The sequence below is a fragment of the Zootoca vivipara genome, chromosome 1 (genome assembly GCF_963506605.1).
Source record: "Zootoca vivipara chromosome 1, rZooViv1.1, whole genome shotgun sequence".
Lineage (NCBI taxonomy): Eukaryota > Metazoa > Chordata > Lepidosauria > Squamata > Lacertidae > Zootoca > Zootoca vivipara.
In genome coordinates this window covers 79,970,678-80,211,955 of record NC_083276.1, presented here as the reverse complement: position 1 = coordinate 80,211,955, position 241,278 = coordinate 79,970,678, and the positions used below count along the sequence as shown (strand labels likewise).

General features: G+C 44.0%; 1 protein-coding gene across 2 annotated transcripts; it reads right to left on the bottom strand.

Annotated features, from left to right (window-relative positions):
• Positions 1-7,975: 7,975 nt before the first annotated feature.
• SYT7 (synaptotagmin 7) lies at positions 7,976-234,925 on the bottom strand. 2 transcript variants are annotated; one of them, XM_035123676.2, is made up of 13 exons: positions 234,471-234,925; positions 104,147-104,250; positions 77,710-77,789; positions 71,324-71,455; positions 69,952-70,167; positions 64,690-65,052; positions 45,516-45,638; positions 38,864-38,999; positions 25,766-26,036; positions 23,146-23,315; positions 22,790-22,904; positions 19,655-19,854; positions 7,976-8,778 (listed from the first exon to the last, which is right to left on the bottom strand). In XM_035123676.2, exons 1-13 carry the CDS (start codon positions 234,496-234,498, stop codon positions 8,674-8,676), a joined length of 2,043 nt encoding a protein of 680 aa, XP_034979567.1. In that variant the 5' UTR covers positions 234,499-234,925; the 3' UTR covers positions 7,976-8,673. The 2 variants fall into 2 exon arrangements, with proteins under 2 accessions (XP_034979567.1, XP_034979557.1); XM_035123666.2 differs by lacking the exons at positions 45,516-45,638; positions 64,690-65,052; positions 69,952-70,167; positions 71,324-71,455.
• Between the last annotated feature and the right edge of the window lie 6,353 nt (positions 234,926-241,278).

The window sequence follows — 241,278 nt, the reverse complement described above, 5'->3', positions numbered from 1 at the left end:
ATTGTCTCTGTTTTGGATATGAAAGTTAATAAGCTTGTGGAGTTCTGGTAACTTCCTGGTGTTTACCTTGCAAGCATGAGGTAAAACTAGAAAGGTATCTGCTTTCCCATTCTGGCTTGTGTTTGGATGAAGAGGAGGGAATATAATTTCACTGTAAACTTCAATGTTAGGCTGGGGGCCGAGGCGAAAACAGAATATTGGCACAGGTGCTCAGTACAAGGCTAAAATCTCTTTTTAAAATAATTCTAGTCTGCTAATCATAAAAAGCATCACAGCAGTTTATGGAAGTAAAAGCATCAGTCAGCGCCACCAAAATAGTACAATCAAAGCCAATATAAAATCTGGCTTGTAGAGTAGGTGGGTGAGAAGCTTCTCCCAGTATAAAATTATTTGGTTTCTGTGTGATGGGCATAATGACAATCTGGGAGAAGCCAGCGTCACTAGAAAACTGGACTCTTGCATCAAAATGGGGAACTACTGGTATTATATATGTCCTTTCAGATCCGTCACTGCTTATATCAGGCCTGCACTGCCTAAGATCCAGCAGGCCAAATACCAGCAATGGATGCCACACCAGATGCTCAATACATCTCCTGGCTGCTTGGGGTGGTAAAAGCAAAGTCAAGAGTTGGTCAGTGGATTATCTGGCACATCACCTTCAAGGCAACTGAGCTGTGTTCTGCTTGGCAAGTTAAAAGTTGTGCACATCTAATATAGGATTTTTTTCATCCCGTTTTTCAAGAACGAGGAGTGAATTTCTCAGGATTACTCAGCTGCCTAAAATGCCAAGTAAGCTTTTGCTGATATGGAAAGCCAGTCATTCAGCCATCTTATCTGCTATTATGGTCATTGTGTGACTTCCTCCCCCATTAATAAAACACTTGCCACCAATAATTGTCAGTGTCCTGTTTCCGCTGCTGCTTATACTTTCCAGTGATAATCACAGTGCAGAATCTGTAATGTCACCAAGGTTCTGTAATGTCATGACGAACTAGATAATGACGCTTGTGGCTTCTCGTGATGTGGAAGATCCAAATTCAGTTTGTTGTGCTTTATACAGCCCTGCAATTTGTGACTATTTGGGGCAAGCCAAGTGTACATGAAAACACTAGCAACTCCCAACTGCTTTGTGAATTTTAGACTGGGACAGAGGAGGATTTTGTTCCCGGTAAAAGCACTTTAGCACTTCAATCCAAGAAAGGGAATAATAGTTGGTGATTTTGATGGCCTTTTTCTCACACTAAATAACAAAACACAAAAACTGATGCCCTTTTGCGGATCGCCTGTTAAAACCTTTACAAAAGATGTCATCAAAATTAAATTGGGCACAATTCATTAACAGTAGAAGTCAATAAATAATGAACATTATTATTAATAAATAGCTTGATGGACTTAACGATTATTTTACTGCAGACTTATTAGGAAGCAGCTGAGAAAAAGGTTCTCACATTGTTTTGGAACAGAGAACTGATAAAATACTGAAATAGGATGTCATGTATTTCCCAGTTTGCTTTGGCATTAAAAACCCCATTGTTTCTGATATCCCACTATTATTATTATTATTTTTGCATCTGATTGGCTGACAGCTGTACAAGAGGGGGCACAAAAATAAAAAAGCAGGCCCCTCTCATTTCAATACAATTTGGTTTTATTTCTCCATTAAGACATTACCTATTAAACAAACGTCAGTTGCTAAATCATGTCTCACTCTCTCACTCTCTTCTTCTGCCCTCTTCCCCAACAATGGGATAATAAAGAAACATATAAAAACCTCCTAGGGGCTCTTTGATTTTTAAAAGCCTGCCCAGCTGAGTGGATGCCAAGAAATGCCATGAGGGGAAAAGAAGGGGGGGGGAAACCAAACCCCAACTCATTTTCTGTAAGAGCCCTGATTTCCCCCCAACTAACTGGGGGTTTTCCTCCTCCTTTATTTTCAGCAGTGTATTGTTACATGTATAAAAATGTGCCTACCAGAAATATCATTTAGGCATCTGTACATCATATAGAAAAAAATATACTGTAACACACCGACTAACTCAACAAAATAAAATACCCTTAAATTCCACCCCCCCTGCCCCAACTATTATACATATTATGACAGTCAACCTGCTCAGGGATAGCCTGAGAGAACAGACCCATTGGTTAACTGCTTGGAGGAAGAAGCTGAATGCCCTATTTTATTTGATTTTAAGTGCTTGAAGTTTGGCTCACACTCCACAGGATTAATGACCCAGGACGGAAGGAAGGTATTGAATGCCCTGTTTGAGCTTTCCTCTACAATGGCCTGGCCGGGCGAGTACAAAGCTTTGGAGGAGAAAGGAGCTTTCATAATCTACCCACTGGTGGACAGATCCCTCCTATTCGAGTCGAGTAGTATCCAGTGGCAATGTGCTGTTTAAAAAGATGGCTGCATAAAAGGGAAGAGCTTCAACCAAGCAGGGTTGTGAAGTTCATTATCTGGAGGGCCCATGGCAAGGGAAGAGCTCATGAAGACTTTTCAGTAGGACTGCGAAGAAGGTCAGAAGAGGAGGGAAAATTGGTAAGTCAGTCTGTAGCATAACGTGAGGATCTGAGCAGTTGGAGGAGACTGAAAGAAGCTGGGCAGAGTCTGTGGGTTGGATTCAAGTCCCTACTCAAAGTAGACCCATTGAACTCAATAAGCCCATGTTATCCTTGTCTGTTAACATCAGTAGGCCTATTCTGCACAGGACCAGCAATGAATACCATGCCAGGTGCATACAGGGGAACAGTGGGAAGCTGGAGTGTGTGAGAATTGATGTGAAGGGGCAGCAGAGCCTGATAGGTTTTAGGAGGAGCAGATAATTAGGACTGCTCAGGTGGATTTGCCTGGAAAGAGGTTGGAGGCATGGACATCGCCTCATCCCAGTTTTCCAACCAAATATTAGTACACAAGTGCTACTAATGTCACTGCAATTTTGCATAAAATCCACATTTGGGGGCCTGGCTTATTCCACAGCTGCTATTCCATAGCTCGGGAACCCCAAGAATCCTGCTATCCATTTACCCACATGGGTCTGCATTTTCTAGGGGTCCTGCCAATCCAAATGGCCTCTGTATCCACTCCACCGCCTTTCTACTACCACCCAGTAATCACGTGGAAAATGCACCACTTAGTTTTGGTGGCAAAATAGTCCAGAGCTCCTGACAGTATCCATCATCCTGAAACATTCCTGTCACTTTGCATATAAGAGTGTTGCGCTGGCTGTTAAACCAGCAGTCAAGTACAGTAATTGGGTCTTTCATGACTCAAGTTGAGCCAGTGATAGCCCAGTGATGCAGTGTTAATAGAACATGAGTGCCACCTAGTGGGTACTTTTAAGCATGCTTGAGTCTTCCTGGCTTTTATTTCTCATCTGCCATGGGACTTGGAGCAGAAGGCTTTACGTTATTATTGCTGTCGGTGACAGTCAGCCTCATATATATCATCTCAAGGCTTAGGAGTTCATATCAGATGGGCAATTTTGTGGACTGAGAAACTGCAGCCACCCAACAATCTCTCATTGGGAACCAGATGGAATGATAGCTACCTTTGTGCTAAGCAAGGGATAAGTGAAAGACCTGTCACCTGGGCAGCCAGAGCAAAAAACGAAATAATGCTTGGCTGGTAAAGAGCCCACTTGGCCCTCACATTAGAAGCAAATAGGGTTGTATCCAGGGCTCATTCTATGCAGAGTAGCCCCACTGAAGTTAATTGAGCTTAAGTTAGCCATGCCCATTAATTTCAATCAATCTATTCTGAGTAGAAGTAACATTGGAAACAAGTCAAAATCCTCTGGAAGCAGCTGACAATACTGACAAGGCCAGAGGAAGAAAAATATCATTAGGACTCTATCCCAGCAGCATTGATAGAGCCTCTGGCATGCAGGGATGGCTTAGGAAATGTTGGTGCTAGAGGCATCCAAATGTTACCACCCCTTGTAGTAAAAATAAAGTACAGTGGTACCTCGGGTACAAACGCTTTGGGTTACAAACTCCGCTAACCCAGAAGTAGTTGCTCCGGGCTGTGAGCTTTGCCCCAGGATGAGAACGGAAATTGCGCGGTGGCAGCAGCGGGAACCCCCATTAGCGAAAGCACGCCTCAGGTTAAGAACAGTTTCGCGTTAAGAACGGACCTCCGGAATGAATTAAGTTCATAACCCAAGGTACCACTGTATTATATTATGTAGCACTTCATATAATAATAGAACAGAATTATATTAAACAACAGTTTCTCCCTGCCTTTAAGGACTGTGTCTTTCAAATAAGTTAATAGGAGTATTTTTGAGTCTAGCTGAACAGGGTGTTTCAACATGCTTCTTATATTAGATACCATTTCCTGCTGGTATTGTTTTTGCTTCAGGGCAGTTCCACAAATAGTGAATTAAATATGCTGTAACTGAGCTGCATTTCCAGCAGTCATCATTACTGGTATCATGAATTCTAGCTATTCTAAGTGGGGTTAAATGCCACATTGACAGTAATTTTCTGAATTGCCTATACTGTATATTTCTAGGTGTCTCTTGAGATAGTTACCCCAATCACTGCTTCCCATAACACAATCTACTCCCATATGAGTAATAATTTGATATATATGAGGTCTTTTCATTTCCATATTCATTTTTCAAAGTTATCTGTCTAAATCTATAAATTTTCAGCTGATTGTTTAAGAAGAATGTGAAAATATCTATATCCACATGAATCCTGTTTTCCTTAAGCTGTCCCTCATTTCAGCAATGGGCTTTCGCTTGGTTGTAAGAGGTCAGAAAATGTCTCAGTTCCAGCTTTCTGTCAATTAGAAAACAGACTCGTAATCCCATTTTTTAAAAAAACTGTGGATGAAATAAAGTGGAGGCAGCTGGGGAGATTGATGGGCAAAGGAGTAGAGATAAAGGAACACAGAAATGTTTCTTACTACTTTTATGTTCAAATTGAGAGAGAAGAAGATGGCTCTCCAGAACAGTCTGCCAACCAAGGAGCTGAACGCACACCTTTTGAGCTTTGGCATGGAAGTGTATCAAACATATCACACAAACCTGTGTTTGGCAGTATTGCCTATGCCTATGTACCCGTGGAGAACAGGGACAAGTTCGACTCCAGAGAGGAACAGGCAATTATGTTTGGATATGGTATTGGAGGCAAATATTACAAAGTAATGAACTTGAATATTGGAAAGGTCAGCACAAGACATGTGGTTCATTTTGATGAGCACAGGAAAGCTGACAAGAGATAGATTTTTCTGAGGAGTCAGAGGAAGAAACACAAGCCCACAAGTACTTTCCTGAATTGAGGTCCAGATCTGTTTTCTACTGTCACACCACTTAGCACAAATGATGACCAGCAAGGAGAAGCAGAGGGGTAGAGTCCAAGCAGCAGCGCTCCCACAGGGGAGGAGACTGATGATGAGATGCCTGCACTTGGTGATGAGGAAGCTGATGTGGCTCCAGAGACAGAGGTCAGGTGCTCATTGAGACCCGACAAAGGTATTCGAACTCTGCAAATGCCCTACATCACAAGTCGGCACCACCCCATGAAACCTTCCACCTGGGAAGAGATGGATCAGGTGGCAGCCGCTGAAGCCCATCTATGGAAGGAAGGTGCATGGAGATGGATGCCCTGCACCAGAACCAGACCTGGACTTTAATCAAGATGCCTCCTAGGAAGAAGACAATTGGAAGCAAGTGGTTATGCAAGGTAAAGCAGGGTGCAGAATGGGAAGTTGAATGCTACAAAGCAAGACTTGTAGCCAAAGGCTACTCGCAAAAGTATGCAGAGGACTGCAATGAGGTTTTTGCACATGTAGTGAGATGCAGCATTAGACTGCTTTTGAACGTAGCAGCTTCTAAACAAATGGAGGTGACACGTATTAAAACTGGCCATTTTCCTACGTTGGAAGACAGAGCTGTTTATGTTCCATGACACATCTTGCCCCCTTTGCAACTAGCTTGCTGCCTCAGGTATGGTGAAGGACACTGTCCAATCCCTGGTGCTGAATTAAGACTCAGCTGCTAGAGGGACGTCGAGGGATCTGAGTAACCCCCAAATGTGGATTTAATATTGTGTAGAAATGTTTTATTTTCTATTTTCTATTTTTTGTGGTTTATTCTTTTATACTTATGTGATGATAATGTTTAATTGTGAATATATATATATATATATATATATATATATATATATATATATATATATTTAAAAGACTCAGCCACTGGGCTAGTCAGTGTCTGGATGTTGAATGCAAGGAGCTGCCATCTTGTCCTATGCTTCAGGCAACAAACTGACCTGTGCCAGCCCAGCACACAATCACCTAGGACACCTCGAAGCCAAAATGAATTGTTTTACGAGTGGTTTTTGCTCTGCCAGATAGCTGCTGCAAATATTTCAACATGTGTTCAGACTGAGGCTCACTCTCCACAAAACCATTCTGCCTTATCTACCCCAGCATCATTTCCCCCGTGCAGCTTGAGCCTTGGAAATGACAAATTGATTACACGAATGGTTTGCCACATTCACATCACTGCTCACCTCCTACGCATGGAAGGTGTGCAGCGAAGTGCAAGACTGACCTGCATGCTCATACTGAATCATGCAGATGACCCTCTTCGATGGCACGTTCTAGCCTTTGGGGTGGGGAGAAGAAAAGCTTGCAGTGCTTGCAAGAAGTGGCCTGGAGAAGTGGCTTGACTTGCTTTTGGATTATTGCTTCTCCACAGGATGCAGTGGGTTAGGACACCTGTCAATATATTCAAAAGATTAGCCCCAAAGTGTTTACCAAGTAACTGAAATAAAACATGTTGCCTTTAACATTCAAAAAGGCTTGTGCAGATTAATCCTTGTTCTCCACTTGCAGGAAAAATGTGGGAAGACTGAGCTAAAGACCCAGAGAAGCACTGGAATCAGACACAAATCTTTCTTGTCAGTGCCCCTTAGTCCCTGCTCTCACCTATGAAGCCTTGAGATGGTCTCTTTGCCATTTTGACTGAATGTCTAGGAGAGTCGACTTTTCCCTGGTACCCTATCAGGCAATGAACAATAAAAAGCAGAGAAGAGATGAAACATTTCATCAAAGATAAATAGAAACCCAAGATTTAAGTTGGAGTTACAGCGTGGACAACCCAAGACTTTTAACTAGAGAGCTGGGTTGTTTTGCTATCATAAAGTCAATTCCTCAACGCCACTTCTGGGAAGTACTGGTTTCGCTGAAAAATCACATTCTTCTACATCATGGGCACTAATCTTCTTGATGTATTTGGGGTGTGTGAATGCAAATGAGAGAAGCCAGTTTCTAGGCAAACTCTTTTAACATAGCTGCAGAAGAGTACAGAAAGTGGGTGGCTAATTAACTAGAAATTGCACAGGTGTGTGATTTCTGGCTTCCAATGGAAGGGCTGCAGACTGAGTGAAAACAAGCTTTGGAATCCAAGAGAGACTGTGGTGGGTTAGGGTACATGTGGCTGACTGAGTGGAGGAGAGAAAAGGGGAGACATCATTAAAGTAGGATGGTTGTTTGGGGCCATGTGTGACAAGCACATTGGGATATTGAGAGGGGTCAGTTTGAATGGCTCCTGTCCTCCCCCCCCCCAATTCAGGACTGCTGAGCATGTCTCCTTTGCCTCTGCCAAAGAAAAGGGGCAATTAAAAGTTAGGCTCTCCCTAATTTTACAACCACACACACTTTAGCTTGTAGCATGTGATCCATGGCTTCCAGCATGGTTAAGAAAATGGCCTCCTTGTCTCTCTTTCCTCTCTCCTCTCAATCAAAGCTCCAAAATATGTTGCTCCCCTCCTTTCCCACATGGCATAAGCTTCCCCTCAATTCCTGCTGGGCAGTGAATCAAGCCCCTTAGAGAAACAAATTGTCTAGGGCTGAGCGAGAGAAAGAGAACACAAGTGACACACAAATGCCCTGCACGCATAGTTACAACACACAACACACACACACACACACACACACACACACACACACAGGGGGGCTAGGGGAGCTCCGTGGCTCCTCTCCCCTTTGCAGAGAGGCCTGGCTAGGAAAAGGTCTAGCCAGCATTATTATTTATATTATTCTTATTACTCTTACAAGTTTTATTGAATGATAACGAAACCACCTCATGGAAACAGAGCAAGTGATCTCCTTGCAGTGCCCCCTCTTAGGCCAGTGCAGCTGCTGGATGGGGTTAGCTTTCTTATGGCAGAGTAGGGTGCCATCCCAATGGGCCTTTGGCTGGAAGAACTCATAGGAAGTCTTGTATGGCAGTAGCGGACCCCTCTCCTCCCATTGTGCCATTGCTACACTGTGAATCCAAACAAATCAGTGCTGAGGCCACCTTCAGCTGGAGGGGCTGCTCTGGTCTCTCTCTCTCTCTCTCTCTCTCTCTCTCTCTCTCTCTCTCTCTCTCTCTCTCCATATGGAGTCTGATGGAAAGGCTAAAGCAGGAGGTTGGGTATTAATGGTGCTCCTTGTGATGCTCTGCGCTGCTGAACCAGCACATTGGGCACTGATACCACTTTCCCAGAGTTTAGTACATATTTCAGGTTTGCTCCCTTAGCCTGTGGTTATTCCCGAGCTTTTTCCCCCCTGGGGGAGACCAGGGTGCAGCCGTTGTGCATAAAGTAGTAGTGAGAGTGTGGCCAGTAAATGTTGACTTGGTGCACTGAAACCCAGAGCGAGTCCTCGGCTCCTGCCTCTCAGGCCTTCAGCTGGTGCCACTGTGCCACAGCCTGCCGGGGGTGTGAAATCATATCCTTCCAGTGCTTCACTTCGCCTGGGCCACTCTTCCATGACAGGTAGATCTAGGGGGGGGGATGAGGAAACAAATCACACAGGTCAGAAAGCAGGAGGAGTGACCTTCGTTCAAGACTTGTCTCCAATGAATGGAAACCTCCTGGTTGCAACTCCTCCATCAAATGCTGGTTACGCTTGACCCTCCGGTCCTTTATTTTCCCGTCCCCCCTTTTGGGTTTCCCCTCTGCCCTTTTAAAGCTTTACCAGTCACAACTTCCCCTACCTCCAATTCAACCCTCATTCTTCCCCCACCCTCCACATTCCTCCCATGTCTGTCTTCCATATTTATCTTTGTTCAGCGTGCTCATTTACACCACACCCAATCCCTCCAACCTTAAGGGTTAAACTTGAACAAGCATTTTTTAAAAAAATGTGTCTGTGGCCCATTCATATATAAATTGGGCGTGTATGTCCAATTTTTTTACATCATCAAGGATGTATCGGTAAGGAGACCTGAACCCAGGCAAGCACCTAACCATCTCAAGATCTGTCACTGCAGCTCCTAGCCCAGCACCAGTGTTGGAAGTAAGCCAGGTGGAGGGGAACACGTCTGGGGCGATAGGCCATGGGGAGGTAAGACTGGGAAGGTTTCAGCTGACATTAACATTAGACCCTCACACATTGCTTTCTACACGAACAAACAGGGCTGCTCTTGCCACATTTTTCCCCGACCTGGAGCTGTATATATAGGCATACAGGGATTCCTAATGTAAAGGGGCACAATGCATGAAGAATGGAGGATAGACAATGAAGAGTGCAGAAGTCACCCAGACCACATGGGCTGCAAGGGCTGATTCGCTCAGGCATTTCCCTAGATGTTTTTCTTTGTGTAATTGCTCTCAAGAGCCCTGTGATCATACTCAGCAGCAATTTCTATAATCACAGCTGCAGTTTTTTGGACCATCCATGATCACAGAAATTGCTTGCTTGTGTGCATTGGGGTGGGGTGGGGTTGTGTGCGATGCCTGTATAAACGGCCTCTGTGATTCTTTGATATGCAATATTTCAATAGGAGACTCCACGCTCTATCAAAGTATTGGTGGCTTGCCATGTATTTTGTGCTGGTGATGGTTGAGAAGGGTAAACGTCATCAGGGTGTTGCTGTGTACTTAAGAAACCTGGGGCACATGCCCATGAAGCAAATACGTGCATTCAGATGTATTTGTCTAGATATCTCTGGGCAAAGTAAGGTGGTGGGTAGCTAGGGATTCACCAACACTCTGCGCCCAGCAGCCCTATAAGCAAAGTTTAAAAGGAAGAATTCAATGTCAACAACGGGAGGGGAAGGGGTAGAAGAGCAGAGGCTCATTGTGAAAGATACAGGCAGAGGTGGCCCTACCATGAGGCAGACTGAGGCAGTTGCCTCAGGCAGCAGATACTGAGGGGCGGGGAGTGTGCCGCATGTCCTGCCTTGCTGTAGTCTATTGTGTTCAGGGGCAGTGGAAGGTGCAGTCCCTTAACCAGTGTCTCCCGGTCTGGTTGGCTTTTGTACATGAAATGGGGAGAGGTGCCATCTTGCATTTTGCCTTAGGCAGCAAAATGTCTTGGGGTGGCTCTGAAGCCAATGCTCCAGCCCCTACACATTACTCCCTTAGCACTGCTTTCTTTTCTCCACAGCAGTCACTATTGCTAGGAACAGGAGCTGCCTCACACTAAACAACTGGATGATCCCTCTAGCCCTGTGGTTCTCAGGCCTGCTACTTGGTAGCCTTTCCATTACTGGTGCTACTAGAGACTGAATCTGAGGCCTTTGAAGTGCCTGAGAATGAAGGCCTGCAAGGTTACCAGAGGGCTGTAAAAGAAGACCTAACACAGGGGTGGGGTACCTGTAACCTTCCAGATGTTCTTAGACTACAGCTCCCATCATTGGTCATGCTGGTTGGGGCTAATGGGAGTCCAACAGCCTTTGGAGGGCCACAGGTTTCCCCAACCCATTGGTAGGACCACAGAGAACTGATGGGGAACCCCTGTTGAGAAGGCCAGACAGATACTTCTGATATCCGCTGGTCTTGAGGAGTGGCTTGATTTACTGACTGACCGAACTTGTAGGCTGTCCCCTCCTCACATGCTCTCTGTGGGAAAGCCACAACAGTGCAAAACTCAATAAACAATAAAACCAGCAATAAAATATAATTTAAAATGCCGCCATTTTGATCTGTTTAATATATCGCTCAATACACAGCCAAGTATATATTGGGCACAAAGTGGCTCGTTCCAAGGGGGGAAATCAATGAAAGTTTTTGCTAGCCAAAACTCAGAGGGGAGGTGTTCCTTGGGATGCTCTTGCCAAGGAAGCCCTCTGGTGAGCCCACATGGCAGTGCCCTCAAAGTCTAGGCAGAATTATATGGGGAGAGATGCCCCTTTGAATACCCAGGCCCTAAGCCATTTAAGGCTTCGGACCTCAGTATTAACAGCTTGAATTTCACCCAGTGACAAACGGGCAGCCAGTTCAGATCCTTGAGAACCAGGGTAATATGGCCTTGTGCAGATATGTCGTCAGTTAGCACTCTGGCTGCTGCATTCTGCACTACCTGCCCTCTCTGGAGCACCATCCTCAAGGATCCCCATACATAGCGCATTGCAATAATCCAGCTGGGAGGCTACTAACGCATGGGTAGCTGTAACCAGGCTATCCATGTCCAGAAATGGCCGTAGCTTGTTGTTTAATAATGTTAACCTCTGGCGACACATTTCAGATAACAATACAATCCATCTGACTGCGTAATGTAACCCAAGCAGCTACTGAAGAGAAAAGCCCCCGTATTCCAACTTGGGCATGAGGTTTCCTGCAGAGAGAGTCATCTCCAGCCACTGACTCCCACTAAACTGCCTTGGGCTTTGCATCTGCCAGTGCGAAACGAACGGCACAGCCCTGTTTGATGGAGCTTTTCACCCACACCAGCTGCCACCCTTCATTCCTCTTCTGCTGAACAAATGTGTTGGAGGTGTCAAAATTAGTTATGTGGCAATGCAAACAAGTGTTAATCCCTCTGTGCAGCTCTGGTTATTTTTATCCCCTAGCTTTCTATATTGCTTCTATGGAGGATGCATGTGTCAGCTTCTCCCCCGCAATGACAGCGAAGACTTGTCTTCCAGATCCACTAATGGAGCCTCCTGACTCTCACTCAAAAGAAATGTGACTTCATAACTTGATTGGAGGTTGTACAATAATGGCAATTATCCAATCACTCCTTATTATCACGTTGCTGCAGCAGAGGTTGAGGAGGGTGAGTAATTCTGAACTTTGGTCTGCAGTTGCCTGAAATTTCTTGGCAAGTTCTCTTCAAGCTGGTTCCATATTTCAGGGGTTGGGAACCCTTTTGACCCAGTAGGCCAGATTGTTATCTGTCCCCACCCTTGTGGGCCAGCTTTGACAGGTGGGCAGGACAAATTAGCAGATCAAATGGGTTGCCCCTCCCATTTGTCTAAGTCCCTTGTGCAGTGTTTTTCAAGTGTCCGATAGTCAGCTGGATGCCAGGCGCTTGGGATGGGAATTGCAGCACAGGCGCCTTGCCAGCAAAGGGTTGAGTGTAAGGCTGCCAAAGTTGTTTTCTGCAGGAATTAGCTGTCTGATTGAGCTCCCCACAGGACTACATCCCCATAAGACCTCAGGAGTGGGGCAGGTATATGTGTTCAGGGGAAATGGCCTCGGGGGCCAAATTGGGACCTGAGCTGGGTCAGATTTGGCCTCTTGACTGGAGGTTATCCACCCCTGATGCTTTTGCTTGGTGCTGTATTCCATTTAGTGAGCAACTGACTACGTGATCTGCATTAACACCGCTTTCCTCTCTCCCGCAAGAAAGACAAGTACGATGAAACTTTAATTTCTATTCTGCTGTGACCCCATCAGGTTCTGAGCTAAGCTTCTGCCTCCTCTCCTCTCTCCGCAGCTGCTATGTTTAGATTTCATATATATTTATATGTGCATGGGCATATCTATCTAGGCAAAGGGCATGAAGGTTATACGTTTTCGAAAAACAGCTTATTTTCAGTATGTTAATCATTAGTAATTTACTATTGTCCTTTGAGATTTCTCAGGCGTTCTAACTCATGGCAGCTTATGTTGGAGAACTACGCACACCGTTGATTTTCTTCTAACTGTGGACAAAGCTCTCCAAACAGGAACAATCCATAAAAATTATGAATGGGTGGCAAGCTATTCTGCAGCATGTGCACTGAGCATAAAAAGTGGCTGCTTTCATTCCTCAGGAAACTGAAGCACCAGGGCCCTGCTGTGGAGTTACCCGGAGAACCTATGGAAAATCTGGTCGCTGAACGGGAGACTTCTGAATTCTGAGAGATCTGACTGAGCTTGCTTTTGCTAAACAATTTTGCTGTGTTAACATTCACATCTTCTTGATGTTGGGTTCACATTATGCTGATTTTAATTTAATACACGTTGCTTGTTTTAATACAGTGCTGCATTAGGGAATAATTGACTCTGCAGCGCACACACATAATAACAAGATCACTGCATCAATTTGTCATCATTATATTAACGGGAGTAGAATTATATATATTAAATGTAAATCAGATTTGGAAGTAATTAATTTCTTTTAAAGTGCTGTGCATAATATTACACTTCTAAATAATAGACCAGATCGCCAGCTGGCATGAATTTGTATTTCATATTCCCTAAGAATTGAGCTAAACTGATATTCACCAAGGAAAAGCCAAATCACAAAGAACTGACCAAGCTGAATGAATCTGTGCAGAATGACATCTGGTAAAGCAATATGATGTGTAGTTTTCTAGTTGCTTCTCCAGACATTCAGCATGAAACTCATCCCATATTTTCTGTGTCTTAATAAAATTTTGTTTGTTATTATGATATGTATTTCTGTGTTTTTATATTGTAAACCATCATGGGATCCTTGGATGAAGGGTGCATGCAGAAATTTAATTAATAATAGTAACAACAACAACTAACAACCAACAAAATAATAACAACTAACAACTAACTAACAAACTAACCAACTAATAAGAAATTAAATTAATAATAATAAGAACTAAGAACTGCTAATAGGGGACTGAGGCATGTCAAGGCATATGTGGGGTTATTTGGGTGTGTGGCAAAGGAATTACATAATGGTTTCACTGTGTGCCAAATTCTGCATGGATCCACTCAAGACTGGCAAAGTGAAGCGGCTGCCTCAGGTAACAGATTTTCTGGTGTGGGGAAGTGGCACCAATATGTTGGAGGATGGACCTATGTTTGTCATGTGACCTGCCCCCTAAGCTAGCTTGCTATTCTCTGGCTCATGTAAAATGCTGTTCACATCACCAGCATGGAAGTAAGATACAACTGCCAGCCAAGTCAGCTTCTGAATATGAAACGGTGAAATCTCAGGTAGAAATTTTCTCAAGCTGGCCTTGGATCCACTCAGTCCACGTTCTCAACAAATCCATTTGAAGCAGAAGACACAACCCAAGGCCTTTCAATGGCACCACGGTACTGATTTGGAACTTATCAGAAGGGCTCATTGAAGACTGGGTTTGGGCACTGCTTGATCAGGGCAACAATGGATTGTGTTAAGTTTGATTCGGGCCTAAATTCTACCCTGACACCCAACAGAATTGTGTGATAAACCTAACTACAAGCTGACGAGAAATTTGTGAGCAGAATCATTGTTCACTGGTGGAACACATGCATTGCATGTTCAAGGCTCAAACACCTCAGGGAGCTGATAATGTGAAATACCTCTTCCTGAGACCCTGGATACCTGTTGCCAGTCAGCCAACAGAGGGTGTGATGGGCTGAGTTAGCATAAGGCAGCTTAAGCTGTTCAGTGTGAGCCCATGCATATATGAGAAGCAGGCCCAGAATTATGCACACAGCTCCAGCAAAGCCTTCAGCTGAGTAAGAATGGTAAGATTACCAGACCCAAGCCATTATGCATCCCCGTTCATCTCTCTCTTCCAGAAGTTTCATTATAAGAGCTGTTTCACTACTGCCAAAATACTACAGTGCTCTGCAATTATCCAAGACTTTCATTTCATACCTCACTATAAATAGTGTTCATTAGATTCAAGTTTATCCTAAGCAAGTTCTGTACTCCAGAGGGATGAGGACAGCAGAAATGTTTTGAAGGAAAGAAAGATTCTGTATACGGCATAGAACTTATTCCCTGTGCTAGTCTAATTTTTAACTCTGTTGACATACATTTGAAGCTCAGTGGTTAAGGTGGAGGCCAGCTGCATCCTGAAAGTACCAAGTTAGAACATTTCCCCAAATTTAGGCTGCTATCCTATGCACACTTGCTAGGAAATGAGTCTCATTCAAGTCATTGGGACATGTATAGGACTGCACTATTAGAAGATACGTTAAGCTAGAACTGAATGCGCAGCAGAATAAACTTTTGTGCAACAGTACGATTAGAAAGACGAAGAAACGGATGCACAGACACAGGGTCAGTTCTAGATTTACATTAATCTGGTACCTTCAATCTACTTGCATTTGAGTATTTGCCAGGGTGGTGGCAGCTATTATGGATGAAGCCCACATGGGAACCTTTGTTCATTTAGTTTTTCCTTAAAACACATGGGAGCAAACTGCAGCCCACATTGGTCCCCTGGAGACCTTCAATGCAGCTGGAGTCCAAGCCACTCCCCACATGCAAAGTGCCATGCATATTCTGCATGTAAATTGCATTCCCCCCCTCCACTGCCTGCCAAACAGTATGCTTCAGCTGTTTGGCAGGATGGGGAAGCATGATTGTGGGGAAGGTGGAGTACATGATCATCCCCATGTGCTGTCCTCTCCGTGTAAATTGCACCATGTGAATTCCACCTCAAGATCATCCTGAAACTCCTTATCTGAATAATATTGACGTACAAGGCAGATCACCTGTGTTGTGATTTAGGTTGGCTGTAAACAAGTCAGAGAACCTGCACAGGAATTATGCAACAAATTATACATATTCATACTCTGGAATTTAACTGATGCTATACTCTGAGGGGGTAGACAAGAGGACCTGGCATCTTTATGCAGAATCAGGGAGCAGCTAATTCAGAACTGTCAGGAGTTCAGCTTTATTTATTTTCCGAAAGTACATTTATAGGTCTCATTATCATCATACAATCTATTATTTATAAATTGCATGAAAGATCTAGAAACTGTACAAGTTAAAAAGAAATAAGGAACCTTCCCCTGAAAAGCACTTGATGCCAGAGAAAGAGCCTGCTGCTGCTGCTGCTTCCAAGGCCTAAAGGACAATATTTCCTCTTTACACATCCCTCCCCTGTGATCTCCAATCATTATTTTATCCCAGCACCCCACACTTACTCTCCTTTCTGGTAAAAATCCTGCGACCCTTGCAACATTTGCCACAGGAATAAATCTTGCAAAGTAGATACATGACAATGTATTCAATTTGCATAATTTATCATAATCACAGCATCTTGCCCGGATCCATCAATCTATTCTTGATACAGGAGGTCAAATGTTTACAGCAAACAACTCTGCCCAGGAAAGTGGTGGGGGTGGGGGGAGGCAGCACCAAAAGGGAAAAAGAGAAAAGAAAGAGAGAAGCTTTGTCTTGATGATAATTTGGGCAGTTTATTTTTGAAAAGACTGAAGTCAGGTTTTTTTAATTGAAAAAAGGGGCCCAATTTATTTCAAAATAAATTCTTTATCAGGAAGTGTTTTGTGGTTTCCCCCTTCTTTTTCATGGGACTTTCTCTCACAGACTCTTCTGTGTAGGTGTGCCTTGCAAAAAGAACCCTTTCCAGAAGAGTTTTCTCATTCATGTCAAAGAAAGGAGTTGATCTGTATGTTTATTCATTTATCTAGGGAGACCAGTTCTTTCCAGTGAAATGAAAATGGGACAGCTTGTGAGACAAGGCAGATTGCTTCTGAGCACTCACAAAGGTCAGGATCAAGGCATTTGAGTTTTCTGACTACTGATTTGGGGTTTTGAGTTCAGACCTTTAGATCCAGCTGAGATTGTGCTGATGATGTATCCACCTATATACTTAGGTGTTTCTTTCTCAATACTTCATAAGGAACTTGCTATTCCAAGGTTAACATACCGGTAGCTGAAATCCTTGACAGAAGAAAACCAGTGGTAATGAAACCGTAGCACCGCCAAAATCATACCGGCAGAAACACATTGATTGATCAGCCGCTGTGTTTCACATTCCACTTTCAAAAGTCAAAGTGAATGTTATACAAACATCTGTCAGGCACAGTTTAAATACAGTTGGGCTTGCTTTGGGGTAAATTGCATGCCACACACATAGGCATATAATCGAGTCCGCAATTTTATTTTATTTTTCAAAATGAAAAGCCCCCCCAGGAGGCTGCAATTTAGAGCAATGAAGCGGTGATGGAGTAGGAGGAGAGTACTTAGCTTTTTCTCTGCTGGCCAGATATATAGTGTTATATAAGTTTGAGGGGGGATAGGCTCTCCTAAAACATCAGAATTCTGTAAAAGGTTAGAATTTAAACAAACCCCTAAATTTCAGAATTTAGTGGGGACTGGAGTTTAAACCAATTTTACTATGTCTAATCATTTTACCTGGTGGAAGAACCATCAAGAGGTAATCACGGGAATGGCCGACTCATTAACCCATTTAAGAAGTTACAGGTAGATAGCCGTGTTGGTCTGGCATAGTCGAAACAAAATAAAAAAATTCCTTCCAGTAGCACCTTAGAGACCAACTAAGTTTGTCATTGGTATGAGCTTTTGTGTGCATGCACACTTCTTCAGATACCATTTAAGAAGGTCATTAGAGAAAATGGGGAAAGCCCTTTTCTCTTCTGGGCCAGAGAGAAAATGGGGAAAGCCCTTCCCTAAGGTGAAAGATAGTTAGCAGAGACTAAAGGTCAGAGTTTAAGGAGGGAGGGGCAGAATTGCCGAGGGTGATGAGGTAAACAAACAGGGAAAAAGTGTCAGTTTTGCAAGCCAGAGAAGGTGCTGGCAGAGTATGAGTCGGACAGTCTGTTTTATGCTACAGAGAGGGTCAGACATGGTATCTGGGGTCTCTTGGAATCGGAAGCTGTAGCAATGAGAGGAACAGGACTCTCTTGGGATATAAATGCTCTGCACTCTCTCCACGCAGACGCAAGTTGTACATATGTATAAATAAACCATACATCCTAAAGACACCACAGACTCGGCTGAGGTTTCCAAAAGGAAACACAGATCCTGGTAAGTGGGCCTGGTACCCCTGGAATCTCCCACTGCTTGGAGATTGAGGTGGTGTGTAACAATGTTTTCATGTGGAGCAGACCTGCCCACTGACTACAGTGGACGCTTGGGTTGTGAGCATGATCCGTGTGGGAGGCATGTTCGCAACCTGCAGTGTTCACAACCCACAGTGCCACGTCTGCGCACGCGCGGGTCTCAATTTGGCACTTCTGCGCATGTGTAAAGCATGATTTAGTGCTTCTGCGCATGCACGAGCACCGAAACCTGGAAGTAACCCGTTCTGGTACTTCCGGGTTTGGCGTGGTGCGCAATCCGAAAACGCGCAACCTGAAGCGTCTGTAACCTGAGGTATGACTGTATTACAAAACCACTTCTGGCCCCAACATTCTGGCCCCAACATTCTGACCCCAACAGTTACCTTTCTGCCCATATTTCTCATTATATCTTCACCTGCAACTTTCACTCCTCCAAATCTACCACCTTTTGCAACCTGAAAGCCTCCTGCTTTCTTAAATGACTATGTCCATTCTCCTCTGATGAACTTAACAGTCTATATTCAAAGCAGCGCAGGTGGGACGCAGGTGGGACGCTCCAGCGGGAAGGTAAACGATGTTTCCATGTGCTGCTCTGGTTCACCAGAAGCAGCTTTGTCATGCTGGCCACATGACCTGGAAGCTGTACGCTTGCTCCCTCGGCCAATAACGCGAGATGAGCGCCGCAACCCCAGAGTTGGTCACGACTGGACCTAAAGGTCAGGGGTCCCTTTACCTTTTAAAGCAGCGCTACATAAATGTTCTGTCAGCGCAAGAATTTCTGTTTGTGCAGAGGAGCATTATCCCTCTCTTCCTTTGGGGCACCCACCCAAATTTATTTTAGGGGTAGGGGTTCCCTCAACCTCAGAGAAAATTGGGGGGGGGGTGTCACAGGATGTGTGTGGGGAGAGAAGAGAGGAGGAAAATTTGGTTGTGCAAGGAGAAATCCTTGCGCTAATGGAATGACTACATTGGACAAAACACGTTGCCTAGAACTTTCTCACAGAACTATGTGGTGCCAGTACCTTCTCCCTCCCTCCCTCCCTCCCCAGTATGCAAGGCCTTTGGCTTAATGCTCATCCCCAACAGAAAAGAAGCCTCAGTAGCTGTTAGCTACATTTGCTCACATTCATCCTTTATTCCTCTTGACTTTCTCATCTCCTTCCTCCTCTTTTCGTACCACACACTGTTGGCATTTAGATTGTAAGCTCCTTGGAGGAAGAGACATGTCTTCTTTAGCTAATGCTTTTGCCAATGCTACTATGCACTATGTTGTGCATTTTACTGGCACGGCCTAATTAATAGTACTACTAACAAGACATCTGCACTGAAGAGGAACCGTGAGGAATGTGAAACTTAAATCCAGATGGGCAAATATGTTCCCCACCCTTGTGGTTTGTACTGATTTCTTATTTCTGTTGACTTTACTAAATGGTTTGAGAACATAGTAGATCCCCGGGGTGGGGGGGAATTTCAATATTCCCTTTCAAGTTTCATTTTTAATCCACTTATATGGACAAATCTGTGAAGAAATAAATACAGGAACAGAAACAAGCTCCAGCCACTGGTGGCTCTCCATACACAGCTGTGTGTGGAACAACCTCCCTGTCCTCTGACCTGCTGCCTAGATCCACCCATCCCCAGCTGGAAAGGCCTTGTCCTGAGCTCCGGGAGCTTCTCAGCTGGGAGGACAACTCACCTTTCCAATGACATCATTCCGGCTGAGCCTGTCCTTATCCATGACAGTGATGATAATGGTCGTTTCCCTCAGTTTCTCTGTGGGGATGTCGAAGATGAAGGACTCATTAAAGACTGGGTTCAGGCACCGCTTCATCACTACCGTCTTCTTCTTCTCCACCCGTTTGTCTTTGTACATCAGCCACACCTTCACGTAGGGGTCTGGCACGGGAAAAAGAGGATACCATCACTGGGACATAATTTACTGTGGAGGGGAGGTGGAGTTGTAGAGGTACCCAGAAGGAGCACCCCAGTACCCAGGCTCCAGATGTTATAAAACTGGGTAGCAATGGATCATTTGTCTCTTTTTGCCCCCCAAAAAGCACCGACATCAGTTTCAAAAAGACAGGGTTCGGTTTTATTTACATGGAAAGGTTCCAGCTGTTTCAGTTATTAAATTACATGCCCCAGTCTAAACTGCCCTGTAGTTAATGTTCTTCCCAAGCCATTTATGCCAGTTTATTCAAGTAATCCACCCAGTTATTTCTGTCAATGGCCACTTACAATCAGCTTTCCAATTCTGATGCAGAATGGGCTATGCTGTCCTCGGTTCTATGTCTGGTGTTTTGCGGTCTCTTGGTAACCAGCAGAGCCATGTCAGTCTGTTACAGCCAGCAGCTTTACAGCTGGTGACAACACTTTCTAGTTTGCTTGCTTCTACAACCAGCCCTTCAGGCTGAGAAGTTTATTCTTAACCGGAGTTCCCACCATTCCTTAACCATCACATTCCAGTGCAACACTGCTTATGGGATGTTTAAAAAACAAGGTCAAACATTCAGGCTTTCTGCTTCCAGAGCTTTCCAGGGCAGAGAGCCTACCTCCTCACTAGTAAATGAAAGTCGTAAACTTCATTCTCCTCAATGCAGAAGAGAGAATAATCAAGCAAGCTTTTGCTGCTCATTAGGTACAGTGTAATTAGATAGTCTTATGTATGAGATATTTAGTCTGCAGAGGTGAGATAAAATCTAAGAGCAATAAAACATAATTCAATCACAGTACCTTGTGACAACATTTTATTACATTGCACAGTGTTTTACTTTTGTGGAGGTATCCCACCCTAGAATCTTTATGGTGAAGGGTGAACAAAAAAAATGTAAAAGAAATCAAGAAAGTAATATGTTTATATTTCCCCCCCCCTCCCTCATTACAAGCTGCAAAAAGGATGAAAGCAGTTTGTCCTTCTGGTGTAATAAGGGAAATCTCAATCCCATTATAGAACAAAGAAACTTCTAGAGTTTTTAATAGTTTTTAAACTTAATGATATGTGCACTGCTATTCTGATGTACTTGCTCTTCCAAGGCCACTCCATTGTCTGTCTTTATGCCCACTGTAAGGAAAATATTTGACAGATTTCCAAATAAAACTTCACTTTTTGTACACTGGCCAGGACTTAACAAAGCCATATGCATGCCTGAAGGTGACCTATGTGTATGGCTGGGGGGCAGGGAAGTCAGATTCAAAAGTGGGCAAAACAATGAATACAATTTTTACTTTTGTACAGTACAGTCGTTTCTGCACTTACTCGCACACCCCTATCATCCATCCATCCATCCATCCAAGCAAGAGGCATTATTAAAGATCAAGGGCACATCTCAGCCAGGCAAAAACTCTCTAGGAAGGGTACATACAGTAGGAGGACTGGTCTGAGGTGAGGTGGTGGCCTCGAGAGAGTCCCAAGGGCCAGACAAGAGAGGCCTGGAGGGTCACATTCAGGCCCCAGATTACCAACCCGCTGCAGCTGTTTGCACTAATATTCCACAATTCTTTTCTCATTGAGTTCTCAGAGAGCCTCCCACCCTTACCCTGGCCAGGCCCAGACCTGCTTAGCTTCAGCAAGGTGGCTCCATCACATGTCCTAAGAGCACACAAAAGATGAAGGACTTTTCTGTTTAACATATAAAAATGAAACTGAAATGTGAGTTGCCCTTGCAGCATCAGACAGAAACTCTCTCTTCAGTAGCACGCTCTGTTATTGTAGGATCAAGGGTCACTTAAAAGTATACCTCAGTTTAAGAATCACAGCTCTATAAATCTTCTAGCATTGATCAGAAGAAATTCAATGAAGATATTCATTTGCACATTGTCTTGGTTTTTTGTCAAGTAGGCTATGCTAGTTTCTCTACCCAGGAGGGGAGGCAGGTCAGTTTGAAGGCATTTGTTCTTTCACTCTCTGTCAGCTGGGGATGATTTGCGTAACACATGACAGGCTCCTTTGGGAGGAGACCCCAAGCAAGCAAGCAAACAAACAAGCAAACAAACAAACAACACCTGAAAATCAAGTAGCTTCTGATTCTCGCCAGGTTTACTTGAAACCAGTAAGTGCACAGACCTCTAAGGAAATGGTCATTGGTGGTTTGCTTTAAGTCTTTTAGCTAAAGTGTTGTCCCAGCTACTTTTTGGGATCCCAATACGAATACAAGCATATAATAGTGATTTGGATAAGATACACTCAAGTTTCTTGAGACGTATCCTGGGGCTCCCAAGTTCAATCAAGTATGAGACGATGTGTGCAGAACACACGATGGAATATTGGATGTGGCCTAGCACTATAAAATACTGGTTGCGTTGCCATTTTTGTTGCCAACCTTCAAGTCTGCTTTCTGACTTACATAAGGACTCTTATAAATCCAGATGATTTCAATTCTTACATAGCAAAATTAGATCTGTTGGTATTGACTTGGAACTCTTGTATAATTCAGGTGAGCAATATATTTATCGCAATATTCAAACCAGAATTGAATATACAAAACATTGAGTCGGCTGTAAATAAAATTTGCTCCCCCAAGTTCTAGGGATTAAATGCAACAGACAACAGGGTCACTTATATTTCAAAATTAATAATTCCAGTCCGACGCAGGGCCTTTATGTTAGCCCGACTGAATGTTTCCCCCATAGCTTTTGTCAAGGGCAGATATTTAAACATCACAAGAAACAAAAGACATTGTGGATGTACCGTAATTTGAATGTGGCAGACTATATGGATGTTTTATGATGGCCCATATTTGTAATGCTTAATAAAGGTTTGGCAAAGTAAGAGCGAGCTTTAAATCTAGGACTATTTGCCCTGCATAAGAAGAGCTGCTACGGAACCCCATACCTGATGTTCCCCCGATGTCCATGGCTTTAAGATTCCGAGCTTTGATAATGTTCACAACAATGGAATTAGCTGAAGGGTTGTAGCAAAGTGACAGAAGAAGCTCTCCTCGGCTTCCCTGCAGAGAAGAGTTAGCAGAGATAGAGGAATTATTATGTAACATCCCACATCCCTGATTCCGCACTGTAAACTCTGAGCAGAAATCACCCCAACACTGTTCAGGATCTAGCCAGCTTTCCTCATTCCGCATGGAATTAGGAATCATATACGGCCAGCCCCCAATGCATGCATGCATGCACTGGGCCAACCTTGGATATTCTGGATCAGCCCTCTGTTTCAAAACAAAGCAAGGATCTTACACTCCCATCACTGCAGGGCTTTAGTTCTTTCCAGAATGTCTGCATCTGGGTCAAGTCCACTTTGTTGAGGGGAATGGACACCTCCCCAATGGGATCGTTACGACTGAACCGATCATAATCCAGAACCTGTAGATAGAGCACCCGCTGAACCACTTTCTCATATGGGAAACCTGCCAAAAGCAAAAGGAGTGGATGAAAAGCTGAGAGACAACATGCAGGCAACGTTAAGCCTAGATGCAAGTGAAAACGGTTATTCTGCTGCATGCGCAGGTCTTTTCCACATTAGATAGCATCTATCACTGTATTCCAAGACAGGAGTGCCTGGCGTGCTGTGGTCCATGGGGTCACGAAGAGTCGGACACGACTAAACGACTAAACAACAACAAAAATCACTGTATTCAGGTTGCCAATGGAGAAGGGGTCATGACTGGCCCAGGCCATACATGGGTGAAGGAATCCATGCTTCTGGGCAATCTTGCAGCCTTGAACCACATTTGTAGGAATTCCAGATGAGTGAGTAGTATTCCAACTTCATTAATCAAACCTAATGCTTCAGGGAACTGACTGGCTGCTATAAGGGCAGGAAGGAATCCCAGCTCTTATCCATCACTGTACTTAGATCACTAGTGAAGGCTTTTGGCCTCTCTATGGTAACGTAAGGCTCTGGCCATTCCCCTGAGGTTGAGTAATAAATGTGATGGACTAAGGGCATGATCTGATTTGGCAGGAAGCAAGACAGTAGATAAAGCAGAAGAATGATATGTTATGTGGCACAAACTGGGCCCATGGAATAGATAGACCATGGTATGACTTGATGCCAAACTTGACAGATCACAATTTTCTTTAGGGTATGTCTGCATCTTCTCATTCCTGTGTGATCTTAAAACAGTGCAAGGAACTGGTGCAGTCTGAAAGCCATCATTTGTCAAAATGACTGTTTGCTTAGAACTGCTTCCTGGTTTATTCATGTGAGAGAGGGCACCTTAAAGATGCATTGAGGAGAAAAAAAATGTCTTGCAATGCGCCTCATCCCAGGCATTTTCATACTACCTGAAAGGAGTGCACCCACAAGATGCTTTCATGTCAAAAATCACATGCAGGAAGGATTTATAACTGTATTTACTCTTGCAGAGAAGAATTTTAAGTTACTCCTACAGTCTGGGGCATGTCCATGCCCCATTCATACATAGCCACAGATATAATCTCCCCCACATTATAATTTTTGGGAAAGGAGCATAGTTTCAGATGCATATCCATGAATAAAATGCAACATGGGAAGTGATGCTCATCTGGTGTCACTGTTGTTGTTGTTTAGTCATTTAGTCGTGTCCGACTCTTCGTGACCCCATGGACCATAGCACGCCAGGCACTCCTGTCTTGCACTGCCACCCGCAGTTTGGTCAAACTCATGTTCGTAGCTTCGAGAACACTGTCCAACCATCTCGTCCTCTGTTGTCCCCTTCTCCTAGTGCCCTCAATCTTTCCCAACATCAGGGTCTTTTCCAAGGATTCTTCTCTTCTCATGAGGTGGCCAAAGTATTGGAGCCTCAGCTTCACGATCTGTCCTTCCAAGGAGCACTCAGGGCTGATTTCCTTAAGAATTGATAGGTTTGATCTTCTAGCAGTCCATGAGACTCTCAAGAGTCTCCTCCAGCACCATAATTCAAAAGCATCAATTCTTCGGCGATCAGCCTTCTTTATGGTCCAGCTCTCACTTCCATACATCACTACTGGGAAAACCATAGCTTTAACTATGGTGTCACTGTAGAGGGTGCCTATTCCCAGAATATGTACATGGCTTCATATTACCAGTGACGATGCCTTCATGCGATGGCGTTTGGAGGTTACTCTTTATATAGACTACCCTGACCAAGCGGAGAATCTTCATGTCAGTACTGTATTCTTGGTAGCCTCTAGGACATGAGCGTGACAACTCTCTGCATAATGAGTGGCTTTCAAATGTAACAGTCTCTATGTGCAGCTGCAGATGTGCTGAAGCATTGCTCCGTGTCTGCTTCTCTGGAGCAGGGAGAAAGGTTGTTTTCTGCTGCTCCAGAGAAGCGGACACGGAGCAATGGATTCAAACTTCAAGAAAGAAGATTCCACCTAAACATTAGGAAGAACTTCCTGACAGTAAGAGCTGTTCGGCAGTGGAATTTGCTACCAAGGAGTGTGGTGGAGTCTCCTTCTTTGGAGGTCTTTAAGCAGAGGCTTGACAGCCATATGTCAAGAATGCATTGATGGTGTTTCCTGCTTGGCAGGGGGTTGGACTGGATGGCCCTTGTGGTCTCTTCCAACTCTATGATTCTATGATTCCAGCCTATTATGTGAAGTGTGATAACTGATCCCAGCTGTCTGCAGGAGAAGACTGGCACTGGATTAAATGGGTTAGTCCTCTGTTATCCTCTTTTCCTGTTTAGCTACAAGTACTGTATTCTGCACAACTGCATTTTTTGCTCTATGCCACCACCAACATTGCTTGCCCTTGAAATCAGACATGACCACACGTAACAGGAACAGAACTGAGGCATGTGGCAGATTTGTTAAGTAACTTGCCCGAAGCCAGAGCAAATTCTTGGCCTCCATAACCAGCACCCTAAACCTAGACCATTTTACATACCTTCAAAGAGAAAGGTCTCATTCCAATGTGGGTTTAAATTCTTCCTTTTCACCTTTGTCTCCAGCTTATTTTTTTTATCTGGTAGGAGGTAAATTTTGACGAAAGGGTCACTTGTCCCACTGAAATCCTTGGCTGGTAGCTCTTGACCTTTCAATATTTTGACAGTCAGGGTGGATTCCTGGAAATTGTAGCCAACACTAAACTGGATCCGGCCCAGGTTTTCTCGGCTGGCACTGTCATGCCCCTCATCATCCTCAGACCCAGGGGAGAGCTGTGGTGCAAAAGAAAACAGAGAGAGGCAGCCATGAGAGTCTGGGACAGAAGGCGGCTCACTATCTGCACCTGGACATTTTTAAGCACGAGAAACCCACAGGGATTTTCCAAGCCAGGTCCAGATTAAATCTAGGCAATTGGTGATCATTTTTCATGGTTTATGTATTACCTGTAAAGGATTTATGTTCAATTACTGCTAGAGAACGTTTTCCTTTACAATCCACTTCATCTTAGCCAGTGACTCTGATGGGGGGGGGAAAGAATCTCTCTGCCTCTTTCCCTTCAGAGAGCTCGAGGCCTTTTCAAACTGTCTGCTGTCCTCAGGTGAGAAACGGCACTTGAAAAATCATTTATCCAATGTAAGTGAGCATTTGAAGGGAAAGGGCTCTGGGAAATTACCACAGGGAGAGATGGGGGGGGGGGAGAGATATTGTTAGCACGAGGTCTATTTAATCACAGGCCTAACTAGAAGTGTGCCTGAGGGAGAGGAAATATGCATTCTACTGAAAACAGCAGTATATTCTACTCCTCATTAGTGGAGGGTGCAGCCCCCCCCATCTTGGAAACACTTCACCCCACTGCCATCGGCTACGGCTCCAGCCTCCTTGTTATTTATGCATCTCACCTTTCAGCTTTTACATTGTCCATGCCCGCCCGCCTCCGGCTGCTGAGTCAGGAACTTGCCTGTCTCACCTTCTCTATTTATGAAGGAGGCTACAGAGCTTCCCCGTTCTCAAAGGCCCATATATTGGCAGTGTGGCTGGGAAATGCCACATCTCCATGTTTATGTGCTATGGCCTGTCATAAAAAAAACCAAGCAGCTTGCAGTACTGCTGCTACAATTTCACCTGCTGCTTGCACAGGCCGCTCCTCCTTTCATTTCTTAAGAGGCACGTGAGCTTCGGTCCTCTAGCAGTTCTTTCCCACTCTTGGCATCCTGTTTCATTGCTAACATTAATTAAGCATTTCTCAATCTAATAACTTAATTGCGTTTAGGCCCTCAGGGCAGTGGTTACATGGAGGCTTTATTCCCAATTTGGCCTTGCATCGGAATCTGTAACTTTCTCCCGTTCAAGATGAAAACAGCTCAGCATGCAAAGAGGTGGAAGGGGTTTGACAACTGCCTGATAAAGAAATGTTCCAGATACAGCAAATGAAGGCACAAGATGTCAACATTCCGATTAGCCTTACAAATAGTTAATTTAAACAAATGGAAAGTCGGAAATATGACGGTGAACAAACATAGCTCTGACCTGCCTTCCTGTATATAGTCCAAATAAACAAACGTGCTGAGGGCTTCAGAAAATATGTAGGCACAATGCGTGGATCCCTTAAAATATATGCAACTTGCCTGAAAGAGCCAGGAACTTCATTTCCAGACTTCATTGCTGCCAATTCTTTAGCAACAAAATGCATATGCACCAACATATGGATGTTGGATATTCACCAACATATCCAGTGTGGACAGACAAATAGTTAATAAGGCATTTTCAGAGAGGGAATACTATAATACAGGAGCAATAGCAGAAAATGCTTGTTTGGGGATCACTGTCCTATGATATTTTTCAGTATGTGGTACCGTGAGTAGAATTTCCCTAGACGATCTACACAGTAAGTGATCTTACAGGTCCACACAAGGGCAGGTGGTCCTGAGCTTGGTCAGAGCTTTACTGTATATGTTAACAACAAGACCTTGAATGTGGCCTGGTAGGTGATTGCCAGCCAGTGCAGTTCTCTCAGCGCAGGTGTAATATGTGTGCACCTCCACTCAGCAACCTGGCTGCAGCATTTTGCACCAAGAGCAACTTCCAGACCAATCCCAAGGGAAGCAAGTATTGAGGTTTGCAGCTATTTTACAGATGAGAAAATGATTTGCAGAATAAAACCAAATAGCAAGGTCACTTGTGGCAGGATTACTTTATTTATTACTCAATAGAAGACCTCTATGTGGTTAATTTGAATTCTGTACCAAGCTGAGTTCTCGATTGTGGATGCTGCAGCACATACCGTGTTTCTCATATTATAAGACATGTCTTATATTTATTTTTTCCTCAAAAACACACACTATGGCTTATTTTCAAGGGATGTCTTATTTTTTTCCTCCTCCTCCTGCCGTGGCCAGCATTGCTGCTGCGCCTATCACTATGTCTTATTTTCGGGGTATGGCTTATATTCCTTGAATGCTTAAAAATCCTGCTATGGCTTATTTTATGGGTATGTCTTAAAATATGAGAAACAGGGTAGACACTTAGCCCTTTTTAATAACATAGTTTCAGCCTGTATTATTAACTCATTATGACCCAATATGAGAGTTCCAGAAGTATTCATTAGTTTACACCTGTCTCCCCCCCCCCACTTGATGTGAACTGTTTTGGGGGGCAATATTGTCTGCAAAACAGGATAAGAAGAGTTTGGATTTGATATCCCGCTTTATCACTACCCGAAGGAGTCTCAAAGTGGCTAACAATCTCCTTTCCCCTCCTCCCCCACAACAGACACCCTGTGAGGTGGGTGGGGCTGAGAGACTTTCAAAGAAGTGTGACTAGCCCAAGGTCACCCAGCAGCTGCATGTGGAGGAGAGGAGACGGTGAACCCAGTTCCCCAGATTACGAGTCCACCTCTCTTAACCACTACACCACACTGGCTCTCTGGATAAAATAAATACTGTATAGGTAATTCTTCCCTTCAGTCTGGCTCCACAATGCTCCGGCACAAAAGACCTGGAATCTAAAGGTCTGCAATAAGATGTTGGAACAGGAGAGGATTTGATTCTCAAATACTTTATGTTTGCTCAGTTTAACTAAGGGCACGTTGAAAGTTACAACATCTTTGGAACATAGGAATCCACAGTACACAGGGAAACTAAATGTCTGTGTTGACTCCCACAACAAGGTCAATGATTTCCAATTTTAAATCTCAACCCCTTTTGGCAGCTTGCCCTGAATCTTTTCACGTCTCTGAAAGACTTTAATAAATCTTCAGCTACTATTGTTTTCAAAGGCTCCTGAAGGAATGTGCACTATCCAAAGGCAAGCAAAAGCGCGCCCCTGAAGACAGTGTAGAAACTTCTATTGGTGCATATGACACTGATTCTGCACCCACCAGCAGCACATTTCCAGGCCCAGTTCATAGTTCCCTACATAAAAAGGCTCTTCAAGCTTCAGCAATGGCAGGAAATACTCAGAAGGGATAGACGGCTGCCTAATCAATTAGATGTTTAGAGAGGATGGAGTAAGAGTAGATAGGGCAAATACACACCATCTCTCCTGGTGTTGCTGGCTGGGACTGTTGGCAAATGCAGAGGGTTGTCCTGAGGAGCCTCTTGTGTTAGGAAATAAGGAATCATTAGACTTGCCTGCAATCTGCGGCATACTATTTTGTTTTAGTGTTTCAAGGAAGAACAGCTTCCCTCTATTTCAATGGGAGGAAGAAAAATGAAAGATAGCAAAAGCTACAAATCCACCTAACAGTTACCTCGTTCAACCCATATTTTACCAGCTTCCATGCGATAATATCATGGGGGACTTTGTCAAAAGCCTTACTGAAATCAAGATACACTATGTCCACAGCATTTCCCCGATCCACCAAGTTTGTAATTCCATCAAAAAAAGAAATCAGATTGGTCTGGCATGACTTATTTTTGAGAAACCCATACTGGGTCTTAGTAATCACAGCATCCTTTTCCTAAATGCTCACAGAATGACTGTTGAATTAGATGTTCCAGGAATGCTTTCCCATCTACAGGATTTTGCAGTGCCATTAGAGGTTTGAAAGAACTTCACACTGTCTATCAACAGCAATGCTGCTGTAAATCAATAGTAGCACTCCAGAGGAGTTAAGTCAGCTTCTTGAGAAAAACTGCAAGCTCCGTAGGTTCCAAAAATGGCGGAGCCTGTGAACAAACGTTGCATTAATATTGACTGAAGAAACCATTGATATAAAGCATACAGTAGCAAAAGTGGCCAGGAGCTAAGGTCCAAAATATATGTCACAGATGTAATGTGGTGGGTTTGATTCAATTAAAGTGATGCAACACCATCACATATTTCTCCACTTCACATTCCACTTCATTAGCTTCCACTTATGGGGAAGAGGGTGGGAAGTACAGACCTGTAATGTCACATGCATTCTCCCCAATATACATGACAGGGGTGACTATCACCCTTCTTCCTGCAACGTGTACTTTGGGCTGAAAAGAGGGAAAGAAGTTGAGGAGCTGCCTGATTATCTATCCCTAGTAGATTTCCTCAAGGACATACACATGGTCTGAAGTAAGGAGAAAACACATATATACCGTGTTTTCCCAAAAATAAGACACTGTCTTATATTTATTTTTCCTCAAGGAGACACACTATGGCTTATTTTCAGGGGATGTCTTAATTTTTTTTAATATCACGCATCCAGCCCTGCCTCTTCCTTGGCGCCCTCCCGAACTGCACCTACCACTATGTCTTATTTTTGGGGTATGGCTTATATTGCGCAAATGCTTAGAAATCCTGCTATGGCTTATTTTATGGGTATGTCTTATTTTCGTGGAAACAGGGTAGTTAGCAGTGACAACCCCCGTTAGGCTTGCACATTCCACACCTTTCCTAAAGCAGAAGCCCTTTTGAAATTAACCTTTCAAAATGGTCTCAGCCAGAGGGCAAATGGGACAATCACTTGCTACACTGAGGAAGACCTCAGATTTGTAGGCGTTTTGGGACTATTCTCCTATTGGTGCTCTGTTATTCCATGTACTTTGCCCTATCAGGTCTCTAGGCTCCTCAGGTGATTATTTTGTCTTCTCTCCAGAGAACACATCATGATAGGATAGCAGGAAACTGAATCCTTTACACATTTTAAGGGAATAAATAGTCTCTCTTGGATTTCTTGCCCAGGGCTTTGGTGCATTCCAAAGAACTGTCAGGAAGGATTAAACTTCCTGCCATCCCTGATATCTCTCAAATGGCTCCTGGCTCTGATTCATTTGCTTGCTTCAGCAGGATAGGGAGGGTCAATTTGATAAATCCTTCCTGACAGCCTGCCTGTCACGTTACCGAAGCCACTTCCTCCTCCAAAGCCAGGGTGACAGTATGGATTGCCTCTCGCCCAGCGCAACAGTTCTTGGGACCCTGGGATCTTCGTATCTCCTGTGGATGAGCATGGGTGGACCTTGGAAAAGAAATGAGGGCACAAGAGCAAAGTTAGGGGGGGGGACTCAGTTTTAGACAAGAAGGAAGTAGAAATGATGGGTGTTCATTAGATTCCTGGAAGGGTTGCTGATTACTCAGGAGGCAAAAGATCTCATCCCAGAGCCTTAATCATCAAAACGGAGATTCATGGATCACAAGGAACAAAGACTCCTGGATCCACTTTCTTATTAGATACTCAGATGCATCAGCTTCAATCTAGAGGGACAGCGGGGGGGGGGGGTTGTACAGAGAGCAACTCCCTTCAGAAAACCTGCTTAACTCATTTTCTAACCTTATCGTCCACCCTCTTTTTGAGATGGTGAATAGTTATTAAACCACGACCTGCACTTTTAGAGAGACTTTACTTGGACAGTCTACTCAACAATCCACACAAGAGGCAAAACAAATATCAGAAACAGTTCACATGGTGCGAATGAATACAGATGTACAGATCAGAGTGTGCAAATTTATCATCTGATGTGACAGGGATAAATCATGCATGTAAATTGCGCAGAAGGCAGGAAATGGACTATAAATGCAATAAAAAATAAGGCATTAAGAAGTGGAAGAAATGGAGGGAGCATCAAAGAGCACAAAGAGAATAAAAGAAAGGGGGGAAAATACATTTCCCCCCTGTTTTTCTGCTGCAGCTACTTGAGACGAGTTGTTGAGCTGGATACTGTGTTATGTGAACAACACCTCTTGTGGGATTCACTACAAAGCCAAACTGAATTGTGTTGTGCATTGTTTAGCACTGGTACTCTGTGTGCTCCTGACAGTGGAGCCTGGAACATTACCATCTACAAGGACTTGAATAATATGAAGATTCAGGATAGAGTGGAAAAAGGAGACAGAGGGCAAGGAGATAAGAATTATATTAAAAGGAATGACATTCTGCAGATTGTAAGATGCTATGCCCAGGGAAAAGTCACTCGTTCTATATAAAGCAGGGGTCAAAGTTCTTGGAAAGAGGCTGGCTTCAGGAGAAGTGCATCAGGGATTCTGAGGAATTACAGAGGATACCACAAACACAACAATCTGCACATCTCTTGGTGACAATGAAAGTGTACCTGCAAGATTCCTCACCATGCAGCCCTGTTTATCTGAAGACAATTTGGAAACTTCAGCTAATCCAAAAATCCTGCACTGCAATATTCCTATCATTGCTGAATTATGAAGATTTTATTGGCTGCTAGTTTGTTTCTGTACCAAATACAAGGTGCTAGTGTTGAACTTTAAAGCACTTTATAGTTTGGGGTCTGGATAACTTGGGGTTCATTAGCATGGGTCCAATAAGTTTTCTGCTAGACCCACACTTTCTAGGCACAAGTCCAAGTGGTTTTCCCTTGCCCTGCTCTTTTCCAAGGGAAAAACTGCTCTTTAGCAATAGATTGGAACAAATGGCAATCCGGCGGGAAAACCGAATTGCTGTTTGCTCTGACCAAGTGCTAAAGAGTGGTTTTTCCTGGGGAAGGCAGCAGGAAAAGAGAAAGTGTGGATAAGACCTTAAATCAGTGGCTTTCAACCAGGGGTGCCGCGGGCAACACTGGCCTCTGTCCCTCTTTCCTCCCCTTCTGATGCCCTCTCACGTCTCTGCCTCCCAAAGGCTTGCACAACTGTTTATTACAGCAGCACTGGCTACAAGCTCTGCAGGAGAATGGTGCTTCTGGGAGGCATCTCTCTTGGGGGAGGGGGAGCAGCTCAGGGAGCAGGAGCGGCAGCTGCAGCTGCCCAAAGGACTCCCAAGGAGAGGGGAGAGGAGGCTGAGGGAACACACCCCAAGGGAGGGTGTTTGAAAAAGGGTGAGAGGCTGCCAGCTCTGCAGGCAAGGGGTGACATAACTGGCCTCCTGAGCCCCACAGGGGTGCCACAGAAAGAAGGTAGTTGGTACATGGACTCAAAAAGTTTGAAAATGACTTCCTCTCATACTTCCCTGTTACAGGTGAGGTTGGCACCTTCTGAGTGTGGTGTTTTTTTGTTGTGGCATCCCATCTATGTCATGCTCACCCCCATGAGGTCATTGGGGAGATTGTCTTCATAACATAGGTTAAGGCATTTTTATGGCATTGGATCTTTGGGGTGTGTGTGTGTGTATGTTAACATTCGGGGCTGCTCCAGATGACCTTTTTTGATTGCATACGACCTGTTTCTTCAGCACCCATCCTTATTTGATTGCAAAAGCATTTGTGGTGGTTAGAGTAGATCTTGGCTTTACTAAGCATTCATTCTGATTTGTTTACAGGGTGGTTATACGACAGTGAGCATTCATCCTGATCTGCTTGTGGGGTGTCCCCGTTAATCCCTGGGTCATCCAATACTTTAAAATGCATTTCCCCTTCACTTCCCAGATGGGAAAAAGTCCAGGTTTTTAAAAGAAGCAGATTTGTTGCACTAGGGCAGAAGAGAACTATAATCCGCTTGAATTGCACCAACCTAAAGTATTGGTATGGGCTTGAATCCCTCCCACAAAATTTTGAGCCTGGAGGCATCCTTAGATATGTGTTTTATTATTTTAGCGGTTTATATAGGATTGCCTGAGAACAAGGGTAGGGAAGCCATGTTCTGAGCACAAGACTCCCAAAGCCGCTCTTTGTAAGGTTTCCTTTGTAAGAGCCCTGCTAGTTCAGGCCAAAGTCCCATCTGGTCCAGCGCCCTGTAATCACACTGGGCAGCCAGATGCCTGTGGAAAGCCTGCAAGCTGGACCTGGGGGCAACAACACTCTCCCCACTTGTGATTCCCAGCATTCAGAGCCAAACTGCCTCTGCCCATGGAAGCAGAACACAGGCATTGATAGCCTCATCTTCCTTTAGGGCTGCACCACATTTTACAAAATTCCTATGGGCAAGAATCCTGTGTATACACCACCATGTGTGACAATCCTGCACCTCATGCACCTTAAGGGAATCAAAAATTCAGCTAGGTATCACAAGGTTCCTGCTCCTCCCTATAACAACTGCACCTTGCTTCTATAGCATCGCTCTTCCTAGTTCTACCACAAGAGGGAAGCACATGACACCACATTGCCCATCTTTGATGTGAGGGATGCCTTTTTTATATATAGCCTAATTAAGAACCGCAAAGCAGGCCAGGGAACCTGAGTGCACAGACCGCTGTCCCTGCGCCCAGCAAATTCCCTGGCTCCCAGTCCATTCCCGAAGCCAGATCCTGCAGGGAGGGGGTCAAAGGAGCCCTATCTAATGCCTCCTCGCAAAGAAGACGCACCACATGTGGCAAACTCACAGCCTTTATTGATTAGCATCCAGGACGATGGAGATTCTGAAAGGGAAAGGTACGTAGATGACATTGCCAAGCAGATGCCCAACAAGGTTCCAGTGCCTTGGACTGCGGCTGGGCAGACAGCAGGGTGGCAGATACAGGGTCTCCATGCCAGAAAAAACCTTCACCTGTTGCACAACTGTCTGTCAAAGAGCTTGCAAGGGCTTGTAACACTGCAATGTTCTCTACATGGGGCTACCTTTGAAGGTGACCCAGAAACTACAACTAATCCAGAATGCAGCAGCTAGACTGGTGACTGGGAGCGGCCGCCGAGACCACATAACACCGGTCTTGAAAGATCTCCATTGGCTCCCAGTTCATTTCTGAGCACAATTCAAAGTGTTGGTGCTGACCTTTAAAGCCCTAAATGGCCTCGGTCATTTAGGAGGAGCGTCTCCACCCCCATCGTTCTGCCCAGACACTGAGGTCCAGCGCCGAGGGCCTTCTGGCAGTTCCCTCGTTGCGAGAAGCCAAGTTGCAGGGAACTAGGCAGAGGGCCTTCTCGGTGGTGGCGCCTGCCCTGTGGAACGCCCTCCCAACAGATGTCAAAAAGGAAAACAACTACCAGACTTTTAGAAGACATCTGAAGGCAGCCCTGTTTAGGGAGGCTTTTAATGTTTAATAGATTACTGTATTTTATTTTTCTGTTGGAAGCCACCCAGAGTGGCTGGGGAAACCCAGCCAGATGGGCGGGGTATAAATAATAAATTATTATTATTATTATTATTATTATTATTATTATTATTATTATTATTATTGGAACAGTGCAGGAGCCTGCCTGGGGGAAGTAAGTTAACAACTCCATTATCCCAGTCCCTGCCATTATCCCAGTCCCTGCCAGTTACTGCTCCATCAGCTGGTGTAACTTGAATTGGATTGCTCTGTTATTTGTCTTTTTTTCTAAGCTGAAAAGCCCTTCTTCCAACTACAGTCAAAGGAAACTATCAGTATGGAAAGACAATGAAATCTAATATTAGAACCTTTTTCTAACTCCCAACTGTTGCCAGGGGTCTGGCAACAAAACCGACCAAAGAATCAATATGTTCAAATAAATAAATAAATAAATACGCGTTGGCCTACATATTAAAAATCATCATACAGATACATTTACGGTACTTTCTATCTAAAGTGGACATGGGGCACAAAGAGAGGCACTTATGAATTAAGCTTGATACATTTATGAGTCCAGCAAAAGTCCAGAAGTTAATGTTCCATGTGTGCGATGGGACCCTCTTTGACTCCTTGCCTCAGGGCCCCCCCCTCATATGGCTGCATCCCAGGGATCAACTGTGCCTGTGATTTAGTGAATCCAGCAGACAGTTCCACACCTGCTGTGTTCTCTGCAGGCCAGCTCATTAATATTTCCCAGCAAACAGGAACTAGCTGATGGGAAGTGGGTGGAGACTAGAAGAGTGGGGGTGCTAGAAATAAGGAGACCCACTGGGAAGAAGTGGGGTGGAGAGTGAGCTTGGCCGGCTCTAGGTAGAGTCCCGGTGGTGCTGGGGCACCGAGTTGGTAGGTGGGGCGCTGCGCGGCAAAGCCGTGCAGAAGCCATGCTGCGCACTGCGAGGGCGGGGGCGCCGGAGCGATCTCCGCCCCTCAGTGCCAGGGCGCCTGACCTGCTCGAGACTGCCCTGATAGCGAGGGACACAGGCAATACATAAAGAAAACTTTCAAGGTATAAAGAACATCAGCGGGAGCACACTGGTATCCTGCACTGCTCCAAGCAGCTTGGACTGGTGCACAGAACATTGAATTCACCCCATCTTATCTTCACATCAAGATAGTGAAGCAGGTTAGGCTGAAAAAAACAGGGGCTTTGCCCAATGTCTCCCAGTAAGCTTCATGGGTGACCACAGGTTTGAACCCAATACTGTATCTGTCTCTTCCATTTACAAATCTTTCAACTAGGAGTATTCCACACTAGCTTCGGAGTCCTACCACACACAAGGGTGTATAGAGAAGGAGAAAAATAGATGCTATGGTGGCTTAATAACATGTGAAATGATTCCTTCCAAAAGCTTGCCAGGTAGTCTTACTTTTCTCTGCAGAGTTCTTAAGATGATGACAAAGTCACTAAAAGACTCATTGTAGCAATCCAGAGTGGATTTTTCTTTGACCTTTCAGGCCAAAAGAGGGGTGTAATAGAGAGGCCAAGGTACAATACTTGTAGCTATCACTACCGTAGGTCACCTGAATGCATAAAGTATATCATTATGGAACAGTTGATAATAGATCATTGCCTCTTACGTTAGGGAAGTATATATAAATGAAAAACAAGCAGGAAGGTAACACGCTTTTTCTTTGTTGAAAATCAATACATGAACTCACCTTAATATGTTTGAAATACAGCTGCTTATTGACCACAAATTTCAATAATGGACCTGATGCACAGCTAGCAATGTTCAAAACAGATTTAAATTTGGATTGCTACTCACTCCACTGCTTTTATCCCCTATGCAAACACATCTGTCTGGACGTTGTATAACCCTGGAAACCTTGTTTCATTATCCCCCACCCCCAAATAAATCAATAAGGATACAGTGACAAGTTCAAGAGAGGGGTTATTTTTATTATTTTTGAACAGGGCAAACATGGTCAGCTCATGGTGATGCAAAGCAGTGGGAGCCCCAAAATCTAGGAAATTAAAATATTGGGTAACCCTGGATGAAAGCAGAATGGCTGGTGCTGGGAGGGTTCGGACACAAAGCTGGGAGACCCTTCTCATAGATAACTTCTGTGTTTCATCAGAGTGTATGTCCCCCTGTTCAGCAGAGCAGCTTTGGCGGTGAGGTTTAAGATGTGGGAAATGGTTTGAGGAGAAAGGGATAATATTTTGCCCTGTGCTGCTTCCCCAGTCAAATTTGGAACCCCAACAGCAGTTTAAGGGTAATAAACAACAAAGGGTGATCCAATCATGGATCTCCTCCATAACATGCACTTTGGGCCTGAAACTCAAATAGCCTAGCTGCACTTATGCACACTCCAGTAACTTCTTGCTTAGATTACTGTGATGCATTCTACCTGAGGCTGTCTTTCAAAGCAGACTGAAAACTCAAGGTGCTCCACAATAGGGAAGCAAGATTGTTAACAGGGACTGGCGAATATGTTCCTACTACACCAGCACTTTGCCATCTGCACTGGCTGCCAGGATGTTTCTGGGTCAACTTGTAAGTGCCAATATTAACATTTAATGACTTCAATGGCTTGGAGCCTGGTTTCCTGAAGGATCACCTCCTCTCAGGTATACCTGCCTGGATCCTAAGAGCATCTTCAGAGGCTATTCTTCAGGTACTCTCCCAAATAAAGTGAGATGGATGACCACTAGGGAGAGGGCCTTTTTCTGAATCAACACCAGGATGGCACCTTGGTTGTACAATGCCTTCCCTAGAGAGGCTTGCCTGGCACCTACATTGCAGTTTTTTGGCGACAGTGGAGACCTTTTCTTACTTCTGCACTTTTTTACCTTTAAAACCTTGTTTTTCTATCTTGACCAGTGCTGTTTCTCTGTGGTTGGTTTTATTCTGATGTAGATTTAATTTGGGTTTTTTTTTAATTTCATTTATTTATTTATTACATTTATATCCTACCTCCCCTCTAAGGTGTCGCCACCATTTTATCTTCAAAACAACCCTGTAAGTTGGGTTAAGAGGCAGTGACTGGCCCAAGGTCACCCAGTAACCTTTGTGGCTGAATAGGGATTTAAACCCTGGTCCCTAGGCCCTGCACTCCAATACTCTTAACACTATACCACACTGGCTCTTCTGAATGTTTTTTTAATGTTTTAAAAATTGTACAACAGTCAGATAACTTACTGTTAATGGATGGTATAAAAATAAACCAGCAAGTAGTTCCAATTTCAGAGTCATCTGCGTAGGGTAGGACAAGAACTTAAGACTGGGTTTAAGTCTCGGCCTCACTGTTCTGGAAATGGAGGCTGAATTCTTTTAGAACACACACATATACGCAATGGGAGGAATTCAGCAAAGCACTATGGCAATCATTCTGTCAGTGCATGCTTTTTAGTTTGCTAGACAGAATGATCCCCTTCTTCCCTCTTGTGCACTGTTCTGGGGGTGGGGGGTGGGTTTCCTGACCCCCAAGCCAATTTCGGGATGGGGTGCAGGGGAGGAAAGGGGGGGAGTCCTTGTGCAGGCTAGTGGGATTTGTTAGTTGAATCTTCCTGCCGTGTGTGTGTGTGTGTGTGTGTGGAGAGAGAGAGAGAGAGAGAAAGAGAGAGAGAACATTTCTGGAAACACAAAAGGAATATGGTCAGATGTGCATAATCCAGAATAAAGACCTTGCTTCCTCCAGACTTTATGGGAATATATACTGTGAATTATTATTATACTGAGCAAACCTGATAGCACTCACCATCAGCATCTCACTGGTCAGGGAGTTTACGAGGTCCGAGACGGATGAGCGAGGCTCTGTTTTATGGTCAGGCTCCTCGTGTTGTGTCTGTCCTGGCACAGGAGCTGTGTTTACCGCTTTGCCACCAGAGGGCAACCTGGGAGAGAGAGGAGAAGCACATTATGCATACGCTTTGGAGACAACAGAAATAGAGGATTCAAGACAAGGAGGAAAAACATAGCTCCTGGCAGAGCTAGAGAACTGAGGGCTAAACCTCCCGTGTCACTCTGATAACCCATCTCATTTCTGTGATTCTCCCTACAACTTACCCCTGTGGAATCCCAAACCAGCTTTACATACTTGCTTTTTCAATGTTTATTTCGAGCCTTTGGACTCGGGAACCTTCTCTTCTTCTGTCCCTTCTCTCCCCTCTCCCTGTCCTTTATTGACATTTAAGTTGTTAACCCTCTGAGGAGGTGGGTCTGTCCTTTTTCTATGTCGCACTCTATGAATAAATAAAACACCCACCATATCACTTCATTCTTCTTGCTCAGGGTCTTTCCTGTTTCTGGATTTAAGATTATCACACACACACCCCTTCCATTTGGATGGACCATCTCCCCACCACCAAAAGACACCATATGGAACTACATGTCTTTCTCCTTCTGAGGATTTAGATACCATTTCTGTGCTGTGTCAATACATATGGGATTGAGCTGGAAAGGGCATACTGAAGCTTCATGGGTTGCAGGCTGGTCTGTGCGGGTACTTCCTGCAAACTCTCTTCCTGCCTCTCCAGTCCATTAACCTTCTCCAAATACAAACATTCCCTTTCACAAAGAGGCAACCACCTTTGTTTGCTTTCCTTGACAGGCAATTTCTGAAATGACGTACGGCCAGATGGTTTCTCTGCCGGCCTCAGTGTATGCAGAGTTCCCGAGAAACCTGAGCACTGGGTGTCGACGGGATGTCTCACAAGGGCCCAGGGAAACAGCAGAACTGGGGCACTCTGCCTGGGTCAGGTTAGGTCTTTAGTTCAAAACTTGGCAACAGTTAATTAACTCTGTAACACCTCATCTTTTGCTAGATAGGTTTGGGCAATGCTGTTTTGGCTAGTCATCAATTATGCCTCCTGGTGCCATTTCTTATTGGACATAATGTGGCAGCTGCTTTTCAAGTTACTTTTATTTACAATTCAGAGGGAAATTGATGAGTGGTAGCACCCTTGGAAATCCCCTCTGTTGATTGGTTTCCATTTTGTTCCCGCAACAGCATTGCTACAAATAAGCAATGTGATTAAGGAAGCAACTGTCTTATTGCATACACATACAAATGTGCCTTCTTCCAGGGTCCTGTGAGCAAAACATTCCATTCCTAGCTCCATGACTGCATTCATAACACGCCTGATTTTAAGCCCCTCCCCTCAATTTTCAGGAAGGCTATTGCAAGTTTGTTCACACTGTAGCCGTGAGAATGTTGGGGTTGAACGTGGGAGAGCCAGGCTCAAATCCTCACTCTGTTATAAAGCCCATGGGGTGGTGATGGGCCAGCTAGTATCTAACCAAGCTATTGTTGAGGAAAGGATAGGAAATCACTTTTCAGATGGCCAAGGGAAGTAGAGACAATGGATAACAAAGTACTACAAAGAGGGACTCACACAGTTTTATACAGAAGACCTTTATGTGCTATACTGAACACGTGGAGGAAATGTGCCAGATTGCATACGCCGCCTCCATTTCCACAGAGTGTTCAGCTGTGGGGAGAGAACTGCCCACAGGTGAGTTCTTTGCATACAGTTGAATGAAGGGGTAGAGTTCAGGAACAGGGAGAGCACATAGTCTCACTCCCCACCCCATGCAGCAATGTAACTAGTGAAAAGGCCTGAAGAAAAAAGAATTGCCCATAAGCTTGTTGTTCTAGCCTTCTCTCTCTCTCTCTCTCTCTGTGTGTGTGTGTGTGCATGTGCATGTGCATGTGCAGCACTGTGGTGAAAGACTCCTCTCTCAGTCTATGCACATTCATGTTGAAGATTGAACAGACATAGAAAGCTAACTTATACCACATCAGACTACTTGTCCATCTCTCCCAGCACTGCTTAATCTGACTGGCAGTGGCCCTCTAGGGCCTCAGGCAGAAGACTTCTTCTCATCACCTGCCAGGGATTGAGCCTGGAAGCTTTCGTATGCAAAGCAAGGGCTCTCTCACTGAGCTTAACTGCACATGTGGAGGGCTCTCATCATGCATTCAGGAACGAACTCTGAAAAATCAAGGTTTCCAAAGATGCAGAGAGGAGCCCTCCACGATCAGAATGACACCTGCCAATAATGGACAGTTTCTGGATTAAGTTTGATCAGCTGGACCTCATTCACACAAGTTTTCTGTAGGATGTGGGGCAGGCGGAGGAGGGAAGCCTAAGAAAAATGCAGACACGCATTGTTCAGAGGCAGACAATTAATATCAAGGAGATGCTGCCCAAGAGGGAAAACCCAAAGACATTGATTATATACAGATAGCCTCTTGACATGTCACAAAGATGCTATAATAACCATAAGGAGAGAGATGAGCATATGCCAATGAACTTATGTAATGGCTCATTACATGCGCATCTCCAGGCACGCTGACATGCAGACACATCACACACAAGATCCAAACACACTGGTACCCATCAATAAATACAGCAATACACATACACATAAATAGATCAACAAGCGTCAGGCTCATGCAGAGGGACAGACTCTTGGGTGGGAAATTCTAGATATAAAGATTGCACCCTGAGGCAGACTGACACATACAAAGATGCTGGGTTGTACACTGACATACAGACTAGCACATGCATGCACAGATAAAGGAGACCAGAATAGCTGAAGACCAAAAAAGAAGAAGTTAAAAATAAAGTGAGAGCAAATGTGTGTGTGTATGTGTGTGATTGACTGTCAGAAGGTATGACAAATCCAGAGTTATTTTTGCAACCCCAGAGTACTGGATCAGCTGCAAGGCTGTCTGGGAGTTGGTGAGTGCTGCAGAAGTCACAGGATAGGGAGAGAGATAGAGAAGAGAGAGAAAGAAAGAAGAGAGGGTGCCTTTCATCCCAGGATCTGCAGGATGCCTCCTGCTGGAACGAAAACAGGGTGGAGAAAAGTGTAGCAGGAGAGAAACAGGCACCCATATGCACACACACATCCACACACACCCACACACCACAAAGATTAGTAGAGGAGGAACAGCCACCACACAAGGAGAACAAGGCACTGGACTGGAGCTGCCGAGGTTGACAAGGGGGAAAGTTCAGGCAGCAACAAGAGCAGCAAGGCTAGAAGAAGGAAGAGGAGAAAGTGCAAGGAGGATGAGGGTTGAGGGTATATTACATTGGGGTATGGGATGGCAGAACATCGTGTGATCACTGCTGAGGAGAGGAGAGACTGAGGTAAAAGGGATTTCAATGCAACCAGAACAACCCCTGCCTCCCTCACAGCAAGCCCCCAAAGACTGCATCACAAGCCCCTCTGCAATCATTGTACAATCATCAACATTCCATAGGCCAGGCAGGCAGAAAAGGTGGGGGGCAGGCAAATAAAAAGAGGCAGGAGAATGTGGAAGAGAGGCATAGGGAAACAAAGAAGCAGTATGGTGAGTGTGCAGAGGAAGCAAGGGAGAAGTTGACCACAGGTGGAGAGGGAAGAAGCAGAGACAAGATTCCACAAGGAAGGCAGGGAGGGAGGGGAACAGGTTGAAAGACAAAGCTTGAGACAGATGTCCAATTCAGACATTACTGAGTCTGGTAGTAGCTGCCAAGATCCCCACTGCTCCATCGCAGGAGGCTTTAGTAATGCATTAAGCTCTGATCATAGATGGGTATGCTGATCACATCACTCTTTCCCACACTGTCAGCCTCCAGAGAGAGGGGGAGCAGTGGTTTGGAAAGGAATGGTGTGACCAGTGGAGCAGCTTGCGATCAGAGCTGAATGCATTACCAAGGAGATGGGGGACCAAACTAATACGTGGGAAGTTGTTTTCCTGAATCTCAGTAAAGTATCAAGGGCCTCACAGGAAAACAAGAAAGGCAGGTGGTAACCATGACTTCTTCTGATTCAGAAAGTTGTGTGTGTTTTTTTCAAATATCAGATACAGGAACTGAAGACAGGAAGCTCTAAGAGATGCTGAGTTCCTGAGGCACAGACAAATGAACAGTTCATATCTCCTTACATCTCCATTGATTCTGCTATCCTGCATGAGATCTGCACAACATTTGGGATTAGGTTTAGGTTTCCTTGTCTGGCACCAGAATTTCTCCATTAAGTTGTTTGTTCAGACACGACACGAGGACACATTCCAGATTAAACTGACAACATACCCTCCAATCGTCCCTTATTTTCCAGTAACATTCCTGGAATTATAAAAGCCATCCTGGCTTCTGATTTGATTCCAGAATGCCCCAGGGATGAGCTGGTGCTGGCATTTGCAGTGGCGCTGCGCTCTCACGCAAGTCAGAACACAACACCCCAAAATGCCTTTTGGTGTTGCGCTCTCACACAAGCCCCCTGACTTGCATGGCACCAAAAGACGTGTGGTCCCTATTTTCATCAGGGGAATGTTGGAGGGTATGTAACAGCCCTAAGTGCAAGATTACAATAATAATAATAATTTCAGTATGAGCTCTGAGTTTTCTGCTCCTATGGTATAATTGTATAGAAGTTAATAGAAGCTTGGAAGTCTAGGAAGACAATCGTTGCATGCCTGTACTAAAGCAGGAGTGGGGAGCTGGTAGTCCAGGGGTCAGGTGTGAGCTGGGAGCCTCTCCATGTGGCCCATAGCAACCTCCCGCCACTCCTTTGGTGCCAATGGAAGAGTCTCCTAATCTCAACTGTTGCACAGGGAGAGTTTTTTGTGTGGCTTCCAGCTGCCTCTACATCCTGTGGACTGCAGTGCCCCTTATGTCAATTAGGTTTGAAAACAGCCTTCCATTGGTGTCAGCTAAAGGCCCAGAAAGTGATATACAGTGAGGGCCACAGCTTCCAAAAGAAGTGAGAAGAATCTAACCCCCCTGCTTTGGGCAAACTGGAGAGCCTTCATTCCCCCATATTAACCATGAAAGAAGCTTACAAAAGCACAGCTCTTTCTCTGTAGGATTCCCTCCAGACTAATAATGTGAAATGGAAAAGGCTCTTCAGAGCCAATCCCTGCAAAACATCTCTTACACATACAGTGGCCATGTGCCCAACTCCTTCTTGTCTTCAAATTATGGGAATCATTGTGTGATGGATGCAATAAACACATGTAGGTTTCTTATTACTGAAGCTGGTTACAAGAGAGAATGTTCTCATCAAGCTGGGACTGGGGTGGCCTGATTATGTAGGAGGTAGAGGATTTCCCCAGATGGGATGTGCACAGAATGGCCATGTGCCGGGAGAAGGTACATCCTCTCCCACTGAACTGTTATGGCCTAATAGGACTCTTTATTCACCTGCTACTACTTAAAATTGCAGGTTGAAAAAGCAAGGATCAACTATGCAATTGGGTGATCAAATGGGAAGTGCTAAAATATGTAGTGAAATATAGCCTCAGCAAGTTAAAAATAGTCAGCAGGCGAGAACGGTGCCAGTTAATGCACTGATCATGTGAAATCTGCTCCTTCACACCTCCTCTCCTTAAAAGATGGAATTTAACGTACACGTGGAAGTGTTTGAGGCCTCTGCTTCTAGCTAGGCACTTCCTCTCCGAGAACCTATTTTGTGAGTCACACAATATGACCCTGTTAGATCCCATTAGTCAAGTGAGGGAGTGTATGGGAAGGGGAAAACAAGGAAGGAGAGACTATTATTGCTTCATAGGGAGCCACCTGGAGGTCCTGAGGGTAGCTCTGAATTAGGAGTGTTAGTGTGCCTATTGCATCTTCAGGAGAAGGATGTGCCGCACCCAGGTAGTTTGGGATAGGCTGTATTATGACCAGGGCCCCCAATGTATTAGTCTTCCTAATGATGAATTCCAGACCTGGCAAAAGGGCCCAGTCACAATATTGGTAGCCATGGAGTCAGGGCAAATATCTTATGTACCTGGCAGCAGCAGTGATATATTCTACATATGGTTTCTGTTTACAGTCATGAAATTAATTAACATGACTTAGTTAGGTCCATTGATTGCAATGGGTCCACTTGAAAACTTAGTTGACCACCACCCTTAATTTATTATTATTGAATTTTTACTGCCAGGAAGGCAGAGAGGCGCTTGTGGAATCATCTGCTTCGGGTGCCACTCAGCCACGGGCATTATACACTTTAGCTCGGTGGGGGTGGGTTCGATACTGTTTGCCTCAGGGAGCAAAATGTATTGGCCCAACCCTGCACACTCCCCACACACTTACTATTGGACTGGACAGGGAAGAGAGAAGGAACTGGATGGAGCTGAAGAGATGTAAAATGAGGAGGGCTTATACGAGGATACATTCCCACCAGAGTACGCGCTTGTGAAAGGAATTGCCATTTTTTTCCAAAGGGAGCTGACCATCAAGGAGGAAATGAGGTTCCAAGCAGGAGGGAAGAGTATTGCTAGGCTGGCTTAGATGTTGCACCAGACTCAACGCTGGAGCTTCCTTATTTCCTGCACCAACTCTCATGAAGGATAGCCCCTTGTGAGGCTTTCTTTCCTCTTGCCGAAAGCCCCTGTCTCCTACTCATACCTCTTGTCCCCCTGAGAGTTCTGGTTCTGTTGGTTTCCAGTGTTTTGAAGATCAGGTATATTGGCAAAGTCGTCCTGTTCTGAAAGCCCCAAAACAAGGGACAACACCACCATGCGGCCTTCCCTGTCCAGAGGGGATCCAGCCAGGGGAGCGATGAGGCCCCAGGTTCAGTGAGCAGTAGGCAGGTTGAAAAACGACAGACAGACAGAAAAGAGAAAAAGAACAGAGCATAAGAAATGAAACCGGTGAGAAAACAGCATTGTAGCACTACAATGAAAAGAGATTTTTAATATCTATCTGCTGTACAAAGCATTAAATCCCCAGGCTTTCTGGGTACAATTCAGAGGCGAGAGAGCATAGGAAGCAGATGAATCACCGTGATACTGTGCAGGAAGGGCTGCACAAGACTGTGCCCTTGGAGTATCTAAATGTGCAAATATCCTGGAGACAATGCGAGGTTGCCATTATGGCCTCTTTTTTTTGCACAGAACAGCAACTTCATCTGCCTCCAGAGGCATCAATTTATCCATAAACCACATGAATATGAACTTGAAAATAGACCAACATTATGAAGTTAGTCTCCTCCTGAAACTGTGGGTGTCTAACATGGAAAGACAGTGATGTGGATATCTCACCTAATGTCACCTCACCTCTGCATTAAGTAGTGATTAGGTACTAATCCAAGAAGCTGCAGCTGCTGCTATGAGAGGGATGAGGGTGAGCTAAGATGACACTTCAGAAGATGAGGAGTGCCTAAAGTTTGGTGCAGAAGGCAAGACTGCCTGGTGACTTTGCGATATCACATAATTAACACCGATTGTGACTCATTGGATGGTACTTAAAGATGGTACAGGTTAGGAACAAGAAATGGAGGTTAGTGATCTCATAGGAGGTTCATGATTATCATTCTTTGAAACCAAAGATGGCTGCAGGAAGCGTCATTGTTGTTAGTTTGAAAAAGCAGCATCACACAAATAGCTGAACAATTTGCTGCTGTGTTGCACAGAATGTTAGCTTGCTGCTAGATTGTTGGTACAGCCGTTAGGTGGCCGGAGCATTTATTTAATGCCTTTTGAATTTGAAAGTGGATCAGTATTGAACAAGAGGAAACCCTAAGGGAATCAATATACTGTATTTGCTCAAGTCTAATGCGCCATTGAATCTAATGCACGCCTCAATTTTCAGAACCTTGAAACCAAAAAAAGTATTTGCTAGTGAATGTAAATGTGCCATCGAATCTAATGCGCACGTTAATTTTTGCAACGTAATTTGGCCAAAAAAAGGGGAGCAGTAGATTCTAGTAAATATGGTATATAGCAAATTGACAATGACTGTTACAACTTTCAGATCAGGGATTTCCTGGGAGAATTCCATGTTTCCCCATCCACCCTGTGGTGCAGGATGGAGAAACATGCTTAAATCCTTGGGACGAATTTAATCTGTGACTGCACTGAGTGATGTCATGGCAGTGTGAAACCCCACTAGCAGGACACAGGTAGTCACCTTGAAGCATGACCCTTATAAACTTGTGTCAGTTTTGTGCTCATTTCTGCAGAGGGCCTGGGGATTTTCAGATCTGAACAGGAACAAGCTCCTTCTTTGTCTTTTTTTTTTATTTTGGCCTTTGTTTGAAAGCAGCTGCCCTATGTGGCCCCAGGCTGTTGAGGGTAGTGCAAACAACAAACAGTGCCATGACCCCAGTTCAAGTGCTGTGCCTCTCCCAACAAAGTGTGATGTACCCGCTCTCTGACATGCATGCACCGCTACTCATCACGCCTTGTGAAACCTTTCACATCTCTGAATTCAGAATGGGTCAGTGCACTCATAAGACTGGAAAAGGTGCTGGGGGAAAAAGCTCTGGGCAGGGAATCTGTGTAATTAGATTTGAAGCTGTTGAGCTGCATGTATGGGGGGGGGGGAGATCAGATAAGCATGATGTTTGCAGAGTGAGAGAGAGCAAGAAATAGCAGGAATTGTGACATGCCAAACAGCATCCTGGAACCAAATATATCCAGGTAGGAGCATCATTATCTGTTCTTTCCACTTTTCCCTCAGAGATTGAAGGATGTCTAATAAATAGATCATAATACAGTCCCTTTGATAGTAATCAGACAAGGTGCATGGCTTCAATATTAAAATACAAGGCCACCTGAAGCTTGCTGCATTCTGGCTCAAATCTTGCTGCTGGCTTACAGTCTGACCTTGAGGAAAGACTAAGCCTATCTGTGCCTCATTTGATTTGATTTGCCCAGTCTGTAAACAGGAAAAAGATTATGTGGAAGCTCCAATATTGAGAGAAATAATCCACGACAGCCAAAATGTTGGAAAGCAGAAGTGCTGAAGAACTGAAATCCTTCCTGGCCACTTTCCTGCTCTCTGCTATGGCTGCACTCATAACCCCACCACCCGGGGAGTAAGCTCCACTGAATTCAGTAGGGCACCTCTGACTAGACATCGTTGGGCCTTTTGTACCCAACTCTCCTGAAGCTGTTTCTATCCCAGAACATACCCTCAAATTTCTGGATGGATTGGTTGCAGTCAGCTTGCTACAGCCAGGAAGTCAGGTAAATAAATGGAAATGAAATTGAGTATAAGAATTAGTTTTGCTGAGATAATATTGCCATGATTTTTCAGAAGGGCTGAGCCGAGCATGCATAAGAATAATTTTCATGGGGAGATGAAATCTGTTCCCCCTCCTCTGAAAAGAAGAACATTTTGTTTTATGCAAGTTCACTTGATCATACAAACACAGCTGGCATGATGCACCCTGGTCTATTATCTTTGCTTTGCACATACTGTGGTCTGAATGATACTAATAGTTGGGAGTATTGAGATTCATAAAATCTGGCTGGACAAGATGACCTTCAGCTTTCACTCAGCATTCCATAGATGTAGCAGCTTCTATTAGTGACTGCTCCCAGGACTCTGCCATTGTGGATTCATAGCCAAAGGGTCTAAATTACTGCAACAAATGGATATAATATGGGTTGGGACTCAGAATAATCTCATTTAACACTGCCCAGGTATTTAAATGGATGCGACTACACACTTTCACATAAACCCTGGAAGCTGCTGGCATCAGACACTGGCTACACCCTGGGAAAGGCTTTGATTGGCTGGCTGGACACCAGTGAGTTAGGGACTTCCCAAGAGGACTGAGCGAATGAGATCAATAGTGGGTCCAATGATCAAGAAGGCGGCTTCTGCACATGCTGCAGAGAGAAGTGAGGGGCAGATGGGTCTCATCAACCTGGAAAGATAACCCACCTAGGAATTGGAATACTCTGGTCCTAAACCTCCAGTACCTTGTAGGATATCTTCAGGAGGAGAAAAGATTAAGGAGTAAGCCCTACACAAATCCGGAGTGGAGTCCCTAAGACAGTTGTATGCCTCCTTCCACTAACTCCTGCAGCCCAGCTGGTGCCAAATGTATTGCTCCGCTTTCCTTTGGACTACATCACCGAAGCCAAGTCTTGTTGCCTGGGCAGCATAGTCCCCACCCTCTATACACTGCTCAGGCTTGTACCTTGGGGAGGTTACTTCGGTGCTGCTATCACAGCGGTTCGATTTCACCCCCGGAGGCGCATGCCATTGTCTCTAGAGACAGACAGATGCCAACAACAACAACTTTAGCAGCCTACTCAGATGGGGGCGGGGGGAATCATCTTAATTGCAGCCGAGTGCCTTGACAGAGGTCTCTTTGCTTGCTCTTTCAAAGACCAAGATGGCAAGCTGGATGCCCAGCACCCTTTGCAAACCACCCCACATCTGTCATAGATCCAGGGTCTAATCTATCTGAACTCTTCTTGCATTCAGACCCAGCTCTGGGGTGGCCATAAATAGGAGCAGGCTAACTAGCTTTCACACTGGCACTTTGCTGGTAGACACTGTAAGGTAAAGGTAAAGGTAAAGGGACCCCTGACCATTAGGTCCAGTTGTGACCGACTCTGGGGTTGCGGCGCTCATCTCGCGTTATTGGCTGAGGGAGCCGGCATACAGCTTCCAGGTCATGTGGCCAGCATGACAAAGCCACTTCTGGTGAACCAGAGCAGCACACGGAAATGCCGTTTACCTTCCCGCCGGAGTGGTACCTATTTATCTACTTGCACTTTGACGTGCTTTCAAACTGCTAGGTTGGCAGGAGCAGGGACCGAGCAATGGGAGCTCACCCTGTCGCGGGGATTTGAACCGCCAACCTTCTAATCGGCAAGCCCTAGACTCTGTGGTTTAACCCACGGTGCTACCCACGTCCCTCTGGTAAACTGTGTAGATGGCATTAATGTGCATGTGAATCACACAGATCCCATTTTTGCATGTCTAGCCTACTTTTGTGCACTTTCACAGACACTTGAGCACCTTATGTTTAAATCTGTCTCAATGTTTCCCCATCCACATTGTGAAGGTGCTCGAGCCCACTATTTGCACTACGGTATATCTATTGTCCCTTGTCAGCAACTGTGCTGCAGCATTGTGCACTACCTGCAGCTTCCAGATCAGGTGAAAGGAAAGCCACACATTGCATTGCAGGCATCCAACCTTGAAGTCACCAATGCCTGAACTACTGTGGCCAAGCTCTCCCAGCCCAGAAACAGCCATGTCAAAATTGTCTCCCTTGCAAAACAGGTAAATGGTGCTTCTAGCCTCTGAGGCTCCCTGGGCCTCCAGCGACAAAGCTGAATCCCAAAATACTCCTGAACTGCATGACTGCTCCTTCAAGGAGAGTGCACCCCATCCAAGATCGACAAATTTCTCAGACATGGGAACCACTCACCCACAATGCATCTACCTTGCCTGGATTCCAGCTCAGCTTATTTCCCCTCATCCATCCCATCACTACATCCAGGCACTGGTCCAGAGCCCACACAGATTCTCCTGATTCAGATATTATGGAGAAACAAAACTGAATGTCATCAGCATACTGATGGCAATTTGCCCCAAAACTTACAATTACTTAATAATCCAGTTCCTAGCAAGCACTCTCCAGCCTTGGTGTTTAGATGTGCAGCAGCAGCAGCAGCAGCAGCAGCAGCAGCAGGAGGAGGAGGAGGAGGAGGAGGAGGAGGAGGAGGAGGAGCAACAGCAGATAAGTGCTTTAAAATGTTGCAAATGGCTGAAGGTCCAACCTTGCTCTTTGGCCTAGATGGTAAATGGCAGGAAGTGCTCTTTACAATATTCGGAGGGAGATTCTGCAGATCACTAGGTCAACCAGCCTTTGCCCTGGCAAGGCACCCCTAAGAGGGTTGGGTATGAGATGTACTTTTGAAAAGAAAATCTGTTTGAGCCAATGTGGTGGGTCAAAAAACTTGCACTTCAATTTCAAAAAGAAAAAAAAGGCAATTTTGGCCACTGTGAAACATGCTTGAAATTTGCTTTGGTGGAAGGTTTTTGCTGTGCCATTCCACAGACGAAACAAATTTTTTAAGGTGCATATGCACAATTAAGGGAATGCCTGCATGTATATCCAGAGCACCATTTCTAGAATATACAGAGGGCAAAGCAGTAGCAATTGAGGGGAAGAGCGAGAGCCTATCAGCACATAACTCCTCTGCCTATTTGTTACTCGGCCAAGTTCAAGGTGTTAGTATATAAAGCCCTTAACAGCTTGGGACCAGTTCACCCTTATCCCATATGTGCCCATTAGACTGGCACTTTTACAGGTGTTATTTAACTTTCATTCTGAAGTTGTAAGAAATTGATCTTCTAGTGTGGCAGCACTTACTGTTTGGAACTCCCTGCCTATTGACATCAGGCAGGCATCTTCACTGTATTCCTTCAGGTGCCTACTTATAACATATATGTCTAGGCAAGCCTATAGAAGTTACCTGCATTTTAGTTTTATAATTGTGTTGATTTATTTATTTTTAATAAATATGTTTGATACCAATTTTCAACTGTGTTTTTATTTATTATTTCAATATTCTATTTTATGTTGTTGTAAATCACTAGAGGAATTTGTTTTTTTCTATTTTAACAGCAAAATCCTATGCATAGGATTGCAGCCTCCAATATATGTTTGGAGGATGGCAATGAGAGAAAGGGCCTTTTCTGTAATAACCCCCCTTAGCTCTTCTTCCCACTTATGGAATGCTCTCTCCAAGGAAGCTCACTTGGTGCTGACTGTCATTCTTCTGGCATCAGACAAAGGTGTTTCTATTTTCCTGGGTACTTGGGACTGTTTTTTCATGTTTATTCTTACATTATTCTTGTTGTTGGATGATTTTTCTGGATGAACATTTCCAGTACATTTGTATTGTTCTAATGGATCCTTTGTTGTATATTTATATTTTGCATTTTATTGCTTTTTGAAACAATGTACATCCAGAATAATCTAAACTAACTAAAAGATACATGCATTTGATTGACACATACAGGATAGCATTGTGAGATTGCTCATCCATAGGATTATTGGTGTATGCCTTGGGAATTCCAAACTGATAAATAGGCTACAAATACATTATTATTATTATTATTATTATTATTATTATTATTATTATTATTATTTTAATAAACAGATTTCCAGGTGGTTTCTACTCTACTGTTGAATAATGGTTGAAAGCAGCCTAGAGAAAGAAAATGTTTTGGCTAAAGGCGAGACTTCCCATTTGGCTCTGGGACCACTGTCAGATCCAGTAGAAATGACCTTTACAGGGCAGTGTGAGATGCCGACCAACCTCTCTGCTTTGAACCTTCATTTGTGAAGGTTGAAAGGAAAATGGCAAAGTGTGTGCTAGCTCCTCATCGCATCCGCATTGAGGTTAAATGGTTTTGCAGTCATGCAAGATAACAGTTTGCTTTCTTTTCCCATATATTTTTCTGTTACAGAACCACTCTATTCCACCCCCTGCCCACTTAAAGGTGCTTCTTTCTAATGATTTCCAAAGGGGTAGCAATGTTAAGTCTGTTGTGGCACAAACAGCAGAGACTTGTGACACTGTAAAGACTAGTTATGGCATAAGCTTTTGTGGACTAGAATCCACTCCAGGAGGTGCTTCAATGAATTTCATGTTCAGAAATACCACGTGGTATAGACCTATTAACACAGTACCAAATGGTACAGTCCTCCTGAAGGGTGCTTCCCCTTTGCAAAAAAAACCCCCACAAAAAACAAAACTCACCAGAAACATCAGGGTAAACAAAGGGTAAAGGCAAAGCACCAATCTTTCCCCCATAAGTACACTATATTTAAATGGTATAAGCTTTTGAACATGAGGCCCTTGCTTACACCCAAAGTTTCGAATCTAAAGTGATACTGGGAATGTTATGAAAAGTGAATACGGAGGAAGCAGGATGCAAATGCGGGGGCTATCATGGTTTGTAGTACACTGAGAAGCCTTGCTCACCAAGTCTTGTGTTCCTTGGCTTCAAAATAAAGCCCAGCAATTGTTCACAGATCACTTCACTGACCTCAGCAAAAGCTGTGGAGACCAAGAAAACGTCTGCTATAAATAGCTTAAACGCTGTTCTGTAGGCACTGTTCGCTGCCAGCCAACACGCAGTCATCTCCACCTTCTGTTCTACAAGGACGGCAATCACATCTACGAGATGGTGTCACTCTTCAATAGTGTGCCTAGCAAATGTGTGTGATGAATTCAGAATGGTGGCCCTTCTGTTCTATGAGAGCACCATCATTCCCACCGACAGTGAACCAATTGGCAAGGCTCACTATAATATGCCAACTGGTTTTTGTTTTTGGTTGGGGGGGGGGAGTCTCAATCGTGCAGGGGAAAGCATGTAGCAGAAAGGCAAAGGTAAAGGCAAAGGACCCCTGGACAGTTAAGTCCAGACAAAGGTGAATACGGGGTGCGGTGCTAATCTTGCTTTCAGGCCGAGGGAGCCAGTGTTTGTCCACAGACAGCTTTCCGGGTCATGTGGTCAGCATGACTAAACCGCTTCTGGCACAATGGAACACCGTGACGGAAACCAGAGCGCACAGAAATGCCATTTACCTTCGTACCACAGCGATAACTATTTATCTACTTGCTCTGGCATGCTTTCAAACTGCAAGTTGCTAGGAACTGGGGCAGAGCAATGGGAGCTCACTCCGTTGCAGGGATTCAAACCGCCAACCTTCAGATTGGCAAGGCCAAGAGGCTCAGTGGTTTAGACCACAGCGCCACCCATGTCCCTTATGGCAGAAAGGTACTACTCTCTGCCCATGTGAACAGCACATGAGTAAGTGTACCACGAAAACCTACCAAGGCAAGAAAGAAGAATCTCAGGAAAACTTCCCCTGTTGGTGAGAAACAGCCTGGGGTTGACAAGGGAAGCTACTCTAAACCATTTAGTGACTATTACCTCTGAGTAATCCAAAGAGCACAACAACCCACTCAGTTCCACTGCATGACATGGGAGTGGGTACAATCCCTATTATCTAAAACCTGTGGTCCTGCCTCAGAAATCTCAAAGTACTGTCTAGATCTCATTAATGCCCTTGAAGTGACATCTTATCTCTAGTCATATGTCTGATAGGTGCTGGACAGATAGTTCTGTTTCATCAGTTTCTGTTGAATAAATGAATTGTTATATGCGCTACTGGTTTTGCAGTGGCCAAATATGGGTCTGTCCACATGGCAGTTTACAGTGGATTCAATGCATTCCAAACATGCATGTTTTTCGCATAGTCCTCATTCAAGCGGTAAAGGTAAAGGTAAATTAAGTCCAGTTGCAAATGACTCTGGGGTTGCGGTGCTCATCTCGCTTTAAAGGCCGAGGGAGCCAGTGTTTGTCCGCAGACAGTTTTCTGGGTCATGTGGCCAGCATGACTAAGCCGCTTCTGGCAAAACCAGAGCAGCGCACGGAGACGCCTTTACCTTCCCACCAGAGCGGTACCTATTTATCTACTTGCACTGTGTGCTTTCGAACTGCTAAGTTGGCAGGAGTTGGGACCAAACAATGGGAGCTCACCCTGTCGCGGGGATTTGAACCGCCGACCTTTTGATCGGCAAGCCCTAGGCTCTGTGGTTTAACCCACAGCACAACCCGCATCCCATTCAAGTGGTAGCCTATACTTTTTCTCCATTTAATTTGGATTTTCACAGTCCATGGATAACATAGCAGGGGGGGGGGAAACAAAATTGCATGCTATCTGAGCACTGATGCACTGATGCACACTGTGTGAGTAGTCTGTTTTATTTTTGTTTTTTAAGTGTGCATGAGAATTTTTGCTGGGCATTGTCTATTGTCATACCCCATACTTCCATTTGCTCATCATCTGAGCACAAACTAACCGTTTTGTCTCCACGAGCCCAAAGGAAAAGATGTGGTGTGCCTATTGCCACCAGTTGTGGCCAAATGCATGTGCATAGTAACTTTTAAGCCAGCTGTTTTGTGCAGAACTGCTTTTGTGCAAAACAGCTGTATATATATATATATATATATATATATATATATATATATATATATATAAACGGCATTTGCAGGTACAGGAGGTGGGAAGCAAATGGCAGAAGGAAAAAGAAAAACAATGTCTCAAGATTCCTCTCCCCCAAATTGCTCTCTCCGTCCTGCCCTGGGTTTGAAATGTACTGTTTATGTGCACCACGTTTACAATCTCCTGTGAGCTGCATGGTGGCCTCCTGTGTTCGTGGGAACAGTCAGGAGAGGCCCATGACTCTGCCTGCCCAGCCATTCTTTGCACTAGTGAGGCACTCCCTGATGGGCTGATATACAAATATATACAAAATATACAAATATATTTTTATTTTTTGAAACTGCTGTTTGCTCAAATCTGGTAAAGAAGTATTTAATTCATATATAAAAAGGGTTGTTTCCCCCACTGTGAATTATGATTGAAACTTACCTTTGGTGAAAGTATTTCATAGCACCATTCCTCAGACTAAACTTTTTTTAAAAAAGGGTTTGTGCACAGTGATAAACAGAGAATTGTGTGTATGCCCACAATTTCTGGAACTTCTGGAGGACAAGGAAGTAGTAACTGAGTATGTGTCTGCAGGGGGATGACAACAAAATTCAGCGCAAATGTTTCCCCATAAAAAACCACCCATTAATGTGGATGGGAAACAAGGACACATGGGAAAATCAAATCTGCACAACTCGCATGTGCATTAGCACCCTGGTGTGTCCACAGCCTTAATTCTAAAGTTGGAGTTGCACTGACTGTGGTTTCCAGTTGCTTGCCTTTCTTCTATATGCTCCCCCTTTTCTTTTTGTTAATTTTGCAACACTTTAGAATTCTAAACAAAAAGTGGGGGAAAGCTATGATCCTTGCTTCAGACAGTGAACATTTTCACCCACGGAGTCCTCCATGCTACTTTGAACGGATGACACAGCCTCATTATTTCAGCCTCCCACAGGCCCGGGGGGGGGGGTCCCTAATAAATGCATTTGCATTAAAAGGCAGGGAATGATGCAAAAACAAGTTTTTACAAGAAAACAAAACAAACCTAAAGGACTTTCTGGGGGTGGAGGTGGGGGTGGGGTGGGGTGATGAAACTAAAAGGAAGTGGCTTATTGGGAAAGAACAACAATTGGACTGATTAGCTAGTTCACATTCTGTGGGTACATTTTTCAACCAATTAAGGCTGAAATAAGCAAATGGTGCTGTGCAAACAGAGATGTCCAGAATCCTCTGGAGATGGAATGAGACTCATATTTAAATCAAGAATCACACAAACCAAGCAAGAGGTTTATGAAGCTGTATATGAATATATTTTCATTTTAAACTAGGGCATATTCTGAGGAGCCAATGTGGCTCAGCTGGAAGGTGTGTGTGTAGAATTAAAGAAATGTGGCAGTGTATTAGAATTCATATAACCAGGACCAGTATGCAATGAATTCAGAAGTCAGTTAGTCTAGCTTGTTACAGCTGGGACATGTGTGCCCCAGAACTAGGTGATACTTGTAGCTTTGCTCAACAGGTAACAATGCAATGCGTATGGGACTGCAAACACAACACAGAAAGCAGACATTGGTTTAAGTGGGCTTACCTGCCTGACAGGAGGTTATTTGTATGCATGGAATTGAAAAATGTGAGAACTCTTTTATGTATGATGCTTACTGTAATTTGCACATCACTATTTGCCAATAGTTAACACAGGCACACACCTCACTAGCCTTGGCAAGAACAAAAGCCTACTTCTGAATGGCCCTGCTCCACTGATCATTTAAGCCACAGCCGTTTGCATCTTGTCCGAACCGCTATTGTTTTGTGCTTGGCACTCAAGTTCCAAATTGTCCTGATTGGTTCTTGGCCTTTTACCTGTTGCTCCCTAAAGACATTCAGTTGTCTTGAAGCAGGAAACCCAAAAGGCCTCTTGGCACTGGCTACTTAGCAACCCCTTTTTTAGATACAGTACCGGTAATCCCGCCCCTCCTCTAACCTCTGTCAGATCCCATCACCTATTATTTCAAGCATCCCTTCCCCCAGGAAGCCAGATCTAATTATTGCTGTGTTCAGGCATTCACCTGAACGTGTGAACATTCAAACTGTGGATGTAGTAGCTACTGGAATTTTATCCCTTCCTTTTCTCACATTTTCTTAGTTTCCTAAATATGACCCTTCTTCTGCTTTCCATTTGGACCTTCCCCCTTGGTGCATTTAGGCCTCCAGTTTAACTTGCCGGATTGTACTATAAGGAGCAGGGAGCAGTTCTAGCAATCATAGGACTCCCTGCCTCCACCTGTTTCTATCTCTGCCACATAAACAAGTGTAAATGATTGATCCAGGCAACATGGGTTTGGGTAGCCTCTGTTAATCGCTCTACATTTGAACTAAACATTTTACTCTTTTGTAAATATTGGGTTTGGCAATTGAAGCCCCAAAACCATTTTATGCGTTGATCATCATTTAATTCTGTAAACAAAGGAACATTTTTCAATTTTAAACTAATAATTGGGACTCCGTGATTTCTGCTAATTTCCCAAAATAATTAAAAGCAAGTAAAGGTGCAAAGCAACATTCCCCCATTGTGTGTAGTGAGAGCTCTGGATTACAGTTCCCAAATATTATGCTTCATGGTCACATGTATAACTCACACATTTTGGTAATGCATTTTGAGACAACTGCAGGCAGGGTAACAAACCTATCTAAAATACAGTGTTATGTATATAACAGCCCTACCATTGATCAACCACATAATCTGGACCACTGTGTGCAATAGTCAGACAACGGATGCATTGCAAATAGGTTCAGATGATCCTAATAAGAGTATTTGCTACTGGTCACATATTTACAGAGTAAGACCTTTCAAGAGCTGTGGAATGCCCTCTCCATACAGGTCGACACCTAACACCTACTCAAATGTACTTTCAGCACCAGGCAAATGCCTCATTGTTGTTTTAGTAATTTTAAATTATGTTGTAGCTTTGAATGCTATCAGGTGAGTGGGGATGCCATGAGGTCACAAGGCCATTGGGTGACCCATACAAAGGCAAAGGCAAAGGGCTCTGAAGGCACTGTTGATCAGCTGGTTGGGGGCACTAGCAAATCTGTGCTTTTTCAAGCGCCACTATGATTATTTTCTCTTGCAAAGGAACAGGGCTTTGCAGGCACCACCAATCAGCTGATAGAACTGGCCACAAAACCCTTTCAGCAGGGAGGTACATCATTACATACCTTACACCTAATGTCATATATGATGTCATATGTTGGGCAAGTGGGCGTGGCTTTGCCAAATGGCTTTGCAGAACAAATAGGCAGGCCTGGCTAGCCTAATTAGGCATGTGGGCTTGAGGCTCCCCACCACTGCTTCCAACCCTATTTTTGTTTTTGCAGTTTTTTTTCTTTGCTCTCTGTTTTCTTGCCACTGGCCTGCCCTACCCTTGCCCTGCTAAGTGGCAGTGGCACTGCTATTGGGAGGGCAGTGCCCCACCACACTGGGTGCTCCTGCTGACCTTAACTAATATTGTTTTAATGTTGCATTTTGTCTTATTTTTTTGTTTGTTTTTTTACACTTTATTTTTTTAGCTGCCCAAAGTCATTTTTGTTACGGAATGGCCTATAACGACTCGACAACCGAATTTTTCGACTTATGAATGGGGGTAATGGCTGCGTGCTTACGAATGTCTCGACATCCGAAAAAAACCCGCGGTGGTTTTAGATAGGGATTTTTCGACTTATGAATTTTTAGATAGGGTTGCTTCGACTTATGAATTTTTCCGTTTCCAATGCATTCCTATGGGAAATCGCATTTCCAATGGCGTTTTTCGACTTACGAATTTTTCGACTTATGAAGGTGCCTTTGGAACGGATTAAATTCATAAGTCGAGGCACCACTGCACCTAAAATAAAAAATTACAAGTATAATCTGTCTGGGGGGAAAATGGAAATCTTTTAGAAGTTAAGGTGTGAGTAAAAGCCATGCCAGGGAAACTTTCCTGGGTGCCAAGTCTAAGAACAATGACAAAGTCTAGCACATTACATTAATTCATAGTGAACTATAATTCATGTTATAAACCATTTGCTTTAAAGTAGTTGCAAAGCTCCTTCTCAGCTGCTGCTGCTGCTGCTGCTGCTGGTGCAATATGAACAAATAAGCCAGAATCTGGCCAATCATCCAAACCTGGGCTCATGACTTCTGCCCCGCCAAACAAACCAAGAATGGTAAGCACGCTGCTTCTTCCCATTAAACCACAGCTTCTGACTATAGTTTTATGTGAAATGGAAACTCAGCCACTATAATGATCCTAATTAAATCATGATAATCACTGTACAGATAAATCATTGTAGTTTGTTCTTTTCAGCTGAAGACTGCAAAATTATTTGTATAACCGCAAATCAATTAAACATTGCAATCTACTACTGGAGATCTTTGACCAAAGCATTTCATTACAGTCCCATCTATGCAGAGGTCAGTTCAATCCAAAACAGGCTTTCTACTTTCAGCTCAAGTTGGGCTGCAGACACTACTTGCTTTGGTTGCGGATGCAGAGAAGTAAAGGAGGAAGTTAGAAGTGTGTGTGCAGAAGCAGGGGAGATGCCTCAGACAGCTTAGGACCAATCTTTCCTTCCCAAATATGCTTCTTAGAATTCAGAAATAGATAACATCTGGAGCATGTGAGCTAGTGCCCAGCAACAGGAAGGAAGAATAGTTGCTATTTCTTATTTTAATTAATTGACAAAATTTATATACTGCTTAATTGTAGTGTAGTAAGTGGTTTATAAGAAATCGTAAAATTATCAATAAAAACGGTAAAAATCAATTAAAAACATTGAGGATAATTTAAACAACAGTAAAAGAAATTAAAACATGTCAGCGCCTATGGTTCTGGATGGCCTTGCCTAAACAAAAATGTTTCAAGCAGGTGCTTGAACAGCAGAGGCACCCGGCTGCTGTCAACAGGCAAGGAGTTCCATAGTTGTAGGTGCTGCCACACTAATAGATAATATTTGTACAACCGTGTAACAAGTATTACGTGGCACCTCTAACACTGTCGGTTCCACAGAGCCACATAAAAAGGGCTGGAAGAAATACTGCCTAGCTCTGACTCAGCAACACCTGGCTCTGAGAGGTCCCCACCAAGCTATTCCCTAAAACAGCCATCCCCAAACTGCGGCCCTCCAGATGTTTTGGCCTACAACTCCCATGATCCCTAGCTAACAGGACCAGTGGTTGGGGAAGATGGGAATTGTAGTCCAAAACATCTGGAGGGCCGAAGTTTGGGGATGCCTGCCCTAAAAGCTTCCATGGGATAAAATTCTACAAGCTTCCTAAGCAGCCCATGTTCCATTGCTCAGCTGCTTTTAAAACTCTGCCAGTGTTTTACTTGGCGGAGCAAATTCCCCTTGCGTATTATCCAATCTTCCCAGAATCTTTTAAGCAACTCACAGTCTCTTCCGACATACTTTTGAATAATGTGCCCCCTCTCTCCCTAACTTTCCTGTCACTAGGCTATAAATTTATCCGTTGCCTTCAGCCCTTCCTCATACAATTTTGCCTTCAAAAACTGTTGCCATCCTTATAGCCATAGCTTTTTTCCTCTGAATTGTTTCTAATTTCTGTGTCACAGAGATGCCGCAGGCTCAACAGCAGTTTGGCAGGCGTTATAGCATCAGCTGAATACCACTACTGTTTATTAACTCTTACTGAGAGTGTCTATATGACCAAAGACTACAGCAGCTAAAAGCAACTGATCATGTCCTTGTGAGCTCAGGAGAGTATTATCAAAATGACTTTACCGCCACTAGTGGTAAGGGAACAGCACCAATATACTAGTGGTTTTATCTAGCATCAACTTTTATAAAGGAGCTGTCACATAAAGGACTTTTGCTTAGTTTTTTATTGATATTTGGACCTCCTGTGCAGCCGTGATTCACTTTTGTTGAGTACACACCTCCTCCCTGCTCCTTTCCTGGAACTTATATTTACTTAAATCCTCCTTATTTTAACCCAGTGCACCTACAAATGCAAAAGTGTTGAGGAGCTTTTTTCAAATGAGATTTTAAGTCCTGCATATGGAGTTAATTGGACACTCCTGGCTACAATGTTAAACCAACTGACTCAGGAGCAATTCCCACGGAATTCAATAGGATGTGTACCGTACCTGTGTGTGGTTAGGATCATACTGTAAGAGAGTCAACCTGTTATGGACCCAAGGGATCATGTGCCCTGGAGATGTTGCTTCTTCAGCTAATTAAAAGGAGGTCCTAGCAAGATCCCAGGTGATAGATTCTAGGAAACTTATGTGCTCTTGTCCTACTTATTTGTCCTTTATGGCTTTATTGTGAGCTTAGAGCCATGTTGAATTTTTCTTTGATGCTCTGTCTTAGCATACTTTATCCTAATCATGGACTTTTGAACTAATGGAAAATATTACCTAAGCTTCTTAGCACTGCTGCTCAACAAACTCTTTTGCAATGTTTTGACTTTCTACATACTTTTATGGTGTGTGTTTTTAAATAAGAACTCTAATTTTATTTTTACTTTATTCCTCATCTATTAAGTGCAATTTTTAAATAGGTAATATTCATTTGGCTCACCTTATTCCAATGTTACTCATGTTAGCCTTATCATTACTGTGATTTGGTAAACATGCGCTCTCAAAAAGGGAATGGCCAGGCAAGGAAACACCCCTGAGCAATAAGTATAGTGCTTTCCCCTGCTTTGGAGTTAGTGATAAAATGATGGCAGCCACACCCATGTGAGTTGAGGAAGTAGCACAAAAATGTCATGAGATTAGCCTAGTTTTGGCTTCATTTAAAATATCACAGCTACGAATGCTAAAGTAAAAGAAAAAAAATTATTTGTCAATGGTCCCTTTTGTGAGGTCCCTGATCACACACACTGCCTCAGATAACTACAGTGGTGCCTCACAAGACGAATTTAATTCGTTCTGTGAGTCAATTTGTTTTGTGAAAAATTCGTCTAGCGAATCCCATAGGAATGCATTGAAATTTTTTCTTTTTCTTTTTTGCCCATAGGAACGCATTAATTGAATTTCAATGCATTCCTATGGGAAACCGTGATTCGCCAGACGAATTTTTCACAAAAGGAATTCGTCTTGCGAGGCAACCTCCGATCACAAAACTCATTCATCTAGCGAAAAATTCGTCTAGCAGGGCATTCGTCTAGCGAAGTACCACTGTATTTGGGTGGTATTCCACTCTATGTAGCTTTATGTAGTCTGTAAACCCACGAGGAAAACACACACAGCACCAGTGGCATTCAAAATAAATTAACTTACTGTTAATCATATGTGGTTGTATATATATGAGAGTTTGTGGTTGAGCTGGGAATCTTATGATCTACCAAGTTCTCTTGTGGCAGTGCCTGGCCCACAGCTATCCTTCTTCCAAATTCTCATCATGGACTTCCTTAGCAGAACTGAAAAATCCCACCAACTGAAGAGTATAATGCCCTCCCTGAAGCTTAAACACACCACAACTTCAATTCCCTATGTACAGTGAGGGGGAAAAGTATTTGATCTCTGACTTTTGTCTTCTGGGTTTCTGGGGTTTTTTCTGTTGTTATTCTGTCTCTCACAGCTACAATAAACCTACCATTAAAATTATGGACTGGTCATTTCTTCGTCAGAGGGCAAACGGGCAAATTTAGCAGGAGATCAAATATTCCCCCCCCCCTCACTGTACCATTCACATGAATGGCTAATTGTAAAAATTACTACAAGCACGGGCAAATATTGGCTCACGTTATGGCAAAGAGAAGCGCAACAATCCCCCTCCTGCAAGGAAGTAAGTGACATTGTCAAATTCCTAGATAAGGTGACAGTGAAGGCTTCAGCTTAACCATTGGCGCCTGGAATTTAGAAGCTGTCACCAACAGGGAAAGTATTTAAGACAGATTAAAAATCACACGCTTCAAGCCGCTCTGACAAAGCTGCCTTTACAGATCGCAGCAAGGAGGATCTGAAGGACCGATAGGCAGGGATTTCATGGATAAAAAGACCAAACCCCTGTTTGTGAAGGGGAAGTGAAGAGTCACCTCTTTCTGGGAGGGTTTGTCAGCTTTGCAGTGATGTAAAGAAAACCTCGGTGCAGGAGAACGGAAGAAGAGAAAATCTCTCCTTAACGTTACAAGGCAGCTTTCTCCCGTAAAGAGGCAACGTTTGTGATGGGGGCTGTGCACTAGGTTGGGATGTGGGGAAATTGGGTTCAAATCCCTGCTCAACCATGAAACTCCGAAAGTGGCCAAGGGTCCATCATTTGCAAATTCCATTTGAACTTTTGGAGATGGGATGCATTAACCCACTTTGCATACCACATTCCCCAGTTGCTCAGCTTAAGCAGAAACCTGCACTCATTGGCTACAATATTAACATAGCTGTGGAATGGAAGAAAATAGAAGGTCATCTAATCCAGTCCTTATGCTGAGACTGGACCTCTGTATTTAAAGGATCTGTTTCCATTACACTGTGCCAAGGACAAAGAGTACACGGGTCCAGGCTGTGTCATGGCAGAAGTGACCATGGGGCAAAACAAATGTTATAACATCAAATGTTCTTATTTTCAGAAAGGGTAACAATTGAACCATTATATCTATGTTTGTTAAATGAACAGGAGACCAGCTCTCCCCATACGAACTGACCCAGCCCCTGCAATTATCATCTGAGGCCCTTCTTCCTGTGCTGCCTCTGCGAGAGGTCCAGAAGGTGACAACACGAGAATGGGCCTTTTCTGCAGTGGCTCCCTGCTTGTTGTGGAATGCTCTCCCTGGTGCCTTTGTTACTTATCTTTATGTGGCAGGGGAAAATATTCCTTTTCTCCCAGGCCTTTGGCTGATTAAACAATCTGTGGCCTTTTAAAATGTGTGTGTGTGTTGGGTGGTGGTGGCGGCGGCATTGTTCTTGTTTGTTACTATGGTGTGTATTTTTGTGTTTTTCTATTGTAAACCATCCTATGATCCTTGGATGAAGGGTGCTATAGAAAATAATAATAATAATAATAATAATAATAATAATAATAATAATAATAATGGTTGTAGCTGGAGGTTCCACTGTATGTAATTAGAAAGCTGAGGAACCCAACAAAGCAATGGCTACTAGAATAATTCCAACATGGAAGAAGAGAGAGAAGGACTCCTTTCTATGTTAAGCTAGACCTTCTCTCCACCTCATATCAGATTAGGAATAGACAAATTTATTCACTTTGTTTTTCTCAGTTTGAATTTTTCCAATCTTATTATGCCACATTTTCACATCCATTTGTGATTTTTAAAAATGAAGTTCTCCTAAAAATTCACCAACATTTTAGTGTACATTTCTTGTAACATACCCATTTTTGTATCTACTTTTTCCTAATACACACATTTTTAAAGCATTTCCCCCTAATGTCATGCATTTTGCTACTTTCACTAATACATGCATACTTTCTGCACACTTTCCCCTAATATACATATTTTTGGTGGCAGAATTGCATCGAAAAATCCAGAGAAGTATGAATTCTGAAGGACAGCTGTGTTTCAGGTTGCAAAGTGTTTCGAGAAGGGTGAATTGGGTGGCTTCACATTGAAATGCGAACCGATCCAAATAAGAAGATTAGAGTTTGGATGTGAAACTGGGCAGTTTTGGTGGTGTCTAAGGGAAGAAGGAGATTGCTGATCCTTCAGTTGGTGACAGTACGAGCTGACTGTCTCAAACACACTGCTGCCTTCGGCGTGTGTGTGTGTATCAATTGCCTGTCTCAACACAGGGCACAAAACTAATGGACCAACAAACAAGTGCAAGAACATGCAGAGAGAAAAAGAGCAAGATAACTTACAGGAAAGACTTCATATCCAAGCCTCGATTCCGAATCTGCCCCACCATATGGTCCCAGCTCCCAGGATTGGAGCGGCTACGACCACCACCTGTCCTGGGCTTGGAGCCAGCAGAGGTCCCTTGCCGTGACTGCGCACTCCGACAGCCCCGGGGATTGCCACTGGTGGAGGTGGTGTGGGACTGCAGATGGCCCAGACTCTGGCTGGTGGTGGGCTGGCTGTGGTTGGGTTTCTGGTGCTGGCTGAGTGGCTGTTGGAGACTCTGCTGGCGCATGAGGGTGCGCGGGCGCTGGCATTTCGGGTCTCCTGCTGAGGTGGGGATATACTCAAGGGTAGTGGCTGTGGACATGGTGGAATCCTCAAAACTTAGGGAGGTGAAGGGCGAGGGGAAGGAGAAAAAGGAGAAGAAGGTAAAGGGGCAAAATTGGAGGAAGGAAAAGCAGATAGTTAGAGAGAAGATGCCCCAGCACAGCACTCTCTCTGCCAGGCACCTTCGGAAGCAGCAAGCTGTCATTTGGGGTTGCAGCTGCACCTCAGCTTCTCCAGCAGCATGGAGCCCCCGCCCTGTAGCCATTTTGCGGCCTTCCTTGCTCGTCAGTCCTTGAGCTCAGTGTGAGATCCTTTGCAAAGTGACTTCTCCTTTCCGTGCTCCTTCGCTTGTAAGGAGGCTCAGAACACCAACTCTCGTTTCCGAACTAATTAGGCTGCTTTGTGAAGGCAAATCCCCTGGTGCCTGTGCTGCTGCTGCCTGTGACATGCGGCGCACCCAACAACCACTTTCCCCATTGGCTGTGTCTGAATCGGCACACCTCACCCAAGTGGCCGTGGGAATAGGAACTCTCACATGTCCTAGGAATGGTGTCACGGACACTGATGGCCAAGCTGGTGGCATGCTCCAGGGCTCAAGTTTCATTTTTTAAATGAGGCTGTAGCAGTTCCCTACTCTCATCTTGAATACAGGTAGCATTGTCTTCCAGAGCACATAGTTACACTTAATAGGGTTGCCAACTTTTTGCAGACAGGGTTCCATGCCTTTAACAGCTGCAAGGTAGTCAGAAATGAAACTGCTCTAGCTCTTCCTGCTATTGTGTGCCAGAGTTGGAATTGGGATTTGCACTTTTGCCTATTACGTAGCAGTGAAAGGCACAGAAGCCTGTCCACTGAAAGGTCCACTGAAAGGTGACAAACTGGGGGAATTGTAATGATTACAACAGCCATGTCGGGCTTGCAGAAGAGGGAATTTCAACAGCTTGTCATAAAAGCTACACCTGCTGAAATTCTCTTTTCTGCACAACTATGAAAAGAGCAGGAGTTCTGCCGTCTTTGGCATCTGTCCGTTCCACCACTGCTCCTCCATCTTCCAAGGCCACTTTCCTCCTATTTGGGCTTCATTCTGGTATCATACCACAGCTAGGAAAAAGGAAGCTGGGGAATGGGTTGCATGGTAGAAGGTGGGGATGTGGAGGGGGTGACAAGGCAAAGCTCCCACACCTCCACTTGAAATTGCCATCACTTACTTTTTGGCTGTTCAGTATGACCTGTGTTTGAAGATGCATGCCTTGTTCTGCCCTCAGGAGGGCATCACAGTGTCCTCTGCCCTCAGGAGGGTGTCCTCTGCCCTCCTGAGAGTGATGCAAGATGCATAGTTTGGTATAGCTATGCCTTACTGCAGAGGTAGCTACTGTGGTACCCTCATGATGCCGTTGGGCTAACGTCTCCCATCAGCTCCAGCCAGCTTGGCCAATGCGAAGGGATGATGGGAGTTGGAGTCCAACAGCATCGGGGGGGGCACCATATTGGGTATCCCTGATGTACAGTTACTGGCCATGTCCCTACAGATGTGTGAGAGAGCCTTGTAGGAATGGTCTGTAGCCTGTGGACAGTGAAGCACAGGACAGAACATATGGCTTGAAAGACAACACAAGAAGTGCAGATTGCTGTCAAAAATACATGACAGAGCCCCACAGCTAACCACACAGAACAAGTGGTTGAGCACACATTCAGAAACACAATGCAGATATTAGCTAACCATTCAGCCAAAGACTTAGGAAGAACAGATATGGCTGATCACACTGTTAGATGAAAGGACAGGAGGGAAGGCATGCAGGTACTCACAAAAAAGGCCTCATGGTCAGGGCTGTTCATTTTCTGCTGGTCTGCACTTGCAGAATTCCAGGTGGAATTTGATACGAGCAAAAGGATTTAGATTCCTGGAAATATATTAGGAACATGGGAAGCTGCCTTATACTGAGTCCTCCCATTGTTTCATCTATTGTTTAGGGTTTCAGATGGGAGCTTTCTCCAAACCTATCTAGAGATGCTGGGGATTGAACCTGAGATATTCTGCACATAAAACATGTGCTTTACCATTGACTTATGGACCTTTTCCTTCATTTATTTAGAAATGCTTTATAAGCCTTTATGTTTGTGGAATTATAACTAAAAGCTCACTGGCATTACTGGGGGGCCGAGTGGTATGGCATGCATAGCTAGCTATCCCTCCCTTGTGACCTTTAATCCTGTACCCATCAAACACAACTGCTTCTCAGTTACATGCCACCACATCTGCTTTTGCCCTTGCCCCAAGTTCTAAATTTTAGCAGAAAGCCAAGTTCAAGTACAGAGTGCAGATTTGCACCCACCGTACCGTATTGCATAACTTGTTTTGAGTGCTTGATTTGCCTTTCCATACTAGAGAATTGGCTTTCCTTCCTTTTCAGATTTTAAAACACCATTTTTGAACAGCCCTGCCTGCAGTTAAAGCCAAAGCCAGAGTTAGGAGTGGGGAAACAAGTGCACAGGAAAGGAATGTGTACAATAAACGACAAAGCATGTAATATAACAGGATGGCTGAGAAAGCAGGCTGTTGAAGGTTAAGCTCTGAAGGATCCATTTGGGTGTGCCCCCGAAGGACATGGCTGGCCTCATGTCTGAGTATCTCACAGAGACGGCCAATCCCTGAGGCAGGTATGTCAACATGTGACAGGAGAGATGTGCACAGGTGGCCGATCACCCACCAGTCTTGCTGTTTCCCAGCTCTGCTTCTCCCCAAGCCCTCCTGCTTTCTCAGGGTGGAGCATCTGACAGCAGTCCCTCTAGAGCAGCCAGGTGGGTCTGACTGTGCCAAAATATTTCACAGGCCACTTTGTGTAAAAATTAAAGCCAACCTAGTTCTTAGGTTTAACCAAGGAGGCACAGAAACCAGGACCTCATGGCAGAAGGGTTCGAGCATTCCTTACTTGCTGCTGGCCTGACCTGGCCTGGCTTGAAAGCCACCTCCACCCAAAAACAGCAAAAAAAATGCTGATGCCAGGGATGTAACGGCAAAGTGGTGGAATCTTTTTGTGTTGTGAAGAGAAGAGAAGAGAGAAGAAGAGAAGAGGAGAGGAGTGAGAAGAGCAAGAGCAAGAGAGAACGAGAAAAGAAAGGAAAGAAAGGACTTGTGAAAACCTATATAAGCAAAGAGCCCAACACCACCCTTTTCTTGCCTTGGAAAATTATTCAGGTAGCTCTGCATGCATCTGCTACCAATGCGCTTGTTTGGATCATGTACTGAACCCCTAAGCCCAACCCCCCTGCTGCCAGGCATGAGGCAGAAATGGACCTTTCCAGCCACTGCCTTCTTCACATGCAGTGACCTCATTTCAGTTTTCTATCAAATCCTAAATTAGTCCAATTTTCAACCTCTCAGTCACAGGAAACTAAAATTGGCTGTCCTAGGCCTGGAGCCAGCAGACTATATAAATTTCTATCAGGGGTAATTGCGGTGTGGGAAGCAGTCCCAGTGCTGTAGGGACTGTACCATTTACACCTGGCCCCCTGGCATACCTGTGGGTACCTTATCCCACTTCCAGTTCCTATCACAAGGCTATTGTGCAAGCAGACAGGTAGGCTATCTCAGACAGACAGACAAAGCAAAGTAGCACTCCATCACAAAAACACACATGCCAGATACAGGGACAATCCAGACACAAAAATCTTCATTATGAGGGATGTATATGACAGATTAGTTTACTCCACAATGAAAACTTCATTTAGTCAGAAAATGCTTCAACGTCTAGGACTAATCTAGATTTGAATTAATGTTAAGACTTTTGGTCTGCAGCTGAGAACATGAATTCAATAGGATAGCTCCTTAGGTGTCAGGAAAGAGGCACCTGACAGGACAAATGAACTACCAGTCATTTCCTGAGTTCACATTGGTTTTGAGAAGCCACATAGGAATGCTCATTCAGTAGTGTCAAGAGGAAGAGCTGATTGGAAACCTAATGGAAGATAAGCCCACTAATAAAGATAGTTATGGGATCTTTCTGCTCAAGACACAGGGAGCATCTGTGAGAGATAAAAAGGTCTGGAATGAATCACACTCTGGTCTCACACTTCTGGACAGCTCACACTAGGATCGCCTTGTAGCTCACAGTAAATTTACTCAGAAGCATCAAATAGCACAGGTACTGCTACAGTTTGTATGGTCAGCCCTTTGGCCTGACCTAGCATGAAGCCCTTATCTACTGGCATAGCTGCCAAGTCTCCCGTATTCCCCGGGAAACCCCCGTTTTTCTAGCTGTCCCCAGCCGGAAAAAACAGATTTTTTTGTTTTTCCCCGGTTTATTCTGGCGCAGCGGCCATTTTGGAACTGGGCGGAGCATGCTCAGAAGCGACTTTTGATGCTGCTCTGCCCAGTTCAAAAATGGCTGCAGCGCGACTTCTGGTGCGGCGGCCATTTTGGAACTGGGCAAAGCAGCATCAAAAGTCACTTCTGAGCATGCTCCGCCCAGTTCCAAAATGGCGGCAGCGCTACTTCTGGTCCGGTCCCTTATTTTTCAAGAAGGAACTTGGCAGGTATGTCTACTGGTGGCCAGTCCACTGAAAGCTACTAATAGAGTCATAGCTCTCTTCTCCTGAGCCTTTAACCTCTAATTGGTTAGTATTATAAATTAGCCAACTAAGGATCACACAGTGATAACACTTACTAAAAGTGAAATCCTTTTTCATATGGCAAATTTCTGTTTATTTTATTGATTTGCATTTTATTGATTTGCAACAGAACTTTTTTCACTGATCCCAGGGCACAGCAGACTGCTCCATCAGGTGTCACAACCATCACCTATGCTTTCCTCTGCTCTGCCTGAGTCTAACACCAAGATGGTAGCTGGGTTTGGTTTCTCCCCCCCTCCCCCCTGCCCCTGCCCCCAGCCCATGCCTAGCTACAAGGACTTCTGCGTCACAAGGCCAGGCCAGGCCTGTAATGTACTCTCACTCACTTGGATAGGCTGAGCTTCCCTGCTGCTAGGTGGCTCTGCACCGTTTGCCATCGACCTCTCCCCGCCTTCCCAATGCTGGGCTCGCTGTGGGCAGACACGCTGCTCTTCATGCCGTCCTCTCGGAGCTGCTGCCTCTCCCCATGGCGTCCTTCCCGCCCCGCAGCCAATCCTGAGGTGGCTGAAGCAGCCAGCTTTGCACCTGACAACAAGGAGCCACTGGGGCATGTCAGGAGAGGAAGGCGGCCAGTGGTAGTGAGAAGGAGGTCACGCAAAGAGGAGGGGGGAAAAGAGAAAGAGAGACAGAGAGAAAGAGAGAGAAAGAGAGAGAGAGAGACAGACAGACAAGGGACAGACAGACAGAGAGAAAGAGAGACATCAGCACTGCAAAAGAAAGGGCCAAGGAGAGCCTTTGTCCCAGGCAAAGACAGCAGGCAGCCCTGGCTTGGTTGTGAGGTTATGATTGCAGCCAAAAGTTACTTTATTCCATAGACAAAGAAGGGTTGAACAATGGATAAGGCCATTGGGAGAGGCACTGTGCAGGCGAAGGGAGAGAAAAGCCATGTTAGTGAGAGAGCTTACCACTGCCATCACCATCACCACACAGTGCAGATGCAGAGAACACGTTGAGAGGGTGACCAAAACGGGCAACCCCGTCCTGTGCTGCAGAGAAGGTGGAGGGGTGTGGGGGGGGGAAGGAGAGCCAAAGGAACTGGGGGCGGGGGGCAGGGAGGGAAAGGTGCCGGCCTCTCTTAGTGAGCTGCTTAAGGCAGTGGTTCTCAACCCATTGGGAGCACCATACAAGCCTAGCAAGCCGAACGTCTGAGCCAAGGCCCCTCCAGAACAACAGGATTGCTCTAAGTTTGTGATTGGGCTCTAAGGCATTGGGCACATTGGCCAGTGTTTCCATTTGGGTTGGTTTATGTCACTATTGTGTGTATTGGGTTTAAAGCCGAGTACAGAAGCCAAGCACTTGGTTGGAAGGCCTACCCCGAGAGTTAATAGTCAGGAGCTTGACCGGATGCCAACGAATCCAGAAGAACGCTATTTCTCTGCACTGGGACCAGAGAAAACAGGGAATCCCGGGCATCAACCACACAAGTCTGTCATGCCAAGTACCAGTGCAAATGCCAGTAGTTGGGAACCACTGAATTAATGGATGGGAAGGGGGAGGGAGGGAGGGAGGGAGGGAGGGAAGGCAGGAGGGGTTGCTCGTCTCCATGGCCATTTGTCCATGGGGAGGGGGGTGGAGTGTGAGGGAAGAGGTAGAAGGGAGAAGAAGGGGAAGGGGAAGGGGGAAGCAGGAAGGGGAGGTTGGAAGAAGGGTGTGCATATACTCACTATATATGATCAAATCAGTTAAAGAGAGACTCACTTGAGGGAAAGTCGTGGATCACCATAAGGGGCGTAAGGTGATATGTTTAGTATAAACTCCTTGGGAGGGTAGGAGCTCCATTTCTGCTGCACTGTGTTGTCATTGTTATTCCAAAAGTCTCTGTCTAGATCACTACATCAGCCGGTGATGAGGGGAGAAAAATAAAAATAAAAAAGGGAAATACAAGAGAGAGAATCTAAATTCCTGTGAGGGGAGGAAGGAGAAGAAAAAAAACAAACCCCAAATGAGAGACAGCGAGGTCAGAGTGGTGATTTCTCCTCCTGTGGAAGGTAAGCTCTGTGCCTCACACCCACATGTGTACACACACACACACACACACACACACACACACACACGGAGGGACAGGTGGGAACAGGAGGTAAAGCTGGAGAAAGACAGGAGTAGGCACCTCCAGAATCTGGTGGAAAGAGAGAAAGAGAAAGAGAGAGAGAGAGAGAGAGATGGCGTGCAGTTAAAGAAGTTTCCCTCAGACGGCCTTGCACCTTGCCTTCTCAAGCCCTCCACTTTGCCTCCTGGGAAGGACAAAGTAGTGCCATTTTGCACACACTACTCATTTTTCAGTCTTCATCTAATATGGAGCCTTCTAGAGAAGGATTACAATAGCACCTAGCACAATGGCAGCATCTTTTTTTTTAATAGAAAAAAATAAAAAATAGTAGTAATTTCTTTCCCAACCCCAAAATATTGGCAGGACCTACTGCTGCTTCTGCAGGGGGGAGAATAGAATCTCTTCCAAGTGGTTCTCTGTGCAGAATGTGTGCATCAGATTAGAGATAAATGTAACAGAGAAGCAGCAAAGAATCTTGGGTGACAGGTTAGGGAGAGCAACTCACCAAGATGGTTCCTGTGAGAGTGGTATAATTCTATCAAGTGTACAGCAATGTGGTGTACATGAGCGATATAAAAACCATGGGATTTTGTTCACGTGTACTGAAGTGAAATTCAATAAAATCACCGGGAGGCTTTGGCCTCTGAACCCTTTCCCCATGCCTGCCAGGATGTGCGCCTGGAGCATGGGAAGTAGTAATAAAGATGACTCTGGATGTTTGTCATCAAGAAGAAGGCCTCATGCAGCCTGAGGGATGTGGCATGTCCTCAGTCCTCACATGGATCTTCTGCTCAGTTGTGCAGAAGGAGCCAGGGAGGGCGATCTGTCTTGAATTAGAGGCTGTGCACTGGCAATATTCTCTAAATAGGCCATGACTCCCACTCTATGATCTGATAGAACCTGACTAAACCATCTTCTCCTGATTTTAGAGATCATCAAATGACTACCTAGCATTTGTCTCACAGGACTGAGATCTGACAACAATGGTCTTTGAAGTCAAGTGGCTCTTTGGTAAATTTATTGGAGACATCAAAGGTTCCTTCCAGGGTACACTTCTGTGTGCAGTCCATTCGCTGCTCATTAACTGTCCTCCTTCCGGGCTTGAGGATGAAAAGCCTTTCCACTGGGCTCTTGAGACACATAAGAGGAGAAAATGAAAAACCTGGGATAAAGGGTAACTGCATTTCCTCCAGATGACCTGTTTATTCAGCATTTGTCTTGGGCGTCGAGTTCACAGAAAGCGTTCCCCCACACTTTCCAGTGCATTTTTTCTTATTTTCTTGTGCAGAACTTCGCCATCAACTATACTCGCACAACCTGAATTTACCACCAAGCTCAAAACCATGGAGGGACCTGGTTTGAACAGAGATATCGGGTTCTTATCTCATTATACATGATAAGCGATCTTCAGCCATCTCAACCCTTGCTTTTTCATGCAAAACCATTTGCAGTCGTTTGCGGTCATCAACAGCTATCAGTCAGTCAATCACCCATTTCCACCACCCTTCTGAGTGATCCCCCCTCCCCATCCCCACCCCTCCCCACCCCTTCTCTACATAAGTGCCTGGAAACTTCCATTTCACTGTATCTGAAGAAGTGTGCATGCACACGAAAGCTCATACCAAAATAAAAACTCAGTTGGTCTTTAAGGTGCTACTGAAGGAATTTTTTTATTGAATTTACCAGGACGTGATTGAATCCCACCTCAAAATAGCAGCAATCTGCAAGCGCCTGAACTCAAGGCTCATTCACAGGGAATGGAAACACAAAGAAAAGTGTTACAAGGAAGTGGGGAAAGTGGAGAGGCAAGCCTCTCTCCACTGTGAATCTTTCTGCCTGCCTCCTTCCTCATATGACACTTGCCTTGTTGAGCTTGGGATCAGGGGTGTCATAGAGCCCTCCTGTAATGCTGCAGTGGGACTGTGTAAAGGAAACACTTCTGCTGCTGTGCAATGTGAGAGAAGAGTCCCAGGCTTTCCATATTGCTATGTTTAGTGGCGGTTACTGCTGTTGCATCATGGTGATCTTGACCCACTCATAGGCATAGCCATCCAGTGAGAGCAGAATGGACACAGCCTGCCAGGTCCCAAAGACACCAGGGAGACAACAGTGAATATCAGACATTTATGATAAAAGAACACGATCCCAGATCTCTGTATTCATCACATCTGGTTGTGCTAAGGATTTAGATAATGGAAAGCAGTGCTACTCAGAGACTCAAGCTACAGATGGGCCTGTGCATCCAAGGATGCAATATCTACCTATATGCAAGTATGTGCACACATACACACTCACTCATGCAAAATATGAGATGTAAGCACATATCTACAAACAGCGCACATAGGCACGCACGCACACACACACATATATATGAAAAATCACACATAAATGCTTGCACAACACAAATGCACACATACTGAAATGTCACCAATCTTTCTATTTGGGGGTCAAACTAGATGTCACTTTAAGGGCATAGCATTGCAAGCAGTCATGAACATGTTTTTTCTTTATTTATTGGGTCCCCCCCCCCAATGACTATGGTATGCAGGAAGGTGAGATATCCCTTCCCTCTACAACCACAGTCCAAGATGAAAATGCACCCTGTATGCAGCTATAAGGATTAGAACAAAAGCTCCCACTGGCAATGACAGGAATATTATTTCTAAGCTTGCAGGGAGAGAAGTGTTGCCCTTGGGATTGTGTCTGGAGAAGGAAATAATAAACTTCACCTCTGTGCATGCTGTGGTCCTGATGACAATTGCCCTCCTCCCACACTTGTTAAATAAAGGGAAAACACATACATGCAGCTTAATGCTACATATTTAGTTTGTGTGCAGTTTGGCCCTCCGTATCATCACCCCAGTGGGTTTCCTGGCACCAAACAGGAGGAGATACAGGTCAGAAAGTGCCAGATGTTCACACTTTTGAAGGAACACTCCTTTTACCAGATCCACACAGTTCCATGGGATGTAATCAAGTTCCCTTCTTTCACAACATCTTAGCTTCACCACTGAACGCCTTGGAATAAATGCCAGATCTCTTCAGTGTCCTGTACTGCAGAAATTTTGACTTGGCAGCCGTATAGGCAGATGGCAGCAAGGAACTGAGGGTTAGCTTGTATGATCATACTGGAAGGCAAAACACCAGCCATGTTGCAAAACTGATACTTAATCATGCTCTCGGGAAATGTGAGTTTTTAATCATTCCTGAAGATGAGACAAAATATCAGTTTCACCACATGGGAGTGCATCTACAAGGAATTGTAATCATGGGAGAAATTTCACCCCAACATGATGCATCCCTATCACATAAACTCAACTCATCGTACGTAACTGTTGCAATGTGAAAGAAAGGGAAGGACTAAATGGAAGAAAGGGAAGAAATAAATGGAGACCCATCTTCAATTGAGCTATGAGTACAGCTGCATTGATGAGTCAAAGGAATAGCCTAGGCACCTTAAAGGTTTTGTTCCACCACATTGCTCAGCACAGCAGCTTCATGTGCTACTGCAATATTCAATTACCATGATATGCTCACCTCTTCCTTGCTTCTAAGGGAAAGCACTGAGCACTGGGAAACTAGGTGAAAATCCTAAACACACTGACTAGGGAGTAAATCCCATTGGGAAAAAATGGAGCTTACTTCCAAGTAAGTATGCATAGGAATGCACTGTCAGGCTTTAATCCTGTGTCATTTACTTAGGAGAAAGACCCACTGAAATCAGTGGCCTTGAATCCAAGTTAACATGTTCAAAGATAGGGTTATAAATCTTTTCTACACAGAACACCCTTTGTTGTATGTTATAGCCCTGAACCCATCACACCCTTCAGGGACAAAAAGAAGGAAGCATCTACTTTGAAGAAGTCCAGCTCAAGGAGCTTAGCAGAATCATCTCCTGCCAACAAACCAGAAACATTGTAAACATTTTGGGGGAACAAGTACAATTTTAACAAGGGTTAGGGTACAAATGTAGATGAAGTATATATAGAAAATGTTATGTGACACACATTACTTTAAAAAAGAGAGAGTAAGTGTTCTAGGTCTCTCTCCTCTGTTAGCCTTCAAACCAAATGACAGCAGGTCCTCAACAATATTTATTGTAAAGGTCCCAAGAAAATGCAATGAAAGAAACAGCAGGGGTTCCTATGGAGCAAAGTTGGGAAAACCTATTCTTTGTGTTAGACAATGAGGAGAAAGAGACCCAGAAGTGTTTATAGAGAAGGGCGGGCCCTATCATGTTATCGGAAAGCTGATAAAGGGTAAAGCTTAAGAGAACCCTTCCACAACAGGCTAAGGAAGAGCAACATATAATTGGTGGGAATGTGGAATTTGGCTTAGTCCCCAGCTTCCTGCTAGAGAATCTTTTCATACAACGGGGAGGGGATCAGAGGGGCTTAAATCACAGTGACATAGACAAATATGTTGTTTACAGTTTGTCCCACTGCTGAGTCTTCTATGCCACTTTACTACTACACAACTCATTGCCAAGTCATTTCTTTGTGTGAACACACACAGCCACAAAGGAACCTGGAATAAGTCCATAGACCACAATGACTTGGAGTTGTTTCAGAGGAAAGGATTTATATATTTATTTATTTAGGCTAAAGGAAGACTATGCAGCCAGCCGTACATTTTGCCTGGAACCAATTGCCACAATCTGAAAATGTGGGGGCATGGTCTTAAGGCTCAGGAATATACATACGTAGAGAATATCCATAACCACTTTGAAGTTGTTGTTGTTGTTGTTGCAATCAAGCAATAAAATAAAATAAAATTTATGAGATAAATAATACATAAAATAATTTTCTTCTCACCCCCTGAAAAGGGGTCAGGAGTATTTTACTAACTTTTACACTACAGACATGCCTGAGACTAAGCCCTGGAGAAAGAAAATAATCAATGGTTTGCTTTTCCATTCAGGAGATTTATCGCGTGCCCAGAAACAGAAGAAAGGCTGAACTCTTATTTGAACTGGTATATATCAAGTGTGGATAGTTATATATAAGGCAGAACTGCAGTTTGGTACTGATCTCTTGGGCAGTCTGAATCTGTTGACGTCACATGTGTAGGGAAGGAGAGAGTCTGAAATGTGTTGAAATACAGGCTGTGCCCAGGGGAAATGTCAAAGAAGCAGATAAAATAGTAAATGCAAAGGGGGTGGGGTGGGAAAGTGAAGGCTTGCAGAAATGTAATAGGGATAGAATTACTTTTTGAGGGATAGCACTTGGAGGTTTGAGCCTTGGGATGTGGTGGAGGTGTGACTACAGGTGTCAGATTACTATGGTGAGAGGGTAAGAGCAATATAAAGAGAACAGCCTTATTTTTGTAGGGCAATGTTTCAGGGTACTAAAAGAAGTGGTGCTACTCTGATGAATGTTGGAACGAGAAATATTTACAGGTGTGCCAAGAGCATTTTGGACTACTCTCTGGTTGGAAAACATAAAGGTGTATGCACACAAGAGTGGGGTATTTACTAAAAATGCAGGAATAATTACACAAACTGAAGCAATATCAGGAGCTGCATGTGTACAACGCACATACAGTGGTGCAGTAGCAACTGGTGCGGTGGTACTGCGAAGCTGCCCTCCCAACACTGGCGCCACTGCAACTCACCAGGAGAGGTCTGGGGAGAGACAGAGGGGAGGAGAGATTGGGGCTGTGTGGACACACTGGGGGAGACAATGTGGTGCTTCCGCTGGTGGTCTATGCAGCCCTGACCTCACCATCACTCAGTCCTGACCAGGTAGATACCAGTGTTGGGAGGGTAGCCATGCCCCACTACACTGGCTGCTACTGCAGTGGTGTGGTATATACCTGTATATGCTTAGGACTAGAGCAATATGGCAGTGGAGGAGACACATGAGGTGTGTTTAGGATTACTGCGGTGAGGGCAAATGGTGGTGGCCCAGCTTTTCAGCTACAGGGTTGCCTGAAGGCAAAACAGCCAACACATCCCCAATGAATATCTCCATTGTGCAGTGATTGTGATCCAAACACCTCCAATCCATTCACTCCTATAATTCCTCCTGGGACTTACTTAATGGCTTTCTTTTCACTGCGACCTCGGCTGGAATCGGGAGTTCCCACCGTCTCCAGGGAGTTTTTATAGCGTTTGCCCTGAAATGAAAAGAAAAAGAGAAGGTGAGGATAAGTGTTTATCTGGTAGGAGGAACGGCTTTGCTTCTGAAAGGAGAACAGGAAGAGATCTAGGTAGGTCCCTTCCCCTTTTCACACTTGCAGTGGCACTGTATGTGATTAATGTTCAGAAACGCAGGAGGCCAGCTTTGTCCAGCAGACCCTTTGAAAGTAGAAAATTTGCATAAGTAGACTGTAATTTGGGGGTTACCTCCATAGACGTTTTTGGTAAGAGAAAATGCTCTGCTGCCCCCTGCACAGAGAATATCTCTGCTACAGCTAAGGCTAAAAACAGAGTATTGCATAAAGATGGTGTTACTTAGTGCTATAATTCCACATGCATTTCCTCTTTGTAGATAAAATCTATCAGCAGCTAAGGAAGCATTTACCAAGTCAAACCAGGAGTGCTAAAATCATAAAACCAGAATTGCATCTATCTGATGAGAACAAAAGACAAAGGAAATCTGTACTAGAAATACAAAAATGTATTGATAGCAGCATGGACAGATCCTATATGAGGTGATCATCAATGACAGCTTCATACATCACAAAAATACCCTGGGCATGATGCCAGATTTAGTAGATCCACAGTTGATGAAGAATGGACTTAACCAGAGGGAAAGGTAAAAGACTGATAATTTTAGGGTTTTTTTGTACAGCAAACTCTGGCACCCACCATTTAATCCTCAATTTTTAAAGTATTTACTGAAGTGATATGTCATGAAATTGACCTGGAAGTCAAAGCCCCTCCTTTTTAAAAAATAATAATCAAAACAGTTTTATTGAATTACACAGATAATTTAGCAGCATGAGAAAATATTGTTACCTTAGAATTCCTATAACAATATATAACAACATGTACAATATAAAATACAACGGGCAGGAGACAAAAAGAAACTGCAGAGTGATACACTGTTTAACTCAGGACTCATCCACACACTTGTGGATTTCCAATCATGGGTCCGACAAGTACTTTTACTGCTGAATTGGAACAAACGTCAACTGAGTTTTCTGTAGCTATCGGAACAAACTGAAATGAAATCTCCCATGCAGGTATTTGAAAATAGCTGAGAAGTTGCAGTCCAAGGTTCCCTTTTTGTGCTACTCCTGGAACAGGAGTACAGAGTACTGAATGAAATAAAGGAATGGGGATGGTGTTGGCTGGGTTGGTGTGTGCAATTATCTCTAGAGCTTTGAACATTATTTTCTCTTCTCTGCTAGTGTTTATTTGCATGTCCTTCTGTTGGTCCATTTAAAAATAATGAAATAGGAACCATTAGGATAGCTTAGTTGGAAGAGCATGAGATTCTTATTGCCAGGGTCGTGGGTTCAAGCCCCAGGTTGGACAAAAAGATTTCTGCATTGTAGGGGATAGGACTTAGATGGCCCTTGTGCTTGCTTCCAACTCTACAGTTCTATGATTCTATGATACATAAAGTGTATCAAATATGATATTTGCATTTGTATGCTTTTAATAGTTGTCATTCACATGCAACGCTAAGCCAAACCAGTTATGAAGCAGGTTAGTGCACAGAAAAACTTGGCTGCTTTGCTCCTCCCTCACAACTGTGCACTACCAGGAGACTATGATTTAGCTCAGCGGCGTAGCTAGCTGCTCGGGTGCCTGGGGTGACGCAAATGTCCTGCACCCGGGGGCGGGGCAAGCCGAGACAGAGCACGCTGCATGGAACCTCCACAGAGTCTGCAAACCCCATGTTGCCATTTTGGGCAGCGTGGAGCCTGCAGGTGCCTGAGCCACCACGTAACTCCCCAGGAGAGATGTGTGGCTCAGGCGTGCTACAAGCCAGGCCTCGCGGTCAACCCCCTCAGTGATGACACCTGGGGCGGCCCGCACCCACTGCACTCCCCTTCCTACGTCAACCGATTTAGCTTAGTGTTATGTGTGAAGCTACACTCAAGCTTTGTCTTCCCCAAATAAACCATGAGTTGTAAGCCAATAACAAACCTTGGTTACAGCTTGTGGCTTCTTTGGAGCAAGACAAACCACTAGCCCAACACATAACACTAAGTCACATCATGGTTTAGTTCTTGGTGGTGCAACAGCAGCAGAATTGGGGAAGGAGAAGTAGACACGATTTTCTAACTACACACCAGTATGCTGATTGCTTCACACTAAGCCACAGTTTAGCTTAGTGTTATGTGCAAACCCAGCCATAGTCATTATCAACTCTTTTTATGCAATAAAATTGAATTGGATTAGAGGGGAGAAGATAACTAGAAGCTTCCCAAACTCCATTTTCGTTATTGTCAGCTAGAGATCTGGAACACCAGATCTGACAACTCACAACTACGTAGATTCAATTCCAGTGTACTTTGCCTTGAAAAAAACTACAGAGAGTTCCTGCATTGTAGCATCAAAAATATAATGGCAAGGCAACAGCTAGGTCCCTGGCATTAGGTAATGTAAGGCTATATTGAGGGATTAAAGTCTGGCTTCAGTGGAGATGACTAATCATAGTTCACACTATGGGACACTAAAGTCAATGGGAACTGTTGAATGTCTTTCACTTCCAAAGATCACACCATTGCAATTTAATTAACTGCCCCCTAGAAGGAACATGTTCTCTTAATATTTTATTGTTGCAAGTTCCTCCAAACCCTGTTGGGTATTTCTAACCACACACTTTCCCTCAGCATAGGGTTCCTGTAAAGTGATATTTATTAGCTAAGGGGAATAATCAGAGGCTCCAGGCTGATCAAAGTTTTCTTTTGTAAAAGTGCTTTGCAGAAACTAAAATAAAAATTGAACATTATCTTAGCAATTGGTTCACTGGCATTGACACATTCTTTATAGAGATCTGGATGTTGACTGGGCAATTGTGAAAGCATCTGTCACTTTCTTAAACAAAATAAAGTTATTTCTTTCTCATTGTTGCTGACGTGAATAGAAAATATGTTGAATGGAATGCTCAGATTCACATCAGGAGTCCATTGCTTTATTATTCTAATTCTGTCATATGTCAGTATGACTTATATTTTTCTTTTGTTTTTAAGATTTAATTTTCAATTGGATTAGTAAAACTGCTAGAAAGTTCAGGAGTGGCCAAATCGCAAGCCAGAGATTTCCCCTGTGCTGCTGAACTGGAAAAGGAAGCAGCAGCAGTAGTGCCTTCTCTCACCTGTCTTGTCTCAGGCCTCACCTTTGACCGCAGGTGAGAGACCGATAAAAGGACTGGGTGAAAATGGGAGGGAGAAATCACCGCTGCCTGGACTCTAATTCAGTGACAATTCATGTCCTGCTTATGTGCTTAGAATCACAGAACTGTAGAGCTGAAAGGGACCACAACGGTCATCTAGTCCAACTCCCTGTAATGCAGGGATCTTTTGCCCAATGTGGGGCTCAAACCCAGAACCCTAAAATTAAGAGTCTCATGCTCTACCAACTGAGTTTCCCACAGATGGCCTGCTGGCCACTGTGTGAACAGATCATTGGCCCAATACAACAGACTTCTTATGTTATTATGTTAATTTTAAAGGCATGGGGAAGTCTCTAGCTTAGAAACTGGCAGCCACAAAACTATATGCATTTTTTTTCCATTTCATTTTACACTTCCTAAGCAAGCAGAGATGTCCATGGGAGTTTACTAGTTTGCATTCACTCTGCAAGGTCCCTCTACTTTGGGGGTCTTGAAACTAGATAGAGGCTTTGGTGCTCCTCCATGCTCTTCAAGGTGAACAAAATTCAGCCTACCTTGCCTCCCCTTCATCACAGTCCCAGCAGAGGAGAAACAGCCAGGCCATTTTAGGATTAACTGAACTCTAATTAATTAAGTTCACAGTAACAAAAAAAACCAACCCACATGTCATAAGATAATGAAGTGAGCATTTTGTTCCTAATTGGGTCTCGATAATAAGGCCGCTTGGTTGTGATTTCTGATGGCAGTCTCAATGTGCTTCATGATTCTAGGGCAGGCAAGAGACAATTAATGCTAATTAGTGAACAATTAGCAAATGAAAACACAGGTGTAGAAGGGAGACAATTTTTGTGCTACTCTTGGTGCAAGTCTGCTGGTACAGGCATAACCCAAAAGGCCTCAGGCATGCAAGCAGTGGATCCTTCTTCCTTAGATTGTGGATTAGATGTGAAAGGGCAATGATTACAACCACAAAGGGCAACAGTACCAACCACAGATGTCAGTGCTGCAGCAAAATTAAATTAGGGACTACAGGAGGGAATAATATAAGACAGGCTGAGGGGGGAAATGATTTGAATAGTGTAAGGCTGGTGAGGAAGTGTGGGGAAACAACATTCCATTGAGATTTGGAATGAAGTGCTGGGAATCAGAGGCCAATTGAAAATTAGATGTCAAGAATGAGCAGTGTAGAGGCCTTCACACTGAGAGATGGACTCCAAAAGGGTTGGGAGGTCTAACTCAGTAATTCCATTTGAAACAACACAACTAACTAATTACCTAGGAAAACCACTTTCTAAGAGTCATGAACTTCCTCCATGCAGACTGAAGGTGTAAATAGGTGAATAAACCCTATTTCTTAAAGCATTACATTCTCTGCTCTGTCTTCCATTATCCAAGGGGACACAGACCCTATGTGTGTGCCTGGGACCCCATGGTAGGGTTGCCATATTTCAAGCAGTGAAAATCTGGACGGAAAGGTTGTTGAGCTTTCTTTGGCAAAGTTGTTGGGCTGCCATATTTGGGTGATGTATGGAAACCCTACCCATGAGCTCTTGCAGGCACCTTCCTTTTGTAACAATATGTTATTAATAATCTAGGCATTGGGTTTGAAACTGAACTTTAAAAAGGCTCTCTAAAAATATTTTTTCTTTTTAAAAAAATTGCCCCAGATTTTTTTTACCTTCATTGATAAACATACTTTTGCTCTCTAAATGTTATGTGATTTAATAGGTTTTTAAAAATGGGAAGTAGTTAACACTTGTTTTCCTGACCCCAAAGAGACAGAAAATCTTAATATTTTTGACAGAATCTAATAAGCTGAGGGATCAAAGGGTAAAAAGATTCTGAGGCAAGGCTGACAACTTAAAGTTGTTGCTTGTTGCTTAGAAAGGTTGAAGTCACAGCCCTGATCAGAGTCCATCTAACAGAAACGAAGTGTTTCAAGGACTCTAGGGTGCTAGAATAAATGTAACAGAAGATTTCTGAAATCGGCTATGTATGTACACTGTGGTCCTCTGGATATCTGAGAAGATTCAGAGTCCCATATGAGATGCATTCATATGACTATGCAGTCATTGAAATCCATGCACAGTGTGGCAGGATCTGTAGAGATGGGCTTCTAGGAAGCTAGAAATCCTTACAAGCTTTGAATGATTTTAAAACAATAAAGAACAGACCATAATGCAGTCATTATGTCCAGCTGCAGTTCAGGGCACTTTGGGCTGGGCTGCTGGACTGTTGTTGTTTTTAACTAAAAGGTATATGAAATATGAGTTTCTATTGGGAGAGAAAGTGGGGTATAACATGAACAAATGGATGCAATGAAACATTCTTAGATTTGAGAAGACCATGCACTGTAATGGAAATGCTACTGGAGTTATTTAACTCCCTCAACCACCTGCTAAACTCAAAGTACCGTTACTGTAGTTGGATTCTGCAATGGCATAGCAAATGTGCAATGGAGTAGATTTTAAGTTTCACTTTCCAAAATGGTCACATTCAGAGAAACTGTAATCATTGTCCATAACAACCTATAAAGCATGTAAACAAAGCTCTTTGTATCAGTTGACTCCTGATATAAAAATGTTTTGCAAAAACTCCCTGCACTGCCTACATGTCCATGGGCAGAACTTGGTCTGAAATTCAGACAATGTTTCAATAACTATGGCTCTGCAACAGAAAAAAAACCCAGATGTTCAAAGGAAAATTTGAGCAATGCAATTGGCTCCTTACCTTGTTTACTGTTGGGCATGTCCTTTTTGAACATTAGCAATGGATGTTCTTTCCTCCAGCAGAAAAAAAGCAAAACCCAGGGGGGTGATATCCAGTGATGTACATCCACCAATAGAATGGAATGGACAGTGCAGAACAGTTTCCCTCTCCCTCCTGCAGCACCCTACATGCTCCCAAATCTGTTACAGAAGATTAGAGGACCCACAGAAGCAGAGGCAGGTGTGAAGGACCTACTAGGGGTGGAGAGGAAGGAAAAGTCTTATAAGCAAGCAGAAATCTGCTCACATCTAGAAGCTCAAATGTGAGGAAGTGGCCAAAACTAACCAAATGAATGTCAATAGGGACAAAGGTAAGGTTCTACACTTAGGCAGGAGAACCAGCTGCACAAATGAAAGATGGGGGACAGTGAAAAGGATATTGGGGTCTTAGTGGACCACAACCTTAACATGATTCAACAGTGTGATGCAGCAGCAGCAGCAGCAGGAAAAAAATAAAATAAAATGTGAGTGTAGTAATTTCTCAATAAATTACCTGGAATGCATAGGAAGTTGCCTATAGATCATTGGTCCACCCAGATAAGCCCTACCCATTCTGGAGACTTAGCTGAGAGTTTATGCATGCAGAGCAGATTTTTCTGCCTCTGAGCTACAGCCCTACCCCAAAGTAAGAAAGTGGTAGTATAAACACTCATATAATTGGGATGTGCATGGATCTGCACCATCTGGAAACCTTCCTTACTGACATCAATATTGATTTCATATTAGATGGGGAGTTGGCCAGGAAGTATTAAAAATGTGTATTTTCAAGGCAGTGCTGAATATATTATGTTTTTCACTAACATTTTTGGCAGCCTATAACTATTTAATTACTAAGCCTTCAGTTGTTTTTTCAGCTGTTTCCTTGAATTTGTGTTTGTTCACAGTGAGGGCAATTCATCCAAGGTGGCAAAGAATTCACTTTATTTGCCCTCAGTGGCATTCTGCTTGGGTGTCACGATGCCACAACATTCACTTAGTGGTCTGAGGTTGGTTAGGATCTTCCAAGTAAATAATGTGGGAAGAAGCCCAAATTAGGGTGGGGAATGGCAACCAAGCTGCAGGAGGTTACAGAAACAAATGACAATGATAAAAAAGTGAATAATTTACATGACACTAGAATTCCTGGACATCCAACAAAGCTGAATGTTGGAAGATTTAGGACAGATAAAATAAAGTGCGAGTACTTATACTTGTTCCCATGGGAAACAGTGATGGCCCCTGACTTGGATGGCTTTAAAAGAGGATTGGACAAATTCATGGAGGACAACGTTATCAATGGCTAGAAGACACAATGGCTACATTCTGCCTCCATGGTCAAAGTCAGTAATACCTCTGAATATCAGTTGCTGGAAACCACAGGAGAGAACAGTGCTCTTGTGGTCAAGTCCTGCTTGCCAGTTTTCCACAGGCATCTGTTTGGCCACTTTGAGAACAGGATGCTGAACCAGATCTTATGTTTTGTCATCTCCCAATGATGGTGCAACCTCCTGAGTAGTATTAAGATCATTTTGTTTTAGAAGAAGCAGTGTCTTTCATAGAAATGCCCACGCCTACGCCCATGATAAAGTCTTGAAGCAGGCAAAGTAATCACACTTCTTTCACTGCAGTTCAGAACAACAGTCCACACATTGCTGCAAATCACAAGAACAGTACAATTCTATAAGAAGAAGAAAATTCCATTGAGTTCAGTGGGACATACTTCCAGTTATATGACTGCAGCCTAAACTGGCAGGGAGTATCACATTTCCCTCGATACAAGAACCAGCTAATATAGTGTTGAAGAACAGAAGTATCCCTACAATAGAAGTGCATCCTCAAGGGAAGATGTCTGTACTGTGTGCAACAAATGTATAATAGCAGTAGCCCATCTGTTGTGGGAAAAAGAAGTCTGAATAGCTTGTGTCTCTGGAAGTGTATGTGCTGGAGAATAAAAGCAGGCTGGACTAGGGGACCATCCATGTGAGGCAGGATAAAGGGTGAACAGAGGACAAGTTGCAGAAGAAATTTGGGAAGTGCCAGGGCTTCAGAAAAGACAGATGAATGTTTATGCCCTGCAAAAACAAACTGCATGTCTTGTGCAATCTAGTCAACTCCACTGCAAGCCTGGAGGATTCAGGGGAAGGCAATGAAAGGGAAAGAATTCCTTTGATCCTCTGGGCTGACTCAGTCTCCTTTAGACATGCTTATTGAAAATACAAACACATACTAACTACTCTTAACAATGGAGGTCTCTTGCACTCTCTCTCCAATTGGGTCAGTAACCCAGCTATATGGTACTCTCAGGCCAGCATGACTCAAGAAGCAAAGAAGCGCAACAGCTATTATGGGCTACACTCAGCAAATCCCCAAGCAGAAAAGACCTTTGTTAGTCACCAATAGACAACATAATCAGCTGGGAATTTCTCTAGCATGCAACTGATTGAAAGGAATGTGTCTTATATGAGAATCCCCAGAATGTGCTTATGTCATGGAAATCCCACAGCAACTGAAAGTACAGCTTTGAAAACCTTCCCATTCCCTTTCCTTGCCCATAGCTGCCAAGTTTTCCCTTTTCTCGCGAGGAAGCCTATTCAGCATAAGGGAATTTCCCTTTAAAAAAGGGAGAACTTGGCAGCTATGTCCTTGCCACACTTTGCCCCCCCCCCCCTTTAAAATAACTCCCACCTTTCGCCTGCAGTTTCCACATCCTTGATATGTGCCATATATTATTAAGTAGAATTCTTCTTGATTATGTGTATGGAGTGGGTAGCTGAAATGCAAAACTTGCCACAGACTGGCAGGGATCTTCCAGCTGCTCTGTGAGTTACAACTTCCTCTTATTCACAATGCTTCCCAAGAAACTCCCTTTTTTGTTGACTGAGTCCCTGACCATTTTAATTTTCCTCTTCATGATGCTGCACTAGAAGAATATTTTGCATTTAAGGAGGACTTGAGAGGGATATTGGCAACATGCAATATTAACAATCACCACATTTCCTTAGAAGCATTTGGGGAAGGGCTTTAGCACAAAGCCTGCTGAAGATCCAAATATGCAGCATCTGTCAGATTTATGCACTTGTTTACTCACAGGATAGCTAGGAGAGTATGGATCTTCTAGTATGGATTGAGAAAATGCAGCCAGGGTGATGTATCTTCAGGCGGCATTTCAAGCACTCAGGTCTGCTGCTGGGACTCAGGGAGCTTGTCACATGCTGTCAGTTGTTGCCTCTTATTTAAATTTTTAAATATTAGTCCATAAAGAAACTCTCTCTCACACCCACCCACCCTGCAAAATGCATTTCCTAAATGTCTTTACTGCATGTCTACAAAAGCTCTTGCTAAATGGGAATGCAGGTGGTTTTCAGGCATGCTTTGTAGTCAAATTTGGACTGTACCATATGGAAGGAAAGAACCTGCAGTCTCACCTGAGAAATAAACAGCAGTTAAACAGGCAGACACTGCTGAGAATACTGGTCCCTCTGTCCCTAGTCTGGCTAGGAAGCCACTGATGCTGAAGACAAGAGTTTGAGCAAGATGGAAGCTGACTAAGGACAAGCTGCTCATGATTCATCTACATTTTGGCAGAAGGTGAGAGGGTTTCACCTTCTTGGGTTTGGTTCTAAATTTAGCTTGATGGAAGAACATAATCATTCATTAAAATTCCATGCTGCCTACACTCTATTGTGTGTGCATACCAATGGGCTGCAGTGCCTGCAACCTTCCTTCTGCTTCAGCCGTCTCTAGACCCCACTGGGAGGCTCCAAACAGGTGACATATGTGCCAGCTGCTGGATTTAATTCTCTCATTTCAGAAGAGATCCTGTGGTGCTTGGGAAGAGATGTGGCCCTGACTTAAAAGATAAGGAACAGAATGGAAATGGGAATGGGGAGGTGGGTGGTGGGAGCTCATCCACAGAGAAACCTACCTTGGAATATGAACTTTCTACCTCCTAGCATGACTAAAGGCTTCAGCCATGCTTAGTATGCTTCCTTAGTTCAAAAAAGTTTTCAGAAGATCACCAAATTTTCATTTGGCAACTGCTTCATGGAAACCTCTAAAGTTTCTGCTCAATTTTTTCATAACCTCCATATTTTCCTGGAACTGACCAAGAAGATTGCATAAAACTCCAATAAATGAAGGCAGGTTTGAACCAAATAATGGTTAAATGTATATTCTACACAATATACTTTTATTACTGACCTTGAATCACGGTTTCTCTTGTTCAAATATCACTTTGTGTTTGGCAATCCCAGGTATGCGTGCTCAGAAGTACTGAGATCAAAGGGATTTACTTTGAAGTAAATGTGCATAGGAATGCTGTTTTAGAGAAGACACGACTATCAGCTTCTGCACCTCTCACCATTTGCAAAATAGGAATAATAGAGGGCCACCTTAAAAGTTTTTTTTTAAAGAAATCAGCAAAGCACTGGACAGTCATCCATGAGATCCTTGATGAATGACAGAGAAATTTGGGCTAAATGATATTAATGTCAGGTGGAGCCACAGCTGGTTGAACAACTATACCCAGCCAGTGCTCATTAATGGCTCTAAGTCAGCCGCCTGGGGGGGAAGACTCAAGTGGAGAACCACAGGGCTCTCTTTTAGGGCCTGTGCTATTCAGCATTGCTATAAATGACTTGAATGAGGGCATAGAGAGGATGCTTATTAAATTTAAAGATGACACACAGCTAGGAGGGATAACTAACACCATAGAAGACAGAATCAAGATTCAAAATGACTTTGACAGGCTGGAACATTGGGCTGAAACCAACAAGATTAAATTCAACAGAGATAAATGTGAAGTCCTACAATTAGGTCCAAAAATAAAATAAAGATCAAAGGCACAAATATAGGATTGCTTGAAAGCAGCATATGTGAAAAGGATCTAAATGACTTAGTTTATTATAAGTTGAACATGAGCCAGCAGCACGACGTGGCTGCTAAAAATGTCCATGCATTCTTAGGTTGCATTAAAGAAGCAAAGGGAGGAATTCAACGTCACACTATTATGACCATTCCGTCAGCACAAGCATTTCAGTTTGTCAGATGTAACAGTCTCTGCTCTCCTCCCCCCACATGCAGTTTGGGGGGCTCCCCCAACCAGCTAGAGATGATTTTCGGGGGCACAGGGGGCAAGGAGAGGGTTGAAGCCCCAACGCACTACTGGGACTCATTGTACTAGCTCCTGCTAGCACAGCTGTTTTAACTGAACCCAGCCTTAGTGTCCAGATCATGAGAAGCAATAGTTCCACTCTATTCCACTCTGTTCTGTACTGGTCAGGCCACATTTGGAGTACTGTGTCCAATTCTGGGCACCATACAGTCGTACCTTTTTTTGGAAGGGAAAGGAAAATATATAAAGCAGCTGTATGATCTACTATTAGAATGGGAAACAAAAGATGAATTAACGAAAGATGTTATGATCAAATGGGTGCAAGATTTAGGGAAAAACATTATGTTTGAAAATTGGGAAAAATTATGGGTAAGAGATTTGAAATATATTATAAATTATGATATAAGAGGAAATGTTATCAAGATGCAATATAGGTGGTACCTCACCCCGGCAAGACTGGCTAAAATATACAAAAACAGTGATAACACCTGCTGGAGATGTAAAGAGGAGATAGGCACCTTTATACATACATGGTGGGGCTGCAAAAAGATTAAAATGTATTGGGAAGAAATTTATAAAGAATTTAAAAAAAAATTGACAAGACACTCATTTAAAAAAGAGCCGGAGATTTTTCTTTTGGGCATGATGGGAGAAGAAATTAAAGCAGAAGATAAATGTGTGGTAATATATGCGACTGCAGCTGCCAGAATTTTAATTGCTAAAAATTGGAAAAGTGATGTAATCCCGAGTAAAGAAGAATGGCTATTGAAATTAATTACATATAAAAATTTGGCAATAAAAGAAGGGGTTCCAAAAAATTCAGAAAAAATAGGGCAGAAAAGGAATGGGAACCATTTAATCAATATTTAAGAAATAGGATTGAAAAAGCGAATCTTATAGCAGAATTGTGAAGGGTGCAAAGAAAAAGAAAAGAATAAGAATAATATAGAAGAAAGGATGCACAAAATAAAGGAATTAAATTCAGCTTATAGGAAAGGTTGGAAGTCATAGGTGATAGGGGGAAGAAAAATAGAATTTTATTAAAACTTTATGTTCATTTATGTTTATTTTTATTTAATTTTGTTGTTTATAAATTAGGTTATGTTTTGTTTTGTTTAGAATATGATTTGGAATATTATTTGAGTATAATTTTGTTATGATTTTGATTATGATTTTGTTATGATTTAGTTTAAGTGTTTTTTTGTTATGATTTTATTTTTTATTGCTTTTTTGTTGCTGCTGCTATTGTTTTTTCTTTAATTTTATGTTGTATGTATGTGCTGTATTTTAAAAGAAATTAATAAAGTATTTTTAATTTTTTTTAAAAAAAGTCGTACCTTGAAAACCAGAAGAGAGTATCCCGGTTTTCAAACGTTCTTTTGGAAGCCGAACATCTGACAGGGCCTCTGCAAGCTCTGTAAGCTCCTGCAGCCAATCAGAAGCCGCACTTTGGAAGTTGAACATTTCAGAAGTTGAACGGACTTCCGGAATGGATTCTGTTCGACTTCTGAGCGAGGTATGACTGTATTTAGTGAAGGACACTGACAAATTGGAGCCTCTCCTGAGAAGTATAACTAAGACTTTGAGGGGGTTTGGAAATGAGGTTCTATGATGAATGGTTGAGAGAGCAGAGCAAAACAGGGGCTGGGTGACCTTCTGTCAGAAATGCTGTAGTTGTATTCTGCACTGAGCAGGAAGGTGGGCGAGATGACTTTGAAGGTGCCTCCCTACTCAATAATTCTATGCTTGTAGGCTGAGATAATGTATCATGACTTGAGTGAGAACAGTGGGAGCAAGAGATGTTGTGCAGCACACTTAAGACTGAAAACGTTTTGTTGCATGGCATTCTATGTCAGAAACACAGTTATTTGCTACTGGGGTCTGGGATGCAATTGCCTCCTTTCCCTGTATCTCTCCCCTCACCAAAGTTGCAAAGCTTCACACAGAGACTCAGAGATTGTTGTGAAACGGCAGCACAGGGCAAGCATGCATATATTTTCTCTTGTAATTCTTTTCATCCCTCCCACAATCCTGGAGAGCTCCCCACCTTCTTATATTTCCTCCTTGTCTTCCCTTGAATAGCACATATACAGTGAAAGAAAAGCAAAATAAATCATTAGATAAGCCTTTTGGTGGTGGGTAGGTAAGCAGGAATTTAGGAAAATCAAATGATTCTACACAAAAGGGTGTGAGAATGCAAGGGATTGTGCACCTCCTACAGGAACCTCACACGTTCTCACGCATCTAGCAAGACTGGCTTTCACCAAATAAATCTGTATGCAAACCTGCTCTCCCCAAAGCCACAGAAAAAGCCTACAAGCTTATCCTTCTCTAGTTGGCTCACACAGATCCAGCTGACCACATTGAAGAGCCACGTGCTGCTCTTGCAGCTCAGCCACGCCTTCAGTAGTGTGGGTTGTTTGTTTATTGCATTTATATGCCACCTTTTCCTCCAAGGAGCTCAAATAGTGTACTGTACATGGCTCTCCCCATCCCCATTTTTTCTCACAACAACACTGTGAGGTAGGTTAGGCTGAGAGAGGGGGGCTGGCCCAAGGTCACCCATTGAGCTTCATGGTTGAATGAAGATTTGAACCCTGGCCTTCCAGTCCATAGTCCAATGCTCTAACCATTATACCACACTAGCTAGTGCAGTTGATGTATGTTTAGAGTTTAGACTTGGACTGTGAAACTCATTAGGTGACTTTGGGCCAGCCACTAGCTCTGAAACTAACCTACCTCTGAGGGTTACCCTGGAACCTCAAATTTCAGGAGTGCCCTGTGCGACACCAAAATCTGGTTCCCCCTGTCTTCCGCTGGATGTCATAGTTATGGTGCCCCAGAAGCTCTACATCTGGTACAAGGAAGCTGGCCATGCTTCCCAAGACCCACCTTGGGTTGTTGTGAGAATAAGAAGTGGGGACAGGGACCAGATACACTGCTTTGAGCTCCTTAGAGGAAAGACAGGATAAAAATGTAATAGGTTAATTAATAAGCTACCCACACTCTCCGCAAACGAAAATGGAAAACCATGGCAGGAGAGAAACAGCAGACAGCAGAAGCACTCTCTTAGCAAGAATGAAGATACCCAAGTCAATTCTGGGGAAGATGGCTGCCTTGTAGCTCCACTACCTGTCAAGAAAGTCATTCAGCCAGCATCTATTTCCCCCCCAGCCACTTATCCCTATCTACTCCATCTGGCAGAAGCAAAGGAGCGGGTTGTCTTTCCTGTCACCATGAGGGCTTTTTTTTTTCTTGTGGGGGCCCCCAGTGTGCCAGTCACTGGAATGAATCTGAACTAGGCGAGGCTGTTGTATGTTTATCTCTGATCAGCGAAATCTTCCAATTCATCTTGCTCACTCTGTGGCAGCCAGTTTTATTAATTTGGCTCCCAGATGAGCATCTTTACTTATTAATGGGGCAATATTGCTGCTTAACTCATGAACGTATTCCACACACAACCTCCCCATCTTCAGTAAGGCACTGGCAAACTAAGCAGTCAGAATCTGGGAAGCTGGACCTTGTTTCTTCTGAGGGAGTGAGATAAGTTGCCAGATATAAGCTGGCTGGCAGTCCCAATATAGACAAGAGGGAGACTGGGGAACGGTGTCAAGAAAGCAAGTGACTGGCTGTGTGTGGCAAGTTTCCAAGCAGGGCAGATGAAATGTTGCTAATGCTTGCATTAAGATGCAAGATACTGTTTCAAATTAAATACCAGCTATATTTATTTATCCTAATTATTACTGATCCTGGTTCAACATGTTATATTCCTGTGCTTAGGGAGAAGGAAACCACACAGTTTTATTTTTATCAATGCATTTTCAGTGTTGATAACAGGGGGGGGGGGAATTTGCCATCTTTGGAACACTTGACCCAGTTTTGAATCCCTAGATGAGCCAAGAGAGGTTTCTTTTTGAGAGAAAACAAGCCACAGCACGATGCTGAATGCCAGGCATGTGGGGTGTCTGAAGCAGCTAAAGGATTTTTCATCTGATTATTTTTTAAAAATTGAATGTTATTCTTAGCTCCACAGTAGTCATGCTACTTCTGATCCAATGCCAGTACTGTAATGGATGGGGTTTAACCTTACTGCAGTGGTAGGTAGGATAGCTTTGCTGTGTGTGTGGGGGGGGGTATTTACTTTTTAAAATCGGGACATATTTGGTGTTGCAGAGGTTGAGTACATTGCCTTAACAGAACTTGGTAAAAGAATGAAACAATAATTTAAAAATCAGAAGGGTACAGAATTGCTACCGGGGGGGGGGGGATTCTGTAAAGCAGCCGCATAGTGTTTTTCAGTAGCATGATATCTGTTGAGGCATGTTATTACTATAACTGGTTTTTTTTCCAGATGTGTGCCTATAAGTGTGGCAGAGATTACAATTCATGCAAAATTGCAGATTTCCATTCACTAAATGCATGTTTGAAACTACCTTAACAGAGGCTGTTGAGAAATATGATGGATGTGGGTGGAGTGCGGGAGGTGCCCCCAGTTCTCCTAGAGAGGGAGAAAGGTAACCATGTTTGCATATGCAATTCATTTAAATATATGCAAATATTTAATTGGATCCATCACACTCTCTCCTCTTCTCCTTTCAAACCTGATCAGGTCTCTTTTTCTTGGGGTTGTGCTCTTGTCTTTCCTTCTTTCTTGGCTGTCACACCACAAAAATCTCATATTCTCTTTCCCTCATTACCCACAAGAATCCACTACTGCTCTCTTGCAGAAATGAAACTTTGACTTCAGCCGGTCTCCTAGTGTTGCCTCAAAGTCACCCACTTTCTTTCTTCAGATTCTTGCCCAAAAAGCTTTCCAAAAGTTCCACAAAATCACTACCCAAACCAGATTTTCACTTTTTGAAATATGGCAAACCTAGACTATACCAACCCCTGGGGTGCCAAATTCTGAGGTGCATTTAGGTTCAAGGTCAAAAGATCCTCAAGGGGATGTCAGGGTAGCATCTGAGAACTGCCGGCTTGTATGAAAACAACACATTCTGTAACAATGCTGGTGTTTGTGTGTTGGGAAAAGGAAAGTGAGACAGTGTGTTGACTCTTGTTAGGAGTAGCAGCTGGGGCAGGAGAATGAAAATACTGGTTTGGTGAAATAGTAAGGTCTGCCTTAAAGGGCAAAGCCAAGTTTAGGGACACTCATCGTTCAGCACTCAGGGGCAAAACTAGGCTTTATTTCACCTGGGTCAAAGACCCAGTTTGGCACCTCCTCCACATGCATTTGCGAACACACACACACACACACACACACACACAGGCTGGGTCCAAAACACCCCTCTGGAGGCTTCACCTGAGGCAGAAAACCTGGCTAGCCCCCCTCCCCCAGCTACAACTCTGCATCACTAATATACAGTATGTCTCACTGTTTTAAAAACAAAATACATTGTTTGCGAATGCAGTGGTGACACAGTGACCTCAGGAAACCACAGGAGTCATGGTGGCAGGGGTTGAGGGAAAAATTCCATTATATGCTGCAAATTCATGGCCCTTTTTGGAGCATGGCAGGCTCATTATGTCTTTTAAGAAGCCAGAAACAGGGATGTTGGGCTACATGCATGCAATCAGAAGGTTCTTAGCATGAACGATGGTAGTTGCAGGGCGGGGAGCATGGCTGGTTGGGTGGGGGGGGTTAGAGTTACCTATGTCATAAAAGTGTACTTCAAATGCATAAAAATATTGAAAGAAGTAAGCAATACAACAAAAGGTTGAAAATACTTAAGATCAAAAGAAACTTCTATTTTTATAGTAAAAAGGGGGGGGAGTGTGGTAAAATATAACAATGGCAGTAACAAAATTAATAATAATAATAATAATAATAATAATAATAATAATAATACCCAAACCATTATTTCCCCCCGCCTCCCCTAGGATATTCACTTGCACACAGATTATTTTGAAAACTTACTTTCATGCTGCACCAACATTTCCAGCAAAACATTCAATTATCACATCTCCTAACAAGCTAAATAACAAAAGCTGAACCAACCATGAAGACGCGTCACTCAGCAAGAGTCTCTCACTGGCTGAAACATCTTCATTCACTGACAGGATTCACCATCAGCAAACTCTTTCTCCGACTCCGACAGAAAGCAAGCATCACCAGCTGTTGCAAACCCTGGATGCTTGCAAAGAACCCTTATTTTACCTCTCTGGACAACTGTTATACTTTCTTTTCCTCCCTTGTACATGCAAAACCCAAACAATGGCCAAAATTGGGGCACACAACAAGACAAGGACCCCAAGCACACCAGCAAATCTACAGCAGAATGGCTGAAAAAGAAAATAATCAAGGTGTTGCAATGGCCCAGTCAAAGTCCAGACCTCAATGCAATTGAAATGCTGTGTGGTACCTTAAAGAGAGCTGTGCATAAACAAATGCCAACAAACCTCGATGAAATGAAGTAACATTGTAAAGAAGACTGGGCTAAAATTCCTCCACAATGATGTGAGAGACTGATAAAGTCCTACAGAAAATGAGTACTTCAAGTTATTGCTGCTTAAGGTGGTTCAACAAGCTACTGAATCATAAAGTGTACTTAGTTTTTTACACATGGCTTTTCCATTTTGGCTTTATATCTGTTAAGCAAGTCATGACACGATGCAATATGTCATGTGTTGTTGTTCATCTGAAGTTGTATTTACCTAATTTTAAGACCTGCTAAGGAACAGATAATAGTTATTATGTCTTCATATGTAAAGCCACAGAATTCAAAGAGGGGGCACTTTCTTTTTCCCATGTCTGTATGCCTTGAACAACAATCCTTCCTGATGCCTCACCACATGCCAAGTCCAAGGAATTGGAGGCAACCCACAAACATAATTGGGAAATCAGCAACAGAGGTATGAAAAAACCCTCCCAATCAATTGATGCATTTTTCTCTAAGACTAAGCACTGCCTCCAGCCAGTTGTGAGCTAATAAGCAAACTAGATGTTCAGTAGCAGTTCCAGGTCTGGGAACCTTAGCTGTTGCTGAGCTAAGTTTGTTATTGGTATGAGCTTTCGTGTGCAGGCACACTTCTTCTCTAACAAGCAGAAAACACCTCATGTTTCACAGCAGTGTTAAAGTGGCTATTCATGCTAGGATTAGTTAATTGCTGCAATTTCTGGCATTGCATTGGTCTGCAGAGTTCTTTCCCCCTCAGGTAAATTTTGTGGCACACAGTTGTACTGATGCATGAAAGGTGTTCTGCAAAGGGTATTAATATTACTATTATTGTTTAACATTTAAATAGTGTCAGCAGAATAAGTGTCAGCAGAATAGTGCCTACAGAATAAGCTCATTGTGAGTTTTTGATTCCGTATGCCTGCCTCACTTCGTATGTTGTTTTTTGTGTGTGACAGTAACTGATACAGTACATCCCTAGCAAGTACCCCCCCCCCCCCCGTTAGGAAAACAATGGCTGCTACTAAATAAGAGATTTTTTTTGCTATCAGGTGCTTTTTAGGAACATTAGACTCCCCCTTATAATTATATCATTTGTCCACCTAATTCAGTATTTTCTGCTTTTCAGAAGTGACCCAAATTGAATATCGACCCACCCCTCCTGTTTCTATGCACCTGGATGCATGCTGGTTTAAACCAGCCTCTGCCAACGTGGTGCCCTCCATGTATTTATTTATTTTTTACTAAAACCCCCAGCAGCTCAAGCCAGCATCACCACTGGCCAGGGATTAAGGGAGCTGTGGTCCAAAACATCTGGACGGCCCCAGGTTGGAGAAAGCTGATTCAAATACACCTCTCCATCAAGTTTGGCCCAGAGTATCCACATTAATGAAACAATTGCTTCCATGTGGAAGACCTACAGTTCCTCCAAGAAGAAAACAAGAAAGTGTTTCTCTGCTCATGGTAAAACAATAGGTTCACACTTCAAGTCTTCATGTATCTATCATTAGGTGACACAGATAGCAACAAAAATATCATATCAAATTAATAAATGACTTATTTACAAGTGTATTTCCCCCCCTGAATATGAAATCAGTAACGGGACATGGCTGGCGCTGTGGGTTAAACCACAGAGTCTAGGCTTCCGGGTTCAGCGCCAGCGTCGATCGGCGGGGTTTCGTCTCGTCTCCGAGACGGCCCGTCTCTGCTAGGAGTGGGGAGGGCAGCGAGAGCAACGCTGCGCCCCTTAGAACCTCGGGAAGGGCGTCCCGAGGGCAATTTGCTCGGCACAGACCCAATCCGGACTCCCCAACTCTTCGGTTAGCTCTAATAAGAGCTCCGGAGCGAGGAGGGTAGAAGTCGCGGGGGCCATTTTGAGCGGCAACGTTATTCTAGCAGGGAGAAGCTTCAAGCCGAAGGCGGAGAGCGCTGGATTCTTCCGAAAATAAAACGATTGGAAAAGACTGTAAGTAACCTCACGATTTGGATTATAAAACAATTTGGTCTGGGAGAGAGGGGAGAAAAGAGGAAGCCACCCCCCCCCACGGCAACAAAGAGACAGTAAATAGAAACCCGAAGCCATAAACAGAAGATTTGTAATTCAAAAGGATCCCTCAAAGGCATCAAAGAGAATATCCCCTTTGATGCAGGGTGAAAAGGGGAGAGAGACTGTGGTTTATGACTGCCCTGCAGCAATGAGGTAAAGCCTAAGAAAAACCTTTCTTTCCCTCGGGAGCCGGCAGCCTAGGCAATTCAGTGAGTTGATCAGGATTTATAAGTCAATTTTTACTTCACTTTGTATTTCTGGACTTTGTGGAATTTCTTTTTTGGCTTAAGTGCTTGTGAAATGTGAGTTCGAACTTTATTGTTAACAAGACTTGAAGAATGCAGCCAGCTTGTTAAAATGGAGTCGAGAAAATAAACTGTGATCATATTCCACCCCACGTGATAAGTTTTGACCTTGGCAGGACTGAAATATGTCAACAAAAAAGTGTTCCCCTGAGTTCCAGCGGTCTGTTTTGACCTTAATGTGGGAAACAAGAATAGAGTTATGTCAAGAGGAGACACGACGACAGGAGTTACAGCAGAAATTTCAGGAGGTGATGGCGGAATATGATTTTCTAGGAGATGAAGCTTTTGACACTGAAAAAGAGCAATGTGAGAATGACAATGATGGGGAAGGAAAAGATGAAGATGAGGACTGTGATGATTCAACACAAAATGAAACACACCATGAAAAAAATGATGACTCTACTCTACAAAAAGTTGGATGGAGTGCCCTGCCTTTGAGGGGGGCACGATTGGTATTATTGGAACTCCAGAACGCCCACAGGGAAGAAGGAAAAAATATGCAGAGAAGAGAAGAAATTCAGGGGTCCTGTATGGTGACCTGGATGGCAAGAGACTGTAAACAGGGGGTGGGGTGAAGGGAAAGTGATGTTGTGATTATAAGGATGGATTAACAGGTTTATAACTGGTCTGCTGATTTTGGAATTTGCTGGATTGGGGGGGGTGGAGCCGGTAATCGGGGATGTAAGGTTAAATTGAGAATAGTTATAGTTTTAAAAGTGAATGGATTTTGGAAAATGTGAAAATATGGAGGCTTATAGAGGGAGAAAAAAAAAATTAGGCACGGGAAGAGAAAATGGGAGTTTGAATTTTCAGTGATTTGAATATTAGATGAAAATGTTAACAATTGATTTATAAGTTGTATAAGATACAAAGGTGTATTTTTATAAAGTAAGAAACTGTTGCAGATGATAAAAAAGGGATGAAAACCGGGGAAGGGGGGGAGGGGAAGCCCATAAAATATGGTTCTTCAACTATGAATGCAAGAAAAATTTTTCTGTTTTGTATTGTTTTTTTCTTTTTCTTTTTTTTCTTCGCCCTTTCTTTTTCCCCTTTTTTTCCTATTTCTATTTTTCTCTTTTTTTGGTATAACAATAGATGGTTGGATGGATGTCCTCCTGCGTACTGCCCTGGTTTGCTGGAGCTCCCTGGTGGCAGGGGGGGGCTTTGGGGTCAGGGGAGGGGGAGGAGGACAGAAATCCAAGCATAAAATGGACCATTTCTGACTGTTCACAAACATGGGATACTTCTGTGGCAGGGGAGGACCCATGTGGGTGGGTAGGAAGGAGGTGGAAAAGGGGTATAAGTATGTACCGTTTTTTTGTTTTTTTGTATTTTGTAAAATTAATAAAAAGTATGTTTAAAAAAAAAAAAAAAAAAACCACAGAGTCTAGGGCTTGCCGATCAGGTCGGCAATTCGAATCCCTGTGATGGGGTGAGCTCCCGTTGCTCGGTCCCTGCTCCTGCCAACCTAGCAGTTCGAAAGCACGAAGTGCAAGTAGATAAATAGGTACCGCTCCAGCGGGAAGGTAAACGGTGTTTCCGTGCGCTGCTCTGGTTTGCCAGAAGCGGCTTAGTCATGCTGACCACATGACACCGGAAGCTGTACGCCAGCTCCCTCGGCCAGTAAAGCGAGATGAGCGCCACAACCCCAGAGTCATCCATGACTGGACCTAATGGTCAGGGGTCCCTTTACCTTTACCTAGGAAATCAGTGCTGAGGACACACTTCCATTTAAAGGCAGAATAGAAAGGAACCAGGTCCCATTTGCACTCTTTATGTGCAGAGATCTTGGTCAGTGAATGCTGGGGAAGCCATGTGTATTTCCTGATGCCTTATTCTATTGAATAATGGTCAAAGGCCATTGGCTTTAAAACAGGCAAGCAGGGGGAGACAAACTGAAGCGGAACATTGAAGTAATGGCTGGAAGTTGTGATCAAAACCTTAGGTCATGGACACCTGAGAGACAATTACCTTATCACAACACAGACACAAGTATTTCTCCAGATGAGCTGCCATGACCTATTGCATGAGCTGAGAAGAAGGAGCAGGGATAAAGGGAGAAGGAAAAGAAGAGCTGGTTAAAGAATACATGGGGCTTTTCAGTGACGTACATGCCATGCACCATTGCACCAGATTAGCCTGCCCATTGCTCAGTGAGCTAATAAATGGAGCAACTGTATGCATATATTACTTCACTCCATTCTAGCCATACTTTCTTTTGACAGCAGGCATGGAAATTAGTCAAAGATTTTGCAGTCACAAAAATATCCAGGCCCTAGTTAATGGTGCCAGTCTCTAGCTTCCGTCTGCCATGCTTTTGCTTATCTAACCTGTCTGTGTAGCAGTAAATTTAAATCCCACAAACATCCAGGCCTTGAAAAGAGTTGTTTGCAAACATGGGTTTCTGAAAAGGTACAAACTTCTCACCTTTTATTGATGATCTTGATCTTTGCTGCTTTTCTTCCTTCACTAGCATTGAAGTGGGGCTTTTATGTCGGGACTTGAGAGAGACCAAGCTGCTACAGATGGATTATTTAGAAGATGAGCGAATGCCTGCCACAACCAGGGAACCGGTGTGGTGTAGCAGATAAAGGGCTGAATTTAGACTGGGGAGATAGGGGCTTACATTCTCACAGATCTCAAAGCTCACTTGGTGGCTCAGCTTACTTCACAAGGTGGCTATGTGATGCCCTTAGCATCCTGGGAAAAGGCTTGATATAAATATGATGGTAGAAAGGGCAGATGTGGAACTATCTGGACTTTAGAAGCTGAGTTTGTCTGCCTTGCCCCTCCCACCTCACAGCTTTTTGATTCATTGAGAGCTGCTTGGGCCAGAACTGAAACGAAGGAATCACAGGGTCTTGTACAGCTGAGTCCATGACAAAAGCACAGGGAAGTTGGTGCTCTGGCACCGAGACCTGTCAATTCAAAATCATCTTGGTCCTGAGTCTATATGGGGTTGAATGCACTATGTTCTCAGGATCAGAGTGGTTTGGGTGGTATGACTGCCAGCTGTGGGTGGTCAGGCCTTGAAATGGTTGCTTGTGCTTGTTTATTTGTTGCAATTGATGGGAGTGATTTTGTTTTGTTGCACACTGTGTGTTGTCATTATCTTGTAATGCTACATACAAATTACATTCTACTATTTTGTTGGTTAGAATTATAGTTTGAATTGCTGTAAGTTGACAATGTGAATTTTATTGTCTATTTTGTGATTCCTATGGCTTGAGTACAGTAATATAGAAAGGCGGTACACGAATATTAAAAATCATAGCATTTGTACACAAGTACCTTTTTTAAAAAAGCCAGCATGCATCACATTCTAAACTTATTGGCTGAGAGTGACAAGCTTACTGTGTTGGGATACTGCCACCCCTGCTTTTTAATTAAAAATAAATTAGATTAGACATGGCTTCCAATTTTCTTGGCTGTTTTAACAGTGCCTCAGGTCTTACAAAAATGTTACATTCATGAAAAAAATTAAAACTGTTAATAAAATGAACTATATAAAATAAAAAGAAAGTTTTGTGAAAAGGTTTGTGATTCAACAGATAACTACTCCCACACTGGGAGGGCAGCCTCTAAGACAGGCATCCCCAAACTTCGACCCTCCAGATGTTTTGGACTACAATTCCCATCTTCCCCAACCACTGGTCCTGTTAGCTAGGGATCATGGGAGTTGTAGGCCAAAACATCTGGAGGGGCGCAGTTTGGGGATGCCTGCTCTAAGGCATTCAAAAAAGGTGACAAAATTGCATGACGTTAGAGGGAGAGGAACTGTACCATTCATGTTGCAAGATGGAACTTGCCACTATCTTTTTAAAGGCTGGGTGAAAAGAACTGCTATTTCTCAATGTACAGAATAGTCTGATTTAAGTGCATGAAAAATTAAAAAAAAATAGCAGAATAATTTTGAGAGAAGACAATTGGACTCCCTGCACAATTGAGGGTAACCTAATCATATATCTACAGGGGATTGCCTGGCAGTGTGCCCTGCAAGGCATGGAAGAGAGTAGTCCAATGGCCTTGCATAGAACTATTCAGGTGCATACAGCACTCACAGTTTCAAACCAGCGTGGGACTGCGCTTTTTGCTCCAGCTCCATATTGCTGCACTAGCTCTGCTTCCAACAATCATGCATTAAGAGCAGCTGTCTGCAAGAGAAGCCCTGTGAGAGCAGCAGAAACCCTGCACAAACGAGGGCCATGAACATATGAAGCCCTAATGTACAACTTCTCCCTTACAGAAACTGCACTCAATGCACAGTAGCTGGAGGGCAGCCCCACTCCAGATGGATTATATGAGTGCCTTACATGTAAACAATGCATGAACAGAGCTCATGTGTGCCACAAATCTGAACTAAACTTTAAGCTTCTTCTTTTTTACATTTTTATTTTGGACATTAATATTCTGCCTTTCTTTCTACATGAAGCTCAAGGTGAGCTACGTAGTGTTCTCAGGCAATCTCTCATCCTGATATTAACCTGCTTAGCTTCAGCAAAGTGGCTGCACCATGTGGCCTTGACCCAACTGCAGCCCTGCTCTATGAGGTTTTGATGAACAAGAAGCCTCTTTTACTTTTCCACATTGAACTGCCTAAAGTTCACAACAGCCCAGAACTTTTACCCAGAACAGCTATTCCCATGATCATGGATGCTGCCACTTTCTGAACTGCAGAGAAATGTAATAAACTCATAGACTGTCCAGCATAAGTATCAGAATGAATAGGAAATGTACATCATAGCTGATTTCATTTGTGGGATTACCAAAGTAGAAAAGAGGCATTTGCTTCTGTGAACCAGTATGAATGGAGGAGGGATAGAGCATGTGATACATTTCAGCAATATATTGGGTTTGTGCCTCAAAAAAAAAAAAAAGTTAACCATGAAATGCATTCTGTCAGCCATGCAAAAAACATACCTGAGTCAGTCCCCTCTGGAGGGTGTATTTCTGTGTGTATGTTTGCATATGCATGGAGAATGTTTGAAAGTGCTCTGATATTCCTGAGAAAGTGTCAGCAGAGTCTGGGTAATCAAATCAAGGCATAAACTGATGGTTACATGGTCCATGAAAGAATCTTCCTATCCCAATAAAACCAGGTATAATTCCAAAATATTTTTGCCTACTACAATCAGCACCAGGATTTCAGTCTTTTCTCCAATTCAAGATACCACCATTTGTTCTCCAGGTGATATGAATAATGCTGTGAATATACTTTTGTTTACTCTGCATCCAGGGGACTCCCTGGTTTGGGAGCCAGGTGTAGCTTGCCACGCATGCTATACCTGCTGAAATGCCCTCTTCTGCACAGGTATTAAAAGTGCAGAAGAGGTGTCCTGACCTCTTTTGCATCTGACCACCTCATCTCCTTTCCGTTCCATATTTGAGGATGATCTACTTTTCTCTGCCATCCACCTGTTTCCCCCCCCTCCCCATTTCATACTTGCCCCCTTTCAGCCCTTCATTTACTTGGTTTGGTTTCTCTCTACATATAGCTTCTGATCCGTTAATTACTGTTGTTGGAACAGAGCTACAGTCCCACTTTAATTGCTGGTGTTATGCCCCAAGCATTTAGCAGGGACTGGGGGCACCGTATAAACACCATTATTATTATCAACCAGCAATGTAATTAAACTCCTGCTTGACTCTCACCCCCTAGAAGCATGCTTCTTTACATCCTGTGCCACAGTCTATTCCAGCCAGAGGGACCCTGAAGCTTTCAAACAGCTGGCTTGCCCAAAGGAGAAAAAGTATTTCCACCTGTTCAGGGCCGGCCCTAAGGCAAGGCTGGGTGGCGCAATGTGCCAGGGCGCCAGGCCACCAGGGGCGCCGCACCCGCCAGCAGGCCCGTCTTAGCCATAGAGGCTAGTGGCATGGAGAACCACGGTGCTAGGCACTGGAGGGCGCCAGGGAAGAGGTCCGGGGGCCACGGCTCGGTAGGGGATGTGCGGAGGCACTGGGCGCTCCCAGTGAAGCTCCCACCAAGGCCACTCGGGGTGCCCCATCACACTCTTCTCCTTCGCCGGCTGCTCGCCCATAGCACTGCATCGACCACCGGCTGAAGGTCCTGCGCAGGAAGCGCAGCATAGTGTGCCTTCACTCCGGGGGAGGCAAGCGGGACTCCAGCTCCTACCAGCCCCGCACCGACGCTACTTTGTGGACAGAGTTCCCCCAGCCGCACCGCCAGCCAACGCCCGCCCGGAGAGCCCGGCAGGCAGGCAGGCAGATCCCCATCAACCACTGCACCGCACCGCCTCCCCTCCTGCTGCAGGCGGCGGCTGCACAAAGCCAGCGGGCAGCGGCGACCACTATCTCACTCGGCCGGGGCCAAAAGGGGTTGCGCTCACCCCTCTCCTAAGCGACTTGCTGGCCAGCCCAGCTCCTTGCGACCGCTGGGCAGCAGTGAGAGCGCCGGCAGCAGCCCCAACGGCGCCCTCCGCTTCAGGCTAAATTTTGGGAAGGGAGAGGGCGCCAGAGGGACCTTTGCACCATGGTGCTGGATGTGGTTAAGACGGGCCTGCACCTGTTTCGTTTCCCTTTTCAACATACCCAAATGCACACAGTTATAACTTACCAGTTTGCGCTGACACCACTGGCAGATCCCACATAGGACAATGGTAACACTAAGGCTGATGGTGATGATGGCTGAGACCAGAACGACATCACGAGAGGGTGCCCCTGAGAAGAGAAACCCACAGGTTAGCTGTAGAAGTGCCTCCAATAAAAGGAAACAGGAAAAAGCTGACAGGACTTTTAACAGTTTTGTGGCAATATGAACTGGCTTGCTGAGACTCAGTGGCCTTATTAGGGGGGGTGACACAGGGAGGCTGAGCTCTGTTTTTTTCCACTCCCCCCCTTCAGTTTCTGCTCTTCTTCCCCTTTTAATACTTCTTTTTGTTTTGCTTGCATGGCAGCTGGTATGATGCAAAGCACAGTACTGGGATGACCTCAGTCATTTACCATTTTAGTTTGTTCAGAGACCTACACTGTATTTGTACACATACATGAGCATATACAAATTTGCGTCATGGGCCTGTTCCCTGAGTTTTAAGTACACAGCAGAGTTGAGGCTCTTTGTTTCCTAGGTGCTCCACTTTCCCCTAGCTTGCCTTGCAGGTCTCTCCCCCCCCCCCCCGGCCTGGGAGGACGGGGCCCTGATTGACTCCAGCTACAAAAGGCTGAGGCTGCTAAAGAGGCCCGAGACCCTCTTGGCTGCCTCTTAGTACAGGCCCAGGTCATCAAACCTGAGCATCCACAGCTGCCAGCTGCCACCATTGGCAGGATTGGCAGCAACGGCAGCAGATATGTTTGATGCTTATGGTAATATTTTATTCTCTTGTTAATTATGCCGTTTGAAATGTGCATTTTAACTTTGACTTCCTTAAACAATGTTTTCTTCTGGAATGTCTGATAACATTATTATTTTTTGTTAATTTTGCTGCATTAAATGTGCATTCTTTAGTTGACCTCCTTTGTAGTGTTTTATTTTGACATCTTTAAGATAATACTTTAGTTTCCTGTTGACCTTATTCAGCAATGCTTTATCCTGGATTGTTTTATTTGATGTTTTAATGTGAGATTTCCCCCCCACCCTTAAAAATATAAAGTGGTATAGAAATGAAACGAACAACCACAACTCCTGCCTATTCTTCTACCCTTTTACCTTGGTTTCTCACCTAATAAACCTAAACCTAAATCCATGTCTTGGTTTGCCCCATAGTGAAAGGTAAAAGAAAGATTGGGCCCAGTTCACCAAATCCTCCAACTCTAGAGAAAGTGTTGGGAAGAAAAGAAACAAGTACTATCAATTCTTGACAGTTTCAATGGCAGGCTAGACCACAGGCAGACAGATCATACCAATACTTCCAGTTCTGCTGTCTCAGCTGGTAATAAAGGCATTCAGCAGCTGTCCCTAACCTTTACAGGGCAAGTCTTATTCCACAGCATCACAGAACCATAGAACATAATTAGTGTGCTTTATGATTTCATAACGCTCCAGCTGCATGACTCTCCATAGAACAATTATCACAGCACCAGAACGTTGCCTATTTTTTGAAATTATTCCGGCAATTGTTGAGAGCTATTCTCATCACAGGCAGGCAAAATGAAGCAAACAAAAACAGACTGTAGTGAATTTAAATATGTGGTTTATGATATGGTAGGCGTCTAAAATCAGTGGTCATTTGGTCGGGAACATCTTCCGCAGGGCCTGTAAGACAGAGCTAGTCCGCCTGGCCTTCAAATTGAATTAGCCTGATCCTCCATTCCCTTTCCCCTTTCCTTTTTGTATGAAGAAACCCTTCTGGGACCCCACATTTAAACTCTTCCCTGGTCTCCTTGCTGGCCCTAGCAGGACCAAACTTGGCCAGTTAGCCCTGGCGATTACTTGATGTTTACTAAACTGGGTTTCCCCCCCAAAAAATGACCCTGAATTTTTAAAATTTTATTTACAGGTAGGTAGCCGTGTTGGTCTGAGTCGAAACAAAATAAAAAAATTCCTTCAGTAGCACCTAGAAGACCAACTAAGTTTTTATTTTGGTATGAGCTTTCGTGTGCATGCACACTTCATCAGAACTTTCTGAAGAAGTGTGCATGCACACGAAAGCTCATACCAAAATAAAAACTTAGTTGGTCTTTAAGGTGCTACTGAAGGAATTTTTTTATTTTACTTCGATCCAGACCAACACGGCTACCTACCTGTAATCAAAGAAAGAGTTAAACATTTCACTGTAGTACAGGAGGTGAGCATTTTTAGGTATGTCCAATTGATGCGTGATCACTGATGAGAGGGTCCTTTTGTACCTGAAAGAGGGCAGAATGGGGGCAGGGCAGGGTGGGGCAGAATGCAATGGGTTGGGGTGACACTAGAAGTGACCACTGCCTGTATAGTATAGTATCTTTCTACCTCTCTAAGCAGGATTTGCTTACCACATTTTCAAGTGAGTGAAGAAATGCACATTAACAGCTAAAGAGGAGGCTGACCCACAAGACCATCAAATTCAGAGTCTTAAATTACCTGGCTGTACCACTGGTGATGCTTTTGTGCTTCGATAGGGTTAGAAATCCATAAAAAAGGTGAACTGGTGAGATTGGCAGGTGACACACCACTTATTTAGTCAGCATTGTACTTTGTACAGTCCACTTGAAGTGTTTTAGGACATTCAGGGGATAAAGCAGCACAACTGACTATGAAAATCATCTGATAGAAATTCAAAGTAATGGACACTGAAAGGAATGTTTTAAACCACTCAGACACAACTCTGTGTTCTAAATTAACAGTAACCTCTCTTGGAAAAAGGTGAAGCATTATTATGAAAAACCTAATGGTTTGGCTTTTTATTATTATTAAGGCACAGCTGGAGGAGAAAAGAAAAAGTAGAAGAGTAAACCAAGAGTAATAAAAATTGTTATAAATGTAATAACGTGGTTACATACATCAATGATACGGCTCACCTAGAGTTCTGTGTTCAGTTCTGAAATTCACTTACCGGTAGTTATCTTGCACTGAGCAACAAAATAGCTAGATATCCTGGGCTGATACCGGTAGTAAGAGCACCAAGGACGGGGGTTGAATGCTGTATCAAAGCCTGCCACGGAACTGAAAACACATATCTATTTCCACTATAAATACACTAAAGGGAAGCCACATGCATTTGGATCCACAGTATACTTTTAAACAACACTGCCCCAAAGGCCAAACTGAACATGTTCTGCCAGAGGAGGAGGTATCCTACACAATTTCAGACAGTTTCAACCCACCTAATCGTACTGAAACAATCAGAGCTGGACTAGCCATTAGGCCGGATGAAGCCATTGCCTCAGGAGGCAGAAGCCTCTGCCTCGGGTATCAGTGCCAATTTCCTGTGAGATCTTGCGGAACATGGAATATCTGGCTGGAAACAGGCACTGGTGTTGGCGGCACAGGCAGTGGCAGAGGCGGAAGGGTGGCACTTCCTATTTCACCTCAAGTGGCAAGGTGGGACATGCCACCCCTAGACACAATATTTCCATTATGCTTCTCCCTTGCCAACCCCAAACAGACACACATTATAAAATGGATAAGGGTAAGTTATGGGGAACAGGTTCCTTCAGTTCCACTTCTTATAAATACAAGTTTAGATAACTGTGCTTTTTTAAAAAAAATATTCCAGGATCTATCAGACTCCCTGTCACAATAACTTGGTAGTGGAATTTGCTACCAAGGAGTGTGGTGGAGTCTCCTTCTTTGGAGATCTTTAAGCAGAGGTTTGACAGGCATATGTCAAGAATGCTTTGATGGTGTTTCCTGCTTGGCAGGGGGTTGGACTGGATGGCCCGTGTGGTCTCTTCCAACTCTATGATTCTATGATTCTAACTCGGAGTTCCTCAATGTGACCCTTTCTCACTGCCACTCATAATTATTTTAAAGCCAACTGGTACCTTGGACACAGATTGAACTATTAACTGAGATTGTTTATTGAAGATATATTCCATACATAAGGGAATACTGATATTTACACCGAGATCCTAAATGTGCTTGATGACAGTTTGTAAGAACTCGAGAAATGCATCTGTTGACACCAGCATCCAAAAGTCTTTTACCTCAGAACAAATTCCCCAAACCAACCCAGCCAAATTCGTTCAAAACTTGGTCCGGCTACTAGGTACAATCTTCCTCTGTCATCATGGGAGAAATTCAATATCATGCTCTTCTGATTTTTCCATCAACACAAAGAAGAAGAAGAAGAAGAAGAAGAAGAAGAAGAAGAAGAAGAAGAAGAAGAAGAAGAAGAAGAAGAAGAAGAAGAAGAAGAGTAGTAGTAGTAGTTTGGATTTGATATCCCGCTTTATCACTACCCGAAGGAGTCTCAAAGCGGCTAACATTCTCCTTTCCCTTCCTCCCCCACAATAAACACTCTGTGAGGTGAGTGGGGCTGAGAGACTTCAGAGAAGTGTGACTAGCCCAAGGTCACCCAGCAGCTGCATGTGGAGGAGTGGAGTCTCGAACCCGGTTCCCCAGATTACGAGTCTACCACTCTTAACCACTACACCACACTGGCTCTCATCAGAAATCTCAGGATTTCTGCTTGCTAGATAGAATGATTCCCCCTCCCCTCATGTTCTGTTCTGGGGGTTCTCCCAATCTCCCAGAGTGGATTGGGTGGGGGGCATCATGCAAGTGGGAATTCTTGCATTGGCTTGTGCTAACATGCTAGGTTAAGTGAATCCTGCCCCAAAGCTCATCCAGTTGTACTTCTGACGACAAGGACAGTTTAGTTGATTTTTAAAAAGGCTGCTTGTGTAACCTTACTCTGGTAAGATCTTTACACAGGTCAACAAAAATCTCCCTTCTTCTGATCTTCACCAGCACAGTTGTAGCAGCAGGAAATAATATTCAAGCCTTGGTTATCCATTTTCATCTCAAATTTCTCTGGCACTGCCTCACATCTCCCTCAAAATTGTCTTCACCAAATGAGTTAACTACTGCTTCTTCACCTTAGAACCCCCAGCCAATCAAAACCTGATGTATCCTAGACTAATCAAAATTAATTTACCTGACCCAGGCCCTGTCTATAAATACGAAAAGTGATTGTCTCTCTCCATTCCCCACTCCACTCTCAGAACCTGTCACCAAGTAGCTACAGCTGAATTGGCCTCGAACAAAGCAACAATATAAGGCCTCAAAACCTTGACAGCTACACTCGGATATCAACAGAGGCCACAGAAATCTTTTCCAAAGCAGGAAACATAAATAGACAGACATACATGCAGCAGTTCTCCACAGAAGTACACATTGCAATGGACAAATATTTGAAACTGCTCCAATTTCAAATATCAAATATGAATATTAGAAATGGGTGAATTCTGGTTTATGCTCTAGTCATATATAGATAAATTACAAATTGTCATCATTTAAAAAAAATGAGTTCTTCCATTAGTTTCTTGTCCCAAGTCACTGTGCTAATCCAGTCAAATCTGCAAACGAGTCCACTACAGTTTTAAGAATGAAATAAACTTCAGCCCATGCTTCCTCCACCTCAAATTTGCTTTAAACATCCTACATCAGAACTACACCTTTCGGCTTACTAATACTGGTATGGGAAATAATGCCATAATTTGGGTGATTCAATGAATCCAAGGTTCTGTATGTTTCTAATATGATGTGAAGCAGAATTACATGGGAACCCATTTTTTCAATGTCTACCATGCTGTTGTGGTAACAAATGAATGGGCCCTCTGATATGAAAGGGTAGGGCCATGGATGCAGGCCCAGTTTGCCCATCGTAGGTTGACTGTCTAAATACCATAGGGAAACTTTGAAGAGAAAGGAAAGTAGGGTTGCCATATTTCAAAATCCAGATACAAAAGTTGGCAGAAAGGGGACATTTTGGAGCTATTTTTAAGGAAAATTGGGGGGGGGGGACGACACTGATGACACGGATTGCCATACATTATGACAATTTCCGCCCAGACACCGCTTCCGACTGCTGTATTCCGGGTATGTCCGGGAAATTCCGGACGTATGGAAACCCTAAAGGAAAGGACTGCAGAGAAGGGCACGAGAATCAGCCAAACATATAGCAATCCCTTTTCAAGAGCAGAAACTGAAGGACTATTTTTGTTTCATTCATTTAACTTTTTTAAAAGAGGTTTTGAGCAGAGGTCTGAAAAATAATGTAGAGCACAGCCAGAGTAAATCAAGTGTTCCCACATATTGTTGATATGAAAAAGAAGATGCTCAATTAACTGCAAAAGCAACAAGCACACAGCTGGTGGGAGAAAGTACCTTTCTCTACACAATGTTATTAACCTGCGGAATAACTCTTGGCAATAAGAGAATACTGAAGGTTTGGATCAGAATCAAACTAGCTTACACATTTATACAAGAATAATAATATTCAGAGGCTCACAAAAGAACTTTTAAGAAAGAGAAGGAGAGGGGGAAGGGATGGAGAGAAAATTAAATGGAAATTCCTCTCTCATCATGCATTTATTTTTCTACCCTCATTCGCACCCTCTCCCAGTTTGCCATCTATTGGTCCAAAGGATTTAAGCCTGCTGAAATGGACTGGCATCCTGCTTAGGTTTGGTTCACAAATGCACTACTAGCACACACATAACACTAAGTTATAGTAAGTTTGGTCCTAGTGTGGTTTGTTTCAACATCTAATCATGGTCTGTTTTCTGGCAACAAACAGCAAAATGAAGCCATGGTTGGTTTGTTGGCTTGTATAAAACTATGGTTTGACATTATGTCTGAACCAAACAGTCTGGCTTGGTTTGTTTGACCATCCCATCCTACATGTTCACCAAAGCTTTGGAGAAACAAGTTGTGACGTGTTTGCTCATCAGGGATTGGGTCTTTTTCTGTGTATCACGAAGAGCCTTGCCAAAGCATCTCCATCAGATTAGCTCTACTATTGCCTCATTATAAATTAACTTGGATCACAAGTGTAATTTGAGATCTTTTCAGACATACTCCCCCTAAAACATGAAATTCTAAAGCAATACCTGGCTGATAATTCTGATAATTCCCATCCAATTCAATAGAACGATTTCCAGTTCCTTGGGGATATATTTTCTGCAGGAGTGATATATTTCCTGATTTAAAACCAACAAACAGAAAATATGTATGCTGGAGAGAACTAAAGTGTGTGTGTGTGTGTGTGTGTGTGTGAGAGAGAGAGAGAGAGAGAGAGAGAGAGAGAGAGAGAGAGAGAGAGGAGAGAGAGTCAGCAGGCACCTTCTGCACCAACTTTTAAACGCCTGCTGAAAACTTTTCTATTCCACCAGACCTATGCAGGCAATTAAGAGTATATCCCCGCAATGGTCTACTGACCAATTTCTTTTTGCTTTTAACTTGTTTTTTTTAATATTATGTTTTAACTTGGTTTTATGTTTGTATATTGCATAGCTGCCAAGTTATCCCTTATTTTAAGGGATTTTCCCTTATGCTGAATAGGCTTCCTCGCAAGAAAAGGGAAAACTTGGCAGCTATGGTATATTGTTAAAGAGCTCCCCAAAACCAAGGGACAGCAAGTTGTATTGGAGACAGCAAGTTGTGGCATCTTCAGTTTTTTAACAAGTACTATCCAAATGCACACATAGAGGCAACTGGTGCACTATTTCCCCACCACACAATTATGGTGGTGCATTACAACTACTTCATTGCATCTGGATCTCTCAAACCACCAAGCATTTACTGAACAATAAACAAATTGTTTAGAAAGGCCCTTGGTACCCTGTTTGAAGGCTTTTTGGAATGAGTAATGTTTGCTCACTCAAGAGCCTGGGTTTCCTAAAGCCTTCTATTATCTACCAGGTTGCTCAGCCTTAAAAATATGTGACATATAGCACATGAAAGAAATGCAAAACAAAAGTGAGGTTTTGCATTTGTAAAACTGTTCTCCAGATGAAAACAATCACAATATTAACATAAAAGCCTTTATTTTTAGGGATGGTTAAATTGCTAGGTTAAAGAGGTTAGCCAGCATAAAAGATATTGGGGGAAAAACTGTGGAAATCTGCTTGAAATTAAAGTAAATGATTATGGCAATGTAGACCATTCATCTGAGGGTTGCTTTACAAATTATGTTTTGCTTGCGTGCTGCAGGAAAGAGGTACACTGTCACTTATTACGTGCATTGTTGGTGTTCATTGTGCTGGCATATCCACAGTTTAAGAATCCTACTTTAGATGGGATAAGGGTGAAATAATCTGGTTAAGAGGCCTACGTAGAAAATGTTGGGTGATCTGACATGTATCCCTTTGGTGGCACTCTCTTTCAATACATTTCTTAGGGTTTTGGAATATCCACTCCCTACTTTAAATCTCTGAGGGAGAAGTGTGTGTGTGTGTGTAAAATCATAGCATAACCTTTCAATAACCATCTACATTCAGTAATATTCACTTGTGACACTAGATAAATAACACTCAATATCTGTTAATAATTAATCTGTGCAATAATTGTACATTAATAATTAAACTTGATGTATTTCCCCTCTGCCCAATTCTCTATATGCCTACAGCTGCTTTAGAAGCAAATATGGTAATTCTGTAATTCCCACACCATACGCTTTAAGCACATGGCTTCCTGCAAGAATCCTGGGAACTGTAGTTCACTCATTGTAAAGCTACAATTCCCAGCACTTTTAACGAACTACAGTTTCCAGACTTCTTTGGCAGCTCTAGTTGAACCACCCTCCTTCTTACATTCAGATCCAGCCCTGGGGTGACACTCAAGAGACTAGTCATAACTGGAGCAGGAGAAGCATGACTGATGCTGAAAGCAGCAGCCTTATGAGTAGTGAAATAAAATGCACTGATAATTAAAATGCCACCATTGCAGAGAATTTCCCCATACTCACAAGCAGCATCCATGAAGGAGTGCAGTGACATCGCCTCTTACATTATGTTTTACTATGTGTTACTGGGGAGAAAGGTGAATAGGAAACATGAGTTGTTGTCTTAGTGGCAGCCACGTGGCTCTTTTCAAAACACACTGTTGCTTAATCTAGAGCAGAGATGCCGCTCGGTCTAGTACACCTGTGGGAGGGATCACCGTCTCCCATTCAAACCCCTCTCCTTACTCATATACAGTGGTACCTCTACTTATGAATAACTCTACTTACGAATAACTCTACTTATGAAAGGAGCTCCATCCGCCATCTTGGATGCGGTTTAGATAGGATTTTTTCTACTTACGAATTTTTAGATAGGCTTGCTTCAACTTATGAATTTTTTCTCCCAATGCATTCCTATGGGATTCGACTTACAAATTTTTTCTACTTACGAATGTGCGTTTGGAACACATTAAATTCGTAAATAGAGGTACCACTGTATGTATACAGGCACTAAGATCAGTGTCTAGGCTTTTGACTTTAGTGGCCTCTTAGGGGCAGGTTCTCCTGCAAGGCTGCAGTTGTGAAAAGCTCTTCTCATGGAAAGTTTGCTCAGTGGCCTGGACTCAATGAAAAAAAAAAGTTTGGGTTTTTTGTTTTGTTTTTTTAGCATCTTAAATAAATATGCTGTACTGCTGCTTGATTTGGCCCTTGGCAATTTAATATTTATGTTATTGATTTTATATGCTTTTATCATTTCAGTGTATGCTACTCTGAATGTTTTATTATAGAAAGGCAGCTGAACAGAAAGGTTATCAATAAAGAATAAATATTTATGTCCCAAAAGCTACATACTTGCTCAACATAAACTGATCCCAGCTTCAGCGTTCAATCTACTAAAGAAATAATAAAGCTCACTGGCAGCAGTTGTGGAGGCTGGTCCATAAGTTCAAATGAAACACTGTCTTGATTCCTGCAACCAGCCCAGAGGGTGTCCCCGGACTGTTTCCTCCTCCTTAGCCTGAGTAGAATTAGTTGGCTTCCCCTGTCATTGGTTCTGGTTCCACCCACTCATGGCCTTCCATTTTCCCAGTCCCAATGGACAGCCGCCGCCACTGGACAAGTGTTTTTAATAATTCAAGGAAAATCAAATAATCTTAAACAAGAGGTGGGGAAAATACTTAAGGAAAAGAGATCATAACAGATATACAAGCCAATGTGGTGTAGTGTGGTATAGTGACCTTAGGCTAGTCACACTTCTTTGAAGTCTCTCAGCCTCACTCACCTCACAGAGTGTTGTGGGGAAGGAAGGGAAAGGAGAATGTTAGCCGCTTTGAGACTCCCTAGGGTTGTGATAAAACAGAATATCAAATCCAAACTCCTCCTCCTCCTCTTCTCACTTACCTAGGACTAAGCTCTACTGAACTCAATTAGACTTCTGAGTAGACGTATAGGATTGCACTGTTTGTACTCTAGATTCTTAAATAACAAAAGTTCTTTAGGACATTTAAAAATACATTTGTGGGCCGGCCTCATTCTTCAGAACCCCAAATACTCCTCACAGCTTCATGGAAGATAGATTCCAAACAATTAATTCCACCACTGTCATCTCTCAAGGAGAAATCACAACTAATTTATGGGAGGAAAATCTTCATTTTCAGGTATTGATTGGTTCAAAACCACTTGAAGGAGATGTCACTATCTAAAGTATTTTCAGTTACCACTCCAGACTGTACAAAAAGGTTAAATACAAGCCATTATAGGGAAGGAAGGAGACTTGCTCAGTAGCAATTTAACCATTGCTAAAAAGTAGCTTCAGGGTATCTGATTGATGATAACTGATTTGTTAAACATGTATTTGTAGAAGGCAGGGTTTGGCAGGCTGAATCTGTGACCTTGGCAGTTTTTCTACTCAAAAATGGTGGCTACACTACTGTCAAAAGGGATAACAGAATGAGGTAGGGTGGCCTCCTATGGCTTCACCAACAAAGAGGATAAATGAGGACAATAATTTGCATGAAATCCGAAAATGCTCATTTATATGTATGGATGCAAAGGTGCTACAATTTAAATAGAAATATATTAGAGCTCACCGCAGTGAGGAAGACACCAGGTGACATGTGAGCCTGCTCGTTCTGCTGGCCAGGTGCATCTAACTGTTGATGAGCAATTTCAAGGCTTCTGTTTCTTCCTCTTATGGATTTATATCTCTAAACCAGTCTTGGACCGAATAGCACCCAAACAGAAGACACCTTCAAAAGACAGGCATTCAAAAGAGAGGATTGTCTGTAAAGCATAGCCCCTAGAACAGGCATAGGCAAACTCCAGCCCTCCAGATGTTTGGGACTACAATTCCCATCATCCCTAGCTAACAGGACCAGTGGTCAGGGATGATGGGAATTGTAGTCCCAAACATCTGGAGGGCTGGAGTTTGCCTATGCCTGCCCTAGAATGAAGGTACCAAGGCACATGTTTCTTCAAAGCTTCCACAAGTTACCAGGCTTTATGAGGAATGTTAGGTCTGGAGCAGAAAAATTTTTTTCCCTATTATACATGGATGCCTCTTGTAGGATTTGTGTTACTGGCCTCACAATTGCCTGGTCCATTGTTCCCACCTGTATCGGCAGGAAGTGCAAAATGTCTTTTCCTCCGCACTGCAAATTACAGGCTTCATCTCAAGAGAAGGAGTAGAATTAGTAGCGATGCAGGAGACGGCTATATAATTTAACTGCCAAGGAGACAGCAGGAAGGGGAAGCCCTTGCTTATTACACTCTGCAGGGGCAGGGGGGGGCAAAGGGGAGTCACTTGCATCTCCTGGGTCCAAGCATGAGGCAGCGCGAGATGAGACACAGAGACTAAGGCACAAACACTTGCACAGAGCACTGCTCCTCTGCATGATTAAAAACTAAGCATCCTGGTTAAACAAGTATATTTCCTCAGCATCTTTGAGTTAGCAAAGACTATAAAAAGACAACAATAAAGAGAAGGTGAGGGAAAGTGCCTGAAGCCCAGCCATGCCCACTAAGGAGATGGATGCAAAGTGGGGTCAGGACTCCAGTGTTTTTAAAAACTATGTAGATGAGGGTTTTTTTTTTTTTTGGCAAGTTCAACTTGTCATGCCAGGCTGAGAAAAGATGCACTTGCTTATATTTCCTTTTCTACACAATTCCAAATATTTAATAGGTAAAGGCGCTGGACCAGATTTTGCATCCTTTTCATTCTAACATCCACCTGTCTCTTAGAGACCACCCAATAATTCAGCTCATGAAGGTACATGCTGTTATAAGTGGCCACTCAGCTATTGGCTAGAGGGAACAGATCCTGAGAGTGCTATAACATATGCACAGTAACACCACCACACCAGAAAGAACTGAGACACAAAGTAATGTGGGTGTGGCTTCCTATGCAATTTGTTTAAAAAGGTAATGTGATAGACAGACAGACAGACAGACAAATATTTCAAGACATTGTCAGGAGGGCGCCATCAACATGTTTATGTTTGCAGCCACAGAAGGAGCTGCTTATGCTAAGAACTGCTTTACATTTTATGTGGCACTCATTATACTAGCCCTCCAAATCCACAAGAGTTACTAGCCCACAAATATTTCTTACTCTCTGGGTGATTCATTTCAAAAGATAATATTCCTGATCACTGGGTGGGTGGGTGAGTGAGTGTGGAATCTTATTCAGCCCACGTGACCAAGCAAGTACTGTAGCTAATTACAAGACTGCAGCAGGTAGTAACATTTTCTCAAGCTACTTCCCTGTTACTTCCAGTTTAGTGCTGCAATGCTAAATCAATGATGGGGCCTGGGGTTGCATAGTATTTGTTAGATCAGAAGGCTTTCTGAAGCAAAATAAGAGGATGGCTATCAAAAATGTCCCTTCCAACTCTACAATTCTATTGTCCTGTCATTCTCAGCATTTTAATGTTCATGATTTCCTGTCACAACACACAAAAAAAGAATTTCGAGGTCCTGATTACCTCCGGCCATAGCTGCCAAGTTATCCCTTTTTTTAAGGGATTTTCCCTTATGCTGAATAGGCTTCCTCGCGAGAAAAGGGAAAACTTGGCAGCTATGCCTCCGGCTTCAGAACCTACCAGGTCTATACTCAGGAGTAAGCCCTACTGCATTTCATGGGGCTTAAATTGCAATCCTGTGCACACTTGCCTTGAAGTAAGTCCCGTTCAGTGGGGCCTACCTCAGCCTGCAAGAGCCAATTTGCATGGCCATTTCACAAGACACCTATCACTTAATGTGCTATGCATGTCCATGTTTCCCCTGCAGGGATGTGACAATTCTCTCTTCACATCTGCGATGTGCTGTAATGTTTCCAGCGTGTGGTGTTATTTTAGTTGCTATTTTTATTCAGCCCTATTATAATAAAAGCTTACAGTTAAAATTAGTAGGAGACAGCAGGGGGCACATGTGCTGCGCTCTTTGCAAATGATTAGAAATTGCATTACAAAACAACCATTCCTTTGGATCTTTATACAAGCTAGTGGAAAGTCCCACAGCTAATTTCTAAAGAGGGCTACGTGCACTTTAACAAAACCTTACATTTCTGTCATACATTGGAGATCTCCAAGCACTTTACCAACCAATGGGATTGGCAATGGGATTCTGGAAGACTTGTGGTGGCCACAGCACTTTGCCTTGAAATTATCTGAACCCAGCTCACATCTTTGCTTCCCTGTGTGCTGCAAACTAAGTATGCTACCTAAGGCAGTTTTTAAAGGGGTGGGATGGAGGGTTTATTTGTAAAAAATATTCTCGATGTAAGACAGCAGTGAGCATTTTATCAATATATGCAAAGAAGCAATTGACAGAAAGTTCACCCACGAGAAGCGGTAGAAATAAAATGCTCAGGTACAATTTATGGTGCTGTAATCAATGTTATATCCACCTGAACCTCCATTTGTAACCCTTCACCTCTTTAACTGAATTGGCTTGATCAAGATCGGCAGCACAGAGAAGTGATGGAATCTATTCTGGGTCAGGGAACCAGCTTCTGACAAAGGGAGAAAGCAGCAATGGCTTGTTTGCCTGTTTCCCAGGCTACTTTTTTAGAGTGTTTGACCTGATTTTGTTCAAAGAGGCCAAATACCTGCTGCTCTGAATGCCTTCAGCTTGAGCTTTTATGAAAGCCCAGCCCTAACTAGCCTGCCTCCTGCAAAGTGAGAAGTTATAAATAAAAGTCAGGTCTGAATGATCTGAAACCAGAAAAAAAAAATCAGGAGGGGGGGGGGTCTCTCTCCTTTTCCCTTCAAGTCAAGTGTCTTAAAATAGCCAATAGGAATTTTATCACACAGACAAAAAAAAAAAAAAAAACCCAGCTGCGCCTTCAGGTAAAACTGAAAATATGTCTGCCCAAAGGCTCATTCTTCTTGGCAACCGTGAAGGAAACTGCCTCCTCTGGCATAAGCTGGGTGTCACTCATAAATCACTGGGGCCAAATGGTATTTATCAGTCTTTGGAAGGTTTTCTGAAGCAAAGTAACAGGGCCAGTAACAAGAAGGTGTAATTTATCATTAGAAACAACTACTTTACTAGGGCACTGGAGGGTGGCCAATGCTGTGTTCCTCTTTTTAGAAAGATGCTATGGGCGATGCCAGCAATTATAGGCTGGACATTTTCACATCAGTGCTAGGAAGAGAGCAGAGAAAACCATTGCGACCAGAGCTGGAGCAAAATCTCACAACAGATTAGTTAGACCAGCAATTAGGAAGAGGATGCAGAGGCTTGAATGCCTGTCTTTAGAGGCTAGGATGTATTGTTGTGGGCCCAGGGCTTAAGTCAGGCATCCCCAACCTTTAGCCCTCCAGATGTTTTGGACTACAATTCCCAACATCCCTGACCACTGGTCCTGTTAGCTAGGGATCATGGGAGTTGTAGGCCACAACATCTGGAGGGCCAAAGCTTGGGGATGCCTGACTTAAGTTGCCTGACTGAGATACTCAAGTGATTAAAATTAAGTAGAGGGGGGAAGGTGGGCAAAAATCTTTTATTTCTATAAGTTTAAGGAGAAATATACAACTTTCTTTCCTTGTAATTTAGCTTTTAAAAAACACAACTTGAGGTTTTCCTTCATTATAAATCAATACGTTTATATCAAAGCTATGATTAAATTTTCTGAATAAATGGATGTGATATTTGCAAATGTTTCTCTTTCATCTCTCTTCTGAGTCTTACCAGTGGTAAGTTTTGGCATTTGTGCAATGTGTCAAACTTTATTTTATCATATTCTAAAGCTGCATTTTTCATATTTCTTAAACAGACAGTGCAGTAACCAAAGGGGGGAATGGGGAAGAGAAGGAGGAAAGGGGAGAGGACAAGATATTGGCAGTCAATCCTCAATGCCAAATGCCAAACTTAGGTACAGCATTCTTTTATAGATAACTCTTAAACATTATGTCAGGTCTCTGTATGCCTATTTTAGTGGCCATCAGCAGAATATTCATTTCACAGAATCTTACGGTATTTAATAGACCTAATAAATTAACCCAATGATCAAGTGGTATGTCATACATTATCCTTCACTTAATTTCGTTTATTACTCAGATCCAGTATACCTGAATTTTGGTTATACTATAACCTTTTTCTTTTTTTATGCTGTTGAACAAAACCAATGGACCAATTTCATGCCTGTTGGCATACCAAAGCAATATCTGCCAGTGCCAATTCTGTCAATTATGACGGCCAATTCTTGTCTTCACAACAGATGCAGAACTTGAGTCCCATGTACGCATGATCCTTAGCATGATTTCTTTTTCTTTTTCACAGCTGCTGCTCACTGGGATGACATTGTCACTGATCTATCCACTATGACCCCAAAGTCTCATTTCTGGTCACTCACTGCCAGTCCAGATCCCATGAACATATATATGAAATTAAGGTTTTGTTTTATTTTGTTTGCCTCAATGTGCATCATTTTCTGCTTGTCATTTTACTGCCCGTTCACTCAGTTTGGTGAGCTCTTCACATTCCCTTTTTCTTTTAACCACCCCAAGCAATTTAAAATGATCTGCAAACTTGGATACCTCTTGCTCACCACTCATTCTAAATCATTTACAAGCAAGTTAAAAAGCAAATCCCCAAATAATGATACTTGGGGTGTTCCACTTTCTACACCCCCCTTTTGGAAGAACTGTCCATTTATTCCTGTCCATTTATTCCTGCTCTCTTTTTCTTAACCAGTTACTGAAGCAAAATAGGACTTCTCCTCAACTCAGAAAGGAAGCAATGGCTAGTTAGCCAAAAAAACCTGAGACAAATATACGACAGGGCAGGCAGCAGGAACATACAAGCATCCAATATTGAGCAGATCATGTGCCTGTCCAGGCAGGAAAGGAGGTCACTTGGGGAAATATTTGTAGGAAACATAAATCCAGCTGGAGTTTGAGTCTATAAATACAACTGATCAGAAAACAAGAGACGGTCTACAATTCCAGACAGCCTACTGCTGCCAAAAAGCAGTGGAAGAGAAAGGATTGGAATGTTTCCCAGAAGAACCAGTGGCACTGGTTGAAGAGCCACGTTGGCTTCCAAGGTCTGGCACTCATTTTTCATAGGAGTAGACTGGCTCCAAGATATGGCGGTAGCCTGTGCCAAGGTTCTGGGGCCCTGGCAGCTGCCCAAGGATAACTGCACCTGATAACTCAGTGTGCATCCTAAAACATGCCACAGAATCCTCAGGAATGCACTGGGGCTCTGTGCCAAGCAGGCAGTGGTTCCATGGCAGATGCATCCATGTGGAAAGGCTTCCTTGAAGGTTGAAATTTTGACGGCCATTGCTCTGGAGGAAACAGATTTGCCTGGTGCGAGAGTGAGATAGCACACGCAGTAGCCTTTTTAGTTGTCACTTATGGCAGACTATTTACAATTATGTAAGCAATTACATACCCATGGTATGCATGGGTGTAGCTGCCAGGATTTATTGGGGGGGCAGGCTTTATGCTGGGGGGGGGCAGAACTGAGATATCTGCAATGCAATTTATTTACTTGCTTTAGGGGGGAACTACCCCCTGCACCCCCTGGTTATGCCCGTAATGGTATGCCCTTCCTATGATAATCAGAATGTGCATCAGTAAAGTATATACGGTATGTGCCTTGCACAAGTTGAGAAACAATGTCAGGGATGTTTATTAATAGTCTGCAAAAGGTGTGAGCAACGAGGTGGCAAATGCTGCTGATGACCCAAATGATTTAGGTTAGCAGAAGCAAGAAAAGAACTGTGGCAGGACAGAATGGAACTGGAATAGAACAGAAATTGGACAAGGAAACAGCAAGTGACACTGGGCAGGTGAAAACAAAGAAATGCACATTGCTAAGTACAATTTAAGCCAGTCGCATGCGGATAGGCTTTGGGGTTAGTTATAGCCTTCCAAGAAACAGATGCAGGCTTCAGCACAGGCAGCCAAGGACTCTTGCTTAATGCACCAAGGAGGCGGTAGGGGGGGAAAGCAAATGATAACATGTCAGGCACAGCACTGACATGGGCCTACCGCATAACTGGTGAATATAAAAATATTAGAAAGCAGTTATAAAACACAGCAGAAGGCAAAGCTCCTCTTTTGGTTAAGCACTTTCAGCCCTGGCTTTCTTGTCCCTTCAGCTGTGATATGAAAGAAGAGCAGATCCAAAAAAGGCGGGTGAGGAGGGGGATGAAGAATGGAACTGAAGGATTCTGGATTAAGGGGAAAGCAAAAGTCTAAGGATTTCTCCTCAGAATGGCCAAGGACATGATTTTACTGGTTTTATTTTTTTCAAAATAAAAAAATTCCTTCAGTAGCACCTTAAAGACCAACTAAGTTTATATTTTGGTATGAGCTTTCGTGTGCATGCACACTTCTTCAGAAAAACTCATTTGTAAGTTTCTCCATGGAGACTGTTAACAGGGATGGCTAACAGCTGGCCTGATCCAGCCCGCCCAAGGATTATTTTTTTCTGGCCCTCTAAGGCCTGGCTGATTTTGGTGGCGGTAACAAAAGGAAAAAAAATTAGAGTAGACACAGTGTTGGGATGAGCAGGGATGTTGGAATCCCTTGTTGAGAATGCAAACCACATTCTCCCCAGTCACTTGACCAAGCATTTGACCAAGGAGGAATATCAACATACCCTCCAACATTTCTCCAATGAAAATAGGGACGTCCCATTCCATAATAATTATTGTACTATTTATACCCCACACATCTTGTTGGGTTGCCCCAGACACTCTGGGCAGCTTCCAACCTAAATAAACACGTAATAGAACATTAAACTTTTTTAAAAAACAAACAAACAAACTTCCCTATACAGAATTGTCTTCAGATGGCTCGGGGATTGGATAACTCCATACCCTCCAACATTTCTCCAATGAAAATAGGGACATCCTAAGGAAAAGTAGGACATTCTGGGATCAAATCAGAAACTGGGACAGCCTCTTTAAATCAGACGTCCCTGGAAAATAGGGACACATGGAGGGTGTGTAATAAACCCCTCCTTCTCAGCTGATCTGGATGGATCAATTGAAGGGAAGCTGTATGCCTATACATATGTAGGTAGGTATATGCATAAGTAAATGTGTGTGTGTGTTTCTCTGTGTTGTGTGTGCATGAGGAGGTCAAACCTACTTCTGGTCACACTTACCCCTATCCTCCAGCTCCCAGAGAGTTGGCCAAGAGTAAATACAGCCCCCAGACCAAAAAAGTTTAGCTAGCCCTGTTCTAAACAAAAAAAAATGGTTTTACTGCATTTTTTTCAATGTGTACTCTGCTTTTTCAAATCAGTGGGGCTTACTTTTGATTAGTCATGCAGAGATCTGAGCTGTTAGTAGCCTTTTAAATAAATCACACCAACTCTGCATTCTTTATGTTAGCTGCCTCTACTGCAGTGCATTGCTTTCAAGGTTGAGCTTTTGCTTTTCTAAGGCTCTCCCTGTGTTTACGACCTGCTCTTGCAGTCTCAACGTCTTGGGTACCTGCCTCCAGACTCCTCCATCCTTTCATGATCCAGCCATTGCTTTGGAAGGCCGTGACCTTTGATGTGTTAAGCTGCCCAGTACGAAACTTTGGGGATTAATCTTGACATTCATTCTTCACTCCTCATGACAAAGTCTTTGATTTCTTTCTTATTCTCTAGGTGCTTTGGGAGGATAGAAGGACAGTTGAAGGTATCTCAGAAGTCATCTAGTCCAGTCCCTGAAGGATTCAACTACAGCCAGGATGGGGAACCTCAGGCCAAGGGTTTCAATGCAGCCCTCTGGGCCTCTCTAGGCCCTTGGAATTCTCCCCAGGCTGCACCCCTCACTGGCTCTGCTTTGCACCCAGAGTGTTTTTGCCTGGCTGGAATATGTCATTGAACTCTGATAATGCTTCATGCTTGTCTGAACAGAGAAGGATGTATGAGTGAGTATAGAAACTGTACATTTGTTGCTCCACCCTCTATTGTCTCTAGCCCCACCCACCACTGGTATGCGGCACTTGGAAGGTTGTCCAGAAGGGAATGTCAGTCATAGCGAGGTCCTGGATATTGCCTTAAGTTTCTAGATCCTTTTGCAGCCCTCCTAGCTCTAATAATTGAAATCAGTTAGTTTAATTGAATCAGAAATCAGTTAGTCAATAATTGAATCAGTTAGTTTGCCCAGGCTCTGAGTCTAGCAAGTGACTCTGCCTGGCCACACTCTTCAGTGTCAATTGCCGCCCCCAATCACTACCACAATATAAATATTAAATAATGAGAGTTAATATTTAATTCACTCATAGGCCTTCTTATGGAGACAAAACAGTTTAATAGAATTCACAAAAGGGTCAGACATTTATGAGACTCTGCACAGCATTAGCAATGACAGCTGCTACCTCTGAATAAAAATTATTAGCTAAAGACTAGGAATTTCCCCCTAAGGATAGTAATAGTAGATGGGCAATCAAGGTGCCATAAAGTTCCTCACACATTTTCCTTGAGCTTATTGGGGTGGATTCACACAAAAGGCTCTGCAAGGAAAGCTACAAATATATGAACCTTGTATATTTGACATTAACGAAACTGTGAACATTGCTTTTAAAAATGGTTTTAGACATACCCTCTTTAGAATGCGAGTAATGGTTGTAAGCCTTTGAAATGTTAAATCTGTTTTCCTTTTTTGCTTACAGGTCTTATTTGGTGCCCAGTGAATCCAGTGTATGTATCAGCTTCCTTTTGTTAATGCCTAACCTAAGGCTCTTACCTTGGAATCTTGAATTCTTTAATGAACTAGTGAACTGCCTGACATACCATGAGGATGACAGGCACTGAGCAGCTCATGGGAAGCCTCGTTTCCCACCACCATTCATCTAGTGCAATTCCACTAGCTGGGACGAGTATTATGAACCCTCCATACTGCAAGACTACTAAGCAAGGCATGACTCCATGGAATTGCTAACACAATACCTGGGTGAGGGCTTAGTAACACAAGATTACTGATGGATGGAGGGGTTTCATACCTGGATAATCCTACCCTATTGCAATTGCTTCTCCTCAACCACATCCTCTTCCCCAGAACATCAGGAATGTCAATGACAGAGGGTCTGGATGGTGGAGGCAGGCACTGCTTCTGGTTGTCTGAATACTTTCCAGCATGGATGAGCCTTATGCACTAGTAAAAGCAATCCTAACAGAATGGTTTAGAAGTGGGGGGATCAGAAAGATCCCCTGAAACAAGCAAGTCTGACGCAGAACAGGCTGCATTGGCCTTACATATGTTGATGCAAAAGGGAAAACTCACTAAGGGGCTGGTATAATTCCCTGCAAGTTCCCCACCTTCAGAGAGCAATGAAACAACAGTGCACTGAGATCAAGCTGCACCTCTTGAACTCTGCTCCTTGTTATGTCACCAACACACCACATCAACCTTGCAGAACATAACACAATCTGCAGTGTTGTTCCAGACAGCATCCCAGTGGGTGGTAATAAGTTGGTAGGCAGAAGCCCTATGTGAGCTTGCAGATTTCCAATGAAATTTGTGAACTTTAAATTTGCCTGAAAGAAGCTGAGCTCATTTCACTCCCATGCTTGCAATGATTACCACCTCTCCTCTTTGGGAGCTTTATAATAGATCATACAAAGCTTGCTTTTTAAACCAGTGTCTCATGACAGCGCAGACAATCAAGTTGGCCCTATTCCAGTGGGACTACTTTCTGCTACAGTACAATAAAAAAAAGCTGGTGCTTATTGCAGATAATGTGACAATTCATACTAGGAAATACATTCTCTAATTAATTTATGTCAGGAGGAGCAGACTTATCTACCTCTGTTTTACTTGCCATTGCTGTATTCCCACTCCCCTTCCTACCATATCAGTGCTGTAGATTCAGTGTCACACCAGTTCTCCTTTCGACCACATGCAAATATTCACTGATGGTCTATCCTCTCTTGACTCCTCATGCATCAAAGATGCACCACAAACAGGATGATAGTAAGCAGCACTGATGGAAGGTGATGGGGTTGGGATCCAGCATTGCCACAAGGCACTGGTTATCCATTTAAGCTGGTGCTTGGAATCTTAAACTGTAACCCTTGAGTACAGACTGTCATAGGATTAGGCTGTGAATCTTACTGTAGATCCTCTACATCCACACCTGCTTCAGCATACATTCAACCTATTCCTCTTCCACCCTTGGTCACCAAAGCCTAAACCAAGTCCCCCTTTCTTCCCAATCTTTAGCTCATAATATCTCCAAGTTTGCACATTTTGCCTTACAAAGGAGTGTTTACTTAGGATCTCCTCACAGGCACAACTGAGGCATTTGTCTTCTGTAACCCGCAACATGCATTCTTAGATCAAAGTATCAGAAGTGTATTTCTGGTGTGTATCCACCTAACTCAGCATTCTTTTCTAGAATCTCAGCAATGAGCAGGCACTGTGTGGACCATTGGCCAGTTTCTGGTGGATCACAGCCGACTGTTTACCCACCCACTCTTAAAAAACAACATCTCCTCTTCATTACATCAACACCAACTCAATACCACCTTTATTTTGAATTTTCCTGTCTACGTTTGGAACACATATGCCTGAAGAAAATTTCTGTGTAACTCAAAAGTTGACACCTAGCATCTTGATCTTTGGTTTGTCCAATAAACACAACTTCCTCTTTTGTTTGGCATTTATTGCAGTGCTTTCTCCACTTACTGCAGAGAGCAAGATGACTGACTACTTTGTGCAGGATTCCCCCCGTAGTCTCAATAACACACCATTGAGATCGAAGACATTCAGGGATATAGTACTGCTAGGGTTTAGATAAGGCAAACTTCACTTGCACTTATTGATTCACTACTGGGTGAAAGAATTTAGTCTGCTCTGCTTCCCAGCTAAATGGTAACAGGGTAGGTTAGGGTCATCACGGCTAAGGCAGGGATGGGAAGGGATTGCAAATCCACAAAACAATTGGGGCATCCTTTCATCTTGAAAGCTGCCATGGTCTGTTTTGTAAACATTTTCCTGCTCAGGGCATAATGTCACCTTCTGAACATTATCTCATTGTAAAGCCCTTCAGGGATACTTGGTACATGAGACCTGATTGGCCGTGACATGTGGAGTGCTGCTCATGGCCATCCGCCTCCTCCCTTGAGCTTTCTGTAGACTCTGTTCAACTTCGACATTAAATGATATGTCAACACATCTCCAACCAGTGCCCTGAGGGATCAGGCCTCCCAAGGGCCTTCTATATTATTCTAATGACCCCTGTAGCCATGTCCCCAGAACAGAGAAGAGCTGTTCCTAGGCCACAGATGCAGCTTTGATTGTGTTGCTGAGTTGGTGGCTTTTCTATTTTTTCCCAGGTAGTTCTTTCATTTTTCCTGTTAGAAAACCAGGAAGTGGGATACCCTACGAAGCAACTGTAGGAGAAAGATGCAGCCTCATAACTGCTTGGGGTATGTTGGCCATCCAGATAGCAAATGTCCATCATAACTCAATCCACAATTATAATGATTTAGGAGGATCCTTGAGAAATGCAGAAGGATCTAATGTTGATCTGATATTAACATTATCCCCAACCCAATCTCACAAAGTCCTAGATTAGATTCATCCTCAGGAAGTCAGGAGAAAATTATTGGAACCAGAGCCAGCTCTGCTCCCAAGTACTTCTCTGAGCCCAGCCTAACCTTTATGGTATCATTGCCTGAAGTTGGCATAAATGCTTTTCACAAGTACATTATGTTTTCACTCCTGATCAACTGGTTGCACTGACCATGTCCACACAATCCTCTTCAAGAGAATGCCAATACATTATAGGATAGTAAAGGCGTTTCCATGTGCTGCTCTGGTTTTCCAGAAGCGGCTTTGTCATGCTAGCCACATGACCTGGAAGCTATACGCCGGCTCCCTCGGCCAATAATGCGAGATGAGCGCGCAACCCCAGAGTCGGTCACGACTGGACCTAATGGTCAGGGGTCCCTTTACCTTTACCTAACCACTTGTCTGCTTGACTCCCACTATCAAATTGACGTATGGGGGTGTGGGAAATCAGACATATGATTTGGATCAAACTGGAAAGGCTGCACAGGGCATGGGACAGGTAGTATGTCTGCAGGACAGAATCTGTTGCTCACCTGAGATTTGGTTGGGATCTGCAAAGCTGGACAGGTTGTTTGAACAACTAACATGCACGGGACATATGGACTTTGGGTGGTCTGGTCAGGAGGTCACCATTGTCATACCACATGGGAATGAGGGGTGCTTTTTCCATTCTGCTCTGACAGGCAGGTAGAGGTTTCAGTAGCTGTGAAGATGGCTGCCTGGCTGCACGATGGTGGCACGTAGAAGGAAGCAATAAGAATAGCTATTTCATTCTGTCACAAAGAGAGCTTGAATCTTTAACAGAGCTGTATGATGAACTGTACATCATTTAAATAAATGAACAGTCCTCTAACAGGGCTGAGAACATCAAAATGAGGACAGCCTCACTTTGTAAGAGCAAGTGGTTGCTCTCCATGGGAAACATGCCGTCAACCTCAAAAGACTTCATTAATTAGCAAAGGTTTGGTTTCAGAATTCTATGGTGTGTGGGTCAACATTTGTGCACCTTTATGTGGGTGTGACATTCAGGCATGCATTGCATAGAACCAGTGTACAGATCAGAGAGACATGGGCACTCTTGAAGTTTAATGCAGTCTAATACACAGGGTGCACATGTGTCTGTCTATATGAAAGAGGGAGACAGAGACAGACAGACTGCCCTTCTAAAACTGGTGCATCTGCTAACAGGTGCTCTATACAGGGACATTACTCCCCTACAGAGCTGATCTCTGATGCCACCTGGTTCAAATTCTTTCGCACTGCCATGCATAGCTCTGGTTTTCTCTTCCATATGATCCTTATGCACAGGGACAGGAAAATGTCTCCAGTGAGCTTTCATGTGGTAACTGAGTTAGTTGCCAGTGCCAAATGAAGGCTCAGATTCTGTCTCTGCAACAGGGATGAGGAACCTCTGGCCCACCAGGGGTTCAGATCTAGCCCATGAGGCTGTCTTCCCCAAAGCATGGCCACCTGCCCCATACCTAACATCATATGCTTGTGCAATGGCTAGGGAAAGGTGGCTTTGGCTTCCTGCCTATCAGCTGATGGGTGGCCAAGCCAAAGGCTAGTAGAGTGGCTATGCAGGGCTGTCAATGTGATTTGTGCAGGAGTTCTCAACAGGGCAGTCTGGAGCAGGTCGGGTGCCCTGGCGCTGAGGCGCGGAGATCACTCCGGTGCCCCCGCTCTCGCAGTGCCCTGCCTGGCTTCCACGCGGCTTCGTCGCGCAGCGCCCCGCCACCCGGCCCGGCGCACCGCACCACCGGGACCTTACCTAGAGCCGGCCCTGGTTCTCAAGCACCCAATGGCTGCTGGTGTATGGGAGCTGAGGCACAAACAATTCTGCTGGGTGGGTGGGACAACCCATTGGTCAATCATCAGTCAAAGTTGGCCAATGGGATGAGGGTGCACTCCAGGTAAGGATCTGGCTCACAGAACCATTAAGGTTCCTCACCCCTGATCTACAGTATAACTTGAGCTGAAATATTAGAAGCCCGCTCAACAGTAACTCAAGAGCAGGATAGTAGTGTGGCTGTTCTCAGTGCCGGATTTACGTATAAGCTAAACAAGCTATAGCTTAGGGCCCCACTCTCTTGGGGGCCCCAAAAAAATTAAAGGAAAAAACCTGGATGTACATTTCCAAAATATAAGATAAAAAATGAATAAAATAAAACCCACATACAGCAACAGTGGCAAATGGCATTAGATACCTATTAGGTCCATAAGTTACCATATAGCACAGGCTTCCTCAACCCCGGCCCTCCAGATGTTTTGAGACTACAGTTCCCATCATCTCTGACTACTGGTCCTGCTAGCTAGGGATCATGGGACTTGTAGGCCAAAAACATCTGGCGGGCCGAGATTGAGGAAGCCTGATATAGCATATATTCAACAACAGAAACAGTGACAATTTGTTGTTGACAAAGGACAACTGGACATATAAAGGGCTCCATTACCTTCAGTAGCTTAGGGCCTCATCAAACCTAAATCCGGCCCTGACTGTTCTGAGGAACAGCATCCCTGTTGAGATATGACAGGCACCTGGTATTTGTGCTTTCGGGAAACAACTGAAGACATTTTTGTTTCAACAAGCTTTTTTGCACCTGCTTTAATCCTCTCGCACTTAGGGATCCCGGTGGGAGCTGATATTCTTTTCTGCTCCTTCTTATGTATACCCATCCTTTCAGGCTGGCATTTGTTACTGGTTAATTCCTCCTCATGAAGTATGTGTAAACATCCAGAGGGGAGGGAGGCACATGTTAACTGATCCATCTATCAGCAAGGCCACAAAAGAGGGAGCTGTCCCTGTCTCTTTGAGCTTTGTGGGCAGGGGGAGTGAAGGAGCAGCAGCAGCAGCAGCAGCACACACAAGGCTCATGGGACAAAAGGCAGGCAGGCACTCAGTGCCTTTGATTTAAGGCAACAGGGCTATCAAAGGGAAATTTGCAACCTGCATCTCCCCTTGCAGAGCATTCTTAACTACAAATATCAAACAGGTTGCTAATAAAAGCTCCCAGGGTCTCCTCCGCTTTGCACGCTTGGCTTCTCAGTACCCAGCAGCTGACTGACCCCTACTGGTAACAATGAAGCAATTTATATCCTCTTGCCCGTATGAGCTTTCTCATGCGCCACACTGTCCCAGGGCTTATTCCAATTACACATTGCGGGAAGGTCCTAGAGATCATGTAAATAAGAGTTGGCAATGTATGCTAAATATATTTGCTTGCATCCAGCCGCGGAAAAGTGGTCAAGGAATGGATTCCCCCTGGCTCCATTTGCACGCTTCAGGCGGAAATCCTCTACCCACTCATCCAGGAGTAAGCCCAGCTGGGCCCAAAGGGGCTTCCTTCTCCCAAGAAGCCATGCACTCAGAGAAGGATTCAGGGGAGTGCAACTGGTTTGGTCGAACTGGATGCGAAGCCTCGGAGGTGCCATTGGGGATGCTGCAGCTATAATTTGGAACAGAGCGAGGGAGGCGGGGGGGGGCACTGAATTTTGGCATTGGAAAGGATGCTGCTGAAATTTGAGACCTTCCTTGTGGTCCGCCATTGAAACACTCTCAACAGAGCAGTGATTCTAAGCCTTGCCAGCAGTTGAGAACTGGAGGGGTGGTAGCGGTAGTTGTTCCAGATTAATTTGTAACTCTCAGAAGTGTGATCTTCTGAATGTACACTATGCCACTATATTCAGATTGGGAGTTCAGTACCGGAAAGGAATGGTAGGCTATAAATGCCTTAATGAAATAAATAAATAAATAAATACGTTGGCAAGCCTGCTTAATACAGATTGATCTGTTCCCAGTAACCTACTATTAAATAATCTTGTGCTTACACAGTCTATTGAAGAGTTATTTAAAAAGGGAGTGGAAACGGTTATCAGTTATTCACAGGTAACTAACTCCCAGTGACGTGAGTTGGATAAATACAAGAGTAAGTAGGTACAGGATTGCAGTAATGTACAGTCCCCAGCACCACCACAGGCTCATGTTTTATGAACACTAAGCTCACTACATTTTTACTCCTAACATCTTAAAAGTTTTTTAAAAAAAACAAAACAAAAAGCAGAGTTCAAACAAGTGTGATAAGGCTAAGTGGTGTGTGTGTGTCTTGTCATATGGGCAGCCCAGGACCTCCATACAATACACACTGCCCAAACCTGAGCCCTGAGGAGGTTTGGATTCACCCCCTGGAGGCACACTCTATTGTCTCTAGAGACAGACAGATGACAACAACAAAAAGGTCCTCATAATGCTCCAGATTAAATAATTTTAAAGCAAATTTCTACATTTGAAAGGAAGGGACAAAGCTACTGTTATATCACTCTAATGTCCCTCTGATAGTGTGATTCAAAGAGGTCTAAACATGTAACCACAGTGTGATTCTATACTAAGTTATTATAGGACTTACTTATAAATAAGGGTGTATAGGATAGCAGGCTATGAGACATCAACAGTGCAGCTCCATGGAAGGAATTCAACGTCATGCTAAGGTGATCGTTCTTCTGTCAGGGCAAGCTTGCCAGATAGACTGATTTCCCACCTCTCCCCTCCCCTGCACAGAACTCTCCTGACCACCCCGCTCCCCCCAGCTAATTTTGGGACTGTGGGAGGCACACAGGAGGAGGGGAAGAGGGGAAATCCCCATTGCACATGTGGGAGTCCTTGAGCATAGCTTCCGCTGATGGGACTCATTAGTTGAATCCTACCCTATATGTGTCTACTTTAAATATTACAATCCCATTGAGTTTAATGGGAATTGCTCCCAGCTAAGTATGCATACAGGGTGGCGCTGTGGGTTAAACCACAGAGCCTAGGGCTTGCCAATCAGAAGGTCGGCGGTTCGAATCCCCGCAACAGGGTGAGCTCGGTCCCAGCTCCTGCCAACCTAGCAGTTTGAAAGCATGTCAAAGTGCAAGTAGATAAATAGGTACCGCTACAGCGGGAAGGTAAACGGCGTTTCCGTGTGCTGCTCTGGTTCACCAGAAGCGGTTTAGTCATGCTGGCCACATGACCTGGAAGCTGTACGCTGGCTCCCTTGGCCAATAATGCAAGATGAGCGCTGCAACCCCACGACTGGTCAGGGGTCCCTTTACCTTTACCTTTAAGTATGCATACGTCTAAAGACTGCAGTCCTTTGCTCACTTTCCTTGGAGTAAGCCATATAGCACAATCCTATGTATAGCCCCACTGTTGGACAGTGTACGGTATAAGCTTGCACTTTGTGGCTGCGTATAAGCAGTTAATTCCTAAGGCAATGGGAATGAATTTCCCTATTAGCATTACTATAGTGCTAGCCCCAATGAAGGATTGTTAGTTTGTTAACTATATAAACATAATGTGGGTAGGGGGCACTGTAGGGTAGGCGGTACTAGAGATTGCATTTGCTTTGTATTCCTGTTTCTCAGTTCCCACTTGCTGTCATTTCCTCAGATCCCACACAAGTCAACGGAGTGGTTAAATTCACTAGCCCAGCCCCCAAGCAATTTCTGGTTTAGTCACAAGGGAAGTTTCAACCGCAAAAAAATAAGTGCTCTTGAATGTGTTAGAGGGGGGGAGCACATACTGTTCAAAGGAAAATAAAGATTTTTAAATAAGAAAACCTTTCTGAAAATGGTAGGTCATTGTTGTGGGAGGTAGATAATCTTGCATTATTTCACCACCATCCTTAACTGCATTATTATTAAGGCAACATGAGTTATTATGAAGATGAATATATACATATGTCCTTCACCATGCAAAAACAACTTGTAAAAAAAACAAGAGAACAATTCAGGCTGCAATCATATTCCCAATTAACTGGGAGTGAGTCCCATTGGACTCAATAGGGCTTAGGTCTGAGTTGATGTGCATATGATCGCACTTTTTAAAAAAATCTTCAAAATTACTTTGCAGAACAAAGTAATGGAGAACAAGGGGAACTAAGTGTAGTGACTCAGCCATGAAGCTCAATGGTCGAAGCCAGTCACTGTCCCTGGAAGAAAGGCAGGATATAAAAATTACACACACACACACACGGGGTCATGCTTCTGGAATCTGGTTACAGATTTTCCCAGCTATCAATTGAAGCAACCGGTCAAAAACAGTTTGTTCAGTGGGAAAAGAAAACTAGCATGTGTACCATTGGTAAAGACAATTTGCCTTCCATTCTTAGAGAGGATATCTGTAAATAGCCTAAGTGACCTTGACAATGTGTCCTAATGTAGGCTGAGTGGTGATTCTTACCCACATTAACAATATATCAACTGCGGCTGTGTACACACTTTACTTTTTAAAGCATGTTCAAAACACATTCTTTCCCTCACAGGATTATGGGCCCTGTAGTTTACCCCTCACAGAGTTACAATTCCCAGCAACCCTTAACAAAGTACAGTGCCCATGATTTTTTGAGGGGATGTGAATGGGTTTAAAAGGTATATTGTGCATGAGCCTCTGTATCAGGGTGTGTTGTTTATTCTGAATTAAACAAGCCCAAATGATGGGCGTGGTTTTGTGAACATGTCCCCATCAACAGAAAATCCCTTCTTTTACTTTTAGTGGGGCATTTCCACTTCCATATATAGTCTTTGAGAAATCACATGTTCAACTCCATCAATGCAAAAAATCACTTTGCTTGTTCCAACTGGGACAGTCACACCTTTCAGAAAGGCATGGTACTCAATGCTGCCATTGCCAGCCTCCTCCACCCACTAGCTAGACAAGCTTCCAGTGCCCTCTGCTGGCACCAGGTTCCCTCCAGCTCACTCTCCAGTTATAGATCTCTGGTGCTGAGGCGTGGAGCTGCGTTTTCCACCTGCACGCTTGGCTGCCATTACTGAATGTAATGGCTTGGTAGTTTTGGAAATGGAACCTTCAGTCTGGGTGACAGATGCCCGAGTCCGCTCCCGCTATTGTTCCATACGGCAGGCAGTGGAGTGAACAGTGGCAGAAAGAGCCAGTTGTAATGTTCTCTGCCCGGAGCAGTTTTGGGGAGGGTTTCTGTGCGTGCATGAGCGCGTGCTTGCGAGGGGGGGGGGTGTTCTTCCCCAAAGGCAAGATGTTCCCAAATTGATTTTTTAAAAATGTCTTTGTGCATGCTTCTAAGGGGCAGAAGAAAAGAAAACGGGAGGAAAGAAAGGGAGAAAAGAAAGGCAAGCATGTCTCTGACATTTTGAAATACGGCTCAAATTATGGAAACCAAATGGAGACAATGGCTCCCGTCTGTTCTCCTGATGCTGTTGGCTCCATCTCAGTGGCAGCCGTACCACCACCACCCACCCGCCACCCACCTACCCTAAATGCAGGGACCTTGCTAACAACATCAGAAAGGAAAAAACAGAAAGGGAGCAGGACGAACAATCAGAGAGAGGTTTCCTTTCTGCCTCTTTTTCCCATGATGGAAAAGCTTCAAGGGAGAACCAATGCTTTGTCAGGTCAGCACAATGTTTATTTTAAGTTGGAAGGGACAGTGAATTCATGGCAGAAAAGGTAACTCAGAGTGAAGAGCAGCAGGTGCCTAAACTGCCCTTGCAACTTTGTTTAATTTTGGGAGGAGGTGCCAACCTTTACTTATTTATCAAACGTATTAGTCATCCAAGAGATTGAAAAAAATATGTTTACATAAATAGATTATACCACAGAAAAGGGGGAGGGATCATATAATGCAGTGATATTCCATACAGATATATTGGGGGGAACCACCAGCCCCCCTTAAACATAATAAAAGGCATTAGAAGTATGTAAGCAATAAACAAAATACTCCCAACCACTAAGTAGCAGATAAAAGTAAAAGCTTTTATCGCATACCTAGTCCAACTTTTACCCCATACCAAACCCCTACCTAGCCCCAAAATAAGTCCAGCATCAAAGCTGGCTGCTGTAGTGGGTAAGTTATCGAGGGATGGTCCAGCACAGGCATCCCCAAACTGCAGCCCTCCAGATGTTTTGGCCTACAACTCCCATGATCCCTAGCTAACAGGACCAGTGGTCAGGGATGATGGGAATTGTAGTTCAAAACATCTGGAGGGCTGAAGTTTGGGACTGCCTGGTCCAGCATCTCTACTCTTCTTTCAGGAGGAGGAGAAGCAAAGGCAGAGCAGGAAGATAGTAAACGTTTTACCTGTTCTGCAGCTGTCCCAAATGATGCTCCTCTCCTCCTCCTCCTCCTCCTCCTCCTCCTCCTCCTCCTCCTCCTCCTCTTGCTGCTGGGCATGCATGAACCTGATGCCAGAACCATTTTGCTCAAAAAAAAAAAAAGCCTTGACAGGTTTATCAGTCCACATCTTTACAACATGGTCATGGCTGGCCCAAGCCATTTGGCCACTAGCTGCAAAGGGAGGATCCAGGAAAGACTTTGGGGTGGCCTATATAAGGCCTCACCTTACGTGGCCTGGCCTCATTTTGTGAGTGGCGGCTACCTGGTCGAGTGCTTCAGCTGCCAACCAGGCTAGAGTGCCCGACTTTGTAAACTTCATGGTAAACTCAGCCTATCAGGGAAACACAATAAATAGGATGTGACATCACAACATTATGTAACCAATCTGGTTTGGCAGTGTGATGTCACCGAAGGCAAAGTTTATCCAGAGTGAATATAATGTTTGCTTATTTATTTATTTATTTATTTAACAATTTATATACCATTTTTCTTTATTTGAGATAAACTCAAAATGGCTCACCAAGTAAAAACAGCAACATATGTTTCTGAATATGTGAACACTTTCAAAGTAGTCACTGAAAAAAATCACTGGAGGGTGTGTGTGCTTCTTGATGCTGTCAAACTGTTCCTGGTAACCTGTCAGCCCTATATTAACCAGAAATTGTCGGTATGTTTTTACCTCATATTTGTGAGGGCTGGAGAACTGCTAATTTTAAAAAAGAAAAAATCTAGTTATCAAGATTCTGCACAAAATGCTAGGTTATTTATCAGAAACACTGATGCATGATTATAGCCATGCATGTAACTAATCTCCCACCCACAGAGTTTAGACAAGGCCATTCATTTTTGGACTTCCATGATATTCTGTGTGCTTCAGAGGGCTGGCTACTTCCTTTTCAACTAGGTTGTTTCTTACATTTTTTTTCTTCCAGGTAAAGGCCTCAGGGCAGAGGCTGACTTCCAACCCTGTTTTATAATGCTCTATGCAGCCCTTGATCGAGTCACAAACACTCCTCACCAACATCCTTATGATCTATTATTCTTTTTGCACATTTTGATATGGGTACCATAATTTATATATGAACAGAATGAAGAAGCAATTGATGTCTTTGCAAAAATTACTGGATTGCTCAGTGAGTAAGGCATCGAACAGTCAAGAGTCTCCTCTTTCTTTTTATTCCTTTACAAATCTTACTCCTACTAGGGAAAACACAACCCAGGGTTCAGTTCTGGCTTGAATTAAGTCCTGTGTAGTATGGGAGAAACACTGGTCTTGCTGGGAAAGGGCTGGGTTCATGCTAGAACACACACACTTAATTTCAGAAGCCCCAGAATAAATTAGTGGTGCTTTGTGCTCCCTGCTTGCATTTTGTGACTCATAAGCCACAGGGTGCATGTCTTTCATTATCAATCTTCTCATCATATTTCATGGGCTACAGTTCTCATGTTCTTATTTTAAGTAGCAAGTCCAAAATTAGGCCATACTGATAATACCCACTTTCCTCCCTGCCTGCTCCCCCCAACACACACCGTATTTCTAAAGTTTCACTTACTAATATCAGTACCTAATCCTCATGGCTGCCTTTCACTTGACTCTCAGCTGCATAGCTCCATCCCACCCCAATAATTCATCTCTGCATCACTAGCTTCTCAATGGACAGGAAAATGACCACCTTTGTGAACCTAGCATAAATCAGAAGCAAAAACATGCTGCATGTAATTGAAAAAGAAAAGTATTTTAAAGGCACTAAATAGAGGCCGTAAATGGATCTGTCAGCTCCATCAGTACTGGAGGGGAAAGCTGGAGAAAAAGAGTAATCACTAACAGAAAAGCAATGTTAAGATTTGTCTCCGGAGGAGAACTAAGATGCAGTTGCAACCTGGAATGGAACACAAAAGGACTTCCAAATGAACCAGGGCCTATCCCTCTGGCTGGAGCCTTCAACAGGGCAGGCACCCTGCGAGTCAGGCATGCACCTAGTGGATATCAACTCAAATGACCCCTGGGAGATAATACAAGATGGAAACAAGAACCAGCCATGCTGCTCCTACGCTCATGTATAAGAAGAGTGTCATGGGTTTGTGGGATGAAGGGAGAAATAGTAATTAGACTACAGTGTTGTGTGTTGGAGGTGGTAGTGGTGAAGAATACACAATTTGCCAGAAAGGATAATGAGGCAGAGGAGAGAAAGCAGACAAATGCCTTATTAAGCACTCAAACGCCTCAACATTGTTGTTGATGGGCTGTAAGATAGTCTCAGCAGATGTTTTACTATCCCCCCCCCAAAAAAAGTGGAGTGATGGAAATAACTGCCTGACAAAGGAGCACAGCAAACTACCCCATGGCAATAATTGTATTGCAGGTTGTTGCCATGGCTGATGCCCCAGACATAGATGTCATGCATTTGTCTTCCTAAAGAAAGAAAGAAAACACACACCAGAAAACACTACTGAATTCAGCAGTAAGGAGCCTTTGTATAAAACACACATAGCAACTGTTGCCTAGAAGGGAATTGGGACCATCCTTTAATTTTAAACATTTATAACCTGAAACCAGATAAGTTGCTGTGAGGGCTGTTCACTAAAACTCTGCACAGGAGAACCAATAAAACCAGCACAGGAAAATTTCTCTCTCTGTGTGTGTGTCTCTCTCTCTGATACCACCCTCCTCCCTCTTCTTCTCTCCATGGTGCTGATCAGAGGCTGCTCTCTAAGGCAGGCAGGATAATGGAAATGAACACCCTCTTCTAATGGGGAAAATGGCAGGACATTGAGCTCTGTCCATGGTCCTGAATTAGAGCCCCCCTTCTTTTTAATGGCAGCAAAGCATCAGGTTCTTCAAATCGTAATGAAGAGATTCTTTTTAACCCAAATGCCAAGCTGAGATCAGAAGCAAAATTAATAATGCTGTTCACTGACCTGCCAAGCACTACGCACAGAGTTGATGAGCTCCTTTGCTCTGGCTTCCCTGCTTTTGTGTTGCAGTCCTCCACCAGACCCTAGATTTTTATCAGCCGAAGACACTCCATGACCTCAACAACCTCCCTGCTTTCCTTGCAAGCCACTTTCATTGCATGGCCACATGATGAGTGCACATTGATACACAAGAGATTACTACTTACGTAATGATGCCTCAGCAGCAACTTAGGGGCTCCGATGAAGATCAGGACATGTCATAGTCTCAGCATCCAATAAATCAGAGGCCAAGAAGGATGAAAAGGGGCCTGATCATAGCAAAACTGGTAGAGCCAGAGATAAATCCCATATTCCCCAGAAATCCTGTTCCATTCTCTTAGTGTTGTCATCCTCCCCTTCCCCAGTGTTGCCTCCAAGGAACCTTTGAAACAGAGAGCGCCCTATGGATATGTCCATTGCTCTCTCTCTCTCTCTCTCTCTTTTTCCCCTTTTCTCTTTTTTTCTTTTTTCTTCTTTTTGGGGACTTTTTACTTTTCTTTTTTTCTGAATTCTGGGGAAAAAATTGCTTTATGTATATACAAAGCTGAAGAAAATGTGGTGTATGAGAAATGTAATTTTGGATATCGGATATTGGATATGTAAACTAAATAAAGACTATTGCAACTCTTTAAAAAGAAAGAAAGAAAAGAATCAGAGAGCAGCCCCATCTACTGTATTCACATGGCAGGGTGTGCTCAGGATCATCATATGCAATTCCTTTCCAGAAGATTAAATTGCATCATTGGGAGCTTCAGATCTTATCAAATCCCTCTGTGAGAAAATCTTCTACGAAACCTATTAGCACTAATCAATTGCTTTGAAATTTCTATTTTATTTGTATTATTTACAACAGTCCCCAAGTCCCCAGCTTGAGGTATATCCCACACAGCAATTGCTGCAATTTTGTCCCAGTCCCAAAAGAACATATAATCCATACAGAAACTAAAGACAAAAAGTAGAACGAGAAAGATAGATTGACCTACAAAAGATCAGCTAGTTCATAGAACATGAGGAACATAGACAGTTCCCTTACAGTAAGTAAGATCATTGGTCCAGCTAATTCAGTACAGCAGCTGCCTAGGGCAGGCATCCCCAAACTTCAGCCCTCCAGGTGTTTTGGACTACAATTCCCATCTTCCCCAACCACTGGTCCTGTTAGCTAGGGATCATGGGAGTTGTAGGCCAAAACATCTGGAGGGCCGCAGTTTGGGGATGCATGGCCTAGGGTTTTGGGCAGGGATCTTTCCAAACCCTAACGGGAGAGGACTGAACCTGGGACTTTCTGCATGCAAAGCATGTGCTCTGCTACTGAACCATGGCCCTTACGAACTTTCAAGGATCGTATCGTGAACCCTCCTATACACAGCCAGGAACAAAAACAGAGTCTATGGATGGAAAGCAAGGTGCAGCATGTAAGGTGCCCAGAGGATAAATAATGTTTAGTAATATCTACTTGGGTGAACCACGTCAGTCAAACTGTATCTGATTAACTTGCTATGAGAACCCACAGGAAGGGTAGATCACTTAGAAAAGCACAAGCAGTCCTAGTGGCTTCAGTGCAAGTAGGTACAGGCTAATAGTTAAGCAAAACCAGAATTCCTTCCAAGATCAGCAGTGCAGCCTGGATTTCAGCTGCAGAAGAGGTCACAATCCCCACAGCGTTCACACATCATAGTAGCAGCTAGCTAAATCCGAACTTCAGTATTATGAGTGGGCCTGCAGGCTGAAATTCCACTTATATTGGTTGATTTGATGGTGGAAAAAACAGTTTAGGCTCTACAGACGAAGCTGATTTACACTGAATCCTCCAGGGTGAGCAAGAATGATGTGTCCCATGTTGTCATTCTCTAGAGATCAACACTTTAGCGGATAAACTATCGCACTAAAGCTTAAGTGAAGCCCATTCATACCAAGTGACATCTGTGTTCTGTTTACTTTCATGACAAAATGCTGCCTCACACTATTTGATATATGTTCTGTTAAATTAATTGGAAATAAAATTATCTAATTTGTTTGAAGATGGAAAGGTGTTTTCTACTGGCAGAGATTGGCCGAAGGCTTTGTGGCATTTTCCTTCTCTTTGTACCGTGTGGCAATACTCTTCATTCCTTTATCTTCGCAGGCTTCATTGGGATGGTGCATCTCTCTATCCCCCTCTCATGGTCTACTTATTTATTATTATTATTATTATTATTATTATTATTATTATTATTATTATTATTTATTTATTTATACCCCGCCCATCTGGCTGGGTTTCCCCCACCACTATGGGCGGCTATTGCATACAACTTATTGCATACAACTCTATGAATGACATGAGCTAGTCAGCTAGGAACACTGAAGCAGGGATAAAATCCATATTGCCCCTAAGATACCTGTGCTTTCTTGAGGCATTTTTGCACAGCTTATGGACACTTGGCAGAACCTCCTTGAATCGAATCCCAGATTTGCTTGCAGGAAAATGATTCTAAACCTCATAGCAAAAACGGTCTGCAACAACCCATGCTCATTGTATGGTTGAACTGTCATGCATTCTAAGTCCAAAATCAAGCTTTCTTCAAGTATAGTTTCAAAAATTTTACATTCGAAGATAGCAGTGTGAAATATTAAAAAAAACAGCAAAAACACTGTGTGCACCATACCCTCCAAATGTAGTTCAGACTTAGCCAAGTTTGTGAAATATAAAACAAATTGTGTCAATTACATTCAAGAAAAGAAGCTACACCCCTCTGACACATGACAGATTTTCTCAGAAGTGAACAGAATTCGAACCCCTATAGTAGAATGCACTGTTTCCCTAAAGAGAGGATTGGAGACCTTATTGTGCATATAAGCAGTGTTATTATTTCTATTCTGATATCTGTTACCCAATGGATCAAGAAAATGGTTCTCTGCTTCATAGGAGTCTTCTTTCTACATATTTTCAAAGACTGCCACAATCAGAGACGGGCTATTGCCATATTGGGTGGGAAGATTCAGTTGATGGGCTTTGCTTGTGCTCAGGGTCAGGCTGGTTGCCACATGTGAAATTCAGAAAGGAAGTCTTTAGGTCATATTGATTGGGAAATTCTTTTTGCCTTCTCCTGCTTTTCCTGATTCCTTGCATGAGTCACCTGGAGCTACTTTCTCCACAGGCACTTGTTGTCCTGTGCGTGTGGCACCCAGTAGTCTGAACTAATTCACTGGGGTGGCTTATAAGTAAATGATACCAACTGCATCAAGAAAGGGACTAGATGGCTCTTATATTTCCACTCTGTGAATCAAAGCAATAGCTTGCAGTAGATCTATTTTCTCTCTGCAATTTCAGGTTCGACCTGCACTAACCTAATGGTAGCTTCTCAAAACAATCATTCACTTTAATACTGGGTCCATGCTATTTTTGCAATAAAAATCAGGCCTAATGCTTTGCTAATGCAGAGCGGCTATTTGTACTTTACTACTGTTAGAAATAGAATATACGGTATATAACATTTTTGTCTGAAATAGTCAGGAATGATTTCCCCTCAGTATATTTTTGGCAACAGGGTGGGAGCAACTCCTCTAGCTAGAGAGCAAGCCGGGTGGGGTGGGGAGTTGAGAGTCATCTCAGAAAGTTAATTGTTTTAGAAAACTGTCAGTTGCTAAGAGTAGAAAAGCTCAAAAAGGAAGTGTCATATCAGCCAATAGCTGTGAATGTAAAAATTCCAGCTAACAAACGAAGGTGAAACTGACTTGTATGCATAAATTTCTTAAGTATATTCCCTGTGTGTGTGCATTTGAGAAAGAGAGCAAGAGAGGGGGAAAGAAACGAGCCCTTGCAAGATCCATGGACTGCAGAAAGGCAGCCAAGCAGCAAACGTCAAATGAAGGATTATCCCTGCTTATGAGAAATGAGTTCCAGGAGACAGCAAGCCATAAGCCTTTGCCTGCCAAGTCACTAGGGCTACAGGCCCTGCTAAATATTCCCCTAGCCACATGGGAGTTCCTTTTCCACTCCTCTATGGCTGGAATAATGAATGGTGCTGGATGAATGAAGGCCAAACACATTGGCTACAACCAGGGAACTGCAACTACGAGGGTGCCAATTCCATAGAAGAGACCTGTGTAATATGGTCCCCATACATGTGGCTGTGTCACTGAAATGTTAGCCTATCCACGCAGGAGCCACATACAGAAAATCAGTTCCCATGAAGCAAGGTAGCCTTAATAATATCAACGTCGAAGAAAACTGACATCATGTCTTAGCAAAAGACCTCTCTGGGGTTCATAGGCTATCTTTTGACCCCCAAAAAACAAACAAACACCACATCACTTCTCTAGGAAGGGTCCATCTAACTCATCTTGGCTCCCTTCTCCCTTGACTTTTCAAGTCAAATCAACATGATGACAGTAATGACCAACCACAGCATATGACTGTCATGGAGCAGCTCTCTGACTCTTTAATCACAGCTTCCTATGGATTTCTTCAATAGTTCAGCTCTTTTTCTTGTGTGAATGCTCTGCTTGTTAAGCTAGTGTCACTATTTTGATTAAGAACACCAGGTATCTTTTTGTGTACTGAGAAGTAATCTTGATTCAAAGCCTTTTTTAAAAATTGTACATCACCTTGAGACAATTGTGTAGAAGGCAATTAACAAATTAATGATGATGACAATAATAATATAATCTAATTACTTTTTGTGTTTGTAGGGAGAGCAAAAGACTTGGGTGCGCAAGCACCACTTAAAAATAGCAGCACCAGCATTATCTCAATTTAAAAAGCAAAACAAATAAAGCTCCAGCATACAAACTGATCTAAGAGTTTACATTAAAATACACAAGCAAATAAAAATGTATTCACTTGTTGCCAGAAAGGCACCAGAATTAATGCCTAGTGAGTCCTTGGGTAGAGCATTCCACAGCTGGGGCACCATAACAGAAAATCATAGAACTTGGGCAAGTTTATGGAGGAGGAGGAGGTCTGCCAGGTACACAGGAACCAAGCAGTGTAAGAGCTTTAAACACTGGGATTGTACCTGTGGAAACAATGTGATAGCAGGTGGAATTGTTTCAAGGCAGACAAACAATTTTCAAAATAAAAATAAAATAGAAACATTCCTTCCAGTAGCACCTTAGAGACCAACTAAGTTTGCCATTGGTATGAGCTTTCATGTGCATGCACACTTCTTCAAATGTTCTGGTATCTGAAGAAGTGTGCATGCACACAAAAGCTCATACCAATGACAAAACTTAGTTGGTCTCTAAGGTGCTACTGGAAGGAATTTTTCTATTTTATTTTTATTTTGTTTTGACGGCAGACCAACACGGCTATCTACCTGTAACTAGAACCAATTTTCACTTTGATTTGTCCCAGTGAGCCTGAATCCTTCAAGAAATCTCCACTGGGAAGACGCAACAGTGGTGAAGTATTTCTTATTTACTCCATCATTGACATAGAGTAAGTTCTTATCAATGTTGGACTAGATTCATTGTGACTTTTCTGCTATTTGCATACTAGCTGTCATGCCATCTGCTTCAATAATCCTGGGGACACTAAGGAAGTTTGTTCAAATGGGCATGGGCATAGAAAACCATACCGTCAAAGGTGCCACTTTTCATGGACTTAAAAATGACCCTGCAAAAAGCTACACCAGAGGTAGCCATTTGCTTGAGTAGCAATGTTATAACCCACCCTAAAGTGATGCACTCAATGTGTTGGAACTCAAGCGCAGCTCTATTATCCTGGGCTGAGCTAGATAATAGGCTTGTTCCCAACACTGGTGCTTCTTCACGACAATTTTGGCAAGGCTGGGCTGGAATAACAATTACCAAAGTAAAGGGAAATGTGTTGCTTGTGGCTGCTGTGCTTCAACTTGTGCTTAACACAGCAAGAAGGGCAATCACAAATGTGCATTCTTGCAACACATTAGCAAATCATCCAGGACCTGATTTAAAAGGCAAATATCTTCATATAAGGTAAGGCATATCTGGCATAACAGAAAAGTCACATTGGATGTTTTAAATTTGTACCAACTGATTTATAGGTTTGTACATAAAAAGTGTCCCAATTTCTCTTTGTTCCCTCCCCTGTTAGTGACTGAGAAGAGCTTATTTCTGCACCCAGACATTTCTAGATAGACTTTCTTGAAATTGGTGAGACTTATTCCTCCCCAGACTATTGCCTAACATAATGCTCCTCAGCTTTAAGGCTAAGGTTTGGAGAATACGAATGCTTCTAATTTTGTAACCCTTACTGACATGAGCAATACTTGGTCAGCTTAGCATTTCATCCATTAATTGGGATGACTTGCACTAACATTTGTCAGAATTCATAAGATTTGAATGGCTGGGCACGTCAGAAATAGATGGCATATTTATGCAGCACCCATTGTGTTGAAGCCATATCCTAGGAAACTGTATGTAGTTCATCTGAAAATAAGTATTATTGCAAGAATACTTCCTTCTGATGCACTCTGCCTATACTGGCATTAACTCTGGAGCAACACATTGTATGCAACCAGAGGAAGCTGCGGAACATGGCATTCACACGTTGAACTCTCCTCCTGCCTTTTGTGGTCTACAAGATCAATAGGGCTACTATTCTAACCCTACCTACTTGGGAGTATGCCCCACTGAATTCAACAGGACTTACTTCTGGGTAGACATGGACACTGTTACCCAGTAATGTAAATTCATAATATTATACATTCCTCTGCTCCCGCTAGACATGTTGAGTACCCTGGGGAAAAAACTGGGGAAAATGTGTGAGGGTGCTGTCCCACCCCCTTTTCTCCCCAGGTCATTGCATCTCTAGCTCCCAGCAGACAATAACATTGTGCATAGATTGTGTAGATGCAAAATATGTTGGTGTCACAATATGGAATTAATGGTTCTACATATTACCAGAGAAAGGAGAATAATATGACACTGGGATACCATGTTCAGCAGCATCCCCATGTTGTGTTTATCCTACCTGGTCTTATACCCCCTCCCCCAATTTAGGCCTAGTTTTGGGGGGGTTAGGTTTGCATTTTATATACAGCTATGTTTTGTTTTCTTTCTCTGTTATTTGTACTTTGTCTCATGTGAGTTGGTAAGTCTTGTACAGTCAGTGTACAAGCAGCACACATACAGTGTAATATTACACAGAGCAGAGCACAAATTCTCTCTTTCTCTCTTGAAAAAAGCAAACTTTAAAGGTGGCTAGCACAAAAAACTGCAGGAGCCACCTATATGAAATTTGGCAGGGTTAGTACCCTATTGAATACCCATGTCTCCAAATTGCATTAACCTATGTTGAATTTTTTTAATGTTATTGTTGTTTTGTTTCCCAATGCAAGTGAATGGGGGTACAATATTTGGATTTCTGTATCCAGATCCAGGTCTAGATTGGGTCAGAGTCAATCTGAACCACAGCTGGATCTGGATCTGGATCACCAAATCAGGGCTCAAATCAGATTGTGGGAGCTACACAGCCCTATTCATACTCATCACGCTTGGCTACTCCACGTAAAGTGGTACTTTCAACATATCAGAGAGCTGTAGATACCACTGCTGTCCACTAGGCGGAGAAATGAGGACATGTACACATGCATTTTACACACACCTTCTGGAGTGTGTTCACTGGGCAGTGGGCAGCCATATCACTTTACACGCTTTATAGTGATCTAACACACACTCAGATGGGACATGGTGAACTAAAGCTGGGGCCAACACACAAAAAAAGTCTTATCCGCTGAAGAAAATGCAGCTATAACTGAGGAGCATCATCATCACACTGAATTCACAAAAATGCATAATAATCTAGGCAATAAATGACAAAATATGAATTCCAAATAATTGTCTAGAATAAAATCAAGTCCTTCCTGAATGGCCTATGAGCACCATTTGGTGGAAAGGCAGGATGCAAATTTAACGCATAAAAACAGTATTGAGCTGGTGGCTCACCTGCCTCCTGGTTGCCAGCCAAGCTAGCCTGTTCTGATAATAAGAGAAGTGCTGCCTCCTCTTTGCATTGGAAAGCCATTTAGATTTTTTCCCCTTCTTTGCCCAGTGAGCGCTCTCCATGGTGCTGATAATTGCCTTCAGTAGGTACGGTAGGAATGCATAGGCTTTAAATCTGTGCCTACTGACATGAACTCTGAGCATCAAGCCCACGAATGCAAACTTGCTCAAAGCTTACAGGTGCCATACAAACTGTGCCACATCTCAGTCTTGCCCTCTGGTTGCAGTTGAGAAATAAAGCACAAGAGCCAGCACAACCAACCGAAACTGGACAGCAAGGAGATGACTCAAGCTGCTCCCTGACTGTGAGAACAGAGGCACTCTCTACAGCTGAGGTGATGAAGTGGGGGGAGGCACAGAACACATGGATCAAAGGATGGATGAAAGGCAGGTGAGAGTTGGATCTGTAACACTACTTTACAGCCAGCTCTCACAGCATCACTCTGATCGAATATAGCCTTCGAATTCGAGAATTGCGTTATGGACAAAATGTATTTTCTCAAGCCTGTCCCCCACCAGCTGTAGAATGATCTGAAAATGCTGCTTCTTCCTCTCTATCTTATTGAGGATCTGGGGTAGAATAAAGAGAGATTGTTACGCCTTTTAGCAGCACCAGAAATCAAACTGTCACACTGGGCTCAGTTGGGGAAATGGCTGATTTAAAGCAATTTCTGAAAACAGAGCATTCGTTCATTTGTCTTGTGTGATGTCTTTTAATATTTAAATGCTGGAGAGAGGCGTCTGCGAGCGGTAGCCTCCTCGGTTTTCATGGTGGAGTAGACCAATGTTTGCAAAATTCAGGGATTTATCACTCCAGTGGCTATGGAATCCAAAGTGATACTATATTTCCCCCCTCTCTCTTTCCCTCACAGCTGCATATTAATGCCTCCCTTTTCTCCCATACACACACATACAAGTTCCCTTACACTCACATGTATTGTACCCACACGCAATCACTCATACATTAAGAAACATAAACATGCACGCCTACACCACACACTGAAATCAGTGGTTGACACCCCCACCCCCCCGTGTTTGGCTCCACTTTCTTGTTGGCAACCGAGCAGGGAAACACATGCCTTGTGCTACACTGCAGCTGCGGGGGGAGGTGGGGGAGGGGTTTCTGTTGCACGAAGCTTGGACACTGGACTAGTTTTAGATCAGAAATGCCCCTCGTGAATCTCACTGGAAGAAAGAACATGATTCATTCTTTATTAGATTCTCAGGCAAAAGTTTTGACTCATAGGTACAGCCCTCTCACCATCACCACTCTTTATAACCTATTCTTCAGTGGCTTTGTGGCTCTGCCTCAGTCCCAATGGGCTTTGGTCTAGCTGTGATCTCAGCTCAGCAACCACATGTCATTCACTTATAATCCCACTCGGTGAGATTTCTTTTCAAATGAGAAATTAAAAGTAGTCACTCTTAAAACCTGAACTGTCTTAGATATGGGCAGTGAGAAAAATCACACCTGCTGAGTATCTGACTACTTGCTTCCTTGCCCCCAAATTCTGACACTGCCACATTTCCCAGATCTCCTGCCTTTAGCTCCATGTGATTCAAAGTAGGAAGCCAATGTCTCACCTGCATAGGGTTGTGCAGTTGCAGGTATGCACTTAAATGCATGCACAAAGGAATACTCTGAGCTAACCACCTAGCTCCCAAGACACTTACTGACCACTAGCTGTGTGAAAATGCCTCCTGCAGCCCACCTTAATGAAGCTGTGCTAATTGGCCTTGGATTGCCTCTTGCTCTGCTCATGCTCCCCCACCCAAGCTGTGCCATGAGCTCCAGATGGGTATTAATGGGGCCAAGGCCAGGATGTTCATTAACAGAAAAAAAATCAATTACAGGGAACTGCAAAGTTCTAATGCAACCCCTGGCTGAAGAGGAGCTGAAGCAAATTAGAGGTCAGCTGGGAGGATATCTGTCTAAACCTAAGGGTCTTATTCTTACTAGAAACAAGGTGAGGAAGATCATTGCAGATATACAAAGAAAGGTATCTCTGCTGTTCTTGATTCCCCCCCCCCTGCCCTGTGCCACCCCGTCCCAGTTAAGAAAGCTGGCAGATTGAGTCACTTTTAAGTGAGAAATCATTAAGGGATGTCTTGTGGTTAGAAACCCATATTTATCACTGAAATGGTCTGGTGACAAGTTTACAAGTTTATTTGCAATTAACATGTTTAGGTATACAGTATACATTTTTTAGATGCTTACACCTAAAGCACTATTATATGAAACAATACCAAAGCACACATATTTGGACAGTACCCTGTTTGTGGTGCAATTAGAGCAAGAGTTCCTGGTTCTTCCATGAGATATGCTCCCAATGAATACATAGGAAGGCCAGGCAGGGTACTCAAAAGCTTTTGTTGGATCCCTATTGGAACTCCAAGCTAGAAAAAAATTCTAAACGGGAACCTGTGGAGAGTGTTTGGTGCCACATTGCACTGTGAGGTACCATAACTCTTGCCCTTGCCTGTGCCCCAAGTCATAGGCTATAATTTCTCAGCATTGCCTGATACCAGCAAGCTAAGCAAACAGCAAACTGGCTGGCAGAGCTGGGCCTCCCTGCTGGGTGAGTTACATAAGTAGCTGGCAGATTGAGTCATGTTAGTGGTCCATCAATCACTCCCCAAGATCCTCAAGCAAGTATCTGTCCCAATCCTGCTGCCTGATATTCTTCATATTATAAAGATGCTGGGATTGAATGAAGGACCAAGTACGTGCAAGATGGTACTCACTCATTGAGTTATGGGTTTTCCTCTGTGTCATACCTCTCAAACAGTTGAGATTTGAGTGTTTTAATAAATCTCCGGCATCCTAGTGACTCATCCAAGTTAACATAAGTGTGGGATGTGTTACAAGTTACAACCTGGGTCTGCAAGAGCCCTTCAATTCAATTACTTAACACCAATTCAATTACTATGTTTACAAGGCTTTCCACTGCCTTTATTGAGTTATGACCCGGGGGTGGGGAAAGGATCTGGGTTGCCTGGGAACTTCGTGCAGAAGCACTGTAACAATGTGGCAGTACTGGGCTTTTGACCATGATGCACTGGTTCTTATTCCCACTGGCTGCTGTGAAGTTGTAGAACATTTTGCAGGGCATTTGCACAACAAATGCAAAGAGCAACCATATAGGTAAATATCTTGAAACAGAAGGTGTTCTATGTAAGGCTGAATAATTCACTTTGTGGGTGTGCATGTGTGAATAAATGCTCATTAGTGGTTGCCAGCAGTATCAAAAATGTGTGTGTAGAGATATTCACAGATAGAACACGCAGTAAACTTTTATATATTTACTCTGAAGCCTATATGAGACCATCCTGCTACCCCCATTTCACAAAAGACAGTAACCAACATAAATAGAGGACACAGAAAGGCAATCTGCCTCTTAGATTTCCCTGTGATTAAACACTTTTGGTGTCCAGTGATGTTTCTACCTCTGCTTCCTCTTCTGTTCCCTCACAACAAGCAAAGAGAGGCAGAAGCAGGAACTAAAGTAGAGGCAAAGGAAAGTAAAAGAATGAGATTTTCTGGTCTGTTGGGGAATTCCAACCTATGGGTAATAGAGAAAAGAAGATGGAGAAAGAGAGAACGTTGGGATGGATGATCAGGGAGACATTGTTCCTACTTTTCACTTCCCTCTTTGTCAATCTTATGATCCTTCTGTAATCTTCACTTATCTCACTCTCCTGCTGAGCTTCAGCAGCACCAAAACTAGCAGCATATAAGGACACACATCCAAGGCAAGTATACCTTAACCTGACAGACTGCACAGGAATGGGGAAACTGTGGTCCTCCAGGTGTGCTGGATTTCAACTCCAACCATCCCTGGCCATTTGCTCAACAGAATCCAGAAGGTCACCCCGATGGAGTAGTTTTCATCCCACCGTTTCTCTTTTTGCAGAAGAGGTTTGAAGACATTGTTTTGTTGTACTAGAACACAGAACTTTAACCATAGCATACTTTAACCCAGATAACTGGCCGTACTTTCAGCTACTGAAGGTTAATTGCCACGTGGTGCTGGGTGTTCACAGCATGTTTCTTTGAAGAAGTCTCATGTTTTGAGATTTCTTTTTATTATTATTTAAACAAATTAGATCAGACTGGCTAGGAGATAACCTTTCTCTCAAGATGATCCCATAAGTGGGATGTTCAGCCTCTGCTGGAAACTGATCATAGGTTAGTCCCCTGCTCTTACCTTTCCCAAAAGGTATGCTCCAATGGGGTCTCTTCAAAAACACATTCTTGAGTACCAGAATTCACCACTGAAATTTTCTCTGTGGCACTGCAGTCAATGCCCCTGCCCCAGAGAGATCTTGATAAGGGGAGCAGGCCATCTTAAAGCCTGAAGCTATGAGAATTTAATTTCCATACAAGGTCCTGAAGCTCCACCCTGAGTCTGCCCCCATTAGACTCTGCCCTACTTTCTCACCTTAAGAACAGTGAACGGTAGATCATGTAGTGGGAGAGTTATGTTCCAGCCTTTACAATCCTAAATGATTTTTCCAGTCAATTAGCACTAGATAATTAGCTAGAGAAGATGCTGGTCCCTAGCATCTACGACTGACCCCCATTCCAGTTCTTGAAGAAGCTAAGACCAAGATTTTACAAGGCACCACAAAGAGATTATCAGTAAGAAATGTATGGTGGTAGCATGGAAAATAAATCTGGGAAAATGCCAGTATGTGGGCATGCAAAATGCCAGAACAGACTAGAGGCAGGGGTAGGGAAGAGCACAGAGAGATACAAACCAGAAACTTTTTGAGGGCCAGTGAGGTCCATTGCACGGAGTATTGAGTATGAGCATGGGAGACCCAGATCCAGAGTTTGTGAAGTAGCCTTGCAAAAGTCACTACTGTGTAGGGCTGGAATGAAAGCAGAATACACACTATGTGCACTAATAATAATAATAATAATAATAATAATAATAATAATAATAATAATATCATCATCACAGGGTCCACTTTGGACCTTGGCATGAGGTCAAGAGTACAAAAATAGTGCCCAATATTTTGCTATTCAAGATGGTATCTCCTGGATCCCAGCCTGTATGATAACTAGTAGAAAGTCCACAATATACCACATGATGCCCAGTGCAATCCTAGTCTACTGACAACTAAATGGCACTGAGTTCAAGGGGAAAGGCTGGAGAATTGCAACAGCATTGTGATGCCTACAATCCTTAACCTCGGAAGTCATCTCTCTTTCCTCATGGTTATTCCTTTTACATAGAAAAGCAGTCTTGTGTTGGATGGATGGCAATGGCTCTGCTATAAGAGATGACAAGGATAGGGTTTAATATTTATTTGTATTCTGGTTTACTTCTAAACCAGTTTATTTTCAAAGAGATGCACTTACTATACATAGGTAGGATTCAAAGTAGTGCAAAGGAGATTGCTTAGTCTGCACATTTCTGTTTGCAATGGAATCATCACCCCTCTCCTCCCTCTGCACACTTTTCTGGGGTTATTCCACCCCACCCCCCAGAACTGATTAGAGGGGGTGCATGAGGGAGGAGGATGGGGGGAAGCCCTGTTGCACTAACAGGTCCTGTTGTGCTGGCTTCCACTAGCGCAACTAGTTGGATCTGGTCCATTGAGTTTATTAAAAAACAAACAAAAGAAAATACAATTTAAAGTCAAAACAATCTTTTCTATCTGTAACCTGTTTATCACTTCTTCTGCTAGTCATTCTGTTCCTGTAGTGGCCAAACAGGGGCCTTTGGGAAGCCAATTAGCTGTACATGAGGGCAATAGTAGGGTCCTGGGGATAAGGGCCCCTAAGGAAGCATATTGGGGGAGGCAACAGAGTTGTACTGCTGAGCTTCTTCACTGCCCATAAGTATAAAGAGGAGGGCAAAATGCCTCTTACCTTTTGTGCTGGGTCACTATTACCTACAGTGGTGCCTCGCAAGACAAATTTAATTCGTTCCGCGAGTCAATTCATTTTGCGAAAAATTCGTCTTGCGAATTGCGGTTTCCCATAGGAATGCATTGAAATTTCTTTCTCTTTTTTTGCCCATAGGAAAGCATTAATTAAATTTCAATGCATTCCTATGGGAAACCACGATTCGCAAGATTAATTTTTCGCAAAACAAATTAGTCTTGTGAGTCACCATCAGATCACAAGACAAATTCGTCTTGCAGGGCATTCGTCTTGCGAGGTACCACTGTATTTAACTTTTGCCCTATGAGTCTTCCAATGAGCTTAGAAAAGCTTGCTTGGATGGCTCTTTCCCCCACATGCCATTTTAATTGGCTCAGCAATACTGTGAGAAAGATGAGGGTGACAGAATGAGACTCGCCACGTGTGAACTGTGTGGCCGAGAGGGGATTTGAACTTGGGTCCCTCAGAGGCCCAGTCTGACACTCTAACCACTACACCACACTGGCTCTCAAGTGCACTTAGGTTTGTCTGCATCTCCTGCCACACGTTTAGAGGAACACTACTCTTTGTTGCACTAAAAGCTTTCTCAGCTAATGTAACAAACAGGAGCTGTTTTAACTGCTGTGGTTCCTCCTCCCATTGAAACCCTTGAGAATTATAGAGGACTCTGCTATTGCGAACATATGTCTCAGCAGCCATACAAAAGTTCAGTTCCCCACATTCTTGGAAAGTATGATAGCACAGAACAGTTTTAAATGTATTTTATAGTGTAGACAATACCTTTTATTTCAGTAATGACTATTTGTGATTGTAGTTAGTACATTTATATATCAGGGCTGGAATGGCTGCCAACAATTCCAATAGGAGGGGAAAGATAGGCATAAAAAGCTGTTGCTGTGTTAACACAAATCAAAATCAAAACATAGTGTAATTCACAAAGATGTGCACCCTTTCATGACAAGCAGAAGCTCAACAATAAAAGGGTTTGTCTTTTATTTCCCCTGTATCTTCCAGGGGAAGAAAACTAGCCACTGCCCGTCGTGTACAGACGTGCAGACAAATAAATATTTTTGCAATTTTTCTGTAGGTTTTGTTTTGTTTGTTTGACCTTAAAATGACTTACAAAGTGGGTTATTAACAACCCTTCTGGGAAGATGATAAGAGGAAAAATAGCCTTGGCCTTAGAAGCCCCAGAGAGAAACAGGTCCCTTTTGAAAAGCTGAGCCACAGAGTAGGCACAGTTCAGACACTGAATCTTTGGGAACAGAGTGTTGCAAAGGTCTTCACTAGCTGAGAAAGGGCAACATCTGGAAGTGCTCTAGCCAGGGGCAAAATGGGATCTGTGCCAGGGGACAGCTGTTAGCAGAGAGGGGGTGCCTCTGTTCTGCTCCTTGTGCAGCCTTGTGACAAAGGACAGACAGTAATGACTTCAAGTCCTAAGCCACAGATTACAGCCACACATGCCATTATAACATCTCACTAGCAAAATGAAAAGTGACATAGCAGCAGACAGCAAAGGAGAACTGGGGCACAGGGAGAAAAGGAAGGTGCATGGAAACAATACAGGGAAGGGTACGGGCCAGGGCACTCATCCTCATGTTTGGGTTATTCCTAGCAATCTTAAGACTGGCGAACGATGGCTGCAAGGGCTGATTCACACATGCATGTGCATCAGCCAATGCATAGCAACAAAGCATGCCAACTGATTCTACTGAAAATCAGTGCCTTTGAGGGAATGCCAGGAGACAGGGAAGCTCTGTCTGTGGTGTTTGATCTATAATGGCTGAGGAAGTTACCTGTTGCATCCATGCAAGATCAAGCCAGTATGGTACAGTAGTTAAGATTGGGAGACCAGGGTTCAGATCCCCACTCAGCCATACAGCTCCCCAACTTTGGGCTAGTTATTTTCTCCCAGCCTAACCTACTGCAGAGGAGGAGGAGGAGAATCCTGTACAGTTGTGAAGTCACACCAGAGAGGAGGAGTGAGTGAGTCCTGGAGGCTGGGCAGCATGGAATACAGAGCTCTCATGTGCCTCTTCATGCTAGCATGATGCAATCAGTTTGTAGCTACTGGACCATCATCTATTTTATTACATAGAAGTAAACGGTCAGGGGTCCCTTTACAATTAAACCCAGGTTTTCCACTGAGTGTACACTGAGCAAGGAGCTACCTGTGCCTGCATGGTGCCTGCATTTGCCCTGTTGACATACTGCACACTTTTAGGTGTATGCTCAAAACATGTTAGAAATGGATTGTGCAAAGTGTGCCTCATGTGGGGTGGAGAGTGGAAGAGAAAGGGCAGAAGGGCAGGAGAAGAATGGAAAAGAAGAGGACATAGCAGATCAGTGGGTTAAGGCAATGGACAGAGTGTGAATGGAACACTGAGCGTTTCACTGCATGCTTTTTGTCCTGAAAGTCACCTTGACAGGCCTTTTGCACTTAAAAGCGGCCTAAACATATTTTAGATAAGTATTATTTAAAAGCATATGGCAAAGGGGGGCAGAATGGCAGAAAGACAAAGGCTGTGAGGTTCTCAAGCATTCAGGCACTCTTGGTGGTGGTGGTGGCTGGTGGGCTCCTGCCCCTTTCTCAGCAGGGCTCCCGAAATTCCAACTCCATCCCTCTCGGCTGGCAGATCATGAGTGTGGTTCAGAGCACCATGCCATGATTCATTTACCAGGCTGATCCTCTCATCAGTTTGGGCTTTTTCGCCCTGGATGGTAATTGCTTCTGGCAGAGGCACTGTGCACGTGGACACATTGAGACGAGCACACATGATAAATAAGGCACTTGTTTATTCTCTCTTCCCTTCCCTCTCTGACTCTCTCAATAAATTTCTTTTATCTGCTGAAGCAGACAGAATCAGAGTGTGAGTGTGAAAGACAGCAGGCTCTCGGAGCTCGCAGAGGCTACAGCATGCCTGGGCACCAGATTTAGTGGTGGCCTGGTGATGTCAAGGCAAAATTAATTGTATTGCCAGGCCTTCAAGGCTACCTGGACAGCTTATGAGGGCTTTTGGGGCCGAGAAGCTGCAACCTTCCATTTTACCGATCCCCTCTCTTCAGATTCATCATTTAACCCTCTTCTGAGTGACTTTCCTCCTTCTGGGGAAGCCAAGAATTGCTATCAGCCACAAAGCTTGAATAAATGAAGCTACTTAGATCATACAACATTTTTTTAACGGCTCACTCTGCAGATGTCAACCCCCAAGCATAAGCTTAAAATCTTACTCCCCTAGCTGAGTTAAAGGGTTACTACATCCAGGCTCTATAGCTGTGGGATCTGAAGCTGTTCTTCCCCGGTTCTGTGTGCCACTCTAGTCCCTTTAAACCTTGGTTGTCAGTGCTTGCATACAGCTGTGTGTGGTGCTTTGAAGTCCCAATGATATGTTGATTGACAGGTATGTGGAGCTTTGAAATCCTGATAAATGGGGAGGGGAGTGATAAAGATCTGGCTTGCTGAACAGATCCAGTTCCCAACTCCTGCTTTAAAGAACACACACACACACACACACACATCTCTCTCTCTCTCTCTCTCTCTCTCTCTCTCTCTCTCTCTCTCTCTCTCTCTCTCTCTCTCTCTCTTTGGATTTCTACCAGCCCAGAAAAGTAGCAAATACTATCATATGCCAATATACAGTAAAAGGGAGTTACACATCCTAATACTTATGTTTCTCTAAAGTATACTAAAAGTAAACATGAATGCATATTCATGTTACTATATAATATTTAATGTATGGATCTTAATGGTTAAATAGGAGGTGGAAACCCCAATAAAATCATTTTAAACCCAAGAAATGAACACTTTACTTTTCTGCTTTTCCAAGGTGCTTATGAGCTTCTCACTAGTCAAGTCCAACTGCAATGTGACAGGAGCTGGCAGACTCCTGCCTAGATTCCTTGCACAAGAGGTTTTTGAACTCCTTCGAAGAACCCCCTTTTGCACTAGTCTCTGACTGACTCACAGTCAGTGTCCTTGAGTGACCCAAAAGGGTGCTGCTGTTATCCAGAAATGCAAGGAGAGGAGAGGAGAGAGAGAGTGCAAGTGAGTGAAAAGGCTGGGAGGAACAGAAAGAGGCAGGGGAAGCAGCAGAGCAGCTGAACAGCATGAGACAGCCATTATTTTTCAGTAGCACTTTCATCAGTATTCAATGCTTTTTGGTGGAATAAAATTCCATTTTTACTGCCTGTTATTGATGACTGGATTACCTGCTTCATTAGTTCCGCAAAAGCTTAGTACTGGATTTGCTAGTCATTGCCACAGTGCATAGCTCACAGTCAACTAGGTGCCATTTGAAAAGTGTCTCTCATTCTCCTGTGCTCCTTTAAACAGCATCCTGCATACCTAGACACATCCTTAACAGAAATCTTTGCAAGCAGGTGGCTGGGAATGGAGGGGGAGAGGAGAATTTATAATAACTATTTGCTTTCAACTTCTTGTGTCTTCCCAGACACATTTATTCTTGCTTTCCTATGCATGCTGTTACTGCCACAGTAAGTACTGTGTGCATGCAGATTGAAAAGCACACCAAAACCTTGCCCTCCCCCACCAAACATATGTTGCACACATATTCCCTCCTTTAAAAAACCGAAAAATTAAAACTATGTACCTAGGTAATCCATATTTTATGCAAAAGAAAAGAACCCATGGAAGTTGAAATCTGCAATCTGTAAGGCAAGTTAAGAAAATCTCCATATGTTTGTTGATTGTGCCTAATGTATACTACACCTAGTTACAGGTAGGTAGCCATGTTCGTCTGACGTAGTTGAAAAAAAATAAAAAAAAATCATTCCAGTAGCACCTTAGAGACCAACTAAGTTTGTCATTGGTATGAGCTTTTGTGCGCATGGTATCTGAAGAAGTGTCCATGCACATGAAAGCTCATACCAATGACAAACTTAGTTGGTCTCTAAGGCGCTACTGGAAGGAATTTTTTTATTTTGTTTCGTATCGTATACTACACCTGGTAGCCATGAGGATTGGCAAGAGCTTTGCTTGGTAGAACTATATTCAGCCCCATTCTGACTTCTGCAATTTCACCAGACAATGTCCACAAAACAAACAAACAAAACAAAACAAAACAAAAGCTAGTTGGAGGATATATATTATATTTTCCTCTTGGGGCTGGGCCAGGTTGAAGTACAGCAGGGTTCTATTTTATATTTCATCCCGTTTCTCCTTGTAGAGGCGCAACACTGGCTGAGAAAGGTACTACCAAGGACTAGGAGGTTATCCTCTCTCTCTTTTTAGTAGTTGATACCAATGAGAAGCATCAATATTCTCTTTCACACACTGTGAGGCTTAGCCTTGACTTTGGAAACATGTTCTGGGGCTGATCCAATAAAGCTGTGTTGAGGCATTTTATGTGCCTGACCCCCTATCCTGCTGCTTTGAGAATGATACATGGCAACAACAGCATTTCACATGGTGGGGTGTGCATGACTGCAAATATATGTTTTCAGCTGAGGGAGCATCATTGCAAAGGCTTTAAGCACACCTATCAGAGGTGAATACGGGTGAGCTTTATTCTCTAAATTCTCTGTGGAACTGCACCCTTGGGTTACAAGAAAGAGAAGAGTAAAATGACCTGAAAAATTGCCACAAATTAAAATTAAAATAGGCACCAATTCTCTTTGGCAAGTCATGTGAGAAAACACTCTCAGGGAATAAAAATCCAGCTCACTTATACAAAGGCAGACCAGATCTGAAGACAGCCGTGCAGAAGAAGACACCCCCACAAACATGCCCAAGAACAACACAACAACATGATTAAAGAAAATCAGATCCTCTGGGGAAAACAATTAAAGAACCTCAGGGAACCCATATAATTACTAGGGCCTTCGGATACACAGGAGGAAAACATGGTGAGGTGAAGAGAGAAGAAACCGTGCATGAAACATGTTGCTGGGCCAATTTATGCTGTTTAGCCTGTGCTTTCACCTTGGTGAAAGGAATGGATGTCCAGTGGTCAAGGAAAACAAAAACAAAAGAAGAATCTAGCTGCATTTGCCTCCTTCCTCCTCACTCTTTGCCTTTAGGCTGAACCTATAAAAGTGTAACATTGTTCCTTGCTTTGTTGTTGTTTAGTCGTTTATAGTCGTGTCCGACTCTTCGTGACCCCATGGACCAGAGCACACCAGGCACTCCTGTCTTCCACTGCCTCCCGCAGTTTGGTCAGACTCATGTTGGTAGATGATGATGATGATGATGATGATGATGATGATTATTATTATTATTATTATCATACTGTATAAAGCTTTCCTCCATGGAAAGAACATTACAGTTTTCAACAAAGACCTGCAGTTAATTGTTATGATCTAAAGAGCCCTTTTAAAGCTTCATACTGGGTCCCTACCCACAACCTGCCCTCCGGGATCTGGTTTAATATAAACATAACACACAGAGTGTTACCCATGTGGTGATCCACATACCAGGCATCATGTATAAACTTATTTGGGGGAGCCTATGGCCAAGTTTGGACATAACACAAAGGCCATCAACTACAGTTAAGCACATTAGTCTGCAAACAAATTGCATGCTGGTACACACACACAATATTTTTCTTTACAGCACTGGACTTTCCTTTCACTTCCAGGCATATCCGCAACTGAGCGACCTTTCGGCTTTGGCCCAGCCGCTTCATCAGCTCTGAATCTACTTGTACTTGTCCTGTGCTCTTCCTCAGTAGCATGTTGGACGCCTTCCGACCTGAGGGGCTCATCTTCCAGCGTCATAACTTTTATATGCCTGTTGTCTTTGTCCATGGAGTTTCCTTGGCAGGGATACTGGAGTGGCTTGCCAGTTCCTGCTCCAGGTGGATCACGTTTAGTCAAACCTCTTCACTATGACCTGTCCATCTTGGGTGGCCCTGCACGGCATAGCTCATAGCTTCTCTAAGTTATTCAAGCCCCTTCGCCACGACAAGGCATTGATCCATGCCCAATGCCTAACCTCACAGGGTTGTGACAGGCCTGGGCAGGCCTCAGTTTATCCTCCCAGGGGCAGACCCAAGTGACACACATTGGCCGATTGGGCCTTCCCCCTGGGGAATTCCTGCACCTAAGCCTGCCCGCAATTGCTCGATCTGCAGGCAGGTTGCAATTCTCCCCCGTCAGTGTCAGATCACAAACATGGCCATGACCAGGTCGCAGCGCTGCCTGACCATTAAAGGTGAGTGGATTTCTAAAGTGAAAGCTTTCAATCTCCTCCTCACACCCATAAGTGTGTGAGTCTGAGGACCAACCAGTCTTGCTCCCATAAAGCTAAGCCCTGATGTGAACCTGACCACTAAAAGCTAGATGTTATTTGCAATCACTGCTTTTAACAAATAAGAAAGGCATTGTGAAAAAGAGTTACACAGCTTCTATGTTCTGTGACATTCAGCTGAGTTGCATTCTTACAGCTGAGTTGCATTCTGTTTTCTATTTAGATTTGCTGCAGCTTTCTTGAACCAAAGGGTGGGGTATTAATTTTTAAAACAAACGCACAATCTACTTTGATAGGCAGGAGGGTTGCTGCTGTTTTTAATGCATTTAAGAAAAAGAATGGCTAAGTTTCTTCTGTCCCTGTCTCACCTGAAGGTCTCTGTCTCTCTCAGTGCCTTCTGTTATTGATCCTCTGTCTTCTGAAACCTTATACCACCAGGCCAAATGGGATAAAATGGAGGCAATGTGGATGTAAACAAAAAAACCACTAATTTGTGACAGTGTATTATTTTTATCTTTCAAATGCTAGAATGCTGCAGCAGTATTTTAGAGAAAAAAACTAGGCCAAACCTTTCCCCCTAATTCCACCTTGTGGCAATTTTGTATCAACTGCTTATCAAGCACAGACAAATTTAGTCCCATGAGTAATGTGCTAATAAGCATTTGTATGGCAACCATGTGCAAGGCTCTTCATTTTTCAGAGAGGGACCCAATTAGGTTCTCATGTGTTATGTCATTATTGGTCAGAGACTCTATTATTCTTTCCTGGAGGGAATCTACTGCAGTTTGGCTAGATACAATAGCGACCTGTGTGCATATTTCATCAGTATAGATTATTCATTTTACTGTCTCACATGTGGGATCAAGGCAATGTCGTCTTGGATGCTGCACACTAACACAGAACAGTTCCTAAAGGGCCAGTGAATGAAAAATTGCTTGTTCACATGTGCGTATTTGTGGTAGAAGTACTCATAATTATCCTCAGGAAAGGGGGAAAAACATACTTTTTAAATGTCTTCGTATTCAGCATGTATGGTAGTGCACTTACATAATTCATAACTGAAATCTCTGACAGCCTTTTCAGGCTTATTTAATTCATTGGAGAAAAACCTTTTGTTATGTCTGAAAAGCCCAGGGATAGATAGACAGACAGATTTAATACATACAGATATAGATAAAAAATAAAATGGGTGTTTGCACATCTTGTAGAGAATTGTAACAAGGACATACTGGTTTATTAATTTACATGGAATCATAGAATTTTAGAGTTGGAAGGGATGTCAAGGGTCATCTAGTCCAACCCCCTGCAATGCAGGAAACTCAGCTACAGCACCCAACCTCTGCTTTAAAACCTCCAAAGAAGGAGAGTCCACAACCACCTGAGGGAGACCATTCCACTGCCCAACAGCTCTTACTTTCAGAATGTTCTTTATGATGTTTAGTTGGAATCTCCTTTCTTGTAACTTGAATCCATTGGTTTGAGACCTACCCTCCTCCTAAGCAAGAGAAAACAAAGCTTGCTCCATCTTCCACGTGACAGCCCTTAAGATATTTGAAGAGGGCTATCATATCTCTTCTCAGTCTTTTCCAGGCTATACATACCCAGCTCCTTCAAGCGCTCCTCATAAGACTTGGCTTTCCAGACCTTTGATCATCCTGGGCACTTCCTCTGCACCCATTCTAGCTTGTCAATATCCTTCTTAAATTGTAGTGCCCTGAGCTGGAGACAGTATTCCAGGTGTGGTCTGACCAAGGTAAAATACAGTAGGATCTTGACAATATACTTCTGTTGATGCAGCCTAGAATAGCATTCACGTATTTTTGCATCTGCATCACACTGTTGACATGTTCAGCTTGTGGTCTGCTAAGATTCCTAGATCCTTTTCACATGTCTAAGTGGCAATCCAGGTGTCCCCCATCTTATATTTGTGCTGCTACTTCTCCCGTCTAATAGTAGAACCTTATATTTGTCCCTATTGGCATTCATTTTGCTAGTTTTGGCCCAGTTCTCCAGTCTGTTAAGGGCATATTGAATCCCAATTCTGTGGTAGCATTTGCTACCCTTCCCAGTTTGGTTTCATCTGCAAATTTGATGTGGGTCTCCGCATGAAGACCTATCAAGACACATTGGGTGAACTGTGTGGGCCCTTTTGGAATGTGTGAACAACAGGATCTTTGCACAGAGCCAATCAGTACAAATAAATTAACATTGATTTACACTAGTTCAGTGTCTTATAATGCCAGCTCTATATAGACAACCTGATCATCTCATTGTCCTAAATTGGATTCCAAGAGGTTTTGTATACAAGCAGTTGTTGTCACGTTAGTCCCATAAAATATGAACTACAGAACAGGTAAAATGACATATTTTATAGGGCCAACACTTATATCAAATCAATAAAGCTTTTGGGTTACACAGAAATCTTCATCAAGTGTACTGGAAACATAGCTGAGGCTAGCAGCAAGCAAATGCTTTTCACAGAGTTTTAAGTGGTATGATAAAGAAATAATTTTCAATAGTGTGCACAGTGGATTCTTATGTGCCACTGTCATCCTTGGTCAAACAGATTTTGCAGATTTCTGCAGTGTTATAAGAACTTACAAAACCTGTGAATATATATGATAGTAAGATGAATGTTCTGGCCATGATGCCTCTTTAATAGCACTTTCAGTTCTCTGAGAGAAAAAACCAATTGTCTGTGTCCAGCCTGTTAGCAACAATGTTAACAACCAGCAGAATTAGCTGACTGATTAAGAGCTCTTTGCAATTTGAGAACTTAAATGCTTCTGTGTCAAGAGAAGCAGGTCCAGTAAAATGTATCCCCCCCCCTATTTTGCATTTATCAATACCACCTACTAGACAATAAATTTCCATGCTCTGCGGACCCAACATCCTGTGCCAGACAACAGCTGGATCACTCTCAAATAAACAGTCATTAAGGAAAAAACAGCTAGTGTCTTGTTTGTGAGATACAGAGATTTAAACATAGACATTATTTCTGGCCATCATAATATATGCATCAGGGAGCTTTGCATTCTAGTTACAATGCCTATAAAAAGTCAATTAATGCCTATAAAAAAGAAAAAAGGGCTCAGTGCGCCTCCTTTGCCATAAAGAAACCACTAGACTAATACAGCCCTCTGATCAAGCTACTGTGTGAACTATTTGGCAGCCCCTGTTAAACCGCTAGAGGCAAAGGCTGGTTTCTAGTTTGCTCCTATAGAAGCCAAAAGCAGATGGGAGACTCTGTATAATCAGTTCTGCAAACAAGCATTAAGCATACATAGGGAGGATTTTTCCCAATATCAGCTGCAGAGCAGAACTAGGGCAATTCTCCCAGCTAATCAGTATTCTGCTGTCATCTCAGTCAAAGCATCATGGACTCCCAACATCACAAAGCCCCTAGAAGACCAAAACTAGACACTGCAAAAACTGAAACTTTTCCAGCTCCTATAGAACCTCAGTTTTAGGTCCAGGAACATTATATGTAGTCCCAGAACTTTCCCAAGTGGAATCTAGATGAAACTATACTTGTGTGGTTTTAGAAGAAAGCTAGACAAAGGGGTCCCCCTGTAGCTTAGGGAGAAAACATTCTAGTTCCTTTTTAACCAGGCCTTTGCCTGACCTGATCTACATCCTATACCTTTTTTAAAATCCTGGCTCTTTGGGTTTTTTTAATTGGGTTGTTGTTTTTGTTTTGATTTTATGTATTTGATATTTTATGTGAACCGCCCTGAGACCTTAGGGTATAGGGTGGTATAGAAATTAAACAAATAATAATTAACAACAACAACAACAACAACAACAACACTCTTGTAAAGGTAAAGGGATTGTAACACAAGGAAACAGCAGTTAATTCCGTTATAAATAATTCCAGTGAAAACCCAAGATGCTCAATAGGGCCAGGATAATGGATATAGACCTCAGAATCTGTGCTAAAATTATATCCTAAAACAGCATCAAAATGAATATGATAAACTCTCCTCTCCTAGAGCCTGCAATAAACCCAGATGCCAACTTTGCTGCCACATACACCCGGACAACATCATTACTGGCCCCAACAACATCCAACATACCATCTCAGGACTATTTAATTGCTCATCTTCTAACATTGTGTATGCCATCAAATGCCAACAGTGCCCTTCAGCTCTCTATATTGGACAAACAGGCCAAACCCTACGCCAAAGGATAAATGGACATAAATCTGACATCAGGAACCATAAGACAGAGAAACCAGTAGAAGAACACTTCAATCTCCCAGGACATTCTATACAAGATTTCAAAGCAGCTGTTTTCTATACAAGATCTCAAAGCATCTGGCCCTCCAGATGTTTTTGGCCTACAACTCCCATGATCCCTAGCTAACAGGACCAGTGGTCGAGGAAGATGGGAATTGTAGTCCAAAACATCTGGAGGGCCGAAGTTTGGGGATGCCTGTACTAGGTTGCTTTTTTTTAAGGTCTTTTATAAAAGGTTAAAAGAAGCCAAACTGGTAGCTTTACTTTGCAATTGGAGGCAATGTTCCCTCACAGAAAGTCCCTTTGGGGGACTTTTCTTCCTCCAGCTCCTGTTGCCCACCTACCAAGGGACCTGTGTGCATTTCACCTAAGGCTTCAGAAGAGCGCACAGCGTTTGGTGAAAAGTGGTGAAAAGGAACTATTAAAACAGGAGTCCACAGGACCAACCACAGAAACTCTGTAAGAATGGTTTTACACACCCCTCACCCTTTCTCCCAACGCAGTCAGGTTTGCTTCCTTTCTTCCTCATTACAGTCCTGAAACCTTCAACAACTCAGCTGCTCTTTTCATCATGCTGAACCAGCTTTACAGTTTGTTTTAAAAAATCCCCACTGGTGGAATCATTGCTACTGGCCCCCTGTTGTGTGATGAAGCGGCTGTTTTCTGAGCAGCAGGGAATTTTAAAGGAGTCCACTACAGAAAACAGGACAAGCACATTTGCCAGGGTAGAGAGCTCCAAGGTAATTGTCCCAATTTGCCAGGGGGTTCAATTCCTTCGTTTTCTTGTGAGCCATGCTGTTCTGTTGTTCTGCAAAGGTATCCCTTTCAGGTTATTGAAGGGGATAGTGGTCAGTTGGCTGTTCCAGGTATTTGGAATGCATGTCTTACGGAACTCCAGGACTGGTAGTTTATTGAGCATTCATGCTGCTACGTTCAGGCAGAGGTTATATGGCATAGCCAGCCATTTGGTTCTTATCCCACACTTCCCAATGCAATTTTATGTCACTTTTCCTATCAGACTTTTTGCAGTTAGAATACTGACAGGATAATTGCATTGGAAAGTGTGGGATAACAACCACATTTTGTACAAATAAACAGCCGGTGTAGAAAAAGCTCCCTTACTCATCTGTCCAAGTGAGTGGGGAAACCAATTCCCACCCATGTGTATGGAAGAAATGCTGAAAAGCAGCAATTTTAGAGAATTTGAATATTGGGATGAGGACTGACACTCTAAATATCTGAAATGGCCCATGTACTCATTTCTGCACTTCCATGATACGAGTGAAAACTGCACATTTATAAACCAGCAGAAATATACTGTTAAGTGTTCTGTGCTCTAGGAAATGTGCACAAAACAGTATACAGTCAATCATTAGGCATCAATCTTAGGCAGACTTACTTAAAAGTAAGTCCCCAGTAGGATTTACAGTACTTTCAAGTAAACATGCAGGGGATTGTGTTCAGAATCCTATACGGAGTCTAAATGCCTAGAACACAGTTTTTGGAGGGAAGTGCTGAAAAAGGACACTTGAAGCAGGAGTGTTCAAGTTCTTCCATTGAGACTCCATTCCGCATACATTACTTTTTGACAACAGGATGCATAGAATAAAGGCAGGTCCTCATCAGTAACAGACACTGGGATGACAAACTGGGAGAAATAAATGTGTGTTGGCGGGGGGGGGAGCAGGGAGAAGACACGACTCAATGGAAACTAAGTGAAGGACAATTCTGTAATTGCTCTGACAGGAAAGAGATTAAAACTTGGGGCACTTTCTTCTTCACTTTTCAAAATGTCAAGACATACCAGAACGATTACTGGGCAAAGTGAGCAACCTTCCCTTAGGCAGGAAGGAAGGGGGAAAATGTCCCAAATTCAGGCAGAAGTGACAGAGACGTCACCTGACAATATGTGTAACAACAACATGCCACTAGCTTAGAAACAGGCAATCATACCAACGAAAGCATTACAGATCCTTAGCTCATGCAAATACATAACAAAATATGTAAGGTTGCAATTTGTTTTATAGCACTTGTTGCTGTCACCAAGTCAACAAAGTCAAATGAATCAATTTCTCCATCACACTCCCACATGGCAGACAATTGGACAACCCAGGCCCTGCAATAAGCACTGCATCATTTTCAATCCCCAAAGTCTTTCACTATGCAGGTAACACACTTATAGACAAATGGATGCAGTGGTCAAGTCCTTGGCGTGGGTTAAATTGCAAGAGGAATGTTTTTCGCTGTATGTCCTCAAGGAGCAAGATTTCGCTTTAAGGGTCACCAGCATAAATCAGTGCTGGTAATAGAACTAGACAGTAGACAGAAGCAGATAATTTCCCACAGTGCAGGAGATATAACTGATGGAGTCTACTGGGTAGGAGGGAGGTAAGTTTTGTATAGAAATCTTATAAAATAAATAAGCAAGCAAGCAAGCAAAATGAATGAATGAATGAATGGTGCCTGCTTCTCAGAACGTGGGCTATGTAGATGAATAACTCATAAAATGACAATTATTTGTCTCAATTATTTAGATTAAATCAGATTATAATTTTGGGGTAATGGGGAAGGGGGAAAGGCTGCAGCTTCTCCAAAATCTCACACAGAAGCCAGAAGATGCATGCTCTCTTTCCCCAACAATCTCTGTCCCTCTGCATTCAGAAGGGCACAGCAGTGTGTATTCAAACTTATTCAACCTAGTAGTTTCATTTTTATTGTTTGCCATTGCAAACGAAAGACGGAAAGCAATTTAGAAACATTTGTACATCTGTAACACAATTGCATTTGTCTCAATGAACCCCACTTGCACCTTGGCCAGTGCCAATTTAAAATGTATACACTCTTCTCATCCTGGGGTACCCCCAAATTTCTCACAATTTCTCATTGTTTGTAGACAAGCAAATTCATCAAGAGCACCTAGTACAAGGGTTCTGAAAATGTATCATAATTATCTACCCAGTCAGAACCTCACTACCACCACCACCAAAAACATGCAGAATCTCTCTGGGAGCAAATTTCACAGATCCAGACCAGCTGGTTTCCCCCCTCAGAATGAAAGTGATGGACATATTCTGTCCCACCTGATAACCAAAGTATACGAAGCCATAGCAATTTGTGGTTTGCTCTGAATGCTGTGCTGCACCATAAAGGCAAGTGGAGAGGTCATACTTGCGTCTCTTGAAGGAGCAAGCTTCTTGTTTTGAGAACTGCCATGTCAGGATAAAATGGGGGTATAGTAGGAATACACAGCTATTCTGTTCCTAGGTTGACAGGCAGACTGGACTAGAGTTTTGGAGTTCAGTTTCTTTAAGTTGTTCTGTTCCTAGCCAGTGGAAGTAAGAAAATGCCTAGCCTAGCCACTGAACTAGGGAGACAAGGGCAAGAAAAAGGCAGTACTGTAAAAGGCATTATTTTATGTTGACATAATATAATGGGCAACAATGACACAGGGCACTCCCAAAGCATACCGTATTGCATTCTCCTCCCTCCATTCCCTATGGTATGGTTGGTATTAAAGTATTTCAATATTTATGCAAGTTTCTATTTATGGATCTCCCATGTCATGCCTGGTTTGGCTCTTTCCATCAGGACAGAAAATCATTTTGCACACTAAACTCTCTCTCTCTCTCTCCATATATATATGAGACGTAATAATTGCAGGGACTTTTGAAGATGAATACACTACGAAAGCTACAGCTACCCCAGAGGGCTCAAAGCTACAAGTTCTAGGCCCAGGGTAATGTTTCGGTTTTAAAGGATACAGAGATCTTCTTTTGTTGTAGAAAAGGAAGTATCTAGATCAGGGGTGTCAAACTCAAATTCATCGGGGGCCGCATCAGCAGTTTGGTCACCCTCAAAGGGCCGGTTGTATCTGTAGGACTATGTGTCCACTCTTTATTATCATAAATTATTGTCACTGCATTCAATTATTACTGTTTTTTGTAATAATGTAAGTAATAACTAACATAGTCAGAATAATGGCAAGTAGATATTCAAATGTACAATTATTGTACAATTTATTGAAAAATGATTTTTGGTAACTGCACTGGGTGGTGGAGGCTCGCTAGGGTTTCATGCAGGAGCTTTGCAGAGCTACTGGTACCTGGAGATGCTGGGGTCCTTCTGCATGCAGGACAGATGTTCTGCCAGTGAGCCACCACCCTTCACCAAAGGGACTGGCTGAGGTTGACTCACTGGAGCTGTTCTCCTGGTTCCAGGGTTTAAGGGCCAGAAGTATAAAGCAGCATCCTATGTTTCTGAGGAGAGGGAGAGGGAGGGGAGGGGAGGGAGGGAGGAAGGAAGAAAAGAGGGAGTGGGAGGGAGAGAGGAAGGAAGGAAAGAGGGGAGAGAAAGAAGAGTAGGAAATAAGGAAGGGAATAAAGAAGGAAAGAAAAAGAAAGAGGGAGAGAAGACAGAAATAAAGAAGGAAGGAAGGAGAGGGAAAGAAAGAATAAGAATGAGGGAGAGGAAGAAAGATGGGAAGGACGGAAGGACGGAAGGACGGAAGGAAGGAAGGGAGGAAGAAAGAAAGAAAGAAAAGAGGGAGCAGGAGGGAGAGAGGAAGGAAAGAGGGGAGAGAAAGAAGAGTAGGAAATAAGGAAGGGAATAAACAAGGAAAGAAAAAGAAAGAGGGAGAGAAGACAGAGATAAAGAAGGAAGGAAGGAGAGGGAAAGAAAGAATAAGAACGAGAGAGAGGAAGAAAGAAAGGGAAGGGGGGGTCGCCGCCTTGATTCAGCGCCAGAAAAGAGTGCGAAGGGACCCAGGGGCAAAAAGCATTTCCCGTGCAGCGTGAGGCAGCGGGTGTCCGTTTTAGGAGACGTGCGTAAAGCCTCAGAGTTGCATGTTCGTGAGGCTGAGCCGCTGCTGAGCTCACATTCATGAGGCTGAGCCGCGGCAGGAGGAGGCGGCGGCAAGAGGAGGAGGCGGCGGCGGCTTGCCAGGTCGGTGTCCATCAGCGCTGTACGGAGAGTCCCGAGCCTCTGGGACGCAGCAGTGCTCTGTAGCACTTTGAATCCTCCTCCTCCTCCACGTGGCGCTGCTGGGTGCTTTGTCTGTGCTTCAGCAGCAGCAGCAGCACCAGCCGTTTCCAGGCGCCGAGCCGTGGCAGCAGCAGGAGGATTCAAAGCGCTACAGAGCACTGCTGCGTCGCAGAGGCTCGGGACTCTCCGTGCGGCGCTGCTGGGCGCTGACCTGACAAGCTGCCTCCTCCTTCTCCTGCTGTGGCTCGGGGTGCTCCACGCAGCGCTGCTCCAGCCGCCTTTCTACCCCCCCCAGGCCCCAGCTGTTTGTCGGCACTTTGTCGGCGTGGCGCTTCAGCAGCAAGGTCCCGCTGCTGGGTCCCACTGGCTGGTGCGCTCGGCGGGCCACATGACGAGGTCTGGAGGGCCGGATTTGGCCCCCGGGCCTTGTGTTTGACACCCGTGATCTAGATGTTTCGCTGGTGGCTGAGCAAAGCTTCCGATCATGGGGGGGCAGTGATTTGATGCACTGTACAACTCCTTGTTCACTCCAATGATGAGCAAGAACAAGATAAATTATACAAAACATGGCAATTTGCATAATCTATGCAGTTCACAGGTTTATTTTTTCCGGTGGATTTAGGTTACCTTATTTAGAGTTTAGTTTTGCTCTCTTTAAACACATACTGGTAGTAAGACACTTATGATTAGATGCAAATACACCTGAATATATGTGCAGTATGTTAAGCTGCCCTGCTTCTTCAGTGTGGGAAATTCAAACAAAATTTTGCTTCAGCCCAGATTTGCCCATTTCTCACTGGTGGCCTTGACGTAGCATGTCTTAATGCTGAAAGGCCTTAGAGGCTGCGTGCCAAGTTCTGGGCCTCTAAATGCCTCTCCCTTCTTTGCCAAGCTTGTCCCAATAAATCTGTGTATATTTTTGGGTTTCAGCTGGTGTGCTATGAATTCACATCTTTCACACCTGTGCTAGCTCAGGAGTAACAAAGCGCAGCAGCCAAACTCTGCTCAGCGCAGTGTGAAAGGAAACAAAATACTTCTTCTGGGGCTCCTGGCAGCCCTGAAGACTAGTGAAAATGGGGTACAGGGAGACTACTGAAAACAGAGCAAAGGCAAAAAAGAAGTTGTTTGGGAAATACATTGCTACCATCGACCTTATGTGTCTGTACACGTACCTGATAAACTCTGTGCATATGGGTGCATGCACCTGTGTTTATGTTGTTTTATATGCTCTGTACCAACACACCTAAATAATTTAAAACAACCATCAGCTTTATGCAAGTGCACCCGTATAATCATCACCTCAGGTGACACCTCTAAGGGCTAGGAAGAAATGACAAGTCTCTGGGCTGGATTCAATTGAACAGATGTGCTGGCAGGAACCAGCGCAACAAGTCCTGCCAGCATAACAGGGTTTCCCCCCTTTCCTTCTCCTGTACCCCCAATCAGCTCCAGGTGGTTGAGAGAACCCCAGAAACAGCATGTGGGGGGAGGACAGGGGAGATCATTCTATTGGCAATCAAAACTTCTTGTGCTGGTGGAATAGTCAATATAGCCAGGGCTATTTTTATAGAAAAAGAGATGCCAGAACTCACCATGAACACCTCCCTTGTTCTCTTAGAATGGCAATGGTGCCCACTGGAAAGGTGCTGGAATTGAGTTTTGGTAAGTTTTGGCTGAAAAAAGCCCTGATTACAGCACATCATTGAATTCTGTACTCTGTATTTCACATATGCCCCCAGATTCAAAGTGAAGCCAAGAATGAATGATGGAGGAGGAGGAGGAGGAGGAGGAGGAGGAGGAGGAGGAGGAGGAGGAGGAGGAGGAGAAGAAGAAGAAGGAGAAGGAGAAGGAGAAGGAGAAGGAGAAGGAGAAGGAGAAGGAGAAGGAGAAGGAGAAGGAGAAGGAGAAGAAGAAGAAGAAGAAGAAGAAGAAGAAGAAGAAGAAGAAGAAGAAGAAGAAGAAGAAGAAGAAGAAGAAGCAGCAGCATTTGTATTTGATATCCTGCTTTAGCACTACCCTAAGGAGTCTCAAAGCTATTAACAATCTCCTTTCCCTTCCTTCCCCACAACAAACACTCTGTGAGGTGAGTGAGGCTGAGAGACTTCAGTGAAGTGTGACTAGCCCAAGGTCACCCAGCAGCTGCATGTGGAGGAGCGGAGACATGAACCAGTTTCCCCAGATTACGAGTCTACTGCTCTTAACCACTACACCACACTGGCTCAGCATGTGGAGGACCGGGGCGGGGAAGCAAACCCAGTTCACCAGATTATGAGTCCACTGCTCTTAACCACTACACCACACTGGCTTTCACAGAACTGGGTCTTTGCCTACAGTACAGCAATGCAATGGGCTACATGCCCATAGAAGTATGGGATGGGGTCGGACCTTAATGGGTTAGGGTAAGAAATGTAGCAATGCAGTTTATTACTATAATGGTTTCTATTGCCTTAGGAACAACTGCATGTGCACAATCCAAAACTACAGTAATACTTATTCCAAGAAAAGTATTGAGGAATCATTTACTACAGTGTAGTATAGCAACATCTGCACTCGTAAGAATTTTGGAATATATGTCAGAAGTTAACTGCTGTCCTCTCGCTTCCTGTATCTTAGAGTTATTGTATTTCATCTGGTTGCAGGAGAAATGGGTTCAGATTTCTGCTATGCATGTGTTACAGAGGTGCTCAGTCTTGCTGTCATTTTAAGTATGCCCGAGCACCTCGGCTCTGAAAATCCCCATATTGCCTGTAAACGGTATATCAAGCAGTGGCTTGAGGCACTCAGCACCAGAAGGCTGTTGTTTGAATTTGCTGGCTTTGATTTAGATCAGGGGTTCCCAAACTAAGGCCCGGGGGCCGGATGCAGCCCAACCACCTTCTAAATCCGGCCCGCGGATGGTCCGGGAATCAGCCTGTTTTTACATGAGTAGAATGTATCATGTTATTTAAAATGCATCTCTGGGTTATTTGTGGGGCCTGCCTGGTGTTTTTACATGAGTAGAATGTGTCGTTTTATTTAAAATGTATCTCTGGGTTATTTGTGGGGCATAGGAATTCGTTCATAATTTTTTTCAAAATATAGTCCGGCCCCCCACAGGGTCTGAGGGACAGTGGACCGGCCCCCTGCTGAAAAGGTTTGCTGACCCCTGATTTAGATTGATCAAAGACAGCCTCTTGCTAGCCCTGCATAGTTGCACCAGAACGCTGGAAGACACAGAACCCTGTTTTCGTGCCTGAACTCTAACCTAATCAAGTAATCCCAGGAACATCCTGGTTTGACCTGCTTAGAGCCCTGATAGAGGAAGCTCTGTCACCCATGGCAGTAATATTAGGACTCACTGATGTCACTATAGGCAAGGGAGGGGAACTGTATTGCTGGACTACAGCTCCCATCGTTCCTCACAACTGGCCACTCACCCAACCCGTGTCCTGGTAATGAGGGCGGCCTCCTGATTCACTGCAAACCCCTGAAGAAAGGTTTCTTCCCACTCCTTCCTTCTCAGAATAAATAATATTTACACTTCTATTCCTCACTCTCCTGCAGATATGCATTGTTGCAAAACAGTGTAAATATTAATTAGCCTTTTATTTCCATAACTGCTTACATGTTGCTCTCCTGTAATAAAATTGTAAATTATTTAATTCTAAGCTTTGGTCTCTTGCCTAGTTATTCATTCGACCACGTACAAATGTAATTTATCTTGTGGTGCGCCATGGCTCTGAGCTGAAGACTCAACCTGCGTTGTTCCTGTTCATAGGTGTTTCCTGAAAAAACTGGAAATGGGGACATGCGGGAACCTAGCTCACTGGGTGGCCTTGGGCAAGTTCTCTCACGGTTGATGTGAGTATGCAATAAGCATTTTAAAACCACTTTTAATAGACACTAGCAAGTACACTATTTCAACCCCAGTTCCAACAACTTCTTTTGCAAACTCATTACATGCACAGGTTATTGAAGTCATTGACTCAATATCTGATATGGCTGTTTGCTTCTGTTTCAAAGTGGATCTTTTGGTACAACAGTCTCTCTAAGAAAACTTAGTAGAATCAGTACAAGGTCATAGAATCAAAGAATCTTAGAGTTGGAAGGGTCCCCAGGGGTCATCTAGTCCAACCCCCTGCAATGCTGGAACCTCAGCTAAAGCATCCATGACAGATGGACATCCAACCTCTGTTTAAAAACCTCCAAGGAAGGAGAGTCCACCACCTCTCATGGGAGTCTGTTCCACTGCTGAACAGCTCTTATTGTCAGAAAGTTATTCTTGATGTTTAGTCGGAATCTCCTTTCTTGCAACTTGAAGTCATTGGTTCAAGTCCTACCCTCCAGAGCTTACTCCATTTCCCGTGTGATAGCCATTTAGATATTTGAAGATATATCTCCTCTCAGTCTCCTCTTTTCCAGACTAAATATACCCAGTTCCTTCAAGCACTCATAATAAGGCTTAGTTTGGGTTGCCCTCTTCTGCACACATTCCAGTTTGTCAACATCCTTCTTAAACTGTGGTGCCCAGAATTGGACACAGTATTCCAGGTGTGGTCTGACCATGGCAGAACAGAGTGGTACTATTACTTCCCTTGATCTGGACACTATACTTCTGTTGATGCAGCCTAGAACAGCATTAGCTTTTTTTGCTGCTGCATCACACTGTTGACTCATGTTAAGCTTGTGGTCCACCAAGACTCCTAGATCCTTTTCACATGTACAGTGGTACCTCGGGTTAAGAACTTAATTTGTTCTGGAGGTCTGTTCTTAACCTGAAACTGTTCTTAATCTGAGGTACCACTTTAGCTAATGGGGCCTCCTGCTGCCACCACGCCGCTGGCGCACAATTTCTGTTCTCGTCCTGAGGTAAATTTCTTAACCCGAGGTAATATTTCTGGGTTAGCAGAGTCTGTAACCTGAAGCGTCTGTAACCCGAGGTACCACTGTACTGCTAGTAAGCCAGGTGTCCCCCATCCTATATTTGTGAATCTGGTTCTTCCTGCCTAAGTGCAGAACCTTACATTTGTCCCTATTGAAATTCCTTTTGTTAGCTTGCGCCCAGTTCTCCAATCTGTTACGGTCATTTTGAATTCTGATTCTGTCTTCTGCGGCATTAGCTACCCATCCCAGTTTGGTGTCATCTGCAAATTTGATCAGCATCCCCTCAATTCCTTCGTTAAACAATAACGGGCCCAGGACAGAACCCTGTGGCACCCCACTTGCAACTTTTTTCCAGGATGACGAGGAACCATTAATGAGTACTCTTTGGGTTGGGTCAGACAACCACCTACAAATCCACCTAACAGTTACCTCATTCAACCCATATTTTACCAGCTTCCTTACGAGAATATCATGGGGGATATTGTCAAAAGCCTTACTGAAACCAAGATACACTATGTCCACAGCATTTCCTTGATCCACCAAGTTTGTTATTCCATCAAAAAAAGAAATCAAATTGGTCTGGTATGACTTATTTTTGAGAAACCCATGCTGGGTCTTAGTAATCACAGCTTCCTTTTCTAAATGCTCACAGACCGACCGTTGAATTATCTGTTCCAGGTATCAATATCAAGCTCAGCGGTCGGTAGTTACCTGGGTCTTCCTTTCCCCCCTTTTTGAAGATGGTGACAACATTTGCCCACCTCCAGTCTGTAGGGACCTCACCTGTTCTCCAAGAATTCTCAAAGATAATAGACAAAGGCTCTGAAATTGTACCCGCAGGTTCCTTTAGTAGGATGCAGCTCATCAGGCCCTGGAGATTTGAATTCATTTAAAGTAGCCAGGTGTTCCCTAACAAGCTCTTTTCCTATCTTGGGCTGCATCTCCCTCCTTACATCATTTACTCTCTTATCACCAGGTTGGGCATCACTTTCCTTTTGGGTGAAGACAGAGGCAAAGTAGATGTTGAGTAGTTCCACCTTTTCTCTGTCACTCAATAGCATTTCTCCGTGTTCCCCACACAGAGGACCTAACCACTTGCTTGTTCTTCTTCATAATAATAATAATAATAATAATAATAACTTTCACTGTTTCAAACAGTGTAGTGGTATGACTACAAATCCACCAAAGGTTCAGAAAGTCAGAATTTGGAAGTTGACCTTTAAAACCATTGTTCATGTTATTTATCTGATTTAAAATAAAGGGCCAAGGTGCCATCTATTTTGCACTAAGCCTCTTGCAAAATGACACAATAATTGCATACTGAACTTTGTAAACTGGGCTGTGTGACAGCCCAATGATGGTACAGATATAATACCAATTCTAGTTAGGTAAGAGGGTGATGGCTCAGGGATGGGGCTCGTGATGCATCACAAACAAGCAAGTTGCAAGGTGGGGAAGTGTGTGAGTTGTGGCATCAAATGTTCAAATTTCTGCTGCTCAGCCAGAAACTCATTGACTGGGACATTACACAATCTGCTGGTCTCTCATACTTTTCAATCTGGGGATAATACTGTACAACTGGCTTACTTTGCAGGGCAGTTTTAAGGGATTACTGAGATTATGTAAGTCAGTATTTCCCAACCTGGTGCTCTCCAGATGTTTTGGACTACAATTCCCATCATCCCTGACCACTAGTCCTCTTAGCTAGGGATCATGGGAGTTGTAGGCCAAAACATCTGGAGGGCCGTAGTTTGGGGGTGCCTGGCTTAAGGCTTTAGATGACATGTTCACAACTCAATTTTGAGGCAGAAATACAGGTCACTAAGCCTCTTGGATTTCCAGAAAAAGCACTAGAGAGACCTCTTGGGACAAGAGGAGAGTTTTAAGTGACAAGGGCATCAAGCCATACATAGTACCATCCAGCAGAAGGCCATGCAGAGAGTAGCAGGGATCACACACACACACACACACAACCCAAGGATTGGTTTCAGACAAGCAATGTCTCCTTGGCATTGTCTCCTTGCCTTTTCATTCACCTGCTTTTCCAGCTTGCTTTTCCAGCTCCTGGGTTTGCAAACACAGGGGCAAGTAAAAAACGTTTTACGTGAGCTCAAGACAAATGGTAGAGGCACAAGCCCTTCCACTCCCTCCCTCCCACATGGAAACAAGTCTGGGTAAGGCCAGAGATGACAGACACTCTTGTCTCTTTGCTGGTGTATGTTTGCCAGAGGGATAATTAGAACAAGCTCATTTGTGTTTCCTGTTCCATGAGGACATAAAGGGCAGGTGGCTCCTACAGCAGAGTTAACTCTTTAATTGGCCACACTGGTGTCTCACTTCTGCCCCTTTAATTGCCACCATGGATACACATTTACCTCATCCACCACAAATGCCTCTTTCATCAGCACCATTTTTGTGTTGTAGTCCTGAACCCTGGTTCATTTTGCCCCTCTAAATGCTTCTCTCTACCCTGTTGAATAAAGCTCACATGTAGTCCTTTGCAATGGGACCAAGGTATTACTTAATCACCTCCTCCTGCCCCACTGCCCCAATCCCAAAGGAAATCTCACACATATTTCTTAGCTCTTGAAGCATAATTGGCCACCTGTCTTCCCAACACTCTTCACTCCCCAAGAAGGCTTCCCGGCATGGCCAATATGAATTATCCCCTCTCTCCTGCAGCTGCATGGCTATTCAATGGCTCCTCGACCTAGAATAGCTCCCTCTCTGAAAGAACAGCTGTTCCCATCCTAACAGGTACATAGAAAGCAGTTTTGTGTCTTTTGATCATGCTTGTGACCTTTGCTCTCAGGCTCACACTGATTTCTTCCACTTTCCTTTTCACTTGCACTGAAAACAAAATTACTGTTTCTTGTTCTCTCTTTCCTCTATGGCCATTTCCATAGCAAAGCTTGATGTGCAGAAAGGATAAGCAATTTGGCCATGATCTTTTCAAATCTTCTAGAAATCTAGGGGTCTTGGCCACACTTGTGGAGGTCCAGTGGCTAGTGAAGTGGGCAGACACAGAATCCCACCTCTGCTATGGATTTATTTGTGGCATTGGGCAAGTAGGTATTTTTTATAATCTCAGTCATTGAACTGAGAAATAAGAATCCTGTGACCTGCTTCGTAAGGTTGTTGTAAAGAACCTTACCGTTGTTGTATTAAGCATGATAAATTCACCAAAGTCCTACAGGCACATTAAACATTTTTTAGTTCACTTCCAGCTGAGGAATATTCTTGAGGTTGCCTCTTTTGCTCCGAAGAGCTGGCAGAACTGAAAGAACATCACTTTCTCCTTCTTGCTTCCATTGCTTTGTGGGTTTTTGCACAGACTATTTTGTTCCTTGGCCATACCTGCAAAGGGCTCAGGCACTTCAAATTTCACTAGGTTGTTTCTCATGAACAATGCCCTCCAAAACTCGGATTAAAGGTTTGGAAGGAATTAAAGTCCTGTTCCTCAGCACTCCACTCAAGTACGAAAAGAACCGTTCTTGCACAGGATGGGTCACTGCATAGGGCTCTCCTCTGATTTAGCAGCAATGGAAGAGGGCAGAAAGCCACCCACAAAGGCTCTGCATTGCCCACCCCAGATGGATACCTTGCATATTTATGCTAGCTGCACTGTAGACAAGACCTTCCTTTATTGGGGAGAGCAACAAACACAATGGTGATTATCCCACATGCCCTTCCTCTGCCACCTTGCCAGCTGTGGTTAAACAGAGAACAAAAGCAGTCAGCATCTCATAGCAACCCAGGACATGACTGATCCAGCAGCAAAATGCTACATACTCCATGTGGAGCACAGTAAAAAATGGCAGCTTTAACGGGCTTTTTTTCTTTTTCTTTTTGTAAATAAACCAAAGCCCCTGAGGAATTTTCATGGCCAGATAGCTACATGTCTATTTAGCTAAGGTTCCAGGGTTAATGCCAAACATAGGAACAAAAATGACCATTAAGAGGGAGGTTCTCCTCGCAGCTAGTACTTCCCTTCTGGGGGATGTCATCATAATACCTCCAAGCACTACTTCAAGCAAAGAGGAAGCATGCAGATGATAGGAAAAATGATGCTATCACCTGAAGCACCAGTACTAATTCTTGAAGCACTCAAGTTTTCCCTGGAGGCCTCCCAAGGGCAGGCTTTCCCTGGTTAAGTAGATGATAAATGACAAGACCACAGCCCAAAGTGAAAAAGCTGGAGGCGTGAGATAGTGTCTGGCAAGTTGAAATGAAGGTCACTCTCTGAGCATTTTTGGTTTCTGCTGGACAGTTCCCCAAGCTGGCAGACACTTGCCTACCTCTCTACCTGGTGAAAAACAGCTCTCAGGAAGAATGTGGTTGAGAGAGGGAGGCAGGGAGGGAGGGAGCTCACTTAGCCTTGTCCTGAGATCAAGTCTTTAGCAAGCATACAGAAGCCTCTTCCTGGGCTCAGGGGAACTGTGGTAGTTTGCAAGCAAGCCAAAGGCCATAGCAATGAAAGGATATGCAAGCAAAATATATCAGCATATGCACAAATAAATATGACACAGCAGAAGAAAAATTGAGTCCTGATGTGCTTTATACCACAGCTCAGTGGGAGGGTATGTGCTTTTCATGTGAAAGGCTGAAAGGGGGTGACATTCAGCATGCGCCCCCCACGACTCCCACGCCTACAGTGAGCTGGAGGAAGGGGGAAAGCTGCAGCAGCTGCTTTGCCCTCTCGCACTTACCGTTTTGCCGCTCACTGGGCTTGGGGGATTCGCAGGCGGGGAGGGGGGCCCCCTTCAGGATGACAACCGAGGCGGTCCACACCCCCACACCCCACTTCCTAAGCTCCTGGCTGGCAGGCAATGCTGAGTTTGATGGGCCAGGAATTTAAGTTTACCTCTGCATAGGCTGATACCTAGGATAGCGTACCAAATGCATACCCAGTGCATGATTTATGTAGAGCACAACTTTACAGTAAACCTTTAAGCTTAACACTAAAATGATACTTTAAAAGCATAATTTGCGACCTTAATTTTACCACCAACTTCAGCTAAAGCAGCTAATATAATTATCACTTTCTGTACTCCAGATAGTTTAAAAGGTAAGTATGAAATAAATGGGACAATCTCTAAACTGGCATTTCCACTCTCGTTTCCAAACATGCCAGGCCACAAGTTCAACAGCCTTTAATCCCAGTATCATGATTCAGAAACGCAAGTCAAATTTACGTAGGCTACTGACTCTTCAAACAAAACAGATTGGTAATGGGAGCTTAACACAAATATAATCTAGCCAACACCCGCTTAAGTTTGCAAAGACAGGAATCATGTTTCGATTCAAGTTATTGGCTATGTTCAGGTGTCGTGCAAAATCATATTTTACCATAATGAGAACACACAGCAGTGAACTTCGGGTTTGGGTTGTCTCTGCTCTCTCTGGTGTGGAACCTTTTGCTTCCAATTTCAGGCCACTGGTCCATCAAACTCATTATTGCCTGCCAGAGCTTTGCTCCTGATGATACTGAAGATCATATTTCAATGCAGAGGCAATTAGTAATATATAGAGAGATCTTTCATTCACAAGAGAATATTTTGAATAGTTTCCATATTCCCAATTCTGATTTTTTAAAAAAGTTTAAACAACAAAGATGACTGTCGTGTCAACAACAAAGTCCAATTGCCTCTTGTAATAACTGCGAAAGGTGAGAGGGGGAATCACTTCTTAGAAAACCAAATGGCTATATTCTTGAGGTTGCTAGACATACATCTGTCTGGATCTTTTTGGACTGGGTAAGTATGGTGTAACTCTGTGGCAAATATAATTTACCCATGCTCAACTGCAATATTACACCGATCCTGGCTTGACTGCAGACTGCCGATTAGCTTCCAGGACTAATTCAAAGTGCCGGTTTTGACCTATAAAACCTTAAATGGCTCGTGGCTGCAATACCTCAAGGACCACCTCTCCCCATATAAACTGATCTGGACCTTCCAATTGTCATCTGAAGCCTTTCTTCCTGTGCCTCCTCTGTAAGAGGTCTGGAGGGCAGCAACATGAGAACGGGCCTTTTCTGAAGTGGCTCCCCATTTGTGGAATGCTCTCCTCAGGGAGGCTCACCTGGCACCTTCATTACATATCTTTAGCTGCCAGGGGAAAACATTTCTCTTCACCCAGGCCTTTGGCTAATTAAACAATCTATGGCCTTTTAAACTGTGGGTGGGTGGAGTGCTATTTTGTTTGTTTTTTTACTATGGTATGTGCTTTTGTGTTGATATACTGTAAACCACCCTTTGATTCTTAGTTGAAGGGCAGTCAATCAATCAATCAATAAAATAGTTTGAGATCACAAGAGCAGCAAGAATAGAGACATAACAAGTATGACTTTCCAGGGCCGTCTTAAGCATACCTGGCGCCCTGGTGCAACGGATCCCTCCGGCGCCCCCCCACCCTGCGCCACCCAACCTAGCCGTAGGGCTGGCCCTGGGCCAGGGGGCGCCGCCATTTTCTGGTGCCCATAGAAGGGCGAAGCGCCACCGGAAGTTGCGTCACGCAACTTCCGGTCATGCGCACGCTGCCGATCCCGGATCTTTACGATCCGGACTTGGCAGCTATGCTCTCAGCGGGCACAGTGGCGCCCTTGGTGGCCTGGCGCCCCGGCGCCCCACACCACTGGACCCAGGCCTAGAGACGGCCCTGTGACTTTCTCAAGTTAGGAGCCAAATTTCCATTTTGCTTTAAAGCTGCAATAACCGGGTAAGAGAAGTCAGCCTGTAAGGTTACAGTATAATCTCTCTAAATCATGGGTAGGCAAACTAAGGCTCGGGGGCCGGATCCAGCCCAATCATCTTCTCAATCCAGCCCGCGGATAGTCTGGGAATCAGCATGTTTTTACATGAGCATAATGTGTCCTTTTATTTAAAAAGCATCTCTGGGCTATTTGTGGGGCATAGGAATTCGTTCATTTCCCCCCAAAGAAAATATAGTCTGGCCCCCCCACAAGGTCTGAGGGACAGTGGACCGGCCCCCTGCTGAAAACGTTTGCTGACGCCTGATCTAAATGGTTAAAGAGATGGAAGGAGATTATTGGGGCCATAATATCATATTCCATAAAGTGCCACATTCCTCCTAATATTACTTTGCAATCCAACCAAGTTTATTTTATGTTGAACAGCACATGGGAAAGCTTCTTTGTCAACTGACCCATCAGTAAACATGGTATTATAAATATACATCCATAGTGCACATATTAGAAAGTCTGAACCTAAGTAATTAACCTGGCAAAGAAGTGGGCATGGTTTTCCAATAGTCAAGCCAGTACAGTTGTTGTATACTATAATTACCCAAACCAGCTACTGTTATATCCTTGACATAGAGCTACCCTTGAATATGGTCCAAAAACTGCTGCTAGTGCAGAATGCTGCTGCTAGATTCTTGGCTGTCAGTTCAGTGTGATGCCATCTAACCTCTATTCTGTTTAGGATAGATGTTGGCTGGCAGGCTGCCTATACGCTACCAGGCCCAATTTAATAGGTTAAGTTTAACTTATAAAGCCCTGAATGACTTGGGACCTAGGTATTTGGCAAAACAGGTGTCCTTCATACCAGCTAGCTTGAGCTCTCAGATCATCTGAGGGGCCCCTGCTCAGTGTCCCACTGGCAAGTGCTGCTCATTGTGTGGGAACATGAGATGAAATGGGGTGCAATTACTGAGAAGGCCCTACCTGAGAAATTTCCTCCCCCAGCTTTTAAAGCAGGGATGGATTTATGGAGATAAATGCATTGGAGCATTAATACAGTACAATACTGAATGTATTTTTGCATCGCTACTGGTTTTAAAGCTTGAACTGATATTTTGTTTTATTGTTGTGCTTTTCTTTTTATTGTAAACAGCCCTGGGAACACTTTGGTGGCGAGACTCATTTTGAGGTTTTTTCCCTTCAAAGCGGTATATAAATTGTATTAAATAAATTAGTAAATACTAAAAAAGCAGTCTTGTTTATTTAAAAGCAGGAATAGTTTTATTTACATTTCAAGATCGCATGGTCTTTCAGCTGACCCTGTTACAGTTTGCTAGTCGGTAGAGCACAAGACCCTTAAGCTCAAGTTTGTGGGTTTGAGCCCCACGTTGGGGGGGAATTCCTGCATTGCAGGGGGTTCGACTAGATGACTCTTGTGGTCCCTTCCAACGTTACAATTCTATGACTCTATGAAAGGTCTTAATAAGGAATCATTCTGAATTTTTAATTTGCAAATGGGAACATACCATGAGGTTCATATCTTTCAATTTTCCTCTCTTTCCTCATCACAATTGACAATAACTTTTTAAAATGGCAAAATTAATCACCAATAATCAGTAATTGAACTATTATACCTACAATTCTTACCTACTATATTAAACATCACAAGCAAAAAAAAATCACCATTAAATAATTAAAATTTCAGAACTTTCAACCTATCAAAACTAAAATAAACTGCCAACATAAAACTAGAGATGATTAAGATCGATAAGCAGCTGCTAAGAACAACTTAAGCGGTGCCTTCATATATCTTTTTTTAAAATAATAAAGGTTATTCATATATAACAAGACAGCTCTGTCAATAAACAGTGAGATTAAATAAGAAATAGTTGATTTGCAATCACAGAGCCATTTATTGCCCCAATCACAGAGCCATTTATTGCCCACAAGTTCAATATCCGAAACAATCACAAAGCCTTCATTTATGTTCTGCAACACAGCTCCACCCTTTTCAACCCAAGCAGGTTATTTCTTTTGAGCAGCAAAACCACGAAGCAGCTGGCAGTTAACTATAGAAGTATGATTAAGGATGCAATTTATACTCACCAGAAAGTTACTAGAAAGCAGCTTAAGTATTGCTATGCTGTCTTAAGCCTCCTTGCCAGCACAAAGCTCAGGCAGGCTGGCACCCACCCACCCACCCACCCTCCAATAAATGTACAGTACGACTACTCTGCGCACCTTTGTTTTGATTTTGGGAAATTAACCCTAATAATGGGGTGGGGAAGCTATGTCTTTTCCTGAAAAGCTGTTTCTTTACTAGGTCAGGATCACTTGAGGACTTATTTTCTCTGTAAGACACAGATAAGACCTGCTTAAAGTGGACTAACTTTTGGTATAGCACCTACCTAAAACGTGCACCGCTGTTATAGGTTAACAGCAGTAGCCAATGTAGTGCCTTCCAAACATTTTGAATAATAATAATAATAATAATAATAATAATAATAATAATAATAATAATATTTATACCCCACCCATCTGGCTGGGTTTCCCCAGCCACTGTGGGTGGCTTCCAACAGAAATATTAAAATACAATAATTGATTAAACATTAAAAGCTTCCCTAAACAGGGCTGCCTTCAGATGTCCTCTAAAAGTCTGGAAGTTGTTTTTCTCTTTGACTACAACTCCCCATCAGCCCCAGCTTCAGATCAATTCTCAGGGATGATATGACTTCAGGTCCAGAACATCTATAAGGGCCCCATGTTGACTATCCCTGGACAATAATGTCTAGTCTATAATGTCTTTCCTAATAACATCTGAACTATCACCGCTTCAGACATCTAAGATTCAGGCCACAGCCACTGAATTTAGTGGCAAAACCAGAAGTAACTTATGAAAAACTATTTATTAGGCAACATAAGACTATCAACACATAAAACAAGTGTGTAAAAAAACCAACAAAATGCTATTTATAGACACTCTGCTATGAACTGAGATAATAAAGAGATTCAAAAGTAAGGTAAAGGTAAAAGTACAGAGTTCCTGTCTTGAATTAGCAACAAGAGTGGGGGGGGTCTATTTGGCCAGCTGCAGCAGCTGGATTCCCTGTAGAAATCAGAATGATTACTTCTCACCCACTTTGAGCTGCACCTTGAGATTTCAGTTGCAAAGGCCATAAGGAATACCATAGCCTGTCTTTTTAAAGGAAACTGAAATATACTCGGAGTCGAGAGTGAATTTCATGCTCTTTATTCAGCTCATATTCATCAAGGAGAAGAAGAGAAGACGAATGGCTCTTTTCCCAAAACCATCTGCTTATATACATTATTTACACAATGGGCCTTGCGTGATTGGCTACTTCAGGGCTACACCTGTGGGCCAATTATATTGTGGATTGACTTCTGCCTGCAGCCTGATTGGCTGCTCCTACAGGCCAATCAGGTAGCAGATTCACTTCTGCCAGCCGCCTGATTGGCTGCTCCAGCAGGCCAATCAGGTTGCGGATTCACTTCCACCTGGAGTTGGATTGGGTAGCTCCCGCTGATTCTGAATCCTATTGTTCTAGGATTCAGCTCAGTACATAACACCCCTCCCCTCTAAGTTCCAGTCCTGCCCGGGAAGTTGCATTCGTAGTCCCCAAGGTCTGCTGGCCGCCTCCGTGTGCATTGTGGCCTGGTGTGTTCCTTGGTCAGGGGTTCTGGTTCTGGCTCGTGTTCCGAGGCTGCTGGCTGTGCCGGGGCTGTCTGGTCTGGCGCCACTGAACCACTAGGTTGTGACTCTGGTTCCGGTGTCCTTCCAGCCTCGGGGCGCCCCTCTGTGCCTACTGCTTCTGCTTCCCCTGCCCACCCCTCTCGCTCTACAGGCCTCACTGCCCTGCTGTCCCCTTGGGACCCCTCTGTCCCGCTCTCCTCCCGGGTTCCTCCTGGGAATCGTCGCCGTAGCTGGTCGCAGTGGCGGCGCCAACATTGCCCCCCTTCCGTTAGTACCTCGTACGACACGGGACCGGTCACCTTGGTGACTGTGGCGGGTACCCATGCTGGGCCTGCCCCAAAATTCTTTGCATACACTGGGTCCTGGGCCACAAATGTCCGGGGGTTCCTGCCTTTCCCCACCACTACCTCATCCTGAGCTCTGTCGGGGTGAAGTCGGTCCAGTCTAGTTGCAAGGCGCCGGCCCATGAGTAGTTCAGCTGGGCTCCGGCCCGTCGTTGTGCTTGGGGTGCTGTGCTGTGCTAGAAGAAATGCGGCAAGGCGGTATTCCCAGTCCCCTTGTGTTATGCGGCGGAGGCTGTCCTTGGTGGTCCGCACCATGCGCTCCGCTTGGCCATTGGTGGCAGGGTGGAATGGTGCTGAGCGGATGTGGCGGATGGCGTTCTGCGCTGTGAAGGTCTGGAACTCCTCTGACGTGAATGCGGTTCCATTGTCCGAGACGAGGGTGTCAGGGAGCCTGTGGGTTGCAAACAGCTTACGTAGTACCCGGATGGCTGCCGCCGTAGAAGTGGACGGTACCAGTGCGACCTCCAGCCATTTGGTGTAGGAATCCACCACTATGAAGAATGTTTTTCCCTGGAAGGGGCCAGCGAAGTCCACGTGCAAGCGTGACCATGGATGTCGGGCGGACTCCCAGGGCTGGACTGGGGCCCTTGGGGGATCCGGGCGGGATTCTTGGCAGGTCTGGCAGTGTTGGACCCAGGCCTCTATCTCTCTGTCAATCCCCGGCCACCACACATAACTCCTGGCAAGGGCCTTCATCCTCACTACCCCTGGGTGTGTCTCGTGTAGGGCTGTGAGGACCCTTTTGCGGAGGGGCTGGGGAACAACAACCCTGCTTCCCCATAACAGGCACCCCTTGTGGGCCGACAGTTCATGTTTGCGGTTTGTGTAGCCAGCGAATTCTGGCCCGGGGCTGCTGCTGGGCCATCCTCGCCACACCCAGTCCAGGACCCGGGAGATGACCCTATCTTTTGTGGAATGGTGCGCAACTTCTTGTGCCTGAATGGGTCGGTCGGGAAGCAGCTCCAGGGTCATAACCTCTTGCGCAGGCGCTGGGTCGGGGCCTGTTTCTGGTAGTGGTAGCCTGCTGAGTGCGTCTGCGTGGCCCATCGCCTTCCCAGGGCGGTGGATTAGTGCATACTGGTAGCCGGCAAGGAAAATTGACCACCTGAGGACACGTGGAGACAACACTTGGGGGGTCTGCTTCTCGGGGGCAAACAGGCCAAGCAACGGCTTGTGGTCAGTCACTATGGTAAAGGGCCGCCCGTACAAGAAATCATGGAATTTTTTTACGCCCTTCACGATTGCCAGACCCTCCTTGTCAATCTGTGAGTAGTTTCGTTCGGCTGCAGCAAGCGTCTGGGAGAAGTATGCCACCGGCACCTCTCTTCCATCCGGGAGTTGGTATCCCAGGACAGCGCCGATGCCATAGGGAGAGGCGTCGCATGCCAGCACCACTGGCAGCCTCTCGTCGAAGTGTGCCAAGACCGAGTTTGAGACGAGCAAGTCCTTGACTGCCTGGAATGCGGCCCTTTGTCGCTGGCCCCACACCCAAGGGGCCCTTTTATCTAGGAGTCTGTGTAGGGGCTCCGCTACCGCTGCCTTATGGGGAAGGAAGGCATGGTAAAAGTTCAATAGTCCCAAGAATGACTGAAGTTCGGGCTTGCTCTTGGGCGCTGGGGCCTCACAAATGGCCCGTACCTTGTCACCGGTTGGATGGACCCCTTCTGCGTCCACCTTAAATCCCAGAAAGTCCACCTGCGGCACTCCCAGTAAACACTTTTCCCGCTTCACCTTGAGGCCCGCCGTCTGGAAACGGTGCAGGACGGAGCGGAGGCGGTCCTCAAATTCCTCTGGTGTGGGCCCGGCGATCAGTACATCATCGAAGAAGGGGGTGACGCCAGGGATCCCTTTAAGGAGAGAGTCCATTAGATTCTGGAATATGCCTGGTGCCACGCTAACGCCAAATTGCAGCCGCTTTACTCTGAATGCCCCTCTGTGCGTCACAATCGTCTGAGCCTCTGCTGTGGCTTCGTCCACAGGCAACTGTTGATACGCTTGGGCCAAGTCCAGTTTGCCAAAGATTTTTGACCCAGCCAGGGTGGCGAGGACATGGCTGACCACTGGCACTGGGTATGCATGGGCCGTGAGAGCCTTGTTTATGGTGCATTTGTAGTCTGCACAGATGCGGACCGAACCGTTAGGCTTGACGGGTGTGACAATTGGAGTTTCCCAGGGGGCGTTGGGCACCGGCTCCAGCACTCCTTGCTCCACGAGCCGGTCCAATTCCTCGTCTATGCGGGGTTTCAGGGCGAACGGGACCCGGCGGGCCTTGTGCCTGATGGGTCGTACAGCGGGGTCTAGCTGTAGGGCAATGGGGGGTCCTGTATATCGTCCCAATGCCCCATCGAAAACCCCTGGAAACTCTTTGCATATGGCGTCCACGTCCACTTGTAAGCTAGTGCGGTTCACCCCGGTAACGGCTAGCCCCAGAGGTCCAAACCATGCCAGTCCCAGTAAGCTAACGTAGGGGCCCTTAACTACCAGCAGGTCCAATTGTTGCTTTCGCCCTCGATATTGCACCCTGAAGGTCCCCACCCCCATTGTAGGGACCTTACGTTTCTGGAAGTCCCGGAGGGTGAATGGGGCCGGCCTTAGTTTGGGACCCCCATTAGGGCACAGTTCCCTTAATGTTCGGGCCGAGATTATGGATAGAGTTGAACCCGTGTCCAGCTCCATGCGGCATGGGGCTCCCTCTATCTGTACCTCTATATAAATTTTCTCTGTGCTGGGATGGGGCAACTGGAATACCTGGTAGTCCGTGATCTCCGTCAAGTTGCCTTGGTGCATGGTGCCGTGTGACCTGGGGCTCCTGGGTCGGTCATCTGATGCTTGTCGACGGGTGAGTCGAGCCCGACACACCCGGGCGATGTGTCCCAATTTTCTGCACTGCCTGCACTCTGCGTTGCGGAAACGACAGGTCCTCCTCTCGTGGTTCTCCCCGCAGCTTGCACAGTTCCCTCCTTCTCGTCGAGGCTGCTGTGGTGTGTGTGCTGCTTGAGTGCGCCGCTGTACTCGGTGTACTTCCTCCCTGTCAGATTCGGATTCGTCGGTGAGGTCTTCGTGGTAGACCCTCGGTTGGGATGGCGGGGCCGGTCGTGCCTCTTGCGTTGACCTCTCGGCGGCTTCGGTTGCCAGGGCTTCCTCCAGAGCAATCTGGAACGTGAGGTCTTTTTTGGCGTAGAGGCGTCGTTGCAACATCTCGTCCCTCAGGCCACCGACGAGGCGGTCACGAAGCATGTTCTCCACTCTGAGAAGTTGCATAACCGGGCGGCTTGGCGGAGGGAGGTCACAAACCCAGTTATGGTTTCCCCCGGGGCTTGCCGCTTTGCGTAGAAGGCATTTCGGCAAGCTACCACCGAGGGCTGTGGTGAAAAGTGCTCCTTCAGCCGTTCCATTATTGTTTTGTAAGAGACGGTAGCAACATCTCTAGGTGCAAGGAGAGCCCGGGCGATTTCAAACGTCTCCTCTCCACAGACGCTGAAGAATGTCGCCCTCTTCATGGCATCGTTGGTGACTTCTTTCGCTTGCAGGAGGAAGTTGAAACGGGCGGCGTACCCTTCCCAGTCTCCTGATGCTGGTTTGAATGGCAAGAAGCTGCTGTCGGTTGCCATTCTGGGTTCCTTGGGTCCTGGAGCTGAAGCCTGGATGCACGGTGCGATGCAGCGGTGCAGCAGGTGGCGGTGCTGCGGTGCAGTGCGTGGTGGCGGTCAGCTCAGCAGGATCCCATCCTCGTCGCCAGTGAAATATACTCGGAGTCGAGAGTGAATTTCATGCTCTTTATTCAGCTCATATTCATCAAGGAGAAGAAGAGAAGACGAATGGCTCTTTTCCCAAAACCATCTGCTTATATACATTATTTACACAATGGGCCTTGCGTGATTGGCTACTTCAGGGCTACACCTGTGGGCCAATTATATTGTGGATTGACTTCTGCCTGCAGCCTGATTGGCTGCTCCTACAGGCCAATCAGGTAGCAGATTCACTTCTGCCAGCCGCCTGATTGGCTGCTCCAGCAGGCCAATCAGGTTGCGGATTCACTTCCACCTGGAGTTGGATTGGGTAGCTCCCGCTGATTCTGAATCCTATTGTTCTAGGATTCAGCTCAGTACATAACAGAAACCAACACAAGCAGACACACAGCAAAGAGTGATGTACCTTTAGGACAGTTATGGATGATTCCTGTGGGTTATTTATAGTAATAATTTCATTTCCTACAGGAGAAATATCATTAACACAGGTAAGCTGGTTTAGGAAGAATAGCAGTCATGATGCTCAAAAGACATTTATCATCAGCAGGTTTTGCTTATTATGACTTGGCACATGAAAGGAACAGTAGCAGCTGAAGGGCAGGTACACGTCAAACAGATGTTTTCCATAGGCTTTACAGCTCCAGGAACAACCCATCAGGGCTGTCTTTGTTCGTTTGCCAGAATTCTTCAACCAGGATGGATAATTGACTGTTAGTTTCAAAGGCAACACCTGTCTTGCCAATATACTTGTGGGTGGTCAAAAGTGGGGCTACAGAATAGGCAAACCACTCGAAATCACATATTTTCACTATTTCTGTTCTTGTACTTTAAAAGTCACTAGGTCTAGAACGGAAAAGCATGCTGGCCCAGTTAGAACAGCCCCTGACTCTATTTCACAACAGGGATGCCTCGCTTTCCCCCACCAAGCAGCTGAGCAGTATAGCCTGAACAATACAACAATGGCAAGTCAATACCACACACAGCTGCACAGGAGTTCCCCTTTCCATTTTTTGATGTTATGTGTTCACATTCTAGGGTAAAAACAAACAAAAACCTTCCATTTAAGTAACAGAAGAGTTACAGATTCACTCATGCACCAAAGGGCACTCACACTGTAAGCTAAAGCACCCTCTTTAACTTCCGCAACATGTAAATAGTAAACACATTTTTATAGCTTCTCATAACAAAGCATGGATTCATGTGCTGCTTTCCAGACTTTCACCGAACCGAGACCCCCTGTGGCGCTGAAAACCATTCACCAGCATTTGCAGCAGAACACACTGCATATAAACACAGCCATTCTGCACCCAATTTCTTTGAATGTTGGTCAGATTATGCCTTTCACCAGGTAGGTTCCCTATGCCAAATTTCACACTAATAGGACATTACAACACAGAGAGTTCTGAAGCTTTATAAAGGTACAGTAGCTGCAAAATCCAGACACTTCAACCACACAGCTGCTGTTGTAACTGTATAATGTGCCTGGATATTGTGTTGATGGACACTAGACCGAATCTCACATAAGCAGCACAACTGATATGCTGTTTAGAATGCACAAAAGGAAATAACATGCAGATGAACATAGCAGCCAAAAGGGGTTCCTAGATGCTAATGATTGTGCACAACCCCTGCAGCAGATAATAGGAAACGGAAAACCTTGTCTCTTGACAACTATTCATGATCCCTTGGCTAACATGACAGGACTGATGCAGCTCCAGGATTTTCCATCTTTCATCTCCAGGGTGCCTGACTCACTGCTTCTCCTGATCCAACAATAACAGTTCAACCCCACTAACGTAAATGGATTTTATGCTGACTTTCTGGTGTAAACAAGCAAGAAGAATCTCGCCCCATGCCAATAATCCTCCTGCTGGTCCATGACACTGTCACTTGTCTGTACTTATCTGGAGAACCAGCCAAATGTTTCAGTCACAACATACCCACAGCAGAAATGTCTAGACCTTCTGCCCTCCTAACCCTAGAGGCAACCCTAAGCCTGTCTGGACTTACGTTTCTAGCTTTCCTTTCAGTGTAAATGCTGGCCACAAATATCTAATGAAACATGGTTCATGTGCTGATTGCCAAGCTGTCACTGAGAGTCCCTGTAAAACAGCATACATTCATCAGCATTTGCAGCTGAATACATAGCAAGGAAGAAGCAATGATTGGCAAAAGAGGGATTAAGGAACAAGGTAATGCCATCTTTTGTCTGCACCCACCACACACAGTTAAAATTACGCATGTTACTGGCGTGCTCTGGTCCATGGGGTCACGAAGAGTCGGACACGACTAAACAACAAAAAAAGTCCTCAACCAGTACAACTTGCACAGCTCCTGTGAACAGGCTTGTCTTAGTCATACATTGCTGCAATCTCACCTGGGGAATAGAAACCACTAGGCTCCATGTTGCTTGGTGTTGACTTTACTGAGACACCCAAAAATAAACACACTAATTAAAGCATGGTGCTTTCAGCTGCTTCAGATCACAGGCGATTTTACAGTCTGATGGGTTTAGTTTGTGTACACACCTAAAGCAACCATATACGCTGCTACAACCATATATAATAGGACATGGTTAACTCTATATGTTGTACGGTATGGGTACACCTAATACAAGTTACCCATTATTGTGCTGTATTCATACATACAAGCCCAACTAAACTAACACAGACTGCTAGATTTTAGTACGGGCTAATAGTATAATTTATTATTCACTGGTCTGTACATGGTGTATACATTTATACAATAATTCACATACACAGCAGTAGAAGATGTGTGAATGAACCCATGTGTACTCCTTCCTACACACACAACCAATAATTTTAGGGCTTTTGGCTAGAGTGATAATGTGTGTTCATTATGAACATGTGTTTACCCTTAACCTTACGCCTACCAGAGCAATAAATAAAGACTGGCTTATTGTATGAAAGTGACCAAGTATCTAGATGCTTCTTCAGACGGCAAAGTTACAAATATAGGCAGGCAACGAGACACACAGTACATGCACACCTTGATCTAAAGAGCAAAAGAAGGATCCATTCCCTACTAAAAGCCTAAAGAGAAAGTGAATGCAATATATGTCACAGACCCACACTAAAGCAAAGCAAGAAAGGGAGGGAGTAGGGTATATCTGCCATGAAGCGAAGCATAGGATCAGGCTGGTCCTTGAGAATGTGACAAGCGAGAATGTGACAAGCGGGACCATGTTGGAGCTCTAAGAGCTAGCCAATCATGAAAATCCATGATTTAAGTACAGTGGTACCTCGGGTTACAAATGCTTCAGGTTACAAATGTTTCAGGTTACAAACTCTGCTAACCCAGAAATAGCGCCTCAGGTTAAGAACTTTGCTTCAGGATGAGAACAGAAATTGTGCTCTGGCGGCGTGGCGGCAGCAGGAGGCCCCATTGGCTAAAGTGGTGCTTCAGGTTAAGAACAGTTTCAGGTTAAGACCGGACCTCCGGAACGAATTAAGTTCTTAACCAGAGGTACCACTGTACTGCTTCGAACCAATGTTTGGTTATGGAGAAGGGGGGTCTTTTGGATGAGTAATTTGTCATAACATCTATATTCCTTTGCTCTGCAGTGACGGCCAAACTTTGCTCTCCAGCTGTTTTGGGGCTACAACTCCCATCATCCCTAGCTAACAGGACCAGTGGTCAGGGATGGTGGGGACTGTAGTCCCAAAACAGCTGGAGGGCCAAGTTTGGCCATCAGTGTCTACTGTCTCTTCTTACAAACTTCTATTTCCCATTTTGTTTACTAAATTGGGAGTTGAAGGGCTATAATCCTAGTGAGAAGTGGCGAAACTGATTATCTTTGTTTGCTTCTTGTATTCTAAAATTATTTTAGCATAGTCTATCTGGAACCCATTCTTTTTACAGAATACGTAAATTAAAGCTTGCTGGTAACCAGATTACTGTGCTGACCTTTACATAAAGTACTATGAATGAGAAGGTCAGGAAGCCTTCCAGGACACTTCAAGATAAAAACTAGACCAGGGTCAACCAAGAAAGTTCATAATGGGGATCTCCCTTTATGTACTGATGCCATGATCTTCCATAATGAACCATGTAAAAAGTTAAGATTGACACAAACTATTGCATCAGGAATTACTGTATATAAAAGGCCTCACCTTAGGCATACATGCTCACGCCAAGAACAAGCTTTCACACCCCTGTATGCAATGTTCTTTTCATCAATGAGCATAAAGAAAGACAGAAGTTATACTCAACTAAAGACACCACAGGCAAACTTAACATTAATAAGCCCCCAACACCTGTTTTATCAGGGTGCAATCCTATGAACAATTCACCAGGGAATAGTATCATTAGGAATAAGCATCAGTGGGGCATACTTCAGAGTATATATGCATAGGGTTGCACTGTTAATTTTTCTCTCTCTACATATAACAACACAAACCAAATGTTAGAAATAGTTTTGCAAATATACTCCTGCTACAATACGTTAATTTACCATCAGAAATACACAGTATGATGGAGGCAATTTACTTCCAGGTAACCAGCTCCCTCAGAGGAACACTTTCCTTGCAGAAAGCTACTCTCACAATGAAGACCTCACCAGAAAACTTGCATGAACTATGACCATCTCCAGGATTGACACAGCTTATCCTGAGCACTATGAATGTGGAACCAAGCCTGAATAGTGGGCATGAGGCCCCAGAGATGCTCATTAAGTCCTATCCCAGTGCCAAACGTTTTCTACTTTCTTTTCAGGATAGCGGTTTTTCATGCACAATGCTGTCCACTTGAATGCACCTTTGCAAAAAAGGGGGGGACCAACCACATGCACATTCCAACCCCAGGGGACTTCACCTGTTGAGAACACAACAGGGAGACAGAAGCTGACAGGGACAGACTCATGGGGGAAAATGGAATCAGCTCACGCTTGTCTGTTTCGGTCAATTTCAAACACCTGTCACTAAAGCTAAGGTAGCTTCAAATACATATCCAAAGCTGGGGGGACACTCCAGAGAGAAAGAGCTTTGTTCTACAGCTCTGCGCAAGCCATGTGTTCACCAAAGGGAATTGCTGGGACGTGCAGCATTCTCCTAGGGTAGAAGCAGGCCATCCCCTGCAACAAAGAGTGTCAAACAGGAAGCTCAGCCCCAGGCCACAGCCGCCCCACGCAACAGCCACAACACCAGCAAGAGGACGCTGGTTGAATGTGCGTGCTAAAAGATGGAATAAAACAACAGGAACAGAGGCAGTGAAGATTGAAGGAGGTAGATAATTAATGGGTGTGGCAGCCAACACACACACACACACACACACACACAGAGAGAGAGAGAGAGAGAGAGAGAGAGAGGAGCATGAAAAGCGCATCAAAAAGAAAAAGCAGGACCCAGTACTACAAAAGGGAAGCAAGTGTTGTAGATGGAAAGTGAAAGGGTGGCAGCACTTTTTTAGTGCTGGGAACTGCACAACAACCTCATAAGGCCATATGCAAGGCTATACTGTACTGGAAGGAAGGAAGGAGAGAGGGAAGGAACGAAGGGACAAACAAACAAACAAACAAACCAGGCAGAGGGCCCTTGCAGTAGTGGTGCCCTCCCTGTGTAACCACCTCCCTTCAGATGTCAAGGAGATAGAAAGCTATACAACTTTTAGAAGACATCTGAAAGCAGCTAGGTATCAGGAAGCTTTTAATGTTTGAGGTTTTATTATGTTTTTATATGTGCTGCAAGCCGCATAATAATAATAATAATAATAATAATAATAATAATAACAACAACAACAACAACAACAACAACAACAACAACAACAATAATAATTGCTAAATCTGCATATTTTAGTTTTAGGTAGTTAACATAAATCTGCATATTCTCTTCATGAGCATAGCAGCTATATTTGGTGAATACTTACATTTAGGCTTGGCACCTGAATTGTTTGGCACCTCATCTGCCTGGGTTTTCTGCCATTTGGATTCTTTCTCTCCCCAGCTTTTTTTTAAAGTTTGTGGCAAATTTAAAGTTTGTGCAAAACAAACTAATTAACACATGCAAATGAGTAAAGAAAGTAGAAACCATATTATCATTACCTACACTTCATTCTCCAGCCTATTCTAAACAGCTCTGAATGGACTATAAACCCTAAACTTTAAAGAATCAAATTCTTATTGTTCTTATTCTTATTCTGGATCGGTTACCCTCAAACAAGGAAAATCTGAGTCAGCCCTTGCTAGCATGATTTTCAAAATAATGAGAGTTGAAATAGCTTATGAATTTCGGCTGCTGTTGTTTCTTTACTTCCTTCCTGCCTTTTCATGGTTGTTTTTTCATCACACTGAAAATAAAAAGTCTAGAAAAACTTAACTTCTTTAAGGATCACAATTGGGATACTTGAAATTATGACACGTGATGGCGTATTACATAAAAGCGTGTCAAATGGCGGAGATAAAGAACATATATTGCCAAGGTGAAAGAATGGCAATATAATCAGACCCGAAATCACTGGGGTGGGGAGGGGGAGAGAGAGAAAGCAAGGGTGGGGGAAGTTTGAAGGATATGTGAGACTGGAGGGTTGCAGCCAAATATTTCATTACTTATCTCAAATCAATATCTGCGCTTCTGCTCATCACTGTCAAGTGCCTGTCAGGAACTGCTCAGCCTCTCTGTGACAGGCAAGTGAGTGAGCTAATCACTGCCAGGGGTCCTTCAGATGGACCAGCTTTTTTGTGTGACAGGCAGGTGACTGAACCAATCACTGCCAGAGGCTTCATCACAGCCAACACTATTACCGGTATCTTCCCAAAATCCCATAGTGCAAAGAATGGGCAACATTTTTTTTTCTGTCAAGGGCTGCATTTCTTGAAGCGGTAATCTGTCAGGGGCCATTTCAGAGGGAAACAGGTACATTGATGGGTGGAGTGCAGACCCAGCCTCAAAGGCTGGCCAGCATGGGCACTGACCAAAGGCCCCAGCATCCTAGATGGGCCCCTCACTGGTCCAACTCAGATGTGCCACCTTACTGAGATCCTGACCAGGTCCATAGGCAGCCATCTTAGTACTTGTTTGGCCACAGTGCCACTTCTGACTGGGAGACAAGTTTAGCTTCCACCCACAGTGGCCACCCGCCATTTTAATTTACTCAAAATGCAATGCCCAAACCCACAGATTTATGAAAACTAATGTATGAATTTTTATCAAATAAAAAACTGGCCCAAGGGTTCCGAAACTAAAAAGAATAAGGAGAAACCCTTTTTAAGACCCAAATGAACAAAGTGGAAGGAACTATGGTGGGATGGGAAAATGGGGGTTTGGAAGCCACACACTGTGCCTTAGTGACCATCTATGTCTGAGTGCATTACAATATAAACGTGACTGATGAAAGGATAAAAAGTGGCAGGTTGGCGAGCTATGTACTGATGCCTATGAAAAGCTAGGTGAAAATGCCTTCTTAGATAGTGGTTTTGGATCCAGCCTTCCAGCCTCAGCTCCCTCCCCACCCATAAAATGGAAGTACCAGAGAGCAACTCACAGAGTTACTTTAAGGATAAACTACATAAATTTGTATATCATTCAGTACATTTGTGATGCAATCGTTGTTCTTGTTTCAGGGTTCTTTCAGCAACACAAGCTCCCACAGCTTCAAATACTAGGCTATGCCCCTATGAAGAAAGTTGTTCCTTTTGCACAGTTAAGAGTCGTGATTTAGCTCTCTATGAATTGACATTCTCAGATTTTTCTCTCTCCCTGATGCTGTGAAATCTGCCAAGACTGTAATTCTCAAAGGGTGTGTGAAAAATACAAACACACACATATACACACACACACCATTTCCCCTCTCATGAGGCTAATAAGTGAGCAATGCATTTCAAGCTAGCATTCCAATGGATCTTGGCTGTGTGAGCTCTTTCTGTCTCTTGACTGGCCCTCCGCCTAATCCCTCTGTGCTGCACAAGGCAGAGAGGTGATGGAAGAATGGCAAGGCAGCTGCATTAGCTGTGGGCAATACTTCCCCGTTGCTTCAGGGCAGAAAGAGAGAGTGTTCATTAGAACACCTTGTATCTTGCCCACATAGCCCATCAGGAGAGGCCTTGGCATCATGGTTTCCAGGCCACACTGCCACTCCCCTCTCCAGAAACACAGGCATATACATGCAGAGCCTTCATTACTTTGTGGTGCCTTTTAGTTTTCACTTAAGAAAACCACAAAAGGATTTTCAAAGTGCTGCTTGATGCCAGGGGTCACCGCGGAGCCTCTCATCAATGTTCTTGTGAGCTTGGCAGACAGCAGGATGGACAGAGGAGGGGGGAAGAATGGAGCCCAGGATGAGTCAGAAACACAAACCCATTGCTCTTTGCTTGGAGACTCTTTGCACTGGGGGCTTTGAAGTCTCTGAAGTCAGCCATACTGGGCTGGCAATGAAGAGCTAAGACCAGCAAGGCCAGCACACAGCATTATTCTCATGTCCCTTAATGGTATATAATTAGACAATAACTGGGCCATACAGCAGCCTCTTACAGCTGCTCCTGTGAAAGAAGCAAATGAGAGGGTATTTTCATGCTCCTGCTCCCTAGCACCATACTTGCCTCTCAACGCTCACTGCTTCTGCTTTTCCCAGAGGGTTGCCTCGTTGAAAGCACTCAGTTAAATTCAGTCGAGATTCAAATTTCTTGGGAAACAATGAGGCAACCAAGAAAAGAAAGAAGGAGCTTATTGGAATCAGAACAGGAATGGGTGCATAAACACTATGGCCACTATGGTGTACTCCCAGAGAATTCAACCCCATTCCCCTTCACAGAAGAACTTTTCCCTTTCAGCGACTGTAGCTATTTCCAGATAAGGATCTCACAACACTTAATGGATGCCCCATAATAAATTGGATAGCGAATTGACTCCTTGCCCTCTACTGGTTAATCAAACATTATACCCCACCCCCACCGCAGAGGTATCAGATAAAATTAGCATGTGGTTAAAGAGCAGACTTTGAAGGTTCAGCTGTTGGTTTGGATAAGCTGATGCTGCTGAAGAGGCCAGAGATCATCTTGGCTGTGAGTCCCATAAGACCTGCTCTCTGGACTGACTCCAGCTACAAAAGCTGAGGCTGCTGAACAGACTCTTGCATTGGGGTATTGTTCTGCAGGGTGTTGTTATTGTTGTTTTTGTATCTTTATTTATAAATCATCTTATGATTTATGTGGAAATTGTTTGATCTGGTTGTGGACTTTTTGATGTGTTTTATTTATTATTTATGACTAGTTTTGTTATAATTGTAATTATATATTTTTTTCATGTTGTAAGCTACCTTGAACATGCTTTTAACTATGGAAAGGTGGCATACCAATAAAATATATGTATGTATGTACTCCTTAGATGAGGATAAGGATGACAGGTGGCCTCTATAGCTGCAATCCTATCTATACTTACTTAGGAGTAAGCCCTATCGAACTCACAATGGAATTATCTTCTTAGGCAACAAACATGCATAGGAATGTACTGTGTCTAGCTAGCAAATTGGTACAGGAAAGGAAAGAGCAAATTGCTTGCAAATCCTTGCCAACATTGCTGCTTACTTGCTAACTTTTGGAATGTTAAACTGTTAAACATTAAATACCTAAAATATATAATAATAATAATAATAATAATAATAATAATAATAATAATAATAATAATATATTATTTATACCCCACCCATCTGGCTGGGTTTCCCCAGCCACTCTGGGTGGCTTCCAGAAGGATATTAAAATACAATAATCTATTGAACATTAAAAGCTTCCCTAAACAGGGCTGCCTTCAGATGTCTTCTAAAAGTCACTAAAAGTGACTTGGTCAACCCTCCACAGTTCCCACACTTATTTAGACCAGAAATATTTCCCACCACTACTATGAGAAATAGCTCAGATCTGAATGTGTACACTGCCAACCGCATAGTGAAAAGATACTTCTTTAACCACTCAGGTTGATCTTCACGCATGCTCAGTATATTCCAGAAATTAAACTCTTATTAATATTCAGTGCCTGTGCGATACACACAGGAGGTAAAACAGCATTACAGATACACACGCATGATCCCAAAGAATCTTCATTAAAATCTGTCAGCGCTACGTATATGGAATGGATTACAGTGTCGCCAAGGGGTGTAATGATATCGCCAGACTCAACATATTCACATATCCGATCAGCCAAGAATGTTGCAGCCCATCTCTGCCTAGTCGGAATTCTTTCTAGCTCTTTCTTTTGTTGTGCAACATGATGAAGGATAAAATGAAGTCTCTCTCTCTCTCTGCCCCCTTTCCAAAGTCTGTATAAAGAAGGAAATCCATATAAGCAGTATATGATCCTAGAATAAAGCTAAACCTTTCTTGGAGCAGGAAGAGCAATGTATGCATAAAGACATGCATATTGCACCTGAATCAGATGGGGAAAGAGACAACCTATGCAGATAAATTAATAAACAGTCCCTCGTTCGTCAGCCCTAGGTCTCCAAAGACACAACCCACGAATTTACCCAGACTGCAATAGTGAGATTAAAGGATTTAGAATGTGCAAAGATGATTCAAAGGGAGAACAAGGGAGCAACTGAGGAAGGAACAAATAAACCGAGACTATTTAGAAAACAGAAAGCTGAGGAAGGGACTGAAAAACAGCCTTCAAATATACCCTGATCATGATAAAATGATAGCTGGGTTATTTGTAATCATAGTGCAAGTGTGTGTGAGAGAAGGGGTGTCTTCAGAAGGCTAAAACAGTAGGGGGGAATAGTTTAAAAATCAAGAAGAATTTTGTTAACCATCAAAACACTGGCCTGCAGTTAGGTGACCTAGGGTCTTGGGCAGGTTCATCCATCACTCAAAGCTCATAAGCCGCACAGCTCCCCATACTAGGACTATGGTGGAGCTGGCATGGTTGAAGGGCCTCATTTGAAGTCCACTTCCTCTTGAAGATAGCACTTCATTTGGACTTCACAAAATCCCATAGAAGATAGGATTTGCAAGCATAGTGCCAAGCCCCAAAACTTCCTGGTTGTGTACTAAGGCACTAAAACAGAAGCATGCAAAGCTCCCATCGGAGCATGCCAAGGACAAACAAGTGAGCTGGCTTCCCCCTTCTTACCCTGCTTAATAAGGTAACTTGCACTCTACTGGTAGATCTCTGGGTGGCTTGCAGCAAACCAGTAAAGATTTCAGACAATGGCAACAACAATAATGACTCCCCCCCCCAAAAAGAAATACATTGCTGAATTGAATAAAAACTTTTTGGAGGGTGAGGTAAATGGGCCAGGAGTGGATTTATGAAGGACCACAAGCTCCATTCAGTTCTGGCACTCAAAATAAATTCCTGGGTGCTCAGAATTCTTTAATTCTAAGAATATGTCTTTTGCACCTAGCTCCAATTAGTGAATCACAGGGTTCCACTTAAAAAACAAAGTAGATCCTGTGACCCTTAAGTCTGCCCAGTGCTGCCCATAAAGCATATTCTGGCATCTTGAGGAGCTAAAATGCAGTACAGTAATTGTTGACACTAGTGTATATGAGCAGGATCTACTGCTTGATCTCATACATAAAATGGCAAGTCAACAATCGAGAATGACACATTCTCCATTAGTTGGAGATATACTTGCAGAGGAGCCAATCAGCCTTCGCCTGACATACCACTGTTATATTGCTGGTGATAATCAGAGCCATTGATCGTGGCTATGTTCCCTTTACAGAAGTTAAATACAAAGGTAGCATCAATTCAGTGGTAATTTGTTTTGTATGATACTACAGTACCATTAGCTCAGAAAAATATGTGAGCACCTTCTGGCAGTGGAAACACTCAGTGATAAACTACATTTTAGTTTAAAACCATTGCTACTGTTCTACAAGAAGATGGGAAATACTCCTTAGCAGAATTAATAACATTAGGCGATATATTTATTTGGTTGCATTTCTGAGTCACATCATGACTGAGGTTTTCTGGGGGACATATGACTCAAACAAATAAAAATAGCCATAATACCAAAAAAACAAAAAATGAAAATGAAATATAATAATTACAGCACAGCACTAAAATCCATCAAAACCACAATGCAGAGAATTTAAAAACCTCATAGGGCAAACCCACTAATCATCAAAACAGCAAAGACACTAATAATTAATAATAATAGAAATGTTAAAATGATATTGGCATGCTAAAACAACATTTAAACACCTGGAGGGATGAAAAGGTATTTACATGTCAAAAAGACATTAATGTGGGTGTCAAGCTTATCTAATGAGAGTATTCCACGGCTGGGGTGGGGACCACAGTATCAAGAAGGCCTGCTCCCATATGGTCACTCTCCACCCTTCAGAACCACAGATACATGGAACACGTTTTTGGTAGATTTTCTTAGGGCTGGAGCAGGTATGTAACAGTAGTCAACCTTTAGGTGCTGAGGTCACAAGCTATGCAGGGCTTTATCAATCAAAACCAGCACATGGGCCTGGAAATGGACCAGAATCTAATGAATGTGTAATGTGCCCATAGTACCAGGTCTGGTAGCCATATTCTGCACAAACTGAAGTCTCCAAACCTTCTTCAAAGACTGCATAGCTGCCAAGTTATCCCTTTTTTTAAGGGATTTTCCCTTATGCTGAATAGGCTTCCTCGCGAGAAAAAGGGAAAATATGGCAGCTATGAGACTGCCCCATGTACAAAACATTGCAGTAATCGAAGTAGGAACAACCAGAGCATGGACTACAGAATACAGTTCATTTACCTACATCCAAACAGAGTTGCAGTTTGGATGCCAGCTAAAGCTGTTGAAAGGCATTCTGTGCAACTTGAAGCAATTTGTGCCTCTAACGAGAGCATAGCTGCCAAGTTTTCCCTTTTCTCACGAGGAAGCCTATTCAGCATAAGGGAATTTCCCTTAAAAAAGGGGGATAACTTGGCAGCTATGAACGAGAGTGATGGATCAAACAGCACCCTTAAACTATGAATGTAATCCTTCAAGTGCAACCTTTTCCAGAACAGGTTGAAAATACCACTTGACTGGACAGAGGAGCCACCTATAAACAGTGTCTCTGTCTTGTCTGGATTGAGCTTCAGTTTGCTAGCCCTCATACAGTCCATTACTGCAACCAACCACTGGTCTAGCACTCCCACCATCTTACCTGGACTAGATGAGAAAGAGAAATAGACTTGTGTATCACCCGCATACTGATGGCAATGTGCTACAAATTACTGGATAACCTCATCCAACCACTCCATATAGATAATGAACAGGATACAACAGGGTTGTGGAATCTGCTGTTTTCTAGATGTTGTTGGACAACTCCCATCATCCCTGACCACTGGTGGCTGGGGCAGATGGGAGTAGAAATCTAACATCTGCAATACCATCCATACCCAACTCGGACAGCCTCTCCATAAGGATACCAGGACTGATGGTATCAAGAGCCACTGAGGGGTTAAAAATCAAAAACTGAGGGGGTTGCATACTCCAGTCTCATCCAAGAGTACCTGGACCTGATTGCCAACCTTGTCTGGTAAGTGGGCATATGCCACTGGCATGTAGTTGTTAAATAGTTTCAGGTCCGGAGAAGGCTTCTTCAGAAGTTGTTGCCCTACTAGCTCTTTTAAAGGCAGAGGCCACTGCCCTTTTGTTACCACCTGGCCTCAACTGGCTGTCCCCTTCCTGCTGGATGTAATATGCCATGAAGGACAAGGGTCAAGCAGTCACATATAAGTTGACCAAATATGATGAAGCACCTTGTCCATATACTAAGGCCCCATAAACAGAAATTCATCCAACAAATGCAAGACCAAACAGTGCTTTGGACATCTCTGTGGATTGTTCTGAATTAACTGTGGAGTCCAAGGCTAAGCAACCGTTTTATAACTTCTGCCTACAAATGGCCATATGTATGACACCCATTTCTGCCAATACTCTCCAAGACAAGAAACAGGAACAATCAGTCTTAGTTCCACTTTCACACCAATCTACCCACAGTTCCTCTGTTTCTCTTTTCATAATTTGGGACATCTGGGATGCCTTCGATCCTCAAATAAACCTCAAAGTGTTAGGAGTCCATCTAGGATATTGATATAATAACTAGAAATTGAATGCCTCAGTGTATCTCATCACAGAAATCAGCAGCAGCAAGGAGCTCTGGCTGGGCTTCTGCTGTCCAAAAGCTTCTTCTTTTTTAACCCAATGCAGCTGCTTAGTTCTCCCTGGGTGCTCTGCTGATGCCTGGCAATGTCCTCCAATAGTGTTTGCCTTGCTCTGCTAGCATCAGTCAGCCACTGAAGGTAGGCACCCATTATTGAACTTGGTGTTGCTAAACAGCAGGAGAGAGACCAAGCATACCTCCGAACCTGGAATACGGGATTCTATCTTAAAAACTATTCTGCACTTGAATGTGTCTGAACGTCTAAAACTGGATATAGCTTTTCTCTAACTGGTGTCTTGCCTCACCGCTTCCCCAGTCTGGTCAACCCAGCTACTTTTCCATGCCAGCAACATCTTCATGCAGTTTGGCCATTGATTTCCAAAGCTGCACAATTATTCCATTTGCAACACAGGATGCTGCATTTCAACTTTTCTGTTAGTATAAGAAGTTCCCATTGCTGCATTCCTGTGATAAAGAATGAGGCAGGCCAGTAAACAAGATTACAATGATGGTCGCCTACTGAACATTTGAGGAGTAAGATGTCCTGCTTACTTGGTCCTGTGCTATGGCTCATTCCTCTTTTAATGTAGACTTATAAGTTGTGCAATCTTCTCTTCTGACCAGTATTAGCCTCTGCCCTAGAAATGGGTTGTCAGCCCCTAGCCCTAATTCAGTTAGGTGAATAACAAAAGGCATATTGGTACTCTGTATATATTAGAGATGGGGAAGAAACTCATTTTTAAAGTGAACTGACCTAATTTGCCAGTCCCAAACTCACATGCAGATTGGAATCACTTTTCACATTTAACTGAATCTTGCTATGCAGTTTCAGTTCAAAAAAGCATATGAAATGCATATTTTTATGGGGGAAATGCACACAAAATGCATATTTTAGAGGAAGAATACATAGAAAATCCATATAATTTGCATGCATTTTGTATTTTTCTTTAAATATGTAAAACATCAACAAGCCAATAGAAATAATTTATAGTACAGCACTCTAATAAGGCATGGTCCCACCCTTTATGAGGGATGGTTAAGAGTGAGGGCCATTCACTTTAATGAGTTGGACAAAGCATTCACTGACCACCAGTTCATCTACTAAATAGGTGGAAAAGGCCATGTTGTTCATATGGTAGATGAAAGAGATTTATCAAGTTATCCAAAACTTATATAAAATAGGCTGGGATGCATTTCTATGTATATGTTTCTCAGTGAGTGCACACAAATAAATGGAAAAGCACACAGAGTATTTAATCAGAAAAATATACTGGTGAACTTCATGGCTCTGCTTCTTTCGCTTTAGTCAATATCCAAATCTCTGTTCTGCTAAGTTAACTTTCATCGGACAAGGTCCCTGTCCTTTTAGAGCAATGTTTTACAAGGCAAACTTGACAGCTTTCATAAAGAAGGTTTTGCAAGACAGAGGAAATATATAGTTTCATTTCATGATTATTGCTTTGCCCATTGATGTCTCATTCTTGAATCTGAAAAATGCCACCTGCCAGATTAGAATACAAGAGCATGCCAAATTAGCTGTTTTCATTATGTTAAGATCCACTATACTCAGTGTTGCATGATTCCAAATGAAAACTTTCTAAGGTGTCTGCAATCCAAAATGACAAAACAAAACCTGTCTACAATTTAGAATCATCACCATGGGGGTTGGCTGTCTCACTGTGAACTTTACACTCATACACATGCATGCACACATACCATGCATATAATTTAATACTTAGATCCTTCCTGAACAACATGTATTACGATTTTACAAGCCTCACCATTACCCACTTCTGAAAAGCTGTTTTCAGCAAAAGGCAGTAAGATGATGTTTGAGTGGTGAATGGAGTTTGATGTCTTCCACTCTGGACCCAGGCTGTGAGTGTCATGAAATTCCATCAGAAGACCTATGTTTTTATCATGTCACAAAGCATCCATAAGCTAGCCATCATCTTGAAGAAGTTGCTACCCCTTATAGTAAAGATCTAGACTTTCCCTCCGGCTGTCGAAGGTAGGGGATGGGGACAGGATGTTGTGCCTTTCAGAAATGACCACAGTTCTTCCCTTCATGCAGAAAGCCTCAGATTCAGTCCAGTTATCTAAGATCCAGTTAGATAGAAGACCTTAACCAGGCTGGAAAAGACCTCTGACTGAGAATTCAGAGCCATTACCAGTCTGAAAGGTCTGAATCTGTAGAAGGCATCTTTTCATAGACATCCCTGAATGGACAGAGTGATGGCATGGTAAAATGCAGGTGGATAGTGAAAAGCTGGGATCTGGACAATCGTTCACATGTTCAGGATTGAAACCAACTTGAGTCCAGGGTACCTCAGGGATCGCCTGAACCCTTATATCCCAAGCTCATTCAGTGAGATTATCTGCAGGAATGTCACTGTGGTCATTCCCAGAGTTGGCAGGGCTCATTGACAACAAAAAGAAACCAAGTATTTCATGTCATTGGGCCACTGGGCCAACATTTAAATGCCTGCTAAAAACTCTTCTTTTCTGCCAGGTCTATTAAGAATGGATATTTCCACAATGGTTAATTGATGTATATTTTAAACTTTTTAATATAGTTTTTATTCTACTGTTTTATTGCTATAAACTGCAATAAATATTTTTAAATGACATAGCAGTATGTATGTATATACCGGTATATATATACGCACACACACAGAGAGAGTGAGAGTTATAAATAAAACCAGTCAAATTGCATCCATTCAGCCCACGTCTCACTACCTCAAATGGTCACATAACTCAGCTCCATTGCTTCCTGTCCTGTTTCCTTCTTTTCTACCTCATACTGCCTGCCTTTTGCCTGCCCCTTTGCCTTTGGTTCAATAATAGCTTGTATACAATAGCCTTTACAAACTTCCTTTTGCAACACTGCTGAGACCAAAAGGCAATGTGAAAATGATGCCTCAGTCTGACCTTGCTGGGGTTTTGAGTGGCTACTAAGGTTGTGTGTAATACATGCTTTGTCAGGGATTTTTCTCTAGTCCTTACCAACTCCAAACCCGAAAGCCAGAAGCTGCCTCTTCTTATCTTGGCTGTTCTTTCCTTCCTCTCTGCATGTGACTTTGTTTGGTCTTTAAAAAGCTTCAACAGCAACAGCTATTACCTCAAAGTGACTCTCTGTTCCTAATAAGGGATTTTTAACACCCTCTAAAGAACTGTTGATTAACATTAAATGGAAATGGAAAGTGGTAAATTCAGAACTGATAAAAGAAAATACTTATTCACACAACATATAATTAGTTTGCAGAATTGATTGCTTCATCACCAAAGCCAAAGATTAACAGGATTAAATAAAGGGATTAGACGTTCTCTAGGACAAGTATATCTAGATATCATAGTAAATCATCCCCCCCCCACACACAAAAAAACCACCTCCGGAATGGGAATATAAACCAGCTGATTTACACAAAGCAATTGCCCTATGTGACTTTTAATAATGAGTAATTCATCTGGGAGGGTAATAACCATATTTCCTTAATTTTTTATTTCTTTTTTTAAAAAAAAAACAACCACAGGTGTATAACGGAGCAGAATCCATTGGCCCAGACTTCAGATTTATTCCTCACTGAAAGTACAGTTATTCATAGCTATAGAATCATAGAGTTGGAAGAGACCACAAGGGCCATCCAGTCCAACCCCCTGCCAAGCAGGAAACACCATCAAAGCATTCCTATATACCTGACAAATTGCCCCCCACTAACTATTGAGTGAACTCTGAAAAATACTGTGTGGCATAGAGGAATTATTACAGGGTAACTGCCTCCTGTGAGCTCCTCCTGTCAATAAGGATTCAGAGAAAACTTTTACCTGGGAACTGATTATCTCATAACTGCCTGAACTGTGGTTTCTTTCCTTTTCTCCAATTGCTTCTTATAGTATATATCCCATTGGGGCAGGATCAGATCGTAAGAGGGGGGCTTACAAGTACTTAGCATGGAACAGGCCAATGAGGTGGATGACAAGAAAGACTAGTGGGGTTCAGAGCATATAAATAGATATGTGGGATTAAGAGACATGGGGCATGTACAGGGAAATTGAGAAGTTCATTGAAGGTCTTTCAGAGCTGCCTTGGGGAAGCAGAAACATGTTGCTTTTCTGCTTGGTGTCCACCACCCACATACCCTCCAACATTTCTCCAATGAAAATAGGGACATCCTATTCCATTATTATTATTATTATTATTATTATTATTATTATGCTGCCCATCTGACTAAGTTGCCCCAGTTACTCTGGGCACCTTCCAACATATATAAAAACATAATAAAACATTAAACATTTAAAACCTCTAGACAAGGTTGCCTTCAGATATCTTTTAAAAATTGTATAGTTGCTTATCTCCTGGCTCAGGGGTCGCACAACTCCATACCCTCCAACATTTCTCCAATGAAAACTGAGACGTTCTATAGAAAAGCAGGACATTTCAGGACTGAATCAGAAACCAGGAAGGCTTCTGTAAATCTGAGACTATCCCTGGAAAATAGGGACACTTGGAGGTTCTGCACCCACCCTTCCAGCTTCCATTTGCAATGCCATTCTTAGACTATTTCCTAGGCCACAGGTGACATATTAACACTGATGAAGAGTAGAAAATGAAGATGCAAGCCATTAGGAAATCAGCAATGGGTACCACAGAAACATTGTGTAACAGCCACAATCATAGCATCTCCATAAGCACACAGGAATAGTTTTGCCAACTCTGTGCAACACACATCACCAGCTAAGGCTCTGTAACAGTCAGAATAAACTGTAAGATACAGTTGCAAGCCAATTGACACTTTCCTAATTCCCTGACTCTGCTCAGAGCACAAACGGGACTCTTTTGCCCCAGAACAACTACAATTCATCACAGATACCCTGTTTCTCCTAAAATAAGACATACCCATAAAATAAGCCATAGCAGGATTTCTAAGCATTTGTGCAATATAAGCCATAACCCGAAAACAAGACATAGTGATAGGCACAGTTCTGGAGGGCCCCAAGGAAGAGGCGAGGCTGGACGCGTAATAAAAAATAAGACATCCCCTGAAAATAAGCCACTGTGGGGTTTTTTAAAAGGAAAAATAAATATAAGACGGTGTCTTATTTTTGGAGAAACACAGTAAGTACTTTATTGTGATTATGTTAGTAATGTGTTGCATTAGCTATAAGGAATGCTTTCTCTGTCTCTGGCTTCTGAGTTCAGATCACATACAGGACTCTAGTAAAGGATCTGCAAGAGCTGTGAATTCCCATGACTAACTAAACTAGTTAAGCTTTTCCTGACAGCAATCAGTTGTTAGCCTTTCTTCTTAAAAAGTTTTAAGTGCTGGGCTATTATGTTCCTAGCTAGCAGTCACTACCCTGTTATATATTCCTGTCTATGTATCTGTGTAAATAATGCTAGGAAGTTATTGTTTCAAATGAAGACCCCTGATTGGTTCACTTATATTTACTTGTCATTTGTTAGGACACTTACACTGAGTCTAAAGCAGGACTGGGGAAACTATGGACCTCCAGGTCTTGTTGAACTCCAGTTCCCATCTTCCCCAGCTAACATGGCCAATGGTCACTGATGATGGGAGCTGGAGCCTGGCAACATCTGGAGGCCTCATGCTTCCCAACCCTGGTCTAGACCTGAAAAGCAAAGACTTCTCTCCCTCCACACCTTTTGCCATCTAGGTTGAGCTCTTTGGAAGAACACACACTAACTAAGGGCTCATCCAGACTTTTGTGCCATGTTCTAGACACTTTAAAGCGACTTGTCCTAGCCTTTTTCTTTCTTTTTCTTTTTGCACTGGCACTTTCACTGCAAAAACCACTGAATCAGGGCAAAGAGCAATCCATGGAAAACCTGAATTTCCATTTGTTCCAATTCAGTGTTAAAGAGTGGGTTTTCATGCGGAAATTACCAGATGAGTCCTAACACACATTCCGATTCTCACAATGATCACTGCATCCCATCCTGAATTTGGCTGGGTGCCATGTGTCCTTTGTCTAATGGTAGGGATCCTGCCAAGGGAATCTGCCTGCTGGTAACCACTTTAAATCCTGGAATCACCTCTGGAAAGGTAAGTGAACATGTGTGAGCAAGGCACGCCTTAAACAGGATTAAGTGAAAGAAGTAAAGTGAATTATCTGGAAGTGCATTTTGATTTTATTGTGCCTTTCTGCCTAAGCCCTGCAGTGTTCTGATTTTTAATTAAAATAATCATTCTTTAAATGTAAATATTCTACCTGAGATTATTCTGGATTAGGTGTCCTAACCACACTTCCTTATTGCCTTGCACCATGGTATTAGCACAAGCTCACATTTCTGTTCTGGCTTTGAAATAAACAGAAAGAACAGTGGTTGCTGTTGCATCCCAGTTCTAGAGGCAGCCTGAAATTTACCTTCTTTGTAAATCACCAATTATTGATCTACATCAGACATCCCCAAACTGCGGCCCTCCAGATGTTTTGGCCTACAACTCCTATGATCCCTAGCTAACAGGACCAGTGGTCAGCAAAGATGGGAATTGTAGTCCAAAACATCTGGAGGGCTGAAGTTTGGGGATGCCTGGTGTACATTTTGTAAAACCAGGGTGGGGAACCTGCAACCCTATAGCGGCATGTGGCCCTTGAGCTTAATTTCAAAAGCCTCTGCAGGCAATCAGTTCAAATCTGTGGAAACATCTGCCCATCCCTTGGCAGCCCAGTGGGCACAAAGAGGGAGGAAAGAGGGATTATCAGAAAGAGGGAAATAAAGAAAAGGGGGCGATCCATCCACTGCAGACATGTGGGTCTGCACTGATTATGCCCCCCCCAAAAAAGGGGATGGGACCCTTGACAGGAAAAGGTTGCCTACCTTGGCTGCAAACATAGCTGCCATATTTTCCCTTTTTCTCGCGAGGAAGCCTATTCAGCATAAGGGAAAATCCCTTAAAAAAAGGGATAACTTGGCAGCTATGGCTGCAAAATGGTCATAACCCTGATCTGAGTCCTCACTAAGGAGAGAGCATACTCCACCTGAGCAAGCAACCTGGCTCTCTGGCATCACACCTGAGTGAATACTCACAATCATTAACCCAAATTTACTTCCCCACTCAGGTCATTAACATGCACTGGAATGGCAAAAATCCAATCTGACTGCAAGTTTGGCAAGATGATTAATGTGTGTTAATGGGTAACCAGTCTATACTGAATGATCAGTCCCCCACAGTTCTGCACACAGGCAGGAAATCGGGGTAGCTGTTCAGATAGTTAGCACTGCATGCTTGATTTGCTCATGTTTCATAATACATTATTTTGGAGCTTGATGCAGTGTGAATAGAACATTTACATTCATGCAATAGCCAACTGAACACAAATGTTTGCATGAATTCAAGGATCGCCATTCCTTCAAGAAAGAAGACGAAGCCTTGGAGGGGTAGTCAGATCCTAGAGAGATATGTATTGTGTCTCACCCTTTTGTTTCTCTTGAACTTGGCCTCTCTGTTATAAAGCACTCCTAGAAACGTAACATACCACTGCTAGCATGTATCACACGGGACCTGATATTTTTTAATCAATACTAGTTCTCACCATCACTTCCAGACTACTGGTTGAGCCTCCCTACCTGTGAGTTATGCTGCCTCACAACAGTACAGTAACACCAGCATATTGTTAAAATCTCATTGCAGCCCTGAGTTGGGGAACTTGCTTGCTTTGTGAATACTGTAATAAGGCCTGCAGGAAGCAGCAATGTTATGTGTTCATTCCCATGAGGGAAGGGCTTTTGGTGCTGCCATGGAGTGAGCTATGTGTAAAATCAGTGACCCTAGAGGAGAGAACAGTTTCTCCTACTGTGGTTCCTCCAGCTTTGCTCAGTCAGGGTCTCATTAAACATTTAATGCAGTTCCCTCACCCTCTGTATGTTTCACAGCAGGAGAAAAAGCAAGCGGGAGGGAGGGAGGGAAAGCAGGTGGAGGCACCTCAGCCGTGTCCTGTGCAAGCAACATCCCTTCAGGGCTCTTCTGGAGTAAGATCCTTGTCCTTCTGCAGCAACAACCTTCTGAATAGTTTCTGTATTCTGGGACATGAGATAGGAAATGCCAAAGACTACTGGCTGCCTTGGACCAGCTTTCACACCTCGACAGCACTGAAAATCACTTTCCCACTCTGCCTCCAAGGGCTTCAATTATTCATACACATTCATGGTGTGTGTGAGAGAGAATTATAATCAGAAAGTATGGCACACTTTCTGATTCCCATGCAACCAAAATCTAGCCCAAGATAGGGCTTCAACTTGGAACAAGGCCTCAGCTTCGAAACCTGTTCTGAATGCCAGTACCCATCCTTGGAACACATGGGCCAATAATAGCAAAATGGAAATACCTCTGAGCAAATGCCAAATGCATTTACCTCATCCCTCAGCAGCTACAGCCAGCTCCTATGCATCTGGGATTAGAAAGCTGGGCTTCTAAGTAAAGGACTTGGCTTTCAGACAGGCTTGAGAACCAGCATCTCTCTTTTTAGAAATTAAGGAGGTGCTCTCTGGTTCCCTGCTCCCCCTTATCCAAGCTCACATCCCCCTAAGAAATGGCAGAGAGGTGTGAAGGGAAAAACCAAAGGGAAGCAAATATAGCATAACACAATATTAGACAGCCACGCACGACAACCTTATGCTTACCATGGGAAGTCAGCTATGTGCTGCTGGTTCTGATTGCGGAAATCATACAATATTGATTACACACACACACACAGAGAGAGAGAGAGAGAGAGAGAGAGAGAGAGAGAGAGAGAGAGAGAGAGAGAGAGAGAGAGAGAGACATGGATCATTCCTCAGGACCAGGAAAAACATACACACCACACACATTCTCATTTCTCAGGATGAGGAATCCTGCACATTTTGCCCCATGTCACTATCATGGAAATGGCTGTTGGTGGCTGGGGCTATAGCCTAAGCCCTAAGCACTATGGGCATGGCCAGGATTTATGTTAGTGGGGCAGACTTCATGTGGGGGGGAGGGGGCAGCAGAACCTCAGTTAGTTAAGTATTTTTTATTGATTAACTTGATTTAGGAGGGCAGCTGCCCCCCGGTTACGCCCTTGCTAAGCACAGCCCCATTCAAGCAAGCATTTCTCCACACAATCCCAATCACAGGGATAGTTTGCATGAAACAGGGGGATGGGGGAAGCATCTGTTCAAATGTCTGAACTAACTCTGCATCTTTCTTTGTCCCAGAAGCCAGCACCTTAGGAATGTTGGTTTACAAAAAATATTCCAGTCCAACATCCTTTCTGTTTCACTTGTGTTCCGTCATCACCTCTCCCTTCTACTTTGTGCTGTTATCTTTAGCCACCAATATGGCTGGGTTCTGCTCAAATAGTGACTGGTGTTATGGCAACAAAAAAATATCTAGGGATAACTGGCTAGCAAGCATAACTATCCTGTGTGCTTGTCTTGTATTTCATGAACTGATTGGCTACTGTGCACAGGAGTGTAGTGGCAAATTCAGAAGTGCAGGGTCCCTTCATGATAGCCACCCCCCCTCACAGCCGCCACCCCTTCTAAGATTAACAGTCTTCTAAGATTACACAATAATCATATAATTATGCAATTATAATAATAATCAATGATGTGTTGCAATGATCAATGCAGAACTCCATGTGTTTCAGCTAGATCTACTATTTACTATGCACATACATTTGGGGCAAATGATTTGGAGTGCTCCGATATCTTCTTTCACGGTGACTCAAGCTGTATTTTCACTGAAGTTCCATTGTGCAGAACTTGCACACCATTCTCTTGAAACTAAAGCGTCTTGTGTTTTCAGTGCTCCTAAATGCGTAGCTTCGGATCACACAGAACAACTCCTCCCTTTTCTTCCTGTGTGCTTTCTCCAGAGTGATTCCAGGAGCCAATCCTCAATGGCTGACTCACCTCTCGTCACTCTGATTGGCTCCAATCAGTAAAAGGATAAGAAGACTTCTCATTGGCTAAAAAGCTCCTCTTTTATACTGATTGAGCAGCCCTAGGGAGCTACACAACCAGCATAAAATAGTAGTAGCCTTTGATGTAGCCACAGATCTGCAACTCTGGACCATCACACTTCTGACTGTGCATAAACACACACAGGACAGGTTCACCTAATATGTGATACTGCATCATCACACCAAACTATGTCACGGGGTCGATCCCCCAGACAAGTGCCCAAATCCTAATGGGAATCATATTCAGAAACACTAATCTGAATAAATGCCTGCTCACATCCTGATTCCAGTCAATAGCCACAGACCCACTCAGACTTCCCTAGTAGTGGGTTAATTTCACGTGGTTAACCCTCCCCATATTAGAAAGGCATTGTGTCCACCCAGACTGAGGTGTGGTAGCATAACTGTTAACCAGACTCCGAACCACTAGGGTTTCACACACCAAATGCAATCAGTTCGGTATTTTCTGTTCCACCAATGTAAAGAACTGAGAGTGGGTGTTATAAATTCACAATAGCTCAGACCTATTGAGTAGAGAACTTTCACCAAGCCATGAGGATCACTGCTGCGAGCCCTGTTGAAAGGGAGACTGAAGTAATTGAGGGTATGAACTACTATATCAAGGACACCGTAGAATAAGAAAAGGTGTGCACTCACTGGCTGGCAACTCCCAAATGGATGCCCTACTACCATGTGGTTGGGATTTTTACTTACTTCAGATTTGTATCAATCTATAGTTCCTAGGACTGAGGCTTATTTAATTACTGAAGTCACTGTGTAACTACAAAAGACTAAGAAAAATGCTGGCGCCTACTGAAGTTTGGACAGAATTACATGGAAATAAGATTAAAATGAGGGTCCAAACTATGAAAATACAACCCTTTTGCCACAATTGGTTGGCTACAGCTTGCTGGTGGTCCTGATTATCTTAGAAGTGGTGTTCAGGCAGCATTGGGTGGAGCTGCACTCCCCCTGAAGCAAAACATTTACAGCTTGGGGAGTGGAAGGAACTCCTGGATCTAATTGTGTTTATGGATACACAACTTGAAGTGGTGGAAAAGATTGCATTTTTCATATTAACATAAGAAGAGCCTGCTGGATCAGGCCCGTGGCCTATCTAGTCTAGCCTTCTGTTTTCACAGTGGCCAACTGGATGCCTGTGAGAAGCACGCAAACTGGACTCGAGGACAAGAGCACTATCCATTTCCAGCAATTGGTATTTAGAAGCATTACAACCTCCCACTGTGGGGGCAAAGCACAGCCATCATGGCTAGTAGTCACTGATTTGTTGTTTAGTCGTTTAGTCGTGTCCGACTCTTCGTGACCCCATGGACCATAGCACGCCAGGCACTCCTGTCTTCCACTGCCTCCCGCAGTTTGGTCAAACTCATGTTGGTAGCTTCGAGAATACTGTCCAACCATCTTGTCCTCTGACGTCCCCTTCTCCTAGTGCCCTCAATCTTTCCCAACATCAGGGTCTTTTCCAAGGATTCTTCTCTTCTCATGAGGTGGCCAAAGTATTGGAGCCTCAGCTTCACGATCTGTCCTTCCAGGGAGCACTCAGGGCTGATTTCCTTAAGAATGGATAGGTTTGATCTTCTTGCAGTCCATGGGACTCTCAAGAGTCTCCTCCAGCACCATAATTCAAAAGCATCAATTCTTCGGCGATCAGCCTTCTTTATGGTCCAGCTCTCACTTCCATACATCACTACTGGAAAAACCATAGCTTTAACTATACGGACCTTTGTCGGCAAGGTGATGTCTCTGCTTTTTAAGATGCTGTCTAGGTTTGTCATTGCTTTTCTCCCAAGAAGCAGGCGTCTTTTAATTTCGTGACTGCTGTCACCATCTGCAGTGATCAAGGAGCCCAAGAAGGTAAAATCTCTCACTGCCTCCATTTCTTCCCCTTCTATTTGCCAGGAGGTGATGGGACCAGTGGCCATGATCTTGGTTTTTTTGATGTTGAGCTTCAGACCATATTTTGCGCTCTCCTCTTTCACCCTCATTAAAAGGTTCTTTAATTCCTCCTCGCTTTCTGCCATCAAGGTTGTGTCATCTGCATATCTGAGGTTGTTGATATTTCTTCCGGCAATCTTAATTCCGGCTTGGGATTCATCTAGTCCAGCCTTTCGCATGATGAATTCTGCATATAAGTTAAATAAGCAGGGAGACAATATACAACCTTGTCGTACTCCTTTCCCAATTTTGAACCACTCAGTTGTTCCATATCCAGTTCTAACTGTAGCTTCTTGTCCCACATAGAGATTTCTCAGGAGACAGATGAGGTGATCAGGCACTCCCATTTCTTTAAGAACTTGCCATAGTTTGCTGTGGTCGACACAGTCAAAGGCTTTTGCATAGTCAATGAAGCAGAAGTAGACGTTTTTCTGGAACTCTCTAGCTTTCTCCATAATCCAGCGCATGTTTGCTATTTGGTCTCTGGTTCCTCTGCCCTTTCGAAATCCAGCTTGCACTTCTGGGAGTTCTCGGTCCACATACTGCCTAAGCCTGCCTTGTAGAATTTTAAGCATAACCTTGCTAGCGTGTGAAATGAGCGCAATTGTGCGGTAGTTGGAGCATTCTTTGGCACTGCCCTTCTTTGGAATTGGGATGTAGACTGATCTTCTCCAATCCTCTGGCCATTGCTGAGTTTTCCAAACTTGCTGGCATATTGGGTGTAGCACCTTAACAGCATCATCTTTTAAAATTTTAAATAGTTCAGCTGGAATATCATCACTTCCACTGGCCTTGTTATTAGCAGTGCTTTCTAAGGCCCATTTGACTTCACTCTCCAAGATGTCTGGCTCAAGGTCAGCAACCACACTACCTGGGGTGTACGAAACCTCCATGTCTTTCTGGTATAATTCCTCTGTGTATTCTTGCCACCTCTTCTTGATGTCTTCTGCTTCTGTTAGGTCCTTACCACTTTTGTCCTTGATTATGGTAATCTTTGTATGAAATGTTCCTTTCATATCTCCAATTTTCTTGAACAGATCTCTGGTTTTCCCCATTCTATTGTTTTCCTCTATTTTTTTGCATTGCTCATTTAAGAAGACCCTCTTGTCTCTCCTTGCTGTTTTTTGGAAATCTGCATTCAGTTTCCTGTATCTTTCCCTATCTCCCTTGCATTTTGCTTGCCTCCTCTCCTCCGCTATTTGTAAGGCCTCGTTGGACAGCCATTTTGCTTTCTTGCATTTCCTTTTCCTTGGGATGGTTTTCGTTGCTGCCTCCTGTATAATGTTACGAGCCTCCATCCATAGTTCTTCAGGCACTCTGTCCACCAAATCTAAATCCTTAAACCTGTTCCTCACTTCCACTGTGTATTCATAAGGGATTTGATTCAGATTGTATCTTACTGGCCCAGTGGTTTTTCCTACTTTCTTCAGTTTAAGCTGGAATTTTGCTATAAGAAGCTGATGATCTGAGTTACAGTCAGCTCCAGGTCTTGTTTTTGCTGATTGTATAGAGCTTCTCCATCTTTGGCTGCAGAGAATATAATCAATCTGATTTCGATGCTGCCCATTTGGTGATATCCATGTGTAGAGTCGTCTCTTGTGTTGTTGGAAGAGAGTGTTTGTGATGACCAGCTTGTTCTCTTGACAGAACTCTATTAGCCTTTGCACTGCTTCATTTTGAACTCCAAGGCCAAACTTGCCAGTTGTTCCTTTTATCTCTTGATTCCCTACTTTAGCATTCCAATCCCCTGTAATGAGAAGAACATCCTTCTTTGGTGTCATTTCTAGAAGGTGTTGTAGGTCTTCATAGAATTGGTCAATTTCACTTTCTTCAGCTCCGGTAGTTGGTGCATAAACTTGGATTACTGTGATGTTAAAAGGTCTGCCTTGGATTCGTATCGAGATCATTCTGTCATTTTTGAGATTGCATCCCATTACAGCTTTTGCCACTCTTTTGTTGACTATGAGGGCCACTCCATTTCTACTACAGGATTCCTGCCCACAGTAGTAGATACGATAGTCACCCGAACTGAATTCGCCCATTCCCTTCCATTTTAGTTCACTGATGCCCAGGATGTCGATATTTATTCTTGTCATCTCATTTTTGACCACATCCAGCTTACCTCCATTCATGGTTCTTACATTCCAGGTTCCTATGCAATATTTTTCTTTACAGCATCGGACTTTCCTTTCGCTTCCAGGCATATCCGCAACTGAGCGTCCTTTCGGCTTTGGCCCAGCCGCTTCATCAGCTCTGAATCTACTTGTACTTGTCCTCCGCTCTTCCTCAGTAGCATGTTGGACGCCTTCCGACCTGAGGGGCTCATCTTCCAGCGTCATAACTTTTATATGCCTGTTGTCTTTGTCCATGGAGTTTTCTTGGCAGGGATACTGGAGTGGCTTGCCAGTTCCTTCTCCAGGTGGATCACGTTTAGTCAAAACTCTCCACTATGACCTGTCCATCTTGGGTGGCCCTGCATGGCATAGCTCATAGCTTCTCTGAGTTATTCAAGCCCCTTCGCCACGACAAGGCATTGATCCATGAAGGGGAGTAGTCACTGATACCCAACTACAACTGACTTGCCAGCTGTGTCCTTTTCTGGAGAAATCGGATCTAGCCTTGGTCATTCATGCCGCAGCCTGGTTGGACTACTGCAATGCACGCTATGTGGGGCTACTTTTGAAGGAAGTCCAATGAAAACAGGTGCAGTATAGATTTTAGTTACAGGTGACAGCAATCTGCCTTGTGACTCTGCTTCTTCTCACCTAGGTCATCAAACTTTAGGTGTCTTGACAACAACACAATGCGATTTTTTTCATGTCTGCTCTTCACAATGAATTAATATAATTTCCATATGCTCATAACATTAATTGGAGACAGGGGGTACATTTCTCCACTCTCCTATATAAGCAGCAAGGCCAACCATCTCTTCCTAGCAAATCTCTTCTGAACCTCTGATAAGATTCTCTATCCCTGATCCCAGAGAGCAGTTTCCATGCTCTATAAACTAATGATTGTTCAGTACCAGCTGGACTAAGAAAAATAGAATGTGTACTACTAGCACACCTTCTCTCTACATTTCTGACACAAGATCCTCGGTGGCACTGAAAGAGTTCTTTTGAAACTTTACTCCTGCCACTAGTGCAAACCCTTAGTCTGCAGCCCTTCACACCTTCATCACGTTCCACCAATTTCAATCAGAATTATATGTGTGTAACTAGGAGCAGGGTTGTAGGTTTCCAGAGTAGCCATTTTCTGCTTCTGCATATGGACAGAAATAATTGTTCTAGAACTAGCTTAACTAACTAGTGAAAGGGCATCCATGGTAATTAAGTTGTACTGTGTGTGTATAAATATTTATTACCGTTGGTAAGTGAGCACCTTCAGATTTTTGAAACGCCTTCCCTTGCAACAGAATCATATCATGCAGTAATAAAAACCAATAATACTCCAACTCAGATGTAGCTGCTGTGAAAATAAAACAAAACAACTGGGTGCAATAATGCCTCACAGACTACGAACATTTTCATGTCTATTCCATCATCTCCTCAGACTCCTCCACTAGCCCTGCTTTATCTGCTCTTACGTGATTGGCCACTTTCCACTCAGACTTGATTAACTTAACACAAGGTCACCTCTCCCTCCTGTCTCACATCCTTCTTATTCTGCATTATCAGTGGCAATCTCACCTGGGTACCCGTCTGCCCTGCTTCCTGCAAACCTGAACATGCTGATCACAGATAGGACTCTCAGAAAAGCACAGAGAGGAAGAAACGAAAAGAGGATAAATCAGGACAAAGAGGAAACAGATGGAATGGGGTGAAAGGTTGCTCAGATGCCACCATGATACGTGACGGCATGAGGTTAGACAGCAGTTTCATCACTTTAGGAAAAATGAAACCAGCAAAGGAAGGAGCATCCTGTCCTGCAATGTAGCATGCAGACTGCTGGTTTTTGGACTAGGGAGACCCAAGTTCAAATCTTTGCTCACCCAAGTTCACAGGTTGACCCTGGCCCAATCACCAACTTTCAGCTTAAACTACAATCACAGGGTTGTCGTGACGATATAATGAGGGAGAAACTCACGTACACCACCCTGAGCTCCTTGCAGAAAAGCTGAGACACTCATGCAACAAATAAATACCCCCATGGCACAAACACTGCCACTGTCTGCCTAGCATCCTCACCTCTGAAGCAAGGATGACACAAAACTTTTCCACCACAGACATAATATTCTGACTCTTCCCATTTTAAATGCAGAGTCGTGAGGTTTTGGAACCTCTGAGATGCTGGAACTGAGGGGTGAGAATATTACATTTTTAAAAGGGGAAAAATCCACTTTTCATTGTTACAAAGAGAACATGCCTGCAGCATGTGCCATGGTCATAAACCAAGGAAAAAATAGAACCTCGTTTATCTTTTAAAAAAGGGGGGACGTGTGTGACATAAATCTAAATCTCACAGTTTGAAGTAATCTGACTCATGCTTTTTTAAAGTTGGCAGATACAGGGCTGAGTTTAAGGAAAGTCACAGAGACTTAGGTAGAAGCTGTGACAAAGACAAGGACAGCCTGGGTGGAGGCTGCTGTTAGTTGCCCTGATTCCTATAGGGCTTTAAAACTTAGCACGGCAGTAAATTTATTAAGCTTAACCCTGAGATGATGGTTAATTGTTTCTATAGCACATTCAAACATTTTTTAAAAAATGTTATTTAAGCTTGTAACCTACTTAGGTTCCAAGAAACATTTCATCTGTTACTTAATGTGGAGACAATCTCTGTGCAGGGCTGGGAGATATATTGAGATATATATAGTCCAAAATTGGTTTGAAGTTCATATTGTGATAATAGCCCCATCTTAATGTTTGCAGCCCACTCCTTCACATCAAACCTGACAGTCACCTCTACCGAATAGACAACTTCCAGAGTGAGCTCTCATTACCCAGTAAGACACCTGCTAGGTTCTTCAGATGAAGAGGGGGAGACAGACTCTACACAGCCAAAATCTTTGGCTGCAACGATGTCATAGTGTATGTAGGTGTTCCAACTGTTGAACAGCTTGGCTGGGGAGCACCTGGCTCACAGGTGACAGTGTTACATCATACATGTATTTTCCTTACATGAGGCAATCAGCCTATATAGCAGCTCTGCTCAAAGTCACCCAAGAGAGCTGAATTTGGTTCTCGCAGCTCCACATCTGACCCAACACCTATTTTTATGTTGGTATGAGCAGCACCCAATAGGCTGGTGAGCTGCTTTTGTTGCACTGCATTATGATTCATGGGCGTAGGCAGGGGGGCAGTTGCCCCCCCTAGAAGCAGGGCCGCTGGCTTTGCGCGGCTCTGGGGCTTTCCCTCCACCCGCCCCACAGCCAGCCGGCTAGAAGGGACGTCTCCCTTCTCCCTGGCTGGCTGTGGGGCGGGTGGAGGGAAAGCCCCAGAGCCGCGCAAAGCGTTTGGCTGGCTTTCCCTCCACCCGCCCCGGCGATCGCGAAGGGGGAGGAGGGGGTTGGAGCAGCCCGATTTTGGGCTGATCCTGGCGCCCCCTCGCCCCTGAACGACCATGGCTTTCCCTGCCCCACTGTGGCCCCTCCCCTCCCATGCCTTGGCCCCGCCCCTTCCCCCCCTAATTTTGATCCTGGCTATGCCCCTGTTATGATTTCCTTCTTGCTGAAAGTTGGAAGTCCAACAGCATCAGGAAAGCCACAGGTCTGTCCACACCCACCCCACCACTGATATTGCACAAATGCTTTAATGTCTCTATCTACTCTCCACCTGATTGCTACTCTGTTGTATATGTACCAGTTTGTGCATTTATTAAGAGACACACGCAGGATGGTCTATGATAAGAGGTTGTGAAGATTATCTAGTGATCCTGGATTTTCTGCACATACCTGAGCAACACACTTGGCGAAGCATTATTGCTCGAGTTAGGGGGACATATTGACAAAGGAGCAATGCCCTGCCTATGTTTTTTGTCAGCCCCTTATAAATTGTTTTTAGAAGACTACAAGGGCATGACTTCGGTCAAACTGGGTGGCTGCAGAGGGAGACAGGGAATAGTGCTTGTAGATTTCATTTAAGGCCTTCTGTCTCTTGCCCAATTTAATCAAAGCAGCAAGCCTATATTTTGAAGCCTGTCCCTCAGAAAGGTGTGCAGCTTCCTCTGACTCTGAACTGGGACAAGAGATGTTGGTGCAAGACTGTGATTATAGAATTGGGGGGGGGGGGACAACAACACAAAAATCCTATTCTACATGAGACAGATAGGAGGGCAGGCACAATTCCCATCTTCCCCAACCACTGTTAGCTAGGGATCACAGGAGTTGTAGGCCAAAACATCTGGAGGGCCACAGTCTGGGGATGCCTGTCCTAAACTGACCCCACCATCCTTATCCTAAGACAGGGGTCAGCAAACTTTTTCAGCAGGGGGCCAGTCCACTGTCCCTCAGACCTTGTGTGGGGCCGGACTATATTTTGAAGGGAAAAAAATTGAACGAATTCCTATGCCCCACAAATAACCCAGAGATGCATTTTAAATAAAAGGACACATTCTACTCATGTATAAACACCAGGCAGGCCCCACAAATAACCCAGAGGTGCATTTTAAATAAAAGGACACATTCTACTCGTGTAAAAACATGCTGATTCCTGGACCGTCCGTGGGCCGGATTGAGAAGGTGATTGGGCCGCATCTGGCCCCCGGGCCTTAGTTTGGGGATCCCTGTCCTAAGACCTTAAATGTGGGATGGAACACTGGGGCAGACAAGTCACAACAGTTCCTAGAGTGTCCACTAACAGGAACTCACCTGGAGGGACACCTGACTACAGGTCAGTTCCTGTTCCCTCAGACATGCAAATGAGTTGGATTAGACAAAAGCCCTAGCCTGCAATCACTCTCTCTCTTAGATACTTCCTCCTTCGATGGGAACACATCTTCAGAGAATCTCTAGTTAGCATGGTTCTCACTCTAGGCCTGCAGCCAAGAGTGAGACCAAATGGAGTCTTACTTTACTAAGTAGTCTCTAGATGTATATATACTTGTAACTTTTCTAAGCAAGCCTGCCTTTCTGAGATTATGCTGTAACTCAGGATGAAACTGTAAGTAAACTCTATCTTATTTTATAAACACTGTGTTGTGTATTTCTTTTAAGAGGGACAAAGGGGACCTTTGCCAGGAAGTGTAATATTGAAGTATAAAGTGTAATATTGTTATAGAGATTCTAGCGAATCTAACGCACATGCTTTGCTGCGCACAAAAGGGGAATGTCACTCTGCTGATATTGGAAGCTTGCTAACACAAGCTTGGATAGGATCTATCTAATAATATATCCTAATCCACATCCCTAACATTCCCATAAAGGGTTATTACGGCCCAGGACTGCGTATTTTTGTGTATTTTTGAAGGATTGCTTTGGATTGTGATTTTGAACTGAGTAGGATTTTTTCAGTTAGAACTTCCTGGTGAGCACATGGTCTATTGTTCTCCAGTGTGCCTAGGGGATTAGCTACCCCTCCCCTCCCTCAGAGTTTACAGCACTGAGAACTCAGAGGCAGTGAAGATTATTTTGCATTTTGAGATATTTTTAGAGATTTTGATTTTGGAATTTTTGGCAAATTTTTGAATTTTGAGAAATTTTTAGAATTTTGAGATTCCAAGATGGCTTTTGCAGATTTTGATAGTGGAGTTAAGCCAGGATTCATGGCTCTAGATGATGACAATTATGTATTTTGGAAACAACGCCTGATAGCATTTTTAGATGCAAGGAATGTTTTGGATGCCATTGAAAAACCTATGCCTACTGGCACAACAGCAGAGGATTTAGCTAAGATAGCAAGTTGGAAACGCATGAACAGCGAGGCCAGATACATAATTTTGAGTGGACTTCGCAACAGGCATCTAACATCAGTTAATAGCAAAGATGATGCAGCTAAAATCTTAAAAGATATTGAGCGCAGGTATGGAGCATCTACTAAGAACTCCTACAGGAATTTGATGAGCAAATTAACTGCGCTGAGGATGAATTCAAGAGAAGAATTCACTGACCATATCAGCAAATTTAGTGAAATTGTTCAGAGGATTGATCTTACTCCTAAAGCCCTTGATGAAGAAACAAAGGTTTCATTTTTGATAGCATCTCTAGGACCAAGCTTCAGTTCATTCAAGAGTTGCATGGATCACAAAAAGGACCTGACTTTTGAAGAACTGATTGATCATTTGAGAGAGGAATGCAGAGATTACCTTGATTCTTCAGAAAGGAATACAGGGAGAAAGGACACTAATTATGCTTCCAAGCATTTTCAAAGGTCCAGACAAATGCCAAAGGAAATAATTTGCTTTAACTGCAATTTAAAAGGGCACATGGCGAAGGAATGCCGGGCACCTAGGAATAAATCCCGCCCCTTTCCACCAAAAGGCGAAAAGAAGGGGGGTCGTGGGCGTGCAATGATATTGCAAGAAAGAAATGTAGCTTTCCAGAGCTGTGAAGGAAAGCGCAATAAGTGGCTTCTGGACAGTGCAGCAAGCAGCCATTTCTGCTATAAAAGGGAATATTTCAATGAAATAGACAATAATAAACAGTCTGAGATTGAAATTGCTGATGGAAATGTTATAAAGTCAATAGGTGCAGGATCTTTGAACTTGAATTTCAAAGTGAACAATGAGTCTTTTGATACTACAGTGAGTAATGTTAAGTATGCACCAAAGCTGAACTGTAATCTAATAAGTGTGTCTAGCTTGGACAAGAAAGGTTTTGAAATTATATTTAAAAATGGACAATGCAATGTGATAAAAGATGGTGAAGTGTTTATTCAAGCCAAACTAATCAATGATGTGCATGAGATTGATATTTCAGAGAATGAGTCTGCAAGGGTTGCACAACCCAGCGAAAAGGATCAACCAGATCTGGAACTCTGGCACAAAAGGCTTGGACACAGGGATACCAACCTTATCCTGAAAATGCAAAAGGAAAATCTGGTAAAAGGTCTACAGGTAAAGAATTGCAGTACACCAATGCCAAACTGTACAACTTGCATAACTGAAAAGGCAGTCAAGCCTTCCTTCCCACGTTGTACAGAGAAGAGAAGCACAAAAGTCATGGACACTGTTCATACTGACCTATGTGGTCCGCTGAATGTACCTTCCCTAGGAAACAATAAGTACATTCTGATATTTATAGATGACTTCTCAAGATATTGTGTTGGATATTTTCTAGAGGAAAAGAGTCAGACACCGGAATTGTTCAAACTGTACTTAAACATGGTGAAGAACAAATTCCAGAGAGCTCCTTCCACCTTAATTTCGGATAATGGTGGAGAGTTTTGCTCACGACAGATGAAGGCCATCACGGCACAAGAAGGCATAGCACATGTAACTACAGTTGCTTACACGCCTCAACAGAACTCCATTGCTGAGAGAAAGTTTAGGTCTATTGTGGAGATGACAAGGTGCATGTTAAAAGAGGCCAACTTGTCACAGAAGCTATGGGGTGAAGCGGCGAATACGGCGATTTATTTGCAAAACAGATTGCCTACAAAGGGTGCAGAACGCACACCATTTGAACTTTGGCACGGGAGAGTCCCAAGTCTGCAGCACATACGTGTGTTTGGAAGTGTCTGTTATTACCACGTGCCCAAAGAGCGCAGACACAAGCTTGACTCCAGAGCAAAAGCAGGTATCCTGGTTGGATATGCTCCTGGAGGAAAGGGATATAGAGTTCTAGATCCAAAGAGTGGCAGAGTAGACCCATACCATGTGGTTCATTTTGATGAACAGGGCAAGTTTGATACAAAGAACACTCTTATTGACTGTTCTAGAGAGTCACCAGATGAAGAGTTTATAAGTTTTCCTTTAGCACAAGGAACTAATATACCTTCTAGTGTCACAACACCCCCTACAGGCGACACCCCAGAAGACGCAGAGGTCCAGACCCCTGGCGGCACCAGAGACGAAGAGGAGGAGCTGTACGTGGACATGCCAGCGTTGGAGGAGGATGAGGATGCTGATGCGGTTGCACAACCAGAGGTCAGATGCTCATCCAGAACCAACAAGGGCGTTCCGCCACTACGACTGTCCTACTTTGCAGGGTCGGCGTCTCCACCAGAACCTTCCACTTGGGAAGAGGTAGAGCAGATGCCAGCCACCGAAGCCAGTCTCTGGAGGAAAGCCACGCAGGAGGAGATTGACGCACTGCACAAGAACAAGACCTGGACACTCACAGAATTACCTGCTGGTAAGAAAGCAATTGGGAGCAAATGGGTGTTCAAGGTTAAAAGGGGTTCAGAAGGGGAGGTGCAACGTTACAAAGCAAGACTAGTGGCACAAGGTTTTTCACAGCAATATGGCCACGACTATGACCAAGTCTTTGCACCGACAGTGAGATACAGTAGCGTAAGATTACTTTTAAGCATCGCAGCATCTAAAGGGATGGAGGTGAAACACATCGATATAGCTACTGCGTTTTTGCATGGGGAAATTTCTGAAGAAATTTACATGAAGCAGCCTAAAGGTTTTATAAAGCCAAATGAGGCACATTTGGTTTGCAAGCTTCAAAAGGGACTGTATGGTTTAAAACAAGCAGCCAGAGCCTGGAACTTGAAATTGCATGGAATGCTGGTGAAACTTGGGTACAAGCAAGGTGAAGCTGACAAGTGTTTGTACACTAAGCAGAGTAATGGACAATTTTCTTATATTCTTGCCTTCGTTGACGACCTTTTAATCGCAACGTCAAATGACAGGGATTATAAAAATGTAGTCCAGCATCTCAACAAGGAAGTGCAAGTAAAGGAATTAGGACCAGTTGAGTATTACCTCGGGATTCAAGTGGAAAGAGAACAGGATGGTTCATTTCTACTTAATCAGAAGCAAAAGATAATTGAACTGTTGGAGAGTATGCAATTGCAGGATGCAAAACCCGTCGACACCCCGATGGCTACAGACTTCTTAAAGAACCAAGAGGATTCGAAGCTGCTGCCAAACAACACCGAGTATCGTTCAGCAATTGGTAAACTTTTGTATTTAGTTACCACATGCAGACCTGATTTAGCCAATGCAGTAGGGATTCTCAGCAGGAAAGTGAGTAGTCCCACTGAGCATGATTGGGTTGGTGTGAAGAGGGTGGTTCGATATCTTAAGGGTACAATGGATTGTAAATTAAAGTTACCAGCTGTCAGTGACCCTAAGCTCATTGGGTACACTGATGCTGACTGGGCGGGTGATAATTCTGATTATAAATCCACAAGCGGGCATGTCTTTATGTATGGGGGCGGAGCTATCACATGGGGCAGTTATAAACAGAAACGTATAGCTTTATCGTCTACAGAATCGGAATATGTTGCGGCTACAGAAGCGTGCAGAGAGATTTCCTGGCTGGACCAACTCCTAACAGACTTTGGCGTGGAGAGAAAGGAACCTATAAGCCTGCTGGAGGACAACCAAAGCTGTCTAAAGCTGGCGCAGAATGAGAAGTTCCTAGCACGCTCAAAACACATTGGGGTCAGGTACCACCACGTTCGCCAGATGATACAAGATGGGCTTGTCGAACTGTCGTACTGCTGCACATCGGAGATGACAGCAGACATCCTAACAAAACCCCTGCCAAGACAGAGTTTCCAGAACCTGCGTGTCAAGCTGGGACTCTTGGGTGGTTGAATAAAGTTGCTTATGTTTTGTTTTGTATGTAATGAATGTTGTGAATTGCCTGAGAAGGGGTTTGTGGGATGGAACACTGGGGCAGACAAGTCACAACAGTTCCTAGAGTGTCCACTAACAGGAACTCACCTGGAGGGACACCTGACTACAGGTCAGTTCCTGTTCCCTCAGACATGCAAATGAGTTGGATTAGACAAAAGCCCTAGCCTGCAATCACTCTCTCTCTTAGATACTTCCTCCTTCGATGGGAACACATCTTCAGAGAATCTCTAGTTAGCATGGTTCTCACTCTAGGCCTGCAGCCAAGAGTGAGACCAAATGGAGTCTTACTTTACTAAGTAGTCTCTAGATGTATATATACTTGTAACTTTTCTAAGCAAGCCTGCCTTTCTGAGATTATGCTGTAACTCAGGATGAAACTGTAAGTAAACTCTATCTTATTTTATAAACACTGTGTTGTGTATTTCTTTTAAGAGGGACAAAGGGGACCTTTGCCAGGAAGTGTAATATTGAAGTATAAAGTGTAATATTGTTATAGAGATTCTAGCGAATCTAACGCACATGCTTTGCTGCGCACAAAAGGGGAATGTCACTCTGCTGATATTGGAAGCTTGCTAACACAAGCTTGGATAGGATCTATCTAATAATATATCCTAATCCACATCCCTAACATTCCCATATTAAAGAAGGAGCCCTCCTGGATCTGAACAGCAGCAGCCCATCGAGTCCAGCATCTTCTTTCCCCAACAATGGCCAGGCATCTCTCACTAGCAAGAAGAACATTGAGATTTCAGGTTAGTTTGTTTTTTAACGTGGGGGGGGGTATATGTTCACAAAGCTGGTCATTCACCTTCTAGATGCGAAGCTTAGCACTTATGCTCTTCCACTCTCCCATAGCTTGCTGCTTTTAAAACACAATCCCTTCAGGGCAACTTTCTTGCCTGCATTTATACCAACCCGCCCCCCACCAAAAAAATTCCACTTTTTCTGTTGAATACATAGTAAGATAGCCGAATCCCTTGGGGCTTGAAGGGTGGCAGCAATATTATCAGCATCTGTCCTCCTTTCTCTGGTCGCTTTGCCTCTCTCTCTCTAGCAGCTTGAGCGCCAGGTGGGATGAGGCTGTGGGGGCTCCGTCCTGCAGCTCCGTCCTCGAGTTTAAATTTGTCAGGCTGACCTCACCTGCTGCACGGGCTGGAGAGGGGGCGAATGGGCGGGGAGCCACGCCGCGAGAGCTATTCCGGGAGACAGCGAGCACCTGACAGCAGCATCAACATCGGAGGAATTTTACAGCCAGTGGGCGGGATCTAGACGAGGGACGAGAAGGGGGAAGGCGGCAGTCTCCGTGATGCAACAGTCCCACCCAGGAATATCCGGGTGCAGGCAGGCGAGGGGCCTCCTCCTGCCCGGCTCCAGGCAAAAGGATTCCTGCCTGCAAATGTCTTTTTGTCTTGCTTCGGTTAGTTCAGAGAAGCGAAACAGAGTGAGGGGGTGAGGGAGGTCGAGCCCAGACCGAACGTGGTGATAAGATGGGGCGGAGCAAGGCGTTGAGTTTAGCAGCCAGGAATTAGAAAGCGGGGGGTAACAATAGCAAGGGGGCGTAGCGAGAGAGCGAGATCTGAGGTCCGCCATCACCAGCTCTACATAACAGCACGAAAGAGATCCGGATTTAGCTAGGAAGCGGAGGAGGGAGGGAGTGTGTGGCAAAAGGCGGCGAGGGCTTTTAGCGCTGGGGTCACTCGGGAAGCCAATTTTGAGAAAAGGCTATGCGCCGCCGCCGCTAAGAGAGCACGTTGGCAGCGGCTGCTGAGAGCGGCAGAGGGCGTGTCGCTCAGCGAGGCAAAAAGAGGATCGGTCAATCCGCGCCTGCACCGCATGCTCCGCCCCCGTCCCCCGCCCGGGTAATTTTGCCCACGAGCGGAGCAGCGCCATCGGGAGAGGGAGCGTGTGCCGCGCAAGCCCAGCAGCGGCTCTCTCTCCCTTTCTCTCCGTGGGTGCAAAGGCCCCGGGTTGCCGCAACCGTTTGGACACTGTTTCATCTTATGTTTAAGCAGCCCAACTCCGAGCCTTCAGGCGTCGCCTTCCTCCCCAGCCTCTCGCTCCGGAGTCCCCCGACACTTGCTCATCAAGAACTCGTGCCTTTTCTTCCACCCGGAGACGAGAGGGAAAGAGGCGCACATCCTGAAGGCGCGGTCATTTATTTATTTCCTCCTCCTGAGGAGGCATTGCTCTTCGGCTGCCGAGCGAGGTCTTCTTCTCAGACAAACTCTTGAGGCCGCCAAGGGCGAGCAAGCAGAGGGAGAGGGCAGAGCCCAGAGGATCGCGAGGAACCGCCAGTGACAGCCAGGCTCTCTGGGCACACGGGGCTTTGCCACATGGGGAAGAGGGTCTGACTCTTCCGTTCCTGGACGGACCTCATCAGCACTCCCTTGAAGTAGCAGGAGGGTGGCCTTGGCAAGGAATGGCTACAGACTCTCTTAGCCCCGGTAGTAAAAGGAAGTTCACTGAACTGAAAGCAAAAGGGGGGGGGGTGAAAGAGAGGGAGTCTCTCTTCCCCTTGGAGGTATGAACCTCAGACTCCCATTGCCTGCACCTTTGAGCAGGATCAGGCATACCACAAAGATGCCATTTTGCTGGCGTTTTTCCCTCCCTCATCATTTTCTGTAGCTAGCGCAACAATATGGTCCATCATACTCTGTCCTAATAATAATAATAATAGTAATAATAATAATAATAGCTGATATTCGCTCAATCTGCCACAGGCCTATCCCTCTTCTAAGAGAGGAGCAATATGTGGTGCAGTGCGAGCCCACTTCTTATTCAGCCTTAATACATACACCTCTGTCCCTGCAGCCTCAAGAAGCCATTGCCTGCCCTTTAACCACATTTTTGTCCACACAATCAGGGCAGTTCAATGATGAATACAGAAAACACTTCTGTAATTTACCACATACTGCATATAACTACTTGGTAAGTCAGTCATTAGTGTCACCCTGCTTAGCAGAGAAGTGTTTGACCAGGCTTTGGCACCTGATAAAAGATTCTGGGGAAGTCAGGCATGATCAATTTCCCCTCACTTCTCTGTACGGTAGCACAAAGGACTGAAAAACCAAAGTGGTCACACACCCAACATGGCAAGTTACTATTTGAAAACACATAATCTGTCTTCTGCTAGGAAGTGGCTTTTATTTCAAGCCTTTCTAATAAGTGCTGCTCTTGTAAAGCAGTGTTTTCAATTGTGTGAAATAAGTGCTCATTCGATGTGAGTAAATCTATAATAAACAGTAATCATAACTTTGGGGGCAATAGCTAACTGCTTTTTTGGAGCCCAGTGGTGAAGGCAAACCAGTCATCTAAACCTGATGTCTCCAGTCCACTTTGCAACTTGGCATGGCCATGTTGAAACCACTTCAGAAAGCATTAGGCAATGGTTTGCCTAATGGCAACTTGCGTTCAGATGTCTTATTCCCTGCTTTTCTTGTTCTCTGAAAAGGTCCTTTGGGGATAGCCCTTCATGATTCAATCACACAGCATATCTGAAAAGTTTCTTTACACTCTAGCCTTTACCTATCGTTTAACTTCATCTTTCGCCTTACTTCTGGGTATCTGTATTAAACTTTGTTTTTCTCTTTAATCATAATTAACAATGCACCACACAGCAAAGCACTTTATCCAGGGGAGACCTAATCAGTTTATAAACCACACATGCACCAAAATGACACCATTTGAAGCAGAAGCCTTGTGAACAGTGTTAAGTCATGCCACTACCATCTTCACTTTTTTCTAACCATTTGTTTTGTGGGGTCTCAGAATCTGAAAGAGGAGTTTTAAATAAATGTGGTATGTGCTTCAAATTCCCACTCTCCACATTTTAACACTTTCTCCCCCCCACACACACACACTGTCTTTTTTCTTCGTGCATGTTAATCTCCTTTTAGCTCTACCCCCCTTTATGCTTTCTTTGAATGGGGCTTCCTAGATGTCTCCTTTCATAACTATTAAGAAACAACAACTCCTTTAGAATCCTTTCTAAATCACACTTATTTCACATCTTTTTCTGAACTATCATAGACCCACTTTCATGCTGCCCACAAGTAAGTTTGTTGCTGTTTTGTTGATATAATGCAGGTGTGGGGAACCTGTGACCCCTCAAATTAGAACGTCCACCATCCCTGACCATTGGCTATGTTGGCTGAGGCTGATGGGAGTTGGAGTCAAACTGTTTCCGGAGAGCCACAGGATTAGCAAACCCCTGCTACAACAGCGCTTTGCTCAAGCCCTCCACCCCCTTTTGAGGAGGAATTGTATCATCATTTTGTTTCACATTGAATCCAGACTGAAGATTCAAATTCTTTCAGAGCCAGAACCCTATTTTGTTGCTTTTCAGAACACACCACAGCATAGTAATGTGGAAACTCTCATGCTGCGTATGCCACATTGACCATATTTCAAATGCTTATCCTGCTCTCCTGCATACACCAATTACATTGTATTTCCTCCAAAGACCAGTTGGGGGTCTCACTGCATAGGACTGGTCAGCCTACAGGCTTCTGATTTAGCCATTATTATTGACAGGATGTTTCAGATGATTCCTTTTTTTCCCGATCACACCATACATGCAGTCTTGTAGCATGTTTGTGAAGACAGTTTGATCTTAATTTCCACCCACTTCCACTGTGATCCCTAAGCATACCTAGGACTAGTTACAGGTAGGTAGCCGTGTTGGTCTGACGTAGTCAAAACAAACAAACAAACATACCTATGACAAACTTAGTTCGTCTCTAAGGTGCTACTGGAAGGATTTTTTTTTGGTCATACCTAGGAGGACATTCCTAAGCAATAAGCAATGCTTAGGACTAAAGTGCCATTTCACATAGAGTAAGCTCTGGAACTTCACAAATAGCCACTCTTAGTGGGAACACAAGGATGTAGCAAAGAATGATCACATTGGGAATGTTTGCACAACATAGTCATGGAATACAGCAAAATGCAGAAGGAGTGAAGATGTTCTGGAGTTTAAGCACAGGAACCTGCCTTATACCCATTCAGACCAGAAGTTCATCTAGCTCAGTATTGTCTACACTAACTGGCAGCAGCTCACCTGGGTTTCAAGCAGAAGACATTCCCAGCTTTACCTACAGATGCTGTGGGTTGAACCCAAGACCTTCTGCATGCAAAGCAGATGCTCTACCCCTGAGCTGCAGTCCTGCCCCACAGAGTAAGGTAAAGGTAAAGGGACCCCTGACTATTAGGTCCACTTGCGGAAGACTCTGGAGTTGCGGCGCTCATCTTACTTTATTGGCCGAGGGAGCCGGTGTACAGCTTCTGGGTCATGTGACCAGCATGACAAAGCTGCTTCTGGCGAACCAGAGCAGCGCACGGAAATGCCGTTTACCTTCCCGCTGTAGCGATACCTATTTATCTACTTGCACTTTGACGTGCTTCCGAACTGCTAGGTGGGCAGGAGCTGGGACCGAGCAACGGGAGCTCACCCCGTCGCAGGGATTTGAACTGCCGACATTCTGATTGGCAAGCCCTAGGCTCTGTGGTTTAACCCACATCACCACCTGCGTCCCTGCCCCACAAAGTAGGACCCCCCCAATAGTCCCAGTTAGGTCTGATGAATATCCTGGCATGAAGGACACTTTTATGGCACTCCTTTAATAAGTGCAGGAACACTTAGGATAGTGCTATTACTTGGCCAATAGGAGGTGCAGAAGATTCTGGAGGTGTGCCAGATTGTGGTGGGGGTTGCATTCATCTGTTGCTGCATCCTATTAGTAGGATGCTGGTAGAGGAAAGGAAGACGTGCGTCAATGAGACGTGGTGGGGAAGTCGCAGAAACTGCCAACATAAAGCCTTTTTTAAAAATTGGGTAAGTGTATGTCAGTTAGGATGTAGAAGTGATCTCAGCTTTCAAAAGCAGCATATGTGTTGACAACCAAATGCTGAGGATGAACAAACATAATGCACATGAGCCTCCCTGGAGGTACCTGGCTGGCTGCTGTGAGTAGATGGAATGCTGAAAACTGCATTATGGGCTTGACCCAACACAGCAATTCCTTTGCCAGGCCTCCACGTCTGGTCAATGTCTTGACTCTTAATAAGTAATAGCTGCCCATGCATTTCAACCAAGGTCATAAATGAAGAGAGAGGGACTGAACAGCCATGCTAAGAAATTATTGTACGGTGCTTGTTCGTGCTGTGGAATAGCTACAAGTTGGTCATGCTGAAAGAGTGTGAGTGGCCAAGAGTCACTTTGTAAAGTTCATGGTGTGAGTGCTGATTTGAACCTAGGTCTTACCAGTGCTCTAACCACTGCATCACACTGTCTCTGTAATAAAGTATCTCCCCAGCAAGAATTGAACTGCTATGATCTGCAGTAATGGGAGTATCTCAGCAAAGAAACATGAACAGGAGTAGGCAGCTTCATATACACCTCTGTTTCATATAGCTGTGAAAAATAAACTAGTGAGAATAGGATGGTGAATGTGAAAAATATTCTGACGGTACTGTTCTTTAGTGGACTTTCATGCTTTCTTGAAGCACTGTGCACAATCTTGGCTTTTCTATTTTCTAATACAAGAGGAAAGTGGATTTAGAGGCCTATGAAAGCTGAGCTGAGAATAATACAGCTGTTTGGAATGGAGGATTGCATGCATTAATGGCATTAACAGTGAATGTGGTAGAGGATTGATGCCATGTGTTCTTCCCACGTACACTTGTACAAAAGTGAAATAAATAAGACAACAACCTTCAAAATACTAAGAGAGAGAGAACATTACAAATGCAGTACAATTAGCTCCTGGTAATGTTTGTCACAGGATATCGCTAAGGCTCACCGTTGAATGTAACTTTTAAATTAGAGCATAAGAGCAGCCTTGTGGAATCATCTAGCCCAGCAATGTTTTCCAATAGAGATCAGAGATGGGGAACCTTTGCCACCCCCACCCCCCAGTGTTGCTGGGCTACAGTTCCCATCATCCCTGACCATTGGCCATGCTGGCTGGGGTCGATGGCAGTTGGAGTCCAACAATATCAGTAGGGCCGCAGGTTCCCCATCTGAGTTGGATACTTATAAACCACATGATCAACATCCCTCCCATTTGTCCCAACCACCTGGTATTCAAAGGTGTACTCCCCTAGCACATGGGCATTCCACCTATAGCTGTTGGCAACCTATTATTGCATCTGCATCCTACCTTTTCTCTGACGTGCTAAGGCGGCGGCATATCTGGCTCACCCTCCACCTCCATTCCCCCCCCCCCTCTGTGAGGCAGAGTAGATGGATTGGCCCAAGATTGGCCCAGCAAGTGAGCTCTGTGGGTGGCAGGTGGGGGTTGAAGCAGGGTCCCCTAGACCCAGTCTCACATTCTACCAACTATACCATGCAGGCATATCTATCCACCTGAGTGTAGCTTCGGCCACTACACTGAGGAGGTAAGAAATAAGCTTTTTTTAGTCACAGTGAAATCATGTGAGATCCTCTGGAGAAGTAGATTCTGGTCTCACCTTGGGAGACTTTCATTAAACTGACTGGGACAAAAGCTGCTTTCACAAGTTGTTAGGTTTCTTGCTTGCTCACATAAACCTTAGGTTTCTGTTAGATATGTAAGTGGTTGCTTGACACTTTCTCAGAAATCAGGCCAATGCGTTAACATGATCATACAGGCTTAGGAAGGGGAAGAAAATAACTATTCCAGGTCCGGCATCTTCCTGGATCCTAATAAATCATCGTCTGATCTAGCACGGGGTTCTGAAGGCAATGCCACATCCACAGTGAGCTTATTCAAGGCTGTCACTTAAAGGCAAGACACACACCCTCCCCAAACACATGAACTGCAGTTTTTCTCTTCACACAAGGCAACAGAGAAAGTGTAGGCTTTCCACAGTCTTGCTGCCACATGTCCCTGGGGGATTGTATCATTTATTGTGAGTACAGGGCCAGAAGCTGATTTGGTAGCAATTCCAGAATATAAAATGAGAGAGAGAGATAGTATGTGCTGCGCGCATTTGTGCACACTGTGCTCATAAAAGCTGCCTGTTTACAGCATTAGATCAGCAAAACAAACCACCCTGGCTACATTTCCCTCCAGAAAAGCAAGTGTTCACGGGCGACAGCAAACGTGTTGATGGAAGGAAGGAGCTGCCGCTGCCAGCCAGAGAAACCCGCGCGTGTGTCTGGGAGGCAGGCGAGCCTCCTTTCAGCCCGCCCGGCCGGTAAGCCGGTGGGCCGCGGTTTCGCTCAGGTTGCAGCCAGCGCTTTCTCTTGCAGGAACAGCAGGTGCCTCGTCAGTCGCGGCGGCTCCGAGGGGCAGCGGCTCGTGACTCATTCCCAAGAAGAGAAGCGGCGACGACCCGAGAGTGACTTTTGGGGGAGAACTACAGGCAACTGGGAAACTCCGCGAAGTCCAAGGAAGACCGGAAGAAGAGGCGGAGGGTAGTAGGAATTAAGTTGTGGGGTGGGGGGCGGAGAAGAAAAGGCGCAAGGCGTGGAAGGGAAGCGAACAGAGAGCGGCAGCGAAGCGCGCGGGGGCGCCTTGCGCCAAGCTCAGCCTTCGAGAGTCCCACCTCGAATTCCCCTCCCGCTCCCGGCCCTCAGGCGCCGCCAGTCCCCGGAAGCGACGCCAGCTGTGGGGCTGGTGCCTCCCCTTCAGGTGCCCGAAGAGCAGGAGGCGACCTCGGGGTTCTCACGAGAAGTTCCCCTCAGGGCTGTGCCCGCCAAAAAGCTCCGCTGCGCCCTGTCAGTCCCCGCGCAGCCTCCCTCAGCTCTTCGGACCAGAGACCTCGCCGCCTCAGGACTCGCTTCCCGCCACCGCCCTCCGGAGCCGCAGCTGCTAACGCGTCCCCCCCCCCCCCCCGCTTTGCCTCCTTGCGAGGTGCCGACCCCCCCTCCCCCCGTTTCCCCGCCCAATCAGCCGCGGGCATTCTTCGCCTTCCTTTCTCCTCCTCCTCCTCCTTCAGGTGCGCGGAGTAGCGCCGCGACCTCCGCCTCTTTCACACACAGACACATAGGCGCTCACACAAAGACGGCGGTTCTGCCCACTCGCAACCCGGAGCAAGCGCTCGGCGCTGCTTGCACAAGGCAGGCGGCGGCGATGGTCCTCTTTGCCCCGACCGACGTGCAAGGGAGAGGGGGCTCCTCCGCGCTTACCTTTGGCCGCCTCAGGGTCTAGGTACATCTTCTCGGCGGCGCGTCAGCCCCGCGGGCTCCTCCTGACAAAGTAAATCCCTCCGGGGCCGGTGGGTGTGAGAGATGGGGCGGGGATGGCTGCCTGGCTTGTAAGTCCTAGATCGTGCGAGGGCGACGGGGCTGCTGCTGCTGCTTCCTCCTCGCTCACTGCCTAGCTCCGACTCGCCTCCCCGGAGCAAAGACCATCAGACGCTGTAAGGAGGCGGCGGAGGGAAGAAGCCACAGGCTGCTGGCGGCCCAAGAGTGACCTCCACAAACAGGTTGGAGTCCCAGGCGACGGGCGGCGAAAGAGCGGGAGCCGCCGGCATGAGGAGAGCAGGCGAATGAATGGAGCGAGGGAGGCAGGCGGCTTAGTGGCAGGGGCTCGCCCTCCCGCTCCTGGGCTCGCGGACTGATTCTCGTCCACACAGGAACATGCCAAGCCTCCGGAGCCCTTCCCCTCCCCTCGATGTGTGTGTGGTGTGTGTGCGCGCGCGCTCTCCGTCTCGCGCGCGCCACGAGCCTGCGAGGCTGATTGCGCGCGCGTCTTGCGCTCGCCTCCCCTCCACTCGCGTCCGCTTGCTGCTTGCTGCTGGTGGGAGAGGGAATTGCAAGGCGGGCGGATGGCAAGCGCAGCACGGAGCAGCGGCAAGCCACAGCAAGCGGCGCGAGAGACGGATGCTCCTTTCGATTGCGTGCGCGTCCTCAGCGGATGCTGTTATGCTCCCCGCTCACCCGATGGCACACACGAAAAGCACTTACATTAAAAGAAGGGAAGAAAAAGGGTTGGGGGGGGAGATTGTTTCTGCTGCTACACTGGGCTAGGTGAGGGTGTTCTGTAAACCAGTAGCACTGTATGCTAAATCCGCCTCGGAGCAGGTGTTCTGCACGCATACACGCCTCCAGCAATGAAAAGGGCGGGAGCTTCCTCGGAAGCGAGAGTGGAGTGACTCGACTGCGCTAAGAAACGCGGCTTGGGGAGAGTCCGGCCCACCAGGGGTGGTAGAATACGGCCCCCCAGGGGTGATCCTTGTCCAAAACGTCTCGATCGCCCATTTCTGGAGGAGTTGACACCAACAATGGGTCGCATCCTGTCCAGAAAAAGCTGCTCAAGGAAGCGGTAAGATGATGATCCACTTTCTCACGTGGTCCACCGCCACACACACAGTGGCCGACCTTCAAAGATAGTTGTGATCAAGTTTCATCCACATACACCCCGACACACTCCTAGTTCTCTGCGCATCCAGAACATGTTGCTCCCCGGAAGGTTTGCATTTCCTTTCACGCCCTAACCTAGGGTGGATCCACTCCTGTGGACGCGGATTTCCGATCGAGCCTCCTCCCTCCACTGCGGTTAAGCGGCTGAGCGAGCGCGCTGGAAACGCGAGCTCGCTTTTGAGCCAATAATCTGCTCCAGTGCGCACGCAGCTCCAGTTCAGGGTTTGTTTTTGTTTTATTCTTCTAGTAAATTAAGAGAAAGCATCATCTCCCGGACTTCATAATAATAAGAGCAGGTTTCCTTGGCTGGCGGAATCTCAGCCAAGACCAGGACTGGATTTTCGCGCCTTGATGTGGATGGATGAATTCTAGCGCTCTCTGTTGGGTTAGCATTGAACACAGTGTAACCATTCCTAGAGCAAAGAAACACACACGCGGATTCCTCTCTCTCTCTCTCTTTTGCTACTGGTTTGACATTCGCCAAAGGCATTTCAGGTGGGGTGGATGGGGGTGGGGAACAAATGGTCAAAACCAAAAGGAAACCGAATCTGCAGGCCCTACATCCTATACAAACTGTCATGCAAGCTAAAAGTACAATGCATGAAAGCCGACAGAGCAGAGAAGGCTGCCTTGAGGACTGGGGACTTACCCCCATATTCCCTTGGTACTTCTGTTTCAATCCCATTCTGAACTATTTGTTTGGAAGTAAATCCTCTTATTTCAATTTGCCCTCTATCCATTTGGCTGAGGTTGCAAACTTTTATCTCTAACCTTTTGATCCTTGGTTCACATTTCAAGTATCCTTGGACGTTTAGTGCTTGGTTCACATGCCAGCTTATCCCATGGAAAACTCACCTGGTGCCCTTAAACAAGACACTGTTTGTCAGTCGCAGCCCCACCAATGCTGCCAGCCTGAGACAGGGATATCAATACTGATTACTTGTCAGAGTGAGCGAAAGAGCACTGAAATAATGTATGTGAACTTGTGATTTGAGCACTGTATAAACAGTAATTAATAATAGTCACATGAGTCACAGTCAGCTCTACATCCTGTAATCAGTCATTGTTTAGTCCTCCATGCTTTTCATAGGAAAGGTTTTGTGTTAAAAAGAGGTGTACATAATGTTTTTACCACCCAGGACTAGAATTTCCCCTGGGAAACTGGATATTATTATATCTCAGTGGTCAAATACTAGTGGTGGGCATGCCCAGAATCCAAAATAAACAGGGCCACCACTCCCCCCCCCCAATTCTCTCGTTCTGTCTTCTTCCCTGCCTGGTGAGCTGTTCAGGGTGGGACAGATAACTCCTAAGTTATCCTTGATATTTCCACTTCTTCCATTGCTCCATCCATTTTGGTTGTCATCCCCACCCCACCCCAATTTTCCATCCTTTCCTCTCCTCCTGCCACTTCAGCCCCCCCCCCCCATGGATTAAATTGGGCCAAGAGCTACGTGATGCAGAGCAGATAGTCTTCAAAAGTTTCCTCCTCCTGAACAACTTGGAAATTGCTGAGGAGCGGACACGGAGCAATGCATTCAAACTACAAGAAAGAAGATTCCACCTAAACATTAGGAAGAACTTCCTGACAGTAAGAGCTGTTCGACAGTGGAATTTGCTGCCAAGAAGTGTGGTGGAGTCTCCTTCTTTGGGGGTCTTTAAGCAGAGGCTTGACAGCCATATGTCAAGAATGCTTTGATGGTGTTTCCTGTTTGGCAGGGGGTTGGACTGGATGGCCCTTGTGGTCTCTTCCAACTCTATGATTCTATGATTCTTGGCAGACCACTTAATGATTTTTTCTGCTTGTTGTAGCAATTATAATGCACCTGTGCTGGATGCTGGATGGTGTTAATTGTATTTTAATTGCTTCTTTTATTTCTTATACATATTGTATTTTATCGTTTTACATTTTGAATTCCATAGAGTGGCTGGAATGCGCCATCTCCTGCCTTCAACTACAAATCCACTGGCACATCGTGGACCACCTGCATGAAGCTCACAGGCCACTGGTCATCCACAGACTGGGAACCCCTACTCTAGAAAGAAGTATATTGTGTCTTTCTTTGGCCATTTCCCCACCCATCCTCCACTGCTGGACCCTTTTTATGAAACACAGACACATCCACTGCATTTGCTCTACTACCATACACCTAGTTACAGGCAGGTAGCCGTGTTGGTCTGGGTCGAAGTAAAATAAAAAAATTCCTTCAGTAGCACCTTAAAGACCAACTAAGTTTTTATTTTGGTATGGTATTTGGTATTTTGATATCTGAAGAAGTGTGCATGCACACGAAAGCTCATACCAAAATAAAAACTTAGTTGGTCTTTAAGGTGCTACTGAAGGAATTTTTTTATTTTACCATACACCTAATTCAGGACCAATATTATCCTCATTTCTTTTCACTTTACCCTGACTTTTTTGTCCCTGGAACCTGGCTACTTCCCCTCACCGCTTGTTTTATTTCTGACCACACTGCATAAAATTTATGATGGTTTGTGGGCAAGCATGGGTGCAAATGCACAAATTATTTCCGTAGGGAAACCATTAGTTTGTGGTCCCGGGAGGTGAAAGCCCTGTGTACCAAGAAACAGCACTGGAGACAGTGAAAGACAGAGCTAAAATGAGATCTGACAAGACTGCTAGTCTGAATGGACCCTTGGGCTGCAATTCTGCACACTGTTGATCTGCTTAAAGTCAATGCAAGCTACTGAAGTCAATGCAAGTTAAGGAGCCTGTATGAAGGACTGTATGTATGTAGACCAGTCCTGTGTACATTTATTCAAAAGTCAGTCCCTCTTATCTCCATAGCCTATGTGTACACATTACCATGTACTCTGACTCCAGTGTACTCCTGCTGCTGGTGTCTGAAGCCGAGCACACATGACATTAGGCACATTCCATATCTATCATATAATTTATTTAGAAATACTCCTGTTTGACATGCTTTCCTTCAAACCAGCTTCCACCCAACTTGAAAATGGAAGCTGCGGTTAAGCTGAAGTATGTATATTTCAGGCAGTTGTTGCACATGTGCAGATGATAGCTTCAGTGAATTGGAATCTAATGTGGGGAAGCAAATCAGGTAATGGACACCAGGCGAAGACATCTCTGCCCCCTCTCTGGTTTGTACAGAAATGTAAGAATGCAGCTTAAAACATGGGGTGCAGGAGATGAACTTACTGTGTTTCAAACCACTTATGTGTACGTAGCTTTATAGCCCAATTCTGTGCACATTAACTCCAAAGGAAACCCACTGAAGTCAGTAAGGACTTTCTCCCAAGTAAGTATGTCTTTCTCAAACTGGAGCCTAACCCCACTGAGCATGCTCAATGCTCATTTAGCTCCCCTTAGTTTTGTTTCCGTACATTTTTGTACCTTTGCAAACTTTGAGGTTTGCCCAAGCCTGTCCCTTCTTGTGTGGGGGTGATGCTGTGTTGGTTGCATAAGGATCCACAATCAGAGAATGAGGGTTTTTTATTATTATTATTAGTACTATATACGATTCCCATGACAGATACAGTGGTACCTCGGTTTAAGTACACAATTGGTTCTGGAAGTCTGTTCATAAACTGAAGCGTACTTAACCTGAAGCGAACTTTCCCATTGAAAGTAATGGAAAGTGGATTAATCCATTCCAGATGGGGCCGCGGAGTACTTAAACTGAAAGTACTCAAACTGAAGTGTACTTAAACCGAGGTATGGCTGTAATTGTGAAATATAGTGTCTTTTCTTTCAGGTTCTAAAAGCTGCACATTGTAAATTTGGTTCTTCTAGATCAGTGGTAGGCCAAAACTAGGTTGGCAATGACCTGACTCTCAACTGCTAAATAATGGCAACAAAATGACACATATTCCAAAAATTATACTGCTGAAATGAAGAAAAGTGAGGGAGATGGACCAGAAGTGGATTTCTGTGTGACTGAAGAACAAAGTATAAGAGCTTTAAATGAATGAATGCTTGCAGTTGAGGATAGTGCTCCATGCACCAGGTCCATGACAGCTTATGCCGTAATAAAGGTATTCATCTTTAAAGTGCTAACACAGATTCTTTTTAGCTTTTGCTACAAGAGAGAAAGATAGCTGCCCCTCTGGAAGTTGCAGCCAAGACACTGTCTAACTAACCAGCTCTCTAACTAACCAAATCCATAAAGGTTGTTGCAAGGATACAGTGAGATAAATGGTCAAGCGTATTGCACACCCCAACATGGCTTAGTGAGCATTCATTCCAATTTGCAAGGTGGTTAGGCATTGCTGCATCAAGCAAGTGTTATGCTACACTTTCCAGTGAATTTCCCCATCACTTTCCTTACCTCAAAATGTGTATACAGTGGTACCTCGGTTTATGAACACAATTGGTTCTGGAAGTGTGTTCATAAACTGAAGCGTTCATAAACTGAAGCGAACTTTCCCATTGAAAGTAATGGAAAGTGAATTAATCCATTCCAGATGGTCCACGGAGTACTTAAACTGAAGAGTTCATAAACTGAAGCGAACTTTCCCATTGGAAGTAACGGAAAGTGTATTAATCCGTTCCAGACGGGTCCGCGGAGTACTCAACCTAAAGCGTACTTAACCTGAAGCATGGGTGTAATTGGTTCCGGAAGTCTGTTCATAAACTGAAGCGTTCATAAACTGAAGCGAACTTTCCTATTGAAAGTAATGGAAAGTGAATTAATCCGTTCCAGATGGGTCCGCGGCGTTCATAAACCGAAAATTCATAAACCGAGGTTCCACTGTATACGGTAGCAGGGTGCAAAGTGTGTTTACTGCACACGAGTACCAAAACACATTTTAATCCACCCCCAAATAGCAGCAGCCTAGAAGCTCACATTGGTGGTGTGTGTGTGTTAAATGATAGAAAGTGGACTAGGATGGACTGAGATATGCTCTTTTCTTAGAAGTAAACATACACACTGTAGAGGTCTTTCATTTCTTTCATCTTGTGTTTCCAGTCTGGTTTGGAACAAGCATTTGGTACCCTTTCTACAGATATTTTATTTTTGTGCTGGCTTGAAACCAGATGATCTGCCTTCCTTCCTCAAATAGGTTTGCCATATGCCTATAAATGGGTGGCAGGCAGGAAGGAATGGAGCAGGCTAGGTTCTGCTACACACAGCAGGTGCCCAAACATGCGCACACAGAGCATTTAATATAACACGAGTTGTTAAACACTGGGCTGGAGTTTCAGCAAACTCAGTATTTTTCAGGAACAACGTATAAACATTTCCAGCAAGTGCACTTAATAGAAGTTTGTTTGCCAATTGATCTTACTTGCTTCCCTGGGGCTATGAGAAAACAGTCTTGTTTAAAAGGGGAAGGCAAATGAATAGCTTGCCCAGTCTTTACCCTCCATGTGGTGCCTGCTCACATAGCTGGTGCATGAGTCTTTTTCGTGGGAACCTTTCATTAAACTATTGGTAAGAAAATCAGTACACCATTCTTTTCACCACATTTTATAAACTTGCTTCACTCCCACACATCTTGCAACAGCTAAGTTATACTACATCTCACCCCAGACTCTCTCCACACAGCTCTTCACAAATACACATAATATCCGCTGCTTTGCAACCCT

Excerpts from the sequence above, each read along its gene's own strand:
- SYT7 (XM_035123676.2), bottom strand. The coding sequence starts at position 234,498 with ATGTACCTAGACCCTGAGGCGGCCAAAG. Across the intron at positions 70,168-71,323 it reads GATCCACGACTTTCCCTCAA|TGGCTCCTTGTTGTCAGGTG; the intron begins GTGAGTCTCTCT and ends GACATGCCCCAG. Across the intron at positions 45,639-64,689 it reads TTGGATATGAAGTCTTTCCT|GGAAGGCCGCATGGTGGTGT; the intron begins GTAAGTTATCTT and ends CCCTCTGGACAG.